Source organism: Silurus aristotelis (assembly GCF_946808225.1).
Source record: "Silurus aristotelis genome assembly, chromosome: 6".
In the NCBI taxonomy this organism is placed as follows: domain Eukaryota; kingdom Metazoa; phylum Chordata; class Actinopteri; order Siluriformes; family Siluridae; genus Silurus; species Silurus aristotelis.
In genome coordinates, this window is record NC_139579.1 from 15,344,270 (window position 1) to 15,575,096 (window position 230,827).

The following is a 230,827-nucleotide window of genomic DNA, read 5'->3' on the forward strand; positions in this document are numbered from 1 at the left end:
AAATCGGGCCTTAATTCAGTTTTGCAAAAATGTTCATAATTTTATTAGAGACAATGTTCTTATTAATGTTATAAGTTAAATATGTCTGACCTGCAATTGTGTTTGTAACTAATTTTCTTTATCCAAGTGTCATGAGCTCCTGATCAGATTATTATAATATGTGTAAAAACAAAAAAACCCACAAGCTGCACTGGTGCAATGTTACCACATGGTGTCATGCTGAACCACCACACCACACTGACCAGACCTCCTATACATCCATCTGTCATGAATAAATGATGAGAAATGTTTAGTCTCCCCTGCTACAGTAGTAATATACCCATGAATGCTCTAATAGACAAGCTGCCTATAGGGATTGTAGAATCTCATTAATGGGATCATTTTTATTTCGTTTATACCTTGAGGCAAAATTGTTTATCAGCAGTGTGTGGTATCTAAAATGTGAATCACAATCCTTAAAGCCAAGTATTTGGTTCTTCTCTGTGAGGAATCTGTTACTAACCGATTTTATTATTAATTGTCACAGACATTGTTATTTTTCAACCAAAACTTCTAAAAGTAACTTAACCCTAAACCTTCTTGTATTAGTGGTGGTCTTCAATTTAATTAGCTAGGCTCCCCCAGAATAAAATCCATTGCTCGTGATATTAAAAGTACTGACAGCTCACTAAGAGCTCACAAGGGAAAAAAACATTTAGCAAAATGTCTCACCATGCAAACCATATGAATGTGTAGATCTTTCTGTATACATTATATAAAAAAAAAACAACACAGTTTTGGGACGCCTGACTTTTTCAGCCATATGTGGTTGTTCCCCAAACTGTAACCACAGAGTTGAAGGGACACGATTGTATAGGATGAAATTGGATGTGGTGACATACAAATTTTCCCCTTCACTTGAAATAGGAGACCTGAACCTGTTCTGACATGATGGTGCCTTATGAGCACAAAGCCAGCTCTATGAAGATATGCTTTACATTGGTTGGCGTGAACGATGGTATGTGGCCTGCTATAAAGCGCTGACCTCAACCCTATTAAAAATCCTTGAGATGAATTGGAATGCTGCTTGCACTTCAGACCTGCTCGTCCTACATCAGTACTTGACTTTACTAATGTTCTTGTGACTGAAGAACTGGAAAAAAATTCTAAGATTTTGAGGCTGGGATTTGAACTCATGCCCTTCTGATGCAAAGTCCAATGCCTTAACGAAATATAGAATGGAATGTTCACAAAGCACATAGAAATGGTAAGGTGTCTATAATCTTTTGTCCATGTAAATAATATAGCCATTTATTTTGCTTTTTTGTAATAAAGATAAAATCATAATAAATGTTCAAGGTAAAAAAAATTAGCATTCAACACGTGTCTGGGTGTACAAAAAATATCTTGGATGTTTTTTTGTTTTTAAAAGATGAACCATTTGGTGATCTGCCACATGGTGCACCTCATCATAAGCCTGATAACAAGCTCCTAAATGAATGCAGGATTGAGATCTAGAGCATTTGTTTCATTTTTACTAATTTCCTGCCCAATGATTTGTTATTAAAACCATTAAAAGCTTCATATTTTGGCATTTTGGCTGTGGCCCATTTTTAGTCTTTTTGCCCAGATGTGTGCTACAAAAAGAAAATGATTTCAAACTTACCTTTCATCATAAAAATGAATAGAAAAGGTAATTTGAATCAACTGACTGGTTTCCTAACCTCAAATAGCTTTATTACATTTTGTTTTGAATTCTGGCTCTACCATAGCACTGAGACTGCTTCATGACATTTGTTTAAATAGAAAATCTGTTCTACTGTTTTTTTAATCTCAGTATGTTTTTTGACACTATGAATCGAAAAAATCCTTGCAGGGTAGTGGCTATTATTTTTTTAGATTACGTATCCGAGCAAATTTGATGTTTTTCGTCCAGGGTTTGGTTTTTGGGCCGCTTTTATTCAGTTTATAAACACTTCCCCTTTAAAATCTTATTATGGGATATTTTACTTCAGATCTCCAGATGGTTTTCTGCTTAATTTAGCTTCTTTAATTTACAGTTCATGGTGTCGTTGACTCTTTGTGTCAGTCCATTAAACATAACACTAACTGAATCTGACAAAATATAGCTGTCCTACAAAGATAAATAAAAAGGACAAGGGGATAATGTGACTTGAACACAATAAGAAGAAATATAAAATTGCTCCTTATCTTGACACCATCGCCTTAAAGAACTAACTCCAAACCTGTAATAGCTTGTTTTGCCTAATATTAATGTTCCCAATCAACACGTCTGCACTGACATTATAAACATGTAGGCCTCAATGTTTTGTCAGACTCACATCCATAATTGTCTAATGGGTAACAAATGAGTTTATATACAGAATTAGATACCAAGTGGGGATTTTTATATTTAGAAGCTGAGTTGGTGTTTGACCTCCTTTGGGTAATTATATATTACAATGTTTGGAATTAGAAAATCTAAACATAGAGATTGGTATATTTGATTTGTTGGTTCCTGTTGGATTTGATGTTTTTATGCACAGTCTAAAAGGTTAAGAAAATATGACTGGCAACAAGAGATTTTCTCCACCCCCCTTGGAGTGGTAAATGCTCCTACATTGCTCCTTTTGCTTGCCCACCACTACTGAGGTTACCAGCGTTATTGCGTTGTTGACACATATATGACAGATGAGAAGAGATTAACTGCATGGTGAATTGCTGATATTTATTTATTTTTTTTTTTTTTGGGGGGGGGGGGGGGGGAGAAGGAGAAAAGAAAAAAAACAACAATAAGCTTTAAGGAGTCTTGTGTGTTACGCCAATGAATGGTATGCGCACGCATTGGCCTCCCCTCAGCCACTTCTTGCCCCACCTTTATAACTTTCCCCCTGACCTATAGAGGGCACACACTCACAAGACAAACAACAAAAAAACATTTCAATTTTTTCAAACAAAAACTAATTCTAAATCAAATGCAATTCTATCTACACCTCATATGAGTTTTTTTTTCAATTTTGTATGACTTTTGCACTACACTAACATTTTCAGGATTTTCAAAAAATGCTCCGGCAAATCGTGTTTTATACTGTATATTTTTATCCTTTATGGAAATCAGAAAAAGTGCACATAGAGTACAAATCCAAAATCTTACTTATGCACTCGTAGAGAAAAGGCACTTTCCTTGTGCTATTCTTAGCAAATGTAGTATCCTTAAACAACATTTACAGAGCTAAAAAACCTGCTATTTCAATCCTACAGGGAATAGTTATAGCAAATAGAGGGTACAGTGAAGAAATAGGCTTGAAAATCACATTATGAATAAATGGACAAACAGGCCATATGGTAATCAATACAAATGTTTTTCTCCTATTATGTGCTTTTAGAGAAAATGGCATCATTATGACTTTGGAATTATGCTCTTATAGTAACCCCTTAAGGACGTGTGCAGGCTTCGCCATCATATCTCACTTAGTCCTCGTGCACACGGCGGCTAATGAGGTTACAGTGCTTGCTCTGTTTTTTTTATTTAATTGCAAGAAATGCTGAACGTTATTGAAGGTGTAATCGATGGGTAGATGTGCGTTATAAAATTTTAATGCAAAACAAGGACACGAATAACCACCTGAAGAAAAGCAAAGCATTGCAATCATCTAGCACACACCTAGCTGTGGATCATCCTGCTTAATTACCAGCACTGACAAGCTGCTGATGATGTTTGCAAAGCAAAACTGACTGAATGGTTAAAATACAAATACAAATTTCTGTTAGTTATTTAATATGAGGCTGAATTTTTGCCTGCTGTAAATCATACACAGAAATCAAATAGTGCACTTAATTTTACATTTATTTAAATGAATTTCAATAAATATTTATAAAAGAGAGAGTCCACATGGAATGTGGGGTGGGGGGGTGGGGGTTGGGCGGCTAGCAGGGCTGAATTATATGCATCTGTGCTGCATCCCTTAATTCCTTGTGCTGTTTTTGATGTAGTCGATATTTTAATATTATGTTCTGCAGTTCATTCAAATTAATCTCAGCACCAGCCTTGACTGGCCTTTATCTTTTAAATGCACACGTTCCAGTCATTCAGAATCAAACATTCATGGTATAAATAAGAAGTCTGGAAAATATTCAGAAGCCATGAAGTGCAACGTGTTAATATTCAAATCAGCAGCCGTTGTTTTTGTGCACTAGTTTAATAGTTTTATTAATGATAAGTTGTTCATTATCATTGATGTTTATTACACGATTAATATCATAAATAATCTTGATTAATCTTGAATCTTTGCTCAAAATTTTAGTAGTTAATTGTGGCTTGGAGAAACATAGATAGATGGATAGATTTAAACTGGTAAAAAGCGGCAGAAACGTGTCCCAAACCACCTCAAGTGTGTTGTGCAATCAGATTTACAGTACATCTGTTTCAAATGCATCTCGTGTGCAATTGCACTTCAGTTTTCAAGTGGATAATCTACATTTGTTTATAATCCTCATACTGAAGAAGCAAGAAACGACCAGGCGTAAACAGGATTTTTAACTGTCCTTTTGCTTATAATTTTAAAGGCCCAACTGTGGGAGACGCACGCTCTAAAAACATCGTCTAAACATCTTAATGACAACACATGACCACTCGAGATTTTAACATGGGAATGGATTTCAGTGCAATACTTCTTAAGCTTGTCTCAAACTATATATATATATATATATATATATATATATATATATATATATATATATATATATATATATATATATACATTATTGGTGACATTATTGGTGCTGTTGTGTCTACATACAGTTTAAATTTGCATAAAAGTCAAACCTAAGAGTCAGAAACTCTTTCTAACTGAGTTTCTAACTGTTACACTATTACACCAGAGAGGTGTTTAAATTTGTATTACACCAGCTTACTGAGTGCATTCAGTAGTCTAAGGGCAGAATGAGTTATGGGGAAAAACCACTCTGAGATGACTTCCTTTCCTCTTTCAGTGCATTTCCAGACCTGACTGATTATGCAATTTGCATTTCTTTCTTTCTGGTTCTTGTACATTTTCACAGAAATGGGTGCAATTTCGAGGTTTCAGCTGAGCCAAAACTCTACTCTCGAGGCCACAACAGGCATCCTGATTAATCAGATAACTCATGAATATTAATAAAGCTATTTCCAACTCAATCATCTAAAAGGGATTTAAATGCCATGGAAACAGTTTGAATACACTACAGTGTGCTTGTGCTTGATAAGAACTACACAATGTGTTTCTGTTTTTTTGTTTTGTTTTCCTATTTCATTAGGGTTTATGGTCTTTTGTTTGATTATTGCTCAGCTAGTAATATGGGGTCGTCCACGTCAATAATTCACTGCAGGGGATTGGATTTTAACTCAGCCAACTTTTCTGTAGAAATATTTACAAATTTGTAGTGCATTTAGAAAGTATTCTGACCTGTTCCGTTATTGCTCAGGTGTGACATTACGGCCTTCGTCTAAATATGAATTCAAAGTGAAGTTTCATGAGTAAACAAATCTTAGAAAAGTTATGTCAAATTTCATCACACCAGGATTTGTTGGATTTGCTCCCTTTATCCATTTATCAGTATACCATCTCATGCTCTGTCAGATTTAATTGTTTCCATCACTCTTTAGAAATGTTTCAATCATTACACTGGTCAAACTGGAATAATGTTTGGAATTCAATCCTCTGCATTGGGTGTGTAACAGCATGAAGCCTCATTTATATTTACACCACAGTGATATTAAATACTGGATAAGATGTTAATGAGATGCATAAGAAATTAATTCTATGCACAAGTGCGTTTTAAGGACGCAAACCTGACCAATGTCTTGAAATGAAACGTGGAATAATTGGCACCAGTCTGTTGAATCATCAAAAATGTCATCATGGTAATGACATGATAATTCAGTAGCCTGTTCCCTGGTGGTCTAGTGGTTAGGATGAGGCGCTCTCACTGCTGCGGCCCGGGTTTCATTCCCGGTCAGGGAACCGACCCCAGCCATAAGGGTTGCACAAGCCAGTGCACTCTTAGTGCCGGTCTCAAGCCCGGATAAATGGGGACAATTGCGTTAGAAAGGGCTTCCAGCGTAAAAACGTGCCAAATCGAACATGCGGATCATGAATACGGATGATCCGCTGTGGCGACCCCTTAATGGGAGAAGCCGAAAGAAAGTTTTTACTGATAATTCAGTAGCCTGTTGTCAATTGTTCCTTCCTCTATTGTATGTCTTACTACATTATGTGATTTAAAAATAAATATATTAAATTGCATGTTAAAAAAAGGTCATTGTAAGGATAAAGGTTTCAGAAAACCTGAGGCAGATATGCAGCCAACTTACTCATATGACAAATATATACCTGAGATTACTACCTCTGTACCTCATGTTAGGTTTAACTTAAATGTATGTAGTAGACTAATTAATAATAGTAATACAAGTTATTTTGCATTAAGATTAACACGTTATTTCCTTATCATAGAATGTTTCCATTTTTGAAACACCATCACGCTGTTATTTGTATAATTTGAGAAACATAATGAAATTACTAAAATCATTTAAATGGAAGATTTTATTCCCTTTTATTTCCAGCAGTTCCCCTGTGGTTGTTTTTGCAGTGCTCTGAAATGATGACCCACTGGCTGGGTGAGTTTTTAAGCTGATGCTTGGTATGACACTTGTGTAGAGTGTGGAACAATCTTGAGACCCTCACTGAATATTCTGGCCATTAGTCTGTCTAGTTTAAAATTCCACTTCTCCATAACTACATTTCAGATTGCTGAACATCTGGCTCTATTGAACAGATGAGATTCCAGGTAGCAGAAAATATAAAGCATGGGAAAGTCCAATATGATGTGTCAATGGTTAGGAAAAGAGAGAAAAAATTTATTATCCTACTTTTTTAAACCACTTGGGACAAGACAATCCTAACTTCAAAAGGTTATGATAGGGTATTGCTATATCATCATAATTTTCATTATGAGATGAATAGATCTACTTCAGTTTTAAAAGATATGAAGGATAATGGTACAATAAATCAAAAATACATCTGCAATAAACCAAAGCTCTGTTCTGATGAGGAAAAAATGAATGGGTTCATATTAAAATGTGGAGTGGAGGCTGTTACATAAGCCTAGTGGAGTAATCAAATGCCTTGTTTCTCGTGAATTATGGTAATTAGTTCACACTCCTTCTTAAGTGATTGGACATGGTGTTGGTTTACAGAAGATGTGGTGAATGAACAAATTGATTGGGATGTTCAGACGAATATCACGATCCCTGGCATTAAAAAAATACCTCGGCCTCTAACATAACAAGAATATGACTAATGTTTTTTTTTTTTTTTTCTTTCCAAATGGACAAATTATAAGTATGCTGAGAAAACAGCTTAATGACATTTTTGTCCTGTTGCTTGTTGCTAGAGGGGAATCAAATTGGCTAAAGCAAAAAGAATAGAATAAAATGGTTGCTAGAAGATTGTGTTGCTACACTGGTAGAAAAATGTGCAAACATTAGACCTTTAGAGGTACAATAGCTTGTCACTGCTGCAGTACCTTCAGAGGTAAACCCACTGTACCCTATTTGGGTGACGCTGTATAGTGTGTGTGTGTGTGTGTGTGTGTGTGTGTGTGTGTGTGTGTGTGTGTGTGTGTGTGTGTGTGTGTGAGAGAGAGAGAGAGAGAGAGAGAGAGAGAGAGAGAGAGAGAGAGAGAGAGAGAGAGAGAAATTATTAGGTATGCTTAATGTGACATAATAATTAAGAACTATGTTCAATATAATTAAAGCACAAGCAGGGACTTCAACAAGACTATGACAGCTGGCATTTGAAGTAAAACAAATACCAAAAACATTAGAGAGCAATGACATGTAGATACAATAGGGGTGATTATATATTCTGGCATTAGTATGGAGACTTACTTTAGAATTTGATACTACCTGAAGCTTGTTTATGCACCTTCTTTAACATCGAGGCTGGAAGCCATTAAAATAATGATATTAGACTCAGATTCTTGTTCTTGGCTGACAGGATTAGGAGGAACCTGATGTGGTCTTCTGCTGTGGTATGACATCCACATCAAGGTCATGTTTTGCCCTTGCTAAGATGCTTTCTGTTCACAACATTGTAAAGATTGATTATTTCATTTAATATCTCCTTCCTGACAGCTCAAACCTATACAGCTATTATCATTTGACCTTTCTTCAAATCGGAAAATCCCAAGATATCAGCAGTTTCTAAAAAGCTCAAACCAGGGCATTCTGAACCAACCACCATGGCAAGATTAAGGTCACGAAGATTACGCTTTTTTTTCAATTTGAACCTAGATTTGAATATTAACCAACCTCTTGACTTTGACCTGTATCTGCTTGATTGTCTATAATGCTGACACATGATTCGCTAGTAAGATCAGACATGTTGCATGAATGAGCAGTTGTACAGACTTCATAATAAAGAAGGGAAGGTGCTTGTACATAACTGTCTCAGGAGTGCAATGCCAGTTACCATTTTTAAATCAAAACTAAACTAAAAATATCTTTTCATTCTTGCATGTTGGGGCTATTATTGTAAATTACTTTTATTTCTAGCTTTAATTTGTGTTTTGTTCTTAATTTGGGCAGCTCTAGTTATAAATGTGCTTTTTAATAATAAATAAACTTATTTACACCAGATGACTGTCATGAAAACGACAAGAATGCTGTAAAGGAAATGCTTCCAGGTGTTAATCCATAAACTCCCTATACACAATAGTACTTCAGTATCTATTTATAATAGTATAATGTGTTTATATACTATTGGCATATAGTAAATAAAAATCGATTTTAAGCTTCACTTCATCTTGTCATGTGCAAGCCAGAATGGAAAATTATGCAATATCAGAGAACAGGTCTTGGTCTTTTCATGTTGAATGGGAAAGCAATTCACACCCAGGAAATCGATCTGGCTTGAAAGTGGGCTTTGGCTAAAGGTCATCATATCTATGTATTGCATTTGTGTTTCAAAGTGACACAAATACCGCTTTCACCTCAGAAAGCACAATATGTTCAGAAGAGTCTCTCTCGGCTGTTTTAACAACAGTTTCATAAATCATACCTCACTACTACTGAGATCATTTGAATCCAAAATCTGTGGTGTATTCCTTTTGTTATGAGTTGCTTTTAAGTGCTATACAACATCTGCCGCTAGCATATGTGATACATCAATCCTGCATAGCACTGAGGAATGACAATGCTGAGCTTATCTGACAACTGAAACTTCATGGGACAGGCAGGATTATGTATCAAAATGGTTTCTAGGTATCAAAACCTTTTTTTTTTTAGATTCAGTAATGTAAATATAAACAAACAAATAAAGCATTAAAATATATAATTATTATTTGATTTTGCTACATCATCACTCCTGGATCCGTGGGTCAGTTCTTTGTTACTTCCTGTCTTTGAATGAGTTTTCTCTGGCTAGCCATTATCCTCCCATATCTCCAAAACATGCATGTACAGTAGGCAGACTGGCTATGCAAAATTGCCTATAGATATCTAATAGGTAGGTGCTTACACACTCTGTGAAGGACTGGTGTTTCAGTGAAAAAGAATGTATAAAGCCGCAATCGATTTTTAAATAGAGGGTTGCAGTGTAACTAAGGGGAATGGTCTACTGAGACAGACCCCACTAACGGGGAAGAATGCTGATTTAATGAAGCAAAATTAAATATTTTGGACTATATCTTCCAAAAACGTGTTGAGAAACTAATAAAGCAAAGTCTTCTCCTCTTGGCAGATGACTCATTAAAGTAGCAGCATTACAGCATCAGAGTCAAAGTGTAATCATAGTGCACATTGCTTCTGCCAAGGGATCAGTGCTCTGTGATTATGGAGAACTGTGAATTAGTTTAGTGAAATGCATGTGCTATTACAGGAAATGTGTGACCAGGGACAGTGCCAAAATGGCATTATCACTTTGCTCTTCAGTATGCTTAAATAGACAACGTGTCTCAGGAGAAGTAATGTGTAGATGAACAGAAAAGAGAGAAAACGTTTTTGTTTTTTTTTTTAAATAAACATACATTTTGCTAAACCACATCGCTATGCTGTAGATAGTTAGACATGAATTCTACTTAGTTCTCTATTAACACTGTGATAACAGTACCCAGATAGAAAAGAAATGTAGACACAATATGTTTGCTTGGAATCTGTAACAAAATGGCCCTATGCTTGTGCCACATTTTGAGTCGAAGTTGTCTTCACTACAATCCGTTCCTCATATCATCTTTGGGATATGATCTTATCAAAGCTGAGTTATATCTATGTTCTGGTGGCCAGACTCGAATGAGTTCATTGATATTGATCACTGTCATGGCAGTATATGGAGGAGATGAAATGATGAAATGTGGGCCAGCATTTTGCCATTATTCATTTGCTATCAGAGGAAAGGAATGGACACCTGTTTTTTTTTCCCATTTAATCAATAATCTGAAGTGCAAGCATTAGCGCCACATAGAGATGGTATATTTGCATGGTGCAGAAAAATAAAATATTAAGAATTGTCAAATCAGCAAAGCAGGATTATTTTGCACCATTTCCTTTGAAGGTGGCACACGCTAGGGATGTGTGTTTGAATATGAATGCATAATGAAAAATGAACAATAATGTATTCTAAACAGGTGCAAATAGAGGACACTTTTTTTAAGGAAACTGACCACACTTAGGCTGTTCATCTATCTAGCATTTTAACATTTTTAGAACAAAAACGAGGGCACATTTCAAAGAAACTGTCCTGTGCACATCTATCATTTTCAATTTGAGCTAAGATTAAAGACAGTGCCGGCATTTCAACCTATTTTAGGTATATATTTTCTTTTTTTTCCCCCATTAGTTTTACTTGGTATATAAACAAAAGGTTTATAATTTGATAAATTGATTGAATTACTACAGGACACGAATTCCAGTTAATGAAAATCAATATCTTGAATTGAGAAAATTGAGATCTAAGTCACTTTTAACATTTCATTTAACAGCTGCCTGGTCTTTTTTTTCCATTAACTGCTACGTTCTAGGGAGCCTGTGGACAATTTAGCCTCAAAGATTTTGTCCTTTGATGCTACAGGAGTGGATGCTGATGTGGTTGATAATGTGGTACAACATCCGCCACCAGACTCCACACGTGGCTTGTTCTGCAATGCTTTTCTGCTCACTACAGTTATAAAAAATGTTTTTTAATTCTCCTCTGATCTCTCTTATCAACAAATGGTTTCTACAGCAGAAGAGCTTTTCACTGAATATTTTTCTTCCCCTGCACCATTCTGCGTATACTCGCATAAAAACTAAGTAAAATCAGCAGTTTCACCAAAAAAGCTCAAACCCTGCAATGGTCAAAGTCACTCAAATTTCCAATTTAGAATGTTTGATATTTACTTGTTTTCTAAACGATTTTATGAATTGTGCTGTTGCACCATGATCGGTTTATTGGAGAATTAAATGAATCAGCACGTCTACAGATGTTACTAAAAGATAGTGGTTGGTGAGCACTACCAGAAGATAGAGGTTATACTTTCTTTTTTCTTCTGGTTTCTAATATATAGTATTTTTTGTTATTTAAAGACTGAGGTCAGCCCAATTCTAACTGTGGGTAATCGATCATACCCTGCACCTCCTCGCATTTTTATTGCATTGTGCTGTCTTTATACTTTATATCACAAATACTAAAAAGTGTAATCTAACAATGCTTTAGACCATGCATAGACTTGCAAAGAGTTTAAAATCTTTAAAATCTATTTAAAAATGATTAGATTGGTTAAGAATGTTAAAAACGTATGGATATTAAAAACAACGCTGCTGCTGCTGCAAAAGGTGGACTAAAGATAACACCATAGCAGATTTATATAGATGATGCTTGATAGGTGGAGAGAAGGGCAAAATACACAAAGCTAATTTAGGAAACACAGTCAGGATCTGAAGTGTTATGTAAATGGAGAAGCCTGCCTATAGACCACTGTTGAGAGAACCAGTGAGAACGTGGATAAAGTTTCATGGCTGAGACATTTAATAAATACTCTTATATTGCAAGCAAATATGAGTTAATTTTTGGTACTTGGTAGCTGGACTTAGCTACAGACTTATACTTTATTCATATACAGTGGTGTGAAAAAGTGTTTTTTCTGATTTCTAATTTATTTGCATGTTTGTCACACTTTATTGTTTCAGATCATCAAACTAATTTAAATAATAATAAAAGATAACACAAGTGAACACAACATGCAGTTTTCAAATGAAGGTTTTCCTTATTGAGGGAAAGCTAAATCCAAAACTACATAGCCCTTATAAAACTACATAGTAAAAAAGTGTTTGCCCCCCTGTTAAAACTGTGGTTTATCACACCTGAGTTGAATTTCTTTAGCCACACCCAGGCCTGATTACTGCCACACCTGTTCACAATCAAGAAAACTCCTAAATAGAACCTGCCTGACAAAGTGAAGTAGACCAAAAGGTCCTCAAAAGCTAGACATCAGAAACAGTGAACCACAGTGAGAGCCATTATTCACAAATGGCAAAAACATGGAACAGTGGAGAACCTTCCCAGGAGTGGCCGACCGACCAAAATTACCTCAAGAGCACAACGACGACTCATCCAAGAGTTTACAAAAGACCCTACAAGAACATACAAAGAACTGCAGGCCTCACTTGCCTCAGTTAAGGTCAGTGTTCATGACTCCACCATAAGATAGAGACTGGGCAAAAATGGTCTGCTGGCAGAGTTCCAAGACGAGAACCACTGCTGAGTAAAAAGAACATAAAGGCTTGTCTCAAAAGTTAACCTTTTCGGAAGGTGTGTGTTCTTTTACATCTGGCATAAACGTAACACCGCATTTCAGAAAAAGAACATCATACAGCCCCTGGCAAAAAGTATGGAATCACCCCTCTCAGAAGATGTTCATTCAAATGTTTAATTGTGTAGAAAAAAAAAACAAGTACATAAATACCACAAAACAATTTTCACACAACAATCCAAACTTCTGGCTGTATAAAACACAAAGAAATATAACTATAGTCAATTACAACTGTTTTTACAGATCAAACAGAGGGAAAAAAACTGAATTACACAAATCTGAGGAAAATTATATGGAATCATCATGCACTTTGCATTTCTAAAACAAACACCTGTATCTGATTACAACTGCTAATTAGTCTGCAGTTAAAAAAGAGTGCTTGCACACATTAGTGACGTGTTGAACCAAGATGATTGACATAACTCATGGCTCCAACACGAGAGATGTCAGTTGAAACAAAGGAGAGGATTATCAAACTTCTCGAAGAAGGTTAATCTTCACGGAATGATGCAAAAGATGTTGGTTGTTCCCAATCAGCTGTGTCTAAAATCTGGACCAAGTACAAATCAAATGGAAAGGTTGTAAAAGGGAAGCGTACTGGTAGACCAAGAAAGACATCAAAGCGCCAAGACAGAAAACTTAAAGCAATATGCCTTGAAAACAGAAAATGCACAACAAAACAAATGAGGAACAAATGGGCAGAAAGTGGAGTCAATGTCTGTGACTGGACTGTAAAAAATCGCCTAAAAGAAATAAGATTTACATACAGAAAAGCCAAACGAAAACCATCATTAACATCTAAACAGAAAAAAAAAAGGTTTCAGTGGGCTAAAGAAAGACAATCTTGGACTGTGGATGACTGGATGAGAGTTATATTCAGTGATGAATTACGAATCTGCATTGGGCAGGGTGATGATGCTGGAACTTTTGTTTGGTGCCGTTCCAATTAAATTTATAAAGACAACTGCCTGAAGAAAACATGCAAATTTCCACAATCATTATTGATATGGGGTTGTATGTCAGGTAAAGGTATGGGAGAGATGACAGTCATTACATCTTCTATAAATGCACAAGTTTATGTTGAGATTTTGGACACTTTTCTTATTCCATCAATTGAAAGGATGTTTGGTGATGGTAGCATCACTAGCATAATTTTATTTGGTAATTCCATATAATTTTCCTCGGATTTCTGTGATTCCATATTTTTTTTCCTCTGTTTTATCTGTAAAAAAAAGTTGTAATTGACTATAATTATCTTTCTTTGTTTTGTTTTTTTAAAGTGTTTTATACAGCCAGAAATTTGGATTGTTGAGTAAAAATTGTTTTGTGGCATATATGTGCTTGTTTTTTTTCTACACAATTAAACATTTGAATGCACATCTTCTGAGAGGGGTGATTCCATACTTTTTGCCAGGGGTTGTACTAACAGTAAAATATGGTGGTGGTAGTGTGATGGTCTGGGGCTGTTTTGCTGCTTCAGGACCTGGAAGACTTGCTGTGATAAATGGAACCATGAAGGAGAATGTCCGGCCATCTGTTCATGACCTCAAGCTGAAGTAAATTTAGGTTCTGCAGCAGGAAAATGATCCAAAACACACCAGCAAGTCCACCTCTGAATGGCTGAAGAAAAACAAAATGAAGACTTTGGAGTGGCCTAGTCAAAGTCCTGACCTGAATCCCATTGAGATGCTGTGGCATGACCTTAAAAAAGGCAGTTCATGCTCGCTCCAATGTGGCTGAATTACAACAATTCTGCATAGATAATGGACCAAAATTCCTCCACAGCGCTGTAAAAGACTGATTGTGTCCCAACCAGTTATTAGGTTTAGGGGCAAACAATTTTTCACACAGAGCCATGTAGTTTTGGATTTTGTTTTCCCTCAATAATAAAAACTTGTGTTATCTTTTACTAATATTTAAATTAGTTTGATGATCTGAAACAATAAAGTGTGACAAACATGCAAAAAAAAAATGTTTTTTCAATTCCATAATTGATTCAATAAATATTTAACAGTGACTGAATTTTACCTCAACACGATGCACTAATCTATATAGAATAAGGAATGTATAACTCTTGCTAAATATAAATCTTCAAAACAGATCGATCAAAAGAAGATTCAAAATATTTGTAAAATTACTGCGAGACTGTTATAATGAATGACAGCATGATTAGTAGCGTGGGAGTGAGAGTGTGAGTGCATTATTTAAGGCACAATTGTTGCATTTTAAGGCAGGCAGATGCTGTCCAAAGACCAGTTCTAGAAAAAGAGACTGAAGCATATTGAGTTTAACATTCAGAAAATGCAGTTTTAGAGTTTCCCAAAAAAAAAAAAAAAAAAAAAATAATAATAATAATAAATTAAATTGCTAAATTACTAATCATTTTGTAATTAACAATTTTGTATTTTAAAATGCTTGCTATTTGACCTTGACTCATAAAATGAAATTAATTCATGTAGTAGATCAGGAAGTCAAAAAATGTTGAACATGCAAAGTATTTATTCATCCCTAACTTGTGTGATCAGAAAGTACCAAAACAATGTACTGAGTTGAAATCTATATTAACCACATCGGATCTAATGTGACATTGCTGCACTCAAAATGTTCAGTGCTGTTGATTTTGAGATCGCTGTGAATGGATTGTATGACAATGCACGAAATATATCAAGAATGTAAAATTGCCTGCAGGCACTTTATAATCCTATTCAGGCAAGACTCATTTTACCTGAGATCCTGGAGTAGTTCCATAATATGCATATGCTCTTTTCTCCAGGTCAGCATTTATCTGCCTTTCCCCTGAGAAAAGTAGACCAGGTTTTATCAGACCAGTTTTCTGATCATTTAGTCCAATATATATAGATATACCCATGATTTTGCAGACAGATGCTGCCCTTTTGGGGGACGAATATTTTTAAATATTCTAATTGCTTTGTAGTTACTTAGTGCTTTTACAATGTATCATTCAATGTATAATTCAATGTATATTTCTGCTTTGGGTCTTAAATAAATGCCACAATCTTATGCAATGCTTAATTTATTTAAACAAAAGAAAGACCAACTATAATGTATTTAACCATATAATGTTAGATGCTGCCTACTGACATAACACTCATCCCTCCTGCATTCATTTGATTGTTGTTTGGATGCAGGAGAGTAAAGTATCAAAAGTGAAATAAATACTAGGCTGTTCAATCTAAGATGCCAAAAATCTTTTCATTCATTCTTTCATTTCATCCACAGTCCATTCACTACATCTAATGAGTGCAAAAGTGCCCAAAAATGGCTGTGCTGAAGTAAGCCAGCTTATTCCTTTTATTGCGAACACTTTGCATATTTTGCTTTTTGTCCATTACTCACCAATTGAATAAGATATTCAAAAGCATTGCCATTAGCCTGACTCAACCCTCTCAACCACTAGATGGCCATGTCAAGCATTACTCAGTGATAATCTTTGTGAAATGATAGATGATAAGCATTTCGAAATGATGACATTAGACTATGAAAAGAGGGAAGACAATCAATGTAAAGCAGTCAGACTTTGTTTTAAACTCTGAAACCTTGAAGAAATCTGGAGCTACAAATAGCATTCGAGAGAAATGCCCATGTTTCAGATCGATAATTTTTTTGTGTGCTGGCAGGAATCTCTATGATTCCATGAAGCATTATTGCAAAGGCAGTCTTCAGAGTTTGAATCACCTGCCCTTGCTATTCCTGGAAAGAGACATGTTCACAGAAGGAAAAAAAGGCTGATGCTGAGTTCCTTCGAAAATTTTGCTCACAGAGATCAAGACATACAAAGTTGAGATGTACACTGATATTACTGACGGCTTACTCTTGGGTCTGAGCAGATTCCTGGGTACACAAGGAGCCGTAAATGCGCTCTTTCATGTGCTTTGTTACAGCCCGTAATGATACACTAGATCTCAAGAAACAAGCATATTGGCTTTTAATTTAATATCTATAGGGTCTAAACAAGTTCCTCACAGATGAGATGCTTTAGTTTAGGGTCCTTGTTGAAGAGGAGAAAGAAAAGACAGTGTAAGTCTTATATTTTTCAAGTTACAGATTACAGACCACCAGTGACATTCCAATTTCTCAATGCCTTTGTTGTACAAAGGCTTTTCTGAAATTTTCAGTGTCAAACTGCAAGAAAAAGAAGAAAAGGCATTTGTTTCCCTATACACAACATAGAAAAATAATAACCATTGGTCAGCCTGAGGTGGTTATGAAATCAAATTGCAGCATTACTAATAATGCTTTGGACCTCTATCCTATGGTGTTATGTTATATAAATAATGTGGCAGTAATTAATTATTAATAAGTGTCGATATTACACATGACCTATTCTTTGTGGTGTGTAATTGCTGTGGATCTGTTGACACAGTTGTACAAGCATAACTCATTTCATTTTATTTCAGTGCTCCTCTGGATTATAGGTTTTTTTTAAGAGCTGTGTGTTGCAAATGCCTTGTGTTATACGACTGATTTTTCGAAGCATATATACACTTCATCCCAGGCCCATAGAAAAAAACTTCACTGCTCGATTGCCTGTGCATCAGAAGGAATGGCATGTTGGGGGAATAGTGGTGATGGATAGCTATGTACACATTAAAATGGTATGAGTTGCATGGGACATACTGGCAAAGAAAATTCAGGACATGTTCAGACAATGGGAAAAAACATGCCCAAGCTTCAGGACATTTGTGACAAATCTTCTTATTTCTTGATTAGCCGTTAGCTTGAGAGTAAAAAAAAAGTGACCTGAGACTGACTGAGACTCGTAGCTTCTCCTTGAATAATTGCCACACTTGTAATGTGAATTGGGATCCATTATAAGAAGTCAGATCTGCAGAAATATCTCTATGCCATAATACCAGAACTCATTTGAAGTAACCCACTACCCATCTCAAATTCTGTGAGTAGAGCTGGAATCAATTTCATTTAATTCAATTGCCACAAAAATGGTTGCAACTGAGGAATACCTAGTGGGCAAAGCTTGCCTGTGAGTTTATGGCTTGGCTTGAGCAAAGATTTCATAAACACATGATTTGATTAACTTTAAAACGTCCTTTAAAATTGGACTCCAACCAGTACTTTGCACTGAGAAGTTGATGGGGCTTTGTTTTCCTGTGGCTTCAGGAGACTAGGGAAGTGTGAATCCATGCTTGTAATGAGCACATATCTGTAGGAGGTCAAAATTAAGTCTTCTCAGAGGGAAACAAAGTTGGCACAGGGTGGTTATTTAGGGAACAGTTTATCAATGTCCCTGCAGGGGATAGTTATGTAATACTGTTTAATGATAATGTTTATTTTGTTTATTAATTATTGGTTCTGTTTCATGAACTTGAAAAGAAGAAGAAGAAAAATACTCCTCATCTGGCTTATGTTAGATGTGTTGCTGACTGAATGTTTTATGATGAGTAAATTCTGAATGTTTAACCCCATTTGACTAATGGTGATGCTCTTCGAATAACACTTGATGTACAATACTTTTGGGGTTATCAACACCAGGGTACCTCTATGAATAAACTGCAGTGGGATACATCTTGACTAGAACAATGACATTGAAAAGTCTGACATGGAAAGGCCTTCTTCTGAGGCACCTGCTAATAAAAAATGGCTTTGAGTATATTTTGGAAATTGTAGGCTTGGTGGTCAAGAGGGTTTATTTGTATTTTCTTAAATCCATAGATTCTTTATAAATCTTAAGATCCTTTATAATATATATATATATATATATATATATATATATATATATATATATATATATATATATATATATATATATATATATATATATATATATATATGAATATATGAATATAATAATAATATATATTTTTAATGTCATTAGTTATTTTTTTACACATAATAAAGCAGATAAGACCCTCATTCGGTTTAAACAGCAAGAGGTTCGTTCTTTCAATAGGTCCAACCAATGACATACTCCTTCATGTGCACAAAAGCTCTCATGTGCTTGATATGGGCATGGTTTAAGTGAACAAAATATTAAATCAGTACATGGAAATGAATGGGAATTATTTGTTTACTTCAACTATTTATTATTACAAAACAATGATCTGATCATTAACAATCCTGACAATCCTATGACATAATGATCACCAGGACACACCTTCTTCTTGCTATTATGTGGTTTTATAGAGAATTTGAATATTTGAAGATGTCATCTACATTGGCTTTAACAAATGGATGGCCTGATTTTTTTTATTTTTATTTTTTTTACAGTGCTATGGTAATGTATTTAACAACAGTTTAGCATTCGGAGGGGAACAAGGGATAAACATGTGCTATTGAAGCGATAGTATCAGGGAGCAATCTACTGTAACAGTGGTAAGGTCTCTGAGGAGCAGAGCACATGCTTTGACTCAATATCTCTCCAAAACTCCCTCATAACAGGCTTTGATGTTAACCGACACCTTCATTTCAAAGCTTTCAACAGATGTTGAAATGGTTCTAACATGGTGGGAAATACATGTGTTGTGGCAGAACCAGGCTGTGATTTCTTGTCCAGACCAGGAGAATCTTGGAGTGTGTGTTTGTAACCATGGCAACTCTAGTACAATAAGGATGATGGAAGTTTCTGTGATGAGGAGGGATGTCACTTCACTGTACAAGGTCCTTTTATCTATGCAAAAGGGTCCTTATTTGGGGTGTGAAAAATCCTGAGCTGACCAGTTTACCACTCAGTGCTTAGACACAGAATACTGATCTGTTTTGTAAAAGGATGCAGGGGAATATTAAGATGACGAGCAGTTTTGGAGTCTGTGAAGAATCCAACCGCTCCCATATCAATAAATACTGAGAGAGAGAATGTAATGATTGCAGAGTTCAACCACTATGTGGTTTCTCCTTTGATATCATCAAACGCTAAAGTCTGCCTGATTAAAAAAAAAAATAATAAATAAATGGGCTTTAAGGACTGCAGGCAATAAAAATAATAGATTTCAGTTTTTAATAAAATGTAAAAAAGAAAGAAATCTTAAGAACAAACACTGTTGTTTCATATGATACAAATAGTTGATACACCTGGTAAAGAAAACCTGTTTGTTTTGTGAACATGGATCAAAAATATGCACATTTCCTCATGCCAGGAGCTATAGAAGAAAGTAGGCTTCTCCACTTTGATTGCCATGAGAGCCTTCTCCACAGAAGACAATGCCTAGATTATTTGATAGGAATCATGTCATTTTTAATGGCCATATCTGCAGACTTTCTATTCCTGCCTAGGACATTGTGGTGGAAATTCTTGTAGGGATTTTTTTCTATTCTGTCCAGTCTGGGTGAGCCTGTGTCCATGTTAGCCTCAGATACTTGTTCTTGGCTGTGAGGATTTTAACATGATGTGTGTCTTCTGCTCTTGTGTACCATCAACCTCAAGGTTTGTCTTGCATACTGAGATCATTTCTTTCTCACCACAGTTGAAAAGTGTGATTATATGAGGTACTATTGACTTCTTAGCATCTCAAACCAATCTGCTCATTTTCTTCTGACCTCAACAAGGTGTTTCAATCCACAAACCTGTTGCTCACTTTAGTTTTTGTGTCACAATTTTCCCCATCATGGTGTTTTGTTTGAACATTAACTGATACTCTTGACAAATCTGTATGATTTGTATGTATTGCAATGATGCCGCATAATTGGCTGACTAGAAAACTGATGGATGTGCATGTGTACATGTATTCCTCAAAGAATTGTTGCTGAGTATATTTCACCTATTTGGTGCCCAAGATTTTGTGTTATCTGAATGCCTAATGAAATGTCCACTTAGTGAACAAATTATGGACACATATTCCTCCACTTGCCTTCCTGCCTTTAACATTGCATTTATTTTACAAAAAACACACCACCTGTAATTACATGGTAATATGAATGTGAGCTTGCTGTAAATTGCTTAAATGTTATTTCTACGCAATACATCAGAGATCTTCCTGAGGCTTGTTCGGTTTGCATATTCTGGTTTTAAATCCTACATTTGCATATAACATTTGCATGTACTATATATTTTCAACATGTATTACACTCACTATTTACAACTTGCACCTGCACAGTATAAATAATCGAGTTTTTAGTTTTAGCTATTAAGCAGAAAATTAGACAAGCATGACATTTTATAATAAAGAGGCAAAGTCAATTTAAGATAGATTCAGATTTATTAGCTCATTTTTGTGTTTCTTCTATACTAACCTTGACCACTTTGATCACGCCATTGTATTGCCTTCAACTTAGTGTAATGTCTGTATGATTTTTTTTTATATAAGACATGAATGAATTGCTTTATCCGTTGTTCCTTATGGTATATTTTTTACCTTTATTATTTCACATGAAATCACAAGAACTGAAACATATTCAGACATTTATGAGACTTGTCAAGATGCTGTCCCTGTACTACACTACCCATCAGCCCCTTTAGTATCCCTACTCAAGGTTCCATTTTTTCTCTTTGTCATGCTTTTGTCTTTGTCTTACATATGTGTTAGTGCATACTCCATAGTCTTACCCTGTTTTGTATATCCAGTGTCTAAGTGTATGGTTCTTGTTTTATGGTTTTGTTTGCAATTTGTTGCCCTCCTTTAAATAAATCTGCATTTGCATCCACCGTCTCCTAAATTACGTAGCATGGCTAATCAAATCAACCAATCTGCCATACTGCTTATTTTTTCAATATTGTTAAAGTAATATCTTAGAAATACATGCTAAACTGGACAGTTGGTTATAAAAACATACTTGATGGTTTTCATAATTACAAGTACAGAGGCCTGGTTCTTGATCAATCCTTGTTTATGAGGCAAGAAAATGATATGCCTTAATGTTTTCAGGTTTTAAAGGAGAGGCATTAGCATGTGAAGCACAGACTCTGTGCGTCTTCTGAAGTGGCTCTGCACACAAGAAGCTGGGGGTGGAAAGAAAGACAGTACTTATTCTGGGCTATAATAAATGCCCTTTAGCTGGCTAGTGTCTATCTCATCTCAAAACACTACTTTCATATCCCAATTTACTTTTCATCCTTTTATCCCAGTTCAGGCAGAAACTGCATAAGCCAACATGGTCTCCTTCATTTCCTTCTAATTACTGAGAAATCCCCCCCGCCCCAAACCCCGCTCCCACTTTCTGCGGCACTTTCAAAAGCTAGATAATAATTGGGTTCAAAATAAACATCTCACCTACCACTCAGCAGAAGCTTAATACTCAATACTAAATAGTTATCAAGTGTCACATCGGTGCACATTCTGGAATGAGACAGAATATTTTTAGTTATATTAATACCATTTTTTAGAAACACCACGTAGAAGTAAACCATGAATAACCATACTGAAACGAAAAAGTATTTGTATTGTATATAACCCATTCAGTTCACAATAGAGTGCAAATATATTTGGAAAATACATATTTTTTCTGCAACATCAGTAACCTTGATTGCATGTAATTTAAAGGGTTTTTGAATGAATCCTTAATAAGAACATTTTGATCTCCTTTTTTTATTTCCTTTAAAAATGTAGTAAAGTGGCAGTCTAATATATACAGTATGTTCATATCTCTGCTTTTTTATGTTTTTCTTAAGTGATACAGAATGCTGAAAGCTTTTTTTGTTCAGGAATAGTGTGTGGATTCCCTCAATGCAAAAATACTCTGTTACTAACTTACACTGACCATTTATTTTTAAAACTATGTTTCCCCTTTAGTAACACAACACATAAGCTTCACTAATTGGCCCCATCCACTACCTAAATTGTTTGTTCTCGGTTATGTTCTTCAAGGACTGCAGTAATGAGAGGAGAGGGCTCTTAGACCATGGCTGGGGATTCAGGATTTTATAGGTTTAATGCATTTTCTATCATATTTCTCTTTCAAAGCTTTGGCTGAACTTGAAGTGGGGGAAAAAACAGATGTGTATTACTTTTCCAGAAAGTAAAAAAAAAAGGAAATGTGTTGCAATGAAGCCGTAAAATAGTGAAGCAAAAACTAAAATGTACATGATCAAGAACACTTTAATGAAATAAATCATAAATGTCATGAATATCTTATGAGAGCCTGCGGTGACTGCATTATTTCCCTGAGTGATTTTAAAAATAGCTTTCATCTGTGAAAAATCAAATGCATGTGTAAATTTTGAAGGTGTTAGGATTGTGTGTCTTATATGATCTTTCACATTATTGTATATTATGTAAAATATACAGTGTTTTTTAGAAGTTAGGCAACACCTTGCCCTTAATAGTTCTTAATTTTGAGAGGCACATGCAATTTTCCTTTTATTTATATGCCACAAAGCAGGTAACAATATTAAGAAACCAAATATGACAAATTTGGACTTGTCTGTCAATCGTACTTTCTTCCACTCATTCACTAACCAATTCTTGCGTTTTTGCGTTTTGCCTAGTTTGTTTCATATAAACAAAAGGACCAAGCATGTGTCTACTAAACTATAAAAGATTAAGTGTTTTCAAACATTTGACAGGCACTATATATTTAATAAATTATGTATTTGCAATTAATTCATTCTATTTGTATTAAATCAGAGTTATTAAAATTTTTTGGTGGAACCATAGCCACACAGCACCCTTTATACATACTTCCTCTATTCCAGGTGCTCGAAAATAATTGGGCCTTGGCTGAAACACAAAGTTTCTTAGTTCCCTGCTTATGTTAAGGATTTTTTAGTCATGGCCTTGTCTGCAGTAAATGAAATTTAATGGACGTATTGACGCAGCAAGTCAATAACTACTTTTTTTGTCCTTCCGGATTTGTTCTAGCATTGTGCTTGAGATAATTATCCCACTGCAAGATAAAGTGCTGTCCAATAAGATCTGAATCATTTGGTTGGATCTGCGTGAGCAAAAGATGCTTCTGTGCACTCTAGAAATCATTTTACGACTCCTGTCAATAATCACAGCAAATAAGTTACTTCCTTTTTTTCTTGCTTAGATCAATCTTCTCCTCATCAGGAAGTGAAAATATGTTACAAACATAAACTGTGGTTTCTCAGGTGCACACTATCAGCTTATCAGGATTTCAGTTGGGGATATGTTTGTATTTTTGAAGGATTATTTATACCTCTAAGGAACAGCATGCATGTTTGGAAATTTGGAAGCTGATTTGATACCCTTTTGAGAGTGCCATTTTTGAACATATCATAGTGGCTTGAAAAGAATCATGACTAATTGTCACATTACTCACCCTTTTACCTCTCTTGATGTCTTAAAGAGCCATAACCATACTTCTTATTAACACTTTCAATGTGCAGGTTTTATGTTTAGTTCTTTTGCAATGTATTCAAATGTACAAAAATATTTTCAGTCTAATTGTATTGTAAATAGATTCTATCTTTAATGGGAAATATACTTATCTGTGTGAAGTTGCTATTGTTCTGTAGGTTTCTTTGGGTTTCTTCTGAATTCTAAAGTTTTCTTTTACCTGGTCAAAACATGCACATAGGTTTAGAGGTTACATTGGGTAGAATAGTGTGTGAAATACGCATGTGCGTGGAGAGAACCTTGGTGCAAAAGGTAGTGACTCACAGGTCTGTGTTCGATCATGTGCTCTGGTTACTGTCTATATAAAGTTTTGCATGTTTTCACCATATCTGTGTGGGTTTGTTTCTAGTTCTTTGATTTTAGCTCATTTCCCTTTTCGACAGAATAAAATACATTTAAAATTACATTTTCTTACAGGTTTACAAGAATTCAAGTTCAATTACCATTTACTCAGGCACAGAACATAATGCAACAATACTCAATGCCCTTATCTGTGTTGTTAAATAATGTTGCTCCTAGGTATTTACAATTCTCCTCATGATTATTGTGATCCGGTTACTGCTGACAGATTGAACGTTGTCTGTCTACAGCTGACAGATGTGATGTCCACCCCACGGCCCTTGGCTCATTTGTAGCTATTGGGACTCCTTTGGCAACATCCCTTGAATGGCTTCACGTTAATGTTTTTGTTTAAGTAACCACGCTTCTCTGCAATTATTTCTCAACCCATGCCATGATGTGAAGGTGGCTTTTACAAGGTACATTTCCTTAATGTCATTCTAAAAATTAAAAATGAAGAAATATATGAAATTAACAAATGCAATAAAATATATTCACAATACATGCACTAAAACAGTTTCATATTACAACCACCTGTACACACTTTACAGTTTTCAACAATACAGATTGGCCATGCAAATGAAATGTGAAAAAAAATGCATAGCCATGTGTTCTTAAACAGTCATAGCATTGCTTTGAGTGTTAATACCATATACAGGACAGCTTACTATTACTATATACTGTTACTCTTGAGAATATGTTTGGCAGGCTTTGCACAGCATTTGTATATACAACTTCCATCCTACAGTACAGTACAGTACAGCACACATTAACATAAACATGGTGACAACTTGTTAGGGGGAAGTACCATTTCTAGGAACGCATAACTGACTAAATTTCCTCTTGCAGTGTCTTGCTTACAGCCATAGGAATTGCAGATAGGGTGGAGTTGGTGTGTTGGCGTGGTAAGCGGCTGGAGGTGGTGGAGCTACTCTGGGCCTGAGATTGTCTGCGCCTCCGGAACATGTGGCGGCACAAATAGGACAAAAACTTGTCATGCAGAGATGCGTAGATAAAAGGGTTAAAGCATGCCGAGCTCATGGCTAACAAATGGCAGGAGACCTGAATCACATTGATATGACTCTTGCTCAAGATAACAAAGTCAGTGTCCAGGTCACGGATGAGGTTGACCACCTGCAAGGGGAGCCAGGAGAATGCAAAGCACAGCACCGATATCAGCAGCAGGCGAAAGGTCTTGCGCCTTTTACGGCCCCATTTCTCCTGATTGGAGGGAATGGCAGCTATGAGTCGCTGTGTGGCCCTGTGCTGGAGGTGGCACGAAATGGCACAGTAGGATATAGACACAGCTGCGAGAGGAACGAAATAAGAAAGGAGCAAAAAGAAGCACGAGTAGATGAGGCGACCAAGCTCCTGCTCTTGCCAGAACTCCTCACACACAGCCATGTGATGACCAGCAGCACTTAAATCCAAATACATAGTGTGCAGAGTGGCTGGGATGGACATTACCAGGGCACAAAACCATATGCTCAAAACCAGGCCAGCGCAAAAATGGCGGCCTACACGTCGACGGATAGGATAGGCAACCACAATGTATCGGTCCACTGCTATGGCGGTCAGAGACAGAACTGCCGCAAAGACAGTTGCAGTCTGCATAAGCGATACAAAACGGCACATAAAATGCCCAAAAACCCAGCCACGCTCATCAAAGGCATAAAATACAGTCAGGGGCACACAGAAAAGACACATCACCAAGTCGGCCAGGGCCAAGTTTCCAATCAAGAAGTTTGTTGTGCTGTGAAGCTTCCTGTTCAATCCAATGAGGAAAAGGAGAAAGAGATTTCCACAGCAGGCTACTAGGACTAGCATAGCGTAGAGAGGCACAAAGAGCATCTTTAATTCCATCAGGAGGTTCAGTCCATTGAAAGAGGAGAGAGATGGAGGAGACACGCTGAAGGTTGTGTTCTCCGAAGTTTCATTCAGGAGGGAGTCCATGTTCACCAAAGCTTTGACCTGTTGTAAACAAGTGTATAGGTATTATATGGCAGCACATGCAGATACATATACCACGTGGCATTCCATTAACAGTAAAATGGAAAGAAACAACTGCTATATGTGCTTGTTTTATACTTTCTTTTACTTTTGAAATACCTTTTGATGGCTGCATTGTGTTCCTTAGAAGCGGCTTGATCACTGAGAGGTTTATAAAAAGCAGCATCTATTTGCCTTTTTTAAACCTACATAGCCTGATAAGGAACATTATGGTGCTATGCAAAAAAAACCCTTAGATACAAAAAACCTTAAATAAAAATCTGATGATCGATGTTTCAAAATTGTAAGCCTCTTTAAAAACAAAAATCAATTGCTGCCTAAATTAAAGATGGTGAACGTTTTAGAATAATGGACCAATTGAGCAGACTTTCTCCAACTTTAATTGCTAAAAAACTGCATCAAAAGTTTGGAAGTTTGGAGCATTTCTTTGTTCACATAATAGCTGTACATTTAAATAACACAATTCTGTTCTTCAGACGAGCCAGAGCTAAGGACATGAGAAACGTTTGAGTTCTGGCTGTGCTAGCCTTTTAAGTTGGTGCAAATTATTATAAAAAAAATTACAAAAATTTATTATTACCCCATGCTGTTTTATAGCATTCAACCAGCTTCAATCAACTTGAGCTCACTTTTTTTTTCCAACACCAGTGACTAAAGTCTTTGAAGGTTTTTGTGGAAAGTGTGGTTACTGTTTAAACGGGGGTGTACTAGCCCATTAGACAAACATGTAAATCCTGTCCTCACCTATTATTAACATTTACCACTGATGATTAAATAGCAAGTAGACATTTGAGACACCAATCCGCTTACACCTGGCATTTTGTGTGTATTGAACGTGTCTCCAGTGACCACTTATAATTGGGTTTTGTGACAAAGCAGTCTTTTGTCGTTTATATACAGTGAGGAAAATAAGTATTTGAACACCCTGCTATTTTGCAAGTTCTCCCACTTAGAAATCATGGAGGGGTCTGAAATTGTCATCGTAGGTGCATGTCCACTGTGGGAGACATAATCTAAAAAAAAATATTCAGAAATCACAATGTATGATTTTTTTAACTATTTATTTGTATGATACAGCTGCAAATAAGTATTTGAACACCTGAGAAAGTCAATGTTAATATTTGGTACAGTAGCCTTTGTTTGCAATTACAGAGGTCAAACGTTTCCTGTAGTTTTTCACCAGGTTTGCACACACTGCAGGAGGGATTTTGGCCCACTCCTCCACACAGATCTTCTCTAGATCAGTCAGGTTTCTGGCCTGTCGCTGAGAAACACAGAGTTTGAGCTCCCTCCAAAGATTCTCTATTGGGTTTAGGTCTGGAAACTGGCTAGGCCACGCCAGAACCTTGATATGCTTCTTACAGAGCCACTCCTTGGTTATCCTGGCTGTGTGCTTCGGGTCATTGTCATGTTGGAAGACCCAGCCTCGACCCATCTTCAATGCTCTAACTGAGGGAAGGAGGTTGTTACCCAAAATCTCGCAATACATGGCCCCGGTCATCCTCTCCTTAATACAGTGCAGTCACCCTGTCCCATGTGCAGAAAAACACCCCCAAAGCATGATGCTACCACCCCCATGCTTCACAGTAGGGATGGTGTTCTTGGGATGGTACTCATCATTCTTCTTCCTCCAAACACGTTTAGTGGAATTATGACCCAAAAGTTCTATTTTGGTCTCATCTGACCCCATGACTCCTCTGGATCATCCAAATTGTCATTGGCAAACTTAAGATGTGCCTGGACATGTGCTGGTTTAAGCAGGGGAACCTTCCGTGCCATGCATGATTTTAAACCATGACGTCTTAGTGTATTACCAACAGTAACCTTGGAAACGGTGGTCCCAGCTCTTTTCAGGTCATTGACCAGCTCCTCCCGTGTAGTTCTGGGCTGATTTCTCACCTTGCAAAATAGCAGGGTGTTCAAATACTTATTTTCCTCACTGTATATTATATATCATTTATATATAATTTATCTATTATAATAATAAAAATAATATAACTAATAAAAATCAACATTAAACATTAAACAAGAAAAGTGTTAAATAACAGAATAACAGAGTAAGGGTATATATCTCAGTACATCTAAGGTATTTGAAAACATGAGTTAATCTCATATATACAACATACAGTCAGTTATTAAAATGCGATACGCAACACTCGTTCAAATTTTATACAGAATAAATCTTACAGCTTTTCTCAGTTGCTTTGGAGCGTTTCTCAGATTGGAAATGAAATTCTCAAAACTACACATCATTTAGTCAATTGTGCTCATCAATAAAACATTTCTTGTTGCTTTGATCAAATTGTGAATGCTTTTGTACATTAATTTAATCAAGTATCTGCTGTTTCCTACATTATCAGTTGTTTATGTTATATTATACAGGTTTAACCCCAAAGCATCTCATCAGATCAACCAATAATCAACTAGTTCTCTAAAATAGGTCAAAGTTGAATCTTGAAAACCTTCAATTGGTTACATACAGAATTACAATTTCTGAAAATAAATGAACCACCGAGAAACGAATGAAGGAACACTTGTATAGTAGAGTAAAAGTGTGAATCCTGTCCAGTCTTCTGCAATCAATATAAATTAAATATGCAATCAAATAAATTAATTTGTGCTGCTGAAATCCATAGATGCCGTACAGAAGCAAGTCAAATTTTTGTGCATTTTCAATTACTGCAATCCAAATTGTAGATTATGTCAAGAAATCCTGAAACTGTGCGCCATCATACTGACAACATGGCTAAACATTTTGATCATCTTGTAAACAATGACAAAATGACTTTTCATATTGATGGGAAAGATATGTTCATTAAAACAAAAAAATACTTTTGAGTAATGAACTGAGCAGTTTAAGAAAAGTACAGGCTTTGGCAAAAAATTCAATGTGTTGTAATGTTTGTACAAATTGTTTCTAGAATGCACTTTCTGGTTTGCAAACATTAGGAATGATTCCAGAAATGCTCCTAAGCAGCTGAGAAAAACTGTAATATTAATAACTGAAACATTCTTTAGGTGGCCAGTGGAACGGTTTCTTTTGTCTCTGCATGCAGCTAGAATGGCTGGCTAATCCAATTTACACCTAAGTGTGAATGAGTTTGTGAATAGGTGTGCATGGTGCCTTGTGATGGATGGCTCTCCCATCCAGTGTGTACATTTACATTTATAGCATTTAGAAGATGCCCTTGTCCAGAGCGACTTACAAAAGTCTTTTGTGTACTGACTTGTGCCCAGTCATCCAGGGATAGGCTTTGGATCCACTGCAAGACTGACCATGATAAATATGTTACTGTAGATAAATAAAACGAGATTACTTCTTTGACAATTTGTTAAGGTTAACCTAAAATGACTTTCATACCAGACAATGATGTTTTACTGTGCTCTCTATTTCATTCTATTGGCAAGGGCTAAGAATAGAAAAATCGTTTCCTAGGTTTTCTTCTACATGCTCGAAACAGGAGAACATTCCAGTCATTTGATTTTTGCTGCATTCATTATTTCTGTAATCCACTAATATGGACAAGAATATTGGCTGTTTTCCCAGTGAAGCCCTGTATACAAAAGCAGGGGGCTAAAATACCTGCAGATGGCCAGTGAAGATCACAGTCATGTTTATCGCTTCTGTGACTTTTAATAAAGCAGGGGACTGTGAAATATTGATTCTAAAGATTTCAGTATTGAAGCAATGCCCATGTCATAAATAGTATTCCAATGATCTCTCGAACATAATGTAAAAATAGATCTTAGTATAATTATATCTTGTGCATAATGTAAAAATCATCGTCCAGGTTTGAAATAGCCTAGCTCAACATGGCAGCAGCATACATATGAAACAAATGAAATATTTAGATATACAGTATATAAATTTAGACCCAATATTGATCCTTGTGGGACACCGTGGTATACTCTCTGCATCCTGACTTTACTTGATCAGCAGTTTCAGACAGGGTCTAGGCTGGGAGATAATTATAAAACCTATTACAAGCTGATTGACTGAAGTCTTAGAAGAAGTAGTAGGGTACATATAATATCTATAAAGGCATAAAACAAACTCTGAGTGGATGACAGTTCTGTGGGTTGAAACACCTTATTGATGAGAGGTTGGTAAGTAAATGGTCAAATTGGTTTGAGCTGTCAGGATGGATATAATAACTCAAATCATTATTCTTTACAACTGTGGTGAACAGAAAAGCAACTCAGCATGTGCATAACATTGATCCTTGAAATGGATGGGCAACAACATCAGAAGACATCAGGTTTCACTCCTGTCAGCCAAAAACATGGATCTGAAGCTAACATGGACACGGACTCACCCATACTGGACAGTTAAAGATTAGAATAAAAATCACTCTGGCTTTTTCCACTGCCCAGTGTCTGTATGTCTGTGCCCATAATAGCCTCGGATTCTGCTCTTCGCTGACAAGAGTAGAACCTGATGTGGTCCTCTCTTGAGCACATCCACCAGTCTGGTGATTCTCCACTGATCTCTCTTATTAAAAAGGTGTTTCAGCCTGCACTCACCACACACAGGATATTTTTTGTTGGGTTTTTTTTCCAACCATGCCCCAACTACAATCACACAGATCACACTTTTTTGTTATTCTCATGTTTGGTATGAACATTATCTGAAGCTCTTGACATGTATCTGCATAATTTTTTAATGTGTGCTACTGCCACATGATTGGATAATTAGAAAACTTCATAAATGAACAGGGGTTTTGTAATAAATTAGAAGGTGAGTGTAGATTAGCTGTTCTAAAATAGTAATTTGGCACACTACAAATTAAGCTTTAATTATTAGTTGAGCCAGGTTACATTTTTTCATAGTACTCTTAGAGATTTCATTAATTGTCCTAACCTATAATGATTGCATAATGCTTTATTCTCACCCTTGCATTCAGCCAAGTCAAACAAACCACAGGGACCATGTATTCAGGTATTTTTCATCAAGTATTCAGGTATTCCTTAAACAAAATGTGGTTGAGTGGCCATTGCAAAGAAATGCTCATGCTTTCATTCTTAAAATGTATGACTTCTTTTCAAAGTAATCATTTATGTTATAAAACGAGATCAATATTCAGAGGTCTAGTCAGATGACATCCACCTGCAGATTAGTAGAAGCTGAATTATCAAACCTGACTCCCCAAGCAAGAATATCAGAAAAGGTGTCCAACAATGAAGACGGTTGAACTATTACTTGAAAATGGCTGATCTGTGTAAATAATTAATATTCCTGTTCTTAGTACACTGTTACTTCAACATAATTTTTTCCAAGTAATTTTAAGTGGCAATATTTGAGAAAATATCTCCTCTACCCTAGTTGTTGACACAACAACAGACACTACAAATGTTGCATAGTCACCCTGAAAGTGGATTAAGTAGATCAGATCACAATGTAGCCCCAAGACACACTTGACACCAACGGCTTACTTAGCAATGTCTATTTGGCACAAAATGGGTGTTCATACGTACACACAGGGTGATAATGCTGGATTTCTGGCTGCAGGGTTTTAGTAACCATGTATGTGCAAAATTTTAATCAACTTTGAATTGAATCAAATGAATGCATTTATCAGAATTTTATTGTGCTTAGGAAGGTGGCCATAAGCATGTCAAGTCTTACGTAAATCCAACCGCAGAACCAATATGATAAACACAATTTTTGATTTGAACACAACTAGATAGTTAATGGAAACAAATTAGGTGCGCCGGCTCAGAAAAACATCTTAATGAAAAAAAAGGAGGTACTTGACATTTATGAAATAGGGTTGGTGCATAATCAAGAGTTTTTCAAAGCCTGAAATTGGTGAATAGGGTTCATTTGTTACAGATTAACAGACCTACACTGTAGAGCATTCTGTGCATGAATGCTGAACATCTATCCACAGCTACAGGGAAAGCACCTCCACAGTGGCATAAAGCAAGAGCTCTCAAAGGTATTGCAAACATAGACTCATTGAACTGTACAATACATTCAAACAAATACAATAAACTCCTGAGTACAGGTTTATAACCATAAATCAACTAGTCAAATATTCGGCTCTTTAATTAAATGTGTACAATGGAGCCATAAAGCTTTTAATTCATGAGGTTTCCATCAACAGGAGACATTAGAGAGGTCTAAATTGTATTTAGATTAATTTGGATGTTAAGTTATTGAGAAGTTATCGAGGTGTCAATTCAAATAACCATGATAAATATTATAAGACCTCAATACTAACCTAATAACCTGGATAAAGGAAGGCTGTTATTTGCAATGTGTAACAAATAAAAGAATCACAAACTCTGGAGGGACCCCACTTTGAGAATGTCTGTCTTAGATAATTATATGACGCACTAATAACATAATATTTCCTAGAATCATAATTATACATGTTTTCAGCATATTAAACATTATTACAGCATGTGCAAATTATTTAATTTTCTAATGTAATTTTTAGAGAATTTCTACATAGTAATATAAAATACTGCTATAGAAAAATCTAACATTTCAAAATGTAACCTTTTGCATATTCGGTCATGTATAAGTATTTACATAATCAGGCAAACAATGTACTGCAATATAATAAGAACTGAGAGTTCAGAGTGAAGGCATCACCTGTAGCCATGATTCAATTTAATCTTGAAATTACACAATGTAGCCTATAATACATGCAATCCTTGAAATTTCAGTAGAAAAATATTTATTAGATTTTTTTTTTTTACAGATGTAATTGCAATTACAGATGTAATTCACATTATTATGCAATCAGGGAACGCAACAGTTACCTTTTTCTGTCGAGTTGATCACATCTCAGTCAGACAGTGAAAGAGTCCCAAATAAGTTCACTGTAAAACACGACTTTGTTCAGTTTTTATTTATTATTGTAATAAAACAAAAGGTCAAAGCTCGAAAAGAAAATATTGGCTGATTTTGCCTGTGAAGCTGTTCGGTCAGTGGTCGTTCACCTGAAGCTGCTCTCTTCTCCTGTCGCTTCACAGCAGACTGGAGGATGGATAGAGCGCGCGCGCGCGGTCACTCACACGCGCCAGCCAGCCCCCCCCCCCCCCCCCCCCCACACACACACACACCTTCTCTATTGTCTACGTCATTGCTCTGAAAGTGAGAGAGGACCAGCCTCTGTAACCACTTTATTTCCATTATATATTACAGCCAGATGTTGCAACCATCGCTGTACCTAATGAGCGTATAGTCGTAGCACCGTTACACAGCTGTACTTTATCAGAGTATTTTTCATTCCATTAACGCGCAATAACGTACATATTATTTGACTATTATCCATATATGATTTAATTATGAATTTAATTACATATATATTGAAAATGTAACTCAGCTCCCGATAATGCAGAATCAGTGCGAGATTAATTTGTCGATGCATAAAAATACCGTGACTGAAACAAGCGTGGGAAATTGGCAAAGGCAGAAGTTGTCATTTGAGAAAAAGAAAAGAATAAAAAAAAAAAACAGAAAAAAAAACCCCACACTGCAGACCGCGATAGTCAATAAAGAATTTTTTTTTTTTATTCTTTCTATGTGGCCTGGTTCCAAATGATCCATGGTCCAAAATCCTCAACATTACCAGTGGTCCAGTACCGGTCCACAGCTATAGTAGTGGGCCATGCATTTCAGACCTGGACCTTCAGCTGTGTTCTACTTGAAATCAACCCACCTCTTAATATCATCATTATGACTCAACAGTTGAAGAAGAAAATCAATAATATACAGAAATGCAGTATAACAGAGCACTGCATCACCGACAGGTCTCTCAAGCATCAAGAATGAATGTCTTTACTAAAGCAAGAAACCCCATGAACACAATCTCCTTTCACAAATCTCCTTTCACTGCAGCCACAGCTGCACCGGCCGCTTACATCATCATCTCAATATTAACCTCATTATAAAATACAAAATAAACAATCCACCCCCAAAATTTTCCCTGGTTGAATTTTTGTAGTACTTTGCGAGTTCCACAACAACAGAAACACCAGGGATTATGGTTTTCCTGGGTATTTGAAATGAAGGCAAATTGTTAATTTTTGTGCAAATTCTACAGGAAAGAATACAAGTCAGTTTTAAAATAGCCTTGTAAGTATATCTGCAACCAAATCAGATTCATCAACCATTATGTAATCAAAAAACAGCTATTAACAGCTATATATAAACTAAATACATGCAAAATGGCAACGTTATTGTATACCTGCTAGATGGCCCTGGTGTAGCCAACTCCAAATTTTGTTTGACAAAAGCATCGTCATCATCAAGTATTTGAAGCTAAAGGCACCCACACTGTCTAAAGGCCTCAGTGCAGATCTTTTTTTATCCTTACACTTTGCTTTAAACCGTATCACATCAAATGAAACAAATGACATTATACAGCAGTTAGTTCCAGTCCACTGATTTAATTGGTGGTGTTCAAGTGTGCACAATTACGTAAATGTCCAATTCTAGGCGTAGTTTCTAATACTGTGACTATATATATATATATATATATATATATATATATATATATATATATATATATATATATATATATATATATATATATATTATATTATATAGTAAATCAATACATTATACTGATCTTGCCTATAATGGCCTGTCAGTCAATAAGTCAGTCAGTCAGCCAATCAGTCAGATAATCAGCCAATCAGTCTGTCAGTTAGTCAATTAGTCTGTCAGTCATCCAATCAGTCAGTCATTCAGCCAATATTGCAATCAATCAATCAATCAATCAATCAATCAATCAATCAATCAATAAATCAATCAATAAATCAATCAATCAATCAACCAATCAGTCAGCTACTCACTCAGTTAGCCAATCAGTCAGACGGTCAATCAGTCAGCCAATCATTCACAGTCAGTTAGTCAGTCAGCCAGTCAATCATTCATTCAATCAGCCAATCAGTCAGTCAGTTAATTAATCAGTTAGCCAATTAGTCAGTCAATCATTCAATCAGCCAGTTATTTAATCAGTCAATCAGTCAGCCAATCTTTCAATCAGCTAATCAGTCAGTCAGTCAGTCAGTCACACTATCAATCAATCAATCAATCAATCAATTAGTCAGTCAGTCAGTCAGTCACACTATCAATCAGTCAGTCAGTCAGTCAGTCACACTATCAATCAGTCAGTCAATCAGTCAGTCAGTCAGTCAGTCAGTCAGTCACACTATCAATCAGTCAGTCAATCAGTCAGTCAGTCACACTATCAATCAGTCAGTCAATCAGTCAGTCAGTCACACTATCAATCAGTCAGTCAATCAGTCAGTCAGTCAGTCAGTCAGTCAGTCACACTATCAATCAGTCAGTCAATCAGTCACACTATCAATCAGTCAGTCAGTCAATCAGTCAGTCAGTCAGTCACACTATCAATCAGTCAGTCAGTCAGTCACACTATCAATCAGTCAGTCAATCAGTCAGTCAGTCAGTCAGTCAGTCACACTATCAATCAGTCAGTCAGTCAATCAGTCAGTCAGTCAGTCACACTATCAATCAGTCAGTCAGTCAGTCACACTATCAATCAGTCAGTCAGTCAGTCAGTCACACTATCAATCAGTCAGTCAGTCAGTCACACTATCAATCAGTCAGTCAGTCAGTCACACTATCAATCAGTCAGTCAGTCAGTCAGTCACACTATCAATCAGTCAGTCAGTCAGTCAGTCAGTCAATCAGTCAGTCAGTCAGTCACACTATCAATCAGTCAGTCAGTCAGTCACACTATCAATCAGTCAGTCAGTCAGTCACACTATCAATCAGTCAGTCAGTCAGTCAGTCACACTATCAATCAGTCAGTCAGTCAGTCAGTCAATCAGTCAGTCAGTCAGTCAGTCACACTATCAATCAGTCAGTCAGTCAGTCAGTCACACTATCAGTCAGTCAGTCAATCAATCTATCAGCCAATTAGTCAATCAGGGTTAGTGTTAGAGTTAATTATTCTGGGTTAGGGTTAATCATTCCTTCAGTCAATCATTCAGTCTGTCTGTCAGTCAGTTTGTGCATTGTCAAGGTAAAACCCATGAAAATTGTCCAGTTTTGTGGTGACTAATTTTGTTAATGAGGAAAAAAGAAAGCTTCTTTTTGTCTGAAATGTCAATTTCTGAACATTAGTATGGCAGTTACTTGAAACTAATTTGTGTTATAGATATAGTGTAAAAAGCAGCACTACAATGGCGATCGTGACAATTTTGAACATTTAGCACGCACAAGACTGCTGTACTGTCGTAGTGAATTAGTTATACAAATGTGACATACCTGAACTCTTTTTTATTAAAGTAATTATTTATTTTTCTGTTTTCTTTATGCTAATTAAGAGCTCATCAGAAATGTAAGTTTTTATAAGAAATCATTTTTTTTCACAGAGCCTGCTAGGTTTAAATTATGTAATAAGTATTAATTGTAAGAGTTGTATATAGTGTTTTAAAATTGAAAAGCTTTTATTGTGCTGTGCACAAATGTTATTTTGGAAGGTGTGAATTGTTTCACCCACCCCCTTTCCCTTTACTCTGCACACCTACCTAAACACATCACCATGCTCTACACACTGACACCCAACAGTGTCCTGAATAATCATATAACAGACTTGCGGCAAAAAAAAAAATTAGTTTCTACTGATTAAAAACATCCTAAATGCCCTCTGCCAGAGGAACGAAATGCTGTTATACTGTGGGAAAGGGTTCATTGAAAAAATAATATGCAGCTGAAAACGAGCCCAGCAGCTTTCTCCTGGGCTTTTTTTATTTCTTTAATAGTTGTATCTGTATGTAATATAATGCTCAGTCAGGTAGGGTTACACTCTTATGCTTTTGGAAGGAAATTTTGTTCTAAGGATCTTTGTTCATGCCGTTCCAACAAAACAAAAAAGAGGCAGAAAAATGTGTAGTGCTTGTTGGATGAGTGTAATTTCAGACTGTAAACATGTTTCTACATGTACACCTTAGTAAAAACAAGGGTGAAAATTTTCAAAGAAACAAAAAAAGAAAGAGCAACAACCTACTGACATCTACTGGTCATTATTTTGCAGGCTAAAGTCATACAAAGTGAATATTAATATTTATATGTATTATTATCCAAAAGTGAGCAGTGTATCCTCAGGCCTTTATTCAAATTAAGAAGAAGCACATCTTAAAGAAAACGTCTATCATACTTATTCTCTATACTTAGCATTGAACATCTTCGGTAGCATCCAGGTTTTATGAAATTCATCAATAGGTTGATCAAATTTCACTTTGGATAACAGTTTCTTGCTCACAAAGCTTCCAGAGCTGTAAATATAATGCTAATCACATCACATCATTGTACTTCGTGGCTAATCAACAGAGTTGAGTCTGCCATCAGTCAATATAATGCAATATAATATAATATCTAATTAACATGATGGTCACGGAAGCTGAAAAAATCTACTCGTTAAAAACGCTATTGTGACTGCACTGGCAACGTCATCACATGACATGAGCTTCTCACAGGACACGCACTTCTCGCAGGAATCTGAAAATGCTGCACCAAGGAAATCCAACTGGCAAAAATTGTTCTCTGTGGTAATTTGTGCATGCATGTGACAACACACACACAAAAAAAAAAAAAAGTTCAAAATTTAAAGTAGATTAGATTAGATCAAAGGAAATCAGGAGGGCAAAAAGGATGGTTTGATTTCAGGTTACCATGAAAACCTAGTAGTAAAAGCCAGACAGAATGTTAACCTTAAAATAAGGTTTTCATTTAAGCATTTAAACACAAATATAATACTGGTCAATATCGTGACCTCTAATTCAGTTTGCAGATTGAGTGAGAGTGAGAGTGAGAGAGAGAGAGAGAGAGAGAGAGAGAGAGAGAGAGAGAGAGAGAGAGAGAGAGAGAGAGAGAGAATATGGTGGGAGATTACAAAATGCTTAAGTTTTTCTATTTCTTTAAAACACTGTATGGTTTGAAACTCAAAATCCTCAACATTATAGCCTCACTGAACCTCAAGTACATGGCCATCTGCTGGTCACGTGGCTACAGTCTTTTGGGGGAATAATGTGACTTATTTCTCGGGACTTGAGCATTCTTCCTCGTCCTGCTCTTCTGTGGAAGAGCCTGTGCTGGATGGGTTGTTTGAGTCTCTCTCTCTGCTTTTAGATGGCAAGAGGAGGTACTCCAGCTCTTCTGCGCTGATTGCTACACGCTCTGGAGACAACCAGCGCTTCAGCTGCTCCAAAGCACTGCCGAGGAAGACATAAGGACAAAATATTACTTCAAGCATAGATATGCATCAGCCTTGTAATATACATATTGACAAATAATCTAATAAACACAATATAAGATCAGGTGATAAAAAAACATTAAGTAGCACTGGCCATAGTGATGACAAAAACTGATTTTTCACTTGCCTCTGATCCAGATCTCCGTCCTGGAATAACTCTGAAGTCTGTGGATCATGGAGGAACCTGTCCCAACACTCCTTTTTGGCCTGTGACAAAGAGCGCAGCATTTCCCTTGATGTGACCTCATTTGCTTGACCTTTAATCTTTTTCAAACGGTTCTCTGCAAGGTAAACACATTTCCTTAATTGTTGACTATTTTTGAAAGTCTATTAGCATCAATCTAAGTCGAAACATATGTTCCTATACCTAAGCTGGCGATGTAGACTGCAGAGTCCGCCATGGGTTCCCACTGAGTAGAAGAATCAAAGCTACTAGTTGAAGTATTGTTGTTCTGGTTGGTCACAGGGCACTGAGGCTGGAATGAATCTGTGAAGTGTTCACCAGCCGTGCCATGCTCCGATGGCTCAGGCAGATCTGAGCAGATTTCCGACCACAAATCACCGCTGGAACGGCTTTGGAAACTTTTGGAATCATCACTCATGTCTCTGCTAGATTGAACCTAGCTGTTAAAAAAAAAACAATTGCAGATTTAGTAATCACAGACAGCAATTGTGATGGGATTTCAGGCCTAGTTCATTTAAAGATCAGTTTGAAGCAAGTTAGAACGATGTCCACAAACTGCTGTTGCAGTTTTGTAAAGGATAGGATGGAGTTCCTGGTACCAAAAAGAAAAGACCCTGCATTTTAAATGTGCAGATAAGATTTTAGAAACTTTTGTTTAGGTTGGACAAACTGCATTTCAATGCTTACTTCTGTTAACGTCTCGGTAGCATTAATCAGTTTATCTCTCCAATACAAATGAAACAAAAACACTGCTCAAATAGTCCAAATGTCAGCTCATGATCAAGACTCTCAAAACCAGAGGTGGGAAATACTGAAGTACAAATACCTCATTACTGTACCTATATTTTCCTCTATCAGTACTTTACTATTTTATTTTTTTTCTTATTGTGCACTGTTTTCAGCCTATCAACCTCCTTCTTTCCCAAAATACCGCTATGCTCCTAAAGGAAGCACAACATATTTCACCCGTTACACCGTGTGTAACGTGTCTTCTGTTAAAGCCTGCGTAAAGTACATTAGTTTCAGTGTAGGCTTATAGACAGGTGCGGCTTATTTATGTTAAAAATAAAAATATTTGTAAAATTCAGTGGGTGCGGCTTATATATGGGTGTGCTTAATAGTCCGGAAATTACGGTATTTGTACTTCTAATTGAGTGAAGGACGTGTGTACTTTTACCATCTCTGCTGAAAACATTACATGCACAGTAAAAGAATGCAACACATTATCATATGATGAATTTGAATCATGATGATTCTGGCAGGAAATTTAATTTCGATGTCTCAAATCGCAAAATACTGACAAGACAAATTCTTTTCTTAGGAGCGCATCATGATTTTTTTTTTTTTATATTCATTATGAGCTCTAGCACTTCTTACACACTATGCAGCAGGAGCAGATGTAGAAGCATACAGAGCATGACATTTGCAAATAGGAATCAAACAGCCTTAGAGTATACTGAATTGGTATGATTTTGGTTTCATTCCATAATTTGCATTATATCTATATTGTCTGCTGATCTCTGTTGATCAGGATACATCTTGTATCATAGTGTTATTCCTAATAATAATCAGAAGATTTCTATATTTCATAACATTGTTTCGGTTACTGGTTGTAGGTGGTTTTCTAAGAGATCTGCCTCGGTGTTTTGTCAGCGAGAGTCAGAGCTTGAATTGAGGGAGCAGTCATTTTCTTTAATAACTCTTACCCATGAGGCAAACTGTAAAACTGTAATTGCAATGAAATAGAAATAGCAGTGAGCTTGACTGTTCACATGTGAAAAGGTGACAACTCAGACCTCATTTCTGGGTCAGAAAAATGACCTGTCACACTCTGACTTGTCTTAGCAACCACTTTATCTTGGTCAGGGTCAAAGTGAGGCTGGAGCTAGACTGGACACGGAAAAAACTCACCCTATATGGGATGCCAATTCATCATAGGAAACTTTGCATTCAACGTGTTTTTTGACTTGTGTAGTGCGTTTTAACAATAGACATTGACACAAAGCAGCTTTGCAAAAATAAACATAATATCAATTTTACATTCATAAATTCATTCTTATCAATTTAAACAAACCAGTGGCAAATGTGGGAAGGAAAAATTCCCTTCCATGGTTTCTCATTTAATGAAATAATACATGCATATAAGCGCACACAGACTTATTCACACCAGGGGACATTTCAATCATTTTACATGCATGTTTTGAACAACTGGAAGAAACCAGGGAGGAAACTCATGCAAACCCCCACATTAATTAGAGCTACACTCCTTGAGTGACAAGCTGCCACTGTCTAGGGCCTTGAGCAAGATCCTTAACCCTCTCTGCTTGAGGTGCCATGTATCACAGCTGACCCTGTGCTCTGACCTCAGCTTCCTGACAAGCTAGGAAGTGTATATAGGACAAGTAAAAGCCTCTTTCTCTTCATGGCACATTTCACAGATGCTTGATCCAATTGACACCAGGGGGTATTTGGAGACAAAGTCATCACCTTGAACACTTGTTATGTTCTGCAAGCAATTCCTGAGCTATTGGTGCAGTCTGACCGGAGACATTATCCTGCTGAAAGAGGATGTCATTAGGGAATACTATTGCCATGAAGAGGTGTACTAATGTTTAGGTAGGCGGTACGTATTAAATCTAAAATCGATATGAAACCAGGACCTAAGGTTTCCCAGAAGGACTTTGCCCAGGGCATCATGCTTCCACCTTTTCTTCTTCCCCATTGTGCATCCTATTGCCACCTTTTCTCCAGAAAAACTATAGACATACGCACACTATTCCAACATCATGATCTCGAAGTAAATCTGATTCATCTGACGAAACTGACATTTTCCATTGATCCATGATCCAGTTTTGATGATCACATGCTCAATGTAGGTGCACAGGAAAGTGTCATGCATGTGGAGTCTGACCTCCCTCCCTGCCTTTCATAGCCTGAATATATTTTTTAGCTTCTTTCTGCTACATTAGCTCCTCCAAAAAATCAGGAGAGAGCTAGTCTTCACTCTTAGTTGCCAGTTTAACAGTTGTCCTTCCTTGAACATTCCTTGGCTTGTTAGGTACAAACCACTGCTTTCTGGGAACACCTCACAAGACTGGCATTAACCAAGTCCTCGAGCCATTACATTTGACCCTTGTGATCCTTACAATTGACATACGACATAGAAGGTGGAATAGTCAAGTTTGCAATAAGCTAGCCATCTAACTGTGATGACTGATGTATCTTCTTCTTTCGGCTTCCCCCATTAGGGGTCGCCACAGCGGATCATCCATCTCCATACCCCCCTGTCCTCTATATCTGCCTCTTTCAAACCAACTACCTGCATGTCTTCCCTCACCACATCCATAAATCTCCTCCTTAACCTTCCTCTTTTCCTCCTTTCAGGCTGCTCCATTCTCAGCATTCTCCTACTGATATACCCCATGTCCCTCCTCTGCACGTGTCCAAACCATCTCAATCTCACCTCCCTCACATTGTCTCCAAAATGTCCTACATGTGCTGTCTCTCTAATAAACTAATTTCTAATCCTCTCCATCGTCGTCACTCACAACGAAAACCTCAACATCTTCAGCTCTGCTACCTCCAGCTCCACCTTCTGTCTTTTACTCAATGCCACTTTCCATTACTGTGCACTGTTGACCCCAGGACCCTCAACTCCTCCACCTTTTCCACCTTTTCTCCCTGCAACCGCACCACTCAACTGCCCTCCCTCTCATTCACACACATGTACTCTGTTTTACTCCTAATGACTTTCATTCCCCTTCTCTCCAGTGCATACCTCCACCTCTTCAGGCTCTTCTCAACCTGCTCCTTACTCTCACCACAAATCACAATATCTGTAAACATCATAGTCCATGGAGACTCCTGTCTGACCTCATTCGTCAACCTGTCCATCGCCACTCCAACAGGAAAGAGCTCAGAGCCGATCCTTGATGCAGTCCAACCTCCACCTTGAACCAGTCTGTCGTTCCTACTGCACACTTCACTGCTGTCACACTGTCCTCATACATGTCCTGCACCACCCTCACATACTTCTCTGACACACCAGACTTCCTCATACAATACCACAACTCCTCTCTCGGCACCCTGTCGTACGCTTTCTCTAAATCCAAAAACACACAAAGCAACTCCCTGGCAATACACTTTTCTTAACATTTGCATTAACATCTACCATTTACCAAAATCTACCATTTACCAACATTTAAGTACCAACCCGAACCTCTAATCTCCTACACTTCTCCTTTCCCTGTCGTCTCTGTAGACGTCTTCCTCCTTTATGTTTCCCCCCCTCGGCCAACAGTAGCCCAATATCCACCGGTACCCTGTTGGCTAACGATACCTGTGCCGGTCGTTGGTAACCCGGGCCTCGACCGATCCGGTACATTATCCGCATATTTGATTTGCCGCATGTTTTACGCTGGATGATCTTCCTAACGCAAACCCAGCCATTATGGATGCACAAGCCAGTGCACTCTTAGTGCCGGTCCCAAGCCAGGGTAAATGGGGAGGGTTGCGTTAGGAAGGGCATCCAGCGTAAAACATGCGCCAAATCAAATATGCGGATCACAAATGAGAATTTCATACCGGATCGGTCGAGGCCCGGGTTAGACACGACCGCCACAGGTATCGTTAGCCGGTGGAAATTGGGCTACTGTTGGCCGAAGGAGGAGAAGGAGAGAAGGAAGACGTCTACAGAGACGGCAGGGAAAGGAGAAGTGTAGGAGAGTGGAGGTTCGGGTTGGTACTTTAAATGTTGGTACTATGACGGGTAAAGGGAGAGAGGTAGCTGATATGATGGAGAGGAGAAAGGTAGATATGCTGTGTGTTCAGGAGACCAAGTGGAAAGGGAGTAAGGCCAGGAACATTGGAGGTGGATTTAAACTGTCTTATCATGGTGTGGATGAAAAGAGAAATGGTGTAGGGGTGATTCTGAAGGAAGAGTACAATAAGAGTATAGTGGAGGTGAAGAGAGTTTCTGATAGGGTGATGATCGTGAAGGTGGAAGTTGAAGGGGTGATGATAAATGTCATCAGTACCTATGCTCCACAAGTTGGCTGTGAGATGGAGGAGAAGGAAAGATTCTGGAGTGAATTAGATGAAGTGATAGATGGTGTACCTAGGAAAGAACGATTGGTGATTGGGGCAGACTTTAATGGGCATGTAGGTGAAGGGAACAGAGGTGATGAGGAGGTGATGGGTAGGTATGGTTTTAAGGAGAGGAATGTGGAAGGGCAGATGGTGGTGGATTTTGCTAAAAGGATGGAAATGGCAGTGGTGAACACTTATTTTAAGAAGAAGGAGGATCATAGGGTGACGTATAAGAGTGGAGGAAGGTGCACACAGGTGGACTATGTGCTATGCAGGAGATGCAACCTGAAGGAGATTGGAGACTGTAAGGTGTTGGAAGGGGACAGTGTAGCTAGACAGCATCGGCTGGTGGTCTGTAGGATGGTTTTAAAGGCTAAGAAGAAGAGGAGGAGAGTGAGGACTGAAAGAAGAATAAGATGGTGGAAAGTGAAGGAGGAAGAGTGTAGTGTGAGGTTCAGGGAAGAGGTCAGACAGAGGCTCAGTGGTGTTAAGGAGGTGTTGGATGATTGGGCAACTACTGCAGGAGTGATGAGGGAGGCAGCTAGAAAAGTACTTGGTGTAACATCTGGAAATAGAAAGCAAGACAAGGAGACGTGGTGGTGGAATGAGGAAGTGCAGGAGAGCATAAGGAGAAAGAGGTTGGCAAAACAGAAGTGGGATAGACAGAGTGATGAGAAAAGTAGGCAGGAGTACAAGGAGATGCGGCAGCAGGTTAAGAGGGATGTGGCGAAAGCCAAGGAAAAGGCATATGAGGAACTGTATAAGAGGTTGGACACTAAGGAAGGAGAAAAGGATTTGTACCGATTGGCCAGGCAGAGGGACCGAGCTGGGAAGGATGTACTGCAAGTTAGAGCAGTAAAGGATGGAGAGGGAAATGTGTTGACTAGTGAGGAGAGTGTGTTGAGAAGGTGGAGGGAGTATTTTGAGCAGCTGATGAATGAGGAAAATCAGAGAGAGAGAAGGTTGGATGATGTGGAGTTGGTGAAGCAGGAAGTGGATAGGATTAGTAAGGAGAAAGTGAGAGCAGCGATTAAGAGGATGAAGAGTGGAAAGTCGGTTGGACCAGATGACATACCAGTAGAAGCGTGGAAATGTTTAGGAGAGATGGCAGTGGAGTTTTTGACCAGATTGTTTAACAGGATTTTGGAAGGTGAGAAGATGCCTGAGAAATGGAGAAGTGTGCTGGTACCGATCTTTAAGCATAAAGGAGATGTGCAGTCTTGCAGTAACTACAGGGGAATTAAGTTGATCAGTCACACCATGAAGTTATGGGAAAGAGTAGTGGAAGCCAGGCTGAGAGAAGAGGTGACCATCTGTGAGCAACAGTATGGTTTCATGCCGAGGAAGAGCACCACAGATGCCTTATTTGATTTAAGAATGTTGATGGAGAAGTATAGAGAAGGACAGAAGGAATTGCATTGTGTATTTGTGGATTTAGAGAAGGCATATGACAGGGTGCCAAGAGAGGAGTTGTGGTATTGTATGAGGAAGTCAGGTGTGTCAGAGAAGTATGTGAGGGTGGTGCAGGACATGTATGACAGTGTGACGGCACTGAAGTGTGCAGTAGAAACGACAGACTGGTTCAGGGTGAAGGTTGGACTGCATCAAGGATCGGCCCTGAGCCCTTTCCTTTTTGCAGTGGTGATGGACAGGTTGATGGACGAGGTCAGACAGGAGTCTCCCTGGACTATGATGTTTGCGGATGATATTGTGATTTGTTGTGAGAGTAGGGAGCAGGTTGAGAAGAGCCTGGAAAAGGTGGAGATATGCGCTGGAGAGAAGAGGAATGAAACTCAGTAGGAGTAAGACAGAATACATGTGTGTGAATGAAAGGGAGGGCAGTGGAGTTGTGCGGTTGCAGGGAGAAGAGCTGGAGAAGGTGGAGGAATTTAGGTACCTGGGGTCAACAGTGCAAAGTAATGGAGAGTGTGTTAGAGAAGTGAAGAAAAGAGTGCAGGCAGGGTGGGTGGAGAAGAGTGACAGGAGTGATTTGTGATAGTAGGGTATCTGCAAAAATGAAAGGGAAAGTTTATAGGTCTGTGGTGAGACCTGCGATGTTGTATGGATTAGAGACAGTGGCATTGAGTAAAAGACAGGAGGCGGAGCTGGAGGTAGCAGAGCTGAAGATGTTGAGGTTTTCGTTGGGAGTGACGAGGATGGATAAGATTAGAAATGAGTTTATTAGAGGGACAGCGCATGTAGGATGTTTTGGTGACAAGGTGAGGGAGGCGAGAATGAGATGGTTTGGACATGTGCAGAGGAGGGACATGAATTATATTGGTAGAAGAATGCTGAGGATGGAGCCACCAGGTAGGAAGAAAAGAGGAAGGCCAAGGAGGAGGTTCATGGATGTGGTGAGGGAAGACATGCAGGTAGTTGGTGTAAAAGAGGCAGATGTAGAGGACAGGGTGGTATGGAGACAGATACTGTGGCGACCCATAATGGGAGCAGCCGAAAGAAGAAGAAGAAGAAGAAGAAGATCTTCTTAACGCAACTCTCCCCATTTATCCAGGCTTGGGACCGGCACTAAGAGTGCACTGGCTTGTGCAACCCTAATGGCTGGGTTGTGATGACGATTGTACATTTTCCTAAAATGCTGATAAGAAATGCTGACTAGACGTTACTCTGTAAACTGGGAAGGAACTCGTAGTTTGACCATGAAAATTACAAACTTCAGTAATTATGCAAGTCAAATAGGCATTAATTGTCATTCCAACCATATACCCTCCTCTGGCAGTATGCAGTGAAATTAAAGAACGTTCCCTCTGACGGAGGTGCTACATAAGACGACATAAATTATCAAAAAGTAACACATAAAATACCTAACTAGGAAAATTGCATATGAGCAACATTTAGCACAAAACAGCACAGGACACTGAGAAAGTAGACACAGTGACACTGCAGCAGCCTGTCCGTCACTATAGATTTGTAATAGTGCAAATGATTTGTATATATAATAATAAAGCGTACATATAAACACTGTATAGCAGCAATTTGTTCAAAACTCATGAGTGCATGAGTGGTCAGTCCAGACCTTTTGCATTTTGTAATGCAGCATTAGTGAACTTTGTTTGTATTTATATAGGCATATGTGTGTGTTTTTAGATTTTCTTACTTGGGTTTACTCCTGGTTCGCTGGTTTCCTTCAATCACTCAAAACCTAGGTGGATTGCCCCCCTTAGGAGTCACTACAACCCTGGTCAGGATAAAACAATTATTAAAGATGCACCAATGATAGAGAAATAATGAGTTAAATATATTGAGGTGGGACATGGTTATGTGTGTTTGGATTTTAAGAACGATATGCTTCACATATATTTGTTCATCAGCCCAGAAAAACAACCAGTCAATACTGTTAGAAGTGGGGGCTTCATCACACACATCTTACCGACATCTGAACGAACAGTTGCTGTGTGTATCAGATTAATCTGTCCGACTGCTTAACATACAAAGATTATATATCTATATATTTAAAAAAAATAAAAAAAAGCAATCTCCAGAAACATCGTGAGCTTAAAATGCGAGATACACACTCGATTTTCACCTTTTATTCTTACCTTAAACGTGAAATGTATTTCAGATCTTTTACGGTTCGCTGTGTAAACGCATTAACACCCGAACACAAACATTTCAGGCTTTCCGTGGTAAACAGAAGCACAACCGGAAACGCGTCTGAATTCCCATTGGACAACACGCGCGTCATTCAATATTTCCTTCACTGTAATTGGATGAACGCTGTGCGCGAGGGCTGGTCTTCCGTCTGTGCGTACGCCAAAGTAAGTGGCTATAGGGTGAAACGTAAGGTTTTATATGTTGCGTGCATTTTTTTTGTTTACTGTATTTTGGTATTTCAATTGCAACTGGCCCATATAGGAGTTATGTTGAAGGGGAAAATATCGGCGTGCAAAAACAGGACTAGGTGCTGCGTTGTATTTGGGGTTTGACTCGGGCAGCGCGTCTGCAACAAATTGAGACGAGGCTGGAGGTTCATCTGAGTTCATGAGCGTCCGTGTTTATTCTCTTACAACACGAAGAAATGTCACGTCTGTAAATGTAGATCATCGAAGGCGACGCTGAATGTTGGCCTCAACTCTAGTCTAGGTAGGCTCAGTAATGTGTAGTTTTTAAAATCTTAAATATCATTACTATTGCGCACTAAATATTCTCACTCAAGTATTCCCCAAGTCCCTTTTCACGTTTATAGTCCTATATGTACTAGTTTAGAACTATAAGAATGAACAAAAAGTTGTATCAACAGGTTGAGTGTCACCAAAACTTAATCTATGATGTTTACCAACATGATCTGAATATTATATCAATTCCCTTTTAATTAATCTCATATATATATATATATATATATATATATATATATATATATATATATATATATATATATATATATATATATTATTATATATATATAATAAATACAGAAGTAATTAATGATTTGATGTAATAATTTGAAGTTGGAAAAAAGTCAAGGTTAAAATATACTGTTATCTTGACTACACATAAAATTATAAAGGTATATTTGTTTTTTTATGTTTTTTTTTTCTTCTTTTTCAATTAAGTCTATATGTTCATAAAGAACATATTATAGATATATAAATATTCCACTGTTTACATTTTGGGAAAATGCTAATGGTCTTATAATACAACCCTGATTCTTAAAAAGTGGGGATGTTGGGTCAAATCTAAATAATTCATAACAGTATGCAATGATTTGTATATTTCATAAACACATTTTATTTATTACAGACCATAGAAACATATCAAATGTTTAAACTGAGGAAATGTAAAATTTTAGAGAAATTAGGATTTTGTGGTCGCAACACATCTTAAAAACTTTCGGACAGGGCAACCAAGGGCTAAAAAATTTTGAGGATAGCTGCAGGGAACTTTTTCATACAAATTAGATTTATTAGCAGCAGCACAGTAACATGATTTAGACCAATTCATGTGAGGAAATGACATCTTTGGTCCTCGGACGTTTCCGGCGGGAGACGGTTTATATACAGTGATGTTGTGACAGTTTATTTTATTTTGCGATAAATAAAGTTAAAATTAAAACAAGGAAAATGTTGTTCATGCTCTCTCAGACCACGAACTAAAAAGTGTTTACATTTCCGAAAAACAAATCACTATGTGACGCTTGAGTTACAGCAGTGAAGGCTGGATACTGAAGGATATTTACTGTTATCTGAAACCAACAACACGTGATGAATTTGAATTTAATATGATTTACATTAAAAAGACACGTTAGCCAGCTTTGAATTGCGCCTTCTTTTTTTTTATTTGTGACCACACACAGGTCTCAGATGGAGCATTCAGGCTTTCTCATGCACACTGTTCCACTGCATTTCGAATCATATGAAATAATTATGTATGCAATCAGTTATGGTGGAACACATTAAATAACTGAATGCGTGTGATGTTATACGTTAGATTCAGTGTTCCTACCCTGTTTGAACATCGACAAGGAGCTCGGAAGAAGACGTGCTTTTTATTAAACATCAGGAGGTGAAACTCGTACATTAACCACAGCAGATTAAACAGTGCATCAAATCTCTCTCTACACTCTCACAACTCCCACACACACTGTTCTATGTGTTATCTCCACACCTAATTATTATTTGTAAACATCAAGAGATTTACATTTTTAAAACAATTTTAAATACAATTCCTGCTTAGTTATATGATACATAAAATAATATTTCACAATATTTTTAATATAAATTTAAATAGAATAAATCAAATGAATGCAAACCATTTATTATATTGTTTCAATTGAGTAATAAGTTAAATTGATTGAATAAAATAAATGGAAAATTTAAATACAATTGTTTACATTTGACCCTAGACCCTATTTGTGTAATACAGATGTTTGTGTGTGTTTAACATTTATTATTCAATTTATTTTATAATTTTAATTTAAGATATGATTTTTCTAACTGTTCTATTTATTTCAGCATACTTTAACAAATGTTTCTTCGTTTAAGAGAAATTCTTGAGGCTGGATATAAAACGCTAAAGAGTCAATAGCGTTAGCAGATAGTCACTTCCTGGTTAGCGTCTAACGCTAGCGCTATGGATTCTTTAGCTTTTTCATGCACGCGCAAAACTAATTTATTTCCGGTTTGGAGTGAGTAGCTACAGTGACACTGCGCTAACTTTAGTTTGGTTTAAACCCCTGGTATTGTTGTATATGTTTTCAAGTTTAAAAATAATAATAATAACGATAATGCACTCAAAATGCGAGGCAGAGTCTAAGCACACTTGCCGTCCGCCACTTAATACGTTCCTGAGGGAAGTCAGATTTTAACTATGTTCCGCACATAAAATGGATTGCATTCGTTATGAATACATGTACTGTTACATCCCTAGATAGCAATGTGACTTATTATTAGTATAGACGTGCAGACTTACCCAGCCATCCCAGTGAAATGGGCACTAATAACCTCCCCATTTACCATAGCAACGAACCAAACAGATGACGTTTTTGACAGCTTTTAAACTTGCCTCAGCCTTCAGCAAACACAAAATAAACACCGATTTCACCAAACACCGATTTGTCCGATAAGGAATTAATTGTAGGCTTCCAGACTATAAATCTTTACCCTCGTGTAGAAACACTCGGTCTCAACCAGATCATAATACACATCTGAATACGGTACATTCTGAGTAAAAAACTCAGAATGTGCTGTCGCCTCGAGGTCTGATTTCTAGGGGTTCGGTTATTCCACGGTATAATCAATTTGTAGCTTTTATAAATATCGTAACTGTTCTGTTTTCTACAGTACATAATGTCATTAAAAGATTAATAAAATCTGGAGAAATCTCAATGGACGAGGGCAGAGATCAGTGTTCTTCATGTCCTCAGGCAGCACTGCATTAAAATTGGGGATGATTTTGGGGAAGTTACTGTATGGGCCTAAATTATTGTGAATTGTAAACAGTTCACTATGCCATCTGCAAATGCAGGTTACAGCTTTAATGCAAAAAAGAAGTTATATGTGAACACGGTTTAGTAATGCCACCATCTTCTCTGAATAAAAAAAAAAACCCAACATTTAACAATTTACTGTTTCTTGTTTCATAGTGAGCAACTTAAAGAAGGGAGTTGCGTTAGCCATAATGAAAGGAGAAGCCTTGTTACATAAATAAAAATTAATCTCTCAAAAAGACACAATAACGTTCAGCTATGAGACAGTGTTCAAACCTCTGACGTTCTGTTCTGATCAGTAACAGAGGATTTAACAAACATTTGTTGTTCATCTATCACACGGACAACAGATAGTAGTTGTGCTTTTTAAAATTGTTATTATTTTAGGTATATACAATGTTTAATTCACAAAATAAGCGAACATCTAAAAAAAAAAGAAAGCTGAACAGTTTTTTATTGGCGTTGAGGCCGTACCTGAACATCTCATGGAGCAAAAATTATTATTTTTTGCTTCATTTTGTTTTTAACTCCAAACAACGTTTTTGAAACTCCGGCCATTATTTGACAATTACTGTTTTAACATTGTCAAATAATTATTTGTGAATGTACTGCAGGTGACTGTTCTCCAGGAAATGTGGAGTGTGGCTGGGCTGGCAGCACTGGCTTTCCCTATGGGTTTGCTTCTATCCAGGAGCATGGCGTGGATATCAAGCGGCAAAACACATCCACAGCTTATAACCCGTTTAAGAGGTAGCAACTTTGACTTGCGTTTAGTACGAGCACCTCTACATAGTTCCCATTCATACTATTAATAATGTTAATACAGTTAATAATGTGTTATTTACTCGACAGAGCACGGCGTTATCCGTAGCGATCGCGTGTTCGAAGCCATGCTTGCCACTGATCGGAGCATCTACTCCAAAGACTACCCATTTGAGGATTCTCCTCAGTCAATAGGTGTGTTCAAATTTGAAGAGACACAATGAAATTATAAACTGGTTAGCAGAAAAGCATAAATGAGCATTGTTGCTTGCTCTCTTTAAAGGGTACAAGGCCACCATCAGTGCCCCTCATATGGTAAGTAAGTGAGAGAACAGTCAGACATGTGCATTTAAGATTTTGTAGCTTGTGAAAAAGGAGGTCAGTTTAAATCACTGATCCATGCTGGAGTTAATATAGTAAAGTTTGTTGCTATAGTGATGGTGTGACTGTACATGTAGAGAATGAATTTGGTCTGATGATGTGACTTTTCTTTGTAGCATGCGCATGCTCTCGAGGTTCTCAGTGACAAGTTAACTGAAGGAGCTTCGGCCCTGGATGTTGGCTCAGGGAGCGGTTATCTCACTGCCTGCTTTGCAAGGATGGTGAGCAACATGGCATTTTTACAACAGCTCTAAAACATGTTACAGTAACAATCCTGGGCCAGAAAGGGCCAAGCCAAAGGGATGACAAAATATGGAGCTTTTAATTGTCTTAAGAGCAAATCATTGGTCAGAACATGAGCAAGATTGAAACAAATGCACTCTTTTGTGCACTTTTTTTTTTTAACCTTCTGCTCCAGTGAAATGTATTTATATAGACTTCTATATATATTCTTCCTGGCAAAGGTAAAATTGTGATGTTAAATAATGTCAACGCATCTCTGTTTAATTCTTGCTCATTTCCTGACCAAATATATATTGTTTAAACCATTAAAAACATAATCTAGTTGCCATTTTTGGCTTTGTCATTAGTTTAAATTAGTTTGGACATTAGTTTATATTAAATTAGATATTAAATTAGAGTCATAATTGTGCATTGTGAGAGAAATCATCTGGAAGTATGAGATATTCTAGGAATACAGATATACTTGGTGAAGTTTAGGAGATAAAATGTTACCCTGGGGCACCAAGTTTAAATTTTAAATGCTATTTATTTTGTTTGTGTGGAAAAAAAAATAATTATCTTCTACATGCAGGTTGGTCCCACTGGAAAAGTGGTGGGGATTGATCACATAGATGAACTAGTGAGGGCCTCAATTAAAAATGTCCAAGCTGATGACCCAGAACTGTTAACCTCTGGACGGATCAAGCTAGTGGGTAAGAATTTCAGAACTGGATAGAAATGAAAAAATGAAGTCAGCCTTTGCTGCTCAGCAAAGCTTAACTGTGCTATTAAATTTTAATTTCTTTCTCATTTGACTGATATTTTTTCATATTGGACATAAGTTATTCTCTATACAAGTTAAAGGAACAGTGTGTAGGGTTTTGTTAAATAAAGGAAAAATCATGATAACTGAAGAATGGTTAAAAAAAACTCCTCTGTAATATGGATTTTCTAGGCTGACAGTCCTTTAATAATAAGTCACTTACAGAGCGGTGTGAGGGATGTCAGGTCAGAATTGGTGCGAAATTTCTATGCACACTTTCCAACTCTGATGTGTTAAACGTCTTCACACCCCAACCTCAGGCATGAACAAAGTCCAGTTACTTTGTGCTTGGCAGGAGCGACAGCCAGCCAGGAGAGAGTGTAAAAAAAAATAGGAGAGGAAAAGGTGTCTGATAATACACCATAAGAGGAAAAAGGAAATCAGGACTGATGATGTTTTAGCAGTTAATGTAGTGGTTGGTTCTTAAATTTGTTCTGGTTTTGTTGAGATAGAAATGATTGCAAGTACTAATTGGTGTTTGGGCTGTGTTGGGGAGATTCTCTGAATTTTTGGGTTATAGCTGGTGAATAGGGGTGACTTAGGCCTTGTTTTTTGTCTGATATGTATCTTTGATAATCTCTGGTGAACACCAGTGTTCACAATGTCTGGTTCATGGCAAAAAAAATTTTGATAGGCTGAAGGACAGGATACATACAAAATTACAAACAGAACACAGATGAAATTACCACATGTACATTTTGTAATATTAAACAGATTTCAGGTACAAAGATTCTTGTTTATTGGGTGGTTTGGGATACACCTTTGAATTTCTTTGAAATGTAGGTTTTTGCACATGCCATTAAATGTTCTTCCTCATGTAGCTTGGAATACCAGAACAAATCCCAGCACAAACTAAATCATTGGTCACAAGACACTTAAAATGAAGTTATTCTATATTAAAATTCATATAGACTGACTGTGTCTTTGGTCTGAGCATGACTGTGTTTCTTTTCAGTGGGTGATGGACGATTGGGTTTTCCAGATGGAGCACCATATGATGCTATTCATGTGGGAGCAGCAGCACCTACAATCCCCAAAGCGGTGAGCACACAATTTACCAAGTTCCTCTTCGGTTCTATACTGCTTTACTGTCTGACCCTATGTATGCATACACATCAGATTATGACCATTATTTTTGGTATTTCTCATGTGGCCACTGATGCTGTAATAGATCTTTAGCATACTTAGTTTAGAGTATGTTCTAAATCTGCTTCCTGTGAATCAATCAGTAAAGCCAACATCACATATTAATTCAGTTTAGTAATGTATTAGCTAGCAGTCAGAATGATTATAAATGATTCAGACTAAACCCAACAATAAAATCCTCTCCAGCTCCTGGAGCAACTGAAACCGGGTGGAAGACTGGTGCTGCCTGTAGGTCCAGAGGGTGGGACCCAAGTTCTGGAGCAGTATGATCGCCAGAGTGATGGTACCTTTGTCAGAAAGGCACTCATGGGGGTGGTGTATGTACCACTTACAGACAGACACCACCAGTGGCCAGGGTACGTTCCAACATCATTACACTGGCTGATATATACTGTACAGTTCTATCATTGCTCTAAAAACCCAATTCCAGTCCATATTTGTATTTATTCATGGGTTTTGCCATCTAATTTATTAATATGTATTTGTTTTCTATAAGAGGTACAGCGTATGGTCAAAGGGTTGTTGATGTTTGACCATAGCACTCATAAGGCCACAGTTGCAGTTCATCCCATATGTTCTCAGTAGGGTTGAGGCTCGGGCTCTGTGTCAGCCACACTTAATTTCTTCCAACCATTTACATTTACATACAGATTTACATTTACGGCATTTAGCAGACGCCCTCATCCAGAGCGACGTACAAAATTGCTTTAAGTCTCTGAAATAGCAATGAATAAATCTACACTGGAACGCCAGATTACAAACTTAATATAAATATCCAACCTTAAAACAACATGCCTTCATGGTTCTTGCTTTTTGCACAGGGGCATTGCCATGCTTGGTGAGGTTATTTACAATAAAGGGGATTTGTAAATCCTACAGAACACAAAGACATCCACGTTTATAGCAACAGTTTGGTAAAAAACCACATATGGCAAGGATGGTCAATTGTCCCCAAAAACCTTTGACTTTACAATATATGTTCAGGTCTTAAATGTACTTAATAAGGATTCACTAATGAAGGTGTAATGAAATTAATTCAAAGTATTTAACAGTGCAATGTGTAATCTTGTTGCTCTGAACCTTGCTCTGTTTCTGTCCCCAGTGGTGGTGAGCTCTGATTGAAGTGTGGTTACTCCTGCAGGACGTGGTTTTGGTGTTGCACTGCAGAGACCACGTAGGACAAAGAGCAAGGCACTCGCTCCAGCTGTGGGTTACTTTCCTGCCTTCCAGCTTGATCCAGCTTTTTCAATCCTTTTATAATACAGGGTGTCCCAAGAAGACTCCATACATAGGGAAAATATACACTTCCCGAATCAACTAAGAGAATGGAATTATTATTCAGTATCTATCTATCTATCTATCTATCTATCTATCTATCTATCTATCTATCTATCTATCTATCCAAATATATATATTTATGAAAACCTTTTCATTTTATATAAATGGACATTTTGTTAATGTATGGAGACTTGTGTGACCACCTATACAATTACTATATAACCAACAGGTTTCATTCAATTTACTAGATGCAACTAAAATGATTTCATATTTGTTTTCTTTACATTTTTTTAATAAGGTTGTATACCATAGGTTTTTATTTAATAACACAAAAGCTCCTGTTTGAAAACGCTGTATCTATGTGTTGAAAGTAACGAGTTAATTAAAGTAATAAATGAATTATTCGGGCTGTAGTGATGTGTAACTTTGCACAAATATACTTAAATCATAAATTTATGTAATTTATGTATTTAATAAGATTACTTTGCTAATTAATTTACTAGCTACATTGGCGAAACTACGTCATCAGGCGTCTCAGTAATTTTACGTATGATGTCATCGGTGTGCGACAGACCACGCGGAAGGGTATGTCAGCACTGCATGTTACAGTGAATGGTGTAGATGTGTTAAAACGTGTTCATAGGTTGGTCAGTTGTTTACTGTATCGTAATTGCTTTAGACAGACACCCGTATCTAGTAGTGGCCTCGACATTATTATTAATATAGCGAGATGTAAGCAGACCCGGCGAGATTTACACACTACCCACAACCCGATCAGTGTTTTCAGAGCAAATTTGAGCATCATGGAAACGAAAGAGTTGAACAACGCAGAAAGTGTGAAGGAGCAAGCGTCAAGAGTGAACGAGAGCGAAAACGCAAAGGAAACCTGCAAGAAAAGGAAAAGCGAAGACCCCCTGGAACACGAGATAAACCGAGGGGGTAAGAAGCAAAGGGGGCGCAAACAGAAACCTGGGGAGAGATATGTTCCTCCGCCGCAAAAACGAAATCCCGGGGTGAGTTTTAACCAAGAACACTTTGCAGAAACGTCGTACTATTTTGAAAAAGGACTTCGCAAAGTGCACCCCTATTACTTCGATTTTAAAACTTACTGCAAGGGACGCTGGATCGGTAAAACACTGTTAGAAGTGTTCAGCAGTGAATTTCGTGCAGAACCACTGGACTACTACGAGAAAGCAGTGAAAAAGGGACGTATTCGACTGAATGAGACGCCTGTGGACGACCTAAATATAACACTGAAGGTAACAAGAAATGTGATCTAAGATAATGTATGATAAAAAAAAATACCTATTTGGGTTTAAACATTTTGCTTTTGTACCTGCCAGAACAATGACTTCATGAGGAACACTGTGCATCGCCATGAACCACCTGTAATTGGTCAGCCAATGAAGGTCTTGGTAGATGATGGTGAAGTGGTGGTGGTGGACAAACCTGCCTCTCTACCTGTGCATCCGTGCGGCCGTTATCGCCACAACACCGTCATCTTCATCCTGGGAAAAGAGAGAGGGCTGTCTGGCCTTCACACTGTCCACCGTCTCGATCGTCTCACCTCAGGCATCCTTCTGTTTGCTCGCACTCTGGAGATGTCCAAGAAACTGGACCGGATGGTTCGGGATCGCCAGGTAAAGCCAACACCATCTCATCAATTAGTAGTCATTTTGCCATAATGTTTTTTTTGTTTTGTTTTGTTTTGTTTTTTTTGCACATTCATGGGCTTAAGTTTGACAGACACAAAGGTACACTTTTTGTGTCTGTATAATTTGGGTGTCTCCATTTTTGGAGTTTTTACATTTTGTGAAGGAACTGCTTTTTGGGTAGTACTTCCCCATTTGAAAGCTGTACAAGATGGTCTTCAGCATCAAATTATTAGAAAGCTGCTGCAATACATTCTGTTAATAACACAAATGCCACTGTTAGGTGTATAGGTTAATGTGTTAGGAAAAAAAATGTAAAGTGGAGGATGTCTTGAAAGTTTCATCATTAAATCAAAGATAGCTTTGGGTAGAATGGTATTAAAAGGGCATTAACTGTCAAGTAAAAAGGAATATGATCTAAGTATTCAAAAGGCAAATAAAAACCACCAGTATGTTGCTATCCGGACTATGATGTTCTCGGATGATATTGTGATTTGTGGTGAAAGTGGGGAGCAGGTTGAGCAGAGCCTGGAGAGGTGGAGGTATGTGCTGGAGAGAAGGGGAATGAAAGTCAGTAGGAGTAAGACAGAATACATGTGTGTAAATGAGAGGGGGGAATAGTGGAGTGGTGCGATTGCAGGGAGAAGATTTGGAGAAGGTGGATGAGTTCAGGTACCTGGGTTCAACAGTGCAAAGTAATGGAGAGTGTGTTAGAGAAGTGAAGAAAAGAGTGCAGGCAGGGTGGAGTGGGTGGAGAAGAGTGAAAGGAAAAGTTTATAAAACCTGTGATGATGTATGGTTTAGACACAGTAGCATTGAGTAAAAGATAGGAGGTGGAGCTGGAGGTAGCAGAGCTGAAGATGTTAAGGTTTTCATTGGGAGTGACAAGGATGGACAGAATTAGAAATGAGTTTATTAGAGGGACAGCGCATGTAGGACGTTTTGTAGACAAGGTGAGGGAGGCGAGATTGAGATGGTTTGGACATGTGCAGAGGAGGGACATATCGGTAGAAGAATGCTGAGGATGGAGCCACCAGGTAGGAGAAAAAGAGTTGGGTTGAAAGAGGCAGATGTAGAGGACAGAGGGGTATGGAGACGGATGATCCGCTGTGGCGACCCCTAATGGGAGCAGCCGGAAGATGATGATGTTGCCATGCATCAGAATGATTTGAGAGCAATTCTAGCTTGCCAAGTTGCACTTTTTAGTTAGCCAGTAAACTCTCTGGGATGTTAGCAAATGAGATACCATGAGCTCTATAGTTTGTATAACTATATAGGAGATAAAAACACAATATAGATTTGTGCATCCAGAATGAGAACCCATGGGGCCAAAGAAAAATAGACGGTTAATGACGGCAGGCAAACGCATGCTTTCATTCAAGTATAAGGAGGCAGTCAGATATGATGAGTTAATATTGTGTGACACTGCGCAATAAATTTGCATGTATTCATCAGGTTTTTGTAATCGCTTTACACTAGATTACGGTTCAAGTGTTTCAAATTTGAAGGAAAAGGCAATTGTTTGTTGGAAAATATCAATCTATGCTTACCAACAGAGGTGTGTGAACATTATGTTTGCTACAATATATAGCATGTTGTGTGTAAAGCTAGATGGACCATAGAACAGAAGTCACCTCAGGAACGTTACAAGTAGAAGTAGTGCTGCTTTAACAAATTAAGCTCCTACAGTGTAAATATATTTATTTATATACTGTAAAATGTATAGTGTCGATTGTTTGTGATTTCCATGTTACTATATATTTCCCTTTTTCTTTTCCAGTTGGAGAAGGAGTATGTTTGTCGTGTGGAGGGTGAGTTTCCTGACAGCGAGGTTGTGTGTGAAGAACCGATTCTGGTAGTCTCATTCAAGGTGGGTGTCTGCAGAGTGGATCCCAAAGGCAAAGACTCCCGTACAGTTTTCCAGAAACTCAGCTATAACGGGCGCTCTAGCGTGGTGCGTTGTCTCCCACTCACAGGGCGCACACACCAGATCCGTGTGCACCTCCAGTATCTGGGCTTTCCCATTCTTAATGACCCTATTTATGGCTCCTCTGCCTGGGGCCCGAACAGAGGCAAGGGAGGCCTGGTGGGTAAGAACGATGAGGAGCTGCTGGAAGCTCTTATTGAGGAGCATCGTTCTAACGAGAGTTTGTACCTCTTGGATATCTCTGATGAGATGTTAATGAGAAAGAGCGAACCTAATGTGGAAACCAGTGGCAGTGCTCAGACAGTCAAGGATAAATCTGTGAACACTGCAGGTGAAGAATCATCTTCAAGTTCAAATGATAATGGAGCGAATAGTACACATGCAGAAGAGAGCAGTTCTCACCTGGAGGACATCATCAGAAGTGCAGACACAACCCCGGTCGTCAGAGATCACTTGTGTTCTGAGTGTAAAATCGTCCGTCCGGACCCTACAGAGAAGGAGTTGGTCATGTATCTGCATGCATTACGCTACAAGGGGCCTGACTTTGAGTATTCTACAGAAATGCCTGACTGGGCTAAAAAAGACTGGGTGCAGGATTGAAATACCTGTTGAAATTATTATTTTTTTATTTATTTATTTGTTCTGTACAACGAGTGAATGGAAAATGACTGGCATTTGGTTTTGCGTTTAGAACTAGAACTTTTATCACACAATGTTAATTAAAAATGGGGGGAAAAAATCTGGGAAAATCGCTCAGTAAAATATAAATCTTTATTGACCTTCTCAGTCACATTTACATATTTCATTCTTAATCCTTTTCATCACACATTGACATAAAACAATTTTAGAACAGCATGTTTCTCAAACATGACATCACTGTTTATAACAAATAATTTTTACTTTTTACATTTGGCACTTTGTACACTAAAAAGGTACGACAGCATTCCAGACACATTTTGTTTGCTGGCATACTAATAAAGCATGGACCTCAGCATAATAAAATGTATTAATGGACTACAAATATTCAACGATGCTGCCAATAGTGATTGACTTTAATGTGTGAATGCTGGGAAAATTGACTGGAACCACAAGTGGCACAAATTTGGCAAAGGATTAAAACTTTTTTTGAATGAAATGTCTTTTTTTCACATTCCGTAGTGTTTCAATAGTAACTAGTTAATATGTTCATTTAATAAAAGAAAAAATAGAATTGACAAAGTCTCACATAACATAGCACCACACTTTACATCAAGAAAACCTGTCTTTGTACTGTAATGTTTGTAAAACTTTTGAATAATTAACAGCACATAAAGACAAGACTTTAAAGTTTGGAGCAGGAAAGAAGTTACTACATGCGCATATCAGATATTGGTTGATTGGCTTGGTAGTGATTTAGTTCAGATGGCAGAAGTACATTGTTAAAGGTTATATTTTGTCACTTTTATAACAAAAGAGAAAGATTTAACAAGTAATTCGAACCCTGAAAAATTTTATATACGAATAAGACTGTACAAATATTCAAACTGCTTTTTTAGTATATTTAAAGTTGAACTATCGTTTTTCCATCCATCATGTGGACTACAAAGTTTATCTGATAACATAAGTATGCATCTACAGCAAATAATCCTAAAGCAACCTATCATAGTAAAAAAAAATCAGGTACTATGATCCATTTATATATTCTAAGAAATCAAAAAACTTTTTTTTCTCCCCTCCTTTATTCACTTGGATATTATTTTATGAAAAGTTATTACAGCAGAGGCAAACAGGCCCATCAGCTGTGGAATGTTTGAGTAACAACTTTCTTGTTCATTACATTACAAATTGAATGCCAATAAACAAGTAAGATTCACTTACACAACATGAATTATCATCTGGCCTATTTGTATTGGTCCATTTGTAATGAGACCAGTATAAAGGGTTAACTGCCGTTTTTTTTTCTTTTCGATACATGAAACTTAATTTATATTAAAAGAAAGATTATGGCTTTTTTTACGTTAGTAGAATATGTTGACTTGAACAATCTTGATTTAGAACAATAAACAAAACAATACACTGTAATCTGATATAATCGAAACATTGAGCATAATGCAGAAGTAAACAGACAAATACATTCAATACAATTCTGGTACTTAAGTCTTCAGTAGGATGCAAAACAATGAATAATTATATTATATTTGAGAACTTTTAAATATTTGAATATAAACTCTTCACTTGGTTGGCTTATAGCACAGTTGAGATCTGAACAAATTAAACAGATAAATATATTGTGTATAAAATAAGCACATGTTGACAATCAAATTAGGAAAATACCAAACATTTCACAAAAGACACAAATCTTTGTATTAAAGGAGTCTTCAACTGGCAAGCGCTTAGATTCTACAGGGATTTAAAATTAGTTCCTTATTTGGTTTTGAATTGTTTACCCAGTTTTCTCCATATTAATTTGCAGACAGTTCCTACACTCCCTCTATGACTTTTTTGAATTTTTTGAAAAGCATTGCTTATCGAGGCAGATGCACATCGAGGGAAATTCAGCTATGCCTGGTATAAATGACGATTTTTCCACTGGGATGATTTTAAATAAAATAAAGTACATTTCTAGATTCATTTGAACCCATTCCATATTTGAATATTTAAAAACGAGGAAATTGCTTTCATGTACAGTTTAGGTAAACTGCTTTCAGACACCATAGTCCTATTAAAATGCGGAATTTCTCTGTATTTAAATTTGCAAAAGAGCAACCCAAAGTGATGTGGGAGCAGCTTTCATGCATCTTTATAGTGTCTATAACATGCATTTGCATCTGTCCCAAATTTTTTGGTTCACATATTGTATAATCATTGCAGGTAGCAAAGTGAAAAGTTAAATTCATATAGACTCATTATAATATGGGTCCTATATCACTGTGGATTTACAGGTCTGTTGTGTTTCATAAGTCTTTACAGATATAATAAATACAGAAATTGTCAGATGCGCTGTACACCATCACAAGTTTAGGATTTAACGCGGTGGTAAAAATAAGTGTATATAGTGAGGTCTATCTGTTTGTTCGTTTTATCCATTAAATCAACTCCTGTCCTCGCCTCTTCCGTCCCTCTTGATCCAAACATCAGGTAAATCTGGTTGACTGTTTGGCAAAATTACAGGTAGCTCACTTTGGCTTGTCCGCCCCCTACCAGACCCTGGGGAGCCAGGGTCATAAACCGTTTCCCTCAGAGAGAGACGCAAAGTATCTCTCCTGCCATTGAGGTGACCTGGTTGCAGCTCTCCTTCAGTCACAGTGGACGGTGCGGTAGAGACTGCTGGCTCGATGTCACTCAAACAAGTCTCATTTGAATCTTCAAGCCCCTCAATTGAACTCTGAGACTGGCAAGACAAAAGTCTTTTATGTGCATGACACCTATAGGCCCCATCCAAAAAAGGTAACTTCGTATTAGTGTCATCAGTGGTTTCTGTGACTGTAATCTCCTCCATGCTAGAGGATGACAAGGAGATGTTCCATAGTTTATTTTCAGGGCTGCTATGGCATTTCTTACACAAATGTTTTTCCTTTGCTTGATCACCAGGAGGAACTACTACAGGTTTCGTTTTGTTTCCTTTGTAAGGGGATGAGGTCTGGACAGCTTGAGGAGTATCGCAATCTTTGAGATACCTGCTGCATATTTCCTCGCTCACAGATTCTGTGCTAATCCTTTCGTAGTATCGATTTGGACTGAGGCCACAGAACTCAATGTCATCTGAAAGAACAGAAGGTCTGTTAGACAGCTTGCTGGTGCAGGTGCTGTTTTCAAAGCTGTCACTTAGATGACCGGCAAGAGGTTGCAGCTCATACTGCTCTGGCTCCCTCCCAAGCCTTGACTGGTGTTGCCTGTGGCGATGCTGATTGGGGCACAAGAATGCTCCGCCATCCTCTTTATTACAATTCCTTTTCCCTTGTGATCCCCTGCCAGCACCACAGTTAAATGTACCGTTAGCTGATGGATTGTTGTTCCGTGTTTCAACACCCGAACAGGAAGGTGGTATATTTTCTGTGGCTGGCTCTTTTGCACATGGAATAATTATTTTCCCACAGTTCTTCTCAGGACCAAAGAAGCAACATAGTGACTGAAAGAAAAACGTGGCAAAACCGCATGCCACACACTTTACGAGAAGGAGAAATATTCCAAGTTTCCTGAAAAGCAAAGCAGTTGCTGGTAGCATTATAATGCCAACACAGAAGTAAGCTCCTGCTCCTATGGCTACAGGACAGCCCATTTTCTTAAGAGAATATGCAACCCTACCCAGTTTGTCAGTTTGTGGTGCCAGGCAGTAGGAAATGCAGTAATTGACTGCAAAATCAACAGAGAGGCCTGCAGCAGCTGAAATGAACAGTGCTTCCACACTATTTAACTGCCATTCTAGAAGCACAAGCAGGCCAACAGTAACAAAAACACTCCCCCCAACAGCAAATGTTACATAAATGCTTAATGGTATATTCCAAGTGGTCAGCAGAAGTGATATAAATGTAAGAGCTACGGAAAACCCTGCCACTACTAATGTCTCCGAGCTCAGACATTGCTGGAGGTCATACAATAATAATTGGCTCACAAACCACCCTTTTTTAAGTCCAGGTGGAGCGCTAGAAATCTCATTATTGAACCAAGATCTTATTTGTTTATAGAAAGTTGAAGTTCGGCTGAAGTTTAAGCTGTAGAGCTGTGAGGTCTTGAAAACCACAACAAGGGCAGCAATGCGATTTTGTGAATCGAAACGAAGGCCTCCATTCCTGGGGGAACCTGTTTCTGCCTGTTGTTTTTCCAACATCATTTTGAGGCACCGTTCAAAAACAATGGGAGGGTATGGAAATGTAATATTGTTGCAGCAGAGCCTGAAGGCGTCCTCATTTTCAGAACAACGGCGAATAGATACCCAATGTATCAAGTCTTCCACAAAACAGGTATTGTCCTCCAGAGCTTCTTGGTCTGCTGGTGGTGATGAATAAAAGGTTTGGTTTCTTACTTTTCCGCATAGCTTTCGCAACCACACTTGGGAATCATAACTACTTATATTGAATCCTGGGTCCATGACAAAGGAGCCATTGCTGCTTGGATTGAAATGATTGTCATCGGCTGGAGTTACACCCCAGATGAGAGTCATGCTCATAAGCTCATCCTCTCCTTGTTTCCTTCGCTCAAACATGAACTGATGGCGATATTCTGCATCATATCTTTCAAATGGATGGCTGGAGCGAAACAGCTGCGTTGACCTGCTATTTGAGGATGGCAGTTTCATGCCCGGGTCTACACATGAGATGTATATTCCTCCTGCAGCCAGGACTGCAAACCAGCAGATCCATATGTATCGAAATTTAACCACACCACAAGGAAGAACTTTTAAGAAAATTAGATTGGATGTGTCCGAGAGTCCACGTTTAAGACCCCGAAATTTCTGTCCCATAGTGAAAAGGCACCGCTTTCTTGAACTTGTGTCGCAAAATCCACCAAGGTGTTTTATGCAACATGGCTTCCATGATGGCTTAGAGGCAGAGGTGGAAGCTCCTGCAGCATGTCGCTCTCGCAAAACAATGGAACAGGGGAGCCAAACAAGAGCAAAAAGTGTGTTGATTAAAGAGGCACTACCCAGATACACGGCAAAACACCTCACCACTGTAATGCTACTCATGTAGCCTGAGTAGAATGTGATGCTGGATGTCAAACCAGACACTAAGTTTAAGTACCCCATTTCTTGTAAGACACGGTGGATTTTCTTTTCTAGTGCAGCTGGTGGATTATGGCTTAGTTGGGATTTCCAAAAGTCATTAAAGGTGAAAGCTTGGTTTGAGCAACTGCCTAGAAGGACAAGAACTGCCATGAGATTCAGAAGTGGAAAAAACAATAGGCCAAATACTACTTTGTAGAAAAAATAAGATGTCAAAAGTGATAACATGACCGCAAACAATGACAGAGCTGATAAAAGGAACGATCTAAGATATAAGGCCATTGTAAGTAGCAGTGCGAGAACTGTGAGAATGGGGTAGATGGAGTCTCTTGAGAGGTAATATTTGAAAAGCTTTTGCTTAATCCCCAAGTCCATTCCAGTTATTTTAGTATTCTTATACATTAGCTCATGACCTTCCAGATGTTTTAGATAAATCTCCATTAATGCTTTGCCTTTTACCATTGGTAGGAACAGGACACTATATTTTAGGGATGGAACCTGGTATTCAACAGTCTGAGGCCCTAAGAAATCCTTATCCACCAGGTAATGTAGAATCTGATAAATGATTCTGGAGTGCTTGCAGGGATGTGGGACGGATGCACATGAGCCATGTTTGCTTCTTTCTGCACACAATGCAACAAGACTTCCATCATGGTAGTAAGGGGCACAGTATCTGAGCAAGCCTAAACTGTCTGACACTTGCTGAGCTGTAAGACTGAAGCAGGAAGAGACGTTGTTGAGGAGAGCTAGAAAGTTTCCCAGGGACCAGCTTGGACAGCACTCTCCCTCAGCTTTGCTGCCAACAGCTTCTGATTTGACTTGACAGAGTTCCTTAAAATGTGCATCGGAGCGTATCTGAAAATTTAAAAGGCAACATTCCATTTTCTCAAGGAAAACATTTCCAATATTATGCAACAAGTTTTGTGTCTTAAAATACACTTGGATTACCTGGGTTTGCTCCATCTCACACATGGAGTAGATTGCCTTCAGACTCCAGAGACTGTCAGAGTTTCCTGAGCGGAATACCAGCTGGGCATAGCGATCTCCTGCCGGAGCACAGATGGAAGAGAGACACAAGCAGATTTTATTATATGCTACGGTACATTTACTGATATATTTATTAGTGTCATACTTCATTGAGCTTGCCAAATAGCTAGAAAGAGAATGTTTGTCCCTTCACTAACCTGGATCATTGCAAAAATAGGCATTCTCAGTAGTGTCTGTATGTAGCATTCTCCTGGAACGATGTCTTAAGTGGAGCTGGGTTTTACTGGTGACCTCTCTGGAAGCACAATGATCGATGTATTACCAAAAAATAAAAAATTCTGTTGATGTGTAGTCATTCTGAATGTCCACTTTATTAGAAACACCTGTACACCTCATTTATGCAATTTTAGTAAGCCAATCATGTGGCAAAAGCAAGTATGCAAACACACTTCAGTTAATGTTCATATCTAACATCTGAATGAGGACAAATTCAGTGTCATTTTGGTGCCAGGCTGGTTGATTTGAGTATTTTCAGAATTGTTTTAATTTACAAGCAAAACAGTGTAGAGTTTATTCAGAATGGTAAACAGAAAACCCAAACAAAAATCCAACTATACTGCTGGCATAAATAACCGTTTTTATCATCCATGGTGAACAGAAAACGACATCAGAATGCACAAATGTCAAACGTTGTATTTGCACGATTGTATGTTTTACATTGCTGCCACACAAATTAATTATTGGACAATTGCATAAATGTGCTGGTGTACATGTATTATTTAAAATGAATATAATGAGTGTACATGGCAAGGAGCTCATTAACTATTTGCAGTACCGTGCTATACTTTGATCCACGAACTGCTGAGATGTCAGAGATAGTGTTTTCCCAGGCCCAGTATTTTCCTGCAGCTTTGCCCAGGCTGCCAGTCTAATCCCAATGTCTGTTCCACGTGGCTTGAATCCCTGTAATACACCATCACAGACAGATAAGATGGAGTTGTTCCTTTGAAAATGTATTAAATTAATCTGCAAGGCAAATTCGCAGGTCTCGCTGTTGGGTTATGTTAATCTCTCGCGATTCTGAATACAGTGCGCATTGTGCGAGAACGCCACATGCCATTTTGTTGGTTTTTAATAGAGAGCCCTGAAGTGCATTAACTAGGGGTTCCATTTTAATGGTAATATCACACAATTGAAGGGAAAGGTACTTACTGCTAAAGGATCAGAAAAATCTGGCAGTGGACCAATCAAAATCCCTGCTAGGGAGAATGCAAGGAGTACCACTGAGCATGAGATAAGAACTGTCATCGGGTATTCAACTATGACCTGGGAGTAGCTGTCAAAAACAATTATCGTTAACAAATAATATGTATTATGAGTCTTTTTTTATAAAGAAAAAATTAACTGGATTTATCATTTTAAACAATTTATTGTTAATGGAACATAAGCACATTATGTAAACCTACTTCTTTGGAATCCGGTGGAGTCTCTCGGTCCTATAGAAGAGACAACTTTTATTATTTACATTTGTGAACGCTTGCATTTATCTTTATAAGAAGAACATTTTGAAAAGGTTTGAACCTGACGGTCACCACATGATGCTGAACAGGCTTGTAGTTGCTGCCATCATGTGATCCTTGCAGCCAGTGACACTGCATTGTGTTGTGACATATAGGCTGGTGGAAGGGACTGCACCTGTGAACTGTCTTGACAGCATTGCTTGGGCCGTCTGAATGAGAAGATGCATTTGTTTGATTCAGACAGACGTCATCTGTGATTGGCTGCTTTTGGTCACAGCATGGGCATCTCTTGAGTCGAGGTGACTGATGCAACACTTGGTCATACTGTTGAGAAGAGGAGGGTGGTGTGGACAGATGGTTTATGAGGTCCCTTTCTATGGGGATGTCATTCATTGGAGAGTCTGCATCCTCGCTGTCTGGGGGGCACAATGATACCTTTGGGATCTCACTGCAAGTAAAAAGGAAACATGGCAGTTTTTTTTGAGTAACAGCCTTAAATAAAACTTATTTCATGTTATATCATTTTCTAGTAAACTAGACCTCTAGATATTCTTATGAGCTTCAGTTTAAGTGCTTTGCAGAGCTTTATGTTATCACCTCACCATCTAACAAAGCAAAACTCATTAACTAATGATTAAGCTCATAATAAGCTAAAAGGGGTCATGTTTGTGGGCTGATTAAACCTGTGCAGGGTAAAATGACTGCAAAATTAATTTATGATTGACCTTCAGTAAAAAAAAAAAAAAAACAACTATTCTGTTATTAGTAGCGGCAAGTTTCAAGGTTTGAGGTGGGAATACCTCCTGGATGGGATGTCACACCTTCACAAACTCATTCACATCTATGCTGCAAAAAATGTGAATGTACGGTATCTTATATAGAATCATATTATTACTAGTATTCACTATGATAAAATTACAGCCAACAGGGTACCGGGTGATGATAAACGTCATCAGTGACTTCGCTCCACAAGTGGGTTGTGAGATGGAGGGGAAGGAAACATTTTGGAGTGAGTTTGATGAAGTGGTGAAGGTGTACCTAGGAAAAAATGATTGGTGATTGGTGCAGACTTCAATTGCCATGTTGGTAAAGGGAACAGAGATGATAGAAGTATAGAGAAGGTCAAAAGCAGTTGCATTTTGTGTTTGTGGATTTAGAAAAATTGTACAACAGGGTGCCGAGAGAGAAGTTGTGGTATTGTATGAGGAAGTCAGGTGTGTCAGAGAAGTCTGTGACGGCGGTGCAGTGCAAAGTAATGGAGAGAATGTTAAAGAAGTGAAGAAAAGAGAGCATGCAGGGTGGAGTGGGTGGAGAAGCGTGGCAGGAGTGATTTGTGATAGAAGGGTATCTGTAGGACATATTGGGAACAAAGTGAGGGAGGCCCAATTGAGATAACTTCGATATGTGCAGAGGAGGGACATGGGGTATATCGGTAGGAGAATGCTGAGGATGGAGCCACCAGGAAGGAGGAAAAGAGGAAGACCAAGGAGGAGGTTTATGGATGTGGTAAGGGAAGACATGCAGGTAGTTTGTTTGAAAGAGGCAGATGTAGAGGACAGAGGGGTATGGAGACGGATGATCCGCTGTGGCGACCCCTAATGGGAGCAGCCGAAAGAAGTAGTATTGATTGTTAAGAAGTATTTTGAAATACTTAATATTTAATTTACTACTATACTATTTTATACTATTAAAAGTCATGTAAAATGTATAGGTGCTGCATAACTAAATTTCTTTTGAGGTTAAGACAGGACAGAGTAAATTTTCACCTTAGTTTATGAAAAAAAAATGTAATTACTGACATGTGGTCTCATAATTAGTTTTAAAACCACAAAACTTTTATTTAGCAATTTCAATTTAGCAAAGCTAATCTGTAAATGCACATGGTTACAAACATTATCAGGAAACTGAATAACCTAGAACCTGGAAAAACCTATATAAACATTCAAAATTATACATATACCTTAATCCTAACTCAGGATCAAAGCAGGAAACCTGGATATGTAAACTGCACTAATACTACAGGATGTGCTACCATACACACCTTTCTTAAAATATTAAAGATATTAACACATTTTCCTTTAATTATTAAAATATTGATTGCCTAAGGTTTAAAATTAAAGACAGTTTACAATGCACTTTGTCATGACTGAAGATTAAAACCACTGCATTGAACTACTACTGCATTTAAAAAAATTATTTTATTGGAAATACTGGGTATGAAATACTTGTGGGTAAGATTAGGCAAACAACATTGTGCGTGAATTACTGGCAGCTTAAAATAAATAAGCAATCACCTTTAAACACTATACAGTATCAATGTATTGATTAAAGTTCAATGACACTAAAAAGGGCAACTAAAATCGTAATTAGTCCACTGTCTTTGAGAACCACTTCTCTTGCTTTAACTCTTAATTGTTTGTAGAAATAAAATATGCCTGTATTTTCATGTAGCCTTTGGTTTAAAGCCACACATTATTTAATCTTGAAGTTTTCCTAAAAAAAATGTCTGGGTTTACTATATTTGCATAAAAAGTAAGATGTCATGTTAATAGGATAATGCAAGCAAACTAGCACAGATGGTGGATTTCAGCATATTAAACTCAAACTCCTCTATTTCCATTCATTTAAATCTGCCTCCTATGCCCATGCTCAATACAATCAGTATAGAGTGCCCACAAAATGTCTAGAGTTTCTGGATGTCTACATTTCATATCTATCTGTGGCACATGACATTAACACATTTAAATTGCTAAAGAAAGTAAAAAGTGGGATCCAGCTGTTTATCAGAGCGAGATGTAATGAATCTTATGTCGCCAATTAATTTAATAACTGCAAGGTTCTGTATTTCTAGTAAACACAACATTTTGCCATTATAGGAAGAAAACGATTACAATAAAAATTTTAATCTTTCCCATACTTCCAAATCTACTAACCAATAAACAAATGGGTCCAATTTCAGTGCAATCATTTTTATGACAGCTATTTCAGCACTGTGCCTCACCTCAGTGCAATTTGCAGAACTAGTAACGCTTCAGTATGACTGATTCTGACTTGATCCGCTGTGTTCCCCCTGTCTGTTTGTGTCTTAATCAGATTTCACAAATTCTTTGAATTCTCCTCAGATCTATCTGGCTGAACATCTTTTCTTTTTCCCCTCAGTGGCGCACCTTGTTGTGCTGTCTTTCTTGTTGCCAATACCAACTGTCTGTGTGTGTGTGTGTGTGTGTGTGTGTGTGTGTGTGTGTGTGTGTGTGTGTGTGTGTGTGTGTGTGTGTGTGTGTGTGTGTGTGCGCTTAGTACTGCTTTGGCCATGGAATATTGCACTGGATTAGGGTGATTTGACAGCTCTGCAGCATTTTTGTTGTTTACACTTTACATAGCAAAGGCTGAACAGCAACTGCAGTGGTTTTGGCAGAATCTTAAGAAAGTTCTTGCTCTGCTATATCCTGACAAGAGAAAATATGTCTTCCTTACATTCTTATTAATAAATAAGAATAAAAACAAGCAGAGTTCACCTATGTGAAGAGTAATACTATGTTATGCCATAGTGCTCTAGAATTTAAAAATCTTGTCAGAAGGTGGTGATTTTTGTTTTTTTCTAAATTGCTGGCTGCAATTGAACTCATGGGTTTATATTAATGTACTGTTTTTGTTTAGGTTATCACTTCTGTAGTAACAGTGTTGCAAAAAACAGAAACTCTCCTCTTCGAAAGTGAATAATATAAGGATAATGAAATACATTCATTATTTAACAAGTAAAAAAAATATCATCATTAATATGCCAAACCTTTCTGTAAGGAGACATTTGCTTGAATGTCCTCAAGACAGAGAACCTTGCACGATATTTTTTTTCCCAGACAAAGACATTCTGTGCATCTATTATTTCAAGAGAAAAAAATAAGAGGCTGGTAAGCGGATAACTATTCACAGCTGCTAGCTCATAACCTTTCTCATTATTTTAAAAGGCACAGTGTGTTTTTCGTTTAAAAAATCTGTTGGCAAAGATAGTTGGATGTGGACGTCCAGGATGTGCTGTTATAAGAAAATTAATTCATGAAAGGCTTGTGTCCTGCAGCCCAACACAATTGATTATTATTATTGTCTTGTTTAATTCCCTACAAATATAAGGACAATAATTTTGTAAAATCATACATTTCTAATTACATACTTAACCACTATTTCATAGCTGTACAATACAAAATCACTAAGCCTGGGAGCCTATTTACTAACAAAAGTGATCATACAGAGGTTTTCAAAGATGGGTTCCACTCGGAACAGGCCTCGCAAGGGTTTGATCAAAGAAGTTAAGTCCTCGTGCTGTGCGGCAGTTTAGACCATTCGCCACACATTGTAACAAGTCGGTTTGCATGACCGTCATCCCAGAAGAAAACCTTTACTGAAGTTGGCTCACAAGATAGGCCGCAAACAGTTCACTGAAGACGGTCTGCACAACAGCATGAATTATTGGAGCCATGTCCTGTGGTCTGATGAGACTAAGATAAACTTGTTTGGCTCAGATGGTGTCCAGCATGTGTGGTGACGCCCTGGTGAGGAGTACCAAGAAGTTTGTGCCTTGCCTACAGTCAAGCATGGTGGTGGTAGCATCATGGTCTGGGGCTGCATTAATGTCGCTGGTACTGAGGAACTGTGGTTCATTACAGGAAACATGGATTCCAACATGTCCTGTGACATTCTGAAGCAGAACATGATGCCCTCCCTATTGAAACTGTTTCCCAAAATAATAACGACCCCAAACATACCGCTAAGATAACAACTGCCTTGCTATGGAAGCTAAAGGTAAAGGAGTGGCCGAGTATGCCTCCAGATGTGAACAATATTGAGCACCTATGGGGCATCCTCAAGCAGAAGGTGAAGAAGCGTCATGTGTCTGAAGAGGATCCCAGCAGCAACCTGTGCAGCTCTGGTGAATTCCATACCCAGGAATATTTAAGGCAGTGCTTCATAATGATCTCACACACAATACTGACACTTTGGACACAGTTTTTGACATGTTAACTTAAGGTGTACTTACATTTGTTGCCAGTTATTGTTACAACGGCTGTATGTTGTTATTTTTAGAGGACAGGAAATCTATACCGCTATACAAGCTGCACATTCTTCTTCTTCTTCTTTCGGCTGCTCGCTTTAGGGGTCGCCACAGCAGATCATCCGTCTCCATACCACCCTGTCCTCTACTTCTGCCTCTTTCACACCAACTACCTGCATGTCTTCCCTCACCACATACATTAAGCTCCTCCTTGGCCTTCCTCTTTTCCTCCTACCTGGTGGCTCCATCCGCAGCATTCTTCTACCAATATAACTCATGCCCTCCTCTGCACATGTCCAAACCATCTCAATCTCGCCTCCCTCACCTTGTCACCAAAACGTCCTACATGCGCTGTCCCTCTAGTAAGCTCATTTCTAATCTTGTCCATCCTCGTCCAACGAAAACCTTAACATCTTCAGCTCTGCTACCTCCAGCTCCGCCTTCTGTCTTTTACTCAATGCCACTGTCTCTAATTTATACAACATCGCAGGTCTCACCACAGTCCTATAAACTTTCCCTTTCATTCTTGCAGATACCCTACTATCACAAATCACTCCTGCCACTCTTCTCCACCCACTTCACCCTGCCTGCACTCTTTTCTTTACTTTCTTTACAACACTCTACATTACACTACTCTTTCCCATAACTTCATGGTGTGACTGATCAACTTAATTCCACTGTAGTTACTGCTGATCTGCAGATCTCCCTTATTCTTAAAGATCGGTACCAGCACACACCTTCTCCATTCCTCAGGCATCCTCTCACCTTTCAGAATCGTGTTAAACAATCTGGATAAAAACTCCACTGCCATCTCTCTTAAACATCTCCATGCTTCTACTGGTATGTCATCTGGTCCAACCGACTTTCCAATCTTCATCCTCTTAATCGCTGCTCTCACTTCCTCCTTACTAATCCTATCCACTTTCTTCTTCACCAACTCCACATCCTCCAACCTTCTCTCTCTCTCATTTTCCTCGTTCATCAGCTGCTCAAAATACTCCCTCCATCTTCTCAACACACTCTCCTCACTAGTCAACACATTTCCATCTCCATCCTTTATTGCTCTAACTTGCAGCACATCCTTCCCAGCTCGGTCACTCTGCCTGGCCAATTGGTACAAATCCTTTTCTCCTTCCTTAGTGTCCAACCTCTTATACAGTTCCTCATATGCCTTTTCCTTGGCTTTCGCCACATCCCTTTTTACCTGCTGCCGCATCTCCTTGTACTCCTGCCTACTTTTCTTATCACTCTGTCGATCCCACTTATGTTTTGCCAACCTCTTTTTCCTTACGCTCTCCTGCACTTCCTCATTCCACCACCACGTCTCTTTGTCTTCCTTTTTATTTCCAGATGTCACACCAAGTACTTTTCTAGCTGCCTCCCTCATTACTCCTGCAGTAGTTGCCCAATCATCCAGCACCTCTTCACCACCACCGAGCCTCTGTCTGACCTCTTCCCTGAACCTCACACTACACTCTTCCTCCTTCAGTTTCCACCTTTTTATTCTTTTCTCAGTCCTCACTCTCCATCTCTTCTTCTTCAACTCCAAAACCATCCTACAGACCACCATCCAATGCTGTCTAGCTACACTGTCCCCTGCCAACACCTTACAGTCTCCAATCTCCTTCAGGTTGCATCTCCTACATAGAACATAGTCCACCTGTGTGCACCTTTCTCCACTCTTATACGTCACCCTATAATCCTCCTTCTTCTTAAAATAAGTGTTCACCACTGCCATTTCCATCCTTTAAGCAAAATCTACCACCATCTGCCCTTCCACATTCCTCTCCTTAAAACCATACCTACCCATCACCTCCTCATCACCTCTGTTCCCTTCACCTACATGGTCATTAATGTCTGCCCCAATCACCAATCGTTCATTCCTAGGTACACCATCTACCACTTCATCTACTTCAATCCAGAATCTTTCCTTCTCCTCCATCTCACAGCCAACTTGTGGAGCATAGGCACTGATGACATTTATCATCACCCCTTTAACTTCCACCTTCACGTTTATCACCCTATCAGAAACTCTCTTCTCCTCCTCTACACTCTTACTGTACTCTTCCTTCAGAATCACCAATACACCATTTCTCTTTCCATCCACACTATGATAGAACAGTTTAAACCCACCTCCAATGTTCCTGGCCTTACTCCCTTTCCACTTTGTCTCCTGAACACACAACATATCTACCTTTCTCCTCTCCATCATATCAGCTACCTCTCTCCCTTTACCAGTCATAGTACCAACATTTAAAGTATCAACCCAAAGCTCCACTCTCCTACACCCCTCCTTTCTCACCACACATGCGCCTATCTCAGCATGAGCATTATTTCTGCTTTTGACAATAGCGAGGAGGCTTGATGTTGCGTGGCAGTTGAAGCAGCGGAATATATATCTGTGGAATATACACTACTGCAGTGTTGCAGACAAAGAGTAAGAAAAGCTAAAACACCACACAGTCTAGAAATCTGGGCTTCAAAATCTGCACAATTTCTGTTGTAAACAAGCCAAATATACATATCTATATTGATATGACTTAAGAAAACATCATTCTGACCTTGATTCTAAAATCTCTGGGACTTAGGACTTGTGAATTTTTCTTGTAAATACAAAGGGGATTTTTTTTTTTATTAGCTTATTTTGTTAAACAAGCTACAGTGTCATTTAAAATATTTAGTTAATATTATGTTTTAAGATGAATAAGCAACTTCCATGACAATAAGCACCATCCAAGCTACAATACTTAAAAAATACACAATTCATTCTGATTCTGTTTATTTTCACTGATGATCGCTACTCTTCCTGATTGTTCCCAAAAATTAGCCCTTCATGAACCTAAGCCATTTTCTTACATGCACCGGATGTGAGCAGCCATTTTAAGTAACGTAAACAAGACCAAATAATAATGTAACGCGAAGCCTTTAGATGAACAAATCAAAAGGATTGGACAGAAGTGTCCTTGTGGGTGCCTTGCACTTTCAAACGGTGGCAAGGCTTTCTCCTACGAGAGTCATGCTCAGACATTAATCATTGCAGGGACTGCTGGAGCCTGTCCACCAGAGCTGAAGAGTCGTCCTCTCGCCATCTGCTTAGCACCTCTCTTGTCCCTAATCACTTCATGTCATTTATCACTATCAGAGAAAAGGGAGAGGTAATGCAGCAGTTTACTCAGCTCAAGCGAAACTGCTCATACTAGTGAGAAGAAAAAAATCGTAGTTGTTACGCTCATGCATTATTCCAAACAATAATTTTAACGGTCAAGAACACTTTCGATATTAAACAGCATTTTATTCAGGTAGGGAGGACAAAAAGGGAGAAAACAAGCTGAATATATAATTTATACAATGTATTCAGCAAGGTTTTGCTCTGTGGTATTAGTTTTGATCTGCAAATTTACATACCTTGTCATTTACTATCGTAGTAAAATTTTATTTCCATTGTATTGTCAAGATCCTGCTAAAAAGTCAGTTGCAGATCATTACAGCTTGTCAGCCCTTAAAAGATATCTCTGATGTTTCAAGATCATGTAAATCTTATTTAATAAATAATTATATTACATTGAGTGTAATAAAAATAAATTCTGCCGGGTACAATTATATCTGTACTTTGTGATAATGAGGTAACACGTCTTAACAGGCTGTTTGTGTAAATCATCCATTTCACCCTACTACACTCCTGGGCAATAAAAAAAAAAAATGGGCCAAGCCTAAAACGGCAATATAATATGCGTTTAATGGTCTTAACAATCATTAGTCAGGAAATGAACAAGAATTAAACAAATAGATTAAGTAACATGGTAATGGAAAGCTTTTTATTTTCATTTCTTTATATATGGAAGGCTTGTGTGTAAGCATGCGGACTTTTTGTTAGAAAGAAGAATGAATATTGTTTTACTGATGACCTCAAACAATTGATAAGCAGTTGAAAAAGTAACCATTATAATCATTATAATGACATTATTTTGCATACAAAAGGACTACACGTGTGAGTTTAGAGATTTCTAGCAACGGTTCATTGTTATTAAACAATATAATCAATGAGCAAAGAGTTTCACAAGAGGGCTCAGGAGTGTTTATTGTTTATTTATTTATTTATTGCTTATTTTCTGATCAATCTTTTTTGCCCAGATATGTAGCATTTCCATATGCTAAATTGTACTATACCAGGATAAAACAGCAAATCAAATGTGTATTTTATACACGTCAGCATAAATAGTGTAGATATTACTGCAGATAGGAGGAGGTAATAAAGGTTTATAGTGTATATACAAGTCTATATGAATTATGTTCGTGAATATAATGAACAGCAATCAATTCTATATATGTTTTGCCCCCCAAAAAACCCAAAGTAAACTTATTGCTTCTTGTCTGATCTGCAGGCGTCTGGATTGCATTAAGTGATGCTGTCAATGTTGTTTTTATTACCAAGGGAGTATTAGATTACACGCTGCATGCACCCGCTGCGTGTTTACTAATAAACAAAGCCTAAATACTATTATTTTCCATGCTCGGACAAGTTATTGCACAGTAAACACTGCAACATAAACGCATTTTGCAACTGAGTTCAATCCCATCAGAAGCAGGAAAACCGGATCCTACCTTGTAGCAGGTCTTTCTGCTGATCCCCGATTTATTCCTCTTCTCACATAGCCCTCATCACAGACGGACACGGAATCCATATTAACCGAATCGACCTTAAAAACTAATGTCTGTCTTAATGTCCTTTCTTATATCCTACTTGCATATAAGATTTAATAAACACTGCACGACCTAGCCGTTTCCAAATGATGCTCATGGTCTCCGTATTGAGGAGACACTGTATGTTCGCAGGCTGAGTCCGTGGCTGAATGTCAAATCACTTCCTATAAAAAGAGAGTGCACTAAATATGGCGCACACGCCGTTATATAACATCTTGTGTAGTGCGCTCACAAAGGGACTATACAGCGGTTGGAGATTAAACCCGAGTTCCAGCAGGTCTCCTATTGGTGGGGCTGAGTGGTCGCTGTTCCGCACAGGATGGTGCTAAATGTAATAGTAGTAGGATTTTCCATGAACTGCATCAACCGGGAATTTCATCAAAAGAGAAATATTGATTTTTACAAAGATTTTAATTATTAAACAATCATAATGAATCACAACCTGTTAAACTAAATTCCGAATGTTTATAATGTCTATATAGATGTTCATGATCAAATGCACTATAAGTCTTATGCCCTGTAAATGTCCTGGGTATTGAAATTGCTGTTTTTTTTGTTGTTGTTTTTTTAAGGATACACACACACACACACACACACACACACACACACACACACACATGCATATATATTTCATGCCTTTGTTGTAGTTTGTGTTTGATTAAATATACAGTGTAAACACTTGCTAGAAGTAGTTTTGCAAAAATTCTTACATCTCTCTCTCTCTGCACATATGCAACTGGATCCTGGAATTCCTGACTGAGAGTCCTCATTTAGTTCAGATCAGGAACAGCATCTCCAGCACCACCACTGAGCACTGGGGCCCCCTCTGGGCTGTGTGTTCAGCCCACTGCTGTTCACTCTGCTGACTTATGACTGTGTAGCAATACACAGCTCGAACCACATCGTCAAATTCGACGATGACACAACCGTGGTGGGTCTCAACAGCAAGAACGACGAGAGAGGAGGTGCAGCAACTAACAATCTGGTGTAGAGCCAACAACCTGTCTCTGAACGTTGACAAAACCAAAGAGATGGATGTTGACTTTAGGAGAGCACAGCGTGGACATTCTATTCTGTTTATAGATCAATCCTCTGTGGAGACCATCAAGAACATTACATTTTTTGGTGTTCATCTGGTGGACAAGAAAGTCCATCAGAGTCTCGACTTCCTGAAAGGATGAGGAACGGTCAATTTCCTACCACCATCCTGCATCTCTCTCTCCTCCATCAGGGACATTTACACCACACTCTGCATCCGCAAAGCTAATTGTATTGTGGACAACACATACACCCCTCACACACACTCTTCACCCCCGTACCATCAGGAAAGAGATTCTGAAGCATTCAGGCCTCACATCCAGACTGTACAACAGACATACATATCTGAACTGTCTAAAACTCACACACACACTCACTTAACTGTGTGTTACTGAGCTGCTACAATCTGAACTCAAAAACACACTTAATACTCATTTCATTCATACATATCCATGTTTTCAGCACCACCAATTTTATAATATTATTTTATTATAACTATATAACTGTTTACATGTTTTTTTGCACATCTACTTGATCGCTGCTTTTGCTGTATTGCACAACATTTTGTGTTTACATTTTGTGTTAATATTTACAATTACACTGTACATTGTTTACAGTTCTCACATTTTACTGGTCAGTGCTATCTTGTGTTTTGTGTATCTGTCCTACACTGTCTTGTGTCTCTTGCACTGTTTGCACTTGGTTGTACACGATGCACTTTATGTGGCTAGGACAACTTAATTTAATTCTTAGCTCTGTGTTCTGTTATGTAGCTCTATGTTGTGTGATGTAGCACTATGCTGTTTTATGTTGCACCAGGGTTCTGGAGAAAACGTTGTCTCATTTCACTATATACATCATTTCACTTTAGTCTCTATGGTAGAAATGACAGTAAAAGCTTTTTGACTTAACTTGACTGGATTTATTTTTGCTCAACATTTTTTAAGCTCTGTCAGATTGGATAGGAAATTTTAATAAATATAAGTTACCAGCAATTTTCTAAGAAAAAAAAGGTTTGGTTTTAAAAGTTGCTTATAAAAGAACCACTCCAGTGTAGTTTGGACAGTATGCTTGGAGTCATTGTCTGTTTGTTAGGTAAACTCCTTTCGAGTCTTACACACCTTAGAGACTGAAAAATAGTTTTCTACGAGGAATGTCTTGTATTTATTTTGACCCGTCTTGATTTAATCCCTGACCAATTTTCCAGTGAAATACTGTACAATATGATGCTTCACTCTGATTATGTATTTAAGGTGTAAAGAACTGTATGGTTTCCACCAAATGCAGGCCAAAATAGTGTACTTTTGTAGTCATCAGGTAAGAGAAGTGCAAATTGCAAACTGGACCTCATTTGACTCAACACTCTTGCATAAAACGCAGCTTTGTTGAGTTCACACTCTATAGTCTTGTCAGCTTCTTCCATCTGAGCTGTCCATCTTTCCAGCTCCTACAGCATTGCCCTCAACCTCTTGCTTAGCTGACTAATGCCCACCCACAGACAGTTTCCACAAAACAGAGTCAAGACAGTGCAATAGCATTTTCCTTTTTTTTTAACAATGATGCTTCACAGGATGTTGAGATTTTTGAAAAACTTTGTTGCTCAAAAACAGGTGCAGCTATACTCAGATTATGTGACACATTTTGATTGTACACAGTTTAAGGGCTTTATACCAGGGGTGAACAATTTTCTATTTGTACATAACGTAGATAGTTGTATTCTTTTCATTCACTCTGATATTATACACTATTTTGTAAAAAATATAATTGCAATTTTAGTTTAGATATATATAATCCCAACTAAAGGTAATTTAAATTTTGCATTGTAATACTACAAATTATTGAGAAGTACATGGTGGGTGTATAATTCTTTTGGGTGTAGCTCAACACCCACATCAAGTTATCAGTTATAGAATATACATTTTTAAGAGTAATACAATACTAATGCTGGGCAGGATTCCCTTGCCTTCATTTCATTGTTTCCACAAGGTTTTTGGAAACATGCCTTTGAGTTTCTTGTCCATGTTGATGTCAAATATGTGCCAGAGAAAATTATTTCCCCCATCATTACACTACCACCATCACTCTCAACTCTCAGCCAGGTTGGGTCTAAGGATTCATGCCAAATTCTGACTAAACTATTTTCAACAGACAATGCTTTATCTATCCAGATTCAGTTAGCCTGAGTCAACTGTCATCTCAGATTCCATTTCTGCACTGGCAATGATAGAACCTGATGTGGTCTTCGGCTGTTGTTTGCCAGTCACCTGACAGTTTGACGTGTTGTGCATTCTGAGATGGTTTCTGCTCACAATGGCTGTAAAGAGCCGTTATTTCAATTAACTTCCTGTCAGCCCGAATGAGTCTGGTGATTCTGCCTGATTTCTGCCTGCAGAACAGCTGCACCATTCTGTGTTAACTCTAGAGACCATTCTACCGACAATCCCAGGAGAGCAGCAGTTTCTATAATACTCAATTCAGCCCATATGGCACACACAAATAATGTCAGAGTAAAAGTCTCTAAGGTCCTATTTTCCCATATTCTGATCTTAACACTGATTGACATGAGCTCTAACTGAGGTAATTGACCTGTAGCTCCATAACATTATACATTGAGTTGCTGCAACACAATTGATGGGTTGTAATATTTCATGAACGGGTGGTTGTATAGGTGGTGCTCGTTAAGGTTTTGTTTTTTTTAAAGCTTACAGCTTAGAGCTTTTCTGCAATACATTTTGCATTAACAGCATACAGCAGTCAGAATACGACCCTAACGCAATAAATACATTTTATTTTGTACATTGTTGTAATAGACTAAGAGTAGGGCTTTCTTTAATGTAAAGACCTTCATGTTTCTATTCATTAAAGATTGTCATCATGGTTACCCTAAAAGTGAAACTTCTTACTGTACAGTACTTCATCCTTATTCTACACTATGGTACTTAAGCCATCAGCTGCCTGAGTGGAAATTAATCAGGGCTCTTTTCTATTATGTAACATATCTCCAGCCCTGCGGCAGCTTGCTGCCGGAATCCATTTAGATCTGTCTGCACAGAATCAAGGGTGTTTCTTAACTGCTACCCATAGTAATTTCCCCTGACATCTTTTTTCCAGCATATAACAAAAGGGTTTATTTAAAGCCCCATTGCATCTCAATAAGAAATAAGACTAGAGTTTGATGTCTGAAATACTAGCTCAGTTAAACAGTCATATAAGACCAAATGTAAAGTGTAATGTGTTGTCTTATTGTGTACAAATTGTTGGTAAAAAATTAAATAAATAGTAATTAACATTGACACTCAAGCACATAACATACTTCTATGTAGTAATGTAGCACACCCATCTCATAAAAGATTATTTGGACCATCAACTGTTTATAGCCTCCTACCCAGACATCAGGGTTGCACAAGCCAGTGCACTCTTAGTGCCGGTCCCATAACCGGATAAATGGGGAGGGTTGCGTTAGGAAGGGCATCCAGCGTAAAACATGTGCCAAATCAAATATGCGGGTCACAAATCTAAATTACATACCGGATCAGTCGAGGCCCGGGTTACCAACGATCGCCACAGGTAGCCGGTGGAAATTGGGCTACTGTTGGCCAAAGGAGGAAAAAAAAAAGCAGGAAAACGTCTACAGAGACGGCAGGAAAAGCAGAAGTGTAAGAGAGGGGAGGTTCGAGTTGGCACAAGTGGGAAAGGTGGGTTCAAACTATTTTATCATGGTGTGGATGGAAAGAGAAATGGTGTAGAGATGATCCTGAAGGAAGAGTACAGTAACCAGGTAGTGGGGGTGAAGAGAGTTTCTGATAGGATGATAAACATGATGCTGGAAGTTAAAGGTGAGGTGGGTTGTGAGAAGGAGGAGAATAAAAAAGTCTGGAGTGAGTTAGAAGTACCTGGAGAATCTACCTAGAAATTACCGATTGGGGCAGACTTTAATGGGCATGTTGGTGAAAGGAACAGCGGTGATGAGGAGGTGATGAGTATTTTATGGCTTTCGGGGGAGGAATGTGGAAGGGCAGATGGTGGTAGATTTTGTTAAACGGATAAAAACAGCAGTTGTAAATACTTATTTTAAGGAGAAGGAAGAGCATAGGGTGACGTATAAGAGTGGAGGAAGGTCCACATAGGTGGTTAAAGCAGGAGATGCAACCTGAAAGATATTGGAGACTGTAAGGTGTTGGCAGGGGACAGTATGATAGACAGCATCGTATGGTGGTCTGTAGGATGGTTTTTGAGGTGATAAAGAGGAGGAGAGTAAGAACTGAAAGAAGAATAAAATGATGGAAACTAAAGGAGGAAGACTGTAGTGTGAGATTAAGGCAAGGTGGTCAGACGGGCTCGGTGGTGGTGAAGAGGTGCTGGATGATTGGGCAACTAGTGTAGAAGTGATAAGGGAGGCAGCTAGAAAGGTACTTGGTGTGACATCTGGAAATAGAAAGAAAGAGACATGGTGGTGATTTGAGGAAGTGCAGGAGAGCATAAGGAGAAAGAGGTTGGCGAAACAGGATTGGGATCAACAGAGTGATGAGAAAAGTAGGCAGGAGTACAAGGAGATGCGGCAGCAGGTAAAGAGGGATGTGGCAAAAGGTAAGAAAAATGCATATGAGGAGCTGTATGAGAAGTTGGACATAAGGAAGGAGATAAAGATTTGTATTGATTGGCCAGGCAGAGGGACCAAGCTGGGAAGGATGTGCTGCAAGTTAGAGCAATAAAGAATGAAGATGGAAATGTGTTGACTAGTAGGGAGAGTGTGTTGAGAAGATGGAGGGAGTATTTTGAGATGCTGATGAATGAGAAAAATGCGATAGAGAATGTGGAGATGGTGAAGCAGGAAGTGGATAGGATTAGTAAGGAGAAAGTGAGAGCAGCGATTAAGAGGATGAAGAGTGGAAAGATGGTTGGATCGAGTAAAATACCAGTTGCATGGAGATGTTTAGGAGAGATGGCAGTAGAGTTTTTAACAATATTATTTAACAGGATTGGAAGGTGAGAAGATGCCTGAGGAATGGAGAAGGAGTGTGCTGGTACTGATCTTTAAGAATAAGGGAGAAGATTTAGAGAAAGTGTACGACAGGGTGCCGAGAGAGGAGTTGTGGTATTGTATGAGGAAGTCAGGTGTGTCAGAGAATATGTGTGGGTGGTGCAGGACATGTATCAGGACAGTGTGACAGCACACAATCTTTTTCTCAATTCATTACTTAATTTTGCCCCCTTTTAAAAAAAAAAAAAAAAAAAAGATTTTTTTATCTTTTTATCACACTTTATTATTTTATAAATCAACAGCTACCTGAAACATTATTGGTAATGTTTATCAGTTATATTCCATTTTTTTCTGTCGAGCTTATGATCTGTCCATTTATCCACAGCATTAGAATCATATTAACAAAAAAATCCTTACAAATTCATCCATGTCTAAAGTATTTGTTAAAGATTTCTAATGGGCCAAAATCACTAAATTCTTCTTTCTTTTATGTAACATGGTGTACATCTGGATTCTTGACAGTGTGGAGAAGGACCTCTCATATGATGCTAAAGACAGAGCTTGTGGGGGGTAAATTATAATTTAGCCGTAGCCTCTGATGTGCTCACAGCAGCATCGCTACAGACACATGCATCACTAGGCTTCTTATAGGTTTAAAAAACCCATACAGATGTCAAGTTGTAATGTCAGTTGAATAAAGTGCAATAAAATGTAGTCTGTTAGCTGCTACACAACAGTCAGAAACAGAAAAGTGGACAAACTTGAAAAAAAAAAAAAAGCCAGTATGAAGCTAAACCTTGTAAATATGTCGAACTAAAAGTATTGTAATGCAAATTGTGGAAAACCTTTCTGCTCCTGGGGCATGGCTTTGGGTAGGAGTGGTGCTGACTGATCATTATTCATTGGTTGTAGGCTGCTGCCCACCCATTTAGAAGTTAGAAATCATGCTGAGATTTTCTGTTTTTTTCCCTTTGGCTAAAATATGAAAATCAAATTTTGATTGGGTGGACAAACGCCCACTGCGGCCTTGAGTTCAATGTGTTGTACCCCAATAGTGCATCAGGTGGAAATTATTGAATTGCACTGATTGCATATGAGTCTTTCCACCAGTGAGTCTATGACAACAGAATGATATGTTCCAGAAACTACTCCACAATGATAGTTACATTTTATCATTATAATGATCAAGGAATAGTGTGGATAATGATGTTTTCCAAAATGTTTCAGAACCCTCAGTATGTGCCAGGAAAATGACCAGCTGCTACTTATGGTCACTAAAGAAGGTGGATTCTGCACATCTTTAATTTCTTTACTTTTTACATTTACCCCCATGTCTTTCCTATTTGTTCAATTGCCATACTGCCACACAAGCTATAACACAACAGCTACAAACAGTCAGAGGCAAGCGCTCCATAGCACAATGCATCATAACACACTCTGAGAAAAGCATCATTAGGCTTACACTGGATTTTATATTAAATTTCTCATCAAAACTTAGGTGGCTGGCTGTCATGTCAGTATTGCATGAGCTAAATAGTGATCACCTATTAAATTAATTGTGCACCTTTAAGCTGATACATCAGACTTTGTAGCTTAAACAAATTAGACAAAAAAGAGATTCTAGATTCTATTGGTTTTAGAGAGTACAGAAATGTAATTGGTATTGAAGGTTTAATTTGTGTAATGCTTTAAACAATAAACATTGTTCAAATAAAACACAGATATCTGTATGTAGACCCAAGCAATACAGAACTGACAGTGGCAAAGAAAAACTCTCTGAGATGAAATATGAGAGAAGCTTTGACAAGAGCCAGAGTCCGTTGAATAGAAAAAGAGCTAATGTTATTATATGAGTAAAAAGTATGTTTCTATTAATATTTTGTGAATAGGAATCCAAGGCTGAATATCATATATGACTATAATATATGAATATATCCAGAGGATATTCACGCAATGACATTGTAACCATGGGCTCTTGGGCTACAATGTCATTGTGTGAATATTCTCTGGAAGCTGACTCAGACAGCTCAATCTCAGGCATAAACTGTTTTTAGAAAATGCAAACTGTCATTGTATTCAAGGTGAGAGTATCCATTAGTTAATGATGCAAGAAAAAAAAAAAGAGGGAAATGTTTTTCAGCTGTTTGATTAAAGGGCAGGTATAAGACCTTTTTTCAACTTCCTTTGTGTGTGAGACTAATGTACAGAATACACTCACCGGCCACTTTATTAGGTACACCTGTCCAACTGCTCGTTAATGCAAATTTATAATCAGCCAATCACGTGGCAGCATCTCAATGTATTTAGGCATGTAGACATGGTCAAGACGAACTGCTGCAGTTCAAACCGAGAATGGGGAAGAAATGTTATTTAATTGAGTTTGAACGTGGCATTGTTGTTGGTGCCAGACGGGCTGGTCTGAGTATTTCAGAAACTGCTGATGTACTGGAATTTTCACGCACAACCATCTCTAGGGTTTACAGAGAATGGCCTGAAAAAGAGAAAATATCCAGTGAGCTGCAATTCTATGGGCGCAAATGCCTTGTTGATGCCAGAGGTCAGAGGAGAATGGCCAGACTGGTTTGAGCTGATAGAAAGGCAACAATAACTCAAATAATCACTTGTTACAACCGAGGTATGCAGAAGAGCATCTCTGAACGCACAACACGTCAAACCTTGAGGCGAATAGGCTACAGCAGCAGAAGACCACACCGGGTGCCACTCCTGACAGCTAAGAACAGGAAATTGAGGCGAATTGTACCCTGGTCTGATGAGTCTCGATTTCTGCTGCGACATTCGGATGGTAGGGTCAGAATTTGGCGTCAACAACATGAAAGCATGGATCCATCCTGCCTTGTATCAACGGTTCAGGCTGGTGGTGGTGGTGTAATGGTGTGGGGGATATTTTCTTGGCACACTTTGGCCCCAGTAGTACCAATTGAGCATCGTGTCAACACCACAGCCTACCTGAGTATTGTTGCTGACCATGTCCATCCCTTTATGACCACAGTTTACCCATCTTCTGATGGCTACTTCCAGCAGGATAACGTGCCATGTCATAAAGCGCGAATCATCTCAGACTGGTTTCTTGAACATGACAATGAGTTCACTGTACTTAAATGGCCTCCACAGTCACCAGATCTCAATCCAATAAAGCACCTTTGGGATGTGGTGGAACGGTAGATTCGCATCATGGATGTGCAGCCGACAAATCTGCAGCAACTGCGTGATGCTATCATGTCAATATGGACCAAAATCTCTGAGGAATGTTTCCAGTACCTTATTGAATCTATGCCACAAAGGATTAAGGCAGTTCTGAAGGCAAAAGGGGTCCAACCCGGTACTAGTAAGGTGTACCTAATAAAGTGGCCGGCGAGTGTATATCGAGCCAGTGGATATCAATAGTCAGTGATTCTGAAGTGCTCGCTACAGGCATTAATGCTGCTTCTGACAAAAATGTTCACCCTGTTCCCAGAAAATAGCACAAAGTCTGTTCATGCTCACATTTTTCAAAACTAAATGATTTACTTTATTTTACCTCCAAGCACAGCATTAAAATAAAACAGTGACTGAAAAAACACAGCGTCTTTTATTAATTTTGTAATTTTAGCTGATCCGGGTCCCCTGCGTCAGAGCGGAAAATTTTGCTTGACTGCTTGCTGTTAACTGCAGGACAAAAGGAACAAAGCCACCTGATTTTTGAGTCTCTGGAAAGTGAATATTAATGACATCATCAAGTACTTGTAAAACCAAGAAAAATGGTCTAATAGTGAGTTGTCACTCACAAGCTTTTTTGCTCTTCTAATGAATTTGTCTATTATGAGATCATGTTTGTGCTTAATGCACTGATGTACTTAAAATACACTGTAGCCCAGGAGACTTATTCTTATTTGAGATGAGTTACAGACAAGTAATGACATGTTTGCTAATGATAGTATAACGGAGTGTAAAGTTGTCCTTCATTCTAATTTAGATCATTTTATCCAGTCTCTGACTATGCATTATTATATGAATATATAAAGTGTAACCTCATATGGATTTAACTACCATTTCTATTGTTTTGTTTAAAAATGCTTTTTTAATGTTTTATCTTTAAAAGAAGTTCCTCAGGTGTCGTTTATTTATTTTGTTTAAATATTTGCTGAAATATATTTTGGGGAAAAAAATCACAATATAGATTCATAATTCTTAACTCATTAAAAAATGGTTTATACAGTTCTATCTGTCAGCCAATCATCATCCAGGATAAACAATGGTGAATGTTAGATGAATGCAACAAAGGTGACTTTGGCCATTCAATATTCATGTCCTAGTTCACTGTTAAAGTAAATAGGCTTGAAGAGTCTGTATATTGAGTGGTATGTGTTCTACTGTACTCACTGCACTTACAATGTGTAAAAGCTTGCGTTGTGGCTAAATCTAGATAGCAATACCATTAAATACTGTATATGTATAGGCTTTATCTAACCTCATGCAATTAACTGAACTTTCCTGTTTAATTGGTGGCCAAAAGCTAGCAGACTCGTAAAACGTGTTTGTGTGGTTGACCAGAAACATATATTGTATTTTTTGTATGTTAACATTGAAAATGTTTTGCAATTACATTACAATGTCAAAATGTGTAAAACATGCTCAGATTTAAAAAAGAGAATTTAGATGTTAGATCTTTAATAAATTAATTGAAAAAAATATCTTCTTGAAAAGCATATATGATTATAATATGAGCTCAAAATGTCCCATGTTGCAAGAATCTGTACACAGTTTCTGGAAGTTAAAAACATCCCAGTTCTTGAATGGCCAGTATACTCACCGGACATGTCACTCATTGAGCATGTTTGGGATGCTCTTGCTCGGCGTATATGTCAACGTGTTCCAGTTACTGCCAATATGCAGCAACTTAGCATATTCATTAATGAGGAGTGGACCAATATTACACATCCCACAATCAACAATCTGATCACCTCAATGCGAAGGAGATGTGTTGCACTGCGTGAGGCAAATAGTGATCATGCAAGATAATGACCCTGTCTTTATCTGGCCTTTTATTGTGGCCAGCCTAAGGCACACCTGTGCAATAATCATGCTGTCTAAACAGCATCTTGATATGCCACACCTGTATGGTGGATGGATTATCTCGGCAAAGGGGAATTGCTCACTAACACAGATTTAAACAGATTTGTGAACAATATTTGAGAGGAATAGGCCTTTTGTGTACATAGAAAAAGTCTTAGATCTTTGGGTTCAGCTCATGAAAAATGGGGGCAAAAACAAAAGTGTTGTTCTGTGTGTATGTATATATATATATATATATATATATATATATATATATATATATATATATATATATATATATATATATATATATATATATATATATATATATATATATTCTTCTTCTTCTTCATTCAACTGCTCCCGTTAGGGGTCACCACAGCGGATCATCCGCCTAAACTTGACTTGACTTGACTTCTCCATTCTTCAGGGATCCTCTTACCTTCCAGAACCAATCTTGTTAAAAAACTTTACTGCCATCTCATCTAAAAATTTTCCATGCCTCTAACCGTATGTCAACTGGTCCAACCTACTTTCCACTCCATCCAAATAATCGCCGCTCTCACTTCTTTCTTACTAATCCTATCCGCTTCCTGCTTCACCATCTCTACATTATCCACCCTTCTCTCTCTCTTTAATTTTCCCTATTCATCAGCTGCTCAAAATACTCCCTTCATCTCCTCAACACACACTCCTTAATAGTCAATAGATTTCTATCTGCATCCTTTATTGCTCTAACTTGCATCACATCCTTCCCAGCTCGGTCCCTCTGTTTGGCCAATCGGTATAAATCCTTTTCTCCTTCCTTAGTGTCCAACTTCTCATACAGCTCCTCATATGCCTTTTTCTTGGCTTTTGCCACATCCCTCTTTACCTGCTGCCGCATCCCCTTGTACTCCTGCCTACTTTTCTCATCTCTCTGCTGATCCCAATCCTGTTTCGCCGACCTCTTTTCCTCATGATTTCCTGCAGTTCCGCATTCCACCACCATCTTTCTTTGTCCTCCTTTCTCTTTCCAGATGTCACACCAAGTATCGTACTACCAGTCTCCCTTATCACTTCTGCAGTAGTTGCCCAATCATCCAGCACCTCTTCACCACCACCGAGCCCCTGTCTCACCTCTTCTCTGAATCTCACACTACAGTCTTCCTCCTTCAGTTTCCACCATATTATTCTTTTTTTCAGTCTTTACTCTCCTCCTCTTCTTCTTTACCTCCAAAACCATCCTACAGACCACCATCCGATACTGATTAGCTACACTGTACCCTGCAAACAATTTACAGTCCCCAATATATTTCAGGTTGCATCTCCTGCATAAAATATAGTCTACCTGTGTGCACCTTCCTCCACTCTTATACGTCACCCTATGCTCCTCCTTCTTCTTCAAATAAGTGTTCACCACTCACCACAGGTACTTTCTCCACCACTTCATCTAACTCATCTTATTTTCTTCTCCTCCATCCAACAACCCACTTGTGGAGCATAAGCAATGATATAAATAATTATCACGCCTTCAACTTCCAGCTTCACGTTCATCACTCTTTATAAGAAACTCTTCCCACCTCCACTACACTCTTACTGTACTCTTACTTCAGGATTCACTTCAATTCAATTCAATTCATTTTTATTTGTATAGCGCTTTTAACAATGAACATTGTCTCAAAGCAGCTTTACACAGATAATGTGGTGATTAAACGTAAATATGTTCTTTGTAAGTATGTTTGTCCCTAATGAGCAACTGTGGCAAGGAAAAACTCCCCGAGATGGCATAAGGAAGAAACCTTGAGAGGAACCAGACTCAAGAGGGAACCCATCCTCATCTGGGTTGCACCGAATGTCCATTTGAAACAGATATACAATGCTGCGGGGTACAGTGATGACGATCAGAAGCAAACTGCACTCCCGAGTCAGTGCAGCAGACCGCCGACACCAACTACAGTCCAATCCATCCTCAAAGCACCCGTTCTACTCCGAAATTACATGGAACCACCCAAGGTGTGGATGAGAGACCGTCCCAAGCTGCACAGAAGTGTGAAGATCCACGGAGGGGAGAGGGGCAGGAACAGTGGTCACTGGAGCCTCAGGAGCATGTTTAACTCAACCGAGAGAGAGAGAGAGAGAGAGAGAGAGAGAGAGGGTGATGGGAAGAGAAGGATATGGATTATTAAGTGTCCCTATTGGTTTATGAAAGTTTATGTCACTGTGCAGTTTGGACTCCGGCAAGACTCGCTATGGCAGCATAACTAAAAGGGAGAACCAGAAGGTAACACAGACATGAGGGATCTCTGGGATAAGTGACGTCCCACCACACCACCGTCAACAAACCGGATCAGCCCTACACAATTTATTTTTCAATCCACACCATGATAGAACAGTTTAAACCCCCCTTCAATGTTCCTGGTCTTACTCCCTTTCCACTTGGTCTCCTGAACACACAACATATCTACCTTTCTTCCCTCTATCATTTCAGCTACCTCTCTTCCTTTACCAGTCATAGTACCAACATTTAAAGTACCAACCCTAACCTCCACTCTCCTACATTTCTCCTTTCCCTGCTTTCTCTGTAGTCGTCTTCCTGTTCTCCTCTTCCTTCGGTACCCTGTTGGCTAACAATATCTGTGGTGGTATTTGGTAAATCGGGCCTCGACCGATCCGGTATAAAATTTAGATTTGTGATTCGCATATTTGATTGGTTTTACGCTGGATGCCCTGCATAACGCAACCCTCCCGATATATATATATGTATGTGTGTATAAATCTTTTGGAAAACTTTTATGTAAGTAAATTAAATCAAACAACCAAAATATTATATGCATTGTTTTGTAGTCATGCAACAGCCACAAACTGTCATTTTGTATGCAATTTTCAGAATTTCAAATGTTTACACTTTTGTCTTCAGCATTAAATAATTTCTATGTAAATGTTACACATTTAAACTATATATGTTGGACATTTATTAGGATTATTTCAGGCATGCATCTGTAGCCTTCTTCAGCCTTAATCCAAGGCAACCAATTTAGAAAATTTAGAAAAAAAAGAATCAAATTTACATAACGTGCAAATAAAAAACATAGCAAAAGTATGTTACTTTGAATCTTGCATGAAGTAGAAGGATTATATTTGTGTTCAAAGATGATATAATAACGATAAAACTGCATAAGAAGATGCAGGGTAATAATGAGTGAGTAAAATGGAAATAAACAGTGTCATTGTGGGCACGCGCGCAGTTCTTGTACCAGCAGATATCTTGGCCATGGGAGGGGCGAACAAACACGGACACGCCCATTGGGCGTTTCCCTAATCTGGTGCTACAATGAGGGGACACATGATCAGATCCCAGTAAACACGCAGCTCGCAGCCGGAGAAGCATGAACCTACTGAATTGGGATCCTACCAGTGACTATATAGCGCGAATACTAACTAAGCCCTGGTCATGTCTTCAACGAGAATGCAGTATTTCGCTCTTTTCTGTCTCGCTTTGACGATTGTTTGCTTAACGATCGTTATGAAGAAATGGCACTTTGGTCTCAGAGAGGATTTTGGGGATCCTGCTCTAAACACGGATTTCAGTCTGCTGCGCCGTGCATTGCTTCAGCAGATCAGAGAGAGGCAGCAGGAGATCGCTCCACTTTACAACTTCACTGATCGATCGTCAGAAATCCAGTCGGATTTTTCTAACTCAGACGCTTTGAGATCAGACATTGGATGTAGTGATCTGAGCGGACTGACGGTGGTGGAGTTTCTTGGCGCTGGTTACACCAAAACGGTGTCGAAAGTCGTTTTACAGCAGGGTTCAGAAGTGGCGTTGAAAACCGTGAACTATCAGGGGACAGACATGAGATCCTGCTTGGACGATTTCAGGGATCCTCAGGGATGCCAGGACCTGGTGTCCTCCAAAATCAGAAAAGAGATCATCTTGCTGCAGAGACTGAAACATCCGAATATTGTGAAGGTAATGATTTACAAACAGAGATATGAAACTCTTACTGATAGGTTACTTTGACCATTTGCTGATAAGTGGAGAATATCATTATTACATCATGATAAATACTAACCAGTTATAATACAACACAATACACTGTTAGAATCTATTAAATACTACAATGTTGTGTGAATCAGGTTGGTCAGAAGTTGCTGATTTCTGTTCTGGAAGATCACAGCTCTTATTCTAACAGTTTATTCACTGGTCTGTGTGACAGCTGATCTTCATAATGTAAAGATAAAAATAAACAGATAAGCCATGTGTTGCTATTTAGCAAAAAAAAAAGTATAAAAATATATTGTCGGTGAAGAGATGAATTTTTATTTTACGTTTATCGATGTAAGTGGAGTTATGAGCGTTTTAATAACATGGTAAAATCAAGTTGATTTATTTGTCATATGACAAAAAGTGCAAGAAAAACAAATACAAGGACTGGTGAAGAAATGCTTATTTGTAGTTGTTCAAATGGAAGTGAGAACAGGACTTGAGCTGGCTCTTGGATGTTGTACCGCATTAAGTGCTATTAGAAATGGTTGATGCATGATGTATTATTCACAAATAAATGAAACATGGTAATCGCTGCTGTGGAAAATTGTTCTGGAATAAAACATCGTTTTTGTGTGGTGATTTATAATAGGACCAGACATGGATTATTCACATGGCAGCGTGCAAAGTTGGTTTGGCAGAAAACGTATTAAAAACAGATTTTGCACTGTCAATTACTATTACTGTCTTTTAAACAATGTCAGATAGGAAAATAGCAACTTGCAATTTTCACTGTATCACCAGTCAGTGTTCTGCTACTAGTAATCTATTGCACATTTCATAAAAAATTTTATTTTAGGAATCTCTCACTTTAGATAGTTTCCTTTGTGAGGCTTGTGTGCTTTTAATGTCAGTTGTACAATTAAAAAAACACCCTGTGGTTCTAAATAATTGTCTTATTCTTACAGCTGAAAGGTCAGTGCCAGGACAGTGCCCTGGTGGGTGGCATCATAGCAGTGCTGGAGCAGGGAACCCCAGTGCAGATGATTCAACTCCTACAGAGCCCCTGGGAAGAGCGCTTTCGGGTAAAATCCTCGACTTGAGCACCTCCCCCGTACCTCCTGTGGAGTGTAAATCAGAAGTTTCCCACCCACAGCCCCCCACAGGGCATACCTGGGGCAGGGGGTGGATGAAAATCCTCTGGTTTAACTGTAGCCCTATCTCTAAACCATCTGAGCCTGATCAAATACTCTGAGGGACAGATGTCCATCTCAAATATCTTGCCGAGCTGTGAAACTGAGCGGTATCTGTCTGTTTGAGGTGCACTCAGAGGACCTGATACCCAGCTCTGGCTAAGAAGAAGTGGTTTATTGAAGTACTTGGATCACCATAGGCAGGTGCAGAGTGTCGGCACTCTTTGGTTATTTTAATAGGTTTTTTAGGAGGAATGGTTTTACCTGGAGGGTAGTGAATATACTGAACCGATAGTACTATACAGAGTCCATCACTGTTATTATAGTGTTCAGTTCCTCCATTGTGATCGTATACAAAAGACTAACATAATAATACACTTGTCATTCCCTACAGGCTTATCAAATAATCACGTGGCTCATGTAGCTGCACATTAGCTCCTGGACATGGTTATGATTACAGAAGTACATAATTGTGTCCCAAGTTATCCATTGCAGTACTGTGATTATCTTGCTGTGCATACTTTACTTTTTTTGACTCGCCATATCATATTTAACATTGTGGGAAAAACAGATGTCTGCACACTATAAATGTAATGCTGGTTATACTGTCTGATTTGTGATTGGTTCAAATCCTTATAAACCCATGATCTCTCCACAATGCAGGTGTGTCTCGGCTTGGTCAGGCTTCTCCACTACCTTTCTCTTTCACCTCTGGGCTCTGTGGCCTTGCTGGACTTCCAGCCTCGCCAGTTCGTCATGGTGTCTGGTGAGCTCAAGCTGACCGATCTGGATGATGCCATTGTAGCAGAGACAGAATGCAGGACAAGTTCAGATTGTGTGCTACAGTTTCCACTGCACAACTTTACCTTCCCGTGCACGGGTAGCGGCGTGTGCCAAGGTCTCAATGAGATGAAGAATCTCTATAACGCTTACAGGTGAGTGTGGATTACATTCCATGTTTACAGTCATTGTTGGATGATCCTGAGTGCACTTTATAAGGTTTGGTGTGTCTGTGAGTTTTATGGCTGACTTTGCTTGTTTTTCTGCAATGTTATTGGGCATCATGTAAAGTGTATTGTTTGGATAGCTTTTTACTGTGTACATTAATATGCTTTATGGCTGACTGCCAAAAGAATATTCGAAGGTAAACTTATTCCGATTGGTCTTTGCTGTGTGTTTTCAGATATTTCTTCATCTATCTGCTCCCTCATCAGGCTCCAACCGAACTGAAACATCTGGTGGATCAAATAATGAACACAACAGGTGAGCAGTTTTCCTTAGTGTCTGGTTTCAGTCATCATAACAAGATGTCTTTATTAGTGGAAAACACATCACTTTCTGGTTTTTTTGCCACAGCGGACCTAAAACAAAGTGTTAACAAAACATTAGAGGCCTTTGAAGAAGTCTTGGAAGTGTATAAATCTGGGCTGCATCTCCAAAACATGCCTTCATCTCTAATCAAAGGTAAGTCTGTATTAAATGCTGTCCTATTCATTATACATATTTTGTATCCATTGTTCTACATGTCCCAAACATGCTGGCTCATGCAGTTTCTCGCAGCTAGAATTTAAAACACAGTTCTCATTTACCTCACACAAATGAGGTTAAACTCTCTTTACGGTTTTATTTAAATCTAAATATGCTTCTTGATGATTTTTGCAGACTTTTTGCAGTGAAAATTAATACATACTAAGATTTCTTGAGCTTTTTTCCCCCCGAAAAAACACTTGTTGAACATGCATGTACTTTAGGAGACTGTGAACGCAACACAGACTATGATGTGCGTTAATTTTAATGTCAAAAACATAACTCAGAACGCACCTTCATCCAGATGTGCAGACTGTCATAAAAAAGAAAGCATGTAACTCAATCTGTCTTCAAGCACTGGGGAAATTGTGATGTCCCCTCCAGGACATTAGGCTTCTCTTTTTCTCTCTCTCTCTGTCTCTCTCTCTCACACACACACACACACACACACACACACACTGTCTCTCTCTTCTGAACCCGAGCTTTGACATACATAAATCATAAACATCGACAGTGTTCAACAGCAATGAGCCATTAAAACACGCGCCCGACTTTTAAAATGGTATGTCTGAACAAGTTCGCAACAGCTCTCGTTAAATATTTTGACACGTTCTGAATGATTGTGTAATTTGTTAAGCAGATTTTTGTCACTCACTCAGTGACTCAGAACTTCTTGGGTGGTGTTTCTCTCCGTCACTGTCCCTCACCTACATACAGTACAGACATACTTCTCATATATACCCACATCTCATATGGGGTCAAAGGAATTTCTTTGAGTAACACAATACCCTGACACCTCATGCTGAGACTGTGAAAGTGTTCCCTATATACTGAATATGTCTTGCACCGATCAGGTTAATGTTTTTTTTTGGGGGGGGCTTTTGTTGTTGTTGATAGATTTCCACTTTTCTGTTTAGACTATGCTGTGCTGAAAGGCATGGGTACATCTGGAAACAAGGAATATAATTGCTGGCCATCCTACAACCATGAAGGATGCATGTTGTCTGTGCACAGTGCGGAAGCGGCTGCCCACATCTGCAACTCTCACCCACAATGCACCAGCTTCTGCCTCAACGGTCAAAAGACATGGACAGGTTAGTTTTTTGCCCAGATGAGCAACTAACTGTTACACCGTGACTCATTCATGCAAAACCCAAACTAAATGTACCATCTGCTTTAAATCAGGCTTTTCAATTACGGCTGGACTAACATGGTGCATGACTAAGTTAGAAATGATTCTGAAAGTAACTAAGTGTAATGTTAATGTTAAAGCTTTATTAATTCAGCATGTCATTCAACAGCCACTGCCTCCATACATTAGATATCCCAGGGCACATTTTTTCTGTGTTTGAATGGCTCAAACTGTTCATTATGAGCAAACAATTGACTCAGCAATTTTTACTAAGCGTGTGTTTCTAAGCATATACCTTCTTTGCCTTTACTTGTCTGCAGGTCGACTTCTTGCCTCGTTCAGAACTGGCTTCAGTCATCTGGTTCCAGATGTGAGCTCGACAGTCTACGTGAGGACGGCCAAAGCCTCGGCAGCTACATTTTAAAAAGGGGAGGATAAGAGCGAGACAGAAAGAGAGATGCTGGTTGGGGGTGGAAGGGAGAAGTATAAAGTGAATGAACGAGATGTATTTATAAGCATCACACTAAAAAAGACCATTTGATCTGCCTGCCAATGCAGCGTGCTGCCAAGAGGCATCTAAAAAGGATTTCCCTTCAGGTATAATTACCTCTCCTTACACAAAAAGAAACACCCAGCCCTCTGTTTTTCCCCTTTACTGTTGTGTTTGTATGGCACAGTCCAATGAAAGGATACTGAGCCTATTCTATACAAGCTCTTACGCAGATTTACTTTGATGTTAATGGAGCCAGCAGTTCTGTGGTGTTGCGCTGCATGCTGTTATGCTTAAACACAGCGTTGCAACAGGCAAGAGAAAGGGCAAAAAAAAAGTACTGAAATTACAGCTGTGCATCAGCTAAGCTGTAGTTCTGTAATTGAATAGCTGTTTAGGATCACTTTATAGATCACTACAGTCCATTTTCATCCAGCGGATGTGATTTTAGTTCTTCTTTCTAAGAAAGAGACTTTTTTTTTTTTTTTTTATATCTTTTGATATGTTGCTCAATGTGTTTTTGTGTAATAAAATTGTTTTGTTGTGTAACTTTTTTTTTTCTCAGGTTATTTAATCAGAAAGCTGTTAATATTCTTCCATTATTCACCTTTTAAAAGCACTCCCTCTGCATGGTGTGTTCTGTTCAACCTCCGGTAATGTAAAAGGAGAGCCCCCGTAGCATACTGTGCCCCGCAAAGTTTACACAAAACCTTTCCAGTGCATACTAATTAATCACTTGCGGGGTCATTATGGTTTAATTATTACATGTAAATGCTTCTTGTTTGGAGGCCCTTTCTCATGGAGAGCCCCCCCGAAAAACAAAAGAGCATTAAGAACAATTAAAGTAAATCTGCCGTTAGCACAAGAATGGGTGAGCCATCTGGCTTTCCATTCAGCAGTGCTGTTTTAGATATGCACAGATAAGCGGGGTTGCTCCATGCTGCTGCCCTGGACTAATGTGGAGCTCAGTGCTCCCCCCCCCCCCCGTGTCCTGCATTCTCTGTCCTGTGGTGTCATGAGCTCTGATAAGGTTTCTTAAAATTATCCTCAATTATCCAACACATTGAAAAAGAGAAGGACTGCAGAATAATCTGTAGTATCAGACCTCACTGGAGGGCAGAGGTTGTCCTTCTGGTGTACCAATCTAAAAAAAAAAAAAGGGGGAATAATAGTATCAAAGAAGCACAAAAAATACACCAAAATCTATGGTTTTAGAATTTTTCGAGAAAAAATAAAAATTTTACAGATTACATTCAATTTCCAGCTTTTTCCATATATATATATATATATATATATATATATATATATATATATATATATATATATATATATATATATATATATATATTATATATATAAAGAATAATTCTAAAACTTCTATGTGCTTCATGACTAGGTTATGGAAAAATTCCATAAGATAAATCTATAAATTTCCAATTAAATTCCTGAAATGCTCTAGAAACAAAATATACATTATTGGTTCATGTTAATGTTATGTAGCTCTTTTTAGACACAAATTCACGTGATTGTTCAGTTCACTTATAATGTGAACATTATCAATCAGATTAAATGAAATACTTTAATCCAAAACTTCTTGGAATACATTTATTTATTTATTTATTTATTTATTTATTTATTTATTTAAAGCAAGGAAAAGCAGAAAGAGGCTCCTTTCTTTTTTGTCTCATCACAGTAGGCTTCTGTTACTCTAGATTAACCCTTCAGCTTGGTACCAGCATGATGGTGAATGGGATTGTTAATGAACCCCACTCTACTCTCTGTTCTGTGTCTTTAGTCTCAGGTTTCACTTGAGCACTTTCCATGATTTTTTTTTATTCACGTCTCCATCTGGAAGTCATATGTAGGCGAAAAACAAGTCAGTGCTGTTTTCTTGGAATTGTATCAAGGGGCATTATTGCTTTTAGATATTGTTTCATCTACTTGGACTTGGGTGACCAAAAGGTTCTCAGAGGGGTATAAAATGCACTTTCTAACCATTTAGGTGTTCAGAAATGCAAATTTCCATATCCAAACCATAACATTCTGACAGCTATATTTCATATAGACCCCTAGCTGCCCGGTCCTTAATGCCAAATGGGTTTATGTTCAAATGCATGCAGAAATAATTTTTTTGTTCTCAAATGTTCTCCACCACATGAGAACAAAGTCTCAAATTAGTGTTTTCATTCTTAAGAACCTCCCCCTTTTCCCTGCCCCCCTCCTCCTCCTCAAACAACCATGGTGCATTCATTATGGAGCATGGTCTCCTTTTTGTATGATCTTAAGAGTATAATACACAAAATAAATAGCTCAAGTGAACTGTTTTGCGCAGTTTTAACTTTGTTTTGCCTATTTTCTTCACAAATCTTGTAATCAGCTTTTGTAAGCATGAGTACAAATCTGTTTCTTCCTGTAGAAATTCACTAGTTTGTAAATAGAATAAGCTGTATTTTAAGAGAAGAAATGCAGAAAAGGATCATTCTTTCTGCTCTAACTTCTGATGGGTCACAGTGGGCTTCTGTTCCTCTGGGTGAAATCGTCATTTGGGTACTAAAGGGTAGTGAATGGGATTGTTATTGCACCCCACTCAGTACCCTCCATTCTGTTTCTTTAGTTTCCAGTTTCACTCAAACTGTTTCCATCCATTTTTTATTTTTTTTATTTCTGACCACCATCTGGAAATGATATGTAGGCAAAAACAAGCCAGTGCTGTCAGCTTGAGAACCCGTCAAGGGGCATTACTGCCTATGGACAATGTTGTTTTAAGGTGCACTTGGGCCCCCAAATGTAAAGAACTTATAACTTATAACTCTTAAAGAGCAAACAGTGGAGTTCTCTGTTTTACAACTTGCTTGAGCATTTTAGATAATCACAGTCTATTTTGCAAGATGAGTTTCACTGCTGTAGTGTTTTCACTCACACAATATTCTTGAATTTTAGAGTACAGTCATAGCATGTGCTGACAGCTGCATTCATGATATATGCCTTCAGGAGGTTTGAACTTTCTTCTGGTAGCCTTCTTCATGTTAAACCTACGGATTAATGTGTTTCAAGAGTCTTGCTGCCCCCTGAACACACATCAGAGTGTACTTACAGATCAGCTTTTTGCATTTGAAGGTAACTCCTGCTTCTCCTTTCCCCTCCTCCTCTTCAAACAACCCAGGCTCATTCATCACAGTATGTTCACCAGGACTTCATTCCATCGCCACAGCCTGACACACAGTTTCTGTAAATCATCTTCCGTCTGGCTGGCCATTCTGCTGCCCCAGGGCTGGACAGGCAGGGTTTGGGTTCAGAGATGAAGGGATGGGGGGAAGGGCAGAAAGAACATTCTTGCCAAAAAGCTCTTCAAGCCTTTTGTTTTTGAAGATCTGTTAAATGACTGGTTAAAGGTTTAGTGTTGACTATATTGAAACTGAGTTTTTTTATTTGGTTTTGGGGTTTTTTCAAAGCACTGATCAGATTTTTGTCATTTAGTCATCAATTAGTCATTTAGTTGAAAATCTTATCCAAAGTGAACGTCCTCACGTAAGCTATGAGCTAAAAGATAGGTTATTCATTTATCTTTATACATCCACCTACATTGTATCATAAGCTCACTGAAGGAACAGACTGAACACCGAGCTCTTAGAAATAATATCAATAGGAGTTTAGACATGGAGCAGCTTCACATTAGACACACTGCAAAACATGACATCATGTTATCATAGCATTAGATCCGAGATGTCTAAGGCATAAAAAAGCTAATTTAAGACCCAGGTATCTTTCAACAGTAAGTGAAAAAATATTTAAAAGCAAAAATCTAGGTGATATATATATATATATCAGAGATGTGAAATAATTAAGTACAAATACTTCCTTACTGTACTTAAGTAGATTTTTCAGGTATCAGTACTTTACCTCAGTATTTATTTTGTTACTATTTATTAATTTTTTACTTTTACTCATCACACACATATCTGTACTTTCCACTTCTTACATTTTCAAAACAGGCTTGTTACTTTAATTTTAATCTATTTGGTGACAGGATAAATATTTTTTTTTCTCTTCTCTGTGTGCTGTTTTCAGCCCATCAACCTATTTCTTGTCATTGAGTGACTTTTTCAATCTACCATTGGTGTATCATTTTCTTGCTCTCACACACACCACAGACATAGGATAGTTTATGAAGCAAACAACGAGCAAAGCAGAAGGCAACAAGAAGTATATAAAGGTTAACGTGGATGAGACAGAGGGAGTCAGTGATGTAAACATGACTGAGAACAGATACATTCCTGATCACCTGATCTTTATCTTTGCTCTGCTTGTGTTCTATATGGTGGATGGATTTAATTAAAACAAATAAACACTACATCTAAAAGCAGCAAATAACACCAGCAGTAATTTCATTTTTTGTCACTGTTGTGGTTTTCATCGAATTATTATGCATTTGTACACCAATGCATATTTATTAAATTTTTTTTTAAATCAAGCCTGTAAGCTTGCCATTCTCTCTTTATAGCATTTGTCTACTACAACAGTTAATTTATCTGTTTTTAAACATTATTTAGCTTTACTATGTACAAATGCATGTTTTCACTGTTTGTATATTAAATTTATGCATATGTTATTGAGTTATTATACAAAGTTCATTATATATTCTAGAGACTTATATCTTCACAAACCAAACAAAATGTCTGCGTAATTTTTAAACAAAAAATGGTCAAAACAACGTTGTATTATATTCTTTATTGTTTTTTTTAACATGTTTGTCAACTTGCTGTCAAGGATAAATCTTATATGCACTCCTTAACAAGCAGCCACTATAAGCTTTATAAAATGTTGAAAAATTAAACTCAATATGTGCATTTTTGAAGTACACTTTTATACATAAATAGCCTGAAGTATGGTTTTATATACTTATATTAAGCAAAACATTAAATAAATCTTTTTTTTTTATTTTTTTTTAAAACACGATTAATCAGGAAAAAAAAAAAACTTATTTTATATATATATAAAAAAAGACAATAAAGATGATGAGTGAGTGCTATCATTTTTTTACTGTTGTTTTACAAGTCATGTTAAAAAAATGTGTACAGTTGTTTTTTGTTTGTTTTTCTGTACTGAAAGTGTGAAACCAGACTTTTTTGTATAGTCTGCAGATAAACTAAGCCCTCGCATCGTAAAAGTGTGCCACTATCTTATTGCCACAATTAGCAGCAAAATTTGACAGGCGCTAAGTTTAAAGTCTATGATGCAATTAGCAAATTGCCTCAATGACCATAAAACAGTTAAGGAATCATTGAGGGGGCTGTTAAATTTAGCACTATTAAGACTTCATTAGTCTTGATCACTAGAACAGGGCTGGCAATTGCTTTTAAGGATATCAGTTAAATGCCAATCATGGATTTAAAATCCTGTTACCACTGCATGCATAAATGATTCAATGTGGGAAGTTCAAAAATGGATGTTAGATAGTTGAAGTGTCCTAAATGTGTCTTCAATCAGCTTCGTTTCAGCTGGAGTGAAACATGTTTATTTATTGTAGTATGAAGCATCTTATGTCCAATCATGTAAAAATCGGAACATCAGTGCTTTAAAAATAGTAATCTTTTATTCTTTGTGATCTCTAAGTGAAAACCACCCAGCTAAACATACTACAGAAAGGTTGGTAGAGGTTATGTTTAGGGAAAGGAGGTAGGGGTCCCAGAGGGTCTGAGGTGTTCATGCTGAGCCTGGGAGAAAGCTAAGCTCACATGATTGACAGAGGCCTGAAAATCACTCAATGTAAGTCTCTCACAAAGCTAAATTGATTACTCAGGAAAGTAATCAATCCACAACCTGGGATTAGTAAACATGAACAGAGACTGGTATGAGTTGATGACCAGGCCTAAAGATTTTTTAATTTACTACCTGGGAAGCACAGCGATATGACCACAGAAATAACGAAGACTGTAAGAGACCAAACAATTCCGCAACACAATCGATCTTAAGTGTGGCATTCACAGCATACAGGACCATACAGCAAATAAATATAAAACTGTAACATATATCATTAAATCAATAAAACAGCTTTTTTAAAAAGCAGAGAATTAAATGCAGGCACAAGTCTGCATTTTGTATCAAAAGAATTGTTACCAGATGTGCTTGAGGCCTTAAAGGATTAAGCTACATAATATCAGCAGACTGCAGTGAGCAGGACTGAATACTTATATCATCATTATTTGTTTACTATGTTTATGCATTTTCTTATTTCAGCTTATAACATTTTGCACAGTGCTTGGGGTCAGATCTTAACCAATCACCCAAACAAACATAATGTCATGCATCAGACAGACTTGGAAGTGCAGGGATTGTAATGTTGTAATTCTCAGTAGCATTATTTATACTAAAAAATCTTGAAATGGCTTACTGTATTTGTTCTGTAAACATTTTGCTTAGGTTGTAGCATGTTTTTCAAGACATTAAAGGTGGAAAGAACAGTGACGGTTTCTTTTTGTTTGAGAGAGAATTTTGTTTGAATTGCATATGGGTCTTTTTATGTCTTCTTTTAATCTGCAGAAATAACAATATCATTACAGGAAAGCTGTGAAATAGAAATAATAAAAAAAAAAAATAGAAGCTCCACACACATATTCATATATCCCTGAAAAGTTTGTCTCCTGAAATATCTTTTCATTTATGCCATTATGATAAATCTACTCATACACAGGTTTTTAGCACTCTGAAGTAGACACAGATTAAACAACTTTTTATTTTAAATACTGTTTTCCCTCAAAATACTTTGCTTTCTATATCATCAACCAAAATATATATGGTCCTAGATCACCTGAATTCACAAACATTTTACATTCTTCCTTCATTTCCATAAGTATATTAAAAATGTGGATGTAAATATCTTTTTTTTTTTTTTTTTATCTTGTACTTCAAATCAATCACTTTTTATTTGTAAAGCACTTTTAACAATGGACGTTGTTCTAAAGCAGCTTGACAAAAATAAATAGATTACAAATATAATTTTCAAATGTATGAATTCTATTTCTTTATCCCTAATGAGCAAGCTAGATGGAGATTCCTTGAGATGGAATGGGGAAGAAACCTTGAGAGGTACCTATTCTCATCTGGGTTCAATATAGTTGCATCATTGTCAAGGTTGTCAACTGTTCACTGATGGGCATTTGAATGCCATACTGTTCATGGTATTTGTAGTCCTAAACCATGGTTTAAAAACTTTTAAAATTAAATACAACCCAGATCAGTCTTCATGATTCTTGAGTTTAACCCTCCACAATATCTTAATGGATCTTTGAACTGTTGATGTGGAACCATATTCAGAAGCAGCAAGTGATCTCGATCTCCATCCAGAGGTAGGGTGTCAGGAGGAATCAGATAGGTCAGGATCAGAACAGGATCACTGGTACCAGAAGACCTTTAGATCTTATACCAAACATTTATATAAATACATATATTATAACAGGTTTTTTTTAATACAAGAAACTTTGCTCTAAAAGGGTTACTAAGAGAGAGAGAGAGAGAGAGAGAGAGAGAGAGAGAGAGAGAGAGAGAGAGGGAGTGTTATAGCAGCGCCATCTGGTGGACATTTCTGTTAAAGCTAATAAACACACCTGGGTATTCAACTTCTATTGTATTAAAACATTTAAATTGTTCTAAATATTCATTCATTCATTCATTTTCTCCCGCTTATCCGTAATCCAGGTCGCGGGGGCAGCAGTCTAAGCAGGCCCCCGCCTTCGACTGCTACACAATCCTCACAGCACCGTCCCTTACGGTCCCTCCTGCAGGTGGTGAGCCCACGGGAAGGCGGCCCCACGTCCCTCCGACGTCACGGACCTTGATATTTCCCTCGTAAGGGACCCCCGGAGCATAGAGTGTTAAGGGCCTTGCTCAAGGGCCCAAGAGTGGCAGCCTGGCGATACCGGGGCTTGAACCCCAGACCTTCCGATCGGCAACCCAGCGCCTTAACCGCTGGAGCCACCACTCCCCCCTGTTCTAAATATTATTCTTCAAATATTTTATAATGAATTCACAATTGTATTCCAAAAAACACAAATATCTCTTTTCCTGTTTTACATTGCATACATGGGATTGACATTTTAACTGAAATTATACCTCAAACATTAATTTCAGACATGCTTGCTATATATTCAGTATACTTTTCTGGAGGGAAATAGTCCCCCAGCACTATTCACTCTGTTGTGTTGTATCTGTGCAGAACCCTGAGTGCTCTAATGCGTATTAAAAAAGGAGCGATTGCACTCATACTCTGGCACAGTGCCTTCCTGGTGTAAAGGCCCAGTCAGATTAAATGGACTGAGAAGGAAGAGGAGGGCTGTAAACATATTTATCGGCCAATAGCAGACGATCCACCAATGCTGGCAGTGCATTTTAAGCATCCCATGGTCATCAACTGGCCGGAGAGGGCAGGAGCAGTGCCGATGGTGTCCACTGTGCTCTCTGTGTACTTTTGCTGCCGGGCACTTGCATAGGAGACTCACTAATAAACCTGTTTGTGAGAAATTTCCATTTCTGTGCATGATGTCAGACTGCGAGGGACCTGCAATGGGTAAGTGTGGAGTGTAGAGGAACTTCAGGCTTTGTTGTTCACTTTGCTTGTTGGATTCTGTCCATGGGGACAGCTCATCCTGCAAAAATTCTGCTCAGTGTGTGCAGAGATTTCTGCCTTATATGGCTTTTTCTGTTCAATGGTCATTATCAGCATAGAACTGGGACACATTTGAGTTAGGTTATGGGTGCACAATGGCATGAGAACTGTGTCATGATATAAATGTGTTAGTGTATGCACATTTCAGTGCTCACTTAGTCTCTATAGGCTACATTTGATGTATCAGCTAGATACTCTGAAGTCACGTGTCTTTTTGTATTGATCACATGCTTATAGGTTCAATAAGCACTCATCCCAGCAGACAAAACGTTGATGGTCTGTTTCCCCAAAGATAACGTGTGTTTGTCCAGGAAAAGCTGATGGCTGCTTTACTGGCAGCACAACAGAAACAATCAGATATAAATAGACCTCTCTGTGACTTGTCCTCTTGGTCTATATGTCAGTTGCTACTAAATGTACTTTAGTAGTGCAGTGGTCTAAGCAAAATTGATGCCTTTGGGAGAAAGCTCATATTCGACTCAATTTATAGCATATCACAATTCGAAACATGAATCGTAAATTTCAATAAAGAGTAAAAAATGTCAAAGCCTTTTGTGCTTAAAACTTGTGCGGAACATGCTGGAAATTTTTAGAAGGTATTTGGGAATGTTTTGCTTGTTAATGAATGCACTAATATTATCACCAAAGGTCATCTTGTCTACTTACGCAGTTTAATCTAATCTGTGTGAGTGTTATAGCCAGAGCGAGATGGTTTTTTATTAATCCTTTGATGGAGTTTATGATTATATGCTTGAATCAAAGATTAATGAGCTATCAAAGTCCATTTTGCATTACTGACAATGAGTGAGCAGCCATGAAAGAGATAACTGTGGGGCATTATAAATACTCTTCATTGTTGCCCTGTGCCACCTGGATGACTATATTTATAGCATTTTAGTGGTATAGAAATAATAATAAAAAAAGAAAGCTGCTGACTTAGGTTTTATTTCATTTCCATCTTTTTCTTTATTTTTTTTTATAGCTTAGACATGCAGTTATGCAGTTTGTAATCCACACACCAGATCTGTGTTTACAGCGATACCTAATAAGGCCATGTTTCTGAAGTCTCATTCAATACTTTGAAATAAAGTGTTTGTTTAATATGGTGCTGTTTTTAATCAGTCTGATTTACATAATCACTACCATAACAAGAACACGATTGTGTGACGCTGAAGAGGATTTAGTTTCAAAAGTAGTGATTACTGTGATAATATTTGTATTAAAAAAAAACAAAAAACTACAATGATCATTTTTGCAGGAATAAAAAAAAAATCAAGTTAAATAATTTTAGATAAACTTCAAATGCATTAACCAATGGAGTATTAGTAGAAGGCATTATCTTTCATAAACCACTGGATGTCGCTATAGACGAGGGATAAGGTGGATAGGAAACCTTTGATATACACCATAAACCAAAAATAAAAGAATTAGTGTTTGGATCTGGAATATACTGCACAAATTGGCCAGGTCAAAAATAATAAAACATTAAGCTTTTAATGGATTAGACGGCACTTTTACAAATAGACAATAGACAGATGTATGAGATAGCTTTTCCATTTCAATTCTTAAATGTAGGAACAATTGTGGACAGTTTTTGCAGAAAGAAAAGTCAATATTGTTTTATTCAGTGTTAATGGTTTCAAACAGTTAATGAAATATGTTGTGAACCCAAAACTTTAGGTACAAGAAGTTTATATAAGTGAAGGGGTGCGTTTGTTTGTTGTTTACTGTCTAAACAGTGATCTGTTGTTAACTGTTAAAAGCATCACATTTTGCCATTTTGGGCCTGGCCCATTTTTCCACCCAGAAGTTTGGATAATAATTTAAATAGTTAGTTTATTTTTATCCTACAATTTAAATCACTTCAGCCTCCAACCAATGCGCAAAAACTTCATAAGCTGTATGGGACACATCTTCTTAATTAATAAAATCTTGCATTTTTGCTCTAAAAATTATATACCATAGAAAACTGAACTGGACACCCATGAAATACCTTAAGAAATCATAAAAAAAATATATATTATTATTATTATTATTATTATTAACAACAACAACAACAACACTATTTTACTATTGCTACTACTACTACCACCACCACCACTACTAATAATAATAAAGCTAAATAATAATAGTTTTTGATCTAAAATCTTTTATTTATTTTTTATCAGGTTCAAAAGCTGATCTGCCATGATCCTGTGTCCCATCCGTTTATTTTTATTTTTTAGCCGAGGGACTCCTCCTCCAATACCCTTCTATGTGGAGTGTAAATGAGACATATTTTTCTCATGATAAGACCTGACAGTTTTGTGTTTATGGCAAGCAGACTCCAGGCTCATATATAATAACCCTCAGCTAAAAAAGATCATGCTTCACTAAAGCAATGGCCCGCCGTAAATCATATCAGCCAGAGCGATGTAAAACATAAACATTTGTTCAGGCCATGTTTTCCTGTCATTATAATTAAGATATATTTAAAGGTAAATATATACATAAGTGTATTAGGATTAATATATCAGAGTTGATGTGGGTAGCCAGATATAATTTGTGAATTTTTGTAAACTATATATCAACAGTCAAGTCTATGGAAGTAAAACTGCTAAAATATTTTCCTGCCTAATATCTCTCCTCAGCTATGTGCAATTTGAGTGAAAACTGTAATTGCCTTCCTCTGTGTTGTTGAGAATGAGGGGTTAGGGGTTAGGGGTTAGGGTTAGGGTTAGGGTTAGGGTTAGGGTCAGGGTCAGGGGTTAGGGTCAAGGGTTAGGGTCAGGGTCAGGGGTTAGGGGTAGGGTTAAGGGTTAGGGTTAGGGTTAGAGTCAGGGTCAGGGTTAGAGGTTAGGGTTAGAGTGGGGTTAGGCTTAGGGTTAGGGTCAGGGTCAGGGTCAAGGTTAGGGGTTAGGGTTTAGGGTTAGGGCTAGGGTTAGACCTAAACCTAATATAAAAGTCTTAAACTAATTTATGGTGAATTAATTTTAATTCAATTTAATTCATTTTATTTCTATAGCATGTTTAACAATGGACATTGTCCCAAAGTTGCTTTAAATAATCACCAGTCTATAATAACCAGTCATAAAAAATGGCAAAGAAAAACTCAATGAAATGGTAAGAGGAAGGAACCTTTAGAGAAACCAGGCTCAGAGTGTCACACAGGTGATAAACCAGATTATTTCGAAGCTTTTAACCATTAATTTCTAGAAAAGAAGTGATCTGCCAATAAAATAACAAACCTAAAATTAGTTTTTTTTTTTAAAGAAAAACTGTAGGTTTAAAGGTCTTTTATGGTCTTTATTTTTATCTTATAATAATAGGAAATACTAATTTATTTTACTATATTCATTGTTTTCATTTGCTAATATGTTCTTTTGAAGCATGTTGTTTTGGACATGGTGTAGTGACAGACACTGTTTAAGTGTTTCAGTCTAAACCTGGTAATGTTGAGAGCTAGTTTTAAAGTTTTGAGGAGAAGCAGGTTGTTTATATTTCTTGCTAAGATATTACTATAAGGAATAATATCTAAAACATGTGACTATATATAGATCACTGAAGTACTGTGAATACAATAATCCGCTATCTCTAATATATAAATAAAACAAATAATGTCAAAAAGAAGATATGGGAATGTATTTAAAGTTAAATAGAAAAAAAAATACGATTCAGGCATGAATCCTTACACTGTATTTGTGGACATGACAAACTGTGTGTAAATTCCTAGTCAGGAAATGGGGGAGGGGCTTAGCATTTATACAGTACTCAAGTCAGATGTCACTGCTTCACTGAAGCTGACACACAGCTAAAAGGCTGAAAATACTGCTATAGAGAACAGTGAATTAAAGCATGACAGTGTGTAGGGTCTAAAAAATTTACTTCTGTTGAATTCATGAAGAAATATCTCGTGATCATTAGGCCAAGAGAAGACTCGTGGCTTACACTAATGATGTGTATATGTATGCTACTCCAGTCCATAGGCCACTGCAGTAATATCAGTCATTTTTATGAGTAATTTGCATTTGAGTTAAACTTTGTATACACTCTACCCATTGTACAGTTTCAGGCTGTAACTGCAACAAAACCACTAATAATTTTTGTAAGTGAAATGTCACGGAGAGTTCAAATCATTTAGGGTTTTTATTGTTATTATGACAAAGCACGAAGATGGTGTTGTAACTGGTTTAGCTCGAGGAAGTTGCAGTGGCCTTGCAAGAGCTAATCCAAGCGTTAATGACATCATCGTGCAAGAATGGGTGAATAAGGACTGGAGAAGGGACAGAGAGGGGATTATGATGAGATAGAAGTAGCCATCATCTCATTTGGCACACTGAACCCAGTTTCTCAGAACAACAGATGCTGCTGATATTATACAAGCTGAAGGGGGAAACGTCTCCGTGAAGTGTGTGAGTATCACATGAGTCACAATTGAGTCTCCCTTATCCACACTAGCTAAATAAAAGTAAGCAGGTGGTAATGTTTAAAAATACAGCTATTTTTTTTTAAATTGGGTGTGTAAGATTTTCCTTGTTGTAATGCCTTTTTTGTGTATAAGGGGATAATATAATGAATGAGACAATTTAGTTTTGGTGTTTGGCATATAAATGAGTTGTGTTCAGCATCAGTGATTTTCAAGGGTCATGAGGATGTTTGCTTTTTTCCAGATGGCCAGAGAGATGTTATTATCTGTCTGTTTTACTTTGCCCCTCTAGAGGTTTCAAGTGGAAAGGGAATAAATGTAATGGAATATATCAATGTTTCAAGCTGTTTACTAATCATTTTGACTATAAAGAATTCAGTATTTCTGGTTCAGTATATTCATGGTGTTAACCAGCTGTGCTCACTTGAATACCAATTCAGTTCCCATTTTGATATGCATTTATGTTTTAATATTAAGAATAAAAGGAAAGCCTGTATGATAGCAAAACCTTACGTGTTTACCCTTGAACAATCTTACATAAATGATATGATTAACCTACATTGATTAATATGATCATGTATTCTATACATTACCAGTGAAAATGTGATTGGAAAATGTTTGCATTTATTAAATAATTTAATTCAAGATATTGCTATGCCTCAATCTATCTAGCTAACAGCTTGTCCTGGGTATTTAAACAAAACCAAAGGCCTACGTTTAGGCATTACTCAAAGATGCACAGATGTTTAAAGATGCCAAGATGTTCCTGCTGAACAAATACCTTGCTTTTTTATGCATAACTGTACAAGATCAATACAATGGAGAAAATTACTTTGTATCTTAAGTCTTCCTTCAGATGTAAAATATGCACCACCCAGATATTTACAGCTCTTATTTTCAGATTTGCTGCCACATCTCTTGGTGCTTCACCCACTGTTTTCTTGGTCTTTTATATTTTCCATGTGTTATTGACTATGAAGAATGGTTTGTTCATGCAGAGCAGCTGTTGCTAGGTTGAGATGTGTTTTACAATAAACATGGATGTCCTAGGTTGATTTAACTATAAACTTCTTAATCCTGAAAGCTTAAATCTACATACTGTATATGAACACAGCACTGTTTTTTTAATAACACAGAAAACCACTTTTATTTTCATACTTAAACCAGTGTTACTGAGCACTACTTTTAAAATATGTTTTGAATAAGGCATTAGCACACGATTAGCGCACTCCGAATGTGCAACGTTCCACTCAGTCTCGCTGTCTCCTCCTTCTCCTCCCGCTCACAATCCCAAACACACACAAAGACGCTGGCATTGTATCCACACCTGAATGTTATTATGTGAAGCAACGGCTCTATGTAATTCTCATTATTTTTCCTCAGTAGGAAGCAGCAGAGCAAAGAACTCTACAGCTGGAGTCACAGTCTGAACCACAAGAAGTGTCATGGTCTGCTGCCCCTTGATTATCCTTATAACCTCTTGACATTTATTACATCGTGCCAGGAAACACACTGTTGAAATCTGTTTGTGAAGAAACATAATCATGCACAGTTTGTTTAGCTGAGGAGAATAATGCACCCAATATAGCGAGCATCAATATTGGTAGGTGGGTAAGCTCCAGTATTTTAGAATTCCCAATGAAACAAAAATTCACAACCAGCAGTTTGTTGACTAGGTGCATTATTAATCCTCATTGTGATTAATCAGGTATTAATGAATCTAGCTAGCTAGCTAGCTAGCTAGCTAGCTTTTCATGTATTTCTGGGTGCTAGCTAGCACCCAGAAAAACATGAAAAAAATGGCTAAGCATTGAGTGGTCCACCTGCCAGTGGAGGGAGCTTATACCCTTGTTCTCTCATCCCATTCTTTCTCCCCCATTTTTTTCTTTTCATATCTTTTTCCCTCTCTCTCACAATGAAGGAGGGGACACATTGCTTTCTAATCTCTAAGCACAAATAAACTGTGTTCTGAAACTCAATTATCATGCAGACAACTGAGACACTAAAAATTAAGAGCCGTAACATGTGATTCTCTGCCCTACACTGAGTGAAAAGAATAAGAAAAGACAAAAACCGAGCAGCAATGGGGAATAATTTAACAGTAATAAGTTCATAATTTCGTAGCTCTTTAATAATGAAAACTTTATAAATATATCTTTATTAATTCCAATGCAAAAGTGTGCAAAAAAAAGTATACAGAATGATGAAAATAAACATATACAGTAAAAATTATAAAACATAATAATATATATATAACCTAATCCCGAGTTTTGGTTATATTAATTGGTATTTAAATTTTATTTTATTTTATTATTAATTTAACAAACTACATCCACACTATACCATATTACAGCAGATAATAATTAAGCATATACATTACTCTTTATCTCTCAGTCTCTGTGTTATGCATATATGGATGTCCATTATTAATGGAAATAGTTAAGCATTAATATTTTCTCAGCTCATTCTCAATTAATATTATAATATGACTTGCTGGCATGAACAAATATAATTTACATTACAGAAAGGGTGTGAGTGTAAACAATGTAAGCTACTTTTTATATACCCTTTTATTTTTTGACTCCCAACTAAACCCTTTATTAAACACAGAATACTGTATCCTATCTTATTAACAGTCATATTAATGAGAACACCCGTACCCTTGCACATTCATGCAGTCATCTACACATAACTGTCACCTCTTTTTCATGGGTAACAGATTTGGAACTTGATGTGGTCTTCTGCAATTGTGGGCCATTTGCCTTAAGGTTTAACTGTGTGTTTTGAAATGCTTTTCTGCCCACCATTGTCATAAAGAGTGTCTTTTTATCTCAAACCGGTCTGACCATTGTTCTCTGACCTCGCAAAAAATTTCCAATCAAGGAAATATTAAATGTATTCTTTTGATATTGCCTAATATGCTTTTATTAAGTTAATAATTATGAATATAATAACCGTATATTTAAACAAAAATATGTATGTGGACACATGACCATTGCTTTGCTATATGTTTACTAAACCATGGACATTTTTCCTGATATAGCATGCTTTACTCTTTAGGGAAGATTTTCCACTAGATTTTGGTAAGTGGCTTTGGGGATTTTCCCAAACAGGAATAAGACCAATAGTGTGGTCAGGCACTAATTCTGGGTGGGAATGCCTGGCATGAAATAGGTGTTCCAATAAATCCCAAAGGTGCTCAGTTGGGTTGAGGTCTGGGCTCAGGTCATTTTACCAGGCTTGGTACAGCATTATGATGTACTTTACTTTGTGCACAGGGGTATTGTTATGCTGGAACATGTTTGGACAAGTTCCAATTAAAAGTCTTTCAGTTTTGTAGCAGCAGCACTGGGAAGACCCTTATATGCATGTGATGGTCAGGTGTCCATATACATTTATATACTTTATTTAATATATCATGAAGTGTATATGCTTTATATTTTTTATGATGCACTGAAGATTTGTGAATATGCATTAATTCATTATGAAAGTATGAATACATTTATAAACTCATAATTTAAAACATTTCATCCTAAATGGATGAAACCAGATAGAAGGATCTGTGTCAATGCTTTAATCTGTGTTAAGATTATAAGATCTAATCAGAACTTTATTACCAAAACATTCACATTCATGGCCAATAGAGTTTGTTGTATAATGACAGAAGAACATAACAGTGAAGGAGGAGAGGCTGTGAGATAAAGACAAAGAGAAAGGGATTAGGCCTTAGGGTTTGAGGTGACAGCCAAGTCAAAATCACAAGCACACAGACACGAATCTCCACTTCAAAATGCTGCTTTCATCTAATGCTCAGAGGCACATGATAAGCTTCAAAAGGACTTCTTATTGCTGTCTTTCCGTTTTCTTTTTTTTATAAGTGGGTGTGGGTTTTGTTTACAGAGTTGCAAAATGAGGCCATGCAATCATCTCTTAATGCTTATGCATCGGTGCTTGGCTCATTGTCTAGGTAATTTTTTTCGCACAATGGCTGTTGCAGGCCACTGCCAAAGCCCACTTGCTCTGATGCATAATCAAGCATAATCAATTCCTCTTTCTTTTTCTTTTTCTTTTTCTTCATTTTTCCATATTATCAGTTTTGTAAAATCCAGGGACAAAAATATATTTGTCATATATATTGGCATGTATGTATATATATATATATATATATATATATATATATATATATATATATATATATATATATATATATATATATATTAAAAAGTATATATTAATAAACACAGTAGAGGGGGTATTTAAACTTACAACAACTTACAACAGGACATTGGCAGTTGAAAAGTGTTACTAGTGTACACATTGTTTCAATTAAGGGAAAGTTTTATTCAGTATTGCCATAACAGCAAGCCTTTGCTAAGTCATTCTTAGTTCCTTTTCCTGTTTCATATTCCTTGGCCCCTCTCTCTCTCTCTCTCTCTCTCTCTCACTACAGGGTGGGGTAACATGAGGGAAACCCCACCCACCTGTACTCTGATTGGATATTCCAAGCCAGGCTGAGGGAGAAATCCCAGGCAGCTCAGTAGTGTTCACGACATTACACAAACAGTCTTACTGCACACACACACATTACATACACATACACACACATACACACACATACACTCAGCAGCTCTTCCTCTAAGAGCTCAAGCTGTCTGTAACTGTTTCTCTTGTGGGTGTTTAGACAGCCCACAGCTGCTCTGGAGAAGGTCAAAAAGGACCAAAAGCAGAGAGAAAAAGAAGAACAGGACATTTTATTTTATTTTTTTCTGTTTTTCGGGTCACCTGCAAGCCTGTTTTGGAGACTAAGTGAGATTGGACTGAGTCGGCTTGACAGCCACCCTAGAGGGTACAGGTTGTCATGGTAACTGACCACAGCAAGTTGACCTCAGAATGCTGGATGGTGAACGGAGATAGAGTCACTTTGTCAAGCCAGTGAAAGTGACCGTGAAGAAGGAGGCAGGAGAGCACAGGGAGAGGATGGAGGACAGCTTTTCCAGCTACAGCTCTCTCTATGACACCTCCTCACTGCTGCAGTTCTGTAATGGTAAACTTGATCCTGCACCCTCACACTCACAGTTTGGCAATCTGCCTTGTGCCTCTCCCTTGCTGAAGGAGTTTCAGCTCTGAACTACCGGAGTGTTTACAAATCCCTTACAGTGGACAGAAAGTTTCTCTTTTCTTGTAAAAAGCATAATTCTGCAGACGAGTAACAAGGGAGCTTTTCTAGATTGTGATCGACTTTGATTCACAAGCTCGTGTTTGTGCCTCAGAGAGGAAACATTTCAAGTAAAGTATGATTGAGGAATGTAAATACATAACATAAATGACTTATCAAACTGCAGAGATATTTAGCTCATAAAACAAGATATAATAGTTTGAAAGGCAACATGTATGAACATTTATTTACCAAAAAAAACAATCCATAATACATTTTATTGATTTATTGTATAATAAATTCAAGACTATGTCCTTCCACTTTCGTTATAGGAGACTGTGCTGTCAGCTGCAATCTGTGTTTGTATGTGTTGGTGCTTGTCAGGAGCCTTGAAGATTTAGAGAAGTAAATGAGAGGAGCTGAGCAATAAGAGTTTTCCTCATTACCAGATGAGTAGAGTTGAATGTTGCCCTGGTCAATTCAGCAACATTAATCCTTCTAATGATGGGACCTTATGTAACATCTTAGCTTCAAAGATAACCCTGTGTTAAATCCTTTTTCTCTGCTAGAACATTGCCAAAATTATACTCGAGTGTTTAAGCCTGTCCATGGTTGCTTTGACATTTTGACATTTTTAGGTTGAGAGGTCTTGATGAGTCACTTGAGTTAAGTGCTGTGAAGGACACCTTCAATATAAACTTGTATTACTTGTAAAACTGGTGCTGTTGCTTAAAAGTGAACTGTCATAACATTATAAAGCATTTTCCTTCCTGGATATAGGATGGCCTATATTTCTGCCTTTCTCTTTTACTTCCAGATACTTCTTAAGTTATAGTATACTTATAGTTGAATAAGTTGCTCATACTATTTTCACTGACTTGGAATGCAGCCTGGACTAGAGACTCAAGCCCAAGGTTGAGTTATAAAATCCAAGGCGTCCTTGGTTACAGAAGATAATTATGTTTATTCTCAAACAAAAATATGTTTAATGCATGAATAAGAAGTTAGAGTTAATATAACTAATCACTTGTTATTGTCATTCATTTCCCATAAGAACATATTTTTCTTGCAAGAAGTATGCAGATGCAGATGTTGTGATAATGATTTGCAGGCAAGATTGGAATCCTGAGACATAACAAAAAGATTTGCCCGACAGAAGGTTTCTTTCGGTTTGCGTTTAAGCTATTGTTTAGAAGGCCTTGTTCAGTAAGACAAATGACTGACAATAAATCTATGTATAATTGTATCATAGTTTAATTTAATAAAGGACATTCAGTATAGTGCAATATTGGTTTGTATTGTTTGTCAAAGTTGTTTTGGGTCTGCATTTGGATAAAGGCAGAGGGGATTTAAAAAAATGTGTTGGTTGCTTTGTTCCAAGAACATCGTTTAATAAAGACTATTCTGTATCGATTTCTGAAATTGTAAAAAATATTTCCCTCATTCTTTAAAATTTAATGTTAAAATAAGATTTTAATTAACAACATGATTTTTTGTAAATGTAATGCTGTGTAAAATGACATTTATGCCATTCGGCAGATGCCCTCATCCAAAGTGACTTACAATTATCTTATTTATATAAATGAGCGATTGAGGGTTAAGGACTTTGCTCAATGGCCCAACAGTGGCACTTTGGTGATAATGGGATTTGAACTCATTACTTTCTGATGAAAAATTTCGGTTCATTTGGAACCTGAGGATACCTTGTCTAAAGATCTCTAGCCCTGTACCTAGCAAATGAAGTTACTGGGTTTTTTCATTCTGCAAATCCTCTTTGTGTTATTTTGTAACATGCCGTTGTTTTTTACAGCCAATGTTAGCTGTATGTGTAAATTTAGATAAAGATTTATATAAAATTACAAAATGACTACAGATAAAGATGTATTAACTCATTACATGACTAAAGACTTGAGACTTGAAAATGCACATATGCACTTATAGAAAGCTCATATTCCCATATAGATGCAGTCTTTAGCATGACATTCACAAGGTCCCTGAGGTGGAAGATAAAATGAAACTATATGGATGGTTCAAGCTTATCTCAAATCCCCCCCCCCCCCCACACACACACACACCACATTTACAATCCAATTGTCCAGAGTGAATATTGTATATGTTGTAAATACAGTACTGTAGTTGTAAATCAGAAAATAAGAAAATTTAACACAAGCAAGAAACTAATAAGGAGGAACTAATTACTAGGAAGTATAATTGCTACCTCACAGCTCCAGGTCTGGATCGACCATGAGCTCAGGATGTGTTTGTTCTTCCCCAAGTCCATATAAGTTTCTTACACACTTTATTTTAGCTATTCTTTTGACGCAGTTAGTTGTTGTTTTAATATTTCTTTAACTGGATATTGTGAAGGGTAAACAGAGGTAGTCCTGCTAGCTAGCAACTATAGGCTTGTTATGTTTTTCGGGCCTAGCATTGTATATACTTCCAAGATGCTGCAGAACCACTGGAAGTTTTGTGCTTGGTCCAGCCATGACTTACTAACCAAAAACATTCCCTTATAACTCAAAACATAAATATAGGACATTTCCTTAGAGAGAATAGAGCTCTTTAGAAAATGCATATTAAAGAAATATGGTAGAAATAAGTAGCAACCAAACATAAATACACTTTTGTTACATTTACCACATATTCTCTATTTAATTCAATTTCCCAGTCCGATTTAACTAAGGATTTATCTTAATGTCCTAATATTTATTGATGCACTGTTAGCTAACACTGTATTTTGTAATGAAAGAAGACATATTGTACTTGCCATGAATCTTAACATTTTTAAAGATTAAATCCAACAAGTCTAAAATGGTCCTTGAATTTATCCCAGGGTTAATTTTGAGGAACAGGTTTGACAAGAACTAATAGATAAACAAACAGGCTCGAATGAAATCAAATAAAAATTCTCATAAATGGTTTGGAAAATTGATAAATGTAGCTGCTCCATACCGCATACTTCATATTGCTTCTTAAAAACAGCCACCCAATCAACTTTTTTCCTACACATTGCACCATCATCTGATTAATGTACTTCTCTTCATGCCAAGCTTTCTCAAGATGACGTGTTTCCATTTGAAAATTATTTCTTGTGCGATGGCTTTCAAGTCCTTACAGAAATCTATCTTTTAGTTCACAGCTGATTACTGGCCTAATAATACAGGTTATGATAAAAATACATTACAGCATGCGTGTGTGTGTGTCTGTGTGTGTGTGTGTATGTGTGTGTGTGTGTGTGTGTGTGTGTGTGTGTGTGTGTGTGTGTGTGTGTGTGTACAAAAATACATAATCAGTCTGCTGCCATGTTTTTTTTTTTTTTTTTTTTTTTTTTGTTGTGCTGACCTTTCCTGCTGGAATAATGCTTGCTATCAGCTGCCTATTTAATTCATTAATAACCACACATGCAACTGGAGTAGGGTTAAAGTCCTGCTCAGAAGCATAGAGCTAAAAAGAATATGAGATGGAGAAGGCACTTTTAAAATTACCATTTGCTCTCTTTAACCACGGACCATGATTTCTGAAAGCTGTAAGCTGAGATTTTCTTCTCAGACTTACTACAAGCAAGAAAACACACTTACAGCACAACGGATCTATCATCATTTGTACCAGCACTTGCCAAATGATTTCCATTTAAAAAATGCTATTAAGAAAATACCCACTTTCATGCTGCTGATTAATTTCTAGACCCACTTTGATTTACTAATTTCTTCTACACTGTCATTTATAGTGCTGTGCAACAGTAAAGATAAAATGCTGCCTTTTACTCTGGAGCTGCTCTCACTTTGTACTGTACTGATAGCAGCTTTGAACACATCTTTTATTTGAGAACAACACACACACTAACGCTTTCTCCAACAAACGATCTAACCCCTCCCCCCCACCTCTCTGTCTCTGTCTCTGTCTTTCTCTCTCTCTCTCTCTCTCTCTCTCTCTCTCTCTCTCTCTCTCTCTCTCACACTCTCTCTCTATCTCTCTCTCTCGCTAACTTGTCTAGGCTGCACTGTTCAATTGCCTTTGCTGTTTTTCATCCAGTTTGTTCATTAGTTACAAGTTGATTCAATTTTCTGACATTTATGAAGATATACAAGATGACCTACTTTAAAAATCACTCACTTTCACACACACACACACACACACACACACACACACACACACACACACACACACACACACACGCGCACACATAATCTCAGCAGGTTCAAAGCAAGAGCTTCAGACACATGGCTCTGTTTTTGTTACTGAATCCTGTGTGCTATTATGGAGTGTCTTATTAAAGAGGTAGTTTTTTCTTGTTGTTTACGTTGTGTTTTGGTAGGGGATATTCCACACCCTGATACTTCATAGGTTTGCCTCAACAAAGAATTTCTTTTGGAGACTGTCAGGCAGACAAGATAATCCAAATTGTTTCGACTGTATTTTGACCATGACTTTGGACAAAGGGATTCTTGTCATGCTGATTAGATTGTAACCATTTGATTGTTTTTTTTTTTACCCCTGTGTCATTGTTTGCTTTAGTATTACAGTAGAGTAAAGAAAAGATTTGCATGAATGAGCTTGAATTGCCACAAATAATGCAGCTTGGCTTGGGTGATTATATGGACACATTGTAAAGCTTTGCAGTTCAAATAAAGCTTCCCATGTCTAGTGTGAAATTAGAGCTAGAGATAGATTCTGACATCATATACAAAAGTATACAATCTGGCTTTCGGCATATTAAGCCATAGTTACTATTATTGTGAACATGTGCTCTTATAGGGAAAAAACGTAGCAATTTTTAATTAAGGAATCATACTTTAATCAGTTTATAGTTATGTTATAGGGGTTATAAACAGTCATTCCTCTGTCCTATACACTCTTTCTTGGTTGAAAACATACTGATTGTTACAAGGTGCTTACAGGACTCCTCCTATAAATATAAAAAAAGAGAATCATTTACTTTGCTTGCTTTACAGTAGCAGGCACTAGTGTCAGGGTTGTTCTGTTTTACAAAAATAATCACCACTTTCTAACTAAATGAAATTGAGAATTAAGTAGCAGTCTGGTATCATCTGTTATAATAAGGTATAATGCAATATAAGGCGACTGAAGTGTTCACAGCAGTGCACAGTGAATAGTGACATATTACAAGCCTTTTGTGACATCCAGCATATAAACCTTTAGAACAACACAATTATTTGTTATACACCATACACCCATCTATTGTACTGTACAGTGTGACCAGTTGTACTCAGTGACCTTTTGTCTGTGTGTATGTGTGTAAGTGAATCTGGACTCTCACCCTGATGCTGAAGCTAAATAGAGCTTTGTGCATGAGGCAGGAAAACAGAACAGGCCATTGGTTAATGCTATGATCCATGTTTCCTTTTCCGAGTGCTCTGCATTTTGCTCCAGCAAACCGACCTCATTTCCTCACCTCATTTGTTTGGCATCTCGTTTGTTACTGTCCTTCTTGAGGAGATTGTGAGCTAGCCTTCTTGCATGTCACTGCCAGGTCTGTATCTACCTATCATTTCTATGGGCACGAATGAGGTCAGAATGTTAAGGGTGAACTTTTAAGAGAACTTGACGGATATGTAAGACGTTGCTTAGCTGTGCTAGCTGTGATAGAGTAAATAGGATGATTCTGTGTGACCTTGAATATATAATGAAGGAAACATGATGTTTGTTCCATTTTACATTTAACCGTTGGTGCTTGTTGGTATATATTTTCAAATTATACATAATTTGGCATGTCTAGTCTTAGTTGTTTAAAGTAACAAATGATTTAATATTAGCCTTTAATTACAAGGTATTGTTAATATCTACATCTTGTGCTGTAGACATTACACTTGTTCTAGTGCACAAACTGGGCTTTTAAAGAAACTGAAAAGATACGGCAAACATTAAACGACTACAATAATTTACTTTGAATTATTATTCAAAAATGTATTTTATTTATTTGTAAAAAATTGTTAAATAAGTGGAAAAAAAACATAATTGCTGATGTTTTATAACGTTCTGCAAGGAAAACATTGATGCAAGAAGCATCATTTTGCTCTTTGTATGTTTTGCTCTTTCTGCTCTTTCTGCTTTTTTTGGATACATATGACAATCCCTTTAATTAACTTAAAGCAAGAGAGAAAAAAGGTTGCTGAGGGAATGACTGTTTATCGCTTTTAATATGTTATAACAGGAACTAGCTTTTTCATGGATGTTCCTGAGCAAGAATAGGAGATGTTCTCAACTCTAGCATACTAATGTGTCATATCACACCACCCCATTGCTGATAATTTTCCAACAAAAGCATATACAGCCATTAGTGTTTTATTTACTACTTAATGCATGCCTGTGAAGCAATTCAGAGCTTTTGGTTTTCGGTTTCTTGGATATATTGGGTAAATGGGGACTAACTCATAGAGTTAGAACAACAAACTATAACAGAAAATATTTTTTTAACTCATGTTGTGCATGCCTTTAGCCATTTTCCTCTGGTTCTTTAATGCGACAGTGAATTGCTTTATAGCTTCTGTAGACAACACCCTGTGTAGATGCTAAACACCCCACTCAGCCCCTGACAACAGCCCTTACATGGCCACACATCAGAGGGAGAAAATCAACACTTGGAGCTTAAGGATAAAAGCGAGTGGAATTGGTTCAGCATCTCTCTAATTGTCTTGCATGCTCCTCTTATTCCTGTATGGGAACAATGAAGCTTCACAGCACAGTTGTGCCATTAATCTAAAGAGCAGCAGTCGAGCATGGCATTGAGCTGGTACCACCTTGTAGCATCTAAACCATTTTAGTGTTTAATGCCAGAAACTATTAAATACTAACCTAGGATAAAGCAGCCAAAGAAGGGTGTGCCACCTTAATAAGCTGAGCGTTGCTGATCTCAGGTTTGTTCGAGGACGAATTGCTGTCCCCTGAGAGCTGTTTGTCCCTCTTCATCAACTTTCTTTTCTTCACCCCTCCCCCTTCCTTCCTCATCTTCTTCCTGAGAGGTCACATGTGAAGTCTTTCTAATGATTCCTCAGCTGCTTTTAGCTCCTAAACAAGAGACGTGCTAGTTTCCAGTGTGTGTTAATCTTAACCAGATCCAGTGATTAGCTTGTTCATCTTTTGTTCTGAGTTTCGATTCTATTATATGATTTTTTTTTTTTTTATGTGCTCTATGACATAACTGAAGTAATTACACCTGAGTCATTGACACAAGACACCAGGTTCATTTCCATCTGATGGCACAGCTTCAAGACAAGCACTGACCTTGTTACTGTGACCTGGAGTTGTGAAAACAGAAAGGTGTGTGGGGGGAAACAAGCTGTTGTAATTCATTTATAGAACATAGACCTCTGCTCTCCCTTCCACTCCCTTTCTCTGCATGAAGGGTTCATGGATAATGCTGGCTTATTGATTGAAGAAAGCACTCATTTGCGTGTTAAAATCCAGAGAAAATAACATTGTTTTCAGTTATGCTAAATCAAACAAGGATTGCAAGAATGCACTCTCAACGCTCAACAAGAAAATGTAATAATGTACTGTGCACATTATTAATTATTTATAATGTCTATATTGTATACCCATTTAGCTTCATATGATTTTTTTTTTACGTTCTTCACCTATATCTGCCTTGTATATCTTTTACAAAATTATAGCATTTTAATTCGGTACATCTTCATATCAAACAATTCAGTCAACACACTGCATAATAAAGTAGACTATTTGTATAATTATATCATATTATTGTATAATTACATGAGGTGTGATAAGAATTTTATTTAATCAAGCCCACACTCTCTCTCCTCTAAAACAGTTGTGTTCTTTTAATCTCAGATCAATAGGGGCAATAGATTTTTTTGGCATCTTTGAGGAATGTTGTATTTCATAAACCAGTACCTGTGTATTAGTCCAAGATTAACAACAATTGCTATGGTCAGCAGTAATTGGGGAAATAGAAAATCCTTGTGGTCAATGAATTGTGGACCAGACCACTACAAGTGTGCTGAAGCTGCCAAATATGAATGCAAAATACTGGTTTTAATACCACAAACATGTCTGACATCACCCCTTCTGTCAGTCTCTGGGTGTCAGTATTGTTTGTTTAGTACTAAGATATGCTTCAGATGGCTTGTGAGCCACCCTAGTGAAAGCTAAGCCATGTTTCCCTTTGTTACATAGTTATGCACAAATGTTATTATATAGTGCCAGCAGTCTGAATTGATCATGCAAACAGTCATCAAGTTTCAATTATTGTAGAATGATTCAATTAAATAAAAATGGAAACCTAAGGCTGCATCGGAAATGTAGTCTATTGAGACGCCGCCGTGTCATATCCAATTTGAATTTAGTGTATTGTTACACCTCTAGTTTTTGTATGTTTGCCTTTTTGTCTATGTTTTTTCTTTCCAAGCACTAACAAGAGAGTACTACACGTCTATTTTCGAAAATAAAAATCACTCTGGATTGTATAAATACATTAATAAAAAGCTTTAAGGCCTAGAAAAAGACACTTGCTGTTCTAATCCTTTCAAATCTCCTCATCAAGCTGCTCTTGAATGATTTTGTGTTGGGAGCTCAGAGTATTGGGATTGATTCAGGGAGTTCAGCTGGTCTCTGCTAACCGAGACTAAAGATGTATTATTAATGAGTTCGGTACACTATGAGGGAGACTTTCAACGGATTCATTTTGCTTTGATAATCCACCAACAACCGTCTTTTCAACTGTCTGCACACTGACACTGGATGTAACAGCAATCAGTGGAAATTGCTCACACAGTGCATGTTACAAAGTCAGAGACTCTGCCAAAAGACAGAGATGAAGTGCGATCAGTGAACTCGTTTACTTGGTCTGTATAATGTGAATGAAAATCTGTGTTTTAATGAATTACAATTCAATGTTTAACTTCTTGCTCTGACTAGTCTAAACTGAAATTCAGTTAGAAGAAAAACGTGTAACTTAGCCTGAATCATGAGGTTTTAAAATTAAATCAAGGAAATAAATTAGAAAATAAAGGAGCAGATGCCGTGTTTTTTCATTGTATATGAATGTTTGCAAATCTGGATGTTGTCTGTAATATGCAGATTTGTTTTTTTTGTTTTTTTAAGCAAGCAATCATCTTAGAATTCTCTCAATTTTACACTTAAATGCTTTTTTGTGGTCAAATAGGTTTTCTAATTCATTCTGCCCATCATTAGCGATTGAGAACGTTTTATGGAACACATTTGTGTTTTATGAAGAATATCCTTAAGTGTGTGTTTAATTGTGCATCACGTTCTTTTAGAATAAAATTTAATCGTAATTAAGGCATGCTTTTAGAGCAAAGTGGAGCAGTGACGGTTTAAAGGAGACCCGATTAAATGAAAGCTTAACAGAAGCACGTCATCAAACACGCGCTAGAAATATGGGTACAGGAGATATTAACACGATTTTATATTCCATTTATTCTTCTCTGTTTAGACACTTGTATGAAATTCTATGCTCATTAGGAGTCCTGAGCTGCTTGCTTTGGAATAAAATAAAGTAAGGAAAGGAAATGAACACTAAATATATTCCTAGGTTGTTTTTTTTTCATTAAACCTTTGCCTTTTACAACATAAATGTTTAAGTTTTGGGGCACAGAGCTGTGGGGCTGAATGTTCACATTCCTATCCTAGTAATTATCTGAAGCATCATTAATAATATGTTTATATTTTTTATATTTCTTTTTAAAATATGCACTACCTTTCTTTTAGATTAATTAAAAATCTAGTGAATTTAACAAACACCACTGTACAGCAACAATTTCATTGTTGGTAATATATAAAACTACTGCTAATATCTAGGCGTTAAATTAAAGGCAGCTTCATTGATCTGCTGCCTTTCGTAATATTCTTCATTATTGTATTTTTTCCTTATCATTTTAATAACACTGCAGGTTTTCCATCTGAGAAATTTCTACAATCATTACTACAACCAGAATAATGAGGCATTTTAATAAAGGCATGATGGCAAATCTGCTTGAGCTATCACAAATTAACCTTGAAGGTCAAATGTCTCTTTTTGTCTTTTTTTTTAATAGATTGAAACAGACAATAAATTTCAATCAATGTGTACTAGGTGTTTTGACTTTCTGTAATATATATTAAATACACTTTTGAAAAAAAAAAAAAAAAAAAAAAAAAGATTTATTCAACAGGGAGAATCAGGGCTCTTGTAAGAAATAATCATTAATCATTAGTGCACAGTAATCAGAGTAATTGTTAAAGTAGCGACGGGAGCTGAATTTTTAAGTGAAGTGGCTGGAGGTTATTAAATGTGTGTGTGTGTGTGTGTGTGTGTGTGTGTGTGTGTGTGTGTGTGTGTGTGTGTGTGTGTGTGTGTGAGACAGGCTTATGAATATGCAGATAATATGGGATAGGAAACTTAATTAGTAGCTACAGTTTTTTATTTGTGAAATGCTCTTAATTTACTTAATGAAATGGAAATGGAAATTTTTATATATGCATTATTATACAAAAATATATTTAATCACTGTCTTCTTATATTACAACTAAAATGAAATTTATCAGTTTTTAAGTCATGTTTTGCCAAATGCAATCTGAGCATTAAGGACGTTTTCGTTCAGACCTTTAGCAATATTTACTATGTTACATTATTGAAGATGATTATAGCAATAGGTATGTTGTGATTTCTACAGACAGACCAGCATTTAAGATTTGAATAATAATAATATTCTATTAGTGATAAAAAATATTATTAATAATATAATATTGGGTTTTATTAGTACAGTCATACATTTGGTTACACTCAATCTTACTAACGTATTTCTCTTACCATCACCATTAATTATGTTAAGAGCACGGAATTCTTTAAAAACTATTGCTTTTATTACCCTATTACCGTAGCAGCTGCTTCCTCCTTTTGCATAATTAATGAAGACATTATTGTCTCAAAGAGAGCTGGTGGTATCAATGTTTCATGATGTTTATGTGCTTGTGTGTGTGAGAGAGAGAGTTAGAGAGAGAGAAAAAGTATACAGTAATGTGAGCAGATTTGTGTGGAATTAGAAGCGGAGGTATTCTAAAACATCTCCAGCTGGGCCTTTTTTCTTTTTCCTGGCTCAACACAGAAAGCACAGCCATTACTCTTATGGAAACTCAAATACATTTCACACGTGATTGTAGGTTATTCAAACGGACTTGTGTGAGTAATCCATGATCACATGAAGGTTACATTTTAACATTATTCCTTGTAAATGCACTTAATGTAAATCTTGAAGTGGGATCTTCTGCCTTAATGCTACTCCTGTTAATGCTCTCAGCCTGTTGCTGCATTGTGGACGGTACTGTATACAACTGACTGATAGAGAACACGTTTAGCATTGTGCTGCATGCATTCAAAGACCTGAGCAACCGTGAGGGGTAAAGTCTACACTGGTATTTCCTGTAAACTGCCTCAGTGATACATGTGCACTCGAGTCTGTTGTCTAGATGTCTACCATATACATGTAATATTAAATAACACTTATTGTATATACTTATGTAAATGCATTAATTACGCAACTGAAAACCGTAAAAGGTTCCTCAATTGTAATTATACGCATTTTTAGAATATTTCTGAATACTGCATAGAGAAAATGCTAGAAAATGCTAGATCAGTAGAATAGAAGAATATAAAAGTGGAATAAAATAGAATTTTGATCAAATTAGGAATCATCTATTAAAATTCATGTAATACTACATTACTGATATTTTAATATTAAAACAATGTATAAAATATATAAATCTTTTTCATTAAAAAAATTCTCATTTACTAATCATTTGTTCTTGATATATCATTAATAAACAATGTATCTGCTTATCAGTGTTATATTACCGCATGTTTGTTTGTTGTTGTTTGTAGATGACAGTGCTTCGGCAACCAGCAGCATGGAGGTGACGGACCGACTCGCATCCCTGGAGCAGCGTGTACAGATGCAGGAGGATGAGATTCAGTTACTTAAATCAGCATTAGCCGATGTGGTGAGGAGACTCAACATCTCAGAAGAGCAACAGGCCATGCTAAACAGGAAGGGACCAACCAAAGGTAACATACGTTTATAATATATGTATATATTTATATATGTTTTTATGATGTTATCACATGCTCTATATATTTGGATTTTTTGGGGTTTCTTATCCCATTCTAACCATTTTTAGTATTCATATATTTTATTTTGTTTGAGTGAGATATTTATCGAAAAACAATGTTGATTATTTTATCTGAAGCAAATTACAGAGTACAACTGAACAATCTTGGTCGACAGCCTTGCCCAACAGTGACAGCAGTGCAGGAAATTAAACTGACAATCTTCCAAGGAGCCCAAAACCCATTCAATTCCCATACTGTTACCTTTAGATTTCACTCTTTTCTTTCATTTTAAAACGAATCAGGGATGAGAAAACCTCCCACCGCAGAGAGCAGTGAAGCTGAATCAAGCACAGAGGCAGTTTGTGTTGTTTATTATACAGGACATTTGGCTGTCACATCACTAGAACTCCACACTGCAATAGGAGGATTAATGCTTATTTGAAAACATTGAAAAACATTTTTGATGCACTGTATCAATTGTGGTGTGCAATAATTTAGCACATGTATAATGTTTGATTCCAGATATGAAATGGTCTGATTTGTCATCATTCAGCATTGCTAATCCCACTTGTCTATGCAGCAAAAGGGTTGATGATAATTGGGGTTGCGTTTGATCTGAATCAAATAGGCACACTTTTGATATCAGTCACTTTTTAATTAGGTACAGAAAGTTGCCACCGCCAAAAAACAATCTCCTCATCATGTACTGCCAGACACACTTCTGTGTTACCCATCTCTGATCAACACACCTTCGTTCTATTTTCTCTGTTCTCTTTGTGTCTGTGTGCGAAGTGTTCATATAGTCAGTCATGTCTGCCTACCTGCAGTTTCATTGATTTTTCTGAGGCCTTTCCGATTCTTCTCTTTCCCTTTTCCTGCTTTCCTTTTTCTTTTGGCATCTCTTTCATCTCCTTTTGTAGGGTTTCCCCAAATCTGCTACTTATACATTCAGAAGCCAAGAGAGAAACATGAAAAACTCTCATAAAATCTGCATCCATGAATTTTTAATGAGGGTAATATAAAAAGATTCCTCTCTTACTCTTTGCTATCAGCAGTTACACGTTAGGTATACTTTAATGAAGCTAAACTGGAGCAAGGTATACTCAACACATATGGCCTATAATAAATGATAAATAATCCTGGTAATAATGAACAGGTCCCCTATAGTGCTGAAGAATGAAATTCCAATTTGTATGAAATCTGCGTAGATAATTTCCAATAATGCGTGTAATGCCGGGTACACTTTGCAGGTCATGTGTTTATTTATTACTTATTTTAATATCGATTACTGGACAGAATTTTAAGTGTATGCTTTGTTTATGTGATGTAGTTTTTTTTGTTAAATGTGTTTTACTTATCACATTTTATAAGAGTCTCTGAATGGACTGTGGTAAAAACAGACGTCTCACCTGCTTTCTGATCTTTAATCTTACAGCCAGGCCAATGATTGCAGCACTGCCATTAAAGCATACAGTACACAATGGCAACGTCTTACCAAAGAAAAGCGCCACTCTGCTGTCACCCTCAGGCTCCAAGAAGGACAATACACCAGCAACCAAAAGGTGAGCGATTTCAGGTTTTGTTTAAATAACGCCATACTTTTGGCTTAATGGTACATTAACTTTGTTTAAACAATTATTTGTAAAATGCATCGTATAAACAATTTTTTCTTTTTTTATTGGACCTCAGAGACAAATTTTAAGGTCTGAAGCACGATAACATTGTAATAGGATTTTTAGGTAGCTTAGATATGTGGGTCAGGACATCATTAGGCAATACAGATGGTAATGATCGACCCTATGTTCAGTCAGCTTTTACATTTTTTAATGGGCAAGAAAAGAAACAGAAAGATCTATCAGCTTGCTTAAGCCTTACATTCCTATACCATTTTCCTTTTTTTCATTATTCATAACCAAATACCAGTATATACTGCATGTGAAAAAATGTAAAACATTAAATGTGAGGTATATAAAACATACATACATGTAGATTTTAAGTTTATCTGACTGTTCTCTAAGGAAATGAATGAATATACATACAAGTATGTAGGTACGTAGGAGAACCTTGACAAAAGGTTATTGTGGTTTTATGCATTAAGATAAATATCTTATACATTTATAAATCAGTTTAATCTAAATATTCATTCATTCATTCATTCATTTTCTTCCGCTTATCCGTAATTCGGGTCGCGGGGGCAGCAGTCTAAGCAGGCCCCCGCCTTCGACTGCTGCCCAATCCTCACAGCACCGTCCCTTACGGTCCCTCCTGCAGGTGGTGAGCCCACGGGAAGTTAATCTAAATATAATTTTATGAAATTATAAAAATAAAAATAATTTCAAATGAACAACAAATAACATGTTACACCTTGCCATTGTTTATTTTTTTTTACAAAAATCAAACTGAAATTTAATAAATGTGTGGGGAAAAAACTTAACACTATCACCCCTCCAACACTGTGTTTGATAGCTAGTTTGAGGTGTTTGTGCTGATATGCTGCATCTGGATTTTCCCAAATGTGGCACTGTGCATTATGGTCAAACATCTCCACTTTGGTCTCACCTGTCCAAAAGACATCTTAAAATGGTTTTCCTTTAAAACATGTGCAGAATTTAAGATTAAGGAACCTTTAGAGAGGTTGAGTGCTCTTAACAGTCAGATCATCCAGATGTCCCAATAAACGATACATTATTATACAATTATTTTAATTTGAATATTTCTCTACTTTCTGCATCTCCTGGACCAATCAGATCCATTTTTTTAAATGCCAGTGTGTCACAGGAGCCTGATAATATAATGTCTCTCCAACACACATGTCCACTGTGAATAAACCTGACATTTCTCATGAGTAGCAGAGTAACAGCCGCTATGGCCATTGTGGCGATGTCAGTCTCAGTCTGAAAGAATAACTGTGAGCAATAAGAATGAATAAAGGTGATCCGTCTTCCTCCTGTCACAAACACTTATAGAAACACATACACCCACACACACAAATGCACACACAGTTGCCTGGCTTGGAGCTCAATTATAAATTAAAGAGATATGAGACAATGGATGTCTGAATGGTGTGTTAAAGGGCCAAGGTCAATAAAGTAGTTGAGTATAAGAATGAATGCATGAATGAAGATGCATATTATCATACATGCATATGTAATACGTTTGTATAATATCGATTTTGAGAAACGAGCATTATATAAATGGTGGCTGTGAAAAAGACATGTATAGTATGTGAATGTTAAGGAACAAAAATGCTGATAATGCATAAAACCTTCCTTTGATTTATATTTTATATTTTATCCTCTTAGCACATCATCACACTATGGTTTAGATTTATGTTTAAAAATATAATTTTATGATAAAAAGCATCTCTTTTGTACATTTTGTATAAATGTGTCTTGGAGAAGAATGTCTTGGGTGGAAACAAATGTACCCACAAGAACTGTCTGACAGTTCTGGCCTTGTTTAGCATTTTGGCTGGACCCTATAAGGAAAGAATTGCTTTTTTTAAATTTATTTTTTATTTTTTTATTAAATAATTGATTTACTAAACTTGAAGTTTTAGAGGAATATATTTAGTTGTAGACACAGAAATACATTTATCCATTAACAAGTATGGCAAAAGAATGTCCTTACAAGTATATAAATCTGTGAGTGTGTGTGTGTGCGTGTGTGCGTGCGTGCGTGCGCGCGCGCGCTTGCGTGCGTGCGCGCGTGTGTGTGTGTGTGTGTGTGTGTGTGTGTGCTACAATCTATACCTAATACATTTACACACTATCCTTCTACTTTATCTTCCAACATCTCCCAAACATCCCAAAGCCACCTGTCTTTTCCCTATTTATCTTGATCTTCTTCTCTGTTCCTTTGCTGCATGCTCTGTGTACAGTGTGTCCAGTCTGTCCAGCTTATCCAAGTTTCCACTTAAGCCATCCTACAGGTGAGAGTATGTGTTCTTAGACATTTCCTATATTTCTAGATATCAATAAACTATTTATATATACCTATATATAGAGTACACCTCTCACATTTCAGCAACCATATTATTATATATTATGTTATAACCAGTATAGCAGTATAGATTTACTGTCCTCTAAAAAATGACATCATGGAGCTGTTGGATGTTAGAAACACAAAGCTTTTCCACCTTCCACTTGAGGATGCCAACAGGTGTTCAAAAGGGTTCAGGTCTGGAGACATACTTTGCCACTCCATCACCTTTACCTTCAGCTTCCATAGCAAGGCAGTTGTCATTTTGGCGGTGTGCTTAGGATTGTTGTTATGTTAAAAAAGGCTCATGTTCTGCTTTAGAATGTCACAGTACATGTTGAAATCCATGTTTCCCTCAGCCCCAGACCACGATGCTATCACCACCATGCTTGACTGTAGGTCAAGCGGACCTTCCACTTCTGCAACCTTTGAAGTAATGCTGACAGCAATCAGACATGGTTTTTAAAGTTAGCTTCTACACATAGTAACATGACGTACAGCTAGTATCACTTAAGATGTACACTTTTTTGTTGCCAGCTATTTTGACAATAATGGAGAAGATATACTAAAGTGGTTGCCTAAATGTGAGAGGTGTACTCACTTGTATATACAAAAATACTATCTTTGTACATGGTGTAGTCATTCGGGAGGTGTTTATATATATATATATATACAAAACCATTTTGCTCAACGGTCTTCTTTCTTACATGGATCCTGGATGCTCTAAAATCACCTAGGAAATAATGAGTTCAGTTTCAGGAACTGAACATTCTTTGGCCTCATCACAAAACTCCCTAGTTTCCACAATCATCAGTTTCTCCCTTAAAGCTCCCACTTAATTCGCAATTTCTCTGATGATTGAAAGTGGTATAGTCTCTTAATTAACTGAAAGTGTGCTCAGATTTAGTGCTCGAAGTTTTATTCTTAACAAAAGCACCTCTTCATGCTTAAACATCCAGCAGCTCAGCTTTACACAGGATAACATCACTAGCCAGTGACTGACCTGAAAGAGCTTTGCCCATGCAGCTTGGATTAGGCTTGGCAACCAAGAAGCTGCTGACTCAGCATTTTTCTTTGTTTTTGCATTTTAAAAGAGCAGCCATTCTCTGTCCAGGCCTTCATGTCCACTCTATGCCATTGCAAACCTGGTGACATGGGTGTATCATGGGAAAGCAAATAAAAAAATATGCTGGCTGGTCCAGATATATCCAGCATGTGGCTTTGTTGTCAGTAAATGCAAAGACAGAGTATTTAAAATAACAGTAAGTGTTAGTGGGGGGATATGTAATGTGTTATCTCCCCAACACCATTTCCTGAGTTAATGTTTACGCTCATGCACAGGGCCAGTTCCTGAGTTAGATTCAGCCTGATATGTTTTATTGTTCAAGTAATTTCTCAATCAAGGTTCAGCTACGAAATTTGTTTTTCAGTGTTATTTTTCTAGTGTTCCATTGCGTTCAATTTGGTGATTAATATAAAATTACACCTGTCTTTAGTTTACAAACAGAATCTTAATGTGATTTAGCCTCCCAGACTTCACTTAATTTGAAGGGGTATTAATTATCAGTAAGCACAGGGGCGAATAAATTGCCAGCACAGGCGCCTAGGACAAGAAGTTTAGTAAAATTTCTAACTTCCCTCTGGCATCTACCATAGAACACTTTATGTTTGTTGAACTGCATCATGCAATTATAGGTGACACAAAGTACCTAAAACCTATGGTGTGTGCTACTCTGTTCTTCCTCCTTCTACCTGCTCAAGTATATACAGTACTTACTGCAAGAGTGTGGTCTGGCTGTTTGGTTGGAAGGAGCTATTTTTAATACTCATTTATTTGTTCAAGCAGATGCTAAACATTATTTTTATCATCTTAAATATGAAGGGATGCGACAACAGTGACTAGAAGCACAACAGAGATACTGTTATATTTATTTAATGCTAACACAATGACCACCTTACTTTTATACATGTCAAATGAAAATGAAGATGCTAAATCAGTTACATGTGACACAAAATTGGAACACTACATTTTTATTATGAGCACAAACATGGAATCCTTCAAGAGACAGTATCATGAGATTTTTAAATAACTTTTTTTTCTGTAGTCTGTAAATAATTAGATCATTCTGCCTTGAATATCAGTGATTTGTAAAAGTTCATATGCTTTCCATCACTGATGGACAGAGAACTATGTGATTTCTAGGCAGAGAGAGACATAGAGAGAAAAAGAGGACACCTGACCAACACACCCATATATGCTTGGTGAACATCTCGTTACAGATTTTCTCTCTTTGCATTCTGGAAAGACCTTCTACTAGACATGGTATGCAGTATGCAGGTATATGGCATTTAGTAGGGTTGATGTCAGGCTTTTGCCTTGGGCAAATTATTAAAATTTTCTTGTTCAGTTCCCCTTTATTTTAGTAATAGAAAACTCTAGTGCTTCAGCAAAAAAAAAACAAAAAATGCAAGTTTCTCAAGTTTTTTGCATATTGGGTGCAATGCTCAGGTGTCAACAAACGTTTGGTCATACAGTGTAGCTGATGTAGGTAATATCAAGCAGTAAGGTGTTTTGTGAACATTCCATAACATTCAACTATAATGGATACAAAGCACAAGAGGCCTTCAAAACTTAATTTTAAATGGTAAACAACTTTAAATGTATAAAAGAAGTTAAAAAAAATGTGGGATGTACCGTTATAGGAAAATAATTCACCTCTGGATGGAATCAGAGTTTTGACCTGTTTGTTTCAGCTAATGAATTGTTTATTTGTCGACCCTGTATTAAGCATGTTCCATTCATTGTAATATATTTTTTCTTTTCATATGATATTTCACTTTTACCCATTACACAATCTATAACTGATTAAAATAACTTATTTGCCACCCTTTGTATTTTCTCAGCACTGTGAAAAGAACAAGTTCATCAGAGCTTCTGGGCCCCAGCAGTAGAAAAGAAGGAGGAGGTAAAGCCGAGAGCAACCGTACACGCACCACCTCAATTGGAAGCAACTCAAGCGGCAAGAGAGCCAGTGAGAGGTACAGTAACCTTTGACCCTTACTAAATACAGCTTATATTTTTTAATTAACAAAACATAACTGGTGTATATTGTTGTAAAATGAGCTTAACTACAAAAAAATATAAACCTAATTTTGCAGTGCTGACGTGAAAAACACTTTCTGGTCAAATTAACATTGCATTCACATGTACATGCACTTTATTTGGTTTTAAGTGCTTTTATTTCTTTCACACTCTGCAGCAAACAGAAGGAGCCTGTATTTAGTGCTGGTAAGTGACACATGTCTCATAAACTTAAAACCATGAAAGGTTTTTAAGTTTATAAGGGAAGACTGATGGTAATAAACACATTAAAATGTACATTTACAATTTACATTACAATTGTTTCAAAAGTACACAAGGCTTAAATATGACTTTTCTAATTAGAAGAGTCAATTATTAATGAAGACTTATCTGCAGTTTATCATCTGTTTACTATCTTTACACACACACACACACACACACACACACACACACACACACACACACACACACACACACACTAACACACATATATATATTGCACAAAGTTTATTTCTGACCAATCGCTGACCATGCGTACATCTATCCAGAAAAAACAAAACAAAAAAGAATGCATAATTATGGTGTATTTTCTATAAAGTATTTAGGTACTCTTCACACAATATGGACAAAAGTATCGGGACACTTCCAGCCATACTGTATGTGGTTCTTCTCCAAACGGTTGCAACAAAGACGAAGGGACACAATTGTCTAGGATGCCCTTGGATGTGGTGGCATTACATTTTCCCTTGACTTACTGTAAACTAGGAAATCCAAACCTGTACCAGTATAACAATGCCCCTGTGCACAAAGAGCTCCATGAAGATTTGCTTTACATGGTGTATAGTAGAAGATCTTGAGTGGCCTGCTATAGAGCTCTGACCTCAACCCTACTGAACTACTTTAGGATGAATTTAAACACTGACTGCACCCCAGACCTCCTCGAACCTCGATCAGCACCTGACTTTACTAACATCCTTGTGGCTAAATAAGCACATACTGTATATCCACAACTACACTCCAAATCTAAGAACAATGGAAGATATTTCAACAGAAAATTGCCATTAAATGTGGAATGAGCTGTTCAAAAACAAGACATAGGAATCTTAATGTCAGGTGTCCAAAAAACGTTTGTCCGTATAGTGTATCTGTAATATTTTACAATTTAATACACAAAAAAACATTATTATATAAGAAAATATTATTTTAAATATATGTTAAAATATAATTAATAATTAATATATTATTAATATATAAAATATATATTAAATTATCTCAGATAATACAAAACACAGTGAGAGTGTGTTGTGTTCTGTGTATGTTGGTGGATTACACATTTTAATCCAATCAGCAAATCACAACCACATCTATCATCAGTAACCCATTTTTCACCTATTTACAAATACTTTCTCTTTTGTTCTAACATAATTGTGTTTTTCTTTACTTTTTGGTGATCTGCTTTTCTTAACTAATACACATATAGAGTGCCATTTACATTACAAGTCTGTATTATTTTCTGTTGATTTAATTGCATCTCAGATTTAAAGACAGCACACAGCACATTGGGAACATAATTGCAAAGTCTTTAAAGGGTGAACGTCACATTCATTTAATTTAATATACATATACAAGCGCCTCTCTTTTAAATCCTGATTTTTCATCACACTGGCCTACACTATCTGCGACCTGGAACTGTATACAGCATTTATTTAATGTTTGACCATGTTAGGTAATCCCTGATTAACTGACGGCATCACAAGATGTTACCTACATTAACAAAAGAGAACATTAACATAATCAGTTTGTTGCATAGAACAAAGGACCAGAAAGATGTCTCCTTTAAGGTCCTTGCAGAGTAATTAAGAATGGTCTAGGAGCCAGTGAGCCAGGATCTATCTGTCTCTCTCCCTTTGTAAAGAGCCTTTTTACACAGCCTCTGTCTCTGTCTGTGTACACTCAATAAGGGATGCGGCGGGTGACACATTGCAAAGGTAGGCCCTGATCATCAACCATCACTTACCCAAATGGCTCTGTGGGCATTGTGTCATCAATAAGCTTAAAGACATCTATTAGATCCTCCTGCTCTGAAGACACTCTCAGAAATAAGGGTACTAAACTGTACCTTTCCATTTTTACTCAGAGGCTTCTGTACGTTTGATATGTATCTGTTACCAGGAAAATTGATATAATTTACCTTTAAGCTTTAAAGGTTCTGCTTTCAATGTAAAAGCGCACAAACTAATTGCACAAAAGGTAGGCCAGCTACAAGGAATGGTACAGTATAGTATCCTGTTTTCTAAAAAGTGTATAAATGTACAATAAAATTGAGTAGCTTTACACTACACTGTTTGGCATTTTTCCAGCTTCATCATATAAAATGAAACTTCTGAATGGTTTGATATTTTGATAAGTCGTTTGGAAATAGATAACCACAAAACAGTGCAGTGCTTCGCTACATTACGACTAGAATTCGGAATCCAGTGGGGCAATAAGGCAGGGCTTTTTTTTTTTATTGTACACATTCCTCAGTAGATTGTCTCAGAGCAGTTTGGACTAGCTTAAAATGGCACAAAATGCACCAGATCCATGTTTGGTGTAAAGGCATGGGTTGATCTGATGGATGTGTGTGTAACAGACCCCCAAAGTGCAATCCTTCCAAATCGACTAATGAGCACTCTGCCTAACATGCATCGAGAGTGTTGTCAGCCTGTGGTTGATTGCTTGTTAACCTGCTAGAGGCACACTGTGTGTTTGCTCACAGCCCACAATGCCTATTTTTCACATGCACCACAGGAGCCCACATTCTCCTGCAGTTACCCAGCAGCTCACTGAAAGGCTTGCTGGCAGTAAAAGTAGAGCTGCTTTCACTCCACACACCTTTAATCATTCTATCAATCTTTTAGAGGCATTGCATTTTTTAAATTGTTTTTGCCTCTGAATATGCTTGGGCAATCTTCTTGTCATGAGTGTGTAGCAGTTTTAGATGCTGTGAGAGTTTCGTCTATGTCTGTTGATGAGCTCCCATGTTATTGATGTGTCTGCTTGCCCTACTTTACCCTTTCACAAGAAATATGATGCCCAAATTAAATCCCCCGTTCCCACACTGGTTTGTGATCCAGTAGTTTATTTTGTAGAAGCCCTTGTGTGTTGAATGTGCTCATGTCAGAGAATAAAGAAGATAATTTTTATTTTTATTTTTATACTCCATCCAACTTCTTTGCCATTTCCCCAATGCCATCACTTTACCCTAGTGACTGTGCAGATCTACTTGCATCAGCCAACTATAAGGACCACTTCCACTGAACCCTGCACATCAGCTGTGCCCTTCAATTCTTCACTCATTTCCCCAGAGGCCAAGATTTCACCCAGCAAGGCAACACGGTCCAGGGTCGGAATGGCTGTCCCATTTACTCTCTCACCGAAGAAGTGTCTTTCTCATTCCACACACTCACTATTAGACACATCTAGTTACAGGAGCCCCATCAAATCCCCCAGCCAATACTTTCAAATCTGTTACTAATACATCTTATAGTATTGATAATGGGAATAGTGGTCAGTGGTTAGTATGTAGTGGTAAATAACAGCTCAGATTTGTCTTGTTGTTTCTCTCAGTCTTTCTTTTTCTTAGATGTTTTTAGTGGATTTCTGTTTAGCTGTTTTGTTTGACTTTTTCTGCATGCCACTCACCATTTCTGACACTTTTTTTGTCTATTAAATATTAATCAGTTTTAATTATGCCTGTTAGACCTACTATATATGTTTCCCTCATCCGCTTTGCTTGCATATTTGTTTTCTTTAAATGTGTATCTATTAAACTGTAAATCCAAGAAACTGCACCCTTATCTTTCTTTTTATTCATTGTTGACATAAAAAATAATAGTGCAATGATAAATTCATTGACAATACTTTTTATTTTATTTTATTTTATTTTTTTTACATTTTCTTATTGTTTTAACCTTGCACAGCATTGCATACCACACTTACACTGGTTGATAAATCTTTAATGGCTCGGTGATTCATATCGCTATCATTTGTATAGAAATCTTTACATAAAATCAGCCTCCCAGTGAGATATTATTCAATTTTCTGTGCTGAAAATATGTTGCTTTTTTTAGATGAAGGCTATGTCAAAATGTATTTGAAAGGAAGACCCATTACCATGTACATGCCAAAAGAACTGGTTGACACATACTGTCTAGAAGCAAAAGCCGATCTGCCTCCTAAGAAACTGAAGCTAGATTGGGTGTATCCTTTTGTGTGTGACCTGTATGTTCACATCAGTAACATGATGGTAGGTTCCAAAAGCATGAAAGTCTGTGCATGTTTTTACTTTTTAACCCATATAAAATTGCCTTAGATGTGAATCATTGTATGAATATGTGCATGGATTATTGTGATGAAATAGATTGCCATTTCAGATTGTATTCCCACCTAATGCCCAATGTTGTGGAGCAGGCTCTGGATGCTTAGTGATATAGAACAGAATACAGCAATTAAGATGAATGAATGAATTCATTATTTGATTAATATGTTAACAAGATCTAAATGGGGTAAATCTACTGATACATGTTGCACAGTAGCACTGTGAGTGCAGGCTATGTCTTTAAATATTTTGCATAAATACATGAATTTGTAATGGAAAGAGAAATTCTGAGAATTGGTGATGGGAATTTATACAGTATGAGGTATGCTAAGAAGATGGTAGCACATTAGACATGGCCTTCCCCCCAAATTATAGGTATTTCATAACTATATAATAATGTGACATGGGGATTACTGAGTATTTCTTTTTTTTTTAAGCAGTCAAAGGAACTAGTGACTTGGCCAGGTGGAAATATTCATTCATGGCTAGAAAAATATAGTGACATTGCTCTTAAGAAAGATGGAACCAGCTCTTCTTATACAAAACCAACTTGAATTTTTTTAGGTATGTATTTACGCATAATCTTTTGTAAAATAGATCTTCCATTTCTTTGGCTGTTATAATGAATAGCAAAGATTCACATTTTTTTAGTTTTTAAGTTAAATTAAATTATGTAATCTTTGGTGGGTTTTTTTCTTCAAATTGTGTACCAGTGTAAATCTATTTTCATGAGAAATACACAAACAAAATTGCTCTGATTTACAACTCAAAAATACAGTTTGGAGGCATTTTGCGATCTTGTGCATAATGCATCTCTGTTTCAGCAAGGAGGTCATGATAAGCCTGAAGGCGAAATCAACTTGTGGGATTACTTGTACATCAAAGGATAAGAAGGAATGGTCTTTTAACATGATTTAACATTTTGTTCTTTTCTTACTTATAACATTTACAAGGAATATCAATTAACCTTTTTATAGTCTGTAGGCTAAAGCCAGCTTTTAATCTTCATTGCTGCAGCCTGTCAGTGTTGCTGCAGGTCTGTTCTCATCATACTCATGATTTATCCCCTTCACAACATAATGGATTACACAGTTTTAGTCACATGTCTCCAGAAACTCCATGATTACCTTGTGGATTTAGTCACAAATGTTGACAATGAATTATCTGTCAGTGCCAGAGCTTTCCTTGGAAACCAAAAAAGTGGAGTTAGAATATGTGTGGGTTTAAACATTTTAAATACTTCTCAGTTTCGATTTTGTTCTTAACCGAAAGTTAGCTATGGCTACCGGGGCCGTGACTGTCGATCCAATCTGTATTTGCTTCCCACTGGAGAGACGATTTATTTTATTGCCTCTGTGGTGGTATTGTACAACGTAGATGAGCAGTTGCAGAGACACTACACTGGACATACTGATGACATCAAATGGTAAGAGCTAAACTTGTACACTACCTCTGGATGGCATTTGATTGGTATGCAAACGCCATCCACCAGTTCAAGCTTTATTTATAATATAAATAAATATATACTATAAATAATAATCTATACTACTAAAAAACAATAAAAAATCATAAAGCCTGGCTAAAATATAAGCAAATTTCAAATGAAAAAAGCTGTTGAAATATCTGTTAGTTTGACTTCACTATGATTTTCACATTAAAGGACAACTCAGTGAAAAGTTATTTAACTGAGCATCTTATTGTCAAAATCATCCACATTACGATTGCAATTAAGTGACACAATGTTTCATTGTAATTTCTTTTATTTGAATATGTAATTTATTTTATTTGAATATGTCCATGAAAAACAATGGACATATTCACAGTAAATCAGCATATACATAACTGGGTAAAATTACATGACTGGGTTTCTTATGATAATTAATAAAATTGTTTTGGTACTTTTTAGATTCTTTTGAAATTTTTTGTAACTTTTTACACAGCGTAAAACTGTGTAAATATTTTAACAATTGAAGATGTCGGTTCTTCATATTGTGACTGTTGTAGCAGTCTTTGGTATGTACTTTTCATTTTTGTTCAGTACAATTAACTACTGTACTTTTGGTCTCCCACTTCCTCTCCAAAGTCTAGCTGTTCATCCTGATAAAATCACCATAGCAACAGGACAAGTGGCTGGAACCTCTGCGGATGGCAAAGTAAGAGAGTACATACCATCACAGACACTGACACTGAGCTGCCTTGAAAGATGTCCACAATGAAAACTGTCATTGAATGATTTTGTCTTCTCCTCAAGTGCCTTTCTGAAAGAGCCATAAGAGATGAATAACACTTGATGCCAAATTTAATGTAGACCTACTTTTTAAATTGTAAACAACAACAACAAAAATTAACTTAAAATGTAGAAATTAAATACTAAAATCTTTGGAAAATATTCACAGTTCCCTAAAGCAGAGAGTGTAGCATCCAATTAAAACTATACACCATGCAATGGGTGTACTGAACATCTGTGCAGCAAAATCCAACATTTGCATTTTGATGTTTAATACAGTGCAGTTAAACTGTAGATTTGCACACATCCATTTTTTATTATATTTTAGTTACAAATATAAATAAAAACTTAAACACTCATATGCATATAAAAGATCCATAAAATGACCAAAGGCTGGTGACACTTGACCCATACATGAGCCTTCCCCAGCTTGTTGCCAAAAATGACTAGGATTTGCCTTTCCTGGAACTTAATGGTCCAAACATTTTCTCAGATGGAAATTAATAATCCCCAGACACGTGTGCCATGCAGGATTTCAATGAAAAGGAATGTAAGAGAGAAGCCAATAGTCACACAACAAGATTTGCAGGATAACTTGAAAGCTGCAGGATATACAGACACACAGATTGCAGTAAACTTTGAACTGCACGACAATCATTTGTGCAAAAAATTATTTAAATAAATGAAAATAAATTTTTAAAACATCATATAACATGAAACAATAATTAAATAAATTTTGCCTAATAAAAAGGGGACTGTTGCTCTGCAAATGGTACTTACACATTATTAAAAGAACCATAACATGGAGTGATATCAATGTTCAAATTAGTGGGATCTTTAATCTTTAAAAAAGAAACAGAATTTAGGGCGAATATTACAACATTTCAACAACTAAACCTACACTCAGTCTACTGAAACTTTATGAAGTACTTTAAAATTGTGACTCCATTAGTATGATCATTGTAACCTTGGGGACCTAAAGCAAATTTGCCAAACATTTTTTTGTAGTTATTGCTTTATCTCTCATATGTAAACTTTTAGAGTATGTGATTCTAAATGTAATATAAAGTGCTTGAGTAGACACTAAGATTATTCTGTATTGTCTCAATGCTAACCTTATTTTTGTATTTTACACATGGATAATAATATAAAGGGTTTTTTTTGCAGCAGTTAGCCCCACATGTTCGTGTTTGGGACTCTGTGAGTCTAAACACACTGCACGTTCTTGGAACTGGCTTTTTCGACAGAGCTCTTGTGTGCCTCTCCTTCTCTAAGTCGGTAAGGGATATTTACATATTTACAATCATGGAGGGGTCTGAAATTGTCATCGTAGGTGCATGTCCACTGTGAGAGACATAATCTTAAAAAAAATCCAGAAATCACAATGTATGATTTTTAAACTATTTATTTGTATGATACAGCTGCAAATAAGAATTTGAACACCTGAGAAAGTCAATGTTAATATTTGGTACAGTAGCCTTTGTTTGCAATTACAGAGGTCAAACGTTTCCTATAGTTTTTCAACAGGTTTGCACACACTGCAGGAGGGATTTTGGCCCATCCTCCACACAGATCTTCTCTAGATCAGTCAGGTTTCTGGCCTGTCGCTGAGAAACACGGAGTTTGAGCTCCCTCCAAAAATTCTCTATTGGTTTTAGGTCTGGAGACTGGCTAGGCCACGCCAGAACCTTGATATGCTTCTTACAGAGCCACTCCTTGGTTATGCTGGCTGTGTGCTTCGGGTCATTGTCATGTTGGAAGACCCAGCCTCGACCCATCTTCAATGCTCTAACTGAGGGAAGGAGGTTGTTCACCAAAATCTCGCAATACATGGCCCCGGTCATCCTCTCCTTAATACAGTGCAGTCGCCCTGTCCCATGTGCAGAAAAACACCCCCAAAGCATGATGCTACCACCCTCATGCTTCACAGTAGGGATGGTGTTCTTGGGATGGTACTTATCATTCTTCTTCCTCCAAACACGTTTAGTGGAATTATGAACCAAAAGTTCTATTTTGGTCTCATCTGAACACATGACTTTCTCCCATGACTCCTCTGGATCATCCAAATGGTCATTGGCAAACTTAAGACGTGCCTGGACATGTGCTGGTTTAAGCAGGGGAACCTTCAGTGCCATGCATGATTTCAAACCATGACATCTTAGTGTATTACCAACAGTAACCTTGGAAACGGTGGTCCCAGCTCTTTTCAGGTCATTGACCAGCTCCTCCCGTGTAGTTCTGGGCTGATTTCTCACCTTCCTTAGGATCATTGAGACCCCACGAGGTGAGATCTTGCATGGAGCCCCAGTCCGAGAGAGATTGACAGTTATGTTTAGCTTCTTCCATTTTCGAATGATTGCTCCAACAGTGGACCTTTTTTCACCAAGCTGCTTGGCAATTTCCCCGTAGCCCTTTCCAGCTTTGTGGAGGTGTACAATTTTGTCTCTAGTGTCTTTGGACAGCTCTTTGGTCTTGGCCATGTTAGTAGTTGGATTCTTACTGATTGTATGGGGTGGACAGGTGTCTTTATGCAGCTAACGACCTCAAACAGGTGCATGTAATTTAGGATAATAAATGTAGTGGAGGTGGACATTTTAAAGGCAGACTAACAGGTCTTTGAGGGTCAGAATTCTAGCTGATAGACAGGTGTTCAAATACTTATTTGCAGTATTTGAACACCTGTATTAAGCAAAAACTTATTTTTATCATACAAATAAATAGTTTAAAAATCATACATTGTGATTTTTTATTTAGATTATGTCTCTCACAGTGGACATGCACCTGTGATGACAATTTCAGACCCCTCCATGATTTCTAAGTGGAAGAACTTGCAAAATAGCAGGGTGTTCAAATACTTATTTTCCTCACTGTATATACACCATAGTATACAGTATATACTTACTATACTGAACCCATGCACTATACTGTATTTTAATATTTAATTTTTTTTTTTACAGATTAAAGAAAGAGAGCTGTTGTTTAACTCTCCAAATAATGATCGAACTGTATTTGTGTCTATATTTTAACCATTTAGAATGGAGGCAGCTGGTTGTGTGTAGTGGATGACTCCAACGATCATGTCCTTTCAGTATGGGACTGGCAGCGAGAAGAGAGACTCGCTGATGTTAAAGTATGTAATTTTAGTATACACCAACATCTTAAATAACTATTTAGAGAAAGTTATTGAACTGTAAATCTGACCTTTAGTCATGTATAAAGCATTAAGGCATTGTATGCAAATTACTAAATATTGTTTGTTTTTTTCCCATATTAGATTCCAAATCAAATGTTAATCACTGTTTTTCCACACATTTTTATTACAGTGCTCCAATGAGTCCATTTTTGCTGCTGATTTCCATCCAACAGATGCAAACATAATTGTAACATGTGGGAAGTCCCATCTTTGCTTTTGGTCCCTTGAAAAAGGCTCCCTTCTAAAGAAACAGGGCTTGTTTGAGGTAAATTTACAGATCACAGTATATATTTCCGGGTGGGGGTGTACTGTATAAACATTGAAAGTAATTTGAAAGTAATACCAGGCTATATTTATGTTTCTTGCAGAAACAAGAGAAGCCCAAGTTTGTCTTATGTGTGACTTTTTCAGAAAATGGTGACGCTATCACTGGTGACTCCAGTGGAAATATACTTGTTTGGGGCAAAGGTAAAGAATTCAATTATAGAATTGAGGACATACAGTACTTTGTAGAAAGAATTGCTGATTTTGAAGCTTGGATGGATATCAGATCATGCATAATGCATTCTCTAACCATTGCATATACACATAATGAATATTTCATAAAAATGTTTGAGTTATTTGTAACGTTGTGGTCTGTGCTTTGCAAACTGTAACAGTGAAACATCTGCTTCTACGAAATTTGATAATAAATCAGTGCTGCTTTGCTGAGCAGATCCATTATATGCCCGTTGTTTTTGACCTTCCATAGAGTGAGGTTAATGCTTGCTAATGTGGTTCACTGCTCTGTGTCTGTCTTGAAGGCTCTAATCGCATTAGCTTGGCCATTCTGGGTGCACATGAAAGCAGCGTGTTTGCTCTGTGCATGTTGAGAGACGGCACATTGGTTTCAGGTGGGAAAGACCGTATGCTCACTTCCTGGGATGGAAACTACCAGAAGATTCATATGGTCGAGGTGAGTCACTGTAATGCCACCTCAAAACATAGAATGAAATTATGATTTCATATTTAACATTAAAAAACACTGTACTGTGCTCATTATATTTAATTAATGATTTATATTTAAGTGAATTTGCATAAAAACATACAGTAGACAGTACGAATAATATTGGTTTTCTGCCTCTGTATGTTTTCTTAGGTTCCTGAAATGTATGGGCCTATTCGTACAGTTGCTGAGGGGAAGGGAGAAACTATTCTTATTGGAACAACTAAAAACTATATCTTGGTGGGCAATCTGAAAGGGGAATTTTCTCCCATTACACAGGTGAATGCTGAAAGTTATCTTGCAGATTTAGAAAACTTGGAATAAATTAAAGCTATGTAGCTCATTGTCTTTTTTTTATCTAATTTCTTTGTACAGGTGATTCACACTTATGCTTAAAGATATTATTTTTACTGATTTACTCATTTTATTTACTGAGCCTATTTTTTTTTATAATTAAAGAACGCTAAAAACAACACTTGCTTAATAAATAGACATTAATAACTCTAAGCTTAAACTTTTAGTGTATATTCTGCAATTAAACATTTTACATTTTTTGACTAAGCTTCATATTTTGGTTCAATTCAAGTAGACATTATCACTGAGCAGCGTTACTGAAATCTTGAGGTAGGTTCAAAATTAGATCTGCAGTCAAAATAAAACCTGTTCTTCTCACCATGTGGATAGCTGTGCAATTTATGCACCACATGTGCATGCAATATGTAAATATGTTTTTAAAGTATTTATTAAATTGACTACGACTTCTGTATATTGTAAATATATTTGTTATTCCGACTGCACCTTGTATATAGATGTATTTTTTTGTACTTATTATTACTTAGAAAAGTCTGCACCAAGATAAATTTCTTGTGTGCCTGAATATAAAGTACTTCTCTTCCACTATTATATACAATTAAGTCAAACAGTACAAAGTGTGTTGCAAAAGAAAACAATTATGTAGATTGTAATTTATGATTACAGCAGCAGTTAAACTGTAGCCAGGAATAATTATCTATAGATAATAATATCTATAGGTAAATAATTTTTTTATTTACTACCAATTGAAACATATGTGTATGATTGTTTATCAGGGCCATACTGATGAATTATGGGGCTTAGCTGTGCACCCACTGAAGCTGCAGTTCCTCACCTGTGGCCATGATAAACTGGTCAGTCTATGGGACTGTGAATCCCATCAGCCACTATGGACCAAGACACTGGAGGTGAGGAGAAACCACATCATACATCATATAAGGACCAATATGTAGGTCTGAGTTAAACTTGGCACATGATTGAGGTGATTGAGGTCTGCGTTTGTGTTCATGTGGATAGGATGCTGCTCAGTCTGCCGGCTTCCATCCCTCTGGGGCAACCGTTGCCATAGGAACACAGACAGGCAGGTGAGAGAGGCTGTCCCCTCACAGCAATGAGATCTTTGACATGTCATTACTGTCCTGGTAAAAATTTCTAATAGTCTAATACATGGAAGACCCTGAACCACATTGTTATTATGCAAATTTAATACACAGACATAGGACTAGTCCAGATTCATTGTTCAGATATCTTTTAGAACTATTAATATTCATGAAACAGTCATCAGCATATCAAAAACGCCTAATAACAATAAAAAGCCTTTGCAAACGTTTCAAGCTGTTCAGCTTAATATGCGTCTGTTCTGCTGTTGAAATTGTATGGACAGGTGGCTTGTTCTGGATACCGAAACTAAGGATCTAGTCACAGTACATACGGATGGGAATGAACAGCTCTCAGTTATGCTCTTTGCTCCTGGTGAGTGTCCTTCTGACAGCCATTAAAATTATTTTCCAATTAATATACACAGGGACATCAGTGCACGTAGCACTTGTGTTGAAGTGGATTGAACATTTTGTCTTTCAGATGGCAATTTCCTTGCTATTGGGTCACATGACAATTACATCTACATTTATGCTGTAGCTGAGAATGGCAAGAAATACAGTCGAGTGGGAAAATGCTCAGTAAGTTTTTGCTCATTATTTTATCGAAAATACGCTTTACACATGATACAGTAATAACAGAGTATTTATGCAGACCCCAGCAATGGTGCTATTGTAGAAAGGAGCATAAACAGTACATAATGTTGTCGATAGTAGTAGCTTGAAAGCTGAGGTTTTGGAAACAATGAGAGAGACGGACAGACTGAAGGTCTTATACATTGCTATTCAGGTGGCACCATTATCAATAGTTAAATAGTTTACTTAAAACCATGAAGATGTTAAAACAAAAGTCAAATCTGAATTTCATTACAAATTACATTTTACAAAATACATTATAATATTTATCTTAAAGTTCTTGTAGATTAATTTCTTTCTTAGAAAATTCCAATTTAGAAAGTAAAAATATCACTATGGTCTCTTGTAGGGTCACTCCAGTTTCATTACTCATCTAGACTGGTCTTTAGACTCTCAGTACCTGGTGTCCAACTCTGGAGACTATGAGATACTCTACTGTAAGTATAGAAACATTTACTATCAACCAGTTCTCAGGAATAGACCATGGTTTAGCACGGTCAAGTTAAACATTTGCTGATATGAGTTTTTTGTTGTCTGCCATGCCTGTTAAAAATAATATATTCAAAACATCTGAATGATGCAAATTTGAGAAATGAATATAATGGATAAGAAGTCAGTGACTGGGTAATGTGGTTGTTTGTCCAGGGATTCCTTCTGTGTGTAAACAAGTAGTGAGCGTGGAAACTGCTCGAGATATCCCATGGGCCACCTTTACCTGCACACTAAGCTTTCATGTGTTTGGTGAGTTTCTGGCAACAATGCATAAATAATAGGTTTGGTCTATGATCCATGAAATTGGTTTAAATGGACACTAAAATACTAAAGGTCCTTAATAAATTTATTAAAATGCCTGCACAGTTGCATGTCCTAAAAGTGTATGTGGATTAATATGGATTATATTTGCTGAGGAAGGTGATTTTATTTGTGCTCTCCCTCAGGCTTGTGGCCAGATGGTTCTGATGGGACAGATATTAATGCTGTGTGCAGTTCCAATGAGAAGAAAATTCTCGCCACTGGGGATGATTTTGGAAAAGTGCACCTCTTCTCGTTCCCCTGCTCTCAATACAGAGTAAGCAATCAGCATGTGTATTACAAGTTTCCCATACACAATATGGATAGAAGAAAATATATACATCACATGTTTCTTTTTTTACTTTCTCCCCCTTTCTTTATTTCTTGCTTTTCAGGCTCCTAGTCATATCTATGGCGGTCACAGCAGTCATGTCACCAATGTTAACTTCCTGTTTGATGACAGCCACTTGGTGTCCACTGGAGGAAAGGATATGAGTGTAATGCAGTGGCGTGTGATATAAACAACTGCTGACAGTGTATGCGAAATTGGAGTAGGAATATTTCCATTGCTATTCAATTTAAAGGAAGGTGTGGTAGTCATTTAAAAGCATATCTATGTGTAATGAGTTGAGGCAAACAGATTAAGCTATTGTTTGCTATTTGCTCAAACAAACTCAGCATTCTAATTAAGCTTAGTGTCTCTTCAGCCATAAGGAGGACTATTCTGCACACTCAACCTACACATTTACCTTGGAATGATGAATATGAATTTTTTTTCTACACAAGATGCATTTTATGTGATGCCAAAGCTCATATAAAACCAGTTACAGCAGATGGTGGTGTATGACCCCACCGTCTGGCCTCAAGAAGTATTGCACCACTAATGCGTGATGGAATTTATGCTCGTCTCAAAACCTCCTGAACTGTTCTCTGCTTTCACTGATTTTTTTGTTAAAGATATTGTATATATTAAAGAAGTAAAACAGCATGACTTTACCAAACACAGCAAAGACACTGTGATCAAAATAACCCCCATTTATACCAAAATGACAAATACAAAAATACAAAACACTACAGCCAGTGTAGTTACGGTACTAGGCTCTTCATTAATTTATTATTTACTGAGCCTAAATAAAGTTTTGTAATTAACTGAAATGTATGCTACTGGTACATATTAAAGTGCATAAAGTATTCACAACTTCACCCCTAATCTGCCCCACTTCCAGATTTTGTAGTGTTACAGCTTCAGCAAACAGATCTCAATCAACTCATTTAGTAGTACAATTATTAAAATATTAAACATTCTCTAACATTATAGGTTTTGTGTAGATCACATTAATCATCATTTTAATTAATTCTATTTCATTTTCCAGTCAATACTTATTCAGTTCACTGAATGTGATTCATTTCAGTTGTCTCTGGGCTACTTTTTGAACTTAATAAGATAATAATAATAAGATAATTACTAACCTTAATTTTCATTAATGGCAACAAATATAGCAATGCAATGTACTTACTTTTAAAACTACTCTATGCTGAACTTTCTCTGCATTGCCTAATGACCGTAACTATGCTTTAATTCTTTTGCACTGAAAGAGAAAAACTCATCAGGGTTTTATTAGCTGTAGTTGTTTTTAATGATTGTCTTAGCATGCACATTGTTGGCTGTTTTTTTAAAAGACTTTTTCATTCAGATTTTTATTTGCCTATTGATTGGCAGGTAGCACAATGTAAAAATGTGTTTTTTCTTTTTTTTATTCAGGAGTAGACCCTTTTTCAGCTGGACAGCTGAAATTGGATGTTTTACATCAGTATATTAATAATTCAGTAGCCATGATGGTATTAGGCATGTAACTGGCAATTATGAACAGACAGCAATTTTTGCAGAATGCATAATAAAATGTAGTAACCTGGTCTCCTTGTAATCAATAACTTTGATACTTAGTTCATGATTAAATTAATTCAAACCTGTCTGAGTGTATGGGATCTTAAGTTACACCTCTTTCAGCTACATTACCTGCACTATTTTTTAAAGTGTGTGTCACCTGATATTAAGAATAGCCATATGTGACCTGGGTGTCCAATCTATTAACAAGACTAGATAAACTTAATTTACCCTGCTGAAAACAAAAAGCTTAGACCAGCATGGACAGCATGAAAAGCACCAAGCACCATGACATCCATGAACTTTGTTTTATAGCAAAATATCTAGATTATTAATCAAAATGTTCAGAATGAGATTGTGTTTTTTTTTTTTATATACATTTAAATGAATTTGCTAATTAATTTTCAATTCAATTTGTTTATTCTTGTAGCACTTTTAACAATGAACATTGTCACCAAAATGATTTACGGATATTCAGATATAGACTTGGATCTGTCCTATGTTAGAAAAACTTCAAAAACATTATCAAAAGACAACCAAAGTGTTTCTATAAAGTCTGTGCATTTGTAATAAACCTATTAACAAGGGGTTAACTAAACAAACTACTAATACTTTCAGTGACTATGGCTTTTTTTTTAAAAAATTTTTTTTCATAAATGGCCACTGCCATAGTCTTCTTTATTTAGGGTACCAAAAAAGAGCCTGCATCTTATGATGAGAGCAGCATGGTAGATCTAGATTTGTGTACTGTGGCAAGAGATCATTCTGTAGTGTTTTATAATCAATGCTTAATTTATCTTCACAATATTTCTGAGGTGAAAAAAATGCTATCTCAGCAGTGTTATTTTCATAAGCATTAATCATTTAAAGATCTTATAATGAGCTGTTGCACATGATGATTGATATCACTGATTGTAATCACAATGTTTGTGTTAGAGATCCCCCCCCCCCCCTCCTCACTCGGTTCATAGCGTTCAATACTCACTTTCGCATTTCAGTGTCATAGCCATGTGTATTTGTTTTCATTCAAGTTATGTTTCCACCAGTCTTGTTATTAGTAATTAGCCATTAATTTATCACTTCGTTTTAGCCTAGCCTTCGTGAAGTAACTCGTTCAGATCTCTGTGTACCTCGTTTAATGATTTCTCACTCTCTACTTTGACTGTTCAACATTTATAACTTACATTTTGCTTGCTATTTTGGATCTGTTTGCCTTTATATTAATTAAATGTTCTTACTTTTAGAAGAAGTAGCAGAAGGCTCTTTTACATGTTTCTCAACTTTTAAGCTGATGTCTGTCATTAGGCTTAGTTGAAACATATACCTGTATGTCGTTACAATAGTAGAGGAAGATAATACTATTAAACGTGCAATTAGATTCATTGCACATTATTTTATTTGTTATAAATGTACCTTAAATTAATACTTTTTAAGTTTTACATTTTCTAATCAACATGGCCATGGACAAATATGGATGCTTTATGCAAAGGTATGTTTATTATTAATAAAACTCTACTCAACATAGAACATGTAGAAAAAATATTCTAGTAAATCAACAACACTTTGGGAATGCTTCCGCATTGTCCACGCTCTGAATTACGTGTGTAATCAGCGCAATAGAAAGTGCTGCATCACCGGCGGGGTTACGTCACGACCAGGAAGATATAAAAGCACATGGAGTGGAACCGGTGCTAGCTACTGAAAGGGAAGAAAGCGCAGGCAGTGCGGCTTGGGGACGCAGCATCTTGTTCCCTCAGGGAACCATGGTTACATATGTAACATGGAGACTTTCCAATTCAGGAACTCGAGCACAATCCACGAACCACAATCCACCTGCTGAGGGTCTGCTTGTTTGCAGGGAGACATCACCTCGGAGTGCCATAGCAGAAGAACAGTTCTGTGGACATACATGTCCAGTGCGAACGCTGGACACAGTCGGTTAAGCTTATCCTGGTCTGGGGCCAGAAAGGGAGGAGGAAAGAATGTCTGGAGGGTAACAGGTTGAGGGACGACTGAGGGTACCTTGGGAACATTTTGAGTAAATTCCAAGAATGAGGGGGCCACAGAGAGGGCCTGAAGATCCCATACTCTCTTGAAAGAGAAGATGGCCAAGAGAAACACAGTCTTGACTGTGAGGAAAGCAGCTTTCTCTGGGTCCACAGGAGGATCTGACGTGCCAGCTTGTACAGGAGGCAAGATCGCAGACCCCCCTGGTGGTTGATATAAGAGAAGTGTTGTCCGAACGGACCAACACATTGTGGCCTCTGAGGTCTGGAGGGAAATGCTTCTCTTGCCAGCATCTCTAGGCAATTGATATGCCACATCAGATGGGGGAAGTGTTTGTCATAAGCATTATGCAATGACTAGGAACTTCCAGCACGTGGCCCTGAGACAGGACCCGGGATCTTTCCACACATCTAAGGCACGTAGGGCTTACCACGTGACCTTGATCGTATAAAGTTGGTTGCCCCTCTGAGAAAACCATCGGGTCCTGAGCCACCACTGGAGGGGTCTTATGTGCAGGAGGTCAAGTGAAACCACATTGGATGCAGCTGCATCAGACGCAGCAGTCTTTAAAACTGCTTTACAGCATGTGACTAGCTGTCAGGATCCTCCGGGCACACGGCGCGCACTTCCGGGTCAGCGGCCATCTTGCCGTTTTCCCCACACCTCCCAGTATTTAAGGACACCCAAGACTTTAGCTCGAGGCTAGATTATCTTACCGGCTCCCTAGCCCCTGAGATTATTGTTGCCTGCTCTGGATTCTGTTCCTGCTCCTGCTCCTGTTCCTGACCCCCAGTCTGCTTTGCCTCCCTAGTTACCCAGTTTAGACTCTGGACTGTTTTTGGTTTGTGTTTTGCTCTGCCCTGTATTGCTCAGTTAGCTGGCTTTTGATTTTTTCAGACCCCAGACAGTTTTTGGACTTTTTTCTTAGTTTTTGCCTGTGCCCCATTAAAGACTGTTTTTCCTTACTCCCTGTGTTCATCCTGCATTTGGGTCCTCACTCAACCAGTCACACTCACGGTCACCCAAAAGAGATTTCTGACAGAATAATCTGGCCAAAGATGGACCCAGCGGATGTGTTAAAGCATTGGGCTTGCTCCGCCTCAGACCGGCAATTAAGGCACCCAACAAAAATGATCGATATTTGGAAGCTCAACCCCCAGAAGAGAACTAAGTATTTCTCTGGCAAACCAGATGGTTTTAAATAACCTCCTGAGATTGCTGTACCTCTGGCCCCTAAGCTCTGCTGCGCCACTCTACCCCGGACCTCCGCTCCACCGAGGGCGACGCTCCGCCTCGGACTCTTGCAGACGGCTTCGCTCTGTCGGAGATATAGGCCGGCCAATGGCCCCAGGAGTCTCCTTTGCATTCGGACCTCCTGACAGCCTGGGATGTCTCCCACATCCAGTTCTCATAGCAGATCTGCCTGGTAGGCTGATAGGTAGGCGAGCAAAAGCTGTGAATACATGTTATATATATTTATTTATTTATTTTTTAAATAAATTTGCAAAGATTTCAAACATCTTTCACGTTGTTATTATGGGTTATTGTTTGTAAAACCTTTGAATTTTTAGCGAAACAATGAATTGGTTCTATTTTGGAATATTCTATTTGGAATATATATATATATATATATATATATATATATATATATATATATATATATATATATATATATATATATATATATATATATATATATATTTTTTTTTTTTTTTTTTTTTTTTTTTTTTTTGGAGTCTATCTAGAAGAATATTATAATTAACTGCAGGGCTAAGACCAAACAACACAGGCAAGGAGATACAACCTGCTTGGAGGTCAGTAGTAGATCATTTACAACTTCAACGGGCATTGGCTCAGTACTGTGAGAGATTGTAATGTAAATAATTTAATGCATGTTATTTATATGCAAGTATAAGCATAACTGCACCAAAAGTTAGACAGTTGGCAAAGTTTAGGTTTTTTTTTTAATGTTTGATATCTAATAATAAAAATAATAAAAAATAAAAAAAATAATAATAAAAAAGTTTAAAACATTTGATTTTTCATTTGCTTCTGTTAATATCTGTTTAAAAATTGTTTAGGTATATGCAAGTTTTTAAGGAGAAAATTAACTAAATAATTTCTGCCTGTTTCATGATAGTAAAAGTATTTAATGGCCCAACATGTTTATATTGTTTTCTATATAGTTTATTTTGTCACTTAAACTATATACTAATGACTTTTTAGCTTCTGTAGTGGCCTTGATCTGTGTTAATTTTGCTAATTTTTTAAAAGTATTATTTTTGTTGATTTTATCAGGATTATTATCAGCAGTATAGAAATAAGATCTGTTCCATAGCTAAATTGGCTTCCTTTCCATGCAATTTTGAATACTATCATTTAAGTTTCATACCCTTTGGTCTTTTAAGCTATACAAAATAATTGATATAAGAGGTTTATTACTATGCTTTGCTTGATTACGTGTGAAGTTTAATAATGATCAAATCTGATGCTGCAAACCTTTTCATTAATAGATCATAACTGTTAAAATTAATAAAAAAAAACATCTTAAAGAAATGTTAAAAGATATTTAAAAACATTTACAATGATTACTGTTTCTAGGGTTAAATATTTGACTTAAAGTCTGGTATTATAACATTGAGAAAATCAAAGGACATTAAATCAAGGTCTTTGAGTGGTAAATAGATTTAATCATTTATTTTTAGACAATTTATGGTAATAAATTCTAAAGTATAAATCCCTTTCTCCTAAATGGTTTACAGTGGAATATTACTCTGCTGCTTAAGATAAAAATCTTGATATGGATAAAGGTTATGGATATTTGCTCTGCAGTCTGAACTCCAGAATCTCTCATTAAGATATAACTATGTTTCAATCTGATCTTAGGGGAGGGAATAGAAGGAGTTTGACATCATCATGGTGCTCATCTACATCTAAATATTTACCTCAGTTCAACAGTGCAAGACTTGATTGTTTGCATTATAGGGTGCACCTGATTCTGCAAAATCACCTTATATACTCTGTTTACAAATTATAAAGAGCTTTCACTGGAACGAATGAGTTCCATGCGATTGCTGACCAAATTATGGATCTCACACTGTACCTAACAATTGGTTGCTGTTATTGTGTATTCAATGCATCCATTGGTTTTGTCCAAATAAATCAATCCAGATATGACAAAATATGATAAAACTGTCAGAGTGCAGATATTGTGCTTCTTACACCAGATTACATCAGTGTGTTTTTTGGGCACATAAAAACTCAGACATTTACTATTCGGCCTCATTGGAACTGTTTGTTGTTTCATGATTTGAAGCTAATATTTAATATAATATACAATCATTTATTGTCAGCCCTTTTCTATAGCTTAGCTACATAGCTGGCATCCAGTCTATTTTTACAGATAAAATGTGTTAATGTATATGTTAATTATCACACATGGTAACTGTTACTTTGTTCAACTACAGAAGGTTTCCTGCATGGTTATAGGCTATATAAAGGTGCACTGATAATAACATCTTTTTATAGGCCAGTTTAAATCAGGCCATGGATAGCTCTGCTCAGTTGGTCCTTACTGAGTATTTTTAGAGGTCTAAATGCCAACCTATAGTCTGACCAGCTACCAGCATTCATCCCACAGACCGAGCCGGTTAAACTAGCCTTAGTCAAGCATGAAATAAAACAGAAAATGGCACAATATTAAGGAAATTGCAAAACCTGAACCATGTATCGTACAGTAGTCAATTCAGTCCAGTGATGAGTAAGATGGAAAATAACTTGTGGTGTAACAGCTTGAAAGACTCAGCCTGTGTTTTGGCAGCTGATGTCTGGTCGGACTATGCTGACATTTTTTTGTATGGAGCGCTTTTAATAATATTCAGCCAGAATATTTTTAGGGGGAAAAGTCAACAGAAGCTGCCTGGAACGGTTTATTAGCTACAGCTGAAAATTATTATCACAATTACTCATCCTTATAACTATTTATGATTGTTGGCTGAGCATGTAGGCCAGCCACATGTAAGCATGTGCTGAAATACGACTCGACATCACAGCACATTGCACTGCTTCATAGTGATAATCAGACAAAGAGGGCGCCGCCTACTCTGCGTGACGTTCCGTGGAAAAAGAAAACGACCCCCGTCGCGCATGCGCGTTGCAACAGCGACGGAAGGTCAGCAGGAGTGAACTGATTTGGCTGGTTTGTTTTACATAAAAAAATAAAGATAAGATACAACGAGAAATATGGCCTATTAAAACAAGTGCAAATAGTTTGTTTTTTGTGTGTTAAAGTTTACCCAGAGTGATGAACCCAGGCGGTATAGTCGCCACACCTTATAATTCAGACGTTGCAGGCGCTCGTATTCGCCACTAGGGGCCAGTGTTTCACGGTTAATATGCAGATTCGCTCCCTTCAAACCGGCTTGCCCAAATTCAGGAGGGAGTTAAAACGGCATCTCCGTATAGCGCTTCAGCCACAAGATTCATTACTGACGATGTTTATGGGTGCGACCGTTGCCTGAACATGGCATTTGTTTTAGAGGTGTATAATGAGAAATTGCGCTATAATGTAGACGCCGCTGATTCGGCCGAGCTGTTGAGAGGGTTGCGTCGCCCATCACTGACGGAGAGCTGTTATCACCTCGCCTGAGAGCCATTATTATTATTATTATTATTATTATTATTATTATTATTATTATTATTGTTATTATTATTATATATACATATCAAAAAAATCTCAACGCTTTTTACATCTTTACACGGCTGATCTGCGCGTCTGACTTTGGCTTACACGCGATCTAAATGCGCCGGTGATTGTGCTGGGACACGCACAGATTGCATTGCATTTTACCTCCTTATTGTCTGATCGTTTGTGGGGGAAAACGGCGTTGAAATGAGGTAAGAGATCATTTGGTGCATTTTGCTGACAACATGTGCTGCAAAGCAGAGCGACATCCAGGCTGACATTAGATGAGATGCGTTTTTAAACCCGTCTCGTGCACCAACACGGGGCCTGTGATATCACTAAATAACCTGTCCTGCTTTTGACGGAAATCACGGTGGGTTTTATTCCATTCAACGCCCAAAGACCACCATCCTCAATTATGATACGTGTGCATTGAACGCTCTGGGATTGAGCCATGATGTGCATATGCAAGCCACGTCTGTTTGATTAGAATGTAGGAAATGTGGATAAAATGCCAATAAACATCCGTCTGCTTCATTGTGCATCTGGCCGTGTACTAAATAAGAGAAGTGTACTAAAAATAGTCATTTCAATAAAGGATGACATCGTCGTGATTTGTCAGACGACGTGATAAGTCGAGATGACGTCACGACTCGGATGTTGAGCAGAGATGCTGAATTCTTCTTGCGCGCGCACACACGCGCGCAGATGTCTGAATGTCTAGAACATGCATCTTAATAGGTCTATTCATTATAGTGGTAACTGATATCCAGTAAAATGTGTCTATTCTTTCATTATGTCTCATTATTGTGGTTTAGTTCCATTTCATTTTATTTATATAGAGTTTCCAACATGAGACACAGAAATCTTGAGGAACATTGAGAGGAACCAGACAGAGGAAGGGAATCCATCATCATTTGTTTGATATATCCGTTAGTGGGATTGTGATTTAAGCATTTTGTTTTATAAAGTGTGTTGAAAGGTTGGTCAGTTGTATATCACAGGTTTCTTTACAATTATGGCAGATTTTTTTTAATCGGTAGCAGGCCATGTATATCCCCTCTTATCTGTAATTCATCAGTGTAGGTGCAGGGTTTTTTTCAACCAAACAATCACCTTGATCCTTCTTGATCATGGTTTTCAATAGACTATTTGGGAAGCTTCTGCTTGGTTATAATGAAAACCTGCACCCACATTGGTCCCTTCTGAATCAGAAAGGACAACCCTGTACAGGTCTACAAATTATTGAAGATGAACAGGTAAGCGTTGGACAAAAACATTCTGGTACATGCAGCACAGTGAGTAATAGTACTCACTATTACCTCACACCTAACTCAATTCATTTTGGTAAATTCAGGAAGATACAATGGATATAAAATGCAGTAAGGTAGTTGTGGATCTGGAGCCTATTTCCAGAACAATGGATGCAAGGTGGGAATATGCCCTTTCAACACACCACACACACACACACACGCACACACACACACACACACACACACACACACACACACACACACACACACACACACACACACACATTCATACACTATCTAGAGAACATTTAGAGTGGCAATTCACCTACTTTCATGTTTTGGGAGGAAACTGGAGGCAACCCAGATGAAATGCAAACAGATTTAGGAAGAAAGTACCTGAGCTTGAAATAGGTCCCTAAGTCTATGAGGTAATTTACAAGAGTAATTTATTTAGTAGGAAGAAATTGAATGCAAACTTTAAAACTAATGATTCACATTTCTTATTTGACACTTTTATGAAGCATTATTATAGCTGAACCATGATGAACCATTGCCAGTGATGGACTTGAACTCAAACTTCTGGTTACAACTGGAAATATAAAATATTGATGATAACTGTTTTAATCATTTATAGTTAGATTAAATATAGTTAGATTATTGTACTAAACTCTAAAATTCCTTAACAGATTAGAATCACTATAATGCTGTGCTGACCAGCAAATATTTTCAAACCCAAACCCTTAACACTTGCAAATCTGTTTTATGGACGTTCTCTGTTAATTCTTGACAATAAGAATAATCAAATATCTCATCATTTCAGTTGACGTCCTATCTATCAAGAAAACGCAACCGGTCAGCCCACAGAATTACACAATCCACAGTTCTCGTTTAGACGTATTTTCCTAGAAGGGGGTATTTTTAGATTTTTGTGAAACTTGTGCTCCATCACAGTAAGATGAATCCGCATTCTTTCCCCTGTCTCCTATATGCACATAGTAGGAATATGAAAATGTTCAGAAGAGCTATTTTTGTAGACTGACTGTGAGAGCATTTGCTTGAGTGGCTCATGGAGGCCATGTGCATGTGTCTGTGTGGAGTCTGGAGTGTGTGCTTGTTGATATTTTCAGATCCGTGGTTCTGGATGTCACAGGTGTAGCGAAGAACCTCTTTAGGCAGAAAAATGATTAGCAGATTTATAGTTTTCTAAAGTCTTTTCACATTTGAACTTGCAAAATTGGATCTTTAGTCATCTAGTTCTCCCCTTATATAAATATATAAAATCCTTTACAATGCGCGCGTAATAAAATGAAAAACATGATTTAGGTGGTTTAGACTTGCACTATTTAAGTGAATTACATTTTATTTCTATAGTGCTTTCAACAATGAACATTGTCACAGATTTCAATAAACATGAAAAACATTTTTCACAAACTTTCTCCTTAAAAAATATAGCAAATTCCACATCCTTTCACTTTTTTGGCCTGTCATTTTCCCTGTAAACACATCTACTTTCTTTTAGGCTGGTCATCATTTGCTTTAATCCTTGTGCAGTGAGCACTATCCAGCTGGCTGATTATACAGAAGAAATGATTACAGCACTATGAGATGGAGATAATACAAGACAGAATGGATAATGCTTATACTTAGACACGTTCTACATCACTGTTTGTTTTAACATCACCTTGACTTTACAAATTCTATAGTCATCGTTCATACATCAACAAGACATTTGATACAGAATGTGTCGTCAATCGAGTTAAATTGTATCGCAGCAACCTCCCTCGTTCACAAATTGAGAAGTCAGCACAATACTGTATTTAATAATCTGTTACTTCAGGATGGCTGAAAGTAACAGATCATGAACTGTGTGATGAAAATCCTATCAGTGTTTTAAGACCGCACAGCCACATTCTTGCGCTATAATAAGCAGATTCAGCTTGTGTTGTGTAAATGCCAGTGTTCTTTCTGTGATTAAGCTTCATAACATACAATTAATAACTATTAACTGTATAAATATTCCAGTGTCTAAATCAATATAAAATCAGATTATTAAAAACTTGCTTTTACATTTGTAATACAGATCATAAGACGTGTAAGAGTGCCAGCATGAACAAAAGTTTCCTTTTCAGTTTTTCAGCAATCTTGTGTCGTGTATTGATTCCAGAAATTTCTGCTGGTTGGCTTTACTGTGTGTGTGTGTGTGTGTGTGTGTGTGTGTGTGTGTGTGTGTGTGTGTGCGCTTGCTTGCTTGCAAGCTTGCAGAAGTTAGAAGGATCACGTTGTTGTTCAGCATAAGCAATATTCCAGCCTCCTCCTCCACCCTTCATTCCTGTGGGCAGATGATTGTCAGAAGGAAAAGGCTACTGGTTTCTAGCTGTCACATGCTTCTGTTTTTCTCCACTTTCTCTCCATTCCTCCCTTGCATACTGTTGCTCTCCTGTGCAAGGTCTGTTGGCTGGCCTCTATAGCAGCTTCTTACTTTTAATTTCTCTTTAGCAGTGCTACTAACCCCCCCCACACACAACAGACCCATACACACACACACACACACACACACACACACACACACACACACACACACACACACACACACACACACACACACACACTGTGAATGTGATAGCCAGGCACACTGATTTGTCTCGCCAGCTGTTCTTCCAGAAGTATGAGCTGATTAGTTTTCTCACAATGAGCCATAACACAAACAGAAAGCTCACATTCTTCTGAGCTTTAAAGGCACGGACATGCAGTATTTTGACAGGACAACTGCACTACGGTGTGTAAAAACCAAGCGGCAACTGTCAAATAATAGCTTTTTTATTACTGCATCTGCCTTCCATATTTTTCTGCTGCTTCATTATATGTGAAGAACGACATGTATATATATATAGAACACAAATTGTATGGTATATACTTACGCATGTAATGAGGGTCCATGTGAAAACCTCTTTCAAACATTTGAATAAGAGAAGAGCGACTGGGCAGACAAATAGAGACAGCATTTACTTTTCAGGAAGTGTAAGTATGTTGTTGGAAAGGCCAGATTTGGGAAAGTAAGCATCATTGCCAGCTGCAACTGTGAGCCAAGACTGTCTCTACCTCTTTCAGGGTTCCTATTTGAAGGTGTGTTTTCAGATTTTTGTCTGTTGTACTTCCTAGATTATTTAGTGAACCATAAATAAAGTAAAACAGTTTTTTTTTTTATTTACTCTTTCACTCAATCACACTCTGTTCACAACAACAAGCAAGTGACTATGATTTTAGTGACAGCAGGACAAGCAACAATTCCACATTAGGTCAAATTAGCCACGGTGGAAAAAAAGACTAGCTTGAATAATTCCTTGGACCAATCACATTGCACTTGTGGTAAAATGTTTCTTCAGCTTTTCTTTCACAACCTTAATTCCTACATAAAATGGGTGAAGCCTATAAAATGGTTTCATACCATCACAAAGAAATTAATCTAGCAGGAAATTGCAGGAGCAAATAATATTGGTGCCTCTGCTTGCTTTGCTAATCTTCCAGCACTGCTAGGACCTTAGTTTGCAACGTTTACATTGAAACAATATTTTGACACGGATTAGAGCATGATTCTGTACTGTATGTGTTTGAGTTCATATGTTTAATATTCTAGCGAATGTAGGGACAGTGCTTTGAGATAGCAGTGACCAGATTATCCATGTTAGCTAGTAGGTAAGTAGTATCCATGGTATCTTGCTATCTTTACATTGTCTCATTCTACTTTGCAAGTAAACACAACATTTAAACTACTGAAATAATTATGTAATTCTGACATGTCATTCTTGCACATTGATTTGTTTATGCAAGAATTAATTAGACCACATTGGAAGAGTGAGTTGTGACTTTACATTTTACACACCTGGCTCATAGTTTGTCGCAAATCTGGGTTTACAAGGTGCTGCAAAATGATTTTATCATAAAGTTATGACTGACAAATACATACACTGGCGATCAAAATTAGAGAACAATTTATAAACAATTGAACAATTCTGAAAAAATGTCATCTTCACTGCTCAACAGTTGAAGGAGATTTTGTCCTGTCTATACCATGCTACCAGAACATCTTTTCCACAAAATAACTAAGGCATTTAAAAAAAAACATTATTTTGCAGAAAACACACTGATCAAAATTAGAGAACAACAATGACTGTGGCATGGAAAAAGATTACAACAAAATTTTCTGAAGGCTACAACAGTCAGCAATTAGTAGGAAGTGTACAGGCCTCTGCTCTGAATGACTTCAGCACATCTGCGGCCACAGGACAGCACTAGTCTCTCACACTGCTATGGTGTGATTTTGGTCCACTCTTCCAGTCTCCTCCATAGTTCGGTGACTGTAGTGGGTTTCTTGGCCATAACTTTGTCACCAAGGATTTTCCAGAGGTTCTCTATTGGGTTGAGATCAGGACTCTGGGCAGGCCATGTCATTATTTCAATGTTTTCAGTTTCAAGGAACTGCTTTACCCATTTTGCTGTGTGACATGGAGCATTGTCCTGCATGAACACTGTGGGCTGATTGGGTGATGAATGCAGGAAAGGAACCATATGTTGTTGAAGAAGGTTCTGATAAACATTTGCATTCACTCTGCCATGTAGCTGTATAAGAGGCCCAACTCCTGCTGAAAACATGCCACAAACCATGACACTTCCTCCTCCACTTTTCACTGACTTTTTCACACACTTTGGGTTCAGTCTTTCTCCAGTTTGTCGCCGAACATAATGTTTCCCATCGGACCCAAATAAATTAAACTTGCTTTCATCACTGAAGTGAACTTTGGACCAGTTCTCCTCTGTCCACACATGCTTAGTCTAGCCTTTTGATTCTTTCTGCTAATGAGAGGTTTGGTCACTGCAGAGTGGGCTTTCAGTCCAAATGCTCTTAAACGTCGAGACACTGTTTGACGAGACAAATCCTTACTCTGTTCAGCGCTGAACTGGTGAGCAATTCCAGCTGCAGTGTGGAAACGATTGCCCATTGAGATCCTCCGCAGTATCCTGTCCTCTCTTGTATTTGTCTTCAGTGGACGACCAGCCTTCTTGCCGGACTTGAATGAGTTTGTGATGTTGTAAAGATTCAATATTCTTGAAATCACAGATTCGGAATGACCAACTTGTCTTGCTATGGCTGATAGGGTCATCCCTTAGGCCTTCATCTGGACACCCTGCTGCCGGAGGCTTTCAGTCACTTTAGAACGGCCCACCATCTTGCAGAGTCAGTAAAACTGAAAGTTAGGCTGCCAGTTAAATAGGGGTTGACAGATAATCAAGGAAATTAGCACCATGTACCAGATTAACACCAATAACTGGGAGGTGTCTAAAAGTGTTCTCTAATTTTGATCAGTGTGTTTTCTGCAAAATAATGTTTTTTTTTAAATGCCTTAGTTATTTTGTAGAAAAGGTGTTCTGGTAGCATGGTATAGACAGGACAAAAACTCCTTCAACTGTTGAGCAGTGAAGATGACATTATTTCAGAATTGTTCAATTGTTTATAAATTGTTCTCTAATTTTGATCGCCTGTGTATATAGTTTTCAGGAGTAGTAGAAAGAAAGAGAGAGAGAAAGAGAGAGAGAGAGAGAGAGAGAGAGAGAGAGAGAGAGAGAGAGAGAGAGAGAGAGAGAGAACCAGGTACACGAGGAAACTAAGTTAACTGGGGCCTGTGAACTGTTGTGAACTGGCACTACCACCTACTACACCACCGTGCCGCTTCACCTATTTACTGATATAAGAATTTTGACGAACCATTCTAACGAACGAATACTGTAATTATGTATTCACTTGCCAAGTGACTTCCTGTGGCTTCTGGTCCAAGCCCTGATATCAAAATAAGGCTTGAATTACCTGGCCAGGAGAAATATAACAAATTAATATGTAGTCTAACTGCATTAGGCTTTGCAGTCAGCCTATTTTTTCTTCCTGTTTTATCATGTTTTTCAGATACTACAAATGTATTTGCAAGAGTAAAGAATGCAGTTTAAAGTGTGTTATTTGACGTAACATAGTTTGATTGCGCTTCGCATTGACTACTGTACAATTGATTATGAAAATACCGTTTTATTTAGGCTACACAATTTTCTGGTTAATCAGTGGAGGCACAGATGCAGCAGCAACTGTATCACTGCAGTTTCTGTTGAACAGACCTTTGTCAGTCCAACATCACATCTCTGAACAAGATGCATCAGTTTTACTGTAAATATAAGTTTCAAGGCAGTTGCAGGCAAAGAAAACAGTTTTCAAAACACTGATGCCACAACAATGCTTGAACCTTTTAAGATTTGCTGAGTCAGTACTCACTTTAAGCAATATCTGCCAATATCTTCCAGCAGCTTGTCTCCAGTGGCTGTTCAGGTAACATGTTTTCTTGCAGGCAGAGTCCTTGGACCGTATGCATGAGGATTTCTGAATGAGCGACTAGCAGCTGCTATTCTTATTGACCTCAGTGGGGAAGGCGTTCGCCATGTGTCCACTTTCATCGTCGCTATGGAAACCGCTTCCTAGCACTGTCCTGTGCTGCACACTCTTATTATAGATCTTCTTAAACACAGACTTTTTTTTTTATGGTGGGGGGACATTGTAAATCATTTGTAAATGGAATTGTGTCAGTACATTATTAATCTGTGACTGTAGGCAATTTAAGAAAGCTAGCACCAAGAGCAATATATTTAGAGATTATGTAATTATTGCATATATAATGTGGCTGGAGTGAGCAGTTTGTATTGTGTTTCTTAATTTGGGAATTAATGATGCGATCTGAGCCTACAGCAAAACTTGTTCATGAGCATTGAGTGTTTGTGTGTGTGTGTGTGTGTGTGTGGGTGTGTGTGTGTGTGTGTGTGTGTGTGGTTGTGTGTGTTTGTGTTTGAGTGTGACAGAGACAGGGTTAGAGTACCTTATTTTTATTAAGAGAATCATTTTCTTGAATGTAGCTTATGAGTGAATTATTAGCATAATAGTTGTACATATACCACCAGGGTTTGACATACTGCTGGTTGACATATAGCTCTGTGCAATAATGCTTTATGTTTGTTTGCATTTATTCCCTTCGTTTGGATAAAATGCATTTTTACCTAGCTAACCAGCTCACCGTACATAATCATGTTAGCCGCTTCTTTTAGCTTGCTGACTCAAGTCCCTAGATAGTCAAAATATAGGGAGATTTTGCTTGGCTGGTGTGCTAGCTAATAAATAAATAATTTGTCTATGCCTGTACAGTTAACCTTACAGCAACATGACAGATTTACTGTCACTTTATTCACTGTAAATTTTCCAAATTATAAAAAGCCTTTTGTTTAAAACTGATCATCAAATGTAACATTTGAGACTATTTATATTAAATAAAAATTGTTAGTACTTTGATTTGGCAATAAATTCTGTGTGTGTGTGTGTGTGTGTGTGTGTGTGTGTGTGTGTGTGTGTGTGTGTGTGTGTGTGTGTGTGTGTGTGTGTGAAAATGTATTTAAGATATGGCAAGTAATGTACTTGGATGTGTTATAAGTGGGATTAGGGCTGGCAATTATGTTGTATATCTGTGTATGATACATAAAGCACTAAATGTTTTAGTGTTTTATAAACCTCTTTCTTGCTCTTTAGGGGGTTGGGTGGGTGATGAGGTAATCCCCCTCGAGTTAGACAAGTGCAATCCAATCCCATGACACGTTTGTGCCATATCGTCAAGCTCTACTGTAGACCACCCAGTCTTCTCTAAGCTCTTTACGCCTCTTGTCCAAATAATTTCTATTATTCGTGATCTCATTCGATCATTTTGCATGTCAATGCAGACTCATTAGTAATATTTATTGAGATAATGCATCAAAACAGCTTCACACATAACTGTTTGAACTATTTGAAGAGTAGTTAGCAGAATATGGTATAACAAGATAGAGACATTGTAAAAAGAAACACAAGTGCTACTAAGAAACACTGATGCAGTTGTAAAACTTATGCTTGCTTTTATCTACCTACCTCGTGTTATAGTGAATGCAGTCTGCATCTTAGTGGAAGTGAAAGAAAAAGAAAATGAAGCTCATTTGCATGTAGTTTGCATATCCCCTGTGATGACTTATTTAGCTAGTTTGTGCTTTAAAGGGTAAAATAGTACTGACGCCAATACCATCATCCTCCCAAACTATATTGCTTTTTATTATCTTATGACCTCTAGCCAACTTGACAGCATCATTGATTGGCGTCTCAACCCTGGTCCTGGGTTTAAACTAGCATATATTATATTTTATATAATATACAGTGGGTACGGAAAGTATTCAGACCCCCTTAAATTTTTCACTCTTTGTTATATTGCAGCCATTTGCTAAAATCATTTAGGTTCATTCTTCTTCCTCATGAATGTACACATAGCACCCCATACTGACAGAAAAACACAGAATTGTTGACATTGTTGCAGATTTATTAAAAAAAGAAAAACTGAAATATCACATGGTCCTAAGTATTCAGACCCTTTGCTCAGTATTTAGTAGAAGCCCCCTTTTGATCTAATACAGCCAGGAGTCTTTTTGGGAAAGATGCAACAAGTCTTTCACACCTGGATTTGGGGATCCTCTGCCATTCCTCCTTGCAGGTCCTCTCCAGTTCTGTCAGGTTGGATGGTAAACGTTGGTGGACAGCCATTTTTAGGTCTCTCCAGAGATGCTCAATTGGGTTTAAGTCAGGGCTCTGGCTGGGCCATTCAAGAACAGTCACGGAGTTGTTGTGAAGCCACTCCTTCGTTATTTTAGCTGTGTGCTTAGGGTCATTGTCTTGTTGGAAGGTAAACCTTCGGCCCAGTCTGAGGTCCAGAGCACTCTGGGGAAGGTTTTTGTCCAGGATATCCCTGTACTTGGCCGCATTCATCTTTCCCTCGATTGCAACCAGTCGTCCTGTCCCTGCAGCTGAAAAACACCCCCACAGCATGATGCTGCCACCACCATGCTTCACTGTTGGGACAGGTGATGAGCAGTGCCTGGTTTTCTCCACACATACCGCTTAGAATTAAGGCCAAAAAGTTCTATTTTGGTCTCATCAACCCGGAGAATCTTATTTCTCACCATCTTGGAGTCCTTCAGGTGTTTTTTAGCAAACTCCATGCGGGCTTTCATGTGTCTTACACTGAGGAGAGGCTTCCGTCGGGCCACTCTGCCATAAAGCCCTGACTGGTGGAGGGCTGCAGTGATGGTTGACTTTCTACAACTTTCTTTCATCTCCTGACTGCATCTCTGGAGCTCAGCCACAGTGATCTTTGGGTTCTTCTTTACCTCTCTCACCAAGGCTCTTCTCCCCCGATAGCTCAGTTTGGCCGGACAGCCAGCTCTAGGAAGGGTTCTGGTCGTCCCAAACGTCTTCCATTTGAGGATTATGGAGGCCACTGTGCTCTTAGGAACCTTAAGTGCAGCAGAAATCTTTTTGTAACCTTGGCCAGATCTGTGCCTTGCCACAATTCTGTCTCTGAGCTCTTCAGGCAGTTCCTTTGACCTCATGATTCTCATTTGCTCTGACATGCATTGTGATCTGGAAGGTCTTATATAGACAGGTGTGTGGCTTTCCTAATCAAGTCCAATCAGTATAATCAAACACAGCTGGACTCAAATGAAGGTGTAGAACCATCTCAAGGATGATCAGAAGAAATGGAAAGCACCTGAGTTAAATATATGAGTGTCACAGCAAAGGGTCTGAATACTTAGGACCATGTGATATTTCAGTTTTTCTTTTTTAATAAATCTGCAACAATGTCAACAATTCTGTGTTTTTCTGTCAGTATGGGGTGCTATGTGTACATTCATGAGGAAGAAGAATGAACCTAAATGATTTTAGCAAATGGCTGCAATATAACAAAGAGTGAAAAATTTAAGGGGGTCTGAATACTTTCCGTACCCACTGTATATGTAGATATTTTTTCCATGTGCAACTGGAAGCTTTCATCACCAAAACAAATTCCTTGTAAGTGCAAACATACTTGACAATAAAGCTCTTTCTGATATATAGATCTCTTTTGTGGGAATCCTTAGTAAAAGCTCATATCTAATTTATGCTGTTACTGCAGAAAGCTTTGGGTAATTGTTCTTGCATACATGCTTCTCTTGGAAAGATAACATGCGAGTCCCCCATATTGCTGTAGTACCTTACTAAATACTCTTACCGTATTCTTCCTTGGTTATGAGAAGCTTCTCAAAACCATAATATTATGCTTATATTATTTCAAAATATTTCTTTATTCTCTTATGTCTCATATCAGAATAGCTTTTCGATTAGCTGTTGTGTGTGTGTGTGTGTGTGTGTGTGTGTGTGTGTGTGTGTGTGTGTGTGTGTGTGTGTGTGTGTGTGTGTGTTTATGGCGTTCACTTATGGATTATGGCTTATGCCCTCCATTTTTTTTTTAAAGAACAAACTAGAAGTAGTTAATGATCTCCCTTCAAGGAAACACAATCCATCTTCCTACTAAGCTCTGTGTTCTTCCCTGACAGAAGTCCAGAGTTTTAGCTCCCCTCCCCAGATAATTATTGGCCTACAAGCTAAAAAATCACTCACATTCCCTCATATAACCCTGCCATAATCCTTCTGATTCTCTGCTGCCTAATAACAGGGAACTTAAACATTTGATTTTTTTGGAATACAATCAACAACTTATTAAAAATCTACTTTTCTCCCTCCAACCCCCCCCTCTATTTTTTCCCCATTTTTTTTACAGCATGTACAGAATGTATACTGTCCAATGTAGCCAAGCTTTAATTTACTCTCGAAATGGACCCTCTATTCCCTTGCCATTTACTTGAATGAATTTTTGATGTAAAGTGGATCTTGTGGTGTATGTTTGCATTTCTTGTTGATGAAGTGTACAGGAAGTGATGACCTAAGTATTTGCCCTCCTTCATTCTGTTGCTGTAACTAAGATTTTAGATCATCTGATCATACAGTGGTGATCATACAAAATGAAGGACATAGAGGTTTTTCATGCGATGATTCATGTGATTGCCCTTTTTTTTTTTAATCACAACATTTATGAGCGTACTGTGTTTTCAATCTGAGATATTATTATAAATACAGGCATATAAGGTTTATCTAAAAACAATACCCCCTTCTAAAACAATCTCATATTCAGTGGAATCCAAATTTCTGATACCGTGAAGATTATTCTGTTTTGCATTCTGTTGTCATTTAATACAACAAATTTCATTACAAATGATTACTGACAACGCTGTGGGGTGAAGTGTACATTTATTTTTAAATATTTACATGAATTAGCTTGTATGCATTTTGTATTAATGGCAGTTTGCAAATATATACTTCAGTAGAAGAGACTGAGTATGAGAAAACCTTTTTCACCTTTTTCAATAAAGGTAAAATATATTAGTGACCTATCAATATTGCAGTATTTTTAATTAATTAATTTAAGATATTATATGTTTTTAATTATCAGAATTTAAATGGGTGTATAAAACCTTTTGAGCCCCACATTAAGACGTAAAGTGAATTTGTTTTCATTTCTGATTGATATAACATGCATTTTTCCACTGCATATAGGAAAGACAACACCCTACACACATACAGCAGGGAGCACTCAGCTAATGCAGAGATGACTGGAAGGCCTGAGTTGAGAGAGTCATGTGAAGTGATGTGTAAGAAGTGAAAGCATTAATGATGTGCTGCAGGGCTTCATAAAAATCAGACTTGGCTTTGAAATCACAAAGCTTCCTTTCTGCTGATTGTCAAGCACTTTTAACCTCATCATATACTGAAGTGCTGCATGTTTTGCAGTGTACAAACATGTTCATTAATTAATACTAAAATGTATGTATGTATGATGTGTGTGTGTGTGTGTGTGTGTGTGTGTGTGTGTGTGTGTGTGTGTGTGTAAATATATATATACAGTGAGGAAAATAAGTATTTGAACACCCTGCTATTTTGCAAGTTCTCCCACTTAGAAATCATGGAGGGGTCTGAAATTGTCATCGTAGGTGCATGTCCACTGTGAGAGACATAATCTAAAAAAGAATCCAGAAATCACAATGTATGATTTTTTTAACTATTTATTTGTATGATACAGCTGCAAATAAGTATTTGAACACCTGAGAAAGACAATGTTAATATTTGGTACAGTAGCCTTTGTTTGCAATTACAGAGGTCAAACATTTCCTGTAGTTTTTCACCAGGTTTGCACACACTGCAGGAGGGATTTTGGCCCACTCCTCCACACAGATCTTCTCTAGATCAGTCAGGTTTCTGGCCTGTCGCTGAGAAACACGGAGTTTGAGCTCCCTCCAAAGATTCTCTATTGGGTTTAGGTCTGGAGACTGGCTAGGCCACGCCAGAACCTTGATATGCTTCTTACAGAGCCACTCCTTGGTTATCCTGGCTGTGTGCTTCGGGTCATTGTCATGTTGGAAGACCCAGCCTCGACCCATCTTCAATGCTCTAACTGAGGGAAGGAGGTTTTTCCCCAAAATCTGGCAATACATGGCCCCGGTCATCCTCTCCTTAATACAGTGCAGTCGCCCTGTCCCATGTGCAGAAAAACACCCCCAAAGCATGATGCTACCACCCCCATGCTTCACAGTAGGGATGGTGTTCTTGGGATTGTACTCATCATTCTTCTTCCTCCAAACACGTTTAGTGGAATTATGACCTAAAAGTTCTATTTTGGTCTCATCTGACCACATGACTTTCTCCCATGACTCCTCTGGATCATCCAAATGGTCATTGGCAAACTTAAGACGTGCCTGGACATGAGCTGGTTTAAGCAGGGGAACCTTCCGCGCCATGCATGATTTCAAACCATGACGTCTTAGTGTATTACCAACAGTAACCTTGGAAACGGTGGTCCCAGCTCTTTTCAGGTCATTGACCAGCTCCTCCCGTGTAGTTCTGGGCTAATTTCTCACCTTCCTTAGGGTCATTGAGACCCCACGAGGTGAGATCTTGCATGGAGCCCCAGTCCGAGGGAGATTGACAGTCATGTTTAGCTTCTTCCATTTTTTAACGATTGCTCCAACAGTGGACCTTTTTTCACCAAGCTGCTTGGCAATTTCCCCGGAGCCCTTTCCAGCCTTGTGGAGGTGTAAAATTTTGTCTCTAGTGTCTTTGGACAGCTCTTTGGTCTTGGCCATGTTAGTAGTTGGATTCTTACAGATTGTATGGGGTGGACAGGTGTCTTTATGCAGCTAACGACCTCAAACAGGTGCATCTAATTTAGGATAATAAATGTAGTGGAGGTGGACATTTTAAAGGCAGACTAACAGGTCTTTGAGGGTCAGAATTCTAGCCGATAGACAGGTGTTCAAATACTTATTTGCAGCTGTATCATACAAATAAATAGTTTAAAAATCATACATTGTGATTTCTGGATTTTTTTTTTTAGATTATGTCTCTCACAGTGGACATGCACCTACGATGACAATTTCAGACCCCTCCATGATTTCTAAGTGGGAGAACTTGCAAAATAGCAGGGTGTTCAAATACTTATTTTCCTCACTGTGTATATATATATATATATATATATATATATATATATATATATATATATATATATATATATTTTTTTTTTTTATTGTTCAAAAGCCCAAACTTCAAAGTACATCAATACAGCATTTAATAATCATTTTTGCTATTACACATTCAGCCACTATCAGTGGAATACAATTATAATAAAAGCACATGGAAATTAAACAGTTGTTAATCAGTCCCACTTATTCAAACCATTTTTATTTGTTGCCAGAAATGATCCCATGTTTTCTTCATGCCTCCCTCACTATGCAATCTCCCCAACATGCTCTCATACGAAGCAATTTTAATCATCCCATCAATCCAATCTTTCAAGTCTGGGGTTTTGGGGCATTTCCGAATGCATAAAATCATCCTGGCAGCTGTAATACAACCAATCTTAATTAGAGTGAACACATTCTTTGCTATGTTGGTTACCACTGATTTATCTCCCAGAAGGCATAGTCGTGGTTCCACAGGTATGTTAGATCCCATCCACTCCTGCATTACTCCCAGAATTTTACACCAAAATGGGTGAACTAAGGAACATTCCCAAATCATATGCAAATAAGTACTTCCTTACATTTCCAGCATAGATTATTTCCAGCTATACCCATTCTGTAAAGCCTAGATGGTATATAATAATATCTATGTACTACTTTGTAATGAATGAATCTCCCCCTAGCTTCCCTTATGTTCTTGCCCACATTAGATATGATGTACAGTCAATCATTTTCATGGATATCTAGCCCCGAGTTCTTTTGCCAAGTAGTCCTCAGGTTCTCACAGGTATCTGCATTAACATTGAGCATTGATTTGTAACACATAGAAGCAGTCTGAACTACATGTGGCAACTGAAGAAAGGTATAAACAGGGTTAAGACTTGTATTAGATTTGTATTAAATTTATTTGATCCCCAATATCATATTTCTTCACCAATTCAGAGTATGACATAAAAACTCCATTTTCATACAGATCACCAATTACAGTTACCCCTTTAAGATGCCATTGTTCCCAAAACACACTTGCTTTACCTATGCAAATTTCAGGATTCCTCCATAGTGATGCATATGACTGTCTATAATGTGATGTCTTGCACAGTTTATGAATTTTGCTCCAAACATTTCTTGAGTGCATTGTCACTGGATTTGAGTCCTATTTAGCTCCAGAGCATTGTGTAAGAGCGTTAATGGGATGAAATGGTGTGGCCTGCCCTGATCATAATGGCCAGAGGCTCCAAAACAATTTTGAATAATAACGGGGACAGTGGGCATCCCTGACAAGTACCTCTTGAAATTGTAAAAAAAATAAGTCATGCCATTTGTCATCACTGCTGCTCTAGGATTCTTATATAATAAACTAACCCAGGACCTATATATATATATATATATATATATATATATATATATATATATATATATATATATATATGACAAAACCCGAAATTCCACAGGGCTGCAGCCAAAAAGCCCCATTCCACCCCGCCGAAAGCCTTTTCGTCATCCAAGGATATAGCCGCAATCAGGGTGTTTTCTGAAGAATTTAGCCACATCAGATGAATTAGCCTTCTCACATTATCCTTATAGATGATACTTGGAAGAACCTTCTCTAACCGTGACGCTAAAATTCTCGCCAACACCTTACTGGCCTAAAATTAGCCGGATCAGTTAAATCCCTATCTTTCTTAGGCATCAGTGTTATCAATACTTCCATGAAAGTACCAGGCAATTCTCCAGTCTCAAACGCCTTTATATAGACTACTTTGGAGCCCTGATATCAACATGCTTCCTATAATATTCATTTGGAAACCCGTCCGCCCCTGGCGACTTACCAGATTTCATAGAGGTGATTGCAGCTTTGACCTCCTCTACTGTAATAGGAAGGTCTAGAGACTCAGATTGCAATGTATCTAACTTCGGTAACTCTATATTAGAAAAAAACTGTTTCAGTTCTTCTCCACCTAGACCACCTGAAGATGTATATAAATGTTTATAAAACTTATGAAAGACCTAATTTATTTCTTTCGTCATTGATACCATAGTATCTCCTTGCTTAATTGCCGGAATAACATTAGCAGCATTTTGTTGTTTCAATTGGCTGGACAGGAGCTTGCCCGCTTTTTCACCGTATATTTTCAAATGTATATTTACAAATATCCTGATATAAATCAATAGTGTCTAGCCAGCTCCTTCTCCAATGTACAAATTGTTGCTTCCAAGTTCTGAACCAAGTCTCTTCCCTCCTTCTTCTTTCTAGCTGCCTGTGCAATCAGTTTCCCTCTAATGTATGCCTTTGAGGGCTCCCATACAGATGCCAACCTGTCAGTGCTTCCCACATTCAATTCAAAAAAGGAGGTCAGATCATCAGCCAACAATTTGCTAAACTCCTCGTCTTGTAATAATGCAGTATTCAATCGGCATCTTCCCTTCCTACCCGCTCCTGTATTTAGAGCTATATCCAATTCCACAGTTGCATGGTCTGACAATACTATTGCTCCAATTTTACAATTTACTACCTGATCAGTGATAGAATTTGAAAGTAAGAAGAAATCAATCCTAGAGTGAGATTTATGGCAATGAGAATAGAAAGTATATTCTCTTTCCATTGGATTGACCAGATGCCAAATATCAATCAATCCGATATGCTCTGTTAGAAGATCCCTGATATTTACTCTTATTCAAAACCCCATCCATAACCTGATTAAAGTCCCAAGTCAAAATTATTTGCCCCTGTTATTCACCAATAATCTTGTTTACTTTATTGGGGGCATATACATTGCATAATATCACATCAATGAGGGGTTCTATACAAATAATCCTCCCCACATCGTCTTTAGTTTCTGTTAACATTGCAAAATTCGGTCTCTTATTTATTAAGATCATTACCCCATTTTTGTTTTGCTCGTAAATGATGAATAAAAGACATGCCCCACACAGTCTCGCTTGAATTTAAGCGCTTCGTTATCTGTTACATGACTTTTTTGCACAAAGCAACATCTACCTGTTTATGTTTGAGATACGACAGAACCTTTTTTTTCTTCTAATTGGATTTCCACACCCGTTAATATTCCATGTTATAAACCTGATGTGACTACCTATGTACGATATAAATTGTTGTACGTTGTACGAGCATAATTCGTTCTTGAAAATTGCTCATAGGTCCATTTGCTCGTACGTTTGAACTGATTTTCCCCATAAGAATGAATGTAAAAGTGATTTCATTTGTTCCGAGATCTCATTCGATCGCTTATTTCTGCACTTAAAAAGTATTTGTAGCCTATTTCAACAAACAAATACACCACAAATTACCGTAAAGTAAACATAATTTAACTCTTACCCATGTGGTAGTGGTTGATTGTGAGTGTAAGACACACACCACGCTCGTAACCTCGTCGGTTTCCATGGTAATTCTATTTACTTTCGTTTTCACAGAACCATCACTGATTTTCTTGGGAGACATTTTTTAAGATTTCTAGTGAAATGAAAATATAAAACTAAAAAAAGTTAAGTTTTTGCTGCACTGAACAACGAGAGTGACCGAGTGATACGTCATCAAAAAAGGCGACTGATCCGACTCTCCGCCGAAAACGGGGAACCGGCAGCGTGGGTTTGCTCGTGCCTTCGAAATTTGCTCGTGAAATAGGGTAAAATTTTGCGAGCAAGTTTGCTCGTATCTCCATTTGCTCGTACTATAGGTTGCTCGTTCAACGGGGTTTTACTGTATGTTGGATGACTGCCCCCTGTTGGGGAATAGTATACTAAACCGTGATGTACATTCACTCAAACTTAACAAACGGCAGTTGAACATTTCAAACACCAAAACTCCATTCAGCAAAATGATATTGCTCCTCAGAAAGTAACATAATTATGAAACCCCCTACCCAAAGCTTAACAACAAACAAAATAAAAAGAAGAGACAACTAAAAAAGGACGGCCATACCAAACAATTTGGTCCGTCCTAGTCCAAACAACTCCAGATTGAGGTCCGTGAGGTGCCAAATCAGCTATCCAGCCCTGCCTTGGCTGTCAAAACTGTCCTGAGACAGCACAGCTATCAGACTCACCTGCCCACCGACCGCACCTGATCCATATGCTCCACTTTGGTGATCTGGTAAAGAATATTTGGTCCCATCATTCTGTCGCCCCCGCAATCCCTCCGTTTTCTGGCTAACTCTTTTGACATGTTGAGGAAGAAGGAAATCCGACATCCCTCTCATTCGGTCATTCCCATTTCTCTGGCCGCTTGTAATACCTTCTCCCTGGCAGACGAACACTGAAACTTAATCAAGACTATTCGCGGTGGCTGATCTGTACTAAGCCTGGAAGCGAGAGCGTGATGTGCCCTATCAATTTCGAACTTTCCATCCGGATCGATACCCAGTCCTTCCGATAAAACTTTATACACGCACTTGACCATTCCACCTGCCTCCAGCCCTTTTTTCAGACTGATCATCCTCATGTTGTTTCGGTGGTTTCTGTTTTCTATATCTTCAATTAGATTCCACATAACTTCCATTTGTTTATCATCCCGCTCGCCGTCACCGACAAGCTTCGAGGTGACATCTTCCATATTAGATGTGGCCCTCCGCTTCGTCCAGCCTATCTCGGACCGCATTCACCGAGTTTTTAAGGTCGGTAACAACCTCTTTGATTGACGACACATCCGTCGCTACTCCCTGCAAAGTAGAGCTCTTTTTGCTTATTTCGGATAAAAGGTTTTCCATCTTTGAAACTTGTTCAATCAGCTGGGGTGATGGCGACTCGTGTGCTGGCGAAGTCTGCCTGGTTGTCATGCGGCTCGTCATTCTTCCCTTGAAATATTTATATGTGGATGTCGACATTTTCGGTACAGACCACTCACAAGTGTTTAATCACCAGGGACACAAACTTTGAGAAATAAACGTGGAGTAAATATGCTTAAATAAATTGAAAATTTGGATGGGCCTAAGGAGCTACACAACTATGCTGACATCTTGCTCGGTGGTCCCACGTGACTATGTGTGTGTTATGCACGTACGAAAGCGGAGCTGGGCAAAAACAGTGTTTTAATGATAAGTGCAGAATAATCTAAGGAACACACACAACCAGAATGAAATCGGCAGCGAAAGCAAAAGTCTGTATAGAAAGTTCGTTTAGCATATAGAGATGGCAGCAGAACGGGGAATCGTGAAGCTGACAGCTAGAGTCCATAAGAGCAATAACGGACGGTGATAGTGGGAAGCGGACTTGCTTATATAGGAGGGAGTCTGATGAAAGTCAGGTGCGCCGAGTTAGTAATCAGGCGAGGAGCTCCGAGTTGGCGGGGCATGAGCGGGTGAGAGCGCAGGGCGCTCCCTGACAGTGTGTGTGTGTGTGTGTGTGTGTGTGTGTGTGTGTGTGTGTGTGTGTGTATGTATGTATGTATGTGTATATATATATATATATATATATATATATATACTGTATATATATATATAATATATACACAGCAGATCATACCTCTTTATGCTACCCTGTTCTCTACATTGCCTCTTTTAAATTAGCCACCTGCATGTGTTCCCTCACCACATCCATAAACCTCCTACTTGGCTTTCCTCTTTTCCTGCTGCCTAACAGCTCCCTTCTCAGCATTCTTATTATTATTTACCCAATGTCCCACCTCTGTACATGTCCAAACCGTCTCAATCGTGCCTCCCTTAACTTGTCCCCAAAACACAGCCCCTTTTAATAAACTAATTTTTAATCCTGTCCATCCTCATTACTCCTAATGAAAACCTTAACATCTTCAGCTCTGCTATCTACAGCACCACCTCCTGTCTATTACTTAATTCCACTGTCTCTAAACCATACAACACCGCAGGTCTCACCACAGTCCTATATACTTTCCCTTTCACTCTCACAGATACTCTTCTATCACAAATCACTTCTGCCACTCTTCTACACCCACTCCACCCTGCCTGCACTCTTTTCTTCACTTCTCTAACACACTTACCATTACTGTGCACTGTTGACCCCAGGTACTTCAACTTAATCCATAAAGAGTATAAAATGTTATAAACTTGCTGTGCGAGCATATAATGACTGCAAAATCGTCTAATTGGCATTTCCGTTGTTGGCGGTCGACTGTGAGTGAGGTCACGTCACAATACAAACATGTCCAATAATATACTCCCACCCTTGACACTTGATTAGCAGCTTTTCTGTGTAAGGCTTTGGAAATTCAAATGCAAAAGGAATTGCAATTACATTTAAGTTTTGGCAGGCTACACATGTGATGCAGAGAAAGCAAAAAAGCAGACGTGGTAATTAATATTTAAATTTTAATATTTTAATATGATGTGGTCATAACTCGTAAGACACTGGAAATACAGTTGCAAATGGACTTTGCTTTTCTATTTGAAATTTGGCAGTCGCAGTGCATTCGTGAAAGAGGAAATGCAAACATTAATGCAAGATTTGCAATTGCGTTTGGATTATGTCACAATTTATGCATCCACACACGGGAAATGCAATTGCAAATTAAAATTAGCAATTCCCTGTGAACGTTGTCCGGAATAAACAAATAATTTGTTTAGCTTTTTAGTAAAAAATGTTTAATTTTTATTGCCATATTACATCAAAATACAAATAGATTTACGTTCAAAATGTCCCTCTGCAGTGGCAGATTAAGTTGTGCAGTAGATTAAGTTATGGGAAACTATTCATTTGATGAAATGTATTAAATGTCACACAGTATCCTGGTGTGGTTTTCTTGTCTCCGGAAAGCTGCTTGGAATATTCCACAAACTAAATCTGTGTATTTATCGCCAGCTTTAAAAACGTGCTCCACTACTTTTTTACTTTTTTCACCGCACTGCATATAAATAAAATAAAAAAAAACCAATTGCTTATTATTTTAAAAATGGTAAATGCACCGTACAGTGTTTTCTTTGTTTTAGTTTGAAATGATCCCAAACTTTGGTACTTTGTCATGTTCATTAGGATGAATCATCTCCTCACCCCTTGCTGTTTTCTGAGAGAGAAAGAGTATTTTATAGTTCATTTCAAACTCGGTACTTGCTGTTCTCTAAGTTAATAAGTTGAGCAGACTGATGAATATTAGAATCAAGAACTGAAAGTGTTGATGAATAGATGACATTTCAGTTATATGAAATGTACTCACAAATTACACTATATGTTGGATGAAGTTTTCAAAGAGTTTGGATTTACTTATATATGGCTTTTAAATCCACACTTTGTCAAATAGGTTGCATATTTTTGCCTAATTGAGTTAGACCATGTGTACCAGATTGGTTTTATTTAGAACATATGATTTAAAGGGTGGCACTGTGGTGTAGCAGGAAGTGTTGTGGAATTCCAACTCTCTGGATTGATCCTGATCTTAAATTATTTCTGTGTGTAGTTTATATCATGTTTTTTTGAGTTTATTTATATTTTCTAAAGAAATGACCTGAGATTGATTTGTTGCCTTGAATTGCTCCATGGTGTAAATGACTTTGCGATTGAAAAGTGCATTCCAATCTCTTTTTTAGGCTTCAGATCTACTGCAGCCTGTAACAATGATTACTGAAGATAAATGAATACAATCCTATACTGCAGAAAAGTTTGATGATGTAATCGCCTTCATTCAATCGCCTGTTTCCTGTGCACTTTCATGAACTTCCTGTTTCTATACTTGTGTGTTCTTTTCACAATTGTCCAGCTTCTGTTCACTTTTTAGAATGTCAGTGATTATTGTTTTTGTAATCTCTATAGCAGTAAACTTTAGATATTTACATCATGTCAATTAGGTTTTCTTACAAATTAACGTAATGTATCATATAATTGACTTCATTGGGCGTGTAAAACATTGTTGCTGGAGCGACTTTAAATGACTAAAATTGTTCTGATTGAGATGAGTCTGGCAGCGGTGAGATTGTAATAGGAAAGGCAGGGTGGAATGTTACTATGCTTAACTTTAGAATATAACACAGACAAGATTCAGATAATGAGAACCGCTTTCATCTGCATCCTTTCATTTGCCATCTAAAAATATTCCAACTTCAAACATAAAGTAAATTCTGCATGCAAATCTGGAAATACATCTCTACTGATTGCAGTATATATTTATGGTCTCCTAATGTGTCAAAGTCTTCTTTCAGCCCTTGGGTTAATTTGAAGTCCTAAATTGGAACACATCTGAAGGGAAAACTCATTGAGCAAGCTACGTTTTGCCAAAGTGTTCAACATTTTCCTGTTCTTCGGTTGCTAATTGAGTGCCTTGTCAACATATGGACAAAAGAAGACTATTTAAAGCAACTGAGAAACTCTTGGCTTTAATTTACCCGTGGCCGATTATCAGCCCATCAACACAGCTGCTGCAGCTCTTATTTGCTTCGTGGCTTTGCCTGTTTCATGTCCTACTGTATAATTAGCATAGATAACTGGAACGCCCCTTGCTCAGTGTCATTCAGTGGTGTAATTACATTACCACTACATTGCCATAGTAGAGGCGGGACTGTTTTTTTTTTATGCCTTGTCATGCATTTACAGCTTGTATGCTTGTTTATGTTACTTGCGGTAACCTCTCCTCCCTTAAGGCCACTATATAATATGAAATGTAAGAGGGAACCCTTTCTGCATACAGAAAAAACACTGTATAAAGCTTTTAGACTGATAATGCTATTAGGTCTTTTTAGACTACCTAACTATAAAATGTAGTAGTAGTAGTAGTTTCTTTCAGCTTCTCCTGTTAGGGGTCGCCACAGCGGATCCTCCGCACGTTTGATTTGGCATATGTTTTACGCTGGATGCCCTTCCTAACGCAACCCTCCCCAATTTATCCGGGCTTGGGACCGGCACTGAGAGTGGCTGGGGATGGTTCCCTGACCGGGAATCGAACCCGGGTCGCAGCGGTGAGAGCGCTGCATCTTAACCACTAGACCACCAGGGGACCTTTACCTAACTATAAAATAAAGTAATAAATATACAGCGGGTACTCCATTTTGGAAAAAGTTAATTGCTGTGAATACATTTTCATTATGGGGTAATGTTTGTAGAATTTTGAGGAAAATATAAATTTAATCCACTTTGACATGGAAAAAGTGAAGCACTGTGAATACTTCCCGGATGCACTGTACAGCATGTCAGTCTGTGCATATGTTAATTTCTCAGGTAACCTTGTCCAGTATAGTTAATTTTTTCACCTTCAATATTCCTTTACCCCTCAATAGTGAACAGAGCATTTGCCAGGCCCGGGCCTCTGTGATGATCTACGATGACACCAGCAAGAAATGGGTGCCGATCAAACCAGGCCAACAGGGTTTCAGCCGCATCAATATCTACCACAACACTGCTAACAACACGTTCCGTGTGGTGGGAGTCAAACTACAAGACCAGCAGGTGAGAACATTGGCCAGTGTGAAGGAAATGTGATTTTTCTTTTCAACCACAAAAAGAGTATCTTACTGCACGATGACCAGACAAAAATTTATATAAACGACAAATACAAGGGTGTCGGTATATGGATAAAGTAAGAGGTATAAAAAAAAATTATAATAAAATAGCCCATTTGGTCAAGTGTAAAGTACAATGCATTTAGCTATTCACATGTTTGGTTTACTGGAAATATAAAAAACTAAATCCAGAAACCTTTGGCAATATAAATAGACCAAATTAACAAAGGATTCTGTAAGCGCTGCTATAGTTTTTTTATTTAAATCAAAGCAGCCTAAAACGGTGGTGGCTTTAAAACTTTCCAGTTCTTATTTATAACGAGTCGTTCTTCTACACTTTCAGCCCCGAGTATACACTGTGTCTAATACTCCAATACTGTCTCTGAAACAGAATTGTTTAGAGATTTTCATACAGGACAGCATTTTGTCCTATTATTGGCAAAGCAAAAAAAATTCTTCATTTTTAATATAGCCATGGCCAAAAAGTTTGAAAAAATTACACAAATATACATTTTAAAGTTTGCTGCCTTCGTTTTTATGATAGAATTTTGCATATACTCCAGAATGTTATGAAGAATGATCAGATGAATTGCAACCAATAGCAAAGCCTCTCTTTGCCATGAAAAATGAACTTAACCCCCCCAAAAAAACATTTCCACTGCATTTAAGCCCTGCCACAAAAGGACCAGCTGACATCATGTCAGAGATTCTCTCGTTAACACAAGTAAAAGTGCTGACTAGGACAAGGCTGTCATGCTGATTGAGTAGGAATAACAGACAGAAAGCTTTAAAAAGAGGGTGGTGCTTGAAATGATTGTTCTAGCAAAGTGCAGAGGTGAGGGCATCTGTATGTACAGTGAGGGGAAGACTTTTGGTGGATGGCCTGGTGTCAAGATGGGGAGATTGGCTGTCCAAAAAAAAGCATCAGGGACAGACTGATATTCTGCAAAAGGTACAGAGATTAAGCTGCTGAGGACTGGGGTAAACTCTTTTTCTCTGATTAATGTCCTTTTCAAATGTTTGGGGCATCCAGAAAAAAAGCTTGTGTGGAAAATAAAAGGTGAGCGCTACCATCAGTCCCGTGTCATGCCAACAGTAAAGTATCCTGAGACCATTCATGTGTGGGGTTGCTTCCCAGCCGAGGGAGTAAGCTCTTCCACAATTTTGCCTAAGAACACCGCCATGAATTAAAGAATGGTACAAAAACATCTTTAGAGAGCAAATTCTCCGAACAGTTTGGTGAAGAACAAATCCTTTTCCGCCATAATTGAGCACCTTGACATAAGTGAAAAGTGAAAAGTAATCCTCAAGAGGTGGGTGAGCAAACAAAAAAAGCACAAATTCTAACGAACTCAAAGCATTGATTATTCATGAATGGGAAGCCGTCAGTCAGGATGTGGCCCAAAAGTCAATTGACAACATGCTAGTGTGAATTGCAGAGGTCTTGAAAAAGAAGGGTCACTACTGCAAATATTGACTCTGTGTAAACGTAATGTAATTGTCAAAAAACTCTTTAACACTTCTAAAATTCTTGTAATTATAATTCGGTATACTATAGTAAATTCTGACAAAAAAAGATGTAAAAACAGCAGACTTTGTGAAAATCAATATTTGTGTCTTTCCAAAAACTTTTGGCCACGGCTGTAGTCTGAGAGGTTTTGTAGACAGTTTCTAAGATACTCTTGTCTCACTCTTGTCTTTTGGCTGCTTTCACTCAGACATTTTTGTCACACATGGTGGTTTGATAACATTATTCATTAATGATTAAAAAAAAATATATATATATATTTTTTTTATATATATATATATTTTGTGCCTGATAAAAAGTTGAAGAGGGAATTATTTGCTAGTGGTAATAACCAGTATAATTAGTCTTCAGGGTTGGCCTTTAATGCTGTTCTCAAATTTTACATAAGTATTATATCACACAAGCAAGAGTGCTGTTGTGTTGAATCTGTGTCCATTGTACTGACAGCCTGTAGTAATTGTATTAACAGTTTCTGTGTAGCAGACTACTGTAACAAATAGAATTATACTTAGCAAACAAAGACAAGCAAAGTGATAAAGTGCAATGTACCAGTGTGGCTATGCTAAACAATACTTAAATAACTGTTGCATAATAGAAGTTAAAACAAATAATACCTCAATTACATAAAGGTTCAAATAAGTGGACATTAATTGTTTAGACATTGTGTATGCAGACACATATAAATGTATTGTACATATTAAATACCCTATTCTAAAAGGTACACATCAACTTTGTATTCAATTTGAATGCAAATGCTGAAAATTTGCATTAAAATTGAATACAAAGTTGATGTTTAACTACACAGGTGTTAGATCTATTTTATTCATATTCTTGTAAAATGTAGAAGATTTTAGAAACTAAAGCATTATTAGAGCAAAAATCTGTACATGTGTCCTAGTCAATTTATCAAGTAGGCTTTTATTTAGATTTTAATCATTTACATTTGGTGCAGTACACAGTGAAATGAAACAACAAAATTACTAAAATTACTAAAAAAAAACTTTTACCCATTTGAGAATTGTTTTAGAATGTTATTTTCCTTTCGTTGTTGTTGTTGATACATTTAAAAAGGTTTTTAAATCGAAATTTAGTCTTCAGGTTTTTAGAAAAAAATTATCTGAACTATCCTATTTAGTCTTATGTTTGTATATCTAAACCTAGCTTTCACCTTGAATGTAGAAGCTGGCATGGCGTTACAAACCCCCCCCCCCCCCCCCCCCAAAAAAAAAAAAACAAAAAACAAAGTTTTTTAAAAACTAAAGTGCACATATAGAAACATGCAATCAACGATTAGTGCAAATTGTCAGATTGCAACTATTGTTCCAGAGTGACTACTGTACTGTTATCTCACTGACTTCTTCTTTTATTAGTTGAAAAATAAATTCAGATTGTCAGTGCTATAGTTTGCTGCAGTATTGTAGCCTGACATCATCTTTTTTTTTTTTTATGACAGGTTGTGATAAACTACTCTATAGTGAAGGGTCTGAAATATAACCAGGCCACTCCGACGTTCCACCAGTGGCGCGATGCCAGACAAGTCTACGGACTCAACTTTGCCAGCAAGGAGGAGGCCACCACTTTCTCTACTGCCATGCTTTTTGCCCTCAATGTGCTCAGCTCACAAGATGCAGGTAGGACCAGTTGGAAGGTATTCTTATACTATTAGTTAAAGGAAATCATAGTGATATCTAAAATAATAGTTTTTGCTTAGCTTATTGTACTTCCAGGCCTTAAGTGAATTGTGACTGCATACCCAGTGGCATTCAGCAGTGTAGCCAGGTGGTCTGTGATATTTCAAATTGTATTTTATTACAGTGGTGGAAATCATTTTTCAACAAGCTGTCATTATCATTCTTTTATTATACATGGACTCCAAAGCTCAATTACTCAAAATGTCAAACTGAGCCACATGTGGAATACAAAGCTCTTTTGACATCAATAAATAACCAGATTATTACTTACACATTTAAATAAAGATCTGAATGTTAGATTATTTCAATTATGAAAACATCTGCGCTGAGCTGCTGTTTACTGTACAAGCTGTTGTGATGCAGTGGACCAGTATGTTACATTTTTCCCCTTTACATGTAGTCACTTACTTAAGAACAGCACATGAGCTTCTTGGGTTTCATGTTGTTGCTACTTAAAGCTTATGGGGTGGGGGGGTTAAGTAGCAACATCTTCCCATTGGTGCCTAGCTTGGCTAAAATATCCATGGAGCCAAGTTGTCGCAGAAACCAATCTTACATGTTCTCATGCTTTTTTTGGGGTGGGAACTGGAGATGAGTTTGCTAGTAGCATCTTGCAAGCACAGAGAAGGTTATTGCATATGTCTGGATACACTCGCATGTGTTCTTAGTACAATAACCTAGCATTTAGAACTGCCGTTTAGTCTGTTGTTCAGACTGATTACCTGCAAAAGAAGAGTTAGCATAGGGTACTATGCTAGGACCGCCATGCTTGCCTGGGCCACGACGGGTGAGCTCTGCTGTAATAAAACTCAGCAGTAAGTATTACTGAGGGGTGCATTAGCTGATGTGGATGTTGCTTTGTTAATGGAAGTGAATATGATATTCTGCATGATGTTGACAGTGTAATGCAATGTCTATGAGGTGCTGTTGTGGAGTCCTCAGTGGAGGCTCTGAAAGGTGTCTGGCTCAGTGCCCGTCTGAGGCTCCTCACGAGCATGGACGTGACTATTTCTGAACAGAAAGCATCAATCAGTGTCTCCTTTCACCTCGATTCAAAACATCATGTGATGTCAACATAAATTTTGATGGTGTTTTAGATATAAAAACCTGGAAACACTGGAAATATTTCACTATTCAGCTTCAATTTTAGTCCCTAAAAACAGAAGAGCAAAAGCTTCTTTTCCACACCAGGATCAATATCATATTAATGAGAAATGCAATCAACAATTATTGAACAACACATACATAGGACTCCTGGATGTAATAAAGCTTATACAGTGAGTTATGGCAGAGATAAAGAGAGTTAGTGATCTATTAGATGACAAGCACTACAGCTATTGACTGAAATATTGGTAAGAGCTAAAATTACAGATAAGGAAGTGAGAGTTTGAGAAAGAAAAGGAATTAAGCAAGATGTTTTTCCAAATCCTGGATAGGGTGTAGACTAGATCTATTTTAGAAATACATTGACAAATACTAAAATCACATACTTGGTTAATCAGTGCAGTACCTGTGTTTGATTGTTCTGTTGTAAGGGTGTGGGGAAAATGATTATTAATCTTTTTCGTGAATTGTTTTATTATTCAACATAAGGAGTGATATTTTGCCTGCCATATGATCCCTCTGTTTTTCCTTTAATTCTTTTACATTTTCCTGTTCATCTTCTCATTTCTGAGGATTTTGCATCATCAGCAAAAAAAACCCCTCATTGGCAGCTTTATGTTTCGAGTTTGCATCAGTGCATGTTGCATGAGGTATTTCTAGAATCTGAAAACAGAAAAACCGGGAAGTGAAAACACAAACTCATCGGTGACTGGGGTGAAAAATAATGCCTCGTTTCATGCAACACTAGCTTTCTGATCTGATAAAGAAACCTGTATCGCTTTACCAGTTGATATTATCATTTGAAGTTCAGCAAATTTTAATCTCCAAATAAAAATCCTAATTCACAGCAACATACAATTTTAATTCTATATATGTAGATACTAGTTGACAGATAGGAGCTGATGTTGCATCGATTTGAAATTTTTACAAAATAAATGTCGACAGTGTGTCTCTGATGATTAATGCAATTTCAATTGTAAGGTATATTGTAAAATTTAAGATTAAGAAAGAGGGTTATAGATTAGATCATTTTAATAGCTAAAAATATGAGTGCACTGCAGGTTTTCCATGCTAGTTTTGCAACTTTGGGGTCTTTTGTGTGTTTTTTGAGATCCAGTTATTTGTTATGTCCTAGTGAAAAAAAATTTCAAATAGCACCTTGATCCTGTAGGGACCGTGTTTCATTTCACTTCGTACTGCTGTGAAATATATACTACTGTATATGGTTAATATGACAATTATAAACCACTTTAGTAGACACCTGTTGTATATAAAACAAGAACATTATCCATTTTCAAATTGGAAAATAAATTACCCTGAAATAAGGATGGAAATCACAAAACTGAATAAAAAGGTTGAATTTAATGATGTAAAATGTCTGTTGAAAAGCTGTCATAGGATAGTGGGTTTAAATATATTATGTTGTGCTGCTTAGGCTTTTTGGGAAACAGGATTTTTAAGTAAAAGCATACTCAACTTTTTTAATGGTGATGGTGTTAGCTATATATATATATATATATATATATATATATATATATATATATATATATATATATATATATATATATATATATATATATATATATATAAGACGGATGATGTATGGGCAAGTCGTGTGGGATCTGCTTTCCGTGTCACACACACTGATTAGAAAATGAGTCATCTCCCAAACCAAACACACCACTCTCTGTGTCGCTGTTTAATTAATATATTTTCAGAATTTTGAGATCTGAAGTCAATATTCAGCTCTGGATCAAAAATATAAGTCATTTCGCTTTTAGTGGTGCTAATGATGGTGCTAATATCTCTGGTTAACATTGCCGAATTTATATGAATATATTTTCACCATTTAGTGTCATTTATGTAATACATTTATGAATTCTTACTCAACTGTGCAAAGGTATATATTTTTTTACCTTTTTCATATTTCACAGTTTGGTTTAGGGTAGGGCTGCAACTAATAATGATTCATTATGATATTTTATAATTTTATACATTTATTTTTTTTATATATCAGACGAGTTAAAAAATGTTGGGTGAGTTTTTTGGGGGGTTTTTGGTTTTGTTTAGATGTTTTGCTTATAATAAGGATCTAAAACTGTAATTCAGGGTATTTATGTTTAAAAGTGTACTTAAAAAAAATGCAAAAACACATTGAGTTAAACTTCTTCTTAAACATCTTTAATTTTGACATTGTATAAAGTTTATAGTGGGTGCTTGTTAGAGTGCATTGGGGATTTCTCCTTCAAACAGATTTACGCATGTTGGGTTTTTTGTTTCAGTAAAAAAAAAAAAATTAAATTCAACATTGCAGATGGCAAGTTCACAACCATGCTTAAAAAATTTATATAAAATATAATACAACATTGTTTTGCCTAAAACATGTTTAGTTGTGAAGGTATAAGCATCTAAAATATATAATTAATTAATTTTTGTATAATAATTTACAGGTGCATCTCAATAAATTAGAATATTATTATAAATTTGATTTATTTTAGTAATTAAATAAAAAAAAAGTGAAACTCTTATATTATATAGATTCATCACACACAGACTGATATATTTCAAGTGTTTATTTCTTTTGATTTTGATGATTTTGGCTTACAGCTAATAAACTAAAAACTTTCTTTTCGGCTTCTCCCGTTAGGGGTCGCCACAGCGGATCCTCCGCACGTTTGATTTGGCACATGTTTTACGCTGGATGCCCTTCCTAACGCAACCCTCCCCAATTTATCCGGGCTTGGGACCGGCACTAAGAGTGGCTGGGGATGGTTCCCTGACCGGGAATCGAACCCGGGTCGCAGCGCTGCATCTTAACCACTAGACCACCAGGGGACCTTCTTGGCTTACAGCTAATAAAAATCCAAAAATCAGTATCTCAGAAAATTGTGTAAAAGATTTGTGGTGTCACACTCTAATCAGCTAATTAACTCCAAACACATGCAAAGGTTTGCATAAATTAAGTATAAAACATTAAAAACAAGCATTTGAACTTATACTAAAGCCACAGTAGATCATGTTTTGAAAACAGACAAGTTACTGTTGTAGTAGACAAATTCTATAAAGAGAGAATGAAACGGAGAAATGCAGCGAGCTTACAGGCTTAGAAAAAAAAAAAAGAAATGCATTGGCATAATCATTCACGGAAAACCACAACCATGATTAAAAATGTACTCGTTTACTGCTGCTGTTATTTGCTGCTTTTAGATGTAGTGTTTGTTCGCACCGTTTTAATTGAATCCATCACTATATCGTGAGCGAGCTGATCGTGTAACCTGATGCTCGCGAGTCACGACAGAACGGATCCAGTGCGACTGTCCTGAAGTTTAAACAGTTTACACAATAGCACTTCATTAAACTACACCATTTTTACATGATGAGGATTCTACAGTTTTTGCTCACCGTGCTGATGTTTTACCTTCATCCCTGACTTGGGACTCACACTTTATCCTGCTGCCGGTTGACCCTGTACTCTCCGTCATTTCGCAAGCGGCCGTGTTATCTTACTCTCATGCAAACCCTTAACTTGAGCAGCCAAACTAATCGATGACTGCATTCGTTGAGAACAAATGTCATTATCAATTTTATCGATTAGTTGTTTCAGCCCTAGTTTGAGAGATGTAAGTTTTTTGGGGTTTTTTTCCTCCAAGTTCTGAGTATCTGATTCTGAGTTGATACTGGTATTCTTACAGTAATGGATCTGAGTTGTTTTAAAATAAAACTGAAATTTTAATTAAATTTTTATGTCGTGTATTAATGTGAAGAATTTGTGTCGTGCCAATTAACACGGCACATTTTTTATAACATAAAATGCTGGAATAAAAATGATCAGATCTGCTTAAATCTATTACAATATCCCAAATTTTTGATATTACTCCAGTAATGGTACTTCATGTACATTACTATTTGAGTAAAAGTCCAAAAGTACTTGTTTCGAATGCACTTTAATATCAAAAGTAAAAGTGCTGATCTATGAGAATCGTATTTTAATCATTTCTGCAATTCGATGTTCTATTCTCCTGTGCATACCTTTTTTAAATAGAGAGGGGTTTTTTGTTACAGACACAGTGAAAAAAAAACTCTCCTCAGAACTGTGGGTTTATGGTTGTGGTCTCGTGGCATTAATGCATTTTATGTCTTCACTTCGAAGAAGCAAGGAACAAGCCAGCATGTTTTTTTCTGAAATGCAAGTCAAAGCTACTTGATAAAAGCACTTAATTTACAGTAACAAATTTAAAAGTTACTTACTGTCCATCACAGTGTCTTCATATCTATTCTGGCTCCCATACTGTTACTCATCATTAGATGTATCTGACATTATTGGATGTTCAGGATAAGATTCATACTGAAATAAACCGGTCATGATCAGGTGCAACTGATTATCAGTTAACCAGAAGTGCTTACACACTCATTCTGACATTGGTAAAAAGGTAAGACAAATGCTACGCGCAGCAGTCGACACCTTCCTGACTGCTGAATAATGGTTGATACTTGTTCTTATTCTGGGGTTTCACAGCTTATTTACTAATCTGGAAGCTTTGTTGAAAAAAAAAACGTATGAAAAGTCTGTGAACACTTTCTCTATGAGCAGCTCAATAATCTACAGAAATATGTGAAGAGCTGGCAAGAGATTTTTCCAGTGTTTGGTTCAAACTGCTAAAACACTTTGCCTGACCTGCATATGGACCATAGTTAACATTGTGTACAGAGTGTTGTGAATTTGGTTCACAGGGCGAACGTTGTGTGGTAACAATGCAGGCAGCATTCCAGCATTCAAAGCAAACGGTTTTGTGATTGCTGTGATTTTCTAGTCTTGAAAATAATGTGCTAATTATAAACTGCCCTGCATCAGTCTTTGCATCATCAGTGTGTGGAGTTTACACAAACCATGTTAAAATTGCACCTAGCAGTCACATTGCAACATTTCTGGAACGCTTGAAGTCTAGTCTTTGTGCGAATAGACACTACAGCCCTTTTAGTCATATTTTTGAAGAAAAATGTAACATTCTTACTTTTAAACTTTTCACAACTTTGACCCAAGTGCCATCTATCATTCACTTACTGTATATAAGTATGTAACTCTATTAAGCTGTATCACACAGATAAGCAGACAGATATCAGCAACACTACTCCACACTTTAGGCACGCAGACATTGTCTGAGAAACCTGATAGCCATGTTTTTTGTACTAAGCAGCACTCTGTCTCAATCCATCAATCCGATAACAGAGTAAAGTTGGCGCTGGGATGGGAAGTAACGAGGATATAGTTCCAAGAAGAGTCTAATAGGCATACTTGCAGTACTGCAGATGTCTTCAGATGTCTCATTCCTTTGTCCATTTTGTCAATTGATAAAGTAAAGTAGTGGAAAGATTATTATAGTGCGCATCTAACCGAAATAATGTTCTTTGCCATGTCTCCTTCAGCAGGTCCTACTGGCCAAAGGCAGAATGGACCAGCAACGGATGACACCGAAGCACAGAGGAGGTGACTAGCGATTGTGTTACCACTAAATAATCCTCACCATCATTTTAACCACAGCTGAAAGTTCGGCATGAATCCATCACCACTGTCACTTGGTTAATCATTAAGGCTTAGGTCATGTTTGAAGATGACGTTATCACGTTATTCATTATACACAGACCAGGCATAACTTTATAGCCATTGATCAGGCATGACATTATGACCACTTGCATAATATTGTGTTGCTTCCCCTTTTGCTGCCAAAACAGTCCTGACCCATCAGGCATTAACAGCATTAACTTCAGCAATTTAAGCTACAGGAGCTCATCTGTTGGATCGGACCACTCGCTCCAGCTTTCGCTCCCCACGTGCATCAATGTGCCTCAGCCTCCTATGACCCTGTTGCCGGTTTCACCACTGTTCCTTCCTTGGGCTACGTTTGATAGACCACTGCAGACTGGGAACATCCCACAATAGCTGAATTTTTGGAGATGTTCTGTACCAGTCATCTAGTCATCGCAATTTGGCCCTTGTCACACTCTCTTAAATCCTTACGCTTGCCCATTTTTACTGCTTCCAACACATCTACTTTGAGGACAAAATGGTCACTTGCTGGCTAAAATATCCCACCCATTAATTGTGCCATGATGAAGAGATAATCAGTGTTATTCACTTACTGGTCATAATGTTAAAATGTCAATGGTATGCCTGGTAAGTGTATTTATGCATGTAAACACATTTAGAGATGCTTGTGTGTTATTGTAATGGCAGCAAATCCTTCATGCCTTTTTTTTTGTTCTTAGTGTGCAATAATGACTTTATTCACCTCATGTCGGTGAAAACTTCTATAATCTTATTTCAAGCCTCACAAAACAGAGCCCTAATCTAACTACTTCTATTTGGTCCCTTTTTGCCCTCTTGTGGTTAAAATAATGTATTGCATTTACAGACTATTCACTATGAAGCTGGTGAAATCTGAAAATGACTGAAAATAGTGTATGAAAACCAACACACACTTTTCATGCAGCAGTCAGAGTATTCTAGAAAAACAAATCTTACCAATATATTAATTCTGGAAACAGGATGTCTTTTCATTCTGTATTGTTTTTTAACTTACTTGTCTGTAGGCAAATGATGGAGCAGCATCAAATGCAAATTGAACGGGAGCGACGGACGTCCGGTTCAGCAGGTAAAGATTCTCCACAAACACAAATTTCACCAAGCTTTTCGTAGGGTTGCCTTACACTAAACACTGCAAACTCCTGAGGACACAATTCACCTCCCTGACAGTTTCCAGATCATTCATCACTTAATTGCTTATTCACGCTTTGCTTTCATTCCTGTGCTTCAGTTTGTGCTTTCTACCCATGCTTTTCCATGTATTAGTCCATCCCAGACCAACATATCCCATAATCCCATACACCTACTCATTAGGTTTCGATTTGACAGCTGAGATATAATACATGTTCTACACAGCATGGGCCACATCTTTGCTTATAATTTTAATTCTTTTTTTTTGTGTGTTTTCTAAGCAGTTTCAGTGTTGTTTATTCATTTTTTTATTTGATTTTCATCACTGTCACTTTTGTCTCCTTCTGTTTGTCACTTGTTTTCATTCCTGTCTCAGTTTCCACCCTGCAGTTTAAAGTGTCTGCCTCCCAACCCAACACCTCTCCAACAGAATACAGGCAGTTTCGTGCCAACACACTCCCTTCCCATGCCCGCCTCGCTCCTTCCCCGCCTTCCTCCTCTTCCTGCTCCTCCTCTTCCTCACAGGAGCGAGAAACCATCTCTCACACGAAGGACTCGTCTCAGAAAAAGGCTCAGCAGTTTTCACAGCTCTCCAGTTCCCTGGCTTCCGCCTTCTCTCCCGTACAGCCAGGGGGCACTCTGCCTTCTCGAAACGTTCGTCAGATCCCTCTGTCTCCCCCTACAAGTCACCAGCCAGTCATACCTCTTATCCAGCTCATGCATCCCACTGCCTCCACCCAGTTTGATGCTAACAGCCAGCTAGAGTACTTCCACCCCTTGCAAGCCCCTTTCTCCAAGTTCGCCTCTGGTCCTCCTCCTCTCCCACAATACTGTAATCCCGAGCTCTCCTGCCCTTCCCACAGCAAGGATATCTTCCCTCCTACTCACAGTGGTCAAGGCCATGCCCACCAGCCACAGTTTGTTGCCCCTTTTAGCCCTATACCCCCCAGTGAGCCTTTCTCATGTAGCTCTGTGTCGCTCGAGACCACACCCGCTGCTGTTTCTCAGGCTGCCACGGCACCCAGCAGTAAGTAACTCTGATCACCATCCAGCTGGCGGTGGAGTGTGTTTGGGGACTTCCTTACAGTTCTCACACACACTGCACACAGCTGTTGCACAATGAGGACTGATGATATACACACCGCTTACTGTACATCTCAAATAAATAATACTGTTCTCCGTAATTGTAATCGTGCCCGGCTGGAAATAATGGTACATTTGCACTATTTATCAGGCTCTCATGCACATCCTGTCACGGCTCTCAGCTCATTTTAACAGGCACATGATGACACACAGCCTAAGCTTGTGTAATTGTATAATACAAGCAGATAAGCATCATTATGATGAATACAATAAAAGTGAAGAAACAGGAAATTGGATACAAGCTAATTTATTTATAAATCTATAAAATGTATGTATAAAGAATATTTGCTTTAGGTCAAATAATTAGCACAAGGTAATGCACATTAATAATCAGGTTATGCAGGCAAGTTTAAATATTTATTGAACTATTTCCTATTTATTATTTCATATTTACTAGTTTTGTATTGAATATGTATTATCTTCTTATTTATTTCAATTGTTCAAAAGAAAAGCAAGCCAAAAGGAGTCCGTAAATGAGGACTACATCTAAGACTAGCCTCAATCAGGACAAAAGACATGACACCATATAAAAAGCAGGAAGTGTTAATGTGTATGTTGTGTATGGTAGCCAAAGTCCTGCAGTACTGAAGGATTTATGGTGCATTGCTTAGGAGGGACTCTTTCAATATTTTGTCATTGTTTGCTTGATTGTTTCCTGGTCCTTCAATTGTCCCATGAACATTTTTAAATGAATGAGGTCCCTTGAGAGTATTATGGATTTTTATGGATTTTAAGGCGGTTTATGGATGTGGTGAGGGAAGACAAGAAGGTAGTTGGGTTGAAAGAGGCAGATATAGAGGACAGAGGGGTATGGAGACGGATGATCTGCTGTGGCGACCCCTAATGGGAGCAGCCGAAAGAAGAAGATGATTAGAGTTCATCAGTAATTAGTAGTACTAAAGAACTTTTGCTACATCAAGTTTATTCTTTAAGTTGAAGTGTTGCATATGAACATGCATAGTATTTCATTAGCAATCTGGCCATAATATTGTATATATATATATATATATATATATATATATATATATATATATATATATATATATATATATATATATATATATGTATATATTTTTATAAGTTATAAAAGTATATAAGTTTATTTGTCAAAAACAGGATAATAAGATCTATTTGTCAGCGAGCTTGTATTCAATTAGAGAATGATTTATAACAAATTCTAGTCTGGCATTAGACTATATCAAACATACACTATATGGACAATAGTATTGGGAAATTAGAGTTTTGCAGCCATGTGGTTCTTCTCCAAACTGTTACCACAAAGGCACATAATTGAATCGAATGTCGTGGGATGTGTTTTAATAACAATGTTCCCTTCATTAAAACAAAAAGACCCAAACCTGTTTCAGCATGACAGTACAACTGTTCACAGAGTAAGCTCCATGAAAATATGATTTATGTGGGTTGGAGTGGAAGATCTTGAGTGACCTGCTATAGAGCTCTGACCTCAACCCTACTAAACACTTTGGGATGAATTGGAATGCTGACTGCACCCCCAGGGCTCTTCAACCTACATCAGTACCTGATTTTACTAACACCCTTGTGGCGGAATGAGCACAAATCTCCACAGACACACTTCAAAATCTAATGTCTTCCCAGAAGAGTGGAGGTTATCGTAACAGCAAATGGGGACTAAATGTGGAATAGGATGTTCAAAAGCACATCTTATGGTCAGGTGTCCACAAACGTTTGGTATATAAAGCTGATCATTAGAGCTGCACGATTTGGGAAAAATGTCATGTTGGGATTATTGTGGTCGATATTGCGATATCGCTATAATAAATGGTATCATGAGTCCACTTGATTGGTTTATCAAGGAAATTGTGCACAGACTAGTGATAATGCTGAAATGTGTATTCGTAAAACTATAGAGGTTTTCAAAATTATTTTTTTTATGTGTGAGAGAGAGAGAGAGACACACACACAGACACACACACACACACACACACACACACACACACACACACATACATACACACACAGGGACCGGGCCGGGCTGACGGCATGTATGGGGATGTGTGTGTGGGAAAGCGGATGCCAGGTGAAGGTGCGACAATCGTGTGGATTACGCGTTGGCATCCAGTTCAGTGTCGATCTGCTCGGCCTCCATCTTTACCTGGTCTCCGCGCTACATGCTGGAAAGTCACGTGACCACATAATATGTGCACTGCCTAAACAGACTATCTGGACTTTTTTGTTTTGTTTTGTTTTGTTTTGTTTTGTTTGCGGTGTGTAAAATCTGCAAAATGATTTCAGAAAGTATGTGTCCACACATGCACTTATTCATTTCATTAAACTTATTTATTTCATCACTGTATATTCTTGTTGATCACCGTGAGAGCAGACTGTATTTTTCTCTAATTATGTTTATTATTACAAAAGGGAAATACATGAGAGTTGAAAACAACTGGAAAAAATTGATAAACTAAATGAGCAACAATAAAATAATGGGTCTCTAGAGATTGGGTGTGTGTATTTGAGTTTAACTGTAGCAACACAAAAAAAAATGCAACTAATTGTTTTACGGTGATTATTTTATTAGGGATAAAGGACTAAATAACCTGTCCATTAAAAAAAATACAATAAAATAGACCAGGCCACCATTGTACCTGCATCTCCTTTGCTATTTGCATTTTTTAGAATTACTTTCAGGTCAATACACTACATAGAATTAACTCCATTACATTTTCAGCATTGTTTCATTTGCACATTTTAAACTCAACCATAATAGCCAAATAATAAAATTATTTAAAGTCATGTATAATGCCTCTGCACTCATCTCTCTTTTGCTCTTCAGCAGGTCCTCCCATCCCTCCAGGACATCCCTCCATGCTGTCCTCCACTCCCCCACTCCATCCCCCTGCTCCTGCTCCTGCTCCCATGGCAGGTCCTCCAGCACCTCCACCTCCACCTGGACCTCCTCCCCCAGCCGCTGTACTGCCCCCTAATCCCCCACCTCTCCCAGCTCCGTCAGGCTTGGCTGCAGCTTTGGCTGGAGCCAAACTACGCAAAGTACAGCGGGTAAGTGGCCAGTTTACAGGTTTTGCTTGCCTTGTTAATCACACACTCACCAGCCTGCTAAATGCAAATACTCTACTCTTCAAGTCAAGTTATACTTGACTTCTTCACCCCATTCATGCAATTAATCAGACAGCCAATCATGTAGCGGCAGTGCAACACATACACTCATGTAGATACAGGTAAAAAGTTTCACTTAGTGTTCACATCAAACATCTATATAGGGTAAATGGGTGATTTGAGCATTCACAACAGTCTCCAGCATTTAGACATAATCTGTTGGGTGCCAGTTCTTTGGCTGGAAACATAATGACAATTAGTCACAAGAGATTGGCCAACTAACACGAAGGGAACAGTAACTCAAATAACCACCCTTTACAAACAAAGGTGAGCAGAAAAGTGTCAGAATACACAACACATCGTACCTTCAATGCATGAGCTACAAAAGCAGAAGACTACATTGGGTCTTTTTTTTTTTTTTTTTGTCAGCCAAGAAAATGTGTCTACAGTTGGCACAAATTTACCATTCTGGATTATTCATGTGCATGTGTTGTGTGTGTTTTGCAGCAGCCACCTATTGGCTGATTGCTTAATTGCAAGAATGAAAATTAATAGTCCCCAATAAAGTGGTGGCTCAGTGGATATTGATTGTAAAATCAGATTGTCTTGCAAAATGGTGAAAAGAACAATACAACTAATTTCCACAAATGAAATTGGTTTGATGTCTTTTTGACATTGAAACATTTTTGGATTCATATGATCTAGTATTCAATACCTGTCCACTGACACTGAACAGGGTTATGCTTTTAAATGTTTACAGTGATAATATGAGGGCATGTTGACAATAAATAACTGTCCCTTATTTATTATGTATTGATCTCTACGAATCCTTCGATTTTTTTCCTATAGCTATGGCAACGAGTTAAAATATTCATCGCTTATTGTCATGCTATACTGGAAAAAAATTACTTTTATTTGCATCTACTTGGTAAATGACAGGAAACAAACAGAATACCTTCTGCTGCATCCTTCTCTGTGCATTTTTTATTTGGAAGCATGTTGTTGCACAGACACAAGAAGTATGTCTATAGAAGACTTGAAATGTATAGTTTTAAAAGGAATTATTGAAATTTTCTCTGTGTGTGTAATATGCATAGAAACTCAAGATATGTGATATTTATTTATTTATTTATTTATTTATTTATTTTCTGTTTCAGCACTAATCCCATCGATATAACTCGTAACTCAAACATGTAAATTCATTTAATTAAAATCACACACTTTGTATTGAAGTGTTTGTCCACATAATATAATAATAAATAATGCACATATTTGTGTGTAGGTATGATTGATAACTAGGGCCGTGATTTTTTTTTTTTTTCGAAAAAAACAAAACAAAATAAATCACAAACTTATGTCTCTAAATGGTTACCACAATGTGGGAGCACACAATTGTCTGGAATGTTTTGTCTGATAGAGCATTTAGCTTCCCTTCACTTGATCTAAGATCCCAGACCCAACATAATAATGCAACTGTGCACTAAGCAAGTTTCATAAAGACATGGTGTGTTAAGGTTGTCATGGAGGAACAGTAGTGGTCTGCGCAGAGGCCTGACTGCAACTCCAGTGAACATTTTTATGATGAACTTACTGACTGAACCACAGGCCTCCTTACGAGCTATAAGTACCTGGAAAAAAAATCCAGTGGGAAGCTTTTCAAAAGACGAGAAGTTATTAAATAAGCAAAGAGAAGACTAAATCTGGAATAGGATATTCAGCAAGCACATTATGTATAAACAAACCTTTCTCCATACAGTGCATCTAATACTGTTAATTACTTATACTCAAATTTTCGATCCAATAGATTGTGATCTGTCAGTCTCTCATTCTTTTTAAATATTTACATGTGCCTCTACAATCCCTATTTTAACTACTTGTGTATTTAATATATTTGTTGTCTAATTTGTACAAGTTGAAATGTATATTTTGATGTTTTAACCTTACAGACTAGAAATAGGGAAATTTATAATCACTTAGAATTGTACAATTATTGTGTCACTAACTTTGGCACAATACAATTTTTAGGAAAAAGAAAATTATTTAAAAAGTCTTTCTAAAAAAGAGACTAGGTTTTATTTAACCAAGTATCTGCTATTGTTTGAATGGAAAGTTGCATTCATATTACGACGCACAGATGTTATCTAATAGGCTTGTGACAGAGAGTAATGTGTTGAGCAATGTGATATTTATCTGGTCTGGGCATTGCCGGTGCCCTCTGTTTGAACCTGACAGCCTGAGGAAAGCTCTGCGGGGCCATCCAGTGCCAAGAATGATGCCAGTCGCTCTAGTGGAGGCAGCGGAGGAGGAGGAGAGGGCCTCATGCAAGAAATGAATGCCCTCCTAGCACGAAGGTCAGTTTGTAATGGTACAGTAATCCCCCACTTTACAGCGGTTCGAATCTCGCGCCCCCCCTGGTTTATTGCGGAATTGCATTTGCCACAGCTAATTTGTTTCGCTGATTTTCCCGGTCTCTCGCGGACAGCACTATAGACCAAAAAACTTATAGGGAATTGTTTTTATGGAGTTTTATGTTGAAATAATGAAGTGTATTAATAAAATGTAATTATTAATCATAAAATGAAGTAAAATGTTAATATAGTACAGTATACATAAAATTGTATTTTTGGGGTGGCGTCCGTTTAACGCGGTTTTTCGTTTATTCGTTCGTTTATAGGGATTACTGTATATTGTTTCATTTATTTATAGCTGATAATGTTAAAGCTGGTATATTAGCCACACTGATATGACCTTTAATTTCTTCTCCCCCCTTCCCTTTCAGGAGGAAAGCTTCTGAAAAACCTGAAGACAGTCAAAATGTTTGTGCATTTAACAAGCTATTCACATTTTACAATTTTTCTTGTCGTAATTCTATTCGTTTCCTTTTCAACAATGTGTGTTTCTTGCAGGAAGAGTCCAACGGCTCGCCCGCCTCACGTGGCTCAGGTTAGCAGAAATCTTCTGAAATATGAATCATAGGTCTTTAAGAGCTAGACCTTCCAGTACCTGACTAAACGGATGACAAACTTGTTTTATTAATGATATTATTAGTTTAGACACAATCATAAAAATGAATGTCGTTTCATTCTATTCAAATCGATTTTTTTTTGGCACTTTCAACAATGTCCAAAGCAGCTGTACACAAATAATTAGATTATGGATATACATTTTAGCATCAAAAATTAGCCCTGAAAGTCTTTCCCTATTGAGCGAGCCAGTGGTGACAAAACTCCCTGAAATGGTATGAGGAAGAATCCTTAAGAAGCCCAAAAAACCATATTGAAAAGGGAACCCGTCCTAATCTGTGTGACACCAAACATTCATTCATTCTAGTTCCATCATTACTGAGGTTAGCAAATGTTCATTGATTGAGACTCGAGTATAAAACTGTTTATGGTGATTGTAGGCAGACTGTTATATTAATTACAGTCCAAAACCATTTTCCTTGAACCATCCTCAGCTCCAGCGAGTTCTCAATGATGTTAACATGTATTCTGTTCTAAAATTTGGTAATTTGCCAAAGATTAAGATTTATTCATTATGATTTGCATTAAACAAATTTGAAAAAAAAACCCTACTGACAGAATAAAACAGAGCTGCATTTTATTAAACTGGATTTGGGTATAATTTGTAAAGAAAGCCCTGTTCGAAAAACATGCACGTGTAAAGAGCACCAAATCAAACTGTAATACACCATTTCTTAGAGAATGGACTCTTTCTAAATAGAAAGCCTCGTTATGGTCTTTGTGTCAGTTACTGTAGTGCAGGAGAAGAGGAAATCTGTGTAAATTCAGCACAGAACTAACAGTATTTTATTTCCAGATGCTCTGAAGAAGCCATGGGAGCGAGCAAACTCTTCAGACAAATCTTCAGCTGGATCAAGGTCAGTTCCACATAAACCTAATTTGATCAGTTTTGTTTGTACTTTTCCTTTATCAGTTATTACACCATGCCACAGATGCACACCACAATGTACAAAGACTAACAGATGTCAGGATGCGAGCCTCATGTTTATACGAGTCAGCAGGTATATGACATTGCAAGCCATGCTAAATGCCTTGGTAACTATTGTGCGTCTTATCAACTCGCAGCTTCCCGAAAATAAAACGTATTTAACAGGGTCCTGGAGCGACAACGTGTAAACAGAAAAAACCTTATCTCTGTCTGTTAACAATAAAAGGTAATAATGAAAAAGCTGAGAGTTTGTGTCGAAGCTGTCGCACCGACAACCCGATACTTGAGCATGCATCAGGGACGGGTGTCCTCAATACTAAAGAATCACAATTTTCGAAATTGGTGTTATGCGGACGGATTCTCACACGTGAATGTGCAACATTTACTTAACGTGACAAGGAATTATTTCTTTTTTCACTCTCTCTCCGTTTATCATGCAATCTAGTTAGCGTTCTGTCACTTACTCATATATCTGGGGGCCGCTGCAATGCCTGCACCTTCTGAGAGAATTTTCTGAGAGAAAAAAAATGTCCACCTTCTCATTTAAAAAAACCTATGAACTGTCAAACATTATGTGATGGCTTTCAGAAGTACTGGTATGGCTATCGTTCTCAGCATTAACAATCAAAGCCATGAAAGTACAGATGGTCCCTGAGTTACGATGTTTCGACTTAGGATTTTTTGATGTTACGACGATGATAGCAATACTTACATTTTTTCCGTTTTATTTATTTTCTGATTCTAAACGATGTTTTATTTTGGAAAATTACCGGACTCTCCGCCACATCTGTCTATGACTCACTCTTGATGCTTGCCTTAGTCACATGTCTTACCAACATCCGCTACCTTCTTTAAGGGGCTGCTCCGGCCGCTAACACAAAATACATTACCGCTAAATTGAAACCCCCAAGCTAGCCAAATGAACAAAAAACAACACAGTGGATTCACGTTTATTATTTAAAAAATACCAGTTTTTATGCCGGTCGTTTAATTTTATTTTGTTGTATTTATCCGCCACACCTCAAAGGCCGGCCCGTGAAAATATTGTTTGACATTTAAACTGGTCGGTGGTGCAAAAAAAGGTTGGGGACCACTGGGCTAGGGCATGTCTCGAGTTTTGAAGTTACGATTGGGTCATCAGAACGCATCTCCAGGGTAAATCGAGGATTATCTTTACTTTGTATGAAATCATAAAGAATGAGTACCATCGCCCATTCCGAGCACGCAAAATGTTAAAATTGTTGCTAAGTTGTCACTGGAAACCCAGCAAGGTTTGTAGGGAGTATGGAATAGGTCAACATTATATTGGAAACATTTTCTGACTGAAAATCTTCTGCCCTGGCACAGGTTGAGAGCTATTGGTGGCACCACTGACGGAGAATCGGGAGACTTCGACCGAATGAAACAGGTAACCCTAGAGAGAATAGTTCACGACCATTTCAATCAACTTTCCACAAGGTGCTGCTCACCTGCTTAACACTGACTTTCTTTTCCAATTCTGTTCAAAAACAGGAAATCTTGGAGGAGGTTGTGCGTGAACTGCATAAAGTCAAAGATGAGATCATAGATGGTGAGATTTCACTCATTTTGCATCATTTTGGACAACAAAACTGGCATTGTTTGTATATTTCTGTTCTTTTTTCCCCCTTTCTTTAGCCATTAGAAGAGAACTGACTAGGATGGGTGCTACATAGTGTTTAGAAGCATGATTACACCACCAGAAGGCTCTTGGGAAGTACGGAAAGGATTATGTGGCGTATTGGAGGAATGGTCTTGCAACATAGCTGCAACGACATGGAAAACGTACGTGTTGCAGGAATGTTGCATCAACAAGGAGCATTACAGAAAGGAACATGAGAAAGAAGTGAGAGAGAGCGAGTGCATGTGTGAATGAATGGATGGATGAATGGATGGATGAATGAATGGACGGACCTTCACACTGAATTTTCTATTTCCTCCTGTATAAACATTAAAAGACTAAGCCCACTGTGCAGTTTGCTGCTCCCAGTCTTTCAAGTCTTAAGAGAAATTTGACTAGGTGGACCTTGATGAAGATATTTGTGTTTTATACTGTTTTATTGTTGCATTACTGTTATTGTAAAAGTAATTTTATTCTCAGTGATATCTGCCAGAGAAAATAGAAACGTCAGCATTTTATATTTTACCTTCACACTTTGGTTTTTTGAGAAGCACATTCAGCACCCTTCTGCGCCGGTTTGTCACCATCGTTTATTACAGTTTTAATCCTCTTCTTTTTGATTTAGCAAATACGGATGTTCACTGTTTTTTTTTTTGTTTTTTTTTTAGCTTAAATTTGGTAGTGTGAAGTTATTGATGATGGTCTTATGAGATGTTTCTGTAGCTCTAGCCCTGTGAAACGGCAGTTTGTGGACTCTCCTCAATTTGGTTCGAAAGAAAATTGGTTCGTAATATTGGGTCCTAAATTATGAAATTAAGTGGCCTAGCCTTCTGGCTTAATCCTCTTAAACACGTGACAGTAAAATGGCCTTTGAATAAAACACTGAATCTATAACTTGTGAATTTGTCTTATTTTATATGCATGAGAAGGTACTCAAGATAGAATTCTTTTTACCCCATTCTTCTAATACAATACACACTATTAAATGTAAAAATATAATTATTAAATACCATTTTTTTTTTATAATTACATTGAATAAATAGCGCCCCCCCCATTTACCAAATGTATAAAAGTATTTGAGAATTCAAGAATATCAAAGATAATTTGTATTATTATTATTATAACAATCCTTACACTGTCCATACTTCAGTGTTATGTTTAGATTTATCTGCTTATAAAAATATGACGGGATGCAATTTCAATCAACAGTTTCCGTATTCAACTCGTGTTCGAGCTGACCGTGTGTACATTTGTGTGTATTAATTAAACTACTTTGTATTTAAAAGATTTAAAAGCAACATCAGGATCATCAAGCAGAGCAAAAGGTTCAGTAAGTCAAATTAAAATATCATGACATGCTTCATCAAGCTCCAACTGACTAATCCCTTATTTCCACATCACATAGGTACACATGAGGTTTACCCTCATATACTTTTACAGGAAACACGCATTCAGAGAAGCTGCCAATACAATACACGGCAATATAACCAGATTTCTTTTTCCAGACGAAGGAAAGAAAGAAACATTACAAAGAATAAAGATTAGTGATAGAAGTGAGTTAGAAAAGCTTTTTAAATTTGTGGTTGTTGCAAAAAATTATCATTTTATTGAACGATTGAACCACAGACCGAATCATTCCCCAAGCTGTCCTGCAGCGATCCAGTGAACACTGTCTGCAGCTAAAAAAATTTTTATTCATTTTAAAAACCAATTCTAGTTCATTTTATTATTCTTTATTTATAAATAAATCTTACCAAACCTTGCACAGATGTTGATAAAGAAAAACTGAACACACTGAAAATCAGCAATGTGAAATCAAACACCAGAAAGAATAAAGGTGTGTCTGCCTTGTTGTGAAATTCTATTACTATTATGATGTTTTTTCTGTATGCTAAGACACACATGACTTAACTGTAGGACTCATTCCGATTCATATCTGAACATTCTTATTCACATTTAAGAACACTGCGAATATTACAGCCTGTTTACCGTAGCGTGTTACGGGTCATACTTGTGTAACTGCAAGTAAAGCATTCTCTAGGCTGTGTAACTGCTACTTTGGTCAAACAGATGAAATGGATTCATATGAGGAGTAAGGAACTTCTCGATGCTTACTCTTATTGCAAAGAAGTAAGATTTCACCTTACTGCTTTAAAATGTTTAAAAAAAACCTCATATTTCTTTTAAAACAAAAACAAACACCACACTTTATATACTGCTGTGTCAACTACTCAAGCAAGGAATGCTCATTTTAATTTAACCATTGCATTGTAAAGTACACACGGTCACTTACTGCTCATGAGTCTTTGTTTTAAATTAATATATTTGCTATAAAATTTACAACGCGGCTTTACAAGGACAGCGTCATTATAATATATTCAGCATGTCCATGTGCCGTCTCATTGGTGAAAACACATTCGAGTGGCTTTTAAACACAGAAAAAATCCTATTAGCATCCATTGTTTGTTGAAAACTCGAACTCAATGGATACTGACAGTCCAGGTCGTGTGTACTCTAAACCCGTTTCCCTGCTGTAATTATGTGACAAAAAAAACAAAAAAAAAACAGTTTCAACCACGTGTTTCTACCGGTTCAGCAGGCCTGTCCAGCTCGTCCTCTTTTCCGTTTAAATAGCGGCTCTGTGAGAATAATACACACGTGGTACAACTTATTCCTGCTTGGCCAGTTTGTATTCTCTTTTGATTCTGGCGTAGGGGCCAATGCTGTCGTCAAACACAAAGTCCCAGAGCACCCGTATCCAGGAGGTGTGCTGCGGTAATGAATCATAATACTCTGCTGCAATTTTCTTCACCTGGTAATGAAAAGAGAAAAAAAATTTCACCACTACAGTGACTTAGGGAATGCCACTGAAAGTCCTGCTTCAGTGGTGGTCATGTAAATTTACAGGTGTGCTCTCAATCGCTCAAACCAGACTTTTCTACTGTCTGACACAATACCACAAGTTTCTTACATACTCACTGGCCTTCTAATGTAGATACACAAAACAAGTTCTAGGAAGTATAGCTGGAAAATATATTGGATTGGGGACGTTGGAATTCCTAAGTGCTTAACAGAAATGATACCATGGGTACAGCACTACAACATACATGTCGAAATCAAGACCTGCAACAAGCTCCAAACCAAGTAAATATTTGCTGATCTATATGGCTAATGTGCTGTATACATAATGAATAAATCATTTTTGCGCAAACAAAAAAATTGACACTCACCTCAGGTAACCTACTACCAGGGATGCTGGGAAAATCGTGATGCTCCATATGGTATCCCACATTAAAAGTGATTAAGTTCAGAGGGCCATAGTATGAGTAGGTCTCATGGCCCTTCTGGAACATGTAATGCTCAGCAATGAAGTGTCCGGAGATGGGATGCAGGCCCATGCACAATATGGAGCCAGAGATAAGGTACACGATTGGTTTGAGTCCCCAGATATAGTAGATCAGAATGTCTGCGGCAAACTGTACGACTGCGTTCAACATCTCCAGTTTGGTCACAGGTTTTGGGTTCACCACCAGAGGCCGTAGTGCGTAGAATAAAGGCTGGAGGAAAAGCCAGAGTATCTTTCTTGCAGGTGTACAAAAGAACCAGCCTTCTATGTCTGTTGGGATGTCAACGTCTAAGCCATCGCCTCCAAGGTAGCGGTGGTGGTCGATGTGGTATTTCTTGAAGGAGGCTGAATAAGGTAAACCAATTGGCAGATTGGCAAACATGGCAAACCACCGGTTCCAGCGTACCTGCTTGTTCCCGAATGCAATGTTGTGCGAGATGTCATGGATGGCCAGGGTCAAGGAGTGGTTTATACATCCACCAAAGGCATATGCCCAGAAAAACACCCACTTCCATGACAACTCGTGGATAAGGTAACATGCAATTAATTGAGTGAGTACCATTCCAGACACAACCCACTTCAGCTGGGGGTCGGGACCCATCAACGTCTTGATCTGGGGATACTTTGCTAGAAAGACAGAGAGAGAGAGAGAGAGAGAGAGAGAGAGAGAGAGAGAGAGAGAGAGAGAGAGAGAGAGAGAGAGAGAGAGAGAGAGAGAGAGAGAGAAAAAAAAAGCAGGAAGTGAAAATTTGCTCAAATATTATTTTTATCCCCTGCAGGTAACCTGGAAACTGCAGCCTTATGCAACAATGTATGCAGGAAGTCATGCAGTGGTTTATGCTCTCCCCAAGGGGCAGGAAGGCTTTCTGATCTGGTGCCTTCTTTTTAATTAGCAGACTTGTTGCTCATGCGACTGCCTGTCACGTGCTCGACACTTTACGAGCACAGTCAAATAAAAACTCTAGAAATCCAGGCAATACGCTTTTCTTAACATTTGCATTAACATCTACCATTTACATGCAGTGTCTATGCAAACTAAAGATGTCAGTTGGCTTTCTGTAACACATGTATGTTTACAGTTCAGCTAAGCCTGCTCTGATATTCCTTTACCACTTACTCTTGGGGAAACCACAAAGAACCCCAAACATTTGAAAAGAATTCTTGGAACATTACAATTGTAACTAGCAATAGCTTAAACATCAGTCAAACAAATAAAAACATCTGGTGACAATTGTCCGATTTGAATAAATTCCAAATTTCTTTAGGAAGCTTTATGTCACTATTAATCAAACCAGTCTTATTTGAATGAACTATTTTGTGTTAAAGTGGTTAAAGGTTATATTGTAAAAACCCCTGTGAATAAAAGTGAATGTGTTTTTTTCTTTAGACTACAGTAAATGATATCTGAAACCTTTTGTTTTAAAAAAGTAAAAATGAAAAATCACTAAAGCATTATGTCAACAGCCCAATGACTGCAACCTGTCGTACTTTAGGCAAAGAATTACTTTGCACATTAAAAGTTCTCAATTAATTCAGATAATTTTGTATAAAAAATGGCTTCGAACAGTGAGTAGGGTTTTAGGATGGCAGACTCACCACTGTATTTTCCTTAATCCAGAGTTAAATGTATTTCTGTCCATCATCAATTGCCTGTTTAATATCCAACTGATTACTCCAGTGGTTCTCATGCTTTCTGTATGCTTATATTATGTATATAATATAAGCATTCATTTTCCATAAATGTAAAATATTTCTTTTTTTGGTCACTAGCGTATGTGTAGCAAGCTCTCCAAAAACAGGGTCGTTGGCCAAACTTATGCAAATGCGATGTGTTCGACTTCTCCCTGTTATTTCTAGCTAGGAAAATTACAGAACAGGAATTTTTTTGAAAATTTATAATAAATGTATTTAATAAACTAGCATAAAAAAACAAACAAAAAAAAAACAAAACAGTTCCCATTGTTCCTCCTGAAACATTTTATTGACCATGTGAATGATTAACACAACTATTTTGGTCACATGGTATGTCAGCACTTTCATCACAATATCTGTGTGACTTGAATACGTCATGCATCTGCTTAGTAGAAAATTTCCCAAATTGCTCCATGAATTTTGATATGAAGTAAGCGATTCTTTGCAGAAAAACACTTCTACCAAAATAGCACATTGTGTAGCCTCCTACTGACCTTCAAGCACCATGAATATGTTCAATGATCATGAGAGTCTTCAGCGTCAGGTGTAAAATGTGGTAGAAACATGACTTCCATGCCTTCCACACCCTGAGTGTCACTTAAAAACACATTGACCATTCAGCATTTGAAGGGATGACAAAATGCAGTGTTATAAATATTTGAACAGCCAAAAGGTGTCAGTTCACAACAGAGGTTTAAGGAAAGCTCAGAAAGGGGACTACTACGAATAACATTCCTATTTCATCCTTCATGGTTCATTCTTGCTGAATCACTACAACGTAGAGATTTCATTATGAATGCAAAATTGAGTCAGAGCTGAGCTCATCTAGATTCCCTACACACTTTATTTTGAGCATATTTATATACACAGAGACTGAATTGTTAATTGATTACATATGCCGATCCAGTGACTAATAAAACCCAATACAGCGACATTTCACCAATTCTGAAAGAAGTTCCGCTCTGGTGACCTTCACACATTAACACTAACAAGGTGTGTGTTTGGACCACCACATTATTCGATGTGTATGTTCTGTTTCCAAGCGAAGCCTAACAACCACCAGACACACCTGGGGGCTTTCAGCGATTGTTCCACTTGTCAAAGTGTGATTTGTCTGGGATCGGTTTACAGAAGATAAATCAGCCTGCTCGTTCACGCTGCATCTCCGAGACAGGACCAGAACTGTTACTGTTTAACGTTTTATGATATTTATTCAAGGGGTCACACGGTAACTAAATAAGCAAATATGGATCTGTGCTTTGCATATTCAGGCCTATAGTAGTTTACTACAATCCATTCAACCTCAAGACGTTGCTTGGAGGTATTTAATAATTCATTTATTATTTTAGATCCTCACATTAGAAATCTAAGAATTGAATAAACTTTTTTTTTAATGAAATGACCCTAAATAATACTGTAATGAGCTTAAAGTGAGTGGGGGGCATTGGGTTATTAATCGTTGTACAATACTGCAATAATTTCAGAAATGGTCAAGCGATAAACAGCAAACTGTACAGACCCTGATCCAATCTTCAGCACAGAAGGAAGTACTAGCATTAAGTTTGGAAGTCGTGAAACATGAGGGCTCGTGTTGTATAGCCTCATATACACGGGGTTTCTATAGGATCCAGTGCCTATGCGGTAAAGTTTTGAGCACCAGTGTGAGCGGAAGTAACTGTGTCTCCAGTGGCTTTCTGGATGCGCCACATACATGGCAGGACGATCCATGAGAAACGATCTCGTTTCATTTCCAACTAAATAAAACAAAGAAAATACGCGATAAAAATGAAAGGATTATTTTTTTTTTTAATGGAGCGCTGATCCAAACCCCAGCGACGAAAGAGGTTTTAAACCCAAAACATCTGCCTTCGATATGACACCTTTTATTTTACATTTTAGAAATATTACCAGAACACGATCGCTCATCTTCATCTTTTGTTTTTGTAAAAAAACATTATTCTTACCTAATATTTCCTTTCGTCTCCATGTGTGCGGCTGCTCGTCGTAAACCCATTCAAAGTCCCCACGTCCACCTGCTTTCCCCATTTTCCTCCTCCTGCACTGGTGTAGTGAACTCAGGTGATTCCTGAAACAAGTGCGCTCGTTTGGGACACTCCCTCACTGATAAGACTGGAAAGGTGTGCCAGAGAGTGACTACACAAGCTGTATAATGTTCATGGGTTTGTAAAAAAAAAAAAAACAACAATGAAAGAAAGAAAGGCGAGGCTGCCTAAGGCGTCGAAACCTTTAAACTGCTGAAACACGGGAAATAGCTAAGGATAAGATTAGCTCGTCTTTCCCTTTTCCCTTAGTGCTTAATGACTATCTACAAGTCTTATGGTGGACTTTTTTTCGGGACTTTCAGACTTCTTAAGGATTTTTGCATTACAACCGCTAGAGGGCGCCATATTGTAATCGAGTGAAGTCAAGTGTATAGGGATATTCGGACAGTGGTTTTACCTCTGCATCTCACTACACTGGATTTAAAATGAAGCAAGCAAGGTGTTCCTAGAAGTGTAGGATTTGGGCTTCTGAGGGTCTGATGCTGTCATTTAAGATCAATTCATTCTTTGCCTTATGGAAATATTTGAGGTCTATCCATATTGCAGCATTTGACTTCATAGATAGAATTCATTCTATTCTATCGTTAATCACAGCATTAATATACACCAGCAAACCAGATCCATTGAAAGCTATGCAAGCCCATGCATAACAATGCCTTCATGTTAGACAAATGAGCTGATATGCTTTGAGGGAGCTCTTCATCTTCTTCTCCATACTCTTTTTTTTTTTCCATCATTTTGGTTAATCTGTTTTCATCTGTCCAAATGTTCTTGTTTCAGGGTGTTTTTTGTTGTTGTTGGGTGTTACCAGTATTTAAAAAAATAAATAATACAAAAATAATAATATATATTTGCCTATTTAGAATTAAATCCTCTTTTTATTCTTCTTTCGGCTTCTCCCATTAGGGGTCGCTACAGCGGATCATCTGTCTCCATACCCCCCTGTCCTCTACATCTGCCTCTTTCAACCTAACTACCTGCTTGTCTTAATTTACCACATCCATAAACCGCCTCCTTGGCCTTCCTCTTTTCCTCCTTCCTGGTGTCTCCATCCTCAGCATTCTCCTACTGATATACCCCATGTCCCTCCTCTGCACACATCCAAACCATCTCAATCTCACCTCCCTCACCTTGACTCCAAAATGACCTACATGCGCTGTCCCTCTAATAAACTCATTTCTAATCCTGTCCATCCTCGTCACCCTCAATCTTCAGCTCTGCTACCTCCAGCTTCACCTCCTGTCTTTTACTCAATGCCACTGTCTCTATATATAGATTTATAAAGTTGTTTCTTGATTGTAGGCTTTGACACTGATACATCTACATCTGCCAGCATGTTCCTGATCTGATTAGATGTGGTAATGTTTCTTCTTCTTTACCAAGTAAAGAATTTTGCAATCATCCACTTTGTTTTTTGGGGTCTTTTTGGTTTACTCATCAGCCTGAATTTGTCATGAAATAATGAGAAACCAGGTCACATCTGACCATTAAACCACTGGATGGACTCTAAAAAATGGCTTTTCCTCCACAGGCAATTTCCTATTTTCGATAATTCAGTTTTGTTTGTATAGCACTTTTAACAATGGACATTGTCCCAAAGCAGCTTTTTCAGAGACCAACAGTCTATAAAGTTAGAATGTATAAGTTTCCTCTTTAAAAGTTTATCCGCAATGAGCGAGCCAGTGATGACCATGGCAAGGAAAAAACTCCTTAAGATGGTATGAGAAAGAAACTTTCAGAGGACCAAACTCAAAAGAGAACCAATCCTCACCTGGGTGTATAATGTCCTTTAATTATAGTTCCATCATTGTTAAGGTGTACTGTTCAGTGATGGGCACTTAAATGCAGAACTGTTTGTGAAAATTGCAGTCCTAAGCCATTGTAGGAGAATGTTATTCATTTATATTAATTACAATCCAAATCCATCATAGTTCGTGAGTTGCTAAGTAACTTCAAGGATCTTTAGGCTGTTTATGTGAAACCATTCCCATCTGCACAAACTGGTCTTCAATCGAACTCCTTCCAGAGTCGGGTGTCGGGATGAATTGGGCGGATCCGAGGAAAAGAAAGGGACATGAACACTGGCCATTGGTGGCATTAAATTTCCAATGTCTATTGATTGCTTCATTTCAAATCCATTTTGGTGAATAAAAGAAATTCTGACTATTACAAAAATGGGCAGTGTGGCCATTTCCTTTACATTGTCACAGCAAATTGCTGAAATAATCTGCTGCCTGATCTGGTGGATCAGATGGATTCATCATTTCATGGTGTGGACTATCCATTAATATTTATGGACTATCCATAAAATATTTATTGAATACCTATAGATATAGATTACTTGTAAGATAACAAATAATTTTACATTATTTCACAAGTCCATGTAGTGATAATATTACAACAATCTATAAAGAATACTAGTAATATTATTCAAATTAATTACTAATTAGTCTGAGCAGTCCTGTGTTGTTATGACAATGAATAAATATTTAGTTTTTGGACAAATATGAATATTCATTAAATATGTAAATCAAAAATAAACTATATATTATATTATATTATATTATATTTATATATTGGATTCTAATTTATTATGTGTTCATTGGCTCTTTAATGACAAGTGTATTTTTGTTTTACCTCAGAATTAGTTAATTAAATTAATTAAAATCCCGCCAAATGTTAGAAATATTAGCTTCTTTTAATGCGAGTTCTTTTTTATGTACTAATATTTTAGTTACCAATGTATCTATCGCTTGATCAAGTTTAATGCAGCACTAACTATTAAAAGTGAACTAAATTCACCTTAAACTGTTTAGCTGAGGTCACCTGACCGCTCATGTCTCGAGAGGAGAGGTAGAGTGTATCAGCAGGGGCTCCATGGCAACAGTGAGAACAGATTTCTTCCTCTACTTTATTCACAATATGTATTTTTTTTTGGAGGGCCACGGTTTATTTTATTTCTTTTTTAACAGTCTTATATTTTTTTAAAACACACTAAGGACAATTTGGGTTGCGAAACTGTTTTTAAAAACCACAGGAAGAAGTGCATCAATACGAATCACTTACTGTTGTTTCGCTGGTAGTGTTGCCAGATTGGATTATTTTATCCTCGATTTTTTTTTTTCTCCTAGGTCATAACAACGGAACCTTGAATTGTGAATTAATTTTTTTCAAAAATAAAAATAATAATCAATTCTTTTGTATTTTTTATTGTTACTTTTGGATTAAATAAATTTTTATTTTTCGAAGCACACAAACAAGGAAAATTTTGCATTATAAATCTATTGAATATAGACAATTTCAAGGATCTAAACAATAACAAATGCGATGTGATACTGCGCATGTCTGGCCCTAATGCATTTCCGGTGGCGCCATTTTTAAAGCACGAAGCTGTCAAAACAACTAACTAACACATACTATTTAAAGTTTAGGGAAAACAGAACAGTTAAAATATTCACAAAAAATTTTTATTGTTGTGTTCCACCATAACTCATTGCATGAATAATTATATTATATGCTTTTAAATGTTTGTGGTTAGATTAGGTAAAGTGTGTAGCCATGTTGCTGTGATGTGTGGTCACAAATAAATAAGAAGGTACAATGTAGTGCTGGCTAACGTGTCTTTTTTATTTAATTCATATTATATATTCTAATTCATCACGTGTTGTTGGTTTTATAAAACAGCAAATATTTCTTTGCAATGACAATAAATCTATCTATCTATCTATCTATCTATCTATCTATCTATCTATCTATCTATCTATCTATCTATCTATCTATCTATCTATCTATCTATCTCTCTCTCTCTCTCTCTCTCTCTCTCTATCTCTTCTGTTTGCAGTGGTAATGGACAGGTTGATGGTCAGACAGGAGTCTCCATGGAGTCTTCGCGGATGATATTGTGATTTGTGGTGAAAGTAGGGAGCAGGTTGAAAAGAGCCAGAAGAGGTGAAGGTATGTGCTGGAGAGAAGGGGAATGAAAGTCAGTAGAAGTAAGACAGAATACATGTGTGTGAATAAGAGGGAGGGCAGTGGAGTGGTGCAGTTGCAGGGAGAAGAGGTGGAGAAGGTGGAGGAGTTTAGGTACCTGGGGTCAACAGTGCAATGTGATGTAGAGTGTTAGAGAAGTGAAGAGAAGAGTGCAGGCAGGGTGGAGTGGGTGGAGAAGAGTGACAGGAGTGATTTGTGATAGAAGAGTATCTGCGAGAGTGAAAGGGAAAGTTTATAGGTCTGTGGTGAGACCTGCGATGTTGTATGGTTTAGAGACAGTGGCATTAAGTAAAAGACAGGAGGTGGAGCTGGAAGTAGCAGAGTTGAAGATGCTGAGATTTTCATTGAGAGTAACGACACTGGACAGGATTAGAAACAAGTTCATTAGAGGTACCGCGCATGTAGGACATTTTAGAGACAAGGTGAGGGAGGCCCGATTGAGATGGTTTGGACATGTGCAGCAGAGGGACATGGGGTATATTGGTAGGAGAATGCTGAGGATGGACCCGCCAGGAAGGAGGAAAAGAGGAAGGCCAAGGAGGAGGTTAATGGCTGTAGTGATGGAAGACATGCAGGTAGTTAGTTTGAAAGAGGCCAATGTAGAGGACAGGGGGGTATGGAGACGGATGATCCGCTGTGGCGACCCCTAATGGGAGCAGCTAAAAGAAGAAGAGAAGATATATATATATATATATATATATATATATATATATATATATATATATATATATATAGCAGATATATATAGCAGATATATATATATATATATATATATATATATATATATATATATATATATATATATATATATATATGTATATTATGTTCCAAAAACACCCGCAATAAACGAAAAACCGCGATAAACGGCTGCCATCCCAAAAATGCTATTTTATGTATACAGTACTGTACTGTATTAACATTTGACTTCCTTTTATAATTAATATTTATATTTGTATTAATAAATTTTATTATTTCAACATTAAACTCCAGAAAAACAATTACCTATAAGTTTTTGGTCTATCGTGCTATCCGCATGTGACTGGGAAAATTAGCTAAACGAATTAGGTATGTGGCAAATGCAATTCCGCGATAAACTGGGGGTGCAAGATTCTAAACACAGTAAATCGGCTGATTACTGTTATTTATATATATACACACAGTGGAACCTCGATACTCGTGACCTTGACATTCGCAAACTCGATAGTTTGCGACTTTTCATTTGGAACCAGTAACTCGCGAAAAATCTGATAGTTCACAAGAAGGCGTGAGTGGCTCAAAAGTTCGGAGTAACATTTCAAAACAGAGTTTGTACTAATAAATTACATAAAAATTTTAATAAAATGATTTTATTATTGTATTATTCATAAACATTTATGACAATTTGTGTTAAGTTTACAGTACAGTACATGTATGATTCACCTTAAAAAAGTAACCATCAAAAGGAGAGAGTCAAAATCTCACAATTTTTTGTTACTCACAAGGGGGCATATAACGTAACCCCACGAGTATCGAGGTTGCACTGTATGTATATATATATATATATATATATATATATATATATATATATATATATATATATATATATATATATATATATATATATAGAACTGCAACAACTAATTAATAAAATATATAACAATCAATAATGAAATTTGCTCTCAACGAATGCTGTTAAAAAAGCGGTTACAGGGTTAACCAGCAATGGAATACAATGCATATGAGAATTTAATATTAAACGCAACAAAGAAAACTGTACCTGGAACTTATGCAAAGCGGAGCTTGTGTGGTATGAAAGTACCACAGTGATGCACGAGCACATGAAAAGAAAACACACTGGTGTCACGGATGAAGGCGAAACATCAGCATGGTGAGCAAAAACTGTAGAATCCTCATCATGTGAAAATGGTGTAGTTTAATGAAGTGCTATTGTGTAAACTGTTTAAACTTCAGGACAGTTGCACTGGATCCGTTCACTTTTGATGTAGTGTTCACACCGAACACTACATCAAAAGCACCAAATAACAGCAGCGGTAAACGATCACATTTTTTGTCACTGTTGTGGCTTCCAGTGACTGACTATGCATTTCTGCACTATTGCATATTTTTCCCTTCTTTTATTCAAGCCTAATAGCTTGCTGCGTTCCTCCATTCTATTTGTCTACTACAACAGTTAACTTAATTGTTTTCAAACATGATTTTCTGCGGCTTTACTACGTTATAGGGCTGTTTGTATATTTAATTCATGTATATATCATATTATTATTAAGATGAAATACCTAATGCACTCCTCAACAAGCAGCCACTATAAGCTTTAAAATGTCTAAGTTAAAGATTGTTAAACTAAATATGTAGCTTTTGCATTTTTTTAAATACACCTTTATACACGAATACCCTGAATTAAGGTTTTATATGGTTTTAAAAAGCAAAACATTAAAGAAAAAATACAGTTTTCTGATATAAAAAAGAATATAGATCAATCAATTAAATAATATTCAAAATATTTATCTGATTATTCGATTATCAAAATAATCGTATTATTATAATTTTTTTATGATTTTAGAAACATTTTAGATGACAAACTAACTGCACTGCACTATTTTTGAGTTCATATATATATAAACTAAATCTTGGCAAATGCAAACATCAATTCTCACACTGATTTGTGAATATCCCACAATTCATGTATATTTATATTAAACATTTGTGTGTCCTGATGTACTGTTTAAATTATATTGTTATTATTATTATTATTATTATTATTATTATTATTATTATTATTATTATGTGTTTATTAGTACATTTTGCACATATACGTTTCCTGGCTGTATATTTTGGACGATAAGGTAAAGGAGGGTTTATGTTGAATCTGGCGACCCTGGGAGTCGGTGTTGTTAGTATGGTCAGGAAGGGGGTGTAGGTAGGAGACGGCGGAGCGGCGCAGTGACAGAGTGTGGAGCTACTCGACGGTCCCGTTTGGATATACAAAAAAAACCCGATATGGCGTCTGGGGAGACATTGTATATAGAAACGGATGGCTCGGAGATGCCTGCAGAGATCGTGGAGCTGCATGAAATCGAGGTGGAAACCATCGAGACCACGGTGGTCGGAGGAGACGACGACGACGACGAAGATGAACATCAGTCCATGATCGCGCTGCAGCCGCTGGTCTCCGACGACCCGAATCACATCCACCACCAAGAGGTGATCCTGGTCCAGACCCGGGAGGAGGTGGTGGGATGCGACGACTCCGATCTTCACGGAAACGACGGCTTTGAGGACCAGATCCTGATCCCTGTTCCTGTTCCAGCCGCGGAGGAAGAGTATATCGAGCAGACACTGGTGACTGTGTCTGGGAAAAGCACGGGGCGCCTGAAGAAAGGAAGCGGCAAGAAAGTGGTGAAAAAGGGCTTCTTGGGCGCCAACGAGGCGAGCGGACGGAAATGGGAACAGAAGCAAGTGCAGATCAAAACGCTGGAAGGGGAATTTTCAGTTACTATGTGGGCATCGGGTAAGTTTGATGTGTGGAAAGTTGCCTGGTTGCATTGTTCTTGGCTTGAAAACAGGGCCTCGTGTGGGCCCTGAGCTCTTCAACACACAGTAGGCGAGCGAGTTTTAACCAGGCGGTGATTTACAGCGATAAATACACACTTTAGTCTCGGGCACCGGGTCGAAATGGGTTTGTTTTGATGGGAAGCCATGTTTTAAGTGTTGATGGGCGCCGCCATATTCGTCCAGACTATTATGGCCGCCCGAAAATGGCGTTTCTGTAGCCGGGGAAAGATGGCGGCGGACGGCGACAGGCGCCCTGCTGCAGGCTCGAAAAAAGGCCTCAGTGGCGCACTTCAGCTCTACAGCGCTGTCTGCGCACTGAACCCGCTTGCTTTGTTCCCTACCCGTATTCACGTATGTCCCGCCTCCCGCTACCTGATTCGCCAGTCACATATAAAACCCGTGTGTTTATTGGTTTATTTACTCAGAAAGACCGACGCAGTAACCAGTCACCGAGGACAAAAGTGATATTTGGCGGAATACGGGTGAACGTGCCTTAAAAACACGGTAGCTTTGACGAAGGAGGAGTTACCATAAAAACAATTGCTATAAAGCAAATTTGTTTGTTTTTCTCCGGTCATTTGTAACAATGCAAACGCACGGAAGATTATTTAATGTTTTATAAGAACTATAGTGTGAATTATAGCTGTTATGTTTGAGTGTATCCAGTCGAACATGGTTGTTATGCTGCATAACGTGATGGATTTCAAGCGTTCATTGTATCCCTTTGCTTATTAATATTATTAATATGATCTTTTTGGGCTGAGTTTTTCAATTATGTCTACAGAATACGCTGCATTTATTTTCTTTATCTTTAAAACCTAGTCTTAATATGTTAAGACTGAAAACAAAAATCCCTCATTTGTAAATTGTCCTGCTAAAAATGTGCTGGTTTGGTAAGAGACGCTGTTTGTTGCCATGTGAATGTAAATCAATAGATAATCTATATTACCTGTTCACATAGGTCACATGTCACGTATGTCAAGCTTTATTTACATTAGTGATCAGATTGTTACAGTGACCCTGTCACATTTATTATGTGTCTCTTCACGGTCAGGACTCATAGCCTGATCTCTGGGCTTGTCTCACCTTCTGCTCTCTTTTTAAACCAGAGACCTTCAGTTTACAGTGTTTCTACTCGACCTTTCATTTGTTCTGTCTTATCTTGTCCCTTGGCTTTGTTGCAGATGATAAGAAGGACATCGATCATGAGACCGTGGTTGAGGAGCAGATCATCGGAGAGAATTCCCCTCCAGACTACTCAGAATACATGACTGGCAAGAAGCTGCCACCTGGTGGAATCCCGGGCATTGACTTGTCCGACCCAAAACAGCTGGCAGAATTTGCAAGGTGAACATGTGGCTACAGTCTGATGCTTTCTGAAGTGGTATTCGAAGGAGTAAGCATAGTAGAATAGAAAGCAGCTATCTGTGATTTTGTTGACAAAAAAATCCGATATGTATGTATACCGATAGATATGACGGATTGTGTTATATTTTTATAATATTTGGTCACTGAACTTTAACCATTCTAGTATGTTACGCTGTTTGCTTCGATATGATTGGTTAGAAGGTGTTTATTAATTTTTGGAGCGCATTTCATATTAACAGTCCGTATCATAAAATAAACAGTAGCGCAAAGGTTTTTGTTCCAAACATATCAAAGGAATGACTAATTTGATGATGTAGTGTAATCTAACATTTAAAAACATTGTATATATTTAACAGGATGAAACCACGGAAAATGAAGGAGGACGATTCACCAAGAACAATAGCCTGCCCACACAAAGTAAGTCATTTGTCACAAACCATCATTTAAATCTCTTTTTATTCATTTTTTTTGTGTGTTCTACTGTAAATATTCCAAGTAGTGTATAGCTGTTTAATATATCATTTTATGATTTTTCTATATCATATGTATGGTCATATTCAGTTAAATGCCTCAGCAGTGTATTTATTTTTTTGGCGTATTTGAGTTCAGATCGGTTTGGAGATATTGATTCAACTTGCCTATTAGTTTTAGAACTTGATTCATTTATTTGTTTGTTTGTTTGACCTGATTTTCAGGGTTGCTCAAAAATGTTCAGGGACAACTCTGCAATGAGGAAGCATTTGCACACACACGGCCCACGTGTCCACGTGTGTGCCGAATGTGGAAAAGCATTTGTTGAAAGTTCCAAACTCAAGCGACATCAGTTGGTTCATACCGGCGAAAAGCCTTTCCAGGTGAGGTTAAATGTCATGTCCTGTGAGATTGATGCAAAGTCGAGTCGTATAATTGTAATATGGACTGTGAATTGAAATTGGATACCACAATATGCTTATAGTCTCTAAATTGGCACAGAAATTTAGATTATTGTAGTATTGTTATTTTTAAGTGGAGTTAAATCTGGTGTGTTACAAATAAACCTGTTGCAGGGACACACCACATACCAAATATAGCTTTCTTAAAAATGTAGCTTTTTGTTCTAATATACAATCATTAAGGAAGTCTTAGCTTTTTTTTTTTTTTTTTTTTTGTACATTTCAGTGCACATTCGAAGGCTGTGGAAAGCGTTTCTCACTGGACTTCAACTTGCGCACACACGTGCGCATTCACACTGGTGACAGACCCTACGTGTGCCCGTTCGACGGCTGCAACAAGAAATTTGCTCAGTCCACCAACCTAAAGTCTCACATTTTGACACACGCTAAAGCCAAGAACAACCAGTGAGGACTATCTGGAAAGACATTACAATAAGGACTTGCACCATCCAACGCTTTAAAACACCCTTTGTGTGTTGTTTGTAGAAGATTTTTTTCTTTTGTTTTTGTTTTTGTTTTGTTTTTTTTGTAAGAGAAGAGTATCTACTGATGTTTTATCAGAACAAATATTTAACTGAACAACTGACACCCAATTAGCCCTTAGGACACTTCTTATGGTACCAACCGGACTGAACTTTTCTTTACTGCCAGAAAGTTGTCTTCTTTTGAAGACGTGCGTTTCTGGACCTTCAACCACCACACGAGATATTCTTCCTACGGAGCCCAAAGAGTCTAAACTTTCCGTCTGTGTATGTTACCTGTCCACAAAGAGACACGATTGCTTTTTAGTTGTCTTCTAAGTGTGCATATTGTACACTTTTTAGACAATCGCCTTGTCTTTAATTATTTTATTATTTTTTTCCCCCACTTGAGATTTGATATATGTGAATGCTCTTCTTCAAAAAGAAGGAGATACTATTAAATTTGTTTTCCAGTCATGAGGTATCCTCCAGTGGTATCTCATTTTGTATGACTGTTGTGTAAAAATATTTTGAAAATCATGTAGATAATAGAAATGTTAGATTTCTGTTTAACCTATTAAAGGAGTTTTATTCAATTTAAAAATGTGCACCACTGCATGCAGAACTATGATTTCTATATTGAACAAAGATGTTCTTGCTGAACTGCACTAATACTAAAATTGAAATAATTATTTGTATATTTACCACACACATTATGAGGAATGTTTGCATTTATGCAGTTATCTAATCAACCAATCATGGGGCAGCAGGATGTAAATAATCATTCAGCTGCATGTCAAAAGGGTTCAGTAAATTTTCTGAACAAATATCAGAATGAAGTAAAGATTTGAAATCTAACTGTGGTATGGTTGCTGGTATCAGATGGGTTGGATTTAATATTTTAGAAACTTCTAATCTTGGAATTTCACACAATGTTCTCTAGAGTTTATACAGTATGGTGCAAATTAATTTTAAATATTGTATAAATGACAGTTCTGTGGGTGGAAATTTCTTATAGATATGAGTGATCAGAAGACAATGGTCAGATTGGTTTGAACTCTTTATCACCATGGTGAGCAAAAAGGCATTTCAGCATTGCTCATTGAGGTGGAAAGAAGAACCTGACGCTATTAATGGCACGTTTACTCAAACAGGACAGTTGAGGAAAATCTGGTCTTTTTCTATTCTTCAGGTGTCCAGATTTGGTGAGCCTGTGCTTATGATCAGATAATCAGATTCTTGATCTTGGATCACACAAATAAAACTTGATGTGATCCTCGACTGTTGTAGCCCATCCACGTTAAAATTTGATACAGTGGTCTTTTTTCGAGACTTTACTACAGGTGTTGTGAGTTAATATACACATTTTGGTCCGCTTAAAGCAGTCTGGTTGTTCTGTGACTTCTTTTAGCAACAAAGATGCTTCACCCTGCAAAGCCTCTGCTTATAGAATGTTTTTGAGTGTGAAATTCCCAGGAAATCAACAGTCTAAAATATTCAAACCAACTCATCTGCCATCAACATCCATCCCATGATCAAAGTGACAGTGATCACATTTTCCCTTCATTCTGATGTGAACGTTTTCTAAAGCTCTTGCATCTAATATATTCTAATCATTTGTGCTCCTTTCACAAATAACTGATTAAATAAGTGCATAAATGTTCATGAATAGATTTTCCCAAAATAGTGCATAGTAAGTATTTATGTATGCATGCATTTATACACAAACATACACACTAACATGGGCCAAAACATCTCTCAGATAACATTTTCCAATAACTGTGTGCAAACTGCATATTTAGCGTATGATACAGGAAACATTGTCCGGTGTGATCGGAGAGGCTTCAAAATGGAAAGTCTTTGTGGTTTTTCAAATCAAAAGTGGTGAGTACACAATGTCTATACAGATTTCCTTGGTTTACGTTGACTTTTATGGCACTTGACAGAAGCCCTGATCCAGGACGGCTTACAGAAGTGGTTTAAATACTATTAATAAATACATCCTGATACTAGGTCACAGACTAAGAATATCGGTTTAAGACTCAAAGAACGTGCTAATTTAAGTTCTCTTGGAAGAGGGAGGTCATTGGATGATATTTGGACTGCTAGTGACTCAGCTGCTTGGACATTAAGTGGAATTTCATTCCTACACCTCAGAACAGGTGATCAGAGGGAGCAGGAAGTGATGAGGGCTTTCAGGTTTGATCAGTTCAGAGTTCAAGTTGGCATGTTTGAGAAAAGGAAAACAATTAAGGGATGAAATGATCAACCCAACAAAAATCTAATTCCTACTTATGCTTTAAGGGATTGCCAATGTGAATTAATTTGTTCAAAATATCCACATGTTAACTGACAAATTTAGTGTAATGCAAGAAAAAAAAAAAACAGTAAGTAATTTCAGTTTTTAATGAGTAACAAAGATTCAAAATGATTTGACTTGCAATCATTGTATATTGCTATTTTTTTTTTTTAATATTGATGTACTGTAATTCACACAGCAGAGTAACTAAAAAAGGAGGTACACCCAAAACAGAAGTGGTACACATTAATTCTGACATTCCATTCGAACCTGATCATAATCCTACAGAATTTCGAAAGCTTGTAAAATGCTTATTTAAAAAAAATGGGGCAAAATTATTATTTTTCAGTATCAAATACTTTTACCGATACAGAGAACCCAGCTCTTTCACTTCATAAATTCTTCAGTGCAATCTTCCAGAATATCACAATAGTCAAAGGGCCTGAGAGGTTTTAAGGCCACATATTTAAAACAAATAAAGATTCATACAGCCAGTGCAGTATATTTATATGATCTGATTAACAGGAGACATTTCCTTACTTATCTATACAGCAGATATGAAAAAAGTCTTTAAACACTAGTGCTTGTTTGTACAAGCATTAGTCCTGGGCTTTGACTGCGAACACTCCCTCACAAAACAAGAGAGGCATGTCTGTGGTGTACTTTAACAAGTGCACCCAAAAAACAAAACAAAACAAAAAAAAAACAACACAGAAGCACCTGCTCAGTAGTAACAAAAAAAAAAAGGCTATAAAAGACATTTACAGAATTGCGCTGTGACTCTCATTGCTGTTGAATAGAACAATTAAAGTAAAGTGGATTCTTTAGCATATTGGTTTTCTGAATCTTTAGTCCTGTATCAGAGCAGCAAGTAGAGCAGGGTAGTTTGGAGTTCCCCATCCAGTCACTGGATCCCATGAGGAAGCAGCACAGAATCCCTGCCCTTCGACCTTGTCATCCAGACAACTTGAGTGACATCCCTCGGTTACCTGAGAGCATAAGGAGGACCGAAAATTGTGAGCAACTCGAGGAACTGAAAAAATTCCATTCAGTGATATGAAAAACAGTCACAAAAAAAAAAAAAAAAGCTCAAAGTAGTAGTCAGAAAAAGATGTCAAACTATTTTATCTGAAATACTTTAAGGATCTCTTACATCAAAAAGACCAGTGCCTTTGAGTTTATACAGCCGTGGATTCAGGAAGCCCAGAGAAGGAAGTCCTTTGAGGAAGCGTTGGTCATTAATGAGCGAGAGAATTCCTCCTACCACTGGAGTGGACGCCTAAAACAGACAGTTTGAATTATTACCCAATTCCTTGGGCTGTATTCAAGTTAATTCAAGTCATGAGGAATAAATCTCTCTCCACCCAAGTCCCTGCTTATTAAAGCGGTTTTCTAATCAGCCAATCATGTGGCAGCAGTGGACACATCAAATACTTTGTTTAAAGACAAGCTGACATGCACAAAAATCGCAGGGGATCAGCAGATTGTAAGTGAGCATTAGTTAGATCAGAGCAATCGGAGTCTACGTTAATCTAGAGCACAAAGGCAATTCAGTATGTCACAAAGTCACATTTTCTCAATTCGGATGTTTGCTATTCAGTGAAGCTCTGAACCTGCAATTGTACAAGTTTCTGCATTGCCATGGCTGATTATCCAATTGTATGAATCTGCTAATTAATGTGGGGGGGGGAAATAAATAACTGCACTACACTACATTCTTTACTTACCGAGGTTCCAGATATCCATGGTATGGGCACAAGGTTGGTTACGACCCAGTAATTATCTGAAAGGGCTGCCATGTCAGGATAGGCTCTTCCACTGTGGTTAAAATAGGACTGAGGAGGAAGCGACTGTGCACCTTTCAGATATGCGCTCGCTGCGTCTACCTTCAGAAATCAAACACACGGTTAGAGTTAGTGCCAAGCCTAATAAAAGAACACCATCTATAAAAGATAAGCACTCATTTTTTTAACCAAAGCCTAGATTAATACATTTCAAAAAATAAATAAAACGACTACACAGCTATAAAAACACTTTTCCAATTAAAAAAAAAAAAAAACCCTACTTCCACTTTCATTTTGAGCAAATTAATTAAGGTTGTCAGGCAATTTATCGATGCTTACCTGATAGTCAGGCATTGCAAAGACATTACTGAAGCCACCCCCGCTGATGTAATGAGTGACCTCATAGGTGACTTTGAAAGGATTCTTGAAGGTCGTCCCACCCACTGTGGTTACATACGGACTGCAAACAGGGAATAATGGGAGAGGGCAGAGACCCCATCTTCAGCATTCTTATTATAAATACACAAAACACAAATCCTATGGTTTATTTAACTTTGGAATGTCGATAAACACGCATCACCTCCTGCCAGTCAACAGCACATAGTTTAAAAAAGGACTGTTCAATCCAGGTTTACTTTTATGCTGCTAGTTAAACTTGACAACACAGCAAGTGGCATCGTTGGTGATTGGTAAAGTTTCCAAATTGGCATAACATATCATCATCCTGGTACTCGTTTGTGCTTTTAAAATGCACAGTATATTGCAAGACCTGCAAATAGGCTATTCTGTTCCAATGTATACTAGTTCATGCCTAAAATTACAAAGCTTTTAAATCCAACAACTTAAAAAAAAAAAAAAAAAGAAAAAGAAATAATGCTTCCCCTATGGCAATATGTGGAGAACTGAAATGTATTTGATTTTTTTGCAGTTCTCCATTTATCAGTCTCATGAAGGGCCTATAACATTTTCATGTTACTCAATCCAACTAAATTGACCTCTACCAAGCAATCAGTAAAAGTAAACACTAAACTAAAATAAAAAAAATAAATAAAAAGATATCCACCTGGAAGCAGGAAAGCTCGGCCTGAAAACGTTTTCTTTGGCCAAATGCAAACAGCCAGCGCCACTGTCCCCTGCATCAAAATAACACATTGGTAAAAAAGATTTCATTTTTCCAATTGTATTATGACTATATGCATTTAAATGATTTCATCCAATGCTCATTTTTATAAAACTGAGCAATCTATAAAATTCTATACCAGATGCAAAGAGCATAGAGATTCCTCTGAGCCCAGCCTTCATGAACTCCACGTTGATGCGGTTCATATAGGCAGTGGACAGACTGTCCTCATCGTCCCCGTAACTGATTGTGTGTACCCAAGGCACAGCGGACATGTTGCTAAGGAGCAGCATCCACTGAAGAAACGGCTCCTGGGTTTCATGTCGACCTGGAACAAAGCGAATAGAATGTACCTTCTACTTTATTGATCTAGAACAAAATAAGCTAGACTGTAAAATTAATTGACACAGGAACACATTTCTTAAGTCAGTTAGAAAGCGTTGTGTCCGTTTTAGGCAGTCTGCAATAAATACTTAATGAAATAGCTACTCTATAGGGCCATTATTCAAAAAGCAGATCAATATAATAACCCAGCTTTCCTTACCTGGATTGGTGAAGACCCATGTAGAGATGTTTGCTCCAGTGCTCATGATGTACTCCACATCTAAGCTGGCTTCCAGGCCTGCTTTTCCTCCTTCCTGTGTGCCCACCACTCGCTCAACTACAGTCAGGTGATTGAAACCTCTTGCGAATATACTCATGAACTCAGCCAGGTCTGCTGGGTGGTAATACTGCTCCAAGAACTATAGGAAAAAAAATCATATGACCAATTACTTAATTAGGCTCTTTATGTTAAACACTATTGAACTGCAATTTCTAAACAAAAACTATGATTTCATCTTTGCTGTCAAAGTGAATAGAGTACCTGCGCCACTGCTTGGCTGTTGTTAGCAGCATGGCCAATATCAGATGCAGTGAGGTTGTAGCGAGCTCTTATTGTTGAAGGAGTCACACCCAAATGAAAAGCCTTTTCCGACTGCCCAGGCCCTGTCCAGGCCTTACCGATTTCTTTACCGCCCATTGGAAAACGAAGGACACCACCCACTGGATAAGAGAGGTCATGAATTTCTCTTGCTTAAAAATATTTCCTTTAAAATGTACATAAAAGACTTCCACAATTATTTATATATAATATTCTCAAGTATCAATAATAAACACTATTCAATTAAAAAAATGTTTTTAAATGTTGGAGTCACTTAATTACAAATGAACTATTACTAACCATCAACTTACCAAAGTCCAGGTGATCAGACACATCCTCATGGACAGAGTACTGAGAAGACGACCTCATTAATGTCTGATCACCTTTCTTGTAGCGATGAAACTCAGTTCCAGGAAGCAATGTTTCAGCCACCCTGAGAGAGAGAGAGAGAGAGAGAGAGAGAGAGAGAGAGAGAGAGAGAGAGAGAACGCTCAGTTCCACACCTAATCTCTACAACATATCAGTCTTACTGATATTGTTAAAATGAACATCGCATCAAATACCATGAACAAGAATTTTAACATTGAGGAAAGTGGAAAACCTGTTCAGTCCTACCCCACATATAACAAAGAATAAAAGAACAGGGCAGAAGGAAGAAGGGGGATTTAGGGGATGGCTTAATTCCCAATAACAGACCATTCTGGAGCATTTTATCCCACTTCCTACACTACAGCCACATGTCACTTATCATTTTGTGTTCTGTTTGCATAAAAAGATCTGTAATCACTTGTCAAGCTCTCAGTCCTAAACAACCATGTGTCCAAAGGAAAACTGACCTGCTCCCAAGCACTAAATAAGCATCACCTCACCAAAAACCTACCCATACCTTCAATTTCAGCCTTTATTTTAGCCATTCATTAGTTTTAATTTACATGCCATACAAAAATCACTGAGCATATTATTATTATAGAAGGAAATTCAGTCATGCTTTACAAATCTTCTCAATTGTCAGCCTTTAATAAGACCAAACTGGGTTTCATCGGGGGGGTTTGGAGGTCTTACTGAGCAGTCATAGTGCACTGCAGGAAGTCTCTTGTTAGCACTGTGTGGCAATTTTGAATCCCATGACCCTTCAGCCATGTCCACACAGCTTTCTTGGTCAGCTGAGACGGCCTGACCAGGGACGCCACTTCCTCCAAGGTCAGATACTTTCCTATGCAGAACAAAGCAAAAATAAATAAATCAGAAAGGCTGCATGTGACTTACTGCGACTTTTTAATCTTAAGACTTGGATTATAAATAATGGCTCTTGGTACCATACTGCTGTGAATCCGGGTCTGATACGAGCTGCAGCAGATTCTGAAGTCGGTCCACGTTCTGCTGTTTGAGAGCAAAAGTGAGTTCCATTTCCTCATGAGGAGCCACTCGGCCTGCATGGAGCCAGTCTTCTGGTACACTAATATAGAAATATAGGTCTCATTCGGAAATCATAACAAATCTACCGAAATACATTCAATTCAAAGTCTACAAAGAAGTGTTAAACATGACTTGACATTACTAGATCAAGTCAAGTTTATTTGTATAGCGCTTTTCACAACAGACATTGTCTCAAAGCAGCTTTACAGAAAACAAAAGTGAAGGTGAATGGTGTGCGTTTGTCCTAGATAAACTTATATCTTACAATACAGCTTGATCGAGCTCTAGGTGCTTCCCCTCCACAAGCCCCAGGCACAGCAAGAGGAAACCCAACACCCTGTCATTCAAAAAAAATTATCATTATTTATTACATAAGAAAAGGCTCTTTGTTTGTTTTGGTTTTTAAACATTGTACTCTCCAATGTTTCTTAATAAAGCTCGTAAAGTGTATATGGGTGACCAAACAACTGCAACACTCACAAACAACAAATACACGGTATTCAAAGGAAAACTTACCGCATTGTGCTGGCAAACACCAACTCAAACCGCCAAACTGCAAACACAACCACAGGGTATGTGGAGAAAACACTCTTGTGTCTTATATCTGATTCAGGAAACACTTAACCACAATTTAAAACTCATTCTTTCAAAATAAAAGTCGTTAAAGGCTCCTGCAGTGAAATGTTTTAGAAAAAAAAAAAAACATCAGGACACGTGAATCATTACGAAGATTTTAGGCCATTGGTGTACATCCGACACCTTAATTCCGAAATTACATCCAGATTACATTTAGTTTCAACAACTCTTTCTTAAGAAAGGTGGTAAAAGCTAGTATTTTTGCTTTTTCAGAGCCCACTGATTCATCAGTTTTATTCACATGGGGTAGGATTTCTTCCACTTCCCAAAAACTTGCCTGTATGTGGCCTGGCAATGCTATATTACCCGAATGTATGAATAAGTGTGAGAATGTGTGTAAGTGGACAAGTGTGTGTGTGTGTGTGTGTGTGTGTGTGTGTGTGTGTGTGTGTGTGTGTGTGTTTTGTGTCCGCACGGGTGTGTGCATGTATGGAACACATCTTTGCATCTGGACCCTTCATTTTCTGAACTCCTAACTTACTAGGACACCACTTGAGTGCTTTTAATTGATTTAATTTATTATTTTTTATACATTGCTTTTATTTGTATGTGTAAATAAAAACCTAAATAATGCCATCATTAGAGTTTGGTACTGGTTTCCTGCTTTGAAGTTCATTAATGTGGGCCCTGATTTGATTCGATAACAAACAAGATGTATAAAAATTAATGTGGTATTATTAAAAGAAAAATACATTCACATGTCTGGATTATTTGTATTTATTTATTTATTTATTGACAAGAGGTGCAGCCACATCCAAGTATGCATCTCTTCACTTTTATATGGAAACCAACTTTTAGTAATTTATTATTCAGTGTAGTGTAAAATGTATGTAAAATGCATTACAATGAACATTCATCTGTTCAAATGACAATACACAATTGCTCATTTCAATTGCCATATCCCCACAGGCACAACTATTAGTTGTCACTGATTTGCAATTTAATATATTACGTATAACATAAAGTCAGTGAGATAGATTCAGAGAGTACATTCGGCCAAACGCTTGTTGTTGCGTGAAAGGAGCTGATGTAATTAAGCTCCACTCTTCAGTAAGTGCACTTTTAAAATAATGTACATTTTAACTTTGATTTGATTTTAAATTTGATCTGTGACAGTAAAATGTCTAGCAATTGAATTAGTTAAATGCATGCTTTTATTTTGACAAGAAAGTCATATGACTTATTGCTTAGTTCAGGAAGCTCTCCCAGGTCATATATCAGATCATATGACTTGATGCAGTCAGATGATCTGCACGTTAAACTGCAATCTTTAACACTGAAATTTTTTCTTGGTTTGCACTTGGAAAAAGGACAAAAGATTAAAAAATTTTCAAAGCAGGTGCACCATACTTTTAGATAGGTACTGGTAGTGTTTGTGATTCCCCACTTAAATATGGGAATAATAAATAAGGCTACATTTGTAAATTTATGCATTAAGAAGTGACAAAGAGTGCAATACCAGATCTTTTAATCCGGGTGATTTATCAGAGACTGATAAACTGGCATTAAAATAACATGTACACGATTCAGTTTACAAAGAAAATGAAAGACAATCCCTCATCTTCAATTTAAATCAAGACACGACCAGATCATATCACACGCTTTCCTGCTAAACAGAGAAGAACCTCCAACATGTGACCACTTGAAAACAAACATGACCATCAAGCATGTATTAATAACCTGCAATACTCTTAAAAAAACACAATACAGCTTTTCTACTCAGGAAGTATGTAATGAGACTCCGTATAACTACTGCATTTTGCCACAGTCAAAACTCTGCAGAATGCCATAGTGTCCCATTATACCTTGATTCTGCCATGAAAATAGCCACAGATCTTGGCATTGCAATTAAAGAACTACTGTAAAAATACAAATTTACAGGAACTTTACAACAATATACATCATGCATTTAATTTTTTTTATTATTTTTTAATTATTTAATTATAAGAAGGGTAACCCAGCCATTAGGGGGGCACAAGCCAGTGTACTCTTAGTGCCGGTCCCAAGCCCGGGTAAATGGGGAGGGTTGCGTTAGGAAGGGCATCCAGCGTAAAACATGTGCCAAATCAAATATGCGGGTCACAAATGAGAATTTCATACCGGATCGGTCGAGGCCCGGGTTAACAACGACCGCCACAGGTATCGTTAGCCGACAGTGTACCGGTGGAAATTGGGCTACTGTTGGCCGAAGGAGGAGAAGGAGAGGAGGAAGGCGTCTACAGAGACGGCAGGAAAAGGAGCAGTGTAGGAGAGTAGAGGTTCGGGTTGGTACTTTAAATGTTGGTACTATGACGGGTAAAGGGAGAGAGATAGCTGATATGATGGAGAGGAGAAAGGTAGATGTGTTGTGTGTTCAGGAGACCAAGTGAAAAGGGAGTAAGGCCAGGAACATTGGAGGTGGGTTTAAACTGTTTTATCATGGTGTGGATGGGAAGAGAAATGGTGTAGGGGTGATTCTGAAGGAAGCGTACAGTAAGAGTGTAGTGGAGGTGAAGAGAGTTTCTGATAGGGTGATGATCGTGAAGGTGGAAGTTGAAGGGATGATGATAAATGTCATCAGTGCCTATGCTCCACAAGTTGGCTGTGAGATGGAGGAGAAAGAAAGATTCTGGAGTGAATTAGATGAAGTGGTAGATGGTGTACCTAGGAAAGAACGATTGGTGATTGGGGCAGACTTTAATGGGCATGTAGGTGAAGGGAACAGAGGTGATGAGGAGGTGATGGGTAGGTATGGTTTTAAGGAGAGGAATGTGGAAGGGCAGATGGTGGTAGATTTTGCTAAAATGATGGAAATGGCAGTGGTGAACACGTATTTTAAGAAGAAGGAGGATCATAGGGTGACGTATAAGAGTGGAGAAAGGTGCACACAGGTGGATTATCTTCTGTGTAGGAGATGCAACCTGAAGGAGATTGGAGACTGTAAGGTGTTGGCGGGGGACAGTGTAGCTAGACAGCATCGGATGGTGGTCTGTAGGATGGTTTTGGAGGCGAAGAAGAAGAGGAGGAAAGTAAGGTTTGAAAGAAGAATAAGATGGTGGAAACTGAAGGAGGAAGAGTGTAGTGTGAGGTTCAGGGAAGAGGTCAGACAGGGGCTTGGTGGTGGTGAAGAGGTGCCGGATGATTGGGCAACTACTGCAGGAGTGATGAGGGAGGCAGCTAGAAAAGTACTTGGTGTGACATCTGGAAATAGAAAGCAAGACAAGGAGACGTGGTGGTGGAATGAGGAAGTGCAGGAGAGCATTAGGGGAAAGAGATTGGCAAAACAGAAGTGGGATCAACAGAGTGATGAGAAAAGTAGGCAGGAGTACAAGGAGATGCGGCAGCAGGTTAAAAGGGATGTGGCGAAAGCCAAGGAAAAGGCATATGAGGAACTGTATAAGAGGTTGGACACTAAGGAAGGAGAAAAGGATTTATACCGATTGGCCAAGCAGAGGGACCGAGCTGGGAAGGATGTACTGCAAGTTAGAGCAATAAAGGATGGAGAGGGAAATGTGTTGACTAGTGAGGAGAGTGTGTTGAGAAGATGGAGGGAGTATTTTGAGCAGCTAATGAATGAGGAAAATCAGAGAGAGAGAAGGTTGGAGGATGTGGAGTTGGTGAAGCAGGATGTAGATAGGATTAGTAAGGAGGAAGTGAGAGCAGCGATTAAGAGGATGAAGAATGGAAAGTCGGTTGGACCAGATGACATACCGGTAGAAGCGTGGAGATGTTTAGAAGAGATGGCAGTGGAGTTTTTAACCAGATTGTTTAACAGGATTCTGGAAGGGGAGAGGATGCCTGAGGAATGGAGAAGGAGTGTGCTGGTACCGATCTTTAAGCATAAGGGAGATGTGCAGACCTGCAGTAACTACAGGGGAATTAAGTTGATCAGTCACACCATGAAGTTATGGGAAAGAGTAGTGGAAGCCAGGCTGAGAGAAGAGGTGACCATCTGTGAGCAACAGTATGGTTTCATGCCGAGGAAGAGCACCACAGATGCCTTATTTGCTTTGAGGATGTTGATGGAGAAGTATAGAGGAGGACAGAAGGAGCTGCATTGTGTATTTGTGGATTTAGAGAAAGCGTACGACAGGGTGCCGAGAGAGGAGTTGTGGTATTGTATGAGTAAGTCAGGTGTGTCAGAGAAGTATGTGAGGGTGGTGCAGGACATGTATGAGGACAGTGTGACGGCAGTAAAGTGTGCAGTAGGTACGACAGACTGGTTCAGGGTGAAGGTTGGACTGCATCAAGGATCGGCCCTGAGCCCTTTCCTGTTTGCAGTGGTGATGGACAGGTTGAC

The 230,827-nt window shown here is 37.5% G+C and overlaps 11 protein-coding genes across 35 annotated transcripts; 6 read left to right on the forward strand and 5 right to left on the reverse strand.

The window, feature by feature from the left end:
- Window positions 1–24,502: 24,502 nt before the first annotated feature.
- Window positions 24,503–33,761, reverse strand: prlh2r (prolactin releasing hormone 2 receptor). 3 transcript variants are annotated; one of them, XM_083543734.1, is made up of 3 exons: window positions 33,195–33,761; window positions 29,630–29,715; window positions 24,503–26,384 (listed from the first exon to the last, which is right to left on the reverse strand). In XM_083543734.1, the coding sequence occupies exon 3, from the start codon at window positions 26,364–26,366 to the stop codon at window positions 25,245–25,247; it is 1,122 nt and encodes a 373-aa protein (XP_083399860.1). In that variant the 5' UTR covers window positions 26,367–26,384; window positions 29,630–29,715; window positions 33,195–33,761; the 3' UTR covers window positions 24,503–25,244. The 3 variants fall into 3 exon arrangements, with proteins under 3 accessions (XP_083399860.1, XP_083399861.1, XP_083399859.1); XM_083543735.1 differs by lacking the exon at window positions 29,630–29,715 and having other exon boundaries at window positions 33,195–33,254; window positions 33,375–33,463; XM_083543733.1 differs by lacking the exon at window positions 29,630–29,715.
- Window positions 33,762–37,300: 3,539 nt separating this feature from the next.
- On the reverse strand, window positions 37,301–47,605 carry ccdc32 (coiled-coil domain containing 32). 3 transcript variants are annotated; one of them, XM_083543809.1, is made up of 5 exons: window positions 47,492–47,605; window positions 47,050–47,130; window positions 39,030–39,286; window positions 38,790–38,943; window positions 37,301–38,621 (listed from the first exon to the last, which is right to left on the reverse strand). In XM_083543809.1, exons 3-5 carry the CDS (start codon window positions 39,262–39,264, stop codon window positions 38,444–38,446), a joined length of 567 nt encoding a protein of 188 aa, XP_083399935.1. In that variant the 5' UTR covers window positions 39,265–39,286; window positions 47,050–47,130; window positions 47,492–47,605; the 3' UTR covers window positions 37,301–38,443. The 3 variants fall into 3 exon arrangements, with proteins under 3 accessions (XP_083399935.1, XP_083399936.1, XP_083399937.1); XM_083543810.1 differs by lacking the exon at window positions 47,492–47,605 and adding an exon at window positions 47,323–47,341; XM_083543811.1 differs by lacking the exon at window positions 47,050–47,130 and having other exon boundaries at window positions 47,492–47,589.
- On the forward strand, window positions 47,504–55,889 carry pcmtl (l-isoaspartyl protein carboxyl methyltransferase, like; the record flags this gene model as incomplete). 4 transcript variants are annotated; one of them, XM_083543759.1, is made up of 9 exons in its annotated part: window positions 47,504–47,710; window positions 51,492–51,627; window positions 51,730–51,834; window positions 51,923–51,954; window positions 52,137–52,241; window positions 52,835–52,955; window positions 54,021–54,106; window positions 54,398–54,567; window positions 55,314–55,889. In XM_083543759.1, 9 exons carry the CDS (start codon window positions 47,504–47,506, stop codon window positions 55,327–55,329), a joined length of 978 nt encoding a protein of 325 aa, XP_083399885.1. In that variant the 3' UTR covers window positions 55,330–55,889. The 4 variants fall into 4 exon arrangements, with proteins under 4 accessions (XP_083399885.1, XP_083399884.1, XP_083399887.1 ...); XM_083543758.1 differs by having other exon boundaries at window positions 55,353–55,889; XM_083543761.1 differs by having other exon boundaries at window positions 47,677–48,035.
- Window positions 55,890–55,899: 10 nt separating this feature from the next.
- Window positions 55,900–60,935, forward strand: rpusd2 (RNA pseudouridine synthase domain containing 2). The gene is made up of 3 exons (XM_083543706.1): window positions 55,900–56,748; window positions 56,833–57,129; window positions 58,922–60,935. Exons 1-3 carry the CDS (start codon window positions 56,077–56,079, stop codon window positions 59,666–59,668), a joined length of 1,716 nt encoding a protein of 571 aa, XP_083399832.1. The 5' UTR covers window positions 55,900–56,076; the 3' UTR covers window positions 59,669–60,935.
- disp2 (dispatched RND transporter family member 2) lies at window positions 59,824–77,178 on the reverse strand. Of its 2 annotated transcripts, none has more exons than XM_083543579.1 (8): window positions 76,926–77,178; window positions 67,338–67,724; window positions 67,223–67,252; window positions 66,969–67,092; window positions 66,592–66,719; window positions 65,954–66,051; window positions 65,718–65,815; window positions 59,824–65,624 (listed from the first exon to the last, which is right to left on the reverse strand). In XM_083543579.1, the coding sequence occupies exons 1-8, from the start codon at window positions 77,003–77,005 to the stop codon at window positions 62,139–62,141; spliced, it is 4,431 nt and encodes a 1,476-aa protein (XP_083399705.1). In that variant the 5' UTR covers window positions 77,006–77,178; the 3' UTR covers window positions 59,824–62,138. The 2 variants fall into 2 exon arrangements, with proteins under 2 accessions (XP_083399705.1, XP_083399706.1); XM_083543580.1 differs by having other exon boundaries at window positions 67,452–67,724; window positions 76,926–77,156.
- Window positions 77,179–91,428: 14,250 nt separating this feature from the next.
- pkdccb (protein kinase domain containing, cytoplasmic b) lies at window positions 91,429–96,542 on the forward strand. Its single transcript, XM_083545048.1, has 7 exons — window positions 91,429–92,047; window positions 93,031–93,147; window positions 93,919–94,190; window positions 94,439–94,518; window positions 94,612–94,719; window positions 95,700–95,876; window positions 96,235–96,542. The coding sequence occupies exons 1-7, from the start codon at window positions 91,529–91,531 to the stop codon at window positions 96,336–96,338; spliced, it is 1,377 nt and encodes a 458-aa protein (XP_083401174.1). The 5' UTR covers window positions 91,429–91,528; the 3' UTR covers window positions 96,339–96,542.
- Window positions 96,543–104,798: 8,256 nt separating this feature from the next.
- eml1 (EMAP like 1) lies at window positions 104,799–149,350 on the forward strand. 10 transcript variants are annotated; one of them, XM_083543449.1, is made up of 24 exons: window positions 104,799–104,967; window positions 126,487–126,669; window positions 128,150–128,276; window positions 130,595–130,645; window positions 133,600–133,734; window positions 133,956–133,984; window positions 135,739–135,765; window positions 137,890–138,019; window positions 139,414–139,563; window positions 140,221–140,290; window positions 141,532–141,642; window positions 143,399–143,494; window positions 143,688–143,822; window positions 143,926–144,025; window positions 144,361–144,512; window positions 144,696–144,821; window positions 145,631–145,762; window positions 145,872–145,939; window positions 146,239–146,327; window positions 146,436–146,533; window positions 146,937–147,024; window positions 147,233–147,328; window positions 147,526–147,656; window positions 147,775–149,350. In XM_083543449.1, exons 1-24 carry the CDS (start codon window positions 104,937–104,939, stop codon window positions 147,898–147,900), a joined length of 2,481 nt encoding a protein of 826 aa, XP_083399575.1. In that variant the 5' UTR covers window positions 104,799–104,936; the 3' UTR covers window positions 147,901–149,350. The 10 variants fall into 10 exon arrangements, with proteins under 10 accessions (XP_083399575.1, XP_083399578.1, XP_083399579.1 ...); XM_083543444.1 differs by lacking the exon at window positions 104,799–104,967 and adding an exon at window positions 114,013–114,515; XM_083543446.1 differs by lacking the exon at window positions 104,799–104,967 and adding an exon at window positions 114,017–114,515 and having other exon boundaries at window positions 141,535–141,642.
- Window positions 149,351–155,638: 6,288 nt separating this feature from the next.
- On the forward strand, window positions 155,639–201,861 carry evla (Enah/Vasp-like a). Of its 8 annotated transcripts, none has more exons than XM_083543688.1 (14): window positions 155,639–156,167; window positions 179,882–180,050; window positions 183,085–183,262; window positions 189,851–189,911; window positions 191,015–191,076; window positions 191,515–192,165; window positions 195,097–195,320; window positions 197,610–197,728; window positions 198,157–198,193; window positions 198,284–198,320; window positions 199,197–199,257; window positions 200,676–200,736; window positions 200,841–200,898; window positions 200,985–201,861. In XM_083543688.1, the coding sequence occupies exons 1-14, from the start codon at window positions 156,163–156,165 to the stop codon at window positions 201,020–201,022; spliced, it is 1,761 nt and encodes a 586-aa protein (XP_083399814.1). In that variant the 5' UTR covers window positions 155,639–156,162; the 3' UTR covers window positions 201,023–201,861. The 8 variants fall into 8 exon arrangements, with proteins under 8 accessions (XP_083399814.1, XP_083399815.1, XP_083399816.1 ...); XM_083543689.1 differs by having other exon boundaries at window positions 195,100–195,320; XM_083543690.1 differs by having other exon boundaries at window positions 189,854–189,911.
- Window positions 201,862–202,684: 823 nt separating this feature from the next.
- Window positions 202,685–208,298, reverse strand: degs2 (delta(4)-desaturase, sphingolipid 2). Its single transcript, XM_083543773.1, has 3 exons — window positions 207,970–208,298; window positions 204,198–204,940; window positions 202,685–203,779 (listed from the first exon to the last, which is right to left on the reverse strand). Exons 1-3 carry the CDS (start codon window positions 208,049–208,051, stop codon window positions 203,636–203,638), a joined length of 969 nt encoding a protein of 322 aa, XP_083399899.1. The 5' UTR covers window positions 208,052–208,298; the 3' UTR covers window positions 202,685–203,635.
- Window positions 208,299–214,950: 6,652 nt separating this feature from the next.
- Window positions 214,951–218,975, forward strand: yy1a (YY1 transcription factor a). Its single transcript, XM_083543528.1, has 5 exons — window positions 214,951–215,566; window positions 216,795–216,957; window positions 217,335–217,395; window positions 217,674–217,832; window positions 218,137–218,975. Exons 1-5 carry the CDS (start codon window positions 215,056–215,058, stop codon window positions 218,317–218,319), a joined length of 1,077 nt encoding a protein of 358 aa, XP_083399654.1. The 5' UTR covers window positions 214,951–215,055; the 3' UTR covers window positions 218,320–218,975.
- Window positions 218,976–220,759: 1,784 nt separating this feature from the next.
- On the reverse strand, window positions 220,760–226,600 carry tpp1 (tripeptidyl peptidase I). The gene is made up of 13 exons (XM_083543527.1): window positions 226,429–226,600; window positions 226,178–226,249; window positions 225,813–225,952; window positions 225,559–225,709; window positions 224,808–224,929; window positions 224,440–224,618; window positions 224,119–224,317; window positions 223,714–223,902; window positions 223,518–223,587; window positions 222,794–222,914; window positions 222,398–222,556; window positions 221,824–221,949; window positions 220,760–221,659 (listed from the first exon to the last, which is right to left on the reverse strand). The coding sequence occupies exons 1-13, from the start codon at window positions 226,431–226,433 to the stop codon at window positions 221,519–221,521; spliced, it is 1,674 nt and encodes a 557-aa protein (XP_083399653.1). The 5' UTR covers window positions 226,434–226,600; the 3' UTR covers window positions 220,760–221,518.
- Window positions 226,601–230,827: the final 4,227 nt, after the last annotated feature.

Bases quoted from the DNA above. Each gene is read 5' to 3' on its own strand.
- pkdccb (XM_083545048.1), top strand. From the start codon at position 91,529: ATGTCTTCAACGAGAATGCAGTATTTCGCTCTTTTCTGTCTCGCTTTG. The intron at 94,191-94,438 runs GTGAGTGTGGAT...GTGTGTTTTCAG, and splicing joins AATCTCTATAACGCTTACAG to ATATTTCTTCATCTATCTGC. The intron at 95,877-96,234 runs GTTAGTTTTTTG...ACTTGTCTGCAG, and splicing joins CGGTCAAAAGACATGGACAG to GTCGACTTCTTGCCTCGTTC.
- evla (XM_083543688.1), top strand. The intron at 192,166-195,096 runs GTAAGTAACTCT...TTTGCTCTTCAG, and splicing joins GGCTGCCACGGCACCCAGCA to CAGGTCCTCCCATCCCTCCA. The intron at 200,737-200,840 runs GTAACCCTAGAG...GTTCAAAAACAG, and splicing joins ACTTCGACCGAATGAAACAG to GAAATCTTGGAGGAGGTTGT.
- ccdc32 (XM_083543809.1), bottom strand. From the start codon at position 39,264: ATGAGTGATGATTCCAAAAGTTTCCAAAGCCGTTCCAGCGGTGATTTG. The intron at 38,944-39,029 runs GTATAGGAACAT...TTTACCTTGCAG, and splicing joins AGTCTACATCGCCAGCTTAG to AGAACCGTTTGAAAAAGATT. The intron at 38,622-38,789 runs GCAAGTGAAAAA...CTTCCTCGGCAG, and splicing joins GACGGAGATCTGGATCAGAG to TGCTTTGGAGCAGCTGAAGC.
- rpusd2 (XM_083543706.1), top strand. From the start codon at position 56,077: ATGTCAGCACTGCATGTTACAGTGAATGGTGTAGATGTGTTAAAACGT. The intron at 56,749-56,832 runs GTAACAAGAAAT...TGTACCTGCCAG, and splicing joins ACCTAAATATAACACTGAAG to AACAATGACTTCATGAGGAA. The intron at 57,130-58,921 runs GTAAAGCCAACA...TTTCTTTTCCAG, and splicing joins GGATGGTTCGGGATCGCCAG to TTGGAGAAGGAGTATGTTTG.
- tpp1 (XM_083543527.1), bottom strand. The intron at 225,953-226,177 runs GTAAGATATAAG...TTTCTATATTAG, and splicing joins GAGCTCGATCAAGCTGTATT to TGTACCAGAAGACTGGCTCC. The intron at 224,619-224,807 runs GTAAGTTGATGG...TCTCTTATCCAG, and splicing joins GTCTGATCACCTGGACTTTG to TGGGTGGTGTCCTTCGTTTT.
- degs2 (XM_083543773.1), bottom strand. From the start codon at position 208,051: ATGGGGAAAGCAGGTGGACGTGGGGACTTTGAATGGGTTTACGACGAG. The intron at 204,941-207,969 runs GTAAGAATAATG...CTGTCTTTCTAG, and splicing joins GAGACGAAAGGAAATATTAG to CAAAGTATCCCCAGATCAAG. The intron at 203,780-204,197 runs GTGAGTGTCAAT...TTTCATTACCAG, and splicing joins CTGGTAGTAGGTTACCTGAG to GTGAAGAAAATTGCAGCAGA.
- yy1a (XM_083543528.1), top strand. From the start codon at position 215,056: ATGGCGTCTGGGGAGACATTGTATATAGAAACGGATGGCTCGGAGATG. The intron at 217,396-217,673 runs GTAAGTCATTTG...CCTGATTTTCAG, and splicing joins CAATAGCCTGCCCACACAAA to GGTTGCTCAAAAATGTTCAG. The intron at 217,833-218,136 runs GTGAGGTTAAAT...TGTACATTTCAG, and splicing joins CCGGCGAAAAGCCTTTCCAG to TGCACATTCGAAGGCTGTGG.
- disp2 (XM_083543579.1), bottom strand. From the start codon at position 77,005: ATGGATTCCGTGTCCGTCTGTGATGAGGGCTATGTGAGAAGAGGAATA. The intron at 67,093-67,222 runs GTAGGTTTACAT...TGTTTTTGACAG, and splicing joins CTCCACCGGATTCCAAAGAA to CTACTCCCAGGTCATAGTTG. The intron at 65,625-65,717 runs GTAATCCAAGTG...TTAAATTTTCAG, and splicing joins GTGAGATGGAGCAAACCCAG to ATACGCTCCGATGCACATTT.
- prlh2r (XM_083543733.1), bottom strand. From the start codon at position 26,366: ATGGACTCCCTCCTGAATGAAACTTCGGAGAACACAACCTTCAGCGTG.
- eml1 (XM_083543444.1), top strand. From the start codon at position 114,449: ATGGAGGACAGCTTTTCCAGCTACAGCTCTCTCTATGACACCTCCTCA. The intron at 139,564-140,220 runs GTAAGAGCTAAA...TCCTCTCCAAAG, and splicing joins CATACTGATGACATCAAATG to TCTAGCTGTTCATCCTGATA. The intron at 147,657-147,774 runs GTAAGCAATCAG...CTTGCTTTTCAG, and splicing joins TCCCCTGCTCTCAATACAGA to GCTCCTAGTCATATCTATGG.